Source organism: Gorilla gorilla, chromosome 2 (assembly GCF_029281585.2).
Source record: "Gorilla gorilla gorilla isolate KB3781 chromosome 2, NHGRI_mGorGor1-v2.1_pri, whole genome shotgun sequence".
NCBI lineage: Eukaryota > Metazoa > Chordata > Mammalia > Primates > Hominidae > Gorilla > Gorilla gorilla.
This window is the reverse complement of record NC_086017.1, coordinates 211,506,947-211,795,304: the sequence shown is the minus strand read 5'-3', so window position 1 is coordinate 211,795,304 and position 288,358 is coordinate 211,506,947. Positions and strand designations below refer to the sequence as shown.

Here is a 288,358-nt window from a genome sequence, read left to right as displayed (position 1 = left end):
CTGGGCAGTAGTGGCGTGTACCTGTAGTCTCACCTACTCGGGAGGCTGAGGCAGGAGAATCACTTGAACCTGGGAGGTGGAGGTTGCAGTGGACCCCATCACTGCACTCCACCCTGGGTGACAGAGCAAGACTCTGTCAAAAACAACAACAACAATAACAAAAACAAAACAACAACAACAACAACAAAACTCCTGGCATCTAGACATCTTCCTGTCTTAGCCTCCCAATGCCCTGGGATTATACTGTTTCCTATAATTGAAGACACTTGTTCTTATACTGCTTTAAGGTATAAAGGAAGAAAAAAAAACGGATAATGGCAAATGTTGGTGAAGGCCGGGCATGGTGGCAGCCTGTAATTCCAGAACTTAGGGAGGCTGATGAACTTAGGTAGAACCTTGTTTACTAGAGTATTAGGCATGGGTTTGGGCAACTATTCTAACCAGAGAAACTGGCTTCAGTGAGGGCAAGTTGGCAATCCAAGGTATAGCATGCATAGGGCTGGCAAAATTCAGGGTGACTGAAGCAAAAGCTTCAGAACCAGAAAGACCACATCTGGGGGTAGAGCACAAAACTCTCAAGAGATGAATCTTTGTAAGAGTGAGGCAGAACTATATAGCAGTTTTAGGAGATCTGTTGGTGCCCAGCAAGAGCTCCAAATGGGCTATATGCAGGGATGCAGGCTGTAGTCTCAGGAGAGGAGGTTCACAAAAGTCATTCAGTCCAAGACCTCAAACTCTGTTCTCTACTAAAAGGAATCAAGTTTCCCTAGAGAAATGGCTGACTCCATGTATGGTGCAGTATATTGATCCTGGAACATCTTTTTTGCCAGAAAGCAAGGAAGCCATCAAAGTCCAAGAGGATCACGTCAAAAAGACATGAAAGTCAACTTGAAGAGATAATTATTAACCTAGATGAGACAATGTAAGCATCCAAAACAATAAAGACTGCAATGGCCTGAAATACATCAAATGCAAACAATAATCTATGAGTTCATAATGGTATTCAGAAAAAAAAACTACTGGTCATTAGAGGGAAGGTTACTAGGTCACTAACTTACTACTCTGAAAAGTGACTTAAGATGAGAGGTAGGGTGGAGAATTAGCTATTTATTCAGTCTTTCCTGTACAAACATAAATTTTTAGGGAGATTGAAGCAGACGAAACAAATCTGGAAAAATGGAGGTAACTGCTTAATCTGTGGGTTGGGTGCATGGAGGTTCAACATATTTCTTTTGTGTATATTTGAACCCCCTACAAAAAAACCACAAGACAGAATGTGAGCCAAGCAGCTTAGGGTTTAGGCAAGGCTTCTGCCTATAAGAGACACCAGGATATGAGGAGTAGTTTTAGCCCTAATGGGCTGAGCCAACTGGAGGTATATAGGGAAGTGCTAAATTGCAGAGGTATCATGTTGCCCAGCACTTGATCAAATCCTAGATCCTAGGTCTGCTTGGTAGCATGCTTCCTAGGTAGTGGATCTGAGGCTACCTATAGAACTTCCTTTGCAGTCATAATTCACTCAGAAACTACAAAAGTGCTTGCTCTTGAAAATGGAGTCTTTGTCCATTTCATGCTTCTATAAAAGAATACCACAGACTGCATAATTTATAAAAAGGAAAAAAGGAAGGAAAGAAAAAAGGAAGGAAGGAGGGAAGGAGGGAAAAAGGGAAGGAGGGAAGGAAAGGAAGGAAGGGAAAGAAGGAAAGGAAGGAAGGGAAAGAGAGAAAGAGGGAAGGAGGAAGGGAGGGAAGGAGGGAGGGAGGGAGGGAGAGAGAGAGGGAGGGAGGGGAAGGGAAGAAAAGGGAAGAGAAGGGAAAGGAGAAAGAAAAGGAAAGGAAAGGAATAAATTTTATTTCTTAACAGTTCTGGATGTTAGGAAGTCCAAGGTTGAGGGGCCTGCATCTGGTAAGGGTCTTCTTGCTGCATCATCCCACTACAGAAGGCAGAAGGAAAAGAGAGTGCAAGAAAGCAAGAGGGCAAAAGGGGCTGAACTCTGTTTTATAATAAGCCCACTCTGTGATTACTAATCTATTACCACAATAACAACATTAACTCATTCATGAAGGCTATTTTATTAGGCCCCACATCCCAACTGTTGCATTGAGGATTGAGTTTCCAGCACATAAACTTTGGGGGACACATTTAAACCATAGCAGAGCACTTAGGTTAATTCAACTAAGAGGAGCTGGGAAAATCAAAGGCATGAGAAAGACAGCAAAAGCTAGCAGAGAGAAATGCATAGGTTAAGGAAAAAAGTCACAGTGAATCCTGTAGGGCAGGCTACTTTATCAAAAGCACCTAAAAAAGATCTCATTAACTCTCCCAGCTCACCTCCACCCACATCTAAAGAGCCACACACAGCACCACCAAAGGCAGCACAATGAGAACAGCATTCTCCTCAACAGACAAGCTGGGAGTATCTAGACACCTGACCTCAATAGCTCCAGAACAGCCCTAAAACATTTCCTCCCTAACCACCACTCAAGTCACCAGCTTGGAAAGTATTAAGAAAACTCAAATCCTGACACACCACTATGAAACAACTTAAAACAGCAAAGAACAACCCATTTAAACAGCAATGCCAGCTGTTGGGAAAAAAAGGAACAATGAGTAGAGGAGAAACAGAACTCTCGGGGTCCACCAAGACCCAGTCTCTCAGCTTCAGCACTTTTAAATGCAGAATCCATACCCCTCTGGGGCCTGTGGAGCTCCACAAGGCATGTCGTCCTCAAAGATAAATGAGCAGGCAAGCTGGCTAGAAAACCACTAAGGGTATTATTCTTTAAAGAATCTTTATAGGGTCAAAGAGGAATGAGTCTTAACTGGCTATGTGAACTCCCCACAGATTCTGAGGATGATGTCAGTATCCCTTTCCAGATGTGTTTAACACTTTGCAGTCACTTGTATTCCTGCCACTGAGTGCCAGTGTTTTGCTAATTTGAACTGATTCCAGCTCACGCTGACCCCAGCTCCCTGGATGTTACCATTAGCCAAGACTGTCACCCATACTGTACCCTTTCAAAGAGTCCTAAAAACAGCTCTTCACCTACTCTTCCAAGACAAATAAAAATGTCTGCCAAAGAAATGGGGAAAAAAGATTCAGAGAGTGAAAACAATTAATATACTAACAAGAGAGCAAAAAGCAAAAGGGGAGGAGAAACTAGGAAAATCATAGATGGGCTCTCACCTATTTCCAAAGCTGGGCTAATGTCCTTTTGCTTGTGTCTGAGTAAGGCACCAATTTTAAGCTGCTAATGAAAAAAAAAAGAAAAAGAGAAAGAAGCAGGCCCAGGCTGGGCGCAGTGGCTCATGCCTGTAATCCCAGCACTTTGGGAGGCCGAGGCAGGTGGATCACCCAAGGTCAGGAGTTCTAGACCAGCCTGGTCAACATGGTGAAACACCATCTCTACTAAAAATACAAAAAATTAGCCAGGCATGGTGGCGCATGCCTGTAAATCCAGCTACTAAGGAGGCTGAGGCAGGAGAATTGCTTGAACCTGGAAGGCAGAGAATGTGGTGACCTGAGATCACGTCATTGCCCTCAAGCCACGGCAATGAGAACGAAATTCGGTAAAAACAAAACAAAACAAAACAAAACAAAACTACCATAAAATAACTCAGACTTAATTAAATACAACCCTAGTGGTGAATGACTAAAGATGGATTACTCATAACAGAGATAACAGTCCAATAAGAATCCAGGAATCTTACCTTTTAATAACAAAAAAATCCTTTCCTTCGAAAGTAACATCCTCTCAAGGCCAGGAATTCCATTAGTAGAAAGCCTTCCTAAAAAACAAAATTCCTGGCCAGGCATGGGTTCACGTCTGTAATCTCAGCACTCTGGAAGGCCGAGGCGGGAAGATCACTTGACGTCAGGAGTTCGAGACTGGCCCGGCCAACATGGTGAAACCCCATCTCCACTAAAAATACAAAAATTAGCCTGGTGTGGTGGTGGGCACCTGTAATCCCAGCGACTTGGGAGGCTAAGGCAGGAGAATTTCTTGAACCCAGGAGGCAGAGGTTGCAGTGACCAGCAAGGTTGCGCCACTGCACCCCAGCCTGGGCAATAAGAGTGAAAACTCCATCTCAAAAAAAAAAAAAATCCTTTGGGAAGGCCTTCTACATAAAAATCTTCAACATGAGACTGGAAAAAAGGGTATGGGATCATCACCGGACCTTTGGCTTTTACAGCTCGAGCTATAAGAACAAAAAGAAAAAGGGATATCATTTAAACACAGTATGTAGAAAAGAATAATTATTGAATCTGTACTGGTCTTTAACTTTTACACTTTGATCTTTAATTCTGTTATTGTGACTGAGTCCAAAGAAAAATAGTATGAGTAAAATAAAAAGAACACCAAAAATGCTAATATTCTGTTTACCAAAGTCTGTAGTGAAATATCCCATTAAATCCAAGTGCAGTGACACACCCATAATCCCAAGCACTTTGGGAGGCTGAGGCGGGTGAATCTCCTGAAGTCAGGAGTTCAAGGCCAGCCTGGCCAACATGGTGAAACCCCAACTCTACTACAAATACAAAAATTAGGCAAGCGTGGTGACAGAGGCCTGTAATCCCAGCTACTTAGGAGGCTGAGGCAGGGAGAATTGCTTGAACCCAGGAGGTGAGCTTGCCATGAGCTGAGATCATACCACTGCACTCCAGCGTGGGCGACAGAACAAAACTTCAACCTCCAAAAAAAAAAAAAAAAACAGCTAGCAGGTGACATTTGCTATGGGGAGACTAGGGATATGATCCTGCTGCAATCCTTCCATTTTAGTAAATCTAAACTGTGTGAATCCATTCTGTTTCGTCCCCACTCCACTCCAGAGCCAAAACAAGAAAATCAATTATATTTCTAGTTCTTTAAAAACATATCTAACTAAATCATCTAATTAAAAGATAATATGCATGGTTCCATACTCTAAAAGAAAACTTACGTCCTGCATATCATGGACATTTGATGAATGCTTATTCAGTTGACTGGTGTAGACTTCAATAATAACCTGTTCAATGCATTATGCCAGATGAATCTTGCATCTCAAAAGTAGAACAAATATTGTTCGTTCAGTTTTGTCTACCCATAAATGCAATATTTACTAATAAAAAGAAAATGTTTATTGTTCTAGAGAGTATGAGAATTTTGACAACATGAATTCTCCTGTCCTAGGACATAATTAATACTTAGAGGCATACTATTTCATGTGGAAGCTACCATTAAATCAATGTTAAGTGTTAATTACCTCACATAATCTTCTAATCTGACTTAAGACTGAAGACATACCTCACAAAGCTGATTTATCAAGTAGTAAATCTTCACCTGTTGAATTCATAAGTTCATGTCTGAAAGGTGAGAATAAATACTTAATATTCACTAGACAATATTCAACAAAGTAATATCCACTAGTACATATTTAATATTTCATCATGAACTGCGGGTGTGAAGAGAAAAGACAGGCTGGGCACAGTGGCTCACACCTGTAATCCCAGCAGTTTGGGAGGCTGAGGCAGGCAGATCATGAGGTCAGGAGTTCAAGACCAGCCTGGCCAACATGGTAAAACCACGTCTGTACTAAAAGTACAATAATTAGCTGGGCATGGTGGCAGGCAACTGTAATCCCAGCTACTCGGGAGGCTGAGGCAGGAGAATTGCCTGAACCCAGGAGGTGGAGGTTGCAGAAACCATTATCACGCCACTGCATTCCAGCCTGGGCAAGAGAGCAAGATTCTGTCTCAATCAATCAATCAATAAAAATATAAGGAGGAAGCATTTACTGTGTATATGTCTGGTATTATGTGAAGCACTTTACTATCTTATCAAATCTTCGGGACAGATCTTCAGTTCTCATGACCACAAAAGAGGATACTAAAGCTCAGACAGGAGAAGAGACGTGGCCAGCCTGTGTCCCCAGGGCCTATGGTCTTACCACTAGGTTACAGTGTTTCCAGATATCACATGTTGTGAGGTTTTTGCTTTAAAATGAACCAAAATAAACCAAAGGTGAAAACGGCATAAGCTATTAAAAAGTGGGAGAAACACTAAGAGAACCTTAAGCATGTAACTAAAAATATTATGGAAATGTTATTGAATTCATTAGCAAATTTAGTGCTAGGTTTTCATTGAGGAGTAGGTTATATTACTCATAATGAAGAAAAATGTTCATTTTAAGTACATTAACATAAATACCATCAATATTGTTTATCATGTTTAAATGTTCACTTAAAGCAATTCAGTTAAAATTCTGCATATCATACAATTTTATAGTTTGCTAGTAGGTTACAAGTAAATAGTCACCCAAATAAAAACATCATGTTTTCCACTGGTTGTTGCTCTTTTTAGGTGAGCATTTGATGTATACCAACAGAGAGAGGATAATAACAAATCGCTAATTTCTTTCATCACTATATAAAGGTGGCTTCAGGATAGAATAGTATCAGGGCGATGATGAATTTGAAATCTAACATCAATTCAGTGATGCATCAAGATAAAAGTAGAGACAATAGGGGCACCTTGGTGAGTACTGAACATTTTATTTATTTATTTATTTTGAGATGGAGTTTTGCTCTTTTTGCCCAGGCTAGAGTGCAATGGTGCAACCTCGGCTCACCGCAACCTCTGCCTCCTGGGTTCAAGCGATTCTCCTGCCTTGGCCTCCCGAATAGCTGGGATTACAGACATGCGCCACCACACCCGTCTAATTTTGTATTTTTAGTAGAGACGGGGTTTCTCCATGTTGGTCAGGCTGGTCTCGAACTCCCGACGTAGATATCTGCCTGCCTTGGCCTCCCAAAGTGCTGGGATTACAGGTGTGAGCCACCGCGCCCAGATGAATTCCAAATTTAACAAAGCAGACTAAGAGAAACAATTCATTTAAAAAAATAATATTTGGCCAGGCATGGCGGCTCACACCTGTAATCCCAGCACTTTGGGAGGCTGAGGTGAGTGGATCAGGAGGTCAGCAGTTCAACACCAGCCTAGCCAAGATCATGAAACCCCGTCTCTACTAAAAATACAAAAATCAGCCAGGCGTGGTGGCTGGTGCCTGTAATCCTAGCTGCTCAGGAGGCTGAGGCAGAGAACTGCTTGAACCCAGGAGGCGGAGGTTGCAGTGAGCCGAGATCGTGCCACTGCACTCCAGCCTGGGCGACAGAGTGAGGCTCCGTCTCAAAAAAAATAAATAAATAATTCAATGAAATCCCTAAGATCCAGGGCTTTGCAATAAATATGTAAATAAATTTCCAATCTCCATACTGAAAGTTTAAAAGAAATGCTAACTAATAACTAAAGAAATACAACTTTTCCTCAGCTTTGCAGCAATCTAGAAACAAAGTGTGTAGACACTACAAAGCACCTTACAAGGAGAAACGTGTAAGGATGGCATGACTCACCGGCAGCCCTGGGATTGTCCACGGTACCCCCATGATGAACAGTAACTCCATTGTGTAAACGCCCATGAACATAAGATTACAGGACTTTTCCAGTTTAGACATACCATATTTTCTTTCAGACAATTCTTCAATTTGTTTACGTAGATCACCGATACGATGATTCCATTTCTCTGAAAATCAAGCAAAAGTTGTTTCTCAATACTACGTCCCTATGTCAGAGCAGCACTAACGTATAATGACTGATTTCATATATTTTACATTCAAACAGTCCATATCATTTTATTGCTTTCAAGAAAAAATTTCCCCTTTTTGGTGGTTCTTAGAATTGCTTTAATGTGAGACTATTAGAGAAGCTGAAAAGCAGGAGGGCAGAAAAGTTCAATCAAATTAAACACAATAACAGGGAGGTCACAATAAGGAGGTCTCCAGGGGTCTTTTAGCAAACTTCCTAAAACATGTCTCAGCTGTGTGAAATAAGACTTTACAGCAGCCAGGTGCAGTGGTGCACGCCTCTAATCCCAGCACTTTGGCAGCAGAGGCAGGCGTATCACTTTGACCTCAGGGCAACACAGCCAAAACCCCCCTCCCTAGCCCTAACCCCACCCCATCCTTACCAAAACTACAAAACAGAAGGGCATAGAAGCTGTATTGGAAGCGATGGTGTGGACTAGATCAGTCATAGGGCATGGTGTGGATATTACTACATTAGTATTGGAAGCGATGGTGTGGACAAGATCAGTGATACGTCATGGTGTGGATATTATTATATTAGCATTGGAAGCGATGGTGTGGATTAGATCAGAGATAGGGCATGGTGTGGATATTATTACATTAGTATTGGAAGCGATGGTGTGGACTAGATGAGTGATAGGGCATCGTGTGGATATTACTACATTACTATTGGAAGCGATGGTGTGGACTAGATCAGTGATAGGGCATGGTGGGGATATTATTACATTAGTACTGGAAGCGATGGAGTGGACTAGATCAGTGATAGGGCATGGTGTGGATATCACTACATTAGTAGTGGAAGCGATGGTGTGGATTAGATCAGTGATAGGGCATGCTGTGGATATTACTACATTACTATTGGAAGCAATGGTGTGGACTAGATCAGTGATAGGGCATGGTGTGGATATTATTACATTAGTATTGGAAGCGATGGTGTGGATTAGATCAGTGATAGGGCATGGTGTGGATATTACTACATTAGCATTGGAAGCGATGGTGTGGACTAGATCAGTGTTAGGGCATGCTGTGGATATTATTACATTACTATTGGAAGCGATGGTGTGGACTAGATCAGTGTTAGGGCATGGTGTGGATATTATTACATTAGTATTGGAAGCGATGGTGTGGATTAGATCAGTGATACGGCATGGTGTGGATATTACCACATTAGTATTGGAAGCGATGCTGTGGATTAGATCATTGACAGGGCATGGTGTGGATATTACTACATTAGTATTGGAAGCGATGGTGTGGACTAGATCAGTGATAGGGCATGGTGTGGATATTATTATCTTAGTATTGGAAGCGATGGTGTGGACTAGATCAGTGATAGGGCATGGTGTGGATATTACTACATTAGTATTGGAAGTGATGGTGTGGATTAGATCAGTGATAGGGCATGGTGTGGATATTATTACATTAGTATTGGAAGTGATGGTGTGGACTAGATCAGTGATAGGGCATGGTGTGGATATTACTACATTAGTAGCGGAAGCGATGGTGTGGATTAGATCAGTGATTGGGCATGGTGTGGATATTACTACATTACGATTGGAAGCGATGGTGTGGATTAGATCAGTTATACGGCATGGTGTGGATATTATTACATTAGTATTGGAAGAGATGGTGTGGATTAGATCAGTGATAGGGCATGGTGGGGATATTACTACATTAGTATTGGAAGTGATGGTGTGGATTAGATCAGTGATAGAGCATGGTGTGGATATTATTACATTAGTATTGGAAGAGATGGTGTGGACTAGATCAGTGATAGGGCATGGTGTGGATATTATTACATTAGTACTGGAAGTGATGGTGTGGATTAGATCAGTGATAGGGCATGGTGTGGATATTGCTACATCAGTATTGGAAGCCATGGTGTGGATTAGATCAGTGATAGGGCATGGTGTGGATATTATTACATTAGTATTGGAAGCGATGGTGTGGATTAGATCAGTGATAGGGCATGGTGTGGATATCACTACATTAATATTGGAAGCGATGTTGTGGACTAGATCAGTGATAGGGCACGGTGTGGATATTACTACATTAGTATTGGAAGTGATGGTGTGGATTAGATCAGTTATAGGGCATGGTGTGGATATTATTACATTAGTATTGAAAGCGATGGTGTGCACTAGATCAGTGATAGGGCATGGTGTGGATATTACTACATTAGTATTGGAAGTGATGGTGTGGATTAGATCAGTTATAGGGCATGGTGTGGATATTACTACCTTAGTATTGGAAGCGATGGTGTGGATTAGATCAGTTGTAGGGCATGGTGTGGATATTATTACATTAGTATTGAAAGCGATGGTGTGCACTAGATCAGTGATAGGGCATGGTGTGGATATTACTACATTAGTATTGGAAGCGATGGTGTGGATTAGATCAGTGATAGGGCATGGTGTGGATATTATTACATTAGTATTGGAAGCGATGGTGTGGACTATATCAGTGTTAGGGCATGGTGTGGATATTACTACGTTAGTGTTTGAAGCGATGGTGTGGACTAGATCAGTGATAGGGCATGGTGTGGATATTACTGCATTAGTATTGGAAGCGATGGTGCGGATTAGATCAGTGTTAGGGCATGGTGTGGATATTATTACATTAGTATTGTAAGCGATGGTGTGGATTACATCAGTGTTAGGGCATGGTGTGGATACTATATGGCTGTTAGGGCACGGTGTGGATATCATAGTAATGTAGGGCACAGTGTGATTATTATATTAGAGGCCCCTGTAAGAATATATATTAGCAGCCACTGTGTCTTGGACATTGACAGTGATGTTAGGGTGTACTCCAAACAGTGAGATTTGGGGGTTTTATTTTTCTAGATGGATTTCTTCCTCTGCTGAGTGCTCTAAAGACTCACTCCTTGGCACTCAGGGCCGTGGACAGGAGCTTTTTACTCACCAATGAAGAACACCAAGGTATCACGACCCTCGTGCTGCCCTGAGGAAGTTGAAGCTCCCCGCTGCTTCTGGCACCTCCGCGGGAAGTTGGTTGGGGCGGGATCGCGCGCCCTCTGATGGCTCCGTGGTTCAGCACAGACGCTCTTGCTCACAGTTTCTCGGCGGATGTGCGCCCCCTCCTGGCTGTCCTGAAATACCTATAAAATTCAATATTCAGTTTATTCAGTGTCATAATTTTGGAAATTCAAACCGAAATAAAGGCCACTATATCCATACCCTTCCCATAAATGGTGATGGAAGAATTATTTGGAAGCCATATAGAATGAAATGACTCTATACACAAATTAAAACAGAAAAACCTACTCAAAATAGTCCAGAGACTACAACTTCAAAGGCAAAACTATAAATAATCTAAAAGAAAACCTAAGAGACATTGGATCTGGTGTTGAGTTTTAACACACAGCATCAAGTGCCAATTCGTGAAAATACTGAGAACAGACTTTATAAAACTAAATTTTCTACTATGAAAAACCCTATTCAGAGAACAAAAAGACAAGACACACTGTGAGAAGATATTAACAAAATGCAAACGTGATTTTAAAAACTGTATTGAAAATACACAAAGAACTCTTCAAACGAACACTAAGAAAACTAGAAACCCAAATAAAACTGTGTGGATTAGATTGTGTGGATTAGATCAGTGATAGGGCATGGTGTGGATATTATTACATTAGTATTGGAAGAGATGGTGTGGACTAGATCAGTGATAGGGCATGGTGGGGATATTATTACATTAGTATTGCAAGTGATGGTGTGGACTAGATCAGTGATAGGGCATGGTGTGGATATTACTACATTAGTATTGGAAGCGATGGTGTGGACTAGATCAGTGATAGGGCATGGTGTGGTTATTATTACGTTAGTATTGGAAGCGATGGTGTGGACTAGATCAGTGATAGGGCATGGTGTGGATATTACTACATTAGTATTGGAAGCGATGGTGTGGACTAGATCAGTGATAGGGCATGGTGTGGTTATTATTACGTTAGTATTGGAAGCGATGGTGTGGACTAGATCAGTGATAGGGCATGGTGTGGATATTATTACATTAGTATTGGAAGCGATGGTGTGGACTAGATCAGTGATAGGGCATGGTGTGGATATTATTACATTAGTATTGGAAGCGATGGTGTGGACTAGATCAATGATGGGGCATGGTGTGGATATTATTACATTAGTTTTGGAAGTGATGGTGTGGACTAGATCAGTGATAAGGCACGGTGTGGATATTATTACATTAGTTTTGGAAGTGATGGTGTGGACTAGATCAGTGATAAGGCACGGTGTGTATATTATTACATTAGTAGTGGAAGCGATGTTGTGGACTAGATCAGTGTTAGGGCATGGTGTGGATATTATTACATTAGTATTGGAAGCGATGGTGTGGATTAGATCAGTGATAGGGCATGGTGTGGATATTACTACATTAGTATTGGAAGCGATGGTGTGGATTAGATCAGTTATAGGGCATGGTGTGGATATTATTACATTAGTATTGGAAGCGATGGTGTGGATTAGATCAGTTATAGGGCATGGTGTGGATATTATTACATTAGTATTGGAAGCGATGGTGTGGATTAGATCAGTGATAGGGCATGGTGTGGATATTACTACATTTGTATTGGAAGCGATGGTGTGGACTAGGTCAGTGATAGGGCATGGTGTGGATATTACTACATTAGTATTGGAAGCGATGGTGTGGATTAGATCAGTTATAGGGCATGGTGTGGATATTATTACATTAGTATTGGAAGCGATGGTGTGGACTAGATCAGTGATAGGGCATGGTGTGAATATTATATGGGTGTTAGGGCACGGTGTGGATATCATAGTAATGTAGGGCACAGTGTGATTATTATATTAGAGGCCACTGTAAGAATATATATTAGCAGCCACTGTGTCTTGGACGTTGACAATGATATTAAGGTGTACTCCAAACAGTGAGATTTGGGGATTTTATTTTTCTAGATGAATTTCTTCCTCTGCTGAGTGCTCTAAAGACTCACTCCTTGGCACTCAGGGCCGTGGACAGGAGCTTTTTACTCACCAATGAAGAACACCAAGTTAACACGACCCTCGTGCTGCCCTGAGGAAGTTGAAGCTCCTCGCTGCTTCTGGCACCTCCGCGGGAAGTTGGTTGGGGCGAGATCGCGCGCCCTCTGGTGGCTCCGTGGTTCAGCACAGACGCTCTTGCTCACAGTTTCTCGGCGGATGTGCGCCCCCTCCTGGCTGTCCTGAAATACCTATAAAATTCAATATTCAGTTTATTCAGTGTCATAATTTTGGAAATTCAAACCGAAGTAAAGGCCACTATATCCGTACCCTTCCCATAAATGGTGATGGAAGAATTATTTGGAAGCCATATAGAATGAAATGACTCTATACACAAATTAAAACAGAAAAACCTACTCAAAATAGTCCAGAGACTACAACTTCAAAGGCAAAACTATAAACAATCTAAAAGAAAACCTAAGAGACATTGGATCTGGTGTTGAGTTTTAATACACAGCATCAAGTGCCAATTCGTGAAAATACTGAGAACAGACTTTATAAAACTAAATTTTCTACTATGAAAAACCCTATTCAGAGAACAAAAAGACAAGACACACTGTGAGAAGATATTTACAAAATACAAACGTGGTTTTAAAAACTGTATTGAAAATACACAAAGAACTCTTCAAACGAACACTAAGAAAACTAAAAACCCAAATAAAACTGGGTAAATATCTGAACAGACATCCAGCCAAATAAAATATATAGATAGCAGGCCAGGTGTGGTGGCTCATGCCTATAACCCCAGCACTTTGGGAGGCTGAGGCGGGTGAGTCACCTGAGGTCAGGAATTTGAGATCAGCCTGGCCAACATAGTGATACCCCCTCTCTACTAAAAATACAAAAAAATTAGCCAGGCATGGTGGTGGGTGCCTGTAATCCCAGCTACTTGGGAGGCTGATGCAAGAGAATTGCTTGAACATCAGAGGTGGAGGTTGCAGTGACCGAAGATCATGCCACTGCACTCCAGCCTGAGTGACAGAATGAGACTCTATCTCAATTAAAAAAAAAGAAAAAAGAAAAAAAAAGAAAATACACAGATAGCACATAATCACACAAAAGGATGCTCAATATATCTCATTAGGAGACTGCAAATTAAAATAATGCTGAGATATCACTGCACACCTAGTACAACTGTGGGACTCTTAAAAAAGCTCAACAGTAACAATTGGAGGTTGAAGAACAATAGGTACGGCCATTCATTACTGGCAGAATGCATGAATGGGTACAGCCACTTTGGGAAATAGTTTGACAGTTTTTCCCAAAGATAAACAAGTCTTACCTTACAATCCAACAAATGCACCCCTAAATTGTGTATGTTTAGACAGCTGCTTTGAAAAATTATGTTCAAACAAAAACTAGCATGTAATTATATACGAGGCACTCTACTCATAATGGCCAAAACTTGAAGTAATCAGAACGTTCTTCAATAGCTGAATGCACAATCAATTTGAAGTACAACCATGCAATGGAATACCATTCACCAACAGAAAGGAATGAACTGTCAATCCATGAAAACAAATGAATGAATCTTGCATCTATGTTGCTAAGTAAAGGGTGGCAGTATGAAGATGCTATACATTATATGACTCCATTCATATAACATTCTGGAAAAAGCACAACCAAAGAGATGATAGTCAGATCAGTGACTGTCTGGGGTGGGGATTTGAAGTATTCTGTATGCTACTTCAGTAGTGGATATCTGACACTATGCATTTGATAAAACCCACAGAATTTTAATGCACAAAGAACAAATCACAATCTACACAAATTAAATGATTTAGGATGTGGAAGTATCTAAGGACAAAATACAGAGTGCCACCAAGAATCTAACTGTATTACCAATGTATGTTGCAAGTGGTGGGCCAAAGGTGCTGAGCTGGAAATGAGTAGAATCCATAGACTAAAAACAAAACGTACTATATACACGAACAGTGGACTCTATTTTATAAAGTTATTTCCCATAGGGATAATAGTTAATTTTGAAACTACTATATCTGTAAAAAGAAAAATAACCATGATTTTCCTCTATACTATCAACACTCCACTTTTAACAGCAAATTGTGGGGGGTGGGGGGTGTTTTCCATACCAACCAATATTCCAACTCTCTGGAAAACAATTGGGTATCCTGTAATTCAACTGTGACACTGATTACCTGGAGTTAGTATACACCCTACAGGTTAAGGGCTTAGTAACACCAGACTGTCCACAACCTCAGATGCCAATCACAAGTAGTGAATCCCCAGTTTACCCAAACTTCTATATGACTTGGCCAGAAACTAGGCATTCCTACACCCCCTCTTCAGGTTTGACAATTTGCTATGATGGCTTATGGAACTAGGAAATACTTACTTATGTTTACTAGTTATTATGGTCTCAATGTGTGTACACCCCCACCCCAAATTCCTATTTTGAAATGTAATCCCCAAAGGGATGGTATTCAGAGGTAACCAAGAGGTGATCAGATCATGAGAGTGCTGTCCTCATGAATGAAACCAGTGCCCTTATAAAAGCATCTAGGAGCCCGTTTCCCCATTCTGCCATGTCACGACATGCTAGAAGGCACTATCTATGATAGATGAGCCCTCACTAGACATCAAATCTGTCAGCCTTGATCTGGAACTTTCCAAATTCCATATTTTAGGAATTTTTATGGAAGCTTCATCATGTAGACATGACGGATTATTAACTCCATTTCCAGTCCCTTCACACCCTCAAAGGATTGCATGTTAAGCTAAAAGTTACAACCTTCTTATCATGGCTTGGTCTTTCTGGTGACCATCCCCATCCTGAAACCATCCAGGAACCCACAGAGTGTCCTTATTAGAACAGAAGCCATTCCTATTATCCAGGAGATTCCAAGAGATTTAGGAACTCTGCATCAGGAACCAGGGCCAAAGACCAAATATTAGAACACAAGATGCTCCTAGCACCCCTACTGTTCAGGAAATTATAATAGTTTTAGAAGCTCTGTACCAGGAACTGCAGACACAGACCAAACATATATTTCTTATTAAGTCCCAACCTGGAATCTTGATCAAGAATGAATTCCTTGTTCCCAATGGTACAAGGGATGAAATAAATGGCAGACAGTAGGAGCCAGGTTCCTCACTATTACAGTGAGAAGTTACAGATAAAAAATAGGGAAGCCTAGAATGATCTCTGTCATAATGAATCAGAATATATATATACAACATAAGTATAAATTCACATTTAGCTTAACATATACATAGATGATTCCACATAGAAACCTTTATAATTAAGTGGGTACATACAAGTTAGAAGACACACATATATTTCTTTGCACTGTCAGCTGTAAGTGTCATGATGCAATGACCACATTTAGTGGCCAGATGTAAGTTTTTCATACCATTCTCTAACAAAAGAAATCAGGGCTATTAGAAGAAATAGCTGAAACTAGGACTGGGACAGAAAATATATGAGCCAGGGTACTTTTGAAGTAACAGAAATAAATTATAAAAAAAAAACATGAAATTATGTAAAAGGAGCCAGTGGAAAGAGCTACCAATGGCCACAGGTATGAACAAAGAGCAACAAAATACTGTACAATTAGATAACCAAAAGATTAAAGTAACTATCTGTGGACCCATACTGGTATAAATAAATGATTAAACAGATATGCAAATGGGCTGAATAGAAATCTCTTATACAGAAGAATTCCAAATACCTGATATAGACAGCCATCAAGGAGGTGGGGCTAACTCCCCACTCCTTTAAGTATGAGCTCTGCATGATGACTTCCTCCAAAAGCATACATACAATATAGACATGGGAAAAAAGTAACCTCACAGTGAAAAACCTGAAAACACTGCCTCAACCAAGTGATAAAAGTTAACATTAATGGTGATAACACATCTTGAGAGCATGAAGTGACAGCATGAAGTGACTACACTAGCACTTGCAAACCAAAAATAAAATTCAAAGATCTTTCCCACAACCACCTCTCCACCAGGGGACACCAAAGTTAACCTGGAAGACTGGTTCAAGCTATGATGGGAAAGAGGTGGTCAGACACGCCTCATTATGCCCTCCTCCCTTTTGGAATTCAGGAAAAGCCAATCAGCATTTAACATCAACACAACCTAAAATCTGATAAGAAACATTTACAATCTATTCTCTCTGAAGCCTGCTACCTGGAAGCTTCATCTCCATGATAAAACCTTGGTCTCCATAACCCCTTATCATAACCCAGACACTCCTTTCTATTGATAGTAAGTCTTTCAACAAACTGCCAATCAGAAAAATTTTAAATGTACCTATAACCTGGAAGCCCCACCCCACCCTAATCCATTGGGTTGTCCCACCTTTCTGGACCGAACCAATATATATCTTAAATACACTTGATTGATGTCTCCTATCTCCCTAAAATGTATAGAGCCAACCTGTACCCCAACGACCTTGAGCACATGTTCTCAGGGTCTCCTGAGGGCTGTGTCAAGGGCCATGGTCACTCATATTTGGCTCAGAATACATCTCTTCAAATATTTTACAGTCTTTTGACTCTTTTTGTGGACACACTACACATCTGCTCTGCTTCCTGCAAACCCCTAAACCCAGGCTGATTATGAGAAAAACCCCAAGTAAACCACAATGGAGGACATTCTACACAATACCTGACCAATCCTCCTAACACTGTTCCAGGTCCTCAGAAGTAAAGTCTGAGAGACTGTCACAGCCAAGAAGAGCCTGACATGATGACTAAATGTCCTATGGGATCCTAGATAGGATCCTGGGAGAGAAAAAGGCAGAACTAAGGGAAACCAAATAAGATGTGAGCTTATTTAATAATATAGTAATACCCAGTCATTAAGTATGACAAGAAATGATGTAAGATGTTGGTCAGGAGTGGTGGCTCATGCCTGTAATCCCAGCACTTTGGGAGGCTGAGGCGGGCGGATCACCTGAGATCAGGAGTTCAAGACCAGCCTGGCCAACGTGGTGAAACCTCATCTCTACTAAACATACAAAAATTAGCCGGGCATGATGGCAGGCGCCTGTAATACCAGCTACTCAGGAGGCTGAGGCAGGAGAATCGCTTGAACCTGGGAGGCAGAGGTTGCAGTGAGCCGAGATCACACCACTGCACTCCAGCCTGGTTGAGACTCTTTCTGGGAAAAAAAAAAAAAGCTGTTAAACCTATCTGATACATGTTGATATGTTAAAAAGAGGGAAAACTAGGTTGCATCTACATGGGAAATCTGCATTTTCTTCCCAATTTCTGTATGAATCTAAAACTAATTTAAAATAAAACCTCTATTTAAAAATTGTAATTTTTTCAGATATCTGCTAAATTATTTGTACTAAAAATTAGTAATTGACAGTAACTACTCCTACTTTTAAAAATAAGAGCATTCATGATACTGCAAAGTAAATTATACAGACTAATATATACTTTCAAAGAAATGCCCCTTTTACATGTTTTATGTTAAGATAACATATACGTGTAAACATGGTCATATCATTTTTCTTATGGCGTAGTTCACTCTCTAAGAAAGCTGGTCATCTTAGAACCAGGGAAAAAAATTCACATTTTGGAGACTATTTCAATTTATGGCTGGACGTTTTCAAAGTATGACTTTGTGAAAAAAAAAAAGTTCAAATTGATTCCTTGTGACTGGATCACTTATTCTAATGAATGCTTGTCTTTATTTTGTTTCCCAGCATTCCTTTCAGCTATGATACAACAGAAGCAAATATTTGCCACTGGAAAAAATATTCAAAGACACTCTTAGGTTAATCTATAGCTGATGACAGTCAGTCTAGTCTACATAGCAAGCAGCTTCAAGATATGATTACTTAGCTAAGAGGGAAATGGGACGTGACTGCTGCCTCATTCCCACGCCTCTCTGGACCTGATAATTTAGAGGAAGCTCACATTCGCAAGATAAAAATTTTCTTTTCTTTCTCAGTATTAAATATGCTGTCACAATAGAAGAAAGCTTTACTGACTTCTTAAATGATGTGTTGAGACCGGAAACCTAAAATGATAGTTACTGAGAATACTGCTAATGCCCTAAGTTTTTAGTCACACCCTCACCTAGGTAGGAACCTAACCAAAAGGGGAGAACTGTTGAACAAATTACGGGAGGTCATTGTTTTGGTCACAACTCCCGCATTAGGCCACACTGAGCAGGCAAAACCAAAATGGAGACACTCACGCTGAATGACACACAACAAAGCTGAAACCTTAAGGAAGTAGATAGATCCCAAAAGAGCTCCCTTTTTCCCTGAAGAGATTCCAGTCTACCTGAGTCAGCATAAAGAAGTCCCCTCTGCTTTAATTCTTACCAAAACAAGTAACTTGAAGTAATCTGATATTAACAAATCAGTTGTTATTTTCTATTGCTCTATTTCCGCCTTACACAACACAGTGTTCTGCTATTGCCCAGAGGGCACTGAGACCAAATAAAACTTGAAAATGCCACACTGAAAGCAAATAAGTTCTAATAACTCAATTTACGATAACAAAGAGTGACACCAATGCCCAAAGTTTTGATCAATATCTCAAAATTGAGAGGCTGACCAAAAGGGAGGAATTCTTACATCAAACAACATTTAGGCTTTAGAAGCCTCCCAAGGAGTCCTTGTAAAGAGTCGCGGCAGGGCGCCGTGCCTCACCCCTGTAATCCCGGCACTTTGGGAGGCCGAGACGGGTGGATCATGAGGTCAGGAAATCGAGACCATCATGGCTTACAAGGTGAAACCCAGTCTCTACTAAAAAAAAATACAAAAATATTAGCCGGACTTGGTGGCGGCAGCCTGCAGTCCCAGCTACTCGGGAGGCCGGGACAGGAGAATGGCATGAACCCGGGAGGCGGAGCTTGCTGTGAGCTGAGATCGCGCCACTGCACTCCAGCCTGGGCGACAGAGCGAGACTCCGCCTCAAAAAAGAAAAGGGAAGAAGAAGAAGAAGAATCGCAACCTAATTTAGTATAGAAACAAACTGAAAATCTGACTTGGGAATGTATCATGGTAACAAATTGCGGCGGTTCAGCCAATCACATCAGCCGAGTGTCAGTCAATGGCCGGCAGCCAGCTGTTCAAAACAAGTTCCAAGAAGGCAAATCCGGGCTGTAACCAGGTCTGTAACCAATCCAGCCACCTCTATACCTCACTTCTGTTTTCTGTATGTCACTTTTTTTCTCTGGCTATAAATATAACCCGCACATGTTGTGTGGCAGATCATTCTGAACCATTTTTGGTCTGGACTGCTGCCTGATTCTAGAACCACAAAAAAAAGCCAATTAAGATCTGCAAACCCACATTTGTTGTAATTTTGTATTTTAACAGTTGTGCCCTACAAAAGACATTAAGCTGAAATTAATTAAAAATCATTTACGGTCATGATTAGGTCATAAAAAATTGTCAAACATAACAATTCTTCAAAAAAAGCTAAAAAGTATATTTTAAAAATATTGTTGATGGAAAAAAGAGTGCAAAAGTAGATAGGAAAATTATGTACAAAACTAAAAACAGAGGAGAAATTAAAAGTCAAATAATTGCATCAAACTGGAAACCTAGAAAAAATGGGTGATTTCCTAGTAAAAATACACATTAACAAAATGGGCACTGAAATAAGGCAACTATGAATATACCAATTAGCACAGAAAAGCTAAGAAAGGTCCTTAAAGATCTCCCAGTGGAAAAAGGCCCCAGGACCATCTGGGTCCATAGCTTAGTGTAAGCTGACTTAACTAAATGTGATTTTACACTCGTGCATTGCATACATATGATGGTGGTCCCATGAGATAAAAATGGAGCTGAAAAATTCCTCCCTAGCCATCTTGTCATAAGCTCATGGCTCAACGCATTACCTTTTCTCTGTTCTGATACCATGAGAGGAAAATAAATCTCAGGACCCCCAAATCACTAAGCCAAGGGAAAAGTCAAGCTGGGAGCTATGTCAGGCAAATCTGCCCTCATTCTATTCCTAACTAAGATAGCTACAAAGACAAAAAGCTACATACCTCACTCACAATTTGCCCACAAAGAATTTCCTTTTGGACAAAGGACAGACAGCACTCAAAGTCATCCCTCACCTGAGACAGATGCATATCTGATTGCTTCCTCTGCCCTATTATTTATGTAAAAATGCAGATTCATTGAGCCAGACTAAATTGTGTATTCAGTGGAAGGCTGATGAAGGATTCAAAAGAATGCAACCTTTTGTCTCTAACCTACTTCTGACCTGGAAGCACCCCCACTTCCTGCTTCCAGTTGTCCCGCCTTACTGGGCCAAATGACTGTACATCTTACACGTCTCATGTATCCCTAAAATGTACAAAAGCAAGCTCTACCCTGGCCACCTTGGACACACGTCGTCAGGACCTCTTGAGGCTGTGTCACGGGCGTGTCCTTAATCTTGGCAAAATAAGCTTTCTAAATTGACTGAGACCTGTCCCAGATATTCTGGGATCACAATCTACAATCACCATGGTGTTATGGTTGACTACAGCATTCAGTACAGAGACATGCTGTACAGGTTCGTAGCCTGGGAGCAATCGGCTATACTATGTAACTTAGGTGTGGAGTGGGCTACACCATCTAAGTTTTATAAGGACACTCTACAGTGTTCACACAAAGATGAAATCACCTAAGGACAGATTTCTCAGAAAGTATAACATCGTTACGAGATGCCTGAGTGTATTTTAAATGGTCAAAGCCTAGGAGAAAAAAAGAAACTTAACTCTTGTTATGGGTTAATAACAAAGCTTAAGAGAGTTAACATATTTCATCTAATCTAAGATGCCAATGATTAACAGACATTATTTTATGCACCATCACAAATAGGTTGCCAATTAAACTGACTTTCTGAATAACACACAAATGTGAATTTACTTCTATTAATGCCAGGAAAGTAAAATGAAAAATAAATTATGGTTTTGACATGTTAAAGCAAATACGGCGGGGGTTAGCCTGAGGCCTTCCCTAAGCAAACAGAAACCGAACTTGGAGGCATGTGAACTGACTTAAAAAAATTCACAAACCAACCACAGTCAATGCCAAAAAGCCCAGCAGCCAGTTGGCTGTATGACTAGGGACGCTGAGGGAAGCATCCCCACCACAGGCGGTCGCCTAGCTGGAGCCACTGAGGAGCCTCACTTACGGGCCACCCTAAGAGCTCGAAGCCCCAAGCCGACTTCCGTTCTGGTGCTTCCTGCGTGATTCATGAACCATTCCTTTGCCGAAATAAACTCCGCTTAAATTTATTTTACCTAAAATCCTGTTAACAGACAAAGTCCAGTATTTACACTTAAAATACGGTTGTGAAAACTCACATCTACATCTGGTCTTCAATATTTTTCAAGTACTTTAACACTCTAAGAAAAACGAGCCACTGGAACGCAAATAAAAGCAAGTCGTGGGGTGCGCGTCTCCCTGGGGCTCTCCATGTTGCCCTCAGGGTTTCTCCCTTCTCTGTCCCGGATCCACCCCAAACAAACCCAAATTGGTCAAAAATTTAAAAACGAAACAACTCAGGTATGCTGTAATAATGAATAACAAAGCCACTTAATGATGGGCCACTTTGTAAAATAAAATAAATACAACTTGAGAAAGTGGAGCGCGAGGCAGCGCGGCCGCCTCAGCACTGAGCCGGGACGGAAAGCTTTTCCTCACCTTTCCTCGGGCAGCCTCGGGGACCACGAAGCCACAGCTTCCCCAGTCGTTCCTGAGGAGCTGAGGAGAAGGAGGCTGGGTCGTCCCTGGCCACGGTCCCCAGGTGTTCCTATAGAGCCAGCGGCGTCTCCCGAGTGGGTCCTGAGGAGGAGGAGGCTGGGTCCTCTCAGGTGTCCCTGTAGGGATGACGGCGCCTCCTGCGTAGGTCCTGAGGAGGCGGCTCGGCTCCGCCCCCTGGAGCCGCCGGGCTTCTGTGCCGGAACCCGGGCGCCTCTTGAGGTTCTGTGAGGCGGCATCGCGCCCCCTGACGGCCGTCGCAGGCGGTGCAGGATGCTCAGGTGCTCGCGGTTGAGCTGTGGCCTCGCCCCTCCGGTGGATCTCCGAAGTTCACTGTTCTGACAATTACACGCCATGACTTTTGAAAAACCAGCTGAGGCCGGGCGCGGTGGCTCACGCCTGTAATCCCAGCACTTTGGGAGGCCGAGGCGGGCGGATCGCGAGGTCAGGAGATCGAGACCATCCTGGCTAACACGGTGAAACCCCGTCTCTACAAAAAAACAAAAACAAAAAAAAATTAGCCGGGAGTGGTGGCGGGCGCCTATAGTTCCAGCTACTCGGGAGGCTGAGGCAGGAGAATCGCTTGAACCCGGGAGGGGGAGGTTTCAGGGAGCCTCCTCTAAACAGAAAAGACTGACCCCCAGTCAGTGTTTTATTTTCCCTGATGACCGCAGGCCATGAACTTATGGAACAATAAGGTAATTAGGCTCTTGGACCCAGGGAAGTAGCTCCATGCCACCTGCCCTCACTTGCTGAGCATTTTGGTTTCTCGGATCTGCTACTCAGTTTCCAGTCTCTTCCTCCCTGCCAATGCTGCCAGCGTGCCTCTTCTGCAAGCAGCAACCGCCTTCCACCTTCCATTCTCTACTCTTTAGCCATCATCTGGCTGGACTTTTCAGAATGGACTGCAAAGGAGAATAAACTGGCTGAGTCTGAGGGTGCGCTCACGTGCAAACTTGCAAGCTTTAATGTACCCATCTTGGCAGATTTCGGCTCCTTAGAGTTCTTTCTCATTTGGGGATCTCATGTGCCCTCTGATGAGGTGGGCTCACTGACTGTCTGCGCTGGTGGCATCTGGCAGCACCTTGTCACGTGCACCTAGGTAAGAACCTGGCTGCACCTGATGCTTAGCCAAACAGGGAACCCACAGTTCTGTGTATCAGGTGATGTTTAATCTCTGGAGGTTAATGAACGTGAGGGAGCGATACTGTCTGGGACTCTCCACATATTGCGTCTCAGTCACTGAAGGAAAAGAATGTGGGGTCTGTTTGCTGGGACTGGACACCTCCATAATCACATGCTCCATGAAATGCAGGCAGGAGATCTCGCTTTCTACCTCTGGGATGGGAGTGTGCAGTTTCAGAATGAGACTAGCCCACACAACTGACTCTTTATTTGGGAAAGAGAAATGAAATCAGATGCAGCAATTTAATATCCACTAAGATGATATGTTAATCACAAACACTCTTCTGGTTTTTAGAAATGTGAATGTTATTTACACTAGGTTAAAAAACCTGAATATCCAACAGCATGACACCGACTAAAGAAATACTGGCGCACTCTGGAACCTTGCACACCACTTATTGGCATGGGAACAATGGGAACACGCCTATGCAAAGATGTGCATGGAAATTAGAAGAATGCAACACTGTAGAACAGATGTGACTAGGTGCATGATCAAGAGCACACTAGACCAAGCCTGCCTCTGCACACACAAGACTGCGCCTGAGTCTGCACCACGTGACGGGACCATTGTGGAGCAAGCCGGGGAGATTTTGATGTAGGCAGCAGAGGCGTCACTTAGGGACCAGACTTCCGTGGGAAACCACCATCTCCTTCCAACCCAGATGCACTTCGTGGGAAACGCGAGCAGATGAAGGTCATGTAGGAGACGAAAGAACTCGCTCCCCAAGCCCATAGGCCTTTGTCCTCCACCCATGGACCGAAGCATCCTGTTAGATGAGGGCGCCCGCAGCCAGGGCCGGCAGAGAACCTGCCACGGAGCAGGTGTCTGTAAAGAACTGCTGACTGTCACTGTCCCTACTTGGGGCCACTGGGGGATCTGATGCTTCTCACTACCCTTTGTAAAGGAATTATTGAAAATGTCAGCCCTCTAACAAGGCATAGGTTGATTAGTTACAGGATTTAACATTTCTATTTTAAAAGGCAGCATTGAAGAATGTCTTTACAAAGGCTGTACAAAACCTGCCACTTTCTTTGTCACACAGATCGACTCATGTGCAATGCAGCCATTTGAAGAAACACTGGCATTTACCAGATGTAAACTTATTAGCAGACGACAACTAGAAATAATGTGCTGGATGTGCCCGTTTATTTATATGAATATAACCATCTCTCTAGATGCATCAAAAGATACACAACATGAGACACAATTTATTTCTACAAGCTTATGATCAGGTGGTCAGGACAGGGAAAGAAGAGGAAAAAACTTTAAATCATGGACCTTTATTCTTAGACACCTTTATCCTACATACACAAGGGACTTGCATGGTTGAAATAACGGAAACAAGGTGGATAAAAGTGAAAGTAACTTAAACTGCTTTACCCAGGAATGCTCAATTCAGGTGCTGCAGAGAAGAGCATGAGAACCGGGTGTCTTCAGGACACATGTGCATCTGGGAGCAGACTGGGCGTTCATCAGCAGGGAGGAGCAAGGCCTGGGTCGGGGGACACTGGGGCTGCTGTCCCAGAGGCTGGCAGTGTAGCCCTGAACCCCCAAGACTTCACTGAGTCTCCCCTCAACCACCTAAACCAGAATAAACTGATGTAGCAGGACTCCTCAAACACTGTGCAGGGTCTCCATGTCCTCGATGGCCCCTGATGAGCCACAGTACCCTCAGGTCCTGGTGAAGGAGCTGGTGCTGCCTCCTGCCTTTCCCCACAGGGGGTCCTGCAGCTCATCCCACACAGCCTCAGATTCCCTCTACAGAACCTGCCCACAGATGTCTTCCGAGACCGGCAATACTGGGAGGCCTGTGGCCCAGACCCAGGAGGAACCAGCTGAGAGGCTCCGTGGAGGTATCGCTGATGGTGTAACCAGAATGAAAATGCCCACTTCTGTTCTGCTCCCTGAGAACAACTGTCAAGCCAGCATGAGTTTCCAGTTGGAACTTTTCCTTTTCTCCCCATGTTTGTCGCTGTTTTAATGGACATTGCCTGGCTATTAAATCCCCGATGAACTCACTTTGAAAATTATCTATTGCACTGGGCACCCTTTCAGGAATCACTGAGTGTTAATTTTCTCAGTCTGAGTGATAATTTATGAGTCAAACAAGGACATATCTGAAGCCAGAGGCTGCTCCTGTTGGGAAATCCCTGAGGATGGTGTTCCGGGGAAGCCTCCAGCCTTGGGAGTCCCGTGAAACTGAGCCAGCCCAGGTCATGAAGGGAGCTGGTGCCAGACACTGACTGGGGACCTGCTGGCCTCTGGGCAGATCGCTCTGTCCCTGCACTTGGCCTGCCAGGTATCCCTGTGCAGTCATACCAAGTCCTGTGCTCAGAAGGGCCTCAGAGCAGTTTAAGGTTCTGCTGCCGCCCCTGGAAGCTCATGATTTTGAACAACAACAAAAAAAAACCCACGTTTTCCACTCGGCCCCACACATTATGTGGCCTGCGCAGCTGTCAGGCTGTGGCCACAGTGCTGGCATCTCTCACACAATGAAGGCCGCTGGAGTCCTGGCTGACTTGTTTTGACTCTTTTGTGAGGCCCACACCTAAGCTAAACACTCACGTGCCCCCAAGCTGACTCCCCACACTCTAAAGCATGAATCTGCCCCTTCAGCTGGGAGAGGGTCCTCGTGTCATCTGGGTTTTTGGAGAGAAGGTCAAGGGAGCCTGGGTTCTAGTTCTTCAGTAATCAAGAGTAAGGGTCTTACCTGTTCACAGGTCCCTGTGGCTGCTTTACAGAAAGCAGGAAGTGGCCACTTCAGCCACACGGCTGCATTTCCAGCTCAGTCTAGGCAGAGATGCACCCTGCCTTGCACCTCTGCAGATCCTGAGGGGAGTCCTTAACTGAGCCAGGGCGAGTCCTGGGGGCACTCTGCCCCTGTGGACACTGCCCCTGGGCAGGCCCTGAATCTCCTCTGCTCCCACACTCTAGAGTTCAACAGGTCTCAGGGGCTCTGCCTGAGGACTGCCCTTCAACCAGGTATTCGTAATTGCCCCAAGACCCAGGCTTGCTGAGTCACTCAGTTACTTGAATGCCTTTTTCACAAAGGGATGACTGTGCTGCTCCTTCTTCCTTCCTTTTTGTTTGCGAGGCCACAGGGAAATCTGGATCCTCTGGTGAAAAAGCAAATCCAGTTTCTTCTTCTTCTTCTTCTTCTTCTTCTGCTGCTGCTGCTGCTGCTGCTGCTGCTGCTGCTGCTGCTGCTGCCGGTTCTTGTAAATGTCCTCACTTGGTTTCTGGGCAGCAACTTCCCTGACTTGCCTGGGGAGCGGATCTGAGCTGCATTTACCAGGCCATGCCCAGGGGAAGTGATCAGTGTGGGACCGTGAAGCTGGATTTCCCCAGGAGCTCCCTCCAAGCTTCTGGGATGATGATAAGACTCGGGATGAACCAAGGATCTCGAACCATGGGACAATGTGAAGTCTAGACCCAGTGGAGGAAGAGAAAGGCTACGGGAAGGGCAGGCTTCACGTTACTGAGCATCCGCTACCTGCCACACACTTTCACATGGCCTTATTCTGTGTGTTTCTCACAGCGCCCTTGAGAAATAGAAACTACGATCACATCTTTTACATAAAAGAAAACCACCATCCAGGGAGGCGAAGTCCCTTGCTCACAGACTGTCATGTGGGAAGCTCTCTGGATGCAATGATGTCCTCCAGTTGCAGTACCAGGCAAGCTGTCCCAGAGTTCATGGAGCGGAAAGGCTCGAGAAGCAACTGAGGATGCTCGAATCACAGGTTTATAAAATCCATTCGCAAAACACAGCAAGAAGCTGAGGGAAGGAGATGGGAGGGCCGTATGACCTGATTCCTGTGCTGTCAACATTCATCGGTTCTCTTCTTTCTCTGCTAGTCAACCTCACACACTCAGGTGTGGCCACGAGGACCAGAGCCGAGGTCTGGGCAAGAGTGCTCACAGCTGAAGGGCTTATGACACACACCGGCTCAACGGGACAGACATGGGACAAGTGTGCCTGATCATGGTGGAGTTGCCAAGAAGCAGCTGTTGCACTGCCATGGGTTCTACGTGTTTCTTGGGCAGAGGACGCATGGGACCAGAATGGGCACCAGAAATGGTGGAGAACAAAGGCCCCATGGTTCTGCATGTTTAGGTGTCTCTTGTATAAAGGCACATTGTGAATTGAACATTTAGTGCCCAGGAGCCTCATGCATATTAAGTATCCTTGGCCCTTGTGTCTCTTCCTTCCCACATGTAACATACCTGTCCTCTGTAACTATCTATTCTGAACGTATCTAAAAACCATGTCTTGCCTGTGTTATACAAACCACATGCATATTCACTTTCTCTGATGTAGCTGAATGTTTCCTAAGGCCAGGGCACATTTCAGGGTCACATAGAGTGGAGAGAGGGACCAAAATAGCCTTGCTCTGTTTGACTCCCAGCCGAGATGTCTGCTGGGCAGCACTGCCTCTGTAGGCTCTAATGGGGGAAGGGAGCTCAGGGGAGCCTCTGGGGCTGGGCAGGCTACCAGAGGGTGTGGACATTTGGGTGGACCCTGATGGATGACTTGGGTTTCCTTGGGAGGAAGTGTCAGGAAGGGCATCTGGGGCTGAGAGCACTGTGTGAGCAACAGAAGGAAGGAAACTGTGGCTGGCTGGGAAGGGATGGTATGGGGGACAGGGTGAGACTTCTGGCCCTGGGTGCTCAGATGAAGACCTGGGGTTGCCTAGTGGCTGGAAACACACACCAGCTGTGGCAACTTGACCTCTGGGATGTGAGTGTGAAGGCAGCTGCTGAGAACGGCTGTGGATTTGGAGATGTGGCTACAGGGAATGGGCAATGGATTCATCTGGGAATTCTGCAGGCAGTGGCCCATAGAGGAAACAGCCTGGAAATGAGACTGCAGATACGTGCTAAAGAGGCTGGAGGAACAGTGACCCCAGTACAAGTTTATGGATCTTATCCACAATCTAAAGAAATGGAGGCCAAATGGCTTTTGAAATTCTAAGATACATGCAGAGGAAGAGTAATGCTTCATGGGAGAGCCAGACTCTTACTGGCAGTGACGCTACACGGTAGAGCTCTGTTCCTCCTGCCCATGTCTGTGGTTGGGGCTGGGGTAGTGCACAAACATGACGCTGATGAGGCCCAAGCATTGTTGGAAAAGAATTCAGCAGCTGCCACAAGAATCTTGAATCCGTGGGTGAAGACCTTGACTTTCTCTGGGACCAATGTGGTCAAGAACAAAGTAAAATCATGACAACAAACACCGTTCAGTTTTCCAAATATAAGCTATTTTAATACTCTACATTTACCCTCAAAGACTGACATAACTTAGAATAACTTTTATAACAGCAAGGATGAGAACTAAAGCTTAAATTGTAAATACAATTTTATTTATAAAAACAAAGTTAGCTTCAAATATTTTATGAACTAGTAGAATTTTAACCTTTTGTCACATTTCCCAGCAAAGTAAATAATTCTTTTTTTCACTTCTAGTCTGTCAGAAGAAAAGTCTTAGCTGAAATGGCCAGAAACTCTGAGGCACACTCTGGAGGCTGCTTCCGGGGCACCTCGGCACGGCCGCTTTTCCATCCCGGCCCTCACTTGATGCGGTCCAGCAGGGTTGAAATTGCTTGAAATGCTTGTTCCCAGTGCAGTAAAGAAATAGTACTTGAATGTAAATTTAATTTCCTCGGCAAGGTCATTTTTTTTTTTTTTAATTTCTGCAGAAAGTGTACACTCGCCAGCAGTTTTGCCACAACAGTATACTGAGCAAAGGAGACAGGGTCATTTATAACCTGATGCATCCACCCTACTGCTGTGTCCAGTTTCCAGTGGCTGGAACGGGACCTCACATTCTGTATTTGTCCCGATTGGCTAGCAACTTAGAACTTTTTTAAAGAGGAAAAGGCAGAGGAGAACAAAGGAAGGAGGAAGTAACTTGTGAAATGCTGAAAAAAGTAAAAACACCTTCGAATAAAGAAGAGGAACAGGCAATGACCTAAAGCTTGCTTGGACTAGTATAAGCATGCCAGGGCAAATATTTAGGCTAAATTGTGGGAGCTAAGAACATAAAGTACATTGATTTCTTTATTAGGGCTAGCAGATATTTAAGAATGTTAGCACAGGTCTTTGAATAAATTTTGCTACTAAGAGAAGTTACTATTTATTTCTAATGAGATGGGAAGGAAAGTCTTTGAAGAGGAAACTCTACTTTTTACAGAAGTAGGAACTTAGACTTACAGTTTGCACATTGACAAACTTGTTTTCCTTCCATACACGAGGGGTTTATGATCCTCTGTTGCAACTGATTTGTCTTATGTAACTTCAAGAGTTACTCGTCAACCTACTTACTATTCTGGACTTTTCGGGAAATGGCAATTTGCCTTCCTATTTAGTGGAAGGGATACTGAGACTGCACTTTTTCTTACCCCAAGAAGTGCACAGTGTCATTGCAATGTCAACATCAGGGAGATCTCAGCCACTGTGAAATAATTAGATCGTCCACTCAAAATTCTTAGTTACATCTTTTTAATATTTTCTTCACACTTCTTAAAAGCAGCTTAACAAGAATTGCATTAGTCAGGGTTTTCCAGAGAAACAGAAAAGAGAGGAGGAGATGTCCAGAATTTTCTCATGTGATTACAGAGGCTAGAATCCAAGGAAGAGTGGCTTGAGTCCAGGGGCAGAATTCCTTCTTCCCCTGGGAGGTCAGTATTTCTTCCTTTAAGGCCTTCAACTGATTGGATGAGACCCACCCACATTATGGAGCATAATCTGCTTTACTAAAAGTATACTGGCTTAAATGCTAATTTCATCTGAAAAATACCACAGAATAATGTTGACCAAGTACTGGGAGAGGCCTTTTCCTTCATCTTTTGGTAAATTGCAATCCCTGGGTATATTCACATTTGAAACTCAAATGTGGGCATTGGCTACTGCAGGCCTTTCCCGGCTCAATGGAGTGCAGACAGGGGAGGCACAGGAGTGACTCCACAGTGTGAAGAGAAGACTGATGAGGGCCCAAGTGGCACCTCAGGTAGGGTCTGCACTGTCTGGACTATGGTCAGGCCCCTGCCTAAGCCAGCCCTGCTCTCCAATGTCCCCAAGGAATCCCTGAAACTAGCATCTCATGGAGGAGATAGACGATGCAGGAGGTCCCCTGTGCCCAGAACAAATGGTACAACAAGGCCCCTCTGTTCCCCAAACTGGTCTCAGCAAACTTTCCCCACAGCTTGGATCTGGGCAGGTCACAGGGCCCAAACCTCACGACCAGCAGTGCTGGACCAGGGGGCTAGAAGGGCAGGTGGAGCTCTCTGACGACATTGTGGAGAGGAGGGGTGCCAGGCAAGGGGTGTCCAGGCAGGGGGTGTCCAGGATACTGTCCTGAGAGCCTCTCCAGGGACAGGTGCCCTTAGGGGCAGAGAAAAAGGCAACCGGGGAGACCAGAGGAGTCTGATGCAGATAAGGAGGGGCTCTGTCCAGTGATGTTTCTCCACAATGAGCTCTCCCGAGGACAAGCAGCCTGCTTTATAGGCGAACCCCATTGCACAGTGAGAAGACGAAGACTTCAGAACTCAGTTCCCTAGAACCTCTTCTCTCCCTGCATAGTCCGGCCCTATTGATCCCTTCTGGTCTTGAAGGTCTTTAATGGAAACAAACCGCAAGGCCAAGGCCAGACCTGCCTGCCCTTCATGCCCATCTCCAAGCAGCAGTTGAGTGTGGACTCTGCCTCCCCTGTCCCCCAAACAGTGAGTCCCCACCAGCTCCTCCAGGGACACAGTGCCAGCTCTGCAGCCCTCCCATCCCTCTGTCCATTCTTCTGCAGGCGGGATGGGCACTGTGGCTGGAGGAAGGCTCTTGATCCACTGCTTTGGGGGAATCTCTGATTTAGCACTCCACAGGGAACCCAACAGAGATCCAAAGCTGAGTACTGATTCAGAGAAAGAACATTTCTGCTAAGCTTAGGGCCTCAGGGAGGACAGATAATTATCTAAAGTTGACAGAACAATCAATTTTCTGGGTCTGAAGTTTACAAACAAAATCCCTCTCCTTTGAAGGCAGATTAGTCATGGAAACACCTTCTACATTGCCTGCCTAAATGGTTTGTCTCTGCAATCAATCTCTCTATTCTTTAAAACAGAATTAGGATAATTTGCATAATTGTTTCTTGTCTCAGAGAAATCTTACGGGGAGGCTGTCTCCAGATAACCAGCAGCCTGGGCTCCAGGCCGACGCCAAACCCACAGGCAGCCTTGCGGTAAGGCTCCAGGCTCTAGAGCCAAAGGCTCTAGGTCAGAGGCTCCACCTGGGACCCCTGCGCCCTCCCTGCCAGGGCGGCAGAGGGAGCCACATCCCTGAAAGCCTCTGGCTTAGGGACCTCAGAATTCCCACCTCTGATAAGGTAATGAAATGAGCCAAAGTTGGTAAAAATCTGTGAACAAACTGGCCTACAGTGGCTAAAACCAGAGGGACAAAAATAATGTGATAAACCCCCAAAACCAGCCATCCTGGGAAGTTTCAAGGGGCTGCTGCGCTCCTGACTCCTCCCCCACCTCCTGGAGCTGCCCAGGTGAGCAGACAGAGTTTTGAGAGCTGGTACTGAGACTCTGTGCCTGGAGACAGACACTGGGCAGGAACCCTCAACTTTCCTGTCCGTTTTGCGCAGTGAGTCAGAAACAGATGCTGGGGAGCAGCCAGCAAGCAGAGGGCTGCCTGTCTCAGAGGCAGGAGCATCCACCTCAGAGGATGCCAGGTGGGGAGATCCTGGACTGTGCCACCCCCAGGGAGGGCACAGGCACAGCAGGCCTCTCAGCAGGAGCTCGGGGGTGGAGTAGAGACCAAGGATTCCATAAGACTCCCCACTGCTCCCCATTCCCTAAGGCGCAGCAAAACATCTCTGCTTCCATGAGGACAGTCCAGACGTCCCCAGCTTCCCCTAGAGCAGACAGAAGGCCTGAGGCCCTGGGAAACCCATGTGCCCACTGGAAGTGGGGAGTAAAAAGACAGAAGGGACCCGTCTGGAAACAAAACCAGTCAAGAACCAGACTCACCACTGCTTCAGAAAATATGGGGAAATGTGAGCGTGAATTTCATAAAGCACAGTCAGCAAGCCACGAGGAGGGCCAGCGTCTGATGGACAGGGAGACTGCAGACCCCAGGAAGCAGCAGGAGAACAAGGATTCCCTCTATGATTTCCCACGGCTGATGCTCCCGACCTGGTTTCCCTTCACTGGTGCACCTCCTGTGTTCCACACTGGATACTATCCTGCCAATCCACGCCCCCCGCTGGCCTTCAGTGAGGTGGAACTCACCACAGTCTGGCCTCTTTCTCCACTTCTCTTGCTACTGTCCATTTGCAAAGATCTCAGATGGCTGCACCATGTGTTCTGACCAGAGAAAGACTGCAACCACCTTTGCAAAGCTTATGACAGCGAGGGAGGTCACACATGACTGACTCCACCTTACCTCTAGCCTCACAGGCTTGCTGTCCTGCTCATACTTGGGCACAGGCTAAACTAATCCAGGGAGAAATTAAGTTATAGAACAATACTAGTCCCTCTCTAAAACTAAAGCCCTCCTTCCTTGGGGATCAAAAACGAATGAAAGGCCACGTGATTAGGATTTCGGGAGGAGCCTGAACTCTGCTAAAATGTAGACATAGTTTCTGAAATTCCTTATTGTTCAGAAGTCATATGGCTAGAAGTCACACAATTTGTACCTTCTCCAATTGCTTTTGTAGATAACAACACTATTGTAGAGCCTGAGATTGATTTTTTCAGCTGTTTTCCAGATTGCATTCTGCCAACCGACTGACCCTACCCAGACCCATGGCTCATGACTCAACTGGTCCTATGCACTCCCACCTCCCCATCCAGAGGCAGACTCCGTGAGAGGATCGTTTTGTACACCCTATGATTGCATCCCTAACCAATCAACTGCACCCACTCCCTGGTTCTCTGCCCACCAAACAATCCTTGAAAAACCCAAACCTCCCAGTCTTCTGGGAGACTGATTTGAGTAGCAGCTCCTTCTCCCACGTGGCTAGCTGCATCAATTAAACTGTTTCTTTAGTGCAGTACCACAGTCTCGGTGAATTGGTTTTGTCTGTACAGTGGGTGGGAAGAACCCATCGGGCAACTGCAAGACAGTTCAGCGTGCTTGCTCATCGTACTGGAAATAAAACCTATTTGTAGGGTCAAAGGGGCAAAGTTGTCCCATGTTATTCCCTTTTGGGGAGTTATCTGTTGGGTGTTTCTAGCCTGCTGCAAGCTAGGATAAAGCAGAGGTCCTCGTGCCTCTCCTCCAGGACCCCATACAAACACCTTGTCCTCCATGAAGAACCTGGGACCTGCAGCCCTCCTCTCCTGTGACCTTCCCAGTCACTTCATCCTCATCTCGGGGTGCTGCCAGCTGAATGTGCTGTGTTCACTGGCTGCACCAATACCCCCATGCACACACACTCCTGCAGATGAGAGCTGCCAAGGCAGAGAGTGAACTTTTCTGATTTGATGTTCCCTGTAGATTTGTGCCTTGACACGCCACACAAATACAGTGTGCAGACACCAGTAAAAAAAGAGAAAAGGTGGGGACATAAAGGCCCAGATGTAAGAGTGGGCGAGGGTGCCCTCTGGTTCATTTCACTCTGCAGTCGACTCCCAAGGTGAACCTAGTGAATTCTGCCTCAGAAGCCCTGGTTTCCTTGTCTCTGACACTGAATCCACAGTAGCCATGATCCACATTTAGTGGATCACCAGTATTTTGAGGAATGTTAGTATCACTCTACAAAAAATATTTTAAAAATTGTTTTCTATAATCAGGAAATTTCAGGAAACCCTGAGTAAAAGTGATTGATTATTGCAAAACTTCTCTGAAGCTTTCACAAACAAATGTGCGCTCATCTCCAAGGCGAAAGTAAAGTAGGGAACCTGCCCCAAATTTATGAGTCAGTTCAGCACTTTTCTGTGATCAAATCGGTGTTCTGTCAAGTGCAATGTGGAAAAGGTAATACCGAGGGTCATTTAACTGACATGTCCAGCGCAGTGCGGAAAAGGGAACATTCCAGGGTCATTTACTCGGCAGCCTCCAAAGGCTGGCACAGTGTATCTTACTTCTCTTCTGCATTTCTAGCACTTTCATTAGGTCTGAGACCTGGAAAAGGCCTAGGAGATCTTATTAACAGTGACGTAGGAATAGGAGTAATTAATTATGTTACAGTAATAGTTGGGTTTTGCATGTTCTAAGCTGGGCTCAGGCAAAGGCCAATAGAAAGGGGCAAATATGGAGTATTTCCTGGTCTTAAGACGCGGGCAGCATGGAGCAGCCAGCTGAGAGTCAAAGGTGGCCAGGGAGTATTTGCCCCCAGATGCCTGCACTGGGAATGGAGAGGTCAGTGTCCTGTCCATCGCATGCCCAAGCATGAGGAAATGGGGCATAAAGCTGGTCATCCCCACCAAAACCAGGGGAGACTTAATGGTCCTGAGGCTAAGTTTTGAGAAGGTCAGCAAATGGCAGACTTGGTAGGATTTCCCCCACAGGCTTCACCTGGATGCACTCCTATATCCCTGAGGGCATTCCATAGTAAACTGTTGTAAAGGAGCAGACACGGAGATGCAGAGCCTAGTGTGGTGGGATGGGTGATGGGGCGAGGTGTCCCCAACCTGAAAAAGGAAGGCCAGACTGATTCCCCAGGTCTGCCGTGCTTGGGAGATGCGGCCCCTCAGCCCCTTGCTTGAGCTCCTTTTGATGAGGTCAGCTGCCTCTCAAGAACAGGCTTTGGCAGCCTGAAAAACAGCCCAGCACAGCCCTCAGACCACCCTCAGCCTTTCCCCAGACACTGGGCTGCAGTAGCTGAGATAAATGCAGAAGACCGTTCATTAAACCTACAAAGTGAACTGTCTGACCCGGCTGCAAGAAGGCGATTTCACAGGGTGCTGTTTTGGGGAGGTAAGGGACTTACCTGAGCTGTCAGCGGGAAAAAAATGCATCTCACTGAAGTTGAAATGGCACAATCAGAAGCACTGAGGTCCAGTGCTGGCCAGCCCATGCCATGGACGACATAAGGACTGTTGGAGAAGAGGAGATGTGAACAGTATGCAGCTTCCCGCCCATGCCATGGACGACATAAGGACAGTCGGAGAAGAGGAGACGTGAACAGTATGCAGCTTCCCGCCCATGCCATGGACGACATAAGGACTGTCGGAGAAGAGGAGACGTGAACAGTATGCAGCTTCCCGCCCATGCCATGGACGACATAAGGACTGTCGGAGAAGAGGAGACGTGAACAGTATGCAGCTTCCCGCCCATGCCATGGACGACATAAGGACTGTCGGAGAAGAGGAGACATGAACAGTATGCAGCTTCCCGCCCATGCCTTGGACGACATAAGGACTGTTGGAGAAGAGGAGACGTGAACAGTATGCAGCTTCCCGCACACACTGCACCCAGGACTGTTAGAGAAGAGGAGGAGACGTGAGCAGTGTGCAGCTTCCTGCGCTGCCACGCACACTGCACGCATTGATTGGGTCCCTCGGTACTCAGGCAGCCTCCAAGGCAGGCTTTGCCATTCCTGTTCCCATTTCACAGTTGAAGAAGTGAGGTTCAGAGCTGTGAAGTAAAGGGGCTAGGGTTCAAGCTGGGCTGCCAAATGCTGAGATGCAGCCCCTGAGGACTTCATAAAAGTCACCCACTGTGGGAAGAGCTGCCACGGGGCATCATCTGTAGCATCTGGAAGGAACGCCAGTAATCCCACCGTCCCACAGTCATTTCCCCGAGATCTTAGGTCTCAAATGCCTTTGAAAATTCATTTTACATGGCTTTCTCCTCTGTTATATTTCGATCCCCAGGGCATGGTGTATGTGCTAGTTGCCATTTCTAGCCTCAGCCTACTTTATGTAGGCACTGAGCAAATGCTGAATGAATCATTACACATGTTCACTGAGCTTTTTGTGAGAACTCTGACTGGTTGAAGTATTTACTACTCACTCTGGGAACTTGAAACAAAAAGTGACTAAATGACAGAGGCTGGGCCTGAGAGCGCAGGTTGCATCGTGCTGGGGGAGGTCCCCTGTGCAGGGCACCATCCCTCACCCACTCACTCACTCATTCTTCCATTCACTGGACTCTGTCAACCGGGGGTTCCCACATGCCAGGCCCCATGCAAGGTGCTGGGTACACAGCAGTGAATGCTGACAATGGTCATGATAATAGTGCTTACCATGTGCGATGCTCTAAGACTAACACACTTCACATCTAGGCACTCTCAAACACACAGCTGTGCTCATTCAATCCCCTTCACAGCCCCAAAGGCAGGCACCATGTTACCCATCTGACTGATGGCAGCAACTTGCTCAAGGTCACACACTAATGAATGCCTAATGAGCTGGGGTTTCCTTCCTCGCAGGGTTCACACTCCTACAGGGAAAAGAAACAAAAAGTATGAGAAATAAAAACTGGAAATGAAGAAAATAAAACCGGGTGGGAGGACAGGCAATTGCAGAAAGGGAGGTGGGGGGTGACAGGCAAACCAGGAACTGAGTCATGGAAATGACCCTGTAGTCCTGCGGGACAGTGCACCTGAGCCCAGGCTGGAGGGCAAGGAGCTGGGTGTATCAAAGCAGTGAGTGGTCAGGCCCACAGACATGAGAAGCAGGGATGGGAGAACTTGAGACAGGAGACCAGCAAGGGAAAGACAGGCCCACACAGGCAAGGCCCACACAGGAAGGCCCACATGTGGCTGGTGTCTCTGCCATGAACTACCTTCTGCCAGGCTTCCTTGACCACCCCACAAGGCTCCCTGAGGCCAGGGCCACATCCAGAAACTTCACAGAGAGCTACACCCTTCACACTGCTGTTTTAACTTAACAAGCTATAGTTTGAAAGGGAACTCAGCAAAGCACTCGTGTAATTTCATTAACTTTCTCATCTTCTCAGCTGGGCATCTGCAGTTAATAATGTGCATTTGAGGAAAGAAAAATAAAAGGCATCAAAGGCCAAGTTAGAGACAGGGCAGGGACGGGAGCTCTAGGCCAGTGGGTCGTGTTTTTCTGACGTGTGCTCCAGCTGCTGTCAGCTGACTCTAGCCAGTCCCCAGGCCCCGACTCAGGTGCCACCTGGTTGAGGACCTCCGGGGAGTCCTGCTGTGAATGAAAACCCACTGTGATAGGGGCATGCATCCCCTTTGCCACCCCCTCCTCACACACCTGCTTTGGGTTGGGGGTGTGACAGTCTCCTGCTGAGCCACAGCACTGCCCCATTTTGGGTGGGACAAGTTCCTTTCCATCTTGGAAGAATAGTCCACTCACCAAGGTGTTTGGCAGCTACATATAAACAGAACTTTCAATGAAAGGTTGGAATGCTCATCCTGTCCCACTCCATGTGTGATAGCGTCTGGAACCCTTTCCAGCAGGTCTATTCAACATCAATACAGCAATCTGGGCACAAGTCTCAGCCCTGCCCTCACCGGGGGCTGTGGGCACAACTGGGATGCTCAGAGGTGGGCAGGCAGGTGTCATCTCACAGGTGCAGATGTCGAGGCTCTGAGGACACTGTGACCACCCAGCCCACACACGATGGCTGAGGGAAGATGCTGGCCATTTGTGGCCCACCCAGTTTTCCACCGCTCTCTATTTTCCCTACATCTCCCCTTCCTCTGCTCCTCTGCAGAGCATGGAGCCCCTTCCACACGTACAAGAGGTGCTGAGTGGGACCGTGGCTGAGAGAAGGCTGCCAGGCTGTGCCCTGTGGTGTGGTGGGCCTGGAGTGCGGGGAGGACTGCAGCATCTGCAGGTAGGGCACCTGCCGTGAGCAGGTCCTCTCCCACCTGACCCTCCTGCCCCCACATCTAGTTCTTCTCTTGCTGCCAGGTTCTACTCATTGGTAAGGTCTGCCCCTTGCTGGAAGCCCTTCCTCCACTCCTGTCGTCCTCAGAAGGGTGACCCTAGAACTCCTGAGGGTGGCATTCAAGAACTTCCCAGCACCACAGATGCTCAAACTGTTTCTTCTCAGGGTCAAAACCACAATGCTGAAATATCATCTCACCCCAGTTGTGATGGCGTTCATCAAAAAGACAAAAAATAACCAAGGGAACTCTTGACACTGTTGGTGGGAATGTAAACCAGTACAGCTACTGTGGAAAGCAGTGTGGAGGTTCCTCACAGAACTACAAACAGACCTGAGGTAGGAGGTGGGACTCAACTCCAGAGGTGGGGCTCGAACACCGGACCAGATTGAGGACTAGCTAAAACAGGGCTGGGGCGGAAGCAGCTTTCAATCAGACACACCCACCAGTGCCATGGAAGTTTATCGTTGCCATGGCGACACCGGGAGTTACCGCTCCTTTCCATGGCAATGACTCAATGACCCAAAAGTTACTATGCCTTCCTTAGAAATTTCTGCATAAACCGTCTTTAATCCGTGTGAAATTAAAAGTGGATTAAACATGACTGCAAAACTGCCCCGAGCTGCTCTTCTCTTCTTACAGGGCAGAGAGGGTAGCCCTGCTCTGCAGGAACAGTCTCAGAGCTGTAACATTGCTTCTTTATTACTAAAGCTGTTTTTGGCTGGGCACAGTGGCTCACGCCTGTAATCCCAGCACTTTGGGAGGCTGAGGTGGGCGGATCACGAGGTCGGAAATTCAAAACCAGCCTGGCCAAAATGTTGAAACCCCGTCTCTACTAAAAATACAAAAATTAGGTGGGCATGGTGGTGCGTGCCTGTAATCCCAGCTACTTGGGAGGCTGAGGCAGGAGAATCACTTCAACCCAGGAGGCAGAGGTTGCAGTGAGCCGAGATCGCTCCACTGCACTCCAGCCTGGGTGACAGAGCAAGACTCCGTCTCTAAATAAATAAAGCTGTTTTCTTCTTCCTTTGGCTTGCCCTTGAATTCTTTCCTGGGCAAAGGCAAGAACCCTTGCAGACTAAACTCCACCTTGGGGCTCACCTGCCCCACATCACAACTACCATAAGATCCAGCAATCCCACTCCTGGACATTTATCCAAGGGAAAGGAATCGGTATATCAAACCAATATCTGCAACCCCATGTTTATTGACAATAGTCAAGACATGGAATCAACCTAGGTGTCCAACAGCAGATGACTGGATAAAAAACGTGGTATATACACACAGTGGAATACTAGTCATCTGTAAAAAAAAATGAAGTCCTGTCATTCATGGCAAAATGGATGGAAGTGGAGGACATTATGGTAAGTGAAATAAGCCAGGAACAGAAAGTTAAATACTGAATGTTCTCACTCACATGTGGAAACTTTAAAAAATGTTGCTCTCATAGAAGTAAAAAGTAGAATAGAGGATATTAGAGGCTGGGAAGGGGAGGGAGAGGGGACGGATAGGGAGAGATTTTTTAAAGGATATGGAATTACAGCTGGATGGGAAAAATAAGTCCTATGGTTCTTTGGCACTGTAGGGTGACTATAGTTGACTATAATTCATAGTTTCAAATAGCTAGGAGGAGAAATTATCGTGTTTGAGACGAAGGATGTGTTCGCCACCCTGATCTAATCCTTGATTCATTCTATGTACTGCAGCATCCCTGTGAACCCCACGAATATGTGCCATATTGTGTCAATTAAAAAAATAATAAAAAGTAATTGAGAACCCTAATAAGTATTGTTTATCTATTAACATTTACCATGTTAAAGATGAAAATGGAGAACAATTTAAAATCTTAAGTGTACTAGTCTCTACAGGGACAGGACTAATAGGATAGATGTGTATATGAAAGGGAGTTTATTAAGTAGTACTGACTCACATGATCACAAGATGAAGTCCCACAGTAGGCTGCAAGCTGAGGAACAAGGAAGCCAGTCTGAGTCCCAAAACCTCAAAAGAAGGGAAGCCGACAGTGCAGCCTTCAGTCTGTGGCCGAAGGCCCCAGAGCCCTTGGCAAACCACTGGTGTAAATCCAAGAGTCCAAAAGCTGAAGAACTTGGAGTCCGGTATTCAAGGGCAGGAGGCATCCAGCATGGGAGAAAGATGAAGGCCGGAAGACTCAGCCAGTCTAGTCCTTCCGCATTTCTCTGCCTGCTTTTATCCCAGCCACACTGGCAACTGATGAGATGGTGCCCACCCAGAATGAGGGTGGGTCTGCCTCTCCCAGGTCCACTGACTCAAATGTGAATCTCCCTTGGCAACACTCTCACGGACACACCCAGGAACAATACTCTGCATCCTCCAATCCAATCAAGTTGACAATATTAACCATCACATTAAGTAACCAATTAGTGAAAACTCATAATGAATCCATTATGCTAATGAACATCAAGGATTCTGTTATGTTCATAACATAACATGTTATGAAAATAACTATATTTTCTTTAGAAACTGGTGACAGGAGTAGCATTGTTCAGATGTGTGAATGCTCCTGCTGCCTGGCTCCTGGGAAACAAGTTTCCCATGTGGAATTCTGTACTCAGTCTGCAGTGACATCACACGTCAGTTGCCTCTGCACACTTGTGAGAGAATGGGAGTGGAAAAGGCACTCAACACTTCGGCCATGCGAGGAAACCTGTTTGAACTGAGAGTCCCCTAAGAGGGGAGCCAGCATCACTTAAAAATCTTTAAGTACTCTCAGTAGAAATCTTTAGTTCACAAGATGTTTTACAAATACCTTATCCTAGTCTCCATATCATTTGTGGAAGGGAAAGTTTAGATTTTATTATTATTATTTAAAAATTTATTATAGATATATTTATTATTAAATTTTAGTCAATTTTATTAATCTTTTGATCATGTGATTTTTCTATGTATTTTGCAAAGTCCACGAAATGTATTCAAAATATATTTTCTTATATTTTCATCTAAAGAGTCTTGCTATATTTATAAAGTTTCTCAGTCCACCTGAAAATAACTTTTGTGTATGTCTTGAGGTATAGATCTAAAGGTATCTTTTTTCCAAATGAAGAGCCAATTGCCCAAACCATTGGGCACTTTATTTATTTTCTAATAGACTAAGTTTCGACACAGAAGAGGGTCTTCTTTGGTGCTCTGTACTCTTTTCCATTGGTCTATTTTTCTCTTCTACCAAGATATCATGTGGCTGTAATTGCAATGGATTTATGTGGTGTGCTTGTATCTGGTGTAATGTATCCTAGACTTACTTTTTCTCCTTTAAAATAATCTTGGTTATTATTGTCCCGAATTGTTTTTGGAGTCAGCCAGTCAAGTTTGAAAAAACATGTAAACAGATGCATGTGAACGTGTCCCCATGGGTGTGTGCTTGGTGGGAACTGCGTCAAATTCATCACCTCACTTGGGGAGACTTGATCGCTTTACCATGCAGGTCTCACCACACCTCCCTATTTATAGACATATTTAAAAATATTCTTCACTGATATCTTTATTTTTTCATAAAGTTATTACCCTTGTCTTAGTTGATGTATTCCTAGGTAACTGATAACTTTTGTTGATGTCAAATGAAATTGTTTGCTTTTTATAATTATGAATTGGGTACTGCTGATAGTTTTGTTTACTAGTCTTGTGTCCAGTTGAACTCTCTTATTTGTTATGACCTTTTAAAATGTAGATTTTTATAGGGTCAATAAAGAATGATGGTTTCCTTTTATTCCTGACCCATTTTTCCACATTTAGTTCATTTTCTTGCATTATTGCACAAGCCGGTAACTCTACCAGAGGTTGCATAGAAAGGGTAGAAGGGCATATCTTTGCCTTGCTCCTACCTCCCAAAGGGAGTTTCTGAAGCTTCACTGTCACATGTGATGGCTGCTTTTTCTAGTCTATGATTTAGATGCTGCTCTTGCATCAACTTAGCTGTGGATTTTTTTTTTAAATGAAGTCTCACTCTGTTGCCCAGCCTGGAGTGCAGTCGTGCAATCTTAGCTACTGCAGGCCTAAGTGCTCTCTATAAACCCCAAGTGCAGCAGGTGGGAGGAGACTCTGGCTATGCACAGAGTTTGCTGGTGGGAGGACAGAGCCAGGAACTCTGTGTGTGTCAGTAAAATGTTGGGGTGACAGTCACCTGGGGGGAAAGCCATCACAGAGGCACTGACATAAGCTGTGTGCATTGGGCAGTCTCTCCACCTCCATGGGCCTCAGTGTCCTCTCAGGTGTGAGGGTCAGTGGTCCCCGTGGCCTACTGCCACATTCATTGAAATGCTACATGTCCAGAATATGCTATTTATTGAGGGGATAAAGGGAAAGAAATATACTTTGCGCATATTTCATACGGAAGACAATAGTGATAATGCTTCAGTTAGTGTGTTGGAGATGCCAGGTTGATTGTAAATGAAATTGTGCTGGGATCTCAGCTCTGCACCATAATTGCACTAAGCTTTTTGAATAGAAATCACTTTATCAAAGTTGTGATTTAGTGAGGAGAGATTGCTAATGTTTTTTGCAATGGAGTCTGTTGCTTTATCACATCATAGATTTTGTTACAAATGCATGCCGGGTGACCTATCAAGTCATAAGGCTGCAGTAACTCACCTGGCTGGTGTAGAGGAGTGTAATTCTAACACGGCCATCCCTGTGGTAAGGGGAAAGGAAAACATGAAAGGTTGCTTCTCTGTGAACAGAGTGGCTGTTTCCATGTTGCTGACCCCAAGGACGTGGGTTCCAGCGGACACAGTGAGCCAGGCTGTGGGGTTACACAGCATGTACCATGATGATGGGGGTTTCTTCCTCTTAGGACTCAACGGGCCCAAGGCCCTCTGGAAGCACACTCTGGAAGCTGTCCTTCTGCTCTGTTGAGGGGTAAAGAGTTGGTGAATCACCCCCAACCCCTCTAGTCCTTACTCAATTTCCATCTAACACTGCAGATGGGGCCTCATTATACAGATGCAGAAACAGAGACCCTGAGAGAGGTCTGGCCAGGCTGAGGCCCACAGCGAGTTCGTGATAAGGTAGGACCACAGCCTGGGTCTCAGGCTCACGGTGCTCTCTGTGACCCCACTAGGTCAATCCTCTGTAACCTGCTTTAAGGGAAACAGGGTGGGGACACACTCCCCGCAGCTCAGTCTGACCCTGTGGATCTGTGGCCTGAGGGTAGGACACATGCACCAGAAGAGGTGATTCAGAGCCTGTGGTCCACTCTCAGCCTGTGTCCCCCACCCCACAGGCAGGGCCACTGCTTCCAGATTAAAGGAAAGGTGAGTTACTTAGCACTCATTAACTCACGAAGTCAAAGGTAATCAAGACCAGATTGAACTTCCATCCAATCGACTTAAACACTCTCATGTTTAAAAATCCATATAGGAAAAATAATGCAAGAACATAATTTTTTAAAAAGAATGTGGAAAAGTGGTGTAAAACTGCTAATTGCTCTTAATGTGAGCTGCAACTTTGGCCTCACTGTGGCTACTCCGTGACGGATGCTGAATGGTGATGGGGCTCCTTGGAGCTTGCTGAGGGTTCCCGCCTGTATCTACTTTCCCTCCAGTCACATCATTTTAAGAAGGGAAACTGCCCCCACTTCCCTGCCTCCCTGCTTCCTTTGTGGTCCTTGGGAAAAAGAAATTCCATGAAGAAACTAGTCTGTGCTGCTGGGGTAAGGACAGTGTTTTCCCTGGAGGAGGCCACACTGGAGGGACCACAGAAGCACTGTGGGCAGCTCACACCCTGCTCCATTGTCCAGGTAATGGCCACAGGGTGAGCTTGGTTTTTCAAAATCTACTGAGCGCTTTTCTGTAAGTACATGATATTTCAATGAAGCATTATGAAATTATATTATCAGAAGCCAAATTTGGTTTGTTTCCATTGGGTTTTCAAGGTCTATTTTATTCCTATCCTTTCCTTTTTCTTTACATTTTCTCCTCTTCTTTAACTAAAAAAACCTCTATAAGTTTGAAAGACTCTCAGTTCCCAAGACACGTACGATCTCAGTGGCAGCAACTGTCAAAAGACAGCACTATAACAAGTTTAATTTAAAGAACTTCATTGGCTTTTGTTCATGATTCTAGAATCAAGCAGCCCTCAGAACCAGAACAGGTTCAAAGAACCCTGGCCAGCAGCGTGGTCAGGCAGCCTCCAGGGCAGAAACTGGAAGTGCTACGTGGAGCCTGATAGGCTTGTTAGAACCTGCTGGCCGCCGCCAATGCCTCAAGCTCAGCCATCCTGCACATGAGGACCCTGCCAGGTTTATCAGTTTCCCTTAGCATGAATGACTCCATATTGGTTTGGTCTGTTGGGCCCCAGTACAGGAGCTGAGTCCAACTCAGCAGCCTGATAAAAAGGCTATTTAACACAACACAGAAGAAATGGGGGGATGGAGTATTTATCTCAAAGGACATCTTATGCAACTCATCTGAGAAGTCCTGGACTTGCTTTATTGCATCTTAGTTAAAAAGACATCTGTAGAAAAAGACAGAGGACCAAAAAGGAAGATAAGATTGGTGATGTGGGCATGTTAAAGACCACAAGGGCATTTGAGGTCATGTAGCCCCAACAGGTCCCTCCCCAGTCTCCCTGCTCAGCTCACAAGAGCCCCATCCTCCTCTCAGCACCTCTGCTTCCCTCACTCCTTTTTGCTTCAACCCGAGGTCCAGGACTGTCCCACACTTGCATTGAGCTTCAAGCTGGCCTCAGGGAGGAGGGTGTTTGGGGTGTTCACACTGACCTCCCCCAGCCACGAACAGCTTCTTAAGCCACTCCCAGCATTAGGCACCCACTGTGTCCTGGGAGCTGGTCAAGCCAAACCTCAGTGGTCCCTTTGCCCCTCTCTTCAAATGTTCAGCCTTCCTGGGACAGTGGCCACAGGCAGACCCTGGTGCACTGCAGAGCCTAGTCTGCGCTTCCTGTTGCTCTGGGCAGTTTGATTTCTGCATCTCCCACTTTCCTAGACTGCAAAAGGGGTCTGAGCTTTGCCTGAAAACTTTCAGTTATTTCTTTTCTGAGTTTTATTTTTGGAGGCCTCTGTCCCTGGACAGTGCTGATATGAGACTGAGAAGCAGAAGGAAGAGAGCCTGTGAAGCAAGTCACCCACCTTGCACACACTCCTGCCCTAGCTCACTCCTGGCCCTGCTCCTTCTCCAGCTTGCTGCTGACTCCACTCCGTCAGATGCTCTGGCTTGCTGCTGACTCCACTCCATCAGGTTCCCCTCAGCTTCCCTGCATGGCCTTTGCCAGAACAGCTGCAGCTCAGCAACTTCTTGGGCATCAGTGCCCTCACTTATAATGCTGCTGACTCCTTATCCCAGTGTAGCCTCAGGGGAGCTGTGCTGTTCCTGGTTGCAGTCTTGCAGCAGTGTGCCATTCTCTCGAGTGACAGGCAGCTCTTGCTCTGTACTCAGCAACTGGAACTAAGTTCAGACCTAACTTCAGGCCCAAGTGCTGCTCCTTCTGAGTTCTGTGAATGTGTAACATGAAATGTCCCTCACCTTCGGGTTCTTCATTCTTTGAGTATGTATGAGATAAATGTGTGAAATATTTCCTGAGTCATGGATACAATATGAACTTAATAAATGAATTTGTTTAGTCATTGAAATATGTGGGCCACTTGCTTTACTCCAGGGACAGTGTCAGCTGCCAGAGATGCAGCAGGAGTAGGGGAGGCACCGTTCCTGGTGTGGCTTCATTGTGGGAGAGGGGGCGGTGGCGACCACTAAGTGTGCAGGCAGGCAGAGCACAGTCCTCAAATCCAGGGGGTGAACCAGGGAGTTGTGGCCCTGAGAAATAAGGCCAAGGCAGACCTTGTTCAGAAGAAGCCCATTCGGAGGGTGTGTCATTCAAGATATGCCCCAAAGGCCGGGAAGGAATTAACCCCCATAATGCAGGGAAAGAACATTGCAGGTGAGACCCCGGTGGGAGAGCTGTGGGTTGAGGAGGAGAAGGCGGGCAGGGCAGCCGCCGCAGAGAGGCACAGAGATGGGGAGATGCCAGGCTAGGCAGGTCCTTGTAGACCAGGAGAGTCCTAAGCATAAGGGAAGCAGAGAGTAGGGCAAGCTGGAAGCAGGCGCTTGGCAGGCTGGGCAGAGCTCCAGGACAGAAGGGAAGGCTGGCCTTGGGTCCTTCTGCCAGGGTGCACACAAGACATGAGGAGGCTTGTATCTGACCAGTGGTAAGATGAGCGAAGGCCCTGAATAGTTTCAGGACATATTTTACTTATAAATAACAGGACTTTATGATAGAGCTCAGGAGAGGGAAGAAGCAAGAGTGGCTTCCAGACTGCAAACTTGAGCAATTAGATTGTTATGGATATAATTTATCTTAAATGGGGAAGATTCGGGGGAGGGTGGAGTGTCGGGGGGAGGGTGCATTTTGACCTTATGGGGTGAAGTGGTCTGCCACGGCAAGGGGGGTGCATTGTGGTGGTGGAGGGTGCAGTGTGTTGCGGGGTGCATTGTGGCAGATGGGTGCGCTGTGGGAAGAGAGAGTGCATTTTGGTGGGAGGAGAGTGCAGTGTGTTCAGGAAAGGTGCATTGTGATGTGTGTGGGGTGCTTGGTGGGGATGTGGGGTGCATTGCTGAAGAAGGCACATTATGGGGAAAGGATGCAGTGTTGTGAGGGAAAAACAGGTTTTGAGGGTAGGGCATGGTGTGGTGTGGTGGCGATGTGTTTGGATCTGGGCTAGCTGAGTGTGGAGCCCAGCTGGAGGGAAGGGCTGGGGATACGAATGTAGGGGCCACAGCTGGGAGGGTCTTCAAAGCCTGGGGAGGCAGGAAGCAGGCAGCCATCCAGGGGGAAGGTGTGAGAAGGGAAAGCATGGCCAGGACTGCCTTGTGGGAACTCCGGCCTGCTGAGGTCTGCAGGGGAAGATGCGTCAACCACAGAGACTGAGAAGCAGCAAAGCAGCAGGAAGGCCAGTGGGGTCAGGGCGTGGGGCCCGCGAGCCTAGGATGGAAGCTTTTGGGAGGAGCTTTGGCTGTGGCTGAAACCCCTAGATCCAGGGGCGAAATGTGAGGAATTCCTTCGTTGGCACAGAGGAGGTGGTCACCTCCCCAGAGCAGCCTGGGCAGATGACTGAACCCAGTGGTGGGGGAAGGCAGCCCCAGGACTGCTTTGGAAAGCCTTTCTGTGAAGGGGAGAGGAAAACAGGACAATTGGAAAGAGATGCAGAATCCAGTGAAACTTTTGTTTTAGAGGGTGTGGCTGCAGCAAGTCTGCACAGGGGGCACAAAGCGAGAGGTCAGGTCGGCCTTAGATGGGGTGAGACCCCCACATCCCAACACCAGGCAAGCTTGTTGGGAGGCTGGGAAAGATGCAGGTGTGTCTGGATTTTGTGATGGGAGCTGGGGCTCCTCTGACAGTATGTGCATCTCCACAGGAATGCAGCCTGTCCACCGCACACACATCCAACACCACCTCCGCGGTCACCACTAGCTGGGTGCAGGACTGACTTAGGCCTCACTGATTCTGAAACTTCCATTGCAAAATTACCACGGAGACAGTCAAAGAAATCCAACCCAACCAACTTCATCTTACTTCTAACCTCCAAGCTGTCCTTGTTCATTCCTGGGTGTAGGCTGAATTACCTTTGGGGAGAACTTAGTTTATAGTTTATAGGACCCGAAGGGTAGAGGAGGTGAGGAAGTCAGGCTGCCCCAGAGCCTCCGCAGGAACCAGCCCTGCGTGCCTGGATTTTAGACCCTTCAGATGCTGGCCTCCAGGGCCGTAGGATAATACGTGTGTGCTGTTTCAGCCATTCAGTGTGTGGTCATTGTTACAGCAGCCAGAGGGAGCTGATATGGTGAGATGCGGTGGTACGGAGGGAGGAGCACTGCCATGTCAGATACATCTAGTTTCAATAATGGAGTGAAAGGAGCCTGGGAACACAGGGCCTGGTGAGCCGCTTTTCAGTGTTTCCATGTGTGTGAAATTGCCTAGACACAGATTAAAGCTTGCTCTCATCTTCTTGCTCACAGGAACTGCGGAGCGCACATGGGAAACCACGTTGATGTGATACATGCTGTCACATCTACCCTGTGACTTCTTCCCCACCCGATTCACAGCAGCGGGACCTCAGGCGGTGCTCCAGCCACTGCTGCACCGGGGACACTCACTCTCCCAGGCTCTGGCTGTGCCGCTGCTCCTGGAACTCACCCGGCCACAGGTGAAGGCTCACCTCCAGGGAACCTTCCAGAGCTTGTGCTGGCCCTGGGCTCCTTCCCACAGCAGAGGAAGCTGGACTGGACCCATGTGGCTTATTCCATGAGATCGACAAGTGTGGCCTGTGGTGGGGAGGAGATCGGGAAGGTGGAGGACAGCAGAAAATACCAGAAGGGAGAGGCTGGAAGAGGAGGCATGGGGAGGAGGGCACCACTGTCCCCTCCAGGTCCTCTTCCTGAGAACAAGGTGGGCAGAAGGAGGGATGGGTAAGGGGAGAGGAGAAGGGAGAATGAGACATAGAAGGAGGAGCATGCCAGAAAGTGTTGGGAAAGACGGGAAGGGCTGGCAGTGACGCAAACCCTGCAGCCTCAGGCCAGGTGCCCAGGAGGATGCCACACACTACAGGCCCATGCGTCCTCTGAAGGGAGAGCTCACAGCAGCTTTGCTTCTAGAACTGGACTCCTCCTCTCAGCTGACACCAAGGGCTCTGCAGGCTTACCTGTGGCCAGCTGTGCCCTGCCTTCGGCCCTGCCTGAACCCAGATCCCCTCCTGAGCCCTGCTGACATCCCAGCGGGGACAGGGAGAGGTCTCCTCCTCAGAGTTGGGTGTTTGTGAAGGTGAAGGTAAACCTTATTTGAGAGTTATTAACCTTGGCTGAGCAACTTTTAAAGGCTTTGCTACAGTGACCTAGGCAAAGAGCAGGAGGAAATCCAGGATCCAAAGAGCCTTCTTGGGGAAACAGCCATCCAGTGGGAAGCCAGTGCCAGCCTGTCCTTTTCCCCTTAAGTTGCCTCTGGCCTCTGCAGGTCTGATGCAGAAACAGGAGGGAGCTGGCCCTGTGCTGGGGGGGTCTCTCTGGAAGTTTTTTTCCTTTCATTTTCCTAGAGGGGGTTTCTTACTGTTGAAAATCTAGAGAGCGAATAAGAAGTTTCCCACAGGCCTCTGAGGAAGGAGAGAGAGGAGATCATGGCTATGTAGCCTCAGGAAGGCCTGGTGGGGTATTTGGCTCTTCCCTGGGGCCACCAGAGATAGCAAGTGTTGGTCCTTGCAGCCAGGGCACCAGCACAAGATGGAGCAGGGCTGGGAACAGAGGTCAACAACCCTTGGGATGTGGGGCCTGCGGCAGGCTGAGGGGGATGCTGAGAGACCAGCCTTCCCGGCAGTGCAGGCCCCTTGGCCAGGAACAGCTCGTGTGTCCTGATGGACATGGCAGGCGGGGCCTGCCTGCCCTCCTGCACCTCTGCCCTCCCCCATCCCCTGTAACTGCCCAGCCCTGAGAGGAGACAGAGCTCCCTCTCCGAGGTCAAAGCCTCGTGTGCACCCACCCCTGAAGGACAGGATGTCTTGAGGAGCAGAAACCCTCTCCAGGCCTAGCACAGTGAACACTGTGCTAGGTGTTCACGCCAGCCCCCCACCCACCAAGGTCTTCCTCACTAGGTGACAAGGGAGGGACGCAGGGTGTAGAAAACTCAAGACGTCAGCCTTTCCAGTTCCAGCCCGGCCCGGAAAGCGTCAAAGGCATTGAACATTCCACACCGAGCTGTTCAGGGGGCACCACAGGGCGCTTAGATGAGAGGGGTCCTTGAGCTTCTGACTCCCCCATGCCACCCTCCCTGCCCTGCACGGTCCCACTCCCCACGCAGGCCACACACTTCTGTCCTGTCTCAGCGGGAGCGGTAGCCTGTGTTCACCTTGTCCAGTGTGTCTTCATTCTTGACCCCCATGACCATTCCCGATGGCCTCACACTCCTTCCCTGCCCCTCACCAGCAGGAATGTGTGGGAACATCCATTCCCAGGACCCTGTCCCACCCAACAGCCCACTCCTGCGGCTGCCACGCTCATCCCAGGCCTGGAGAGGGTTTCTGCTCCTCAAGACATCCTGTCCTTCAGGGGTGGGTGCACACGAGGCTTTGACCTCGGAGAGGGAGCTCTGTCTCCTCTCAAGGCTGGGCAGTTACAGGGGATGGGGGAGGGCAGAGGTGCAGGAGGGCAGGCAGGCTGCTGGAGAAGCCCAGAGGGCAGCACCTTGGCTGCCCTTCAGAAACCTGTTTGCTAAGCCCCAGGCTCCTGCCCCAGACCTTTTAATGCAGATCTCCAGGGAACAGAGGAGAAAGGGTCAGAAGCTCTCATCTCAGTGCACACAACCTGGTGTTGCTTATCCTCAGAGGGCCCTGGAAGGGAGAAAGGGAGAATGGGCTGCTGAGTTGTCTGGGTGAAGGAGACTGGAGGGCAGGGGTTCCCCTAGAGAGGGACAGGTCGGGGCTCGGGGGAGGAGAAGCAGGTCGGCTGGAGCAAGAATTGGTGTCATCCATCTTCTCCCACAGGCTTGCTTGGGGACATGTGCTCCCCGAGCAGCACAGTCTGCAGTCACGCCCAGGAGGATCAGTTGGTGCCCGGCGGATGGCACATTGTCAGCAAACACTCGGAAGATGGCTGGGTGAGAAGTGAATGGATGAAGCCGTACCCCTGCTGCCCATCGAGGGTCCTGGGGTGCCCCGCCTGCCTGCTTTGCACTGTGCTAGGTGTTCACACCAGCCCCTCACCCACCAAGTCACTCCTGTCTCTTGCCGGTGTCTCAGAGGATGTGGGGTGAGATCCACCATCCACATGTGCCATGCACTGGCTCTGCTGGAATAAAGACTATCCGGCGGGGTTGAGGAGGGCAGGTAAGAGGCCCAGGTTCCGGCTCTGCCTGCCAGCTGTGTGTCATGGGCAGGTCGGATCATTCTTCTAAAGCTCAATTTCCACTTCTGTAGAATGTAGAGCAGCCCTTCCTGGGGCTCTTGTGAGGTCTGAGTTTTTCATCACTCATGGAGCATCTCCTAGAATTCTCTGGCACACAGTAGGAGCTTAATAACTGTTACTACCCTCATTCACAGATCTCAAAAGAAGCCTTGATTGCTTTTGCTCTTTTTTCCTGTTCCCAAATGTGCTACCTGCTTCTGTGCAGAGACCTTTGGGGATGGGAAAGGGGGTGAAGGGGGAGTACATGGTCTACTGCTCCACCAAGCTCTCAGACACACCTGTTCCCATGCTGGACTGCTGAGCCAGGGATGGCTGCCTGGCCAGGGAGGTGCCCATCAGCACATCAGGACGGACTGGAATGGAGCTGGGACAGCCCTATGGACACAACCTTCTACAGATGACCGCTGAGGCTCGGAGGAGTGAGGCGGCCTCAGTCACTTCAGCAAGGCCATCCCTCCCCACTCCAGCCCTGGATTCCATTGTTCCCTCTGTTTTCTGGATAAGAAAATAGACTCAGGGTCCCACACAAGTGAAGTCAAGCTCTTCCCACCTCCAAAGCCAGCCTGACCTCCTGTTGCCTGGGAGCCAAAGGCAGCCTGTGTGCTCGCCCCCCAGGCATCACTCATCCTTGCCTGTAAAAAATAAAATAACGGCACAGAAGCACTCCTATAAACTCACTGCCAGTGGGAAAAAAAGCTTCAGAATGCAGTAAAGCTATCTGGCTTTCATGCCAGATGAATCTGAGAATCAGGAAAACTGGGGTCAAAAACCACTTAATGGGAGACCAAGTTCCATGGAGCTCTTAGGAGACAGGGAGGAGCCCAGGATTCCAGGCATCATCTGATTGCTGCCAAGCACGACTCCCAGACCTCAGATACCAGGCCACCCACAGGCCCCACAGAGTCCTGACGTCCTCCTGCGGACACCCTCTGAAGGAGGCACCCCTCTTCCCCCAGGGTCCTGACGTCCTCCTGCGGACACCCTCTGAAGGAGGCACCCCTCTTCCCCCAGGGTCCTGACGTCCTCCTGCAGACAACCTCTGAATGAGGCACCCCTCTTCCCCCAGGGGTGGAGTTGCTTGGACAGCTCACATGCTGAGGCTGCATAGTGGTGCTGGAGACTGGATGGAATTACAAAACATCGAGTTGCCTTTGAGAAACTCTAGGATCTGCAGCCCCAGCACCCCCACCTAGATAGTATTTTTCACCCTGAGCTTTTGTCTGTTTTGCATCCTCGCCACTTTCCTGCCTGTCTTCTCCCTCTTGTTGGGGATCATGTTAGACCTGTCCACCCATCCACCTCACTGCACATGCCAGGCTCGGTTACTTGCCAACAGCATGCAAACTGCAGGGACACATTGAAGATGCACAACATTTGCTCACTGTCTTCAGGGAGATTGAAGTCTAGAGATGAAGCTAGACAAATGCCTCTGCTGCTTAAATCAGTCATGTCCAACTACAACTGAGGACAAAATCAGAGGGCTGCTCATCTAATAACACAGGAATTCAGAGGAGTGGGAACTCACCGAATGGTCAGGCCCATTCTCCTGTACTCCGGCTTGATGTGTGAGTAAGATTGTAATATGTGGAACGGAGGGGAAGGGTGTGCTCGACAAGAGGAAAAGCAGTGCAGAGGCTCAGAGGTTGGAGAGAGGAAACCAGAAAGAGGAGTGAGGGCCAGAATTGGGGCTGGGGAGAAATGCAGCTTGACTCATATAGTAAGCGTGTGCTTAGCTGTGCTCTGTGCAGGATAGTGTCCGAACAGAGCAGGGAGGCATGAATGCCCTTAGATCAAGGGCAGAGGGAAAGGGCCTTGCAGGGAGCCTGGTGTCTGCAGGCAAGCAGGACAGGGATTGGGAGTGGCTGACGTCTGGAACCACTGAGCTGCATAGGATGGACTAAGTTCAGCACCTGGACACATGCCACTTCAGATCTGTAAACACTCAATTGTAATCCAGGCCTTTACCATTGTCCTCCATATTTCCACCCAGCTTTCTTTTCCAATTATTTGAGAGCCAGGCCACCTGAGTTCTGGTGCTGCTGGATTCAGGCCCTGCCCTCAGGCTCATGGCAAGCAGGAGGAGAAAGAGAAAAGTAGACAAAGAAGATGGAGAGAAACCACTAAGCCAACACCCACATACACTCCAAACTCACGTGTCTTTTAACGTGGCACTGGGTGTTCCTGCAGTGGAATTCCACATGTGTTGTGGCCACAGCATCTTGTCTCTGAAAAAACTTCACAACCACCATTGTGATTTGCCCCACATGGCCCTGCTCAGGGGTAACTGTCCATCTTCCCTAAAGGAGGAGGGGCTTCCTGATGCTCACACATGGAGCATGTGTGGCTGAAGCCACAGCAATGCCTGTGAATATGGGCCCACACAGCAGCCCTGCTCGAGTTGGCCCCTGGCCCATCAGAATGCTGTGACCTGCAAGCCCTGCCATCCTACCACCCACCCCTCTGCTGGGCCTTGCTGGACTGCCATGGGAGTGTGACTGTCCAGCCCTCACTACCGTGAAGCCCACGAGTTAGACCATGGGGCCAGCCAAGTTGTGCTGGGATCCTTCCTGGTGCATGCCAATATTTGGGGCCACTTGAGTCCCAAGGAGAATTGTGGAGTACTAGGGCAGGAAGCATACGGACCTACACCCTCCTTCCCAGACTCCATCACCCATCACTTCACCTGAGCCTGCATGAGCAACCCCGCCAGGCATGAGAAGCACACAGCATGTTCTGCCCATGGGGAGGCCCCCCAAGGGAAACAGGCCAGGCTGGGGGGCCTCGGGGCTTTACAAACATTTCAAAGGCAGAAAAGGAGGACTTTTCCTCAGCCAAGAGCACCCCAAGGCAGGATTTGAGCCGAAACGAGGATTCAAGACACATGACTCCTTGCTAGAGGGATGCAATTTTTAGGGTGAAAGCTCCCTCCAATGAAAAAACTATGCCCAGGAGGTCAGCTCAGGTCAACATCTCCAGTGCCAAACTCAAACGGATAGTTGATGTCTGGTGATAAAGAGTGAAAACTTAAAGGAAAGGAAAGGCTGGATCAGTGCCTTCAACATTTACATTCGCATGCCAGGAACTGTCTGCCAAGTGCAGAGTTCATCATTCAGAGATACAAAAAATTGACAAGAGCCACGGAAAAGAGGGGTATTCTATAATATTACATAATACACGGTGGACTTGTAAATTGCCGTATCACATAGGCCAGTGCTTCATGCATAGACTTGCTGCAATGCTCTCTTTCCACTTACCCCAGGGTTTATCTCTACACTGAGTCTCTCCTGGAAGTTTACATGCACAGAAATCCTCCCAGCATCCCAAAGCTGTTGTCTGCAGCTTCTGCCATTGGAGGAGTAATTTCAGATGGTGCCTTGGGTATCTAACGCCGTGTGACACATTTCCACAGACTTCCCAGCTGTAAACTCCTTGTGATCATCATCTCGCAGTTTCTGGGAGGCAGAAATCCGGGCTCACCTGCGTTCTTTTCCTCAGGAGGTCTCATGAGCCTTCAGGTTGGACTTTTCACCTCAAAATTTGACTGAGAAAGAGATCCACTTCCAAGCTCATGTGGTCCTTGGAGGGTTGGCATTTCATGGGCTGTTGAATTGGCCACAGGTCCTGCCCACACTTAGGGGAGAAGGTGACATGAGAACGTGGATGCCAGAGGGTGGCATCACCAGGGGTTGGCGGGCAGGCTGCAGTAGGTGGTCTCTAGATGACCCCAGTGAACCCTGCTTGCTGGTATTCACAGCCCAGTGCAATTTCCTTTTCTTGAGTAACTTGCTGTGGCGTTAGGATCTCTCAGGGTTGACGGCATGCCGCTTCTGTGACAGATGTGATTGAATCACATGAGATTATAATATCCTTGTTGATAACAGACATTCGCCCTTGCCAGCTTGTATGATGCTAGCTGCCTCATCATGAGCAGCTGCCTGTGTGGCCAGGACCTGAGGGTGCCCTGCAGCCACAGCCAGCAGGAAGCCAACGGGCTCAGCACAATAACCCACAGAGAACTGAGTCCTGCCAACACCACGTAAGGGAGGAACAACCCCGCCCCAGCCAAGATCTCAGGTGTGGATTAGCCAGGGTTCTCCAGAGAAAGAGAATCACTAGGATATATATGTGGAGATAAGAAAGGAATTTATTATGGAAATTGTGATTACAGAGGCCGAGGAATCAGCCTCATGGCCGGTCCTCCACAAGCTGGAGCCCCAGGAAACCCCATGGTGTAGTTCGATCAGCATCCAGTGGCCTGAGAGCCAGGAGCCCCTGTGTTGGAGGGTGGGAGTAGATGCATGTCTCAACTCAGAGAGCAGATCCACCCTTCCCAGCCTTCTGTTCTGTTTTGTGGGTGATGCCAGCCCACATCGGCGAGGGCAATTCTTTTTACTCAGTGTGATTCTTAATTTTGGGTGTCACCTTGACTGGATTAGGATATACCTAGAGCACCGGGAAAGCATTATTCCTGGATGTGTGCAAGGCTGTTTCCAGAGGGGACCGGTGTGTGAGTCAGTAGACTGAGTGGGGAAGACACCCTGGCTGTGGGCAGGCACTGTCCAATCAGCTGGAGAGGATCCTAAAGAAGAAGGCAGAGGAAAGGTTATTATCCTACTCTCTCTCCTGGGGCTAGGACACCATTCTCCTGCCGTTGAACATTGGAACTCCAAGCTCTCTGGCCTGTGGATTCCAGGACTCCCACTAGAACCATGCCCAAAGTCCCCACCACCCTGTCAGGTTCCCAGACATTAAGCCTGGAACTGAGAGTTACATATGGGCTTCCCTGGTTGTGAGGCCTGAAGACCTGGACTGAGACATGCTATGGGCTTCTCTAGGTCTCCAGATTGCACACAGATTATGGTGGGACATTGCAGCCTTCATAATCACGTGATCCATTTCCCCTAATAAATCTCTTTTCACATATCTCTGTCTGTATCTAGATATTGATATCCTATTGGTTCTGTCTTTCTGGAAAACCCTGGCGAATACAGTGTCTATTGATGCAATTGCTAATCTCTTCCAGAAACACTCTCACAGACTTACCCAGAAAAAATGCTTTACTAGCTATCTGGATGTCCCTTAATCCAGTCAAGTAGACACAGAAAGTTTTCCATTGCAAGGTGAGATGCCAGCCCTGGCTTACATCTTGTTTGCAGGCTTGTTCCAGGGCCATAATCAGAGGACTCACCCCAGCTGTGCCCAGATTCCTGACCCACAGAAACTGAGATAAATGTGTGATGTTTTAAGATGCTAAATTTTGTGGTGATGCTCACAGCGGTAGAGGGATAATGCAGACTGCCTTCTCTAAGAACCTGCCCCTCAACTCTGTGAGTCTTCTTTCTTCAACATTTCTCCAAACTTTCCTTCTGTACAGGGTTGACTGAGAAGTCTTTCAAGGGATAACAGCGCCTTGGAAGGGGTAAAACTGCATAAATTCTACTTCACTAATACACCAACAGTCCACTGTATGCTTCACACAGAAGGAATGTGATGCCCTGGGCAGGAGGGCATTTGGTATTTAAGTGCAATGACCCCTAGCAATAGCCAGAGTTGTTACCAGTTGTCTCAACCTAAATAATTTCTAGTGCATATCCAAGCTTTTACAGAACTTTTGCATAACAAACAAGTATGGTTTCTGTCTGTAAATGTAAATTTTGCCCAGAATGTACTGCTGGAATCCTCATTGCCTTTACTTTTAGAAGCAAAGGACACACAAGGTCTTTCCTGTCTCACTCGCCCTCATTTAGATAAAATGACAGATATGACTTCTGGATCAGACCCTGGTATGACTTGCGACTTGTTCCTCACCTTTGAAGATTCTGACTCTTCTGCAGATTAGAGAGTTTCCCATCACTCTTTCTGGTGTGTCACTGTAAGATCCAAAGGAAGAAAGGACACCTCCCATGGGTCATCTCTAGTTTAGGGACAGGGTGTTTCTGAAGTATGTGTTAATAAACATATTTATAATAACACATATTGGCTGACTGTCTCAGGTATAAAATCCTGAGACCCAGGGTATCCACATGCCCAAATGTGGCTCCTGCAGTGTCCCCGCTGTAACTGGGCTCTCTAGGACCACACATCACTCTGAGAGCACCTGTGCCAGCCCTGCCTTCCCTGACCTTGTCCCCCAAAGCTCTACACCTGGGGAGCAGGATCTTTCATGTTATCCCTGAAGGGATATGAAACATCACTCCCACTCCCTCGTGTGGCTGTGGTGGTGGAAATGAATGATGCTTCGGAACTGTGCTCTGTCGTAAGCGTCACACTGCTCCCTTCAAAATGCACTTTTACAGGCATCGTTTTACTCAAACATCAGAACAATCTCATGGGAGACAGGCAAGAAATTATTTATTCCCATTGTAAAGATGATGAACGTGAGACTCAAAACAGATCGTGTGACTTGCCTTAGTCACACAACAGTTTGGGGCAGTTTTTCTTATGTCCGTTGAGTTCAGCACTTTCAGTTATCCCCTCACAGTTTTCCAGGGTCTAACGGGGATGATTCCTGCAGAGAGAGGTCAGTGTGGACCCACAGTGTGTGCTGTATGTCGCCCTCATCTGGCCTCTGCCATTGGATTCTGCATCCTGGAGTCCTGAGGCTGTGCCCAGCCTGCTGCAGAGACCAAGTCCCCAGATCCATGGTGCCACTGGTCTCAGCTTGCTGTAGACAGTTCTTGGCTATGTCTGAGGTCTAGGGTAGTTGTTAAATATGCAAACATTTGCTTCTGAAAGTTGCACAGATGAGATAATAAATGTATTGTCACTCTTCATGAGCATCAGTGAACATTGCTTACCTCACTTGGATCTGTGAGATTTCACAATCTGTTACTTTGCGGCAAAACTGGTATAAATTTAATCCTTGCATTTCTCTTCCTGCCTCAAACACGGGCCAGTAGACCTTCTTCCCGAAGTCATCCATGCCTGGAAATGAGCTTGCTCACATCCTGCAGAGCAAAAGTCACCTTGTGTCCAGCATCAGAATGCACCAGCCTTGCCTTCAGAGCCACTGATGTTTACTTCCTGAGCCCTGTCTGGCTAAGGGCTTGTTTCTGTGGAGCCAGTCTCTTCTCCCTGACTCAGGGAACACTTCTCACCATGGCTTGTTTCAAACTGCACAGTTCTAGGTGTCCAAGAGCTGAGGGACCTTTGAGGCTCAGCTTCTGGGCTCTACAATATAGATAAAAATACCCAGTTCATGAGATTGTCTTGAAGGTAAAATAGGTATGCAGTGTGACAAGATGTCACAAAAAGGTGAGAGTTGTACGGATTTATTTTGTCTCCAATGTACCCAGGTCATCCTCCAAACTGAAAGCTTGTCATTGACCCACCAACAAACCCTGCCATGTGCCACAACCTCATGATTCTTTCCTCTCACTAGAGGAGTGCGTGGAGTGACTTTTTTTTCCAGCTGGTGATCCTTTTTGTATTAGTCATTCATTAATTCCACAGAGTTTAATGAGTGGCTGCTTGTGCCCGCCTCTTACTATTCCAACTCCCTCTCTCATTAATTCACATGAATGAATTCTCTCATTCGACCAAAATATGCATTCAAGGAACATTCACAAACAGCACCCATTGGCTGTGAAATAATGCCAAGTGGCTCACGTGGACTGAAGCCCATGTGCTCGGTCCATGAATGACCTTCCAACCTGCCAGGCTCAGCCTAGTTTCCGGCCTCTACGTGCAGCCTCCTCAACACAGCAAAGCCCCTTGATCCCTATCTACAGAAAGTGTCAGCCCTTCTACCAGAAGTCCTGTAGTACTTCAACAGCTACAGCCACACACTCAGGGACTTGACGGTAAGGATCCTTATTACCGGCCCAACTCTGACCTGGTGCCCAGAATCTGATAGTGTGGTTTCTGAAGCCAAGCCCCACCCTGGGCTTTAATCCTTAGAACTATATTTATGTCCTGGGTCCTGCTTTAGTGAATGCCCTAGTACCCCGAGGCTCTCCTAAGTCCAAAGCACTGCCTAGGTATTACCAGCCCATCCTGAGAATGAGCCCTCAGTCCTAGGCTGAATGGGGCTCTGCTCCATGTGAAGATACTTCTGTGGGGCTCTGCTGCCTGGGCTCCCAAATTCCACCCACTCTGTGTGTCAGAGAAACTTTTGCTTCTTTACTTTGGACCCAGCCTTTCTTGACTCTCTACCTCGTCCACCATTGTCATGTGTATTTAGACGTCCTTCTTGGCCAACCAAATGGAGTTATCCACCAGTATCAACAGCGAGATCAATTAAGGTGCAATCCCACCTGTATGGGAGGGTCTAGGTGCAATCACTCACCTGGTCTCCTATGCAGTTGTGATGAATTCTGGAGATAAGACCTAGCAAATTGGATAAACAGAGTCTACCTTCCTCACCCAGTGTTGAGCAGATTCCTGGGGTCGCTGTCCACTCTCCCATGGTCCCAAGAGCTCTCACATGCCCCAGCTTTGTCTTGACCTTTGGGGCATTCTGTCCTTTCCTTCAGTAAGTAGTTGAGACAGAGAGGCTGTGGACAGGGCCGGCAGGGATCTGGACTGGGCTGTGTTGCCTCTGTCTGGCACTTGCTCCACTGAACTTCTTCACAGTCACACACGCGACCTTAGAGGGACCATCAGGGTCAGTGCTTATCCCTGCAGGAAAACCAGGCTTGGAAAATAAATAAAGGACCATGGGCTTGTTTGATGGACCAAGGCAATAAAGGGGCTGATGTTTGACAAAACAGTAAGGACACCATGGAGTTAGCATCCCAAACACTGCAAGTTATCCAGAAAGGGAAGAAAGCCTTGGCATAATTAATTAGTACCTAGAATACAATTTCACATGAGAATAAGCAGAAGACACATGAAGTAATAAAGGCACTGCAAAATCCAGATCTTAAGATGAGTCTTGATATTTTTTTGAAAGTCAAGCATTTTCAGCAATGCCTGAAAATCATGTTGTTTAACAAAGTGAGAAAAAGAGTTTTGGGGTAGGGAACTGTGGGGTGCACACACCCTGAGACGGTAAATATCTGGTGTCAAGCCCCGGGCTTCCAACAAGACAAGACACATGAGGCAGCTTGTTTACATCTCACTGAAGGAGGAGGGTACAGGAGAGAACATCTGAGGGAGAAAAGACGCAGAAGCTGCTGGGAGATCGGTGTACAGCCGACAAACCCTCGAAGGAGAGACAGGGAGAAGACAGCCAAAGCGCACTTTTCCCATCTCCTCACTCAACCATCAACATGCAATACTTCTGTGACCTCCCGTCACCAAGATTTGTGGGGAGTTTCCCCACCAAGCAATCCTACAGATTCCCCAGCAGATACAACTGAGTTTCTTCCCATTCAATTCAGTTCTGACACTATCTACCTGGAGACAGCAGCTGATTCCACAGGTTGGGGACTCAGTCACACAAGATCACCCTCCACTTCAGATGCAATCACAAGACGCTGAGGAAGCAGCTAGATGCATCATTTCTGACATACTAAAAGAATACAGTTAGAGGTCTCTTCTGAGAGGATCGAAGAAAATTGCTTATAAAAGAATTTCATACCAAAAGCGCTTCAGATTCCTCCACCCTTGGACTCTACATATGTTCCCGAGAGGTTTTTGCTGCCCAGATAACCTCCCAGGTTAATTTGCACTTTCCCTTGTTCCCTTACTCTGAAAACCAAATCCAAGTTCAAGATTGTTAGAAACCATTATACTGTAGTTCAGATTTTGTATTTATTTTCATCATGATCTAAGTTTCTTGAACAATTAGCAACTAGAGAAAAATTTCCAATTATTTTTTGAAAATTAGTGATCGGCCGGGCGCGGTGGCTCACGCCTGTAATCCCAGCACTTTGGGAGGCCGAGGCGGGCGGATCACGAGGTCAAGAGATTGAGACCATCCTGGCTAACACGGTGAAACCCCGTCTCTACTAAAAATACAAAAAATTAGCCGGGCGTGGTGGCGGGCGCCTGTAGTCCCAGCTACTCGGGAGGCTGAGGCAGGAGAATGGTGTGAACTTGGGAGGCGGAGCTTGCAGTGAGCCGAGATTGCGCCACTGCACTCCAGCCTGGGTGACAAAGCGAGACTCCGTCTCAAAAAAAAAAAAAAAAAAAGAAAAAAAAGAAAATTAGTGATCACTGCAGAGCCTCAGCTGTGTGCTCCTATTCTCTGTTTTCCACACCCAACAATAACTTGGCTTTAGAGACTGTACAGTTAACCACTCCTGTAGTTAACTTCACCTGGTGGCCTCCACACAGGCTGCAGGCTTGTCACCTGTGAGGAAGTCTTAGGTGCTGCTTCCCCATCCCCAGCCCAGGGGAGGACGGCAGACTCCAGTGTCCTGGTGCAGAAGTGTGCAGGTTTTCACTGCAGGGCCTCCCTGCACACTACGATGAGGCCACATCCCAGGGGCTGTGCCTGCACAACTCCACAGCTGTGGGCATGTGCAGGAGGGCTGGGACCTCCCAGGGGGTGGCAGGAAGCAGGGAGGACTGGGACCCACTCAGGAGACAGGGCATTGACTGAGAAGAGAGTTCCAAGGAGGCGGCTTTAGATCCTGGGGATCAGGGTGTCTGTAGAAGGAGGGATCTGGGAGCAGAAGTCCTGATAAAATCTCCCAGGGTGGGTCTCTGGCTTCAGAGAATAAAAGCTGCAGCGCTGGGCGGCCTCTTCTCCTCCCACTGTCCTCAACCAGGCCAGCAGCCAGGGTAGGTTTTGTCACCAAGGAGGTGGGCACAGGGAAGTCCTGGCTGTGGGACTGGATCCAGGTTCAGGGCAGCCTTCAAGCTGTCCCTACAGAGCCTGGGAGGGTAAAGAGGAGGGAGAGGAATAGGCCAGCAGTCCTAGACAAGGAGATGGGGTCAGGCCTCAGTGCAGATACTGCACAACCAAGGTACAGAGAGGCTGGGGCTCACAGAGGGACCTGGAACTCAGGTTTCTGACCCTCCCCATGACTCTTCCCTTTATTGCTTAATCCTAGGGAACTCTCACAGGCCATGGCCTGTGGCTTTTGCATGGCAGGCACCTTCTGGGGTAAGGGAAGGTGAGGTACCTGCCCTGCAATATATCCCTCTCTGATATGTTTTTCCTCATCTTCCCACCTGCACCTTCCAAGCCTCTGAAAGTGTGGGGCAGAGGCCAAAATGGCCATATGGAGGCAGATAAACTAATATGAGTTTTCCACTAATTTGTATGTGACTTTGGACAAATAGTCCAGTTTCTTCATCTAGCAAATGGGACAGTTCCCCTCTCTCCCAACTACCCTAAACAGGAACTCTAGATGCCTCACAAGAAAACAAAGCTAGTTTTTTTTTTTTTTTTTAGACAGAGTCTTGCTCTGTCACCCAGACTGGAGTGCAGTGGCCTGACCTCGGCTCACTGCAAGCTCCACCTCCCAGGTTCATGCCATTCTTCTGTCTCAGCCTCCAGAGTAGCTGGGACTATAGGCACCCGCCACCACGCCCGGCTAATTTTTTTGTATTTTTAGTAGAGACGAGGTTTCACCATGTTAGCCAGGATGGTCTCAATCTCCTGACCTTGTGATCCGCCCATCTCGGCCTCCCAAAGTGCTGGGATTACAGGCGTGAGCCACCATGCCCGGCGACAAAGCTAGTTTTTAAACTGTAGTGTGCCATTTGTATGCACATAGTTATTATCACTCTGATTATTAGAAGGACAGCTTGAGGTCAGCCGTGTAGAAGAAACACTAGTCTAAAGATTCACATTCACAGATTTTAGTCAAAGTGCTGTCACTTACCAGCTTTTCTGAGTCTTAGTTCCATAATTTTAAAAATGGGCTTGCCAGGAGTGATATCAGCAAGACAGTGGACTGGAAGCTTCAAACACTTGTTTCCCCATGGAAATATTAGGAAAGCAACTACAGATGGACTACAATAACTTTATAGGAGCTCTGAAAACAAATCCAGCATCTACAGCAACTAAGAAAACATCAAATTAAGAAAAAGTTACATTTAAGCCAGCAGGAAATGCTGTGAAATTGCTACCCATCCTTGGCATCTTGCAGCACAATTCCCAGTTCCCTCCCTCAGGCTGGAAGAAAAAGGACAGCATTTATCTGTAATATTCTACTCTGTATGTGGCTGCCCAAGAGACTTGTTTCTGTTTTGCCTGGCTGGGAGCTCAGGTGGAGAATGGTGCCATGGCTTGGCTCTCAGGCTGCTGGAAGCCTTGAAAAGCAATGGCAGACACCAAGGCATGGGAGAACTGGTGGGGAGGCTGCAGACTGTGGACACCTGGGGCAAAGGAACATGGGCAGAGAAATGCAATAGAACATCTCAGGCCTGAGCCTGAGAGAAGCTGAATGAGGCTCATTAAGACATGTAAAAGCGGCTGTTTATATGGGAGAAATTGGGGGAAGAAAACAAGACAATGCACACACACACACAAACACACACAGACACGCACACACACAGACACACACACACACGCCCAGCGAGGACACATGCCCAGAAAATACCTAAAATGACCATAAGGCTTTATCCCAGGCTGATCCAGACTTAGGACATCTTTCACCAATTAGCAAAAGTATGCCACATCAGTCTGTAAAGACTGAGAGAGGTACCTGTTTCTTCAAATGCCCAGTTTTTAACAAAAGATTACAAGGCACACAAAGGTACAGAAAAACATCAACCATTTGCAAAACAAAATAAGTTTTCAGAAACTGTCTTTGCAGAAACACACACATCAGGCTTCCTAGATAAAAAAAAGTAAAACAACACTTCAATATGCTAAAAGAGTTAAAGAAAAACACAAATGAACAACTAAAGAAAATAAGAAAAGCAATATACAAATATACATTAAAATGATAAGAAAATAACCAAAATTATAAAAAAAGAAGCAAACAGAAATTCTAGAGCTGAAAAATATGGTAACCAAATTGGAAAATATACTAGAGCTGTTCGACAGCAGATTCAAAGAGTGAGAAGAAAGAACCGATAAACTTGAAGACAGGTCGTTTAAATTACGAGTCTGAGGAACAACAGAAACAATAAATAAAGTAAAAGGAGCTCAGGGACTTATAAGGCGCTGACAAGTGAAGCAACACATGCATTGTGGAAGTCTCAGAGAGGAGAGATACTGAGAGAGAAAGACAGAGATTATTTTTATAAAATAATAATGGTTGAAAACTTCCCAAGAAATCCTTGAATCTACAAATTCAGGAAGCTTGATGAGTCCACATAGAATCATCCTAAGAGACCTGTACTGAGTCGTATTATAGTTAAACTGCCTTAAACCAAGTAAAATAGACAGTCTTGAAAGGAGCAAGAGGAAAGTGACTTGCCATGTAAGAGGGATTCCCAAGTAGACTATTGGGGAATTTCTCAGTAGAAACTTTACAGGCCAGAAGACAGTCAGAGGACATACTTAGAATGCTGAGAAAACAAACAAGGAAACACTCAACTCTCAACTAAGGATTGTATATCTGAACAAACTGCCCTTCAAAAATGATGGCACAATAAAGACATTCCCAGAAACACAAATGGTGGAAGGTGCATCGCCACAAGACCTGCCCAAAAAAGAATGTTAAAGGGACTCCTTCAAATCTAAATAAAAGGACCCCAAAGAGTAACTGGAAGCCGTGGCATATAAAAATAACGGTTTCTGGTAAATCGAATCCATGAGTAAATATACACACATATACATATACCATATTTTGGTTTGTAATTCCACATTTATTTTGTGATAAATCAATCACAAAACGTCAAATAACGTATGAGTTTACATATGTGAGGTGCCTAGAGTAGTCCTGTTTATAGAGGCCAAAAGTAGAATGGTAGTTGCCAGGGTCTGGATTAGGGGAATAGTTAGTGTTTAATGAGTGCAGGGTTTCAGTTAATGGAAAAGTTTTGGGATGGAAGATGGTGATGTTTGGAAAAGAGTGTGGATGTACTTAATGCCACTGAACTGTGCACTTAAAAATGGTTAAAATAATAAATGTTAGTTATGCACATGTTACATATGCATACTATACACAAAGTATATACATGCAATGTATACAATAAATAATTTTATAATAATTTTCCAATACATGCAATATATACTTTTTGAGATGGGGCCTTGCTATATGGGTCAAGCTGATCTCAAACTCCTGGGCTTAAGTCATTCTCCCACCTCAATATCCTGAGTAGCTGGGGTTAGGCATACACACAATTTTTTAATGGGCATACTTCAGAGAACATGTTCCTATGGTTTACTGCCAGGGAGAAAGACAATAAATAAGTAAACAATGAAAACGTTGAGCCAATTTCAGGTAGTAATATGTGCTGTGAAAAAATCTAAATATTTGCCAGGCACCATGGCATGTGTCCGTGGGCTCAGGGGGCTGAGGCAGGAGGATTACTCGAGCACAGGAGTTCGAGGCTATAGTGAGCTATGCTTACGCCTGTAAGTAGTCACTGCACTCTAGCCTGTGCAACATAGCAAGACCCCATCTCAAAAAAAAAAAGCAGAAAAGAAGGGAAAAAAGAGAAAGATAATATAAATCTAAATAGAGTATAAAGAGAGAGAGACTGAGGTGGGAAGAAACATGAGGTTCTGACTGTAATGTCTTTGGAGGCCTTTCTGAGTGGGTAATTCTCCAGCCTGAGTGATGGGAGATGGGTGGCTATGTGTGCAGCCCTGCGGGGAGGACTCTAGGCAGAGAAACATCCCTGAGATGTTGAAAGAAGGCAAGGATGAGTGTGCTGGGACACAGTGAGGTGTGGAAGTGAGCTGGATAACTCGGGAGACTGGCTGTCATGTAGAACCATGTTCAGTGTGCACTGGAATCATGCAGTCTGATGCACATTTCAGAAAATTACTCTGCCTTCTGAGGGAATAATAAATTTTTATTTCAGAGGGAAGAAAGAAAGGCTAGATAAGAGGTTGTTGCATTGTCCAGGCAAGAAATGATGGCATGCTGAATGGCACTGGTCACAATGGAGACAGGGAAGATGACTGGATTAGGAAAAGACTTAGAAGGTAGAATTCAGGAGAATCTCTTATGGGCCAGACCAGTGTTTCCAGGGAAAGAGAAGAACCATGAATGACTCCTAGGGCATTAGTCTCAGGAATGAGCACATGATGATGCCATTTACAAAAACAAGGAAGATGGGCAAAACAGTTTTTGGATGTGTGAATTCAACAATTTTTGTGGATCTTCTCAATTTGAGATGCTTGCAGAGGAGGCAGAGGCAGATAGATAAATGAACCTAGAGTCCAGGAGTGAAGTCAGGGCTGAAGCTACAGATGTGGTCATTATTTTGCAAAAGGAACACTTCCTAGAGAGAAGGGGCAGAGAAGGGGAACCTGGTAAGAGACTGAGGTGGAGTGTGTGGGATCCTGGAATCCTGGAGAGGAAGGCATTTCAAGCAGGAAAGAGATGATCCATGCTGAAGGTGTGAAATAATGCTGACTCCTGCAAGGTAGTATTCAAATGTCAACCACAAGGGACTCCTTGAAATGGGAACTGAGTGGATGGCACAGCCAGGAAGGAGTTCCAGAAAGCAAGAAGCTACACAGAACTCCAGGAGAGGATGCTCAGCTGTAAGTTCAGGTATCATCAGGGGTGGAAGCCCAGGACAGTGTCTATAATCCAGTGGCTGAAACATAAGCCTGCCCTTCTCTTCTTACAAAATGCTGAGGCTCTTCCCCCTTCCTGCCAGGATTCAGAGACCTGGGGAGACAATTCTGGGGAGAGGGAGCTGCCTCTGTCCCCAGGGCTTTGAGAATGGGATGTCTTAGCTGAGCCTGGGCCTGCTGAGTGAGCCTCCCTGGGCCGCCAAGGCCTGGAAGTCCCTGGGAGACAGCTTCTTCTTCCTCCAGGATGGCCATTTCTCCATAATAGCCCGAAAGAGAAAACTCTGGACCTGTGTGTGATGCACCTCCAGGCTCAGGTTTCTCAGTGGCTTTGACTTCCAAGGCAAGCTCACACTGCCTTTCTCCTCAATCCCAGGTAAAGCAATTATTGTCCAATGGTGGGGAGGAGCTATCTCTTTTCAAACAAGTTAAAGTGGAGCAAGGGGAACAGAAAAGGTGATTTTGGCACTGGTAGGATCTAGAACATGAATTGATCAATACAGTGAGAGAACAGAGAGCAAGAGTGGAAGAGGAGTGAGTGATGTTTGCACATGTCAGCTTTCTCTACATACCCAGCAGGGGCCATATGTCCTGGCAGGTGCAGCCTTGGAGCCATCTTGTAAATGGTGTTGAGGGCATAAGGGTCCTTGCTTCAGTAATCAGAGCAGGCCATGGGCTGGGAGAGACCCCTCCCCTCCACTACACTGACGAGACATTTACACTCCTGTGGCAAGAGTCACCCATTGTATTCGTCTGCTCTGGATGCTATAACAAAATACCATAAGCTGGGAGGTTTATAAACAACAGAAATTTATTGCACACAGTTATGGAGGCATCAAATCTATGACCAAGTCACCAGCAAATTCGGTGTCTGGGGAGGATTCACTCCCTAGTTCATCGATGGTGGCTTCTTACTGTGTCCTCACATACTAGAAAGGATGAAGGGTCTCTCTTGGGCCTCTCTGAAGAGGTCACTCATCCCATCCATGAAATTTCCACCTCCATGACCTAGTCAATTCCAAAAAGCCACAACTCTTAAACTCATCACTTTGGAGGGCATTAGGTTTCAACATCAGTTTGGGGGAAACAGGACCATGGTACCCATCTTTCATAGCTACAGAAAACCTAGACTGAACTCCCCTACCACCTCAACCTCCACTGTTTCAGATCTCTGCCCTGAAGATGTGGAGAATCCATAACTATGAGGGGAGAGCTCTGAGGGGAAAAGGAAAAGGGGAAGGAAGTTCATGCTGTTGATCACTTCACTGTGGCATGTACTTTAAAAAAGTATTCAGCTTTAATCCTTCAAACTGTATTTTTTTACAGAGGAGGGTATCAAGGCTTAGAGATTCAAAGTAACTCTGCAAGATCACCCAGTTATTAGGAGAAGGCAGCGCTGGAGTGCACACTCCTGTCTTCACAGCTAAGCCAGTGCTCTGGGTGCCACCCCAATGTCCAGGTTGCAGGAGGTTCAGGGCAGCAGAGGGGTGAGGTTTAAGTGATTTCCTCCCAGACCTCATCCCTGAGTCGGCCTTCTGGGCCTTGATGCTGTCACTTTAGATGCTTTCATTCCCCCAGGCACTAGGATTCAAAGACTTTTCCCCAGGAGACTTCACGCAGGAAAAATAGCCACTTCCTCTAGGCGTTTGAACAGGCAGGGCTGAGGCAGTGGTCAGGAGACAGGAGGGAGAGGTCACCATGGACAAAGGAATCTGCTGGACATCAAGCCTCCAGTTGCTCTTGTGAAGGCTGCCTGGGGCCTCCTAGGGCTTCTCCTTCACCCCTGGGGTTCATTCCACGTTGCTCTTCGCTAAGCTTAGAAACACGCCATTCATGGTGTTTTCTCATCTGATCATGAAGAACAGACTACATAGAGTGTCTTTGAATCTGTGTACCCTCTTCACACTTTTCTTAGAGGAATGAATTTGAGTCCCTGAGCACCGGGTCCCCCCACTGCCTTGCTGGGCAGCAAGACAGGACAAGCCTTCCACTAAGCCTGTTTCCTCCTGTCATATCAATGAGGACATGACAACAGTCGCTCACGTAGTTACTCTGAGCCTTTGCTATGTCTCCTTTCCACATCAGCGCCTGACCCCCAAGAGAAAAGAGGAGTTTAGAGTTTCACTAATCTGCACAAAGAGACACCAGCTAAGGAGTGGAGGAGCTGGAACCAGCTCCAGGTCTGTCCGGTGCCTCCATGTGTGCTTTCTGAGGCCTCCTATTATCCCTGGGGACAGATGTTAACTCAGCCTCAAAGGGGTGTCCTGAGGGTCGATGGGGCAATGCATGTGAATGATACAGAGGTGGCTCAGATATTGATATGGTTTGGCTCTGTGTCCCCCCTCAAATCTCACCTTGAATTGTAATAATCCCAACATATCAAGGGCGGGACCAGGTGGAGATAATTGGATCATGGGTGCGGTTTCCCCCACGCTGTTCTCATGATAGTGGGTGAGTTCTCATGAGATCCGATGGTTTTATAAATGTCTGGCATTTCCCCTGCTGGCACTTCTCTCTCCTGCCACGATGAGAACAAGGACATATTTGCTTCCCCTTCCACCATGGTTGTAAGTTTTCTGAGGCCTCCCCAGTCATGGGGAACTGTGAGTCAATTAAACCTCTTTCCTTAATAAATTACCCAGTCTTGGGCAGTTTTTTATAGTGGTGTGAGAATGGACTACTACAAATATGATCCCTGCTTTCAGGAAGATTTACAGTCTAGAAAGGTTGGCAGTTGCTGAGGAGAGTAAAAGTCACCTGGTGACCACTGAACAGAGAATGGAGTAAAAAACTCCTAATTTGCGGAATTTGGAAGGGAGCAAAGACCCCCTGGTGACCATCAAACAGGCCATCCGGAGGCAAAACTCCTTCCCTGGGAATAATAATTAAACTTCTCTAGTATCTAAAGTCGGCATCTGGTTCCAGGCCTCGTTCAACTTTTATAAGTAACTAAAATGTCCATACATCTCTGAAATGCCATGTGGAAACTCATTTTGCAATGCTTGCTTACATTAAGGCACCAAAACGTCTACAAATGTAATCATTATTATAACCTACGTGGCTAATGTGTCCCAAATTACCCTCAAGCTCCCCTCTTAAGCTCCATAAATGCTCCTAAGGAAAATTCACTGCGGCATGCTCAATCCTCTCTCAATAAGGCACCCCACTGCACCCTTTTGCAGTGTGATTCCTTTCTAATAAACTTTCCTTTTTCAAACCTATACTATTGTTGGTAAATTATTTTTACCAACCCATGAGTTGACCACTTCCCAATGCCAGGGCTCTGACTCTTCGCCTGGCAGATGTAAGTTAAACAGTCAAGCAATAAAACGAGGGGCAGACTGTGAATAGAAGAAAGGTGGCCGGGCCCAGTCGCTCACGCCTGTAATCACAGCCCTTTGGGAGGCTGAGGCAGGTGAATCACCTGAGGTCAGGAGTTCAAGATCAGCCTGGCCAATATGGCGAAACCCTGTCTCTACTAAAAATACAAAAATTACCTGGATGTGGTGGTGCGTGCCTGTAACCTCAGCTACTTGGGAAGCTGAGGCAGGAGAATTGCTTGAACCCAGGAAGTGGAGGTTGCAGTGAGCCAAGATGGTGCCACTACACTCCAGCCTTGGCAACAGAGCAACACTTTGTCTTAAATAAATAAATGAGTGAATGAAAGGTGACCAGTGCCTGGGACTCTGATTGCCAGGGCCACCAAGAACAGAGGGTGACCTCAGGCAGAACCGTGGGTGGTCCTACTGCTTCAACTCCTGCTGAGGGCAGCAGTCCAGAGTCCTGGCAGCTCAGGAGGCGGGAGTGCAGAATTCCAGATCTGGACTTCATCCACCTCCCTCCAGAGCCTCTCTCAGCCCCACAGGCACCCCCAGGGGGACTCTGGGCTCATTTTTTCCTATCACTGATGAGGCTAACTCTCACTGTCCATCAGCTTCCAGATGCAGAGTAGCTCTAGGCCAAAGCAGGAGGTGGGTTGCCACTGTGGAATGCATGTCGGCTTTGCAGCCTGAAGATTGGGGTGAAAATCCAGCCTCAATGCTGGTTACAGCACAGCTGGGTCTTCAACCAAGCTCTGGTCACCCAAGTGGGTGTGTTCCCTGATGCTCCCAAGTGGCTCTGAGTGTACTCTGGGGGACCCACACCCTCATGTGGGACTTGGTTCACAGGTTATGCCTCAGTGGACATAGGTGCAGGGCCCTTGTGGGTTTCACCTGCTTCGGTGCAGGCCCTTGGGATAATGGGAGCCACCAAGCTGGGAGTTCCTTTGGTCACCGTATGCGTGGGCTTGACCCCATGTTCGTGTCTCTCACTGTGTCTGTGCCATGCTGCCAGGGTTCATGTGTGGTCAGGCGTGTAGTTTAATCTTGCATGTCTCTTGATTCTGTGCTGCGGCCTCTCTGTGTGTTTTTTCCTTGCGGTAGTTAGGATTTTGGAGCAATGAAGGAGCCGGAAGTTGAAAAGTCAGTGGAAGGTAAACATACCCGACCCCAAACCCTTTCGCCTGAGACGGTGGGGAGTGGAGGGTAAACATACCTGACCCCAAACCCTTTCGCCTGAGATGGGGGGAGTGGAGGGTAAACATACCTGACCCCAAACCCTTTCGCCTGAGATGGTGGGGGTGGAGGATAAACATACCTGACCCCAAACCCTTTCGCCTGAGATGGTGAGGGTGGAGGATAAACATATCTGACCCCAAACCCTTTCGCCTGAGACGGTGGGGAGTGGAGGGAAGTATCCTACATAGGTGTATCATTTTTCATCTTTTATACAGTATTTTCCCCTTTCTATGTTTAGATACAAAAAAGACTTACCAATATTAAGTCCAGTACCATGCTATACAGGTTTGTATCCTAGGAGCGATAGGCTATACCATATAGCCTGGATGTGTGGGAGCCTATACCATCTAGGTTTGTGTAAGCACACTCTATGGTGTTGGCACAATGATGAAATCACCCAATGACACTTTTCTCAGAATGTGTGCCCGTCAAGTGACTCATGACTGTAGTTGGATGCAAAGCTGGGAAGGAAAGGTATTCCACATAGCAACAACAGCATGAGCAGAGCCACAAAAGAGAGACATTGGGGGGGGTAATTATGAGGAACAGCTGAGAGTTATCTTTTAAAATTAACTTTATTGAAGCATAGCTTGCATACAATTAAATGCACCCATTTTAAGTTAATAGTTCGGTGAATTTTAAGCAATGTATATAAACCCATGTGACCACCATCTCAGAGAAAACTTCCTTTAAAAATTATCACTTCAAGCTGTTTTTGTGTTTAGTAAATGATAATTTTATTACAAGTTTTATAATTCAATATTAAAACCAAAACAATACAGAGGCAATAAAATAGACTATAGAAAGCATATGCCTTGGAAATAGCTCTAGGTTTCAAACCTTACTTCTCAAGCAAGTTGCTAAATTTTTCAAAGCCTCAGTTTCCTCATCCATAATATGGGGATAATAATAAAACCAGCCTCACAAGATTGCTGTGAAGATTAAAAGAAATAATGTGGGCTGGGCATGGTGGCTCATGCCTATAATCCCAGCACTTTGGGAGGCTGAGGCGGGCAGATCGCTTGAGGTCAGGAGTTCGAGACCAGCCTGGCCAACATGGTGAAACACCATCTCTACCAAAAATACAAAAAATACAAAAAAAAAAAAAAAAAAAAAGCTGGTGTGGTGGCACCCACCTGTAGTCCCAGCTACTCAGAAGGCGGAGGAAGGAGAATGGCTTGAACCCACGAGGCGGAAGCTGCAGTAAGCCAAGATTGCACCACTGCACTCTGGCCTAGGCAACAGAGCAACACTCCATCTCAAAAACACAAAAATAAAAATAAATAAAAAATGTTAAACTTCTAGCACAAAGCCTGGAACATAGCAGGAACAGTAAATGGTGTTAGCCTTATCACAATTAGACAGGCATTGGTTGTATAGTTACCCCAGAGTTATGGGACAGACTGTGAAACTTGTACACAAAGGCTTTGAAGGGATCCTAAATGAAACTGTTAAAAGGCTAACAAAAATGGCAATTCTGAGTTCCACTTCACAATCAGTGGTGAGGGCTCCAGTGTATTACATGCTCAAACCTGGTGCTTCGAGATGGAATGGGTCACTTGACAATTGATTCTGGAACAAGTTTAAAGCAAAACACTAAAAAGGTTCCCCATGAGTTTGTCAGACCTGCTCCCTGGCCTTTAAACAGAGCCTGACCTCCCACATCTCAGGCCACAGGAAGCCGGCGAGGCCACGGCTCCAGGATTCCCCCAGCGGCCCCATCCTACCTGGGGGCCCAACCACCTGCTCCGGCTCCAGCTCCCTGGCTCCCCAGCGTCCTGACTCCATGATCCAGCTCTGATATCCGCCTTAGGGCTGTCTCCTTGTGTCAAGACCCGTTTCTTCAGTTTACCTACCTGTCACCCTACTCGTTCAACTCTGCAAGCTGTTTTGATAGCCGCCAACACCTACTGTGTACTGCTAAGATGCTCCCTTAGTCGTAGCTCCCTGGGACCCCCTGTCCCAGCTCCCAGCACACAGGACCCAGGACACAGTTGCAACCATAATATAATTCAGGGGTCATGGGGACGGAGTGCCATCTACCTGAGCAACAAAGAGCTGGAACTCGTCAGGCAGAATCCATGAGCGAGGGTAGAAGTTGTACTCCTCAGGAAAGAGATTCTGCATGGTTCTCACTGCTCTGCTCAGAGTAATTTTACGCACCATCTCCGTCATGCCTGGGGAGAAGAGACGCTGTGAGGTTTTAACAACAGTGGGCTACTAGCTATAAAACAGCCATTATGTGGGACTTTTAAAACCACCCACCCGACATATTCTCTTTTTCAGGCAGGATTTTTAAAAAAGGTCTGAGTTGTTTCCCACAGCGGTGACTCATGGTTTGGAAAGAACTACTGAGTTAATGAAAAACCTGAGGTAACGGACGGGTGTTCTTTTCTCTTTATAAAAATGAAGCATCAGTTTGAAGGAATGAGTTTTCACCTAGTTTATTCTTTTATTCTTTGTCACCCCCTTAGGTAATGAATAGGGAAGCATTTATATCTTGCACTTAAAATTTAATACCTTCTTTAATTTGGGGCCACCTTACGTGCTTCTGGGATTCCTTCCATTTTGTACCTTAGAGAATATCATCTAGTGGACTCTGGTTACATTATGAGAGGTTTAATTAAGTTTATTTCTTTTACTGTTTCATGAGTATTAAAGGCATGGAATAGGAAAATACACATCTTTCAGCATAAAATCTGTCTCCTTGAATGAAGGACAGGAAATAAAAAGAATACCATAATTTATACTTCAAGGGAAAAAATGCAATCTGTAGGAGTTCCTCAGTTATAAGGACTGACACTGACATTGATCCTATCTCATTAATTTGCCCAGAGGGAATTGAAATGTCTCACTGTTATAAAACATTAAAAGAATGGTGGGGGCGTGAACCTGGGAGGCAGAGCTTGCAATGAGCCAAGATCGAGCCACTGCACTCCAGCCTGGGCAACAGAGCAGGACTCCGTCTCAAAAAAAAAAAAAGGTTGGTGGATTTTCTTTCTTGTAACATCATTAGTAACTCTGACAAGAGAAGAAACTGAGTACTATATATTGTAGCAAATTTTAAGCAAATAGGTAAAAATTATTATCAATTTTAGCATGTTTATTTCATTTTTTCTTTTTTTTTTTTTTGAAACACAGCCTTGCTTTAATGCCCAGGCTGGAGTGCAGTGGCATGATCTCAGCTCATTGCAACCTCCACCTCCCAGGCTCAAGGGATCCTCCCACCTCAGCCTCTTGAGTAGCTGGGACTACAGGTGTGTGCCACCATGCCTGGCTAATTTTTGTATTGTTTTTGTTTTTGTAGAGACAGGGTCTCACTATTGCCCAGGCTAGTCTCGAACTTCTAGGCTCAAGCCATCCACCTGCCTTGGCCTCCCAAAGCCCTGGAATTACAGGTGTAAGCCACTATGCCTGGCATCATCCTTATTTCTTTTTCTTTTTCTTTTTAGGCAGAGTTTCGCTCTTGTTGCCTAGACTGGAGTGCAATGGCATGATCTTGGCTTACTGCAACTGCCGCCTTCTAGGTTCAAGCAATTCTCCTGCCTCAGCCTCCTGAGTAGCTGGGATTACAGGTGTGCACCACCATGCCCAGCAAATTTTTGTATTTTTAGTAGAGAAGGGGTTTCACCATGTTGGCCAGGCTGGTCTCAAACTCCTGACCTCAGGTGATCCACCCACCTCGGCCTCCCAAAGTGCTGGGATTACAGACGTGGCCACCGCACCTGGCTATCATGCTTGTTTCTTAAGACAAATATCATTGCCAAAAATGGCGGCTACAAATGGCCTTTACCCTGAAAGAGACCAAACAGTTCCATTACTGATACTAGAAATGTGCTTGGCAAAGCTATTTTTAATAGAAAATACAAAGTTCCATGTCAGCTTGGCATGCCCAAATTATCACACATTCCAAATGGGCAGTCAGAATGAATGAGTTTCCTCTAAATTCCCACGTTCAGGAAGAAAAGGGTAAACATCTGGGAAGGAAAGTTTTAAGAACCAACTTCTTGCTTCCATCAGCATATTAAAAAGTGCAATAAATCTAAAGATCCCAGCTTCAAGACATCAGTGCCCAGGTCTTAGTTGTTGTTTAGAAGGATGTAGGGAAGGATTAAGTAAGAAATAAAGGAGCTTAAAAAGCACTAATAAACTGTGCTCTAACACAGACTGTTCAATAGTCAAGAAAACTCACTGAGGACACTGTTCTGAGCTTCCCAAGAAGGGAGTCTGGAAAATCACAGCTATTTCCTTTTATTCTCCCTCGAAATTAGAATTGTTGCATTATAAACACTAGAGCTGACCATAAAGTAAACAAAGCAAAACTTCAACTTTTTTGGAATCCTTTTGCTTGAGGTTTACTAACATTTTAGTTACCGTATTGAACTTAAAGCCTTCATAACTAACTGTAATACAGCACCTTACTCCATGTAGAGGATGCCTCCTGACCAAATAGTGTTGTGGTATTTTCTGCACTTTAAAGTCGTTGTGCCGGGGGAATGTTCTCTTCCAAAATCCCTCAGCAGGTCAGAAGGGCTCACACAACACAGAGAGCTGTGGGTACTTGAGGGCAGTCTGGGTGCTCCAGAAAAGTTTTGTGAAAATCTATGTCCAGCAAATTCAGTCAATATTCATTTAATATTGGCAATGGCTCCTTCTGTAATGTGCATCATCAGGCCCCACACCAGCTAATAGATGTTTCCAAGTTTACCTTCATGTCTCCAGGCAGTTTTCTACTGAAAATGGCCAACTTAAGAAGCACCCCTGGAAGCCAGGCACTTCCTGCCTGCAGGCCGGAGGCAGCTCACTCCAAACCTGCCTGAATGCCTGTCTCCAGGAGGGATGCGTATAGACTTCTCTCAATCCACTTAGCACCAAACCTTTGCTCCTCCATATCTAAGCTGTACTCCTATCCAGTGCCACCGGGGAAAGAGTTTCTGGCCCCTCACTAGAACCCACATGGAAGCTTCTGGCATCTCCACCTCTGGAGGTGGCTCAGAGACAGGTGTGGGAGTGGCATCTTCTCCATTATGACCCTGACAAGCGTAGCAGGGTTTCTAGCTGATCCAGGGCACGCGTTCCCAGAGTAAATCTGTGAGAAGGAAGGTCATGGCCAGCTCTGCTGACTTCAGGCCCTACTGGCTCCAGGCCCTGTCCCCTTTCCCTAAGCAGCTGCAGCACCTGACCCTTCGTCACCTGTGTCCCCTCCCTGGGCTCTAGGACCAATTCTGAACTGAGATAGAAGCTCTAGGTCTAACCCCCAGCTCCCTTCTGCTAAAAGTCTGACCTAGACTTTGTATTCCAATCAGATAAGAAGGATTTTACCCATTTTTCCGGTGTTCTATTGCTTGTATCCAAATATTGGTGACCTTATCTTTTGCTCCTGGAGCCTGAGTGGCTGCCTTAGCAATGCAGAGCTGCGTCCTTTTCTTTGTTCTCTCCAATGCCCCTCCTCTCTCCAACCTCTGCTCTGTTCCCCTCAAGCCCACCCTGCAAGGGCTGGAATCCTCCTGTCTGTGACTTTCGCCCAGTGTCTGGGGTCCTGCTACCTAACAGCTCCTTTTGAGGTTGACTGCCCACCTAGGTTTCTCAATAAGGTCTATCCCTAGATGTCCCTATGAGGGCAGTTCCCCTATCGATTGGGAAAACCTCCTAATTCAGGTGGGAGTTTCTGACACCAAGGGCTTACCTCCCGCCCCTCCTTCTGAGGCCTGGGCTTTTCTGTCTGCTACGCTGGAGTCTCAAGGCCTGGTGGGTCTCATCCCATTCAAGTTAACTGACAGCATAACAGTTCAATCTCAGGTTTGCCCATGCAGCCCTACTTAACCCAGTTAATGTAAAACAAAACAAACTAAAACTGAGCTATACTTGGAGCGCTATTCAATCAAAATATTATTTATAACAATAATTCTTGGCAAAAACACATTAGAACCACCAAACAACAAATAAATCCTTTCAGATCCATCCTGTTCTCTCTATTCTGATTGCCACTAATTCATTCATCTCTTGGGTGGATGCTGCAGCAGACTCTGAGCTACATCTCTGTTTCTTCTCTGAGCCATCTCATTTCTAATGTGTCCCTCTGGCTGATCTTGCTAACATGCAAGCTGACCCGTGTCACTGTCTGGCTTAAAAATTCCTCAGTGGCTCCCCATGACCTTCAGGCTCTAACAATGCTGTAGTTGGGTTCCTACTCATCACCCCTCCCCTGCCCTGCTCACTCGATGCCCTCTAACCACGGTGGGCCACTTGCCCTTCGCTGAACGAGCAATATGCTGAAGGCATTCTGTCTTTGCACCAACTCTGCTCCCTTGTTTGGCATGGGGATCAGGCCCATCCATCCTGGAGGCTCAGTTTCCATGCCAGTCCTGTTCTCCAGGAGCTCTCACCCTGCTGCTCCCTGGGCAAATCTGGGTTAGGTTGCCTGCCCTTGCTCCAGACCCCCACAGCATTCCAGCTTCCTCCAGCATAGCCCCTAGGCTGTATTTGTCTTCTCTCTTTACATGCCTTTCTCTGTGTCTTTATAGCCCCAGAGCCCAGACCAATGCTTGACAGATGGCTGTCCCCACAGGTTCCTCACTGAAGCTCCCTCCCTCTCCAGCAGAAAGCCCCCTCCTCAGGTGGGCTCTCAGGTACCACCTGCCATGTGATGCCATACCTCTCAGACCCTGAAACTCAGCAAAAGACCTGCTCAGAACCTGAGAATGGACAGTTTTGGACTTTCTTAAAGCTAAATCTGATATGTCTAATCTGACATGTCTGATTTAGATACATCTAAAGAAAGTAGACATATCTAATAATCTACTTTCTTTAGACGTATCTAAATCAGATTATTTTCATAGAAAGTCTTAATTCATCAGCCAAAATATAATAATGTAATTTGAACCAGGAAATTACCCATAGAAAAGTGACTAAAATCTAATGTGCTGACACAAACAAAATTAATCATTTCCATCTGTATATATCCATTCTCAGTTGACCCAGCACATGAAGCGTTTATACTGGCCTGGGATATCCACTAGAACTTACCCTAAGTAATATACAATGCATAGAAAGTGCATTTTAGAATAATGAGATATATGAGAGACAGAAGATAAGCTTGGACACAAACTGGTATCAGAGGACAGACTGTTCTGGAATTACCGCTCTGCTGGGGATTACTACCTTTCACAGGGTAGAGGGTGTGGCAGCACTGTTCCTCTGCCTAGAGGTTCAAGAGCCTGCTTTGTCATTAGAACTAATTAATTTCTGTTAGTAATGTGGAAAAGTCTATGTTCCAATCACCAGCATGTGGAATATGGGATGGGGCAAACTTGCTTCTTTGGAATGAATATCATTCTATCACCTTTATAAAACTAATCCTTTGTGGGTACTTCATTCTATATTTCTAATTTGTATTCCAAATGTAGATCTATAGCTACTTCTTTCCTACTCTGAGCCACTAGATGAGGCATGAGCAAATGGGGAAAATGTAAATGAAGCCTCATTTGATGATTCATGTCTTAGGAACTCTGTCCTCATTCAAAGCGTTTTCTCTTCCAAACTGTATTCTCCCAATATCCTAATAAGTCCTTTAAGTGGCATCACAAAGCATCCTTTTCTGAGCAGCAAGACACAAAAAATAATAGCTATCCCATTAAACTGTTGGGCAAGAACTCTGGCTGCAAGAATTACTCTTGTTCTGTAACAAAACCCTTTCTCCTTCTCTAAGGATAAATTTGACCTTGGGTTAACTTTCTATCTCAGTTCCCCTAGAAAACAATGAAGGTAGAATGTTAGCTGAATTCCTAGGCAACAAAGCATATGGTTAAAATGATCCCTGATTTGGTAAATTGCATAAATATCTAGTAGAAAGTCATAGCTCTAGGCTTTTCTGAGTGCAATGATTCTTGTAACTTAATATGACCCTTGCTGGGACCTTAGAAGGCATACTATGGAGCAGTTCTAAGAGATACTGGCTTCTTTGGGGCATCTAAGCCAAGAAAGACTCATATCCACCAATGTGGATCTTGTCCTTTTGCACCCGAGCTTTCACTTGAGGAGCCAGAGACTAGTCTCTGGAACTCTTGCAAATACTCCACTGAAGAGAAATGCTTGACACTGACTGTCCAGCAAGCCGTGTTTCCTGCCCTGTATCCTTCTAAGGGAATCTGAGCCAAGTGTGGCCTATGGTAGTGAACTTGTAAGACCGCATGCTTAGGTGAAAACCCCTAGTGGATGTGGCATAACTACCACCCCATGTATAACATATGGCTATTGTGTTTTCTGCAATGCGTTTTCTTAAAGACGTGGGATAGAATTTCAAGGAAAGAGTAAATTGATTCTCCCTTTAAAATAGGTAAAACTGATAAAATACTAAGAGAAAACACCCTATATTTAGGCAACTACACCAGGACTGCAACCATGCAAAAAGGATGAGTAAACTTGCTTAAGGTTTGGGAGGAAATATAGAAATATTCATACTGCTGTTTTGTTAAATGAGATATGGGATTCAGGGTGATGTTCTTTTTAGAAAGTATTTATTATGGCATTACAATATGGTCTGTGTAATATATTAACATTTTAAAAAATAAGTGGAAGGCCCTTTGACTGCATCATACCCAGCTTAATCCAGTGCTCCTTCTCCCTAAGCTGTCCTACCATCTTAAATATCCTCTTCATTCAGCCATCAAAAATAATGAAGAGACCCAGTACAGTGGCTCACGCTTGTAATCCCAGCACTTTGGGAGACTGAGGCAGGTGGGTCACTTGAGGTCAGGAGTTCGAGACCAGCCTGGCCAACGTGACATGGCAAAACTTTGTCTCTACTAAAAATACAAAATTAGCCAGGTATGGTGGTACAGGCCTGTAATCCCAGCTACTCGGAAGGCTGAGGCAGGAGAATTGCTTGAACCTGGGAGGCAGAGGTTGCAGTGAGCCAAGATCGTGCTGCTGCTCTCCAGTCTGAGTGACCAAGTGAGACTCCATCTCAGAAAAGTGGTAGAGATTAAAATGCAAAACAAAAAAGTTGTATTGGGAGGTTGGTAGTGGAGTGAGAGGGATATCTTAGTGCTGGCTATGATGCTTTTCTAGCACTAAGATTTCTCCTTGCAGGATAAGTCTTGCTGAGATAATGTCATTAGGTAAAAGGCAGAGGCTGTGTGCAGCCTGTAGTACTTAATATGGAGACCAGTATATTTGGTTTTAAAAATGGTACCTCCAAATATAATACTTAAAGAAAAGGGAAGCTGACACCCCATTTCTATGACATATGCCTAGAATTTTGGTGCTTTTGTTTCCCGCAAGAATGAAATGTTCTATTATTTTTTCATTTTCAGAATATATTCCTCTCATTAGAACCCCATATTATATGTATAACCCAAAAAGTGGAAACCATGTTCTTCCACCAGTGGCATTAGACCAAGAAAGCCTGCCTTTGAACCTTTAAAAGCCTGTCTCCAATCCTTAAACCCTTAATGGCTAGTGAACACAGCAATTCCCAATTAAGAGTCCTCAAATCTGATCTCAAAAATAACTGTCATGTTTTAGTAGAAGAGTGTACCTGAGACTTGGCCCTAGAAACATGTTTAAATGTCAACAATAACAGCAGATACCTGGAAACTTGTTCACTTGACCGGAGAATATGTCATTGTCGTGAAATGAAACTCCATGCCAGTAGATGTCACAAGGCAAGCGCCAGCCAAATGGGAACTAGAAGAGAAAAAATGTGACTCACAATAAGAATAAGAAGAGCAGCGACCACACTGAGTATCCATTATGTACAAATTCCTGGCACCCTGGTGTACTTACCATGGTTTAATCCTTATAATATGCATATGAGGTAAGTGATATTCTTTGCCATTTTACAGATGAGGAAACAGATTCAAACCGGTTTAATAACTTGTTCCAAGTGGTAGAGCTCTGATTACATGTGGCAGATACTACACTCCTGGCTTTGCAGGCACCATTTCACTTTAATCCTTATAACTACCCTATAAAGGATTACTCCCATTTTGCTGATTCAAAACTTGGGGCTGACAGAGGTAATTTAACATGCCCAAGGGTCACACAGAGCTGGTAAGGGGAGGAACCATGGTTAGAGTCCGGGTCTATCCAAATTCCAAGCCCATACATCCCTTCCTCTGAAAATTACAACCCTCAACCGAGCCCAAAAGAATAAGCTTTCAGAGTCCCTCTTCCTTTATCTCTCTCTCTCTCTCTCTCACACACACACACACACACACACATACACACACACATATTCTCCATGAGGGTAAGATGAATCCCAGTGCCTGAAACAGTTCCCAAAACTCGCAAAGTCTTCCTGAATTAATAAATGAACAAATCAGGAGTGGTCATCTGACTCTGACTCAAGATGAGATAACCAGATTCTCTCTTCCAGGAATCTGGAAATCAGAGATGCCAGGCAGCCTCTTGCTGGCCCTTGAACTGGCAGGGATAAAAAGCCAGGGCAGGGCAGCTGTGCTTGGCTATGTGCACAGGAGCAGAGACAGCCAGTCTGCTGAGAGACAAGAAAGGAGCAGGTGTGGGAGGGAAAGCAGAGATGAGACAACATGGCCCTAGAAACTCAGACTGAGTGGCCTCAGACCCGCGTGAGCCTGTAAGATAGCCTTGTATCCTGAGAACACCTTTTTGGTCTTCTAAAATCTTGTTTGGCACAAGCTATAGAGTTTCAATTATTTGCAGCCAGAAAATTTCTCACCGAGACAAAAGGGCCTGTTCTTTCCACTACATCCTGCTGCTTCTCAAAGTTATCAACAAGCTCTGCATTTAATGAACATATTTTTTAAATCTGTAACTCAGATGACCTTGTTAAAGGAGAAAAGGGAGGCCATGTTAGTTCATATTCAGAATTTGCTTGTTGAAAGTGCACACGAATAGATATGCCAACATATTAAATAAAAATCTTTTGATTTTCCCATTCTAGGACTATAGGTAATCAGAATTTTTATCTACTTCAAGTTGAGGGGCCAAGGTCCAATGGAAGAACATAGCCTTACTAATGAAATGGTGGTGACTCAATGCTTTCCATCCATTCCACATTAAAATGAAGCCAGCCTCAAGTCATTTAAATCAGTCACATTATTTCAAAGCCGTGCACAGTGAGGCATATGTTGTACACTCTACTCATATTAACAACTTCTATCTATAATTTACAGCATTTTGCTCATTTTCTTTTTATGCAATGGGCTGTAAGTTATTAATTCAGTACTCATAAATACAATGAGATACAACATATGTTATTTTCTTCTAGCTGTTAAGTGCTAATATAGAGAAGGAGAAAATAACCAGAATTAAGCAGGCTATCCAAGCAAAGGGTAAAGTGGCTTTGCTTTGTTGCCCACAATGAGGAAAAAACACCTTGTCAGTGGGCAAACCAATGACTCTTATCTCCTTTTTCATCACTCTTCAATGCTTACCACCCTCATGAATACCAAATTGCCCCTCCTTTTAGAGGCACCTGTAGCTCATTCAGTTTTGAGAAACTACCATTTTTAAAAATGTGTCCATTCACTCAGTAATTATTATATGCCAGACTAGGTGCTAGGAATATGGGGGATATAATTTTAATTAAGTCCCAGGATTTCACAATCCTACCTCTTTTTAAGCTCCTTTAAAAACTGTCCGCTTACACAGCTAACATCATACTCAACGGTAAAATACTAAAAGCTTTAAAGCTTTTCCTCCATGATCAGGAATAAGACAAAGATGCCCACTTTTATTTAACATCAACATAGTATTATAAATTCTAGCCAGAATAGGCAAGAGAAAGAAATAGAAGGTGTCCACATTAGAAAATAAGAAGCAAAATTATCTGTTTGTTGATGACATGATCCCATATGTAGAAAACTCTAATGATTCCACAGAAAAATATTAAAAGTAATAAACAAATTCAGCAAAGTTGCAGGATACAAAATCAACACATAAAAATCAACTGTGTTTCATACATGATAAGGAACAATCCAAAAAGGACATGTTTTTAAGAATTCCATTTATAATAGCATCAAAAAGAATAAAATACTTAGGAATTAACCAAAAAGGTGAAAGACTTGTACACTGAAAACTATAAAATATTTGTAAAAGAAATTAAAGAAGATATTAATACAAATAAACAGAAAGATATCATATGCTCATAGACCGGAAGAGTTAATATTGTTAGGATGTCAATACTACCCAAAATGGTCTACAGATGCAATGCAGTCTCTATCAAAATCCCAATAACTTTTTTTCAAAATAAAAAAATCCACCCTAAAATTCATATGGAATTACAAGGGACCCCAAATAGCAAAAACAATCTTGAAAAAAAAAAAAAAGAACCAAGTGGAGTTCTCATAATTCCTTTTTTTTTTTTTTTTTTTTGAAACAAGAGTCTTCCTCCGTCACCCAGGCTGGAGTGCAGTGGTACAATCTCAGCTCACTGCAACCTCTGCCTCCTGGATCAAGTGATTCTTTCTCTTCCGCCTCAGCCCCCAGAGTGGCTGGGATTACTGGCACATGCCAGCGGACCCAGCTAATTCTTGTATTTTTAGTAGAGGCTGGGTTTTGCCACGTTGGCCAGTCTGGTCTCAGGCCATCCACCTGCCTCGGCCTCCCCAAGTGCTGGGATTAAAGGCGTGAGTCACTGCGCCCAGGCTGGAGGTCTCACATTTCCTGATGCCAAAAACAAAGCTACAGTAATCAAATAGTGTTTACAATAACAATGAGATACCACCAGACACCTATTACAATGGCCAAAGTCCAAAACACTGACACACCAAATGCTGGCAAGGATGTCGAGCAACAGGAACCCTCATTCCTTTCTGGTGGAAATGCAAAATGGTAAAGCCACTTTAGAAGGCAGTTTGGCAGTTTCTTACAAAACTAAACATACTCTTATTATATAATCCAGCAATTAGTTCTCCTTGGTATTTATCCAAATGGGTTGAAAAACTTATATCCACACAAAAATCTGCACATGAATGTTTATAGCAGCTGTATTCATAACTGCCAAAACTTGGAAGCAGCTGAGATGTCCTTCAGTAGGTGAGTCCTTCTGTAGGTGAGTAGATAAATAAACTACAGTATATCCAAACATTGAAATATTATTCAGTGCTAAAAAGAAATGAGCTGTCAAGCCACAAAAGACATGGAGGAATCTTAAATGCATATTACTAAATGGAATAAGTCAATCTGAAAAAGCTACATGCTGTATGATTCCAACTAAACTACATTCTGGAAAAGGCAAAACTACAGAGACAGTAAAAAGATCAGTATTTGCCAGGGGCCAGAGGGGAGGAAGAGATGAACAGGTGAAGTACAGAGGATTTTAGAGCAGTGAAAATACTCTGTGTGATACTATAATGGTAGATACATGTCATTATACGTTTTTCAAAACCCATAGAATAGCACCAAGAGTGAAGAGTAATGTAAACTATGGACTTTGGGTGATGATGACATGTCAATGTAGTTTCATCAGTTGTAAAAAACACACCACTCTGATTCAGGATTTTGATGGTGGTGGAGGCCATCAATGCAGGTGGGGGAAAATCTCTGCACCATATGCTCAATTTTGCTGTGAACCAAAAATGCTTTAAAAATGAAAATAAAAACAAATGAAAGAAATCAGTGTGGTACTGGCATAAAGACAGATATAGAGGACAGTGGGATAGGATAGCTCAGAAATAAAGCCTCTCAGGTGTGATCCAATGATTCTCAACAAGGATGACAAGACTATTCAATAGAGAAAGGGCAGTCTTTTCAACAAGTGGTGCTGGGAAAACTGAATATCCACGTGCAAAAAGAATGAAGTTGGACCTTTACCTTATACCATATACAAAAATTAACCCAAAATAGATCAAAGGCCTAATCATATGAGCCAAAACTATTAAATCCCCTAGAAGAAAATATAGGAGAAAAGCTTCATAACACTAGAAATATAGAAAACATAGGAGAAAAGCTTCATAACACTGCATTTGGCAATGATTTCTTGGATATGACAACATAAGCACAGCCAACAAAAAACAAAATAGGTAAATCAAAGATAAAAATCAAAAACTTTTTTCATCAAAAGACACTATGAACAGAGTGAAAAGGTAACCCACAGAATGGCAGAAAATATGTGAAAATCATATATTTGATAATAGATCAATAGTCAGAATATATTTTTTTCTTTTCTTTTTTTATTTTATTATTGTTATACTTTAAGTTTTAGGGTACATGTGCACAACGTGCAGGTTTGTTACATATGTATACATGTGCCATGTTGGTGTGCTGCACCCATTAACTCGTCATTTAGCATTAGGTATATCTCCTAATGCTATCCCTTCCCCCCTCCCCCCACCCCACAACAGTCCCCGACGTGTGATGTTCCCCTTCCTGTGTCCATGTGTTCTCATTGTTCAATTCCCACCTACGAGTGAGAACGTGCAGTGTTTGGTTTTTTGTCCTTGCGATAGTTTGCTGAGAATGATGGTTTCCAGCTTCATCCATGTCCCTACAAAGGACATGAACTCATTCTTTTTTGTGGCTGCATAGTATTCCATGGTGTATATGTGCCACATTTTCTTAATCCAGTCTATCATTGTTGGACATTTGGGTCGGTTCCAAGTCTTTGCTATTGTGATTAGTGCCACAATAAACATACATGTGCATGTGTCTTTATAGCAGCATGATTTATAATCCTTTGGGTATATACCCAGTAATGGGATGGCTGGGTCAAATGGTATTTCTAGTTCTAGATCCCTGAGGAATCGCCACACCGACTTCCACAATGGTTGAACTAGTTTACAGTCCCACCAACAGTGTAAAAGTGTTCCTATTTCTCCACATCCTCTCCAGCACCGGTTGTTTCCTGACTTTTTAATGATCGCCATTCTAACTGGTGTGAGATGGTATCTCATTGCGGTTTTGATTTGCATTTCTCTGATGGCCAGTGATGATGAGCAGAATATATTTTTAAACTCCTACAACTCAACAATGAAAAAACACTTACAAAATGGACAAAAGTCCTGAATAGACATTTCTCCTAAGATATACTAATGGCCAATGAGCATATGAAAAAGTATTTAACATCATTAATCATTTAAAAAATTGCAAATCAAAATCATAAGAAACTGCTTCATACCCATTAGGATAACTATTATCAAAAACAGGCTGGGCGAGGTGGCACACACCTGTAATCACAGCACTTTGGGAGGCTGACTCGGGAGGAGTTCAAGACCAGCCTGAGCAACGTAGCAGGGCCCCCATCTAACAAACAACAACAGCAAAATACCTGAAAAATTAGCTGGGCATGGTGGCATGCCTGTAGTCCCAACTACTCGGGAAGCTGAAGCAGGAGGATTGCTTGAACCCAGGTGTTTGAGGCTATAGTGAACTATGATTGCACCACTGCTCTCCAGCCTAGATGATAGAGACCCTATCTAAAAAAAAAGAAAAAAAAAATCACAGGACCTAAGTGTTGACAAGTATATAGAGAAATTGGAACCCTTGCACATTAAGAATATAGAAAGCTGTGTAGTTTAAAAAAAAATTACTGGCTGATCGATCTAGCAATTCCAGTTCTGGGTGTATCCCCAAAAAGAAATGAAAGCAGGCTGGGAGTGGTTCCTCACCCCTGTAATCCCAGCACTTTGGGAGGCCGAGGTGGGCAGATCACCTGAGGTCAGGAGTTCAAGATCAGCCTGGCCAACATGGCGAAACTCTGTCTCTACTACAAATACAAATATTAGCCGGGCGTCGTGGTGCGCCTGTAATCCCAGTTACTTGGGAGGCTGAGGCAGGAGAATCGCTTGAACCCAGGAAGCAGAGGTTGCAGTGAGCCAAGATCACGCCACTGCACTCCAGCCTGGGCGACAGAGTGAGACTCCATCTCAAAAAAAAGAAAAGAAATGAAAGCAGAAACTCAAACAGATATTTATATACCAAGATTCATAGGAGCATTATTCACAATAGCCAAAATGTAGAAAAAGCCCAGGTGTGCCCATTAGTGGATGAAGAAATAAACACAGTATGGTATATAAATACAATAGAAAATTATCCAGCCTTATAAAGGAAGGAAATTCTGCTACAACATGGATGTACCTTGAAGATGTGGTGCTAAGTGAATGAGCCAGACACAAAAAGACAAATATCGTATGATTCTACTTATCTGAGGAACCTAGAGTAGTCAAATTCATAGAGGCAGAAAGTAGGATGGTGGTTGCCAGGGGCTGAAGGGAACAGAAATAGGGAGTCAGTGTTTAATGGGTACAGAGTGTCAGTTTGGGAAGATGAGAAAGTTCTGGAGATGCATGACAGTGATGGTCGGACAGCAGTGTGATTGTACTTAAAGCCACTGAACTGTACACCTAAAAATGGTTAAAATGGTAAATTTTATATCATGTATGTTTTACCACAATAAAAACAAAACCCCATCTACTTAAGCCCCCTGATAGAGTTTGGATTTGTGTCCCCGCCCAAGTTTCATGTCGACTTGCAATCCCCAGTGTTGGAGAAGAGGCCTGGTGGGAGGTGATTGGATCATGGGGACAGACTTCCCTCTTGCTGCTCTCGTGACAGTGAATTCTCACGAGATCTGGTTGTTTAAAAGTGTGTAGCACCTCCCCCTCTTCTCTCTCTTCCTCCTGCTCCAGCCATGTAAGACACCTCCTTCCTGTTTGCCTTCTTCCATGATTGTAAGTTTCCTGAGGCCTCCAGAGCCATTCTTCCTGTACAGCCTGCGAACCATGAGCCAATTAAACCTCTTTCCCTTATCAATTACCCAGTCTCAGGTAGTTCTTTATAGCAAGAACAGACTAATACGCCCCCTGCAGCTGAGGGGCCATTTGTGGCTCTACTCTGAGCTGTCTGCAGCATAGAATGCTGTTCAGATTGTCATGGAGCATTGAAAGCTGACAAATGGTTCTCAGATCCCCATTCTCCATCTTTTTCCTGTCCCGACCATCCTCCCAGTTTCCCGGGTTCTAAATCTGGTAGTCATCTTTCCTTTTCTCTTCTTCAGACACTTTTGGAAAAAGCACTGGATTTGGGATCAGCAGACCTGAGAGTCCTAGACTTGTCTCTGGCACTCACTGTGAGATTGTAATTAAGCCTCTATCCTCAGGAGATAGAGATGAGGAAACGTGGCAAGATAGCGAGGAGAACCAACCAAGATATGGAAATGGAAGGGCTTAGTACATGCCACAGAACAACAACACAATCTGAGTTCCATCATTGATTCAGGTACTCATTAGGTGTTGATTAAGTACCTCCTATGCACCAAAGGGTCTCAGGAGCCAACAACACAATGGGAAATGTCTGCCTTCGGAGTATACGGTCCACGGGGGAGAAGATGATAAGCCAGATGGTGCTCAAAGGTATCACTATAAACCATGGTAGGGGCTGTGGAAGGAATCCCAGAGAGCAACGAGGGCACAGGAAGACCCAGTCACATCTGGGGAGCCTGAGAAGGCCACCCCGTGTCAGGTGACCACCTGTCCATTTGTCCAGAAGGTTCCAGCGTATGCCTGTTGTCCTGGTGTTATTATTCATAACACCCATTGCACTTTCAAATGTATCCCAGTTTGGGTAATAAATAAAATGGTCAACCTTTCCTGAGGATGGGCAATTTGAGCTGAGATTGGAAGGAAGAATGGGAGTTGACTAGGAGATGAGGGAAGAAGGGTGTTCAGACAGAAAATAAATGTGTAAAAGCACAGAGGTAGGACTGTCATTGGCTCAAGGCAAAGCCTGATGGAGGGTCAGGGTGGCTGCAGCAGAGAGGACAAGAGGGAAGTGGTGGAGATGAGACTTCAGCAGGGGGCAGCTCAGGTAGGGCTGCACCCTGTGTGCTGGAGCATGCCCCCGACCCTCTCCCCGGAAGAGAATGAACCCAGCGAGCCAGCTGGGAAAGAGAGACCACAGAGAGAGAGAGAGTACATGTTGTAAAAGCAAGGGAAAAGTGTTTCAAGACTAAAGGAGTGGTGGGAAGCTGAGAGGTCAGACAAGATGAACATTAAAAACTGCTCATCTGATATAATGCCACAGAGAGCTTTGGAACCACTCCAGTTCACACCATCATCTTCCTGATTCCCTTACTATGCTTAGGATGTGCCTGTGCTGTTCTTTAGTTATTTCATGTGTAATCCTTATCTCCCTCATTAACACTATGCACTTCTAGGGCTAGGGACAATTTGATATGCATGTCTCAGGTCTCCAGTGGGGTGTAACCAGGTATCTGGCAGGTCCCAGGCCCACAGGAAAATTAGAAGCCATAATCCTGAGAATCACCCATGTCACCTTCTCCCTCCTCAACATCCACTGGGCAGCAAGCCCTCTGGCTGATCTCCTAGCTTATTTTTAATTTCCTCTCCTTCCTGAATCCCCACTGCCTCTGCCTTACTTCAGGGCCTCATCTCTCACCAGCCTCCTCCCCCATCTCCCTTCCTCCAGGGTCTCCTCTTTAGTCTACCTGACACACAGCAGGATGAGAGACTTTTATTTTCATTATTTTTATTTTTATTTTTTCAGAGATGGGGTCTCACTCTTTCAGCCAGCCTGGGTGCAGTGGTGTGATAATAGCTCACTGCAGCTTCAAACTCCTAGCCTCAAGTGATCCTCCTGCATCAGCCTCCCTAGTAGCTGGAACTATAAGTACATGGCACAGCACCTGACTATATCTTTTACTTTTTGTAGAGTCAGAGTTGCGCTATGTTGCCCAGGCTGGTCTCAAACTCCTGGCCTCAAGCAGTTTTACCATCTTGGCTTTCCAAAGTGCTGGGATTATAGATGTGAGGCACTGAACCCAGCCCAGATTTTTATTTTTAAACACAGCTCTGACCATATCGCTCCTTTGCTACAACTCTTCAATGCCTCCCCGTGGACCGACCACAGGATCAAGGCTAAGCTCCAAGCCTCATCTGAAAGACACTTCACAGACTCCCCTCTGCCAACCTGCCCACCTCAAGTTGGGCCACTTAACTCTTGGGCACTTGCACTGTCACTGTGACTACTTTCGATCCTTTAAGGATACAGCACTTTATTACTTGGTGGCCTGGGTTTCTTCATGTCCTTCCGCCTGGGATCTTCTGACTGGGCTTGCCCATCCACTCCCCCTCCATGATGATGATCTCTCAGCTCTCTTTGTCTGTGGCCTCTGTCGCTACACCCATCACAGGCCATTCTGCAACATCTTGTCTGTACATCTGTCCACCTGGCCACTTTGCAAACTCCTTAAGCACAAGGAAAGCCCATGATCATCAGTGTATCCCTAACACCAAGTCTTCAGCACCCTGTAGGCTTTGTTTTTAACCTTTCTGAGGTCATAAATTCCTTTGAGATTCTTGCCAGAAAAAAAAAATGCACGCACATGCACAAAATCTTCCACATGAGTTTAGGAGATTCAAAGACTCCCTACAGCCCCTAGTTGTTCTCAGATACCAGTGTTAGCAAAGCCTGCAGTAATGTTTCATGAATAAATGAACTCACAAAGAGCAGCCACTCAAATACATGTCATCATCATCACCACTAACATTAGCATTTAGGTAATGCTTGTTCCTATGTCTATGTGTTAAACACTTTACATGTATTACCTTATTTAATCCACAAACATGATAAAAGTGCTATTAACCCTATAATAAAGATTATGATATAGGTGCTACTATTAACCCTATTTGCAAATGAGGGCACCAAGTGCTAGGAGAGTAAATAACTTTCCCAAGGTCACAGAGGTATTATATTAAGGGCAGAAGCAGGATCAAATCCAGGTCTGCGCAGTTTCCAGGCCCATGCACTTAAGCACTACAGATGTCTTTTTGGAGACTGCTATAGTCTTATTTACTAGTCACGCGTGAATAACTGTAACCCTCACCCTACATGCTACCATCTTTGTCACAAAGAAAGTTCCTCCCCCAGAGTATACACCTGGATGGACCCGAAATCTTTTCCCTCTTGACCAGAAGAACTAAAAACAAACTTGCAAAATAGTCACGTTCAAACGACAACTGAAGCTGTTAAATGTTCTTTGAGCAAATCTGTGTTTAAGGAATTGATGTTCGGGTCCCTCTTCTAATGGCCCAAAGAGAAAATTCAAGTCCCCCTGGGGACTTTGCAAAATGAAATTTCACAGTGAATGCTGATGAAAGCACAGTTCACATTTCTGTACTTTGTGAATGATTTTCTTCATAAAGCTTCTCTATGAACAGAAAGCATTTCAACTGACTGAGGATAAAGGTGGCAAATAAGCTTTGATATAAGCAAGTCTGTGTGCAATGCATCTGTAGGGGGGAAATGGTCCAAATGGCTGCTCTAAGATGAGGGGTCCAAAGTACTCAAAGGAAACACAGGGAAGGTGCTGTCATGGCTAAGGTACCAAGCGTGGACCAGCGAGACCCCAGCTCAAGCCCCAACCCACCACACCCCACTCAGAGACTCCAACAGTGACTTTGCTTCCGCAGCTCAGCTACAACTGAGAAAAACAATAGTAATAAAACCTGTCCACCTCCCAGGGCTGTTATGTGGACTGCGGTAACACATGGGAAAGCATTTTGTAAACAGTACATTGCTGTAATATGAGACAAGTTATTATTTTTAATGTCCAAGGAAATCACCTCAACAAGTAACTTCAATTTAAAAAGACGCCAACCAAATATCGCGTGTCATTAGGACAGCTCTTGAGTAAGGACACTGCGGTGTGCGTGCACTTGGGAAACCTTCCATGATGCCTTCAGGCAGGTTAATAGAGTTCTCTCCAATGTTCCCCTGGCATTCTGTTGGTGCCAGTAATATAGCCACTGTCTTACGGGGCATTAATGTTTACATGACGGCCTCCCTCACCTGACAGGATGCTTCAGGGGAGAGACATTTTATTCTTCTTTCTATCCTCTCCCCTACCTGTGGTCTGCAGCCTCCAAGATGGTCCCCAGTGATCCCTGCCTCCTGGAATTCAATCCCTTGTGTGTCCTCTCCCACATTGTCACAGGCTTGGTCTAGATGACCAATGGCATACAGCAGAAGTGATAAGCCGTCACTTCTGATATTTAGGATATTTTTATAAAAAGACTACGGCGTCTGCCTTAGTCTCCTCACTCCCCCTTTGCTTTGGAATGCCTAGGGAGACGCCCACGTGGTAAGCAACCGAAGTCACCTGCCATCAGCCATGTGAGTGAGCTTGGAAGTGGATCCATCAGCCACAGTCAAGTACTCAGGGTCTGCGGCTCTGCCCAACAGCTTGACTGTAGCCTCATGAAAAAGCCTAAGCCAGAACCACCCAGCTAAGTCACACTCAGATTCCTAACCCTCAAAAATGGTGTAAGATCATGGATGTCTTTGTTTTAAGCTGCTTAGTTTTGGGGAAATTTGTTACACAGCAATAGATAATGAATGCACCATTTCAGTTTCAGAGCAAGGTCCCAGAGAAAGAACATGTCCTGAGAATGCAGGAATTTAAGATTAATATATCCTTATAATATAATGAATATAGTAATTACTATTGAGTACTTAACAATGTGCCAGGTATCTTACATAAATGCCTCCATTTTGCAGATAAAGAAATATAATCCCATTGCTAATAAGTGACAAACCCAGAATTTGAAGCCATGTTGGTTTATCTCCAAAGACTGCACTCCTTCAATTCGACTAAGGGGGATGGATGGATGGATGGATGAAATGAGCACATACAGCAGAGATTTGTGACAAACACTTCAAAGAAGATATCATAAATTTCTTTAACATACCCTGCAGTTTCTGCCTTGACATCCATTTTGTGGTCTAGCATAAGTTATTTGAAACCCAGTCATACCACATCGCCTTTGGCCTAGTTAAAACTTTTCCTCCCATGTGGTTGTTTGTGATACTGCCTGCTTGTTGCTCATCCCACGGACCCAAAACCCAACACACCCACAGCTGCTGACCACAACAAAACCTAATCACCAACACCAGAGTCTGTCTGTCTCTCTTCTCTCTCTCTTTCTCTCTCTCTGTGTCTCTCTCTTGCTCACTCACTCGCTCTCACTTCCCACTCGCTGGTTGAGCTCTCTGTCCCCTCCAGACTTCCAGAGAGTCCCCAGTCAATGCCCCTAAACTCTCTGGATCCTCTGAGTAATAAATTTCTTCTGTTTCACCTCCTCATTGTGTCTCATCTGACACACACCCAAACCTAACTTTCCCCTTGGTCAGGGCTCTCCTGGAGACTGGCTATCTTGGCCTGTGGCCATGCTCAACAGAGAGACCTCGAGACCAAATTAGAAAGAACCCATAACAATAAAAATCATAAAAGAAAAAACATAGCACAGAAAAGTCCAGAAGAGGCCAATTAAGACAAAGAAAGAACTAAGCAACTGCCCTTCAAGAGTGGACAAAAAAAAAACTATCACTCTTCCTCAATCGAGAAAAAAAGCAGACTAAGAAAATACTGGTGGAAATTGATGAAATCCTGGAGGGTGTGACCAGATGGAACACAGTTCTATCTGCCAAATGTGAGCACATCAAAAGAAGGCATGTCCCTTTCAGGCCTGAAAGAGGGAGGCCCGCTCACTTCTCTGCCTTGCTGCTCACATCTCAGTGAACACCATTGCTCCCCAGACAGAGGAGAAATTCCACCCCAACTGAGGGGCTCAGGAAGATTCCAGGCTCACTCTTGCCTATGGAAAATGGAGCTGGTGAGAAAAGGTTTCCCCATGCCAGCGAGGGACCAGACAGCTTCCCGACTGCAGTGTCTTTGGAAGAGGCTGGTGGGGAAGCCCACCTGTGGGAGCAACTCCAAGCCTGTTTCCTAGATGGGAACAATAATGTCGACTTGATTGGGTTATTACAAGGATTAATAGTATGTTTGGACCACCTAGCACGGGGCCTGGCACACAATGCTTGATGCATAGCAGGTGTTCAAAAAATGCTGGTTTCTTCTTCTCTTCCATTCTTTCCTATCATTCTTCACCTCATACTTATTGACTGATAAGATTTTTAAAAACTCTTCCTTCATCCATCTTTCTATTACCCAAAAGAGCTAGGAGATGGGGGTGTTTTGCAGGACTAGCCTAAGTTTAAATGTGCACATGGTACAATCAGGGTATTAAAGCCATGTGAGTCTTCATGGGTAGGCACGTAACCTCTGGAGAAAGCCCACAAGTGCAGAAAGGCTCCTTCCCTCGAGTTCAGGAACTTGGATTCAAATCTCAGCCCTGCCAACTATTAAGGGCCTGGGTTTCATCATCTGAGAAAGATGAGTAGCAGAGCCTCCCTCACAGGGGATGTTGTAAAGGTGAAAACAACCGCATAGGTGAAAGTCTGTTTGTGAATGGCCTGGCAGACAGTAGGAGTCAAATTAGTCCAATTAGAGAATATTGAGAGCAAGCCTCCTGGATTATTCACCTAATTAAGTCCCTTGGTGAGAAAGGCAGAGAGGAAGAGTCCCCAGACATGCCTGCTGGCAGAGAAAGCAGAAGCTGGCCCTCCACAAACCCACCTCAGGAAACACAGTCCATCAAGCATGGCTCTGGTCCACCAGGAATCCAGGAGCTGGGTCGGGGTAGAGGCAGATGTGTCGACAGATCTGCAAATGCACTCTGCGTGTCAAAGTGCTGTGTGAGAGCCCAGAGGGAGGAGCAGTGGTTTCTGGTCTAGATGAGAAAAGCTTAACCAAGGAGGGGCCACTGGAGCGGGGCGTGAAGTAGGCCTTCGCAAAGGAAGAGACAAAGGGAAATCAGGCAGAGGACTATAGGACAGCAGAGACGTCCCACGTGCCTGGAGCCTGGGGGGCAGGGGAACAGCCAAAGTTGGAGAGGTCCACGCAGCCCACACAGCCCACACAGATCACGGTAGGCTCACAGGGCAAGCTGCGGAGCTGGAGCTTGACTCTGCAGGTGGAGGAAGTGCCCAAGCAGGGCTGTGTCAGACCAGGGCAGAATGGAGAGTGGATGAGGAGTAGAGAGAGACTGAGAGCAGCCAGGACCATAAGGAAGCTGACCTAGGCTGGGAGAAAGGGGAGGGAGCATGGGTGGGGACTGGGCCCAGAAAAAAGTATGCGCAGGGAGCAGGGCTGGGGGAAGGCGTGGGAGAGTAAAGGCAGTCATGGCTCCGCGTGCAAGGACTGCTCTGACAGTTCACACACTTCACAGTGCCCTTCCCTACTGCCCGTGGGCTACCTTCCTGTCTCACCTCCGCCAGGTTCCTAGTCGTTTGGGAATCTGAAGGGAGAGGCTCCCACGGAGATAACTAGCGCTCTGAAGAGCCTTCCCATGTAATAAAGGCGCCGTCTGGCTCCAGTGGGTTTCCCGGGAACACAATAATTACTCATCCTCTAATAGAGCCAATAAATATAGCAAGAGGATAAGTAATTAACAACCTTTTGCTGGAAAGTAGCAATTCTTGTGATCTATGAAGTTTCCTTTTCCTGTTCACTTCTTCTTCATTATTGCAAATATGATACCCCGGGTAAGCGTGCCATTCATCCTTCACTGAGTTAATCACCAAAGCATGTTGTATTTTTTATTAAATCCATTCATTATAATTGACTCATATGAATGGAAGCTGGAAGAGCGGTGGTGAGGCCCATCGTCCGCCTTGCTTCCGCTTGTGATTGCAATACTTTTAATGAGATCAAAATTGTTACCAAACAATTTAACAATGGGGAGGAAAAAAACCCATTAGTAGGAGGGGAAGATAACCTTGCCCCTTTCATAATTTCAGCGTACCATAGCAATCTCCTCCAGTTATTTATTCTGCTATCTAATTTCCCACCCATAAAGAATCTTTATTAGTAGTAATTATATTATTAGGCAACAGAAAAAGAAAAACTTCACAAACTTCTAAAGTGATTTACCTCTTGGCTTGCAGTTTTAATTAAAATTCCAGTTTATTTAGCAAATAGCTCTGAAAAGATTAGATACCAATTTAGCACTATGTTCTCTTTCCACTTTCCAATTCATTAGGGTGATACAAACAACAAAATAATCTCTTTAAATGACTCTTACTCCATTCCATCATAATTCAGCCCATGGAAAAGAGCTCCAATATCAATTATAAATTATAAATGAACTCCATTATACCCTGCAAATTATCAACAGTAATCTCCCAGTTCTCTACTTTCTCACAGTTGGTAAATTACATCAATTCACCACTAGGCCTCAAATTACCTAGACTCTTCCACATCAAAACTTTAAATGGTTTATTAACTGAAATGGAAACAACGCAAATCAGGTTTCCGTTTCAGCAACACTTACCTCCCACCCAGGATATCAGACAACTTTATCCAAAGTCGCACCTGACTTCTCTTAGGGCGGCTTTTCCCCAGTTATCCAGGAACCCAGTCCAATTCAGTACTTTCCCCAATAAAAAGTCCCACCAGAGCATTGGTCTAAAGGCACCACGGTGTTGCCAGTCCATAAATTCATTTATTCAACACATAAGCAAGTCATGCCTTTGAGCCAGGCAGTATGCTCGGGGAATGCTCAGACATTCCACACACAGGAGCAGAGGGTTAGTGGTGACAGGCAAAGCTGAAGGGGGGATGTATCAGTCTGGGTTCTCTAGAAAGACAGGACTAATAGGATAGATAGATAGATAGATAAAGGGGAGTTTATTAAGTATTAACTCACATGATCACAAGGTCCCACAATAGTCTATCTGCAAGCTGAGGAGCAAGGAAGCCAGACCGAATCCCAAAGCTGAAGAACTTGGAATCCAATGTTCAAAGGCAGGAAGCATCCAGCATGGGAGAAAGATGTGGGCTGGGAGGCTAAGCCATTCCAGGATTTTCACATCTTTCTGCCTGCTTTATATTCTAGATGCCCTGGCAGCTGATTAGATGGTGCCCACTCAGATTACGAGTGGGTCTGCCCTTCCCAGCCCGCTGACTCAAATGTTAATCTCCTTTGGCAACACGCTCACAGACACACCCAGAATCAATACTTTGCATCCTTCAGTGCAATCAAGTTGACACTCAGTATTAACCATCACAGGGGAACATAGGAAGATGAATGAACCAGTGGACCAGTCAGATAAATAAGGCCTGCAGTCACCATCTAAGCCAAGCTTTTTACCTATGCTGTCAAATTTCCAGTCAGAGCTCCACACCACCTTGTAAACAGCCATCATATCCTCATTTCACAGAAGGAGCAACCAAGGCTCGGAAAGGTTGAAGCCATTTGAACTGACTCCTGACGAAAAAAAGGGAAATTACCAAAAGACTGGGAGGGAGGGTGTTCCCTCAGGAGGAAGCAAACCGCATGGGCAAAGACTGAGCAGCGAGAAGCCAGGAGCCCAAGCTGCTGGTCCTGTGTGTGGCCACTAACTTGCGGAGCTGCCTCGGGCATTCACAGACCTCTTCAAGCCTATTTCCCCATTTGCCATACGCAGGATATCCCCCATTCTGCAAACCTGCAAGGGGCTGCTCTTCTTTTCCAGCAATCGACAATGACTTGTGCTGAGCCTGATGTATCCACTGCTGCCAAAATAACGTACCCAAGGGAGAGAGAAGAGGTCTCCTAGAGGACTAACTAAAGGTGACTGGGCTCTGCCCCCTCCAAATTCATTTGCTCCTCCTGATCCCAAAACCCAGCCTGAAATTCCCAGAGATGTGCCACTGCCACAAGAGACTCCAGTCATACAATCACATATTAACAAAAATTAATATTGTACCAATAATTTCTGTAATAATGAAAATGGTAGCTAATATTTATGTGCTGTGTATATTACACGTGCTATCTCAATTCACTCTCACAACAACACTACGAAATAGGTAGATATATTATTTTCACTTTACCTAAGTGAAAAACCTAAACTCAGAGCAATTAAATAACTGGTTTATTTAACCCTCTGGTACTGCATCCAGTAAGTGGTAGAACAAGGACTAGAACCCAGCCTCATTAAATCCTTAGGCCCCATGGAACTGAGCCTAGGAGAAATGGATGAGATTCCTTTAACTGTCATAGAACTGCGGTGATGATGGGGTGTGTACTGAGTTCCTAGGCCCATTCTTGGGAGAAGAGTCAGGGGAGGGACCTGGCCCCACCTAGGAGCTCTCCAGAGTGCTGAACAGACTGCCACAGCATTCCCACTCAAAGCACTGCATCTTCCACCTGGGTGTCCATGCCTATGTCAAGCCTCACCTCCTGATATCAGTGACCAACAGAACCGCTAATGCAATAGTGTTGGGAATGGGAGTATAAACGGGAGAAAAAATTAACTTTTAGAAGAACTGAGCTAGAGGGGATAACAGGACATCAATCAGAGGTATCCCACAGGAACTGGAAATTCAGGAATGGGAGTAGAGAGAAGCCAAGGCAAGAAGGGCACGTGTCTGCTTCACAGAGGAATCATAGAGGAAAGAAGTGCTGAATGGGTGGATGTGTTCTTGGAGTGATTGCTGAGAAACAGCAAAGCCAGAGGTGGGAAGGGAAGGAGACTCCTTTCAGCTGCCCTAGACAGTGGGCACCAAGAACAAATATTGCATTAAACCCCACTATTGTATTAAAGGTGTTCAGGGAGGATGGCATTTTACTGCCTGTAGATTTAAATCGGTGAATAAATTCCCACTACCACTCCTAAACCTCCAGTAAGAAAGAACAAGAAATGACAAAGTGTTCCAGGGAAAAATAGAAAATAGAGAGTGATCTGCTGTAAGGTGACACGATTCAAGCTCAAATCCACATTTTTTTTTTTTTAACTGAATCTCACTCTGTCACCCATGCTGGAGTGCACTGGAACAATCTCAGCTCACTGCAACCTCCAGCTCCCGGGTTCAAGCAATTCTCCTGCCTCAGCCTTCGGAGTCAGTAACTGGGATTACAGGCACCCACCACTACACCTGGCTAATTTTCATATTTTTGGTAGAGATGGGGTTTCGCCATGTTGGCCGGGGTGGTCTCGAACTCCTGGCCTCAAGTGATCCGCCTGCCTCAACCTCCCAAATTGCTGGGATTACAGGTGTAAGCCACTGCACCCCGCCAATCATATCCACTTTTAACTGAAGTAAAAACATCTTAAAATTTTGAGAAGTCACTTGGAAAGGCCCTGAGCTTCTCTTTGGCCTTGAGACCACAGAACCAAAAGGCTTACATAAAGGGATATTTATAAACACACCTCTCCCTCTGGTGGTAACAGAGGTATTTAAAAAGCACATTTATTCTCTGGCTCCATCCCCACCTCCACCCTCCTACAGACCTTACATAAAAATAGTTATGCCCTTTTATGAACTTAGTCTCTCATTCAAGCCTACTTTATTATGCATCAACTCAGTGTCAGGCACTGAGGGGTTCAGAAAAGAATAAGGCTCAGTCCCTGTCTTCAGGATGGACTTGTAAACAAATGATAATGCAAATTCACCCACGTCCTAGCAGGTCAGGGCCAAAGGGCTACAGGAGCATGAAGCAGAGCATGAGTTATTCTGCTGGAAGGAAAGGTGTGGTTTGGAAGAAATGTCAAAGGTGAGGTAGAATTTGCCAAGTCTAGAAGCCAGGAAAGTGGTGTGGGCACGGGACCATGAGGAGCATGACCATAGGTTTCCTCGAGGCAGGAACACCTTCACAATTTCCATACTGCTGGTGCCTAGCCCAGTGCCTGGGAGGGAGTAGGCATGAAACAGATGCTAGAGGAATTAATGGCATGTAGCTCCATGTGGAGGGAGGAAAGCCTGCCCACGGGGCTTTGCAACAGACAGGGAACTCAGTGGAGACAGAATCCATAAGCCTCAAGACCAATTTTAATGTGAAACTGCTCAAGCCTACAGCTGTCATGTTCAGATTTGGTCCTTCATTTCTCCAGGCAAGGATTTAACAATAACATTCATGTCCACCTCACCACAGGGGAAAGGAAATATATGACTACAGTGGGGTCTAATTTCAAGATGGATGGGCCAGCTCCCGGCTGCAAGAGGGAGAGTCCACTCTGCTGTTTAGAATTTTAAAAGGTATCATCAGCAATAACTGCTCAAATATGATGGGAGAGGGGACTAGCGCGTATGGGCATCTTTATCAAATTTTGGAGCCTCCTTTTGTTTCTGATGTTGAGCTATAAGTTCCAAATCTTCTCATTTTTCACAGCTCAACACAGCTAATAGCTGTGGCCAAATCCAGTGCTTTCACTAGCTCCTTGAGATGAGAGCTGTTACTCCTCTACTAAGTATTTAAGCAATACCTTTTAATTTACTTAATGAACTCAGAACAAACTGATTGATGGCCCAGCTCAGTGGGCAATGACAGCTGGCATTTCCCTGGTGACCAGATAATGAGGCAGTTGCATTAAGTGTGTGTCACCCTGATCAGCTGGCGTGGTCTACTAAGGCAGAGCTAGGCCACGTACGGCTTTCAGTCAGCATCCACAGCCTGCAGGTCCTTAAGCACTCTGGGACTGGCTCACACACCTCTGCATTTCCATGCTGTGATAAATCTGATGCTTTCTCACTGCACCTTGAAGAAACCAAGCCAGTCAACTTAGCTTTGGAAAAGCCTGTGTCCTGCTGCAAATAATGATTAAAAGAAACATTGCAGGATCAAGGCTCAGGAAACTGAGATTCCAGTCCTAATTAATTCATTCATCCACTTGACAAACATTAATCGAATGCCCATCACATGCTAGCTACTGGGCTAAGTGCTGGGATATAAAATAAAATCACTATTGCCATGTTTGCTGAGCATTTACTATGTGCCAGGCATGGCTCTAAGCACTTTCAATGTACGAAGTTACTTAAAACTCCTAACAACCCTACAGGTAAGCGCTATTATCATACCCATTTAACAGATGAGGAAACTGAGGCACGGAGACGTCAAGTAACTTGCCTCAGTTTTCAACCTCATAAGTGGCAGAGCCAGGAACAAACCCAGCCAAAATGACTCTAGAGATGAATGAGATGCAGCTCTAGCCCTAGAGAAGCTTGAAGTTTCTTGGAGGGATACACAGACATGTACACATGTGCACTTAATGCTCTATGATCCAGAAAAAAAATGTGTAACCTGTATTAGCTTTCTCTTGCTGCACAAAAAAATTAATACAAATGTGGTGCCTGAAGACAACACCTATTTATTAGTTCACAGTCCTTTAGGTCAGGAATCCACCATGGTGTAACTGGTTTCTCTGCTCCCTGCTCCGGTTATCACGAGGCTCAAATTAAGGTGTTGCCGGGTTTATGGCACTCATCTGGGCTCAGGGTCATCATCTGTGCTCACTGGTTGTTGGTAGAATTCATCTCCTTGCAGCCGCAGGACTGAGATCCTTATTTTCCTTCTAGCTGTCAGCCAGCGACCACACTCAGCAACTAGAGACTGCCCACAGCTGCTTGTCATAGTGACCCCCATAGGTAATTGATAACATGGGTATCTGCTTTCTTCCTGACTGGCTGGAATGCATCTTTCAGACTTCCTCTTCTGCAACCAGCCAGAGAAAACTCTTCCTTGAAAGGGCTGGCCTGATTAGATCAGCCCCAGGGATATCTCCCTTTTGCCCTACACTGTAATATGGTCACAGGGGCTATGTCTTATCACAGACACAGGGTCCACCCACACTCAAAGGGAAGAGGATTATACAAGGCAGAGTATCATTCAAGGTCATCTTAGAATTCTTCCCACCACACTTGCTGAGTTTTCACTTTCCTGAGGCTAGACTAGATGACAATGACGATAGCTACTATTTGTATAGTGATTCACAATTTAATAAATACCTTTTCACATGTAGTCTGTTATATGAGCCTTACCATCCAGAAATCCCAGTGCTCTAGGAGAAAAGGTTAGCTTCACTGCTCAGAAGAGGAATATAAGGGTTAGAGAAGTTACATAGCCTGCTCCCTGCCATGCTGGTAGAGCACGGGAAAGCCAAGACGTTAACTTAAGCCTTCCAGTTCCAACATCTGAGCTCCTTCCTCTAGCCCGTGCTCCCATATAGATCCAAAAGGACCAGACACAAGCTAGTGCCAGTGCCTTGACTGAAGTGGGAAGAACACAGGAATCAGACCTTGGTTTGAATCCAAGTTTTGCTGCTTGGATTCAAACCCATTAGTTCCAGGTCTTGTGCAAACCACTTCCTCTTTCTGGGTATCCTCATCTGTAAAATGGGGGGAGAAGTTGGACTACATGGTCTCCAAGGGCTCTTTCAGCCTCAAATCAGGACAAGACTGTTTCAACTACACTGTGGGAGATTATTAGCTCCAACGGTCCATTTTCTTGTTGAAGAAGAACTGTATAACTATGCCCTCTTCCAGGTATTCCTGGGGTATGGGAGAAGATCAGTGTATTAGTTTCCTAAGGCTGCCATAACAAATTACCATGAACTTGGTGGCTTAAAACAGAAATTTATTCTCTCACAGCTCTGCAGACCCGACGTCCAGGATCAAGATGTCAGCAGGGTTGATTTCCTCTGAAGACTCCAAGGGAGAATCCATTCCATGCCTCTTCCTGGCTTCTGTTGGATGCCAGCAGCCCTTGGCATCACTTGCCTTGTTCACACATCACTCCAATCCCTGTCACCGTCTTCACACATGGCCCCCCTCTCCATATGTCTGTCTTCTCCTTTTCTGTCTCTTATAAAGACACTTGTCATTGGATTTAGGACGCACCCTAAAATCAGGATCATCTCATCCCAAGATCTTTAATTACATCTGCAAAGACTATTTCCAAATAAGGTCATATTCACAGATACTGGTTAGGGCTTGGACATATCTTTTTGGGGGGGGCACAATTCAACCCCTATACATAAATTGATGTATGCATCCCACTAGTGATGGAATTTCAGTGCTTTCCAATTTTTCCATTACACAGAACACTGTAATAAGCATCTTTATTGTATCTCACTGAGCACATGGACAAGAATTTCTCTAGAAGTGGAATTTTTGGGGTTGAAGAGTAGATACATTTTTAACACCACTAAATATTGCTAAATATTTTTGCCAATTTGATGGATGTGAAATGGTAGCTCATTGTTATTTTAACTTGCATTTCATGATTAGACTAGTAAGACAAAATGTTTTTCTTCCTTTTTTTGTTTTCTTTTTTTGAGATGGAGTCTCACTCCGTCGCCCAGGCTGGAGTGCAGTGGTGCAATCTTGGCTCACTGCAACCTCTGCCTCCTGGGTTCAAGCGATTCTCTTGCCTCAGCCTCGTGAGTAGCTGGGACTATAGACACCCACCACCACGCCCTGCTAATTTTTGTATTTTTAGTAGAGATGGGGTTTCACCACATTGGCCAGGCTGATCTTGAACTCCTGACCTCGTGATCCACCCACCTCGGCCTCCCAAAGTGCTGGGATTACAGGTGTGAGCCACTGCGCCCAGCCGAATTATCTTTTTCAAGTGTCTATTAGACATTTGGGTTTCCTCTTTGAATTTCTTTTGAAAATTCTAAATAGGTGGTTCTCTGTCAGGTAATCCTGTCAGGGAACTAGGAATCTGAATGTTAAAATACTCACCAGGGGAGTCTGAGGCACAGCCCCATGGGGGCACACCCTGGGCACATCCCGCTGTATTAAATATAGTAGCCAATCTCATGGGCACTTTGTTATTATACCTCAGAGTGCACTGAGGAGCTCGATCTCTTACAAAACCGTGACACTGCACTGATCAGAGGAGGCTGTTGGAGGATGCTATTCACCACATCACACAGGGGCTCTTTTATGAAGCCCTCTGGGGGAGTTTCTCCCAGCCTCAGTGCTAGGAAAAGCCAAGCTTCTCTTCAACATCTTCTATTTGATCTGATAGATATGACTTACGACTTGGTACATTTCTGTTTTTCCTTGGTAACCAGAGAGCTCCAAACCAAATCTGTACCCCGTTATAAGAACTGTGCAAGATCTTTATATTATGCTTTTTTTTTTTTTTTTTTTTTGAGATGGAGTCTTGCTCTGTTGCCCAGGCTGGAGTGCAATGGCATGATCCTGGCTCACTGCAAGCTCCATTTCCCGGGTTCAAGCAATTCTCCTGCCTCAGCCTCCCAAGTAGCTGGGTTTACAGGCACCCACCACCATGCCTGGCTAATTTTTGTATTTTTAGTAGAGATGGGGTTTCACCATCTTGGCCAGGCTGGTCTCAAACTCCTGACCACAGGTGATCCACCTTCCTCGGCCTCCCAAAGTGCTGGGATTACAGGCATGATATATTATGCATTTCTAGATATTAACTTTCCCCAGATTTTTTTAAGAGATGGAGTCTCACTCTATTAGCCATGCTGGAGTGCAGTGGCACAATTACTGTTCGCCGTAGCCTTGACCTCCCAGGCTCAAGCAATCCTCCCACCTCAGCCTCCGCCATAGCTGGGACTACAGGTGCATGCCACCACGCCTGGCTAATTTTGCTTATTTTTTGTAGAGACAGGACCCTGCTATCTTGCCCAGGCTGGTTTTGAACTCCTGGGCTCAAGAGATCCTCCCATCTTGACCTCCCAAAGTGCTGGGATTACAAGCTTGGGCCACCGCACCTGGCCTGAGTTTATCTTATTATATCATCTTAATTGCTCCTTTGCCCGAATTTTTTTTACCTGAATGTCAAGAAACCAAAAACTTATAACAATGTGTGTCTTTTTGAAAGCCATTTTACATACTTTTGGGGAACAAAATAGGCATAAGTACATATTAAAATAATTTTACATTTTACCTTGTGAGATTTAAATAATATAAAATTTAGGTGAGTTAAGACCCTTACTTCAAAATCGACCTATTTGAAGATCCATATATGATAACATCAGATCTATTGTTGATTTTTAACTGGAAGAAAATACTTCAAACATGAACTATTCAAAACATATCAGTGAAAATTATATTAATGCTAGAAAACAGGTCACTAGCTGTAGCCATTCAGGTACAGAAAAAATAAGATTGCATTTTAAAATACAATACTATTTATTTTGAAATCACTATTATTGAGTTCAAAAATGGTGCAAAAACCATTACATTTATTTAAGATCACCTGTATTTCATTTAGTGGCTTTAAAAGCAAAATTTATTTTCAAAAACTTTCACAGAATTTCTTAAAGGCAATTTTAACTTCTTATGGTTCCTGTTTTTTTCTTAAAACAACAGGAAAGCATGCTAATGCTTAATTCACTGTTGCTCCAATTCTTTCTCCAAGAACAGGATGGCCAACCAATTCATCCCAGTTTGCCCAGGACTGTCCAGGTTTTAAAACTGAAGTCCAGTGTCTTAGGAACCCCCTCAGTCCTGGGCAAACCAGGACAGCTGGTCACCCTAGCAATGGGGCGGCCTCCTTTTGCCAATGTGTGGAAGGAAGAGCCTATTAACAGCAAGTCTTTCTCATACCCTTTAAATTTCAAAGGCAGTCATATATCTGAAAGGTATTCCTAAGTGTTAGGAAACAATAAAATTCTGAACTTAGTTCACTTAATATCAGCCTGGATTTCATAATGGATTAGAGAGACTCTTCACACATCAATGTTCTTATTCTCTTCTAAAGAATTCCAGGAAAAGAGATTCCATAAAGCTATCTTTCAAATCCATTCTGCCATTCATAATCTTTTTAAAATATTAAGTTTAATCTACAATTATATCATTTTCCTTCTCAGCACCAAACTGAATAAAGAAATCTTAAAGATATGCTATCCACAGGAAATCAAGTAAAATTATTAAAGACCTCAAAATGGGTCACCAGAACAAAGTTAAAAGACAGTGAAAAACTTTCTTTTGACTTAGGGGGAGGGGAGGAAAAGAAGGCTAAATTCTAAAATGTTAAAAATACTGGAAACTTTTTAGGATAGCGGGTCAAGCAAAGACCCTCAAAGCCTTGGTTATAATCCATTCTATTCAGCACAATAATCATAAATGAGTTCCTCAAAAGAAGGCAAAAACTAACATTTATTAGATGCCTACGGTATATTGGTTGCTCTCATGCTCAGTATTTTAATCTCCCTATACGCCTGTTGATCAATAGCGTTTATCCATTTTACAGATGAAACAAATTAGACTCTGAGTCATTCACACTGCACTGTGCTAGGTGTTGGGTGTGCAATAATAAACATTAGAGCCATGGTTTCTGCTTTTGTTGAGCTTAGAATCTAGTGGGGGATGATAGACACAAGAACTCATGACAAAAATAATTACGAGTGACCCAGCTTGGGAGGAATCAAGGAATGCTTTCCTGAAAGCTGAAGAGTAAGAAGACAAAGGAGGAGGGAAGAGGTGGGGAGAGAAAGGAGAACAATTTTTTCTTTCTAGGCAGAGGAAATGGCACACAGAGGTCTTCAGATTAGAACACTCAGTCATGTGTCCAAGATTAACCCAATTTATAAGAGGCAGGTTGGGGTTCTTAGACCTGTGCTTTCTGACTCCAAAATTCATGTTCCCTCCACTGTAAGACAATGTGAGCCTTGGTGCTTCAATTCTAAAGAGGATGGTCCACAAAGGGGACCAAATTCCCAGTGGTGACGCTCAGTGTCTCCCAAACTAGTTGATCAGAAGAATCACGTAAAGGGGCTTGTTAAAAAAAAAATAAATAGTCCCTAGGTCCCATCCCTACTGGGAAATCACATTTTAACAAATGCCCCAGGTGATCCTTAGGATCAGACAAGTTTGGGAGATGCCAAGTTATGGCTTCAGGAAACCTAAAACCCAAAACAATCGTTTACTTAACTGCAATCTCCTGGCCAATTTTAAGAACTGGGTAGAGTTCCTCAAAGTAATTTAGCCTTGCAAGAAGAAAAGGAATGGGTAAAAAATAAAAACCTCTAGAGGTCAATCAGCCAGCCAGTCAAATAAAAATGCTGCCCCTCCTTTCTTCCAGGTTTCCTATGGGTTTTTACAGTCTCTCATTCTGGATTAAGTAATGTCTCCTTAGTATAGGTTATGTGACTTCTGTCAAAACAAAACTGATTCCCACACCAGGAGGCTCAGTAACACTACTAATTTCCAGTCATCACTAATTAAGGACTTGAGTAGACTCACGGAAGCAGCAAGATAATAAGAAACTACAAGCCTCGGCTTTCAGCTGGGAGAGGTTATGGATTTAGAATCCAAACAACCCGGGTTCAAATCCCAGACCTACCACTTACTAGACAAACATAGATAAATTAATGAACCTCTCTGAGCTGCATTTTCCCAAACTGCACATGGCGCTAATGATTACCTCCATCGTAGACTTATTCTGAGGAATAGGTGAGATAATGGAGGGGGTGGCCTGACACTATCAGGTCATTAACAAGTGTTTGTCAATGAATAATAAAACTAGAGTGAATTTATAGCCCAGCAAGAGAGGGACTGTACTAATATGCAATCAGCAGTTAATAAAGACATATTAAATCTTAAAAAGAGACATTCACAGCCACAAAGTACTGATTCTAAGCTATACTGCAGAAAAACAGGCCCTTCCCAGTGTAGAGTGGATTGAATTACAGTTTGGTTCTCTGGGTAGGACGTTCTTAAATGGGGGTGGAGTAGAAGGAGGGGGAGCGTTAATGTGCTAATTTTGTTCTTAGGTAATAGATTTCCTGGAAGCTGTAAGAACTGAATGCATGTTCCAAAAATGATAGCAGACTACAGACTGAAGTGACACCAGCTCAAAGGCTGGTGGACTGGGGAGCAGAGTGTTGTTGTTGTTGTTGGTGGTGGTGGTGGTGGTAGGGTTGTAGGGTTTATAGGTCATCTTAGTAATAATAATGTCATCCAATTTAAAAAGTGCTTTAAATGATTTCCCTTTACTAAGAGAGAGAAGACACAAGAGAAGTTTAATCAAAGGTGCAGGGGGTGGAGTGGGAGACAACAGGGAAGGACAAAAAAAAAATCACTGAGCCAGAGTCCAGGGTCATGCAGACAGCAATCTTGCCTTAGAACTAAGGGGTGGAGACCATGGAAAGATGGAAACCAGCAGAGCTGACCATGAAGACAGGACTGGTCACCTGAGAATTGCTGGATCCATGACTTTAGGACTAAGCATGCTAAAAACCAAGTTTGGGGCCATAACAGACATGACTCCCTTTCTCCACTAAGCTTAGAGAGGCCACAGAATCTCTCAGAAGCACTGCAAATCAGCAAATGTCTACACAATCAGTAAAACTTATTTGATATCCGGGAATGTTCTGCTGAATCCCCTAATTAAGTCCAGAGTAGTATGGTCCGTTTTCCTACTGTTATCAAGAACTGCCCCAGACTGGGTAATTTACAAAGGAAGAAGGTTTGACTCCCAGTTCAGCATGGCTAGGGAGGCCTCAGGAAACTTAAAATCATGACAGAAGGGGAAGCAAGGCACCTTCTTCATAAGGCGGCAGGAAGGAGAAGTACCAAGCAAAAGGGGAAGAGACCCTTATAAAACCATCAGATCTCATGAGAACTCACTCACTATCATGAGAACAGCATGGGAGAAACTTCCCCCATGATTCAATTACCTTCACCTGGTCTCTCCCTTGACACATAGGGATTATGGGGATTACAATTCAAGATGAGATTTGGGTAGGGACACAAAGCCAGCCCATATCATAATGACATCAAGACTTGAGTTCAAATCCTAGTTCTGCATACCTTGGGCAAGTCACTCAACCTTTGTGAACCCATCCCCTTCTTTGTTTGGAAAACAGGAATAATAACTGCACCTCAAAGGATTTGCAAGAATTAATAAAATAACCTATAAAAACTCCCTAACACAGAAAAGTTCCCAAATGTGTTTGCTTCTCTACCACTCAAAACAAAAACAAAAGAGGCACTTTGTTTCTATTATGGTGAATCCGACTTCTTTGACAGGTATGGGCTTTGGAAAGCTGGTAGACAACTTATTCATGTGGGAAGATAAACTCACTAAGAGTAGGTTTGCATTGGTTTATAAATCTGCCAATATTACTGCTGCAGAATCTGAATCCAAGGCACCATGAGAAGAGGATACAAAACTCTATGTGAGCAAAATATTTTTTATTTATTAATTTATTTGAGACAGAGTCTTGTTCTGTCACCCAGGCTGGAGTGCAATGGCGCGATCTCAGCTCACTACAGCCAAGATCTTCTGCCTCAGTCTCCCGGGTAGCTGGGACTACAGGCGCCCACTGCCACGCCCAGCTAATTTTTGTATTTTTAGTAGAGACAGGGTTTCACCATGTTGGTCAGGCTGGTCTTGAACTCCTGACCTCACGTGATCCACCCACCTCTGCCTCCCAAAGTGCCGGGATTGCAGGTGTGAGCCACCATGCCCAGCCTGAGCAAAAGGTTTTAAATGTAAACAATGTACTTAATTTCCCACTTCTTATGACAAGCCAAATCTCAAGTCCTAATTCTTTCACTCCACAATAGTTACCAGAGTGAAAACATTCCAAATTTTATACCTTAGTTTTGAAGAGAATTAAATGCATGATGTCATTCCTAGATTTTTATCCTACGATATTCTTACACAAGTACACAAAGACATATATACAAGGATATGGTCATTGCAGCTTTACATACGGTGGTAACACCCTGTAAGTAGCCAAGGGTGTGTCAATAGGGCATTAATTAAGTAAATGATGGTACATTTGTATTATGGAATGTGATGTAGCCACGAAAAATGATGCAGTAAATCAATATATAACGATACAAAACAATAGCTAAGTTATGTTACTAAATTATATAAAAGGTACAGAATAGAGTGGATTATATTAAAACATTAGGTACATAAAAAGGGCTATTTATACAATATATACCTAGATATGTATATCTCTGGAAACAGACCAAGAAAACTGCTCCAGGTGGTTTGCCTCTGAGGAAGGGAACTATAGGTGGGATGTACTGGTCTACTATGTAAATTCATTATCACGTGCATGTTATTAAATTGCTAATCAATAAAACTGGGATATACAGTAATAATAAAGATAAAAGTCCACATAGTATTAATAGTAATAGTTATACTGTTGGATACTTATTATGTACCATTGAGACTGTTCCAACATTATCTCTCAACCCTCCTCTAAGGTGGGGGATATTATACCCCATCACTCAGCTGAGGAAACTAAGGCTCAAAGAAGTTAAATCACTCACCCAAATGCACTCAGCTAGTAAGAAGCAGAGCCTGGGTTTGAAGGTGATTTTGGCCGACTCCAAATCCTGCGCTTTTTCTACACTGCATTGTGGCAGATACTGGGGGGTGTTCACCGAAATCCATTTCCTCTTATTCCTGGACAAAACACTGGGCTACATTCCCCAGTCTCCCTGGCACTTGGGTGTGACCAAGTGCCTGAGTTCCAGCCAGTGGGATGGGGACAGAAGTGACATGCACCACTTCCTGGGCTCACTTATAAAAACCTCCTGTATGTGCCCCTTCATGCTCTGTCCCCTTTTGCTGCCTGGGTGTGGGTGACGCAGAGACCCCAGAGAATGACAGAGCCACAGATGGACGGATCTTGGGCCCCTGAATGATGAACCTGCCAAGGTGAAAGTGGTGCATATCACAAGAGTAAGAAATAGACTTCCAGATGTTGAGACCTTACACATTTGGGCCTACTCGTTACAACTGTTTATCCTACTCAAGTGAATACACACAGTGAACAAAGAAAACAAGAGACCAAGAAATGCAAAACCCCTTTGTGTTCAACAAATCATCACTGAGCAACTCCTGTGAGTCAGGCACTGTTCTAAGGGGCTGGGAATACAGAGATGAATAGCATGGTCCCTACCTGTGCAGTGGGAGACTCCCCAAGTACTTAAGCCCTACCTCCTCAGGCTAGGTCAGAGACATTTCAAAGCAAAGCTTGCGTGTCCAGTTTTCATTTGTTCACTGCTAGTCAGCCAGGGGTTCAGGACAGAAGACAAGAAAGGCTGGAAGGGGCCGGGCGTGGTGGCTCACGCCTGTAATCCTAACACTTTGGGAGGCTGAGGCAGGCAGATCACCTGAGGTCAGGAGTTTGAGGCCAACATGGCAAAACCTCATCTCTACTAAAAATACAAAAATTAGCCAGGCGGGGTGGAGCATGCCTGTAGTCCCACCTACTCAGGAAGCTGAGGCGGGAGAATCGCTTGAACCCAGGAGGTGGAGGTTGCAGTGAGTGGGATCGCGCCATTGCACTCCAGCCTGGGCGACAGAGTGAGACTCCGTCTCAAAAAAACAACAGCAACAACAAAAGAAGGGCCAGAAGGGATGGGACTCTGAGGTAGTGCAGTCTGGTCACTCTCCCAGGTGAGGGTAGATGAACACCCCTGCTGGACAGCCCCAGAGAAGACCCAGCAGTGTGACCCCACACAAAAACAGCCTTTCCTGGAAGGAGGCCAGAGGACAGAGAGAGGAGAATAATAGGACTGGACTTGCTCCTGCTCATCATGGCACCGCTGGCCCCACCTTATACATTCTCACATTCTCCTGGGTCACAATCCCTTCCTGAGCACCTACTCTAGGCCAGGCATAGAGAATCTCACACACACACACACACACACACACACACACACACACACACGTACAACAGAACACTATCTCTGTCCTCAAACTTCTTAGGGTTTAGTGAGAGACACGGCTCTTAAGCAAATCATTATCCTCCATGAAGAGCAACATATAGAGGGACGGACACACCAAGGGCTCTGACAAGACAGGAAGAAGTGGCTCCTTCTGCAGGGCAGGTGAGGCTTCAAGATGGAGCTCATAACTGAGCTGGATATTGAAAGGGGCTCCAATTCAGCCAGCAGGGAGTCAGGGTAACAAAAGTTATTCCAGGCCAAGAGCTCTATGTGAGCAAAGGTTGGTGGCACAACTACCTCAGGCTGTTAGGCCACAGCACAACAGGGGGTGGGGGCAGTGGCAAGCCTGGCAGGGGTGAGGCTGGCTAGAGAGGGCTTGAGGTGCTTTTCCAGGACACGAGCAAAAACTGAGTGTGAGAACATCAACTCCACAGCCCTCATCCCACCTGAGATACCTTGTCCCCTCGGCCCCTGCAGACAAAGTTGTCATCCAGAGTCTCCTTTTAAATGTGACACCCCGAGGAAGAATCACAACCTGATTCATCTACCTGCTCATTACTACCCAGCAAAGGTCTTGGGACGGACTCAAAATGATCTTCCAGTAGGGCTGGACGAGTGTCTCTGAGGGGACAGAGGAATGAAGGAGATGGAAGGACAGACAAAAGGAATGTGATGAGAGGGTAGCAAAGGCCAGCGCTCCCCTCCTCAGGGCAGGAAGAACCTACCAAACTTCATCCGGCTGTGTGTGCAGCATCGTGCCAGGGTGTGGAGGCAGACAGAGGGGTTCCTACCTTCGGGCAGTGTACGGTGTACACGGGCACAGGCTGCTGACCTCCCTGCCATTCAGCCTTGGCACAAAAAGCAATCACTGCTTGTCTTATGGAGAGGACAGGCTCCACAGGAGGGCAGCATGGTATCATGGAAGGAGCAGGCACCGTGTGATCAGAGACCAAGGGCTGAGAGGATAGTTCTACCTCTAACTGGCCGGTGTCTCGGGCACTCCATTTCCTCACCTACAAAACTGACAGCACAGTCTCTGCTTGTCAGTGTTGCTGGAACTTTTTAAGCAAGAAAACTAATGTGAAAGCATCTATCCAGTGCCTGGCTTAGAGTGGACCCCATGGCTTGTTCCCTTCCCCTTAGGAGAGGGCGTGCATGTGAATAGTCTCTTTAGGATTTTACTTCCACACGGTCTGAATTTGATTTAACTCTGAGTTTTCCTCCTCGGTGAGGTTGAAATATGTCATTGGTTACTTAATGGCCCTTCAAGCAATGAGGCCTTTATTAAATAGCAGCATGATACCCAGGCAATGAGAATGCGAGCCGCACACAAATCTCTCCCCGCTGCTTTGGTGAAGACAGCTTTCGGCTGCCCCCTGGGTCTCCGTCTCTCTCTGCCTGGAAGGAGATGCAAGAAAGGGGGCACCACTGCCTGGAGGGGACATGTGAGATGGCCCTCTGTGGCTGGAAACCTGGAGATGCCTCTTTGGGCCGCTCCCTCAGCAGAAAGGAGGAGGGTGGTCCCTAGAGAGGAGAGACACCAGCAAGCCTCGCTCTCCCCAGCACTGCTGCCGCCCCCCAGCCCAGCCCCTAGGTGCAGCACGGGATGAAGGAGAAGGTGCTTGACCTGCCACCCACAAAGATTGTGTGACCAGGGACATGTCCTCTGGTCAGGCCTGATCAGGTACCTGGCCTGAAAAGTGGAACTAATGCTATTCCCCTACTCACTCAGAGGGTTGCGGGAGACTCAGTAAAGTGACAGTGGTGATTCTGCTGCCATTCTGCAATAAAGGACTTTTGAATCCTACCTTGCTGTCTCTGCAGATTGACTCCATCATAAAGCATCACTTCAGTGCTTACTGGACACCAGCTGCTCGCCAGATGTTAGAGACTGAGGAGGAAACAATGCTCTCTGCCCTCAAGGAGGGTGTCCCCACTTCCAGCTCACCACTGCAACCCCTAAATACACTCCACACCATAGCCCGATGGGTCTTTCTAATATACAAATCAGATTTTTCACACACACACACACGCGCGCGCACACACACACACACACACCCCTGTTTAAAACCTTCCAGTGTAGGCCTGCATGATGGTATGCACCTATAATCCCAGCTACTCAGAAAGCTGAAGCAGGAGGATCACTTGAGCCCAAGAGTTCGAGGCCAGCCTGGGCAATATAGCAAAACCCAGCCTCTAAAAGTTTAAAATAGATACCTTCCAATGGCTCCCTAGAGGTCTCTGCTTGCAGCTTAGTTCTGTATGACTTGGCTCCTGCATACCTCTCTGATCCCTTCCCTTCACTCTCCTCCCATATCCTGTGATCCAGCTGGAGTAAAATGTTAGCAGTCAGCCAGGCGCTGTGGCTCACACCTGTAATCCTAGCACTTTAGGAGGCTGAGGTGGGTGGATCACTTGAGGTCAGGAGTTCGAGACCAGCCTGGTCAACATGGTGAAACCTCGTCTCTACTAAAAATACAAAAATTAGCAGGGTGTGATGGCACACACCTGTAATCCCAGCTACTCGGGAGGCTGAGGCAGGTGAATTGCTTGAACCCGGGAAGTGGAGGTTTCAGTGAGCTGAGATCGTGCCACTGCACTCCAGCCTGGACAACAGAGCAAGACTCTGTCTCAAAAAAATAAAAGTTTGCAGTCTCCTAAACACCCAGTGTTCTCGCTTGCCACCATGCCACAATCCATGCTGAGCCCCTGCCCCCTGCTCCCTGGCTCACCCCTCATCCTCCAGATCCAGCTCAGAGGTGCATCCTAGAGGAGAACCCCTCTGACCCTTAACCTAAGCCAGCCGTCCCTCCCCTCCTCCTTCCCTGTAACATCGCGCTTCCTACACCAGATAGTAATAAGCAGAGAGGGAGCTCTCTGGGGAAGGGACATGCAGGGTGTCATTTCTTTGTTTGCCCAGCGCTTGGCAGGGTCCATGGCACAAAGTAAGGGCTTAGAAAATGTTTGAGGAATGAATGAGAAAATTACTTCAGCCAATATTTATCAAAATCTGATTATATCATCTATCAGGCACTGTGCAGTATGAGGATCCAATAATAACAATAATGAACAAGACAGATGTGGCCCTTGCACTTGTTGAATTTAAAACCTGGTGGGTGGCCAGGGGTGGTGGCTCACACCTATAATCCCAGCACTTTGGGAAGCTGAGATAGGCGGATCACTTGAGATCAGGAATTTGAGACCACCCTGGGCAACATGGTGAAACCCCATCTCTACTAAAATACAAAAAGTTAGCCAGGCATGGTGGCATGCACCTGTAATCCCAGTTACTCGGGAGGCTGAGGCACAAGAATCGCTTGAACCTGGGAGCCAGTGGTTGCAGTGAGCCAAGATTGCACCACTGCACTCCAGCCTGGGCAACAAAGTGAGACTCCATCTCAGAAAATGAAATAAAATAAAATAAAATCTTGTGGGAAAGAAAGAAAATCCAACAAGCAATCACCACAATAAAGTTGATTCATGCTATGATGGGGTCTGAGGGAGCACAAAGCAGGAGCATCAACCCAAGGTGGGGAAGGAAGGAGCCGGGAAGGCTTCTTAAAGAAAGTGAGATTTAAGCTGAGACCTGAAGACAGGGGGAAGCTGTAGGCAGGCAGAAAGAAGATCAGACAGTCTATCTAAAGATAGAAACACCTCACCAATCTGGAACACAGCTATCTCATGTATCCAGACAGTAGCCAGAACCAGGAAAGAAGGCTTAAAGGCTACTTACAGCCAAAATATGTTAAAAAGGCCATGGACCTTACTTGCCCAGAAGCGTCTCATTCACACAAGCCTTTCTCTACCTCCAGGCTGACCTCATCTTGCCTTCCTCTGTCACCCACCATATTTGTACATACTTCCAATAGGGCTCTTAGCAGCCCACAGTGGACTCATCAGCTACGTCTGCTTCCCCCAGCACAGAGCATCCAAGGCCACCATGTGTGGCTTTTTAAGTCATGTACAAGAGTGCCATGATGCTGGCTGGGTGCAGTGGCTTACACCTGTAATCCCAGCACTTTGGGAGGCTGAGGCAGGTGGATCATTTGAGGTCAGGAGTTTGAGACTAGCTTGGCCAGCATGGTGAGACCCCATCTTTACCAAATATACAAAAAATTAGCCAGGTGTGGTGGTGTGCACCTATAATATCAGCAAGTTGGGAAGCTGAGGCAGGAGAATTGCTTGAACCTGGGAGGCGGAGGTTGCAGTGAGCCGAGATCGTGCCACTGCACTCCAGCCTGGGCAACAGAGCAAGGCTCCGTCTCAATTTAAAAAAAAAAAAAAAAAAAGAGTGCCATGATGCTGTTCACAGGTAAACATCTTTAACACTTTAACATATGGAATATTTTTATAATTATAAGCTGTATAACAAATGGATTATTCATGATAACAAATGTAAGTTATTGTATAACACATATTGTCATCATGAAGGTACTTGTTGATTTAAACTGGGAATTGAGAAATATTTTGGTTTTGTAAACTAACATCAGATGATTTTATATTTGGGTGGTTTTTTTATTTACAACAAGAATTTTCTGGCAATGGCAGTCATGTCTTATTTTAATAAGCCAGTATGTATTGTTCCCCTTTGACAAATTCAATAATCAAGAGACCATCTGCTGGGCATGGTGGCTCACACCTACAATCCCAGCACTTTGGGAGGCTGAGGCAGGAGGATTACTTGAGACCAGGAGTTTGAGCAACCTGGGCAATACAATAAGACTTTCGTCTCTACAAAAAAAAAAAAAAAAAAAAAAAAATAGCTGAGTGGGTTGGCATGCGCCTAGTCCCAGCTACTTGGAAGGCTGAGGTAGGAGGATGGTTTGAGCCCAAGAATTTGATATTGTGCCACTGCCCTCCAGCCTGGGCAAGACAGCAAGACACCCTGGTCTCTTAAAAAAAAAAAAAAAAGACCTTGTTGATGTAACCATATCTAAAATAGTCTGTGTTTCTAAATAGGGATCTGCTTTGACATTTGATAGATGATTGATGAGTCCCTTTAAATTTTTTTAAAAATCCCTCATTGGTATCAGATTCACATTCATATTGTAATTCAATAATCTGCTGTTTGCTTACTGTGGCAGAATATTTTTGAATTTCAAGTTCAAATCAACAATGCTACATAAATATTAATAACCAACATTTATTTATCATTAATAATCCATTGTTGTAACAAATTTGCTATTGATATGTAAGTACTATATTGATGAATTTAATATTCTTTCCTTGAGGAATGGGTGCCTTTTTCTAATTCACACAAAAGAACACGATGGGCGAGTAGGGATCACAGGGATGGTGTCTGATAGTGATGACCCGTGCCTTGCACAAGCCTTGGGCCACAGCAGACATTCAACACATATTTGTTGAATGAATAATAAAGAACTTCCAGGCCTCAAAAGTTAAAAATCACATATATATGCTTTATTTTACGATACCTTCTAGAAATACTTCTGCACAGTTAATGGAAAAGTGTTGCATACATTCTTAGAATAACAGTTCTTAGTGACCAGCTAAAGCTTATTAAACTGTCACACAGCAGGAACCACTTGCCTCTCCCTTCATTCTCTAAACACAGAGCATTTTTCCAAAAAGAACGCCTTAGGAGGAAGAATTTTTCATAGCTGTAATATATCATTAGAGGAACATCTTTGCAACCTGCCTAGAGAGTCATAAAGTTTAGTAATTTCTAAGAAAATGCCATAAAAATCCAGTAAGATGGTAAGGTTTTGTGTAAGTAATCTCAAGCAGAGTCTGAGACTCCTTAAGTAAGGAACAAGTGCACAGGCTAAAGAAAGCTATGTTATCATGGAAAGTAAACCCTTCCAAAACCTAAGGCTTTTGGGCTTACAAACAGCTGGCTCTCTATTTCTGGACTGGGCTTCGCAATGCCAGAGACAGGCATGAGTTCACTGCCTGGAATCCCTTCATGTAATTTCCCTTTAAGGAAAACAGTCATTTAGAAGGTAGAAAAAAATCAGCTCTAGAACCATTATTGATTCCACAGTTCAATTCAATCAGCATCTGTGAATGCCTTCTCTGTGCCAGGCACTGGAAGGACTCAGAGATGAAAAACATCTTTGTGATGATACTCACCCTGAGGCTGGGTATCTTACAGTCTATGGGAAGAGACAGATCATCTTAACCAATAATCTTCCCCATCCACCACCATTCTGTCTGTCCCGGGGCCAACACCTCTCTCCTGAGGTTTATAATCGCATCCTAACTTGCCTCTCTGCCTCCACTCTTCAAGCCGTCTGTAAGCCATCCTCCATAAGGCAACCAGAGCGATCTTTTTAAAAGTGTAGTTATCTTGCTCCCTGTACATGTTGGCAGTGGTCTGGCCCCCGAGTGTCTGCTGGCAAGGCAAGAATTAGACTGGAAATTCCCATACCAAGCCAGGCCCTCTGAAATGCCACATCCTCAGTGGGTGAAACTGGAAGCAAACCTTCTGTGTTTTGGCCTTGCCTCAGGAAAGGGGAAATAAAAGGAATAAGTCTCTGCTCAGAATGTCTAACCATGATACCTTCCTATCCAAGTATGGAGTCAGAATTCATCCTACACCTATAACCAAAAGAAAAGTCTAACACCAAAAAATGTAGTTTTAAGTGTTCTGGGTAGTAAAGCCCCCTGAGGCATCTGTATAAAAGGAAGATTCTAACTTGAAACCTAAGCCTCAAAGAATGATCAGCAAGTAAAGTTCCAAGGAACATAAGATCACCATCAAAAAAAAAAAAAAGGCCTAACATCTAAATCAGAATTCCAAAAAGACAGAAGAGAAAGAGTGGATGAGAGACAGTATTTCCATAATTGATAAGATACCAAACCTCAGAGACAAGAATCCCAACAAATCCCAAGAAGAATAAATCAGAAGAAATCCTCACCTAGAAATGTCTTACTGACAGCGAAGACATCTAAGACAAAGGGATTTTAAAAACAGCCAGAAGGAAAGACATTTTACTAGCAGAAGAAAAAGTTAGACTGACAACTGACTTCTCAACAGCAAAATGGAAATGAAAAAACAGTGGCATATCTTCAAAGCGCTGAGACCCTATAGCTATCAACTTAGAACAGTATGTACAGCAACACTATTTTTCAAGAACGAGGAGAAAATGAAGGTAATTTTGGACAAATAAAAACTGAGTTTATTAAAACATACTTCCAAGAGAAAGGAAATGACCCCAGAAGGTAGGTCTGAGTTGTAAAATAGAACAGCAAACAAAGAAAATGACAAATGTGGGTAACTCAAAAGGACACAGACTATATAAAATACCAATAACGCCTAATTTGTGAAGTTCAAAAAAGAATAAGATAGGACTAAAATATTGGACAACAAATGCATATATGTCAGAAGTGATGTGGCCAAAATGAAAAAGCATACTAAAGATCCTTGCGTTGTTAAAAAGAGAATAAAGACAGTAACCTTAGGCTTTGTGAAATTATACACACATATTAAATTTTCTAGAGTAATCAATAGAAGAATAAAAATAGAATATGTAACTTCCAGACTAGTGCAGGGAGAAAACGAACAAGAAAAAAATCAATTAAAAAAGATATGAAATCACTATCACAGAAGAAATTTTTAACATAACTCTTAATAGATCAGACAAAAATCAGGGCCATAAAATTTATATAACACAATTCACAAGTTAATCTAACACACATATGTAAAATATTGGACAAAAATCAGGGCTACAAAACTTATATAATGCAATTCATAAGTTAATCTAACATACATATGTAAAATATTGCTTTCAATAACTAGAGAATGCATGTTGTTTTCAAGCATACATGGAACATTTACAAAAACTGACCATGTATTAGGCCATAAAGCAAAAACCTGCAAAAAAAAAAAAAAAAAAAAAAAAAAAAGATGAGAGGAAGGAAAGAAAAAACATCCTCTAACCACAATGAAATTAAGTTAGAAATTAATAACAAAAAGATAAGTAGAAATAACCTTATTTGCTTAGAAATGTTCTTGAAACACAAATCTAAATAACCCATGGGTCAAGGAAGAAATCTTCATGAAAATGTAAAATACATAGAACTACAAGGTGATTTTTTAAATACTGCATAATAAAACTCATAGGTGTAGCTAAAGCAGTAGTTAGAGGCAAATTTGTAGTCTTGAGTGCTTTTATTAGCAAAGCAGCCAACTTAATATTGGAAAAAGAACAACAAAATAAACCTCAAAAAGTAGAAGAGAAGAAGTAATAAAGAGCAGCAAGCCATGAAATAGAAAAAAAGACACAATGGAGATGATGAATAAAGTCAAAAGTTGCTTCTTTGAAAAAACTAATCAAATTGAGATACATATAAAATACTCTAAATGACCCAAGGAAGGGGACTTAGCCTAGCCTGGGGCATGTGTGTGGGAGTCAGGGAAGATATACGGAAAACATGAGGTAAAACTTAATTCTTGAAGGATACGTAAAAAGGTAGCCAAACAAAGGGAGGGAGCATTCAGAGGAGGAAAAACATGAACAAAGGTCAAGAGGAATAGCACAGCATGAAGGCTCAAGCAAACCACATGCAGTGTGGTGTCAGTAGTGCATAAAGTTCAAGGAATATGGGAAATAAGCCTAGAGAAGGTTAGGGCCAAGTGTTAATTTTTTTAAATATTCAACTGAGTCTTCATTATGTACCTGGCACTTTACATGATTATAGCTTTTTATGCTGGCAATACATAACTCCATGAAATATGGTTGTATTATGCCCATTTTACAGAAAAAGAAACTGAGTTTCAGAGCAAAATATGCCAAAAGTTACACATTGAGTTGTTTCAAACCCCTATCTGTGTAGGTCTAGAGCTCATGCTTACACCCACCAAGACATAATGCATCTTGGGTTGTGAAAAGCGTCATATGGAGCCTTCATAAGGAGTCTGAACTTTGTTCTTCAGGAAAATATTCAAAATTTCCCTGAAAAAAACAAAGGTCATTCTTACGAAGAAAGTTTAGAGTACTGTTACAGCTTCCATCAGGTTGCATACTACCTTATGGTGAACATTTGGATTGTTTCCACTTTCTGGCTATTGTGAATAATGCTACTATGAACATTAGTGTACAAGTTGTTTTGTGCACATATGTTTTCATTTCTCTTGGGTTTCTCTTGGCTATATATCAGGAGAGAACTGCTAGGATGTTTAACATTTGAGGAACTGCCAAATTGTTTTTCAAAATGGCTGCACCATTTTACAGCCCCACCAAGAGTGTATGAGGGTTCCAATTTCTCCACATCCCTGCCAACATGTACTATCTGTCTTATTTATTATAGATAACCCAATAGGTATGAAGTGGTATTTCACTGTGGTTTTGATTTTCATTTCCCTAATAGCTAATGATGGCATATGACATTTTAATGCAGCTCTTAATGTACCCCCCCCTTTTTTTTAACTCCAGAAATATTTTGACAAAACCTAAGAAATCACCTATCAAAACTGGCTGGGTGCAGTGGCTCATGCCTGTAATCCCAACACTTTGGGAGGCTGAGGCGGGTGGAGCATGAGGTCAACAGATCGAGACCATTCTGGCTGACACGGTGAAACCCCATCTCTACTAAAAATACAAAAAATTAGCTGGGCATGGTGGCGGGCACCTGTGTTCCCAGCTACTCGGGAGGCTGAGGCAGGAGAATGGTGTGAACCCAGGAGGTGGAGGTTGCTGTGAGCTGAGATCGCACCACTGCACTCCAGCCTGGGCGACAGAGCAAGACTCTGTCTCAAAAAAAAAAAAAGAAATCACCTATCAAAACTTTTGGCAATAAAACTGCCAAAGTATGTGAAATGCTTAAGCCCTACCTCTGGGTAGAAGATCAGGGATGACATAAGGAGTTAGAACTAATGAGAAGGTCAAGGATGAGCCAGGCACAGTGGCTCACACCTAGAATCCCAGCACTTTGGGAGGCCGAGGTGGAAGGATCACTTGAGGATAGGCGTTCATGACTAGCCTGGGCAACATAGTGAGACACCACCTCTTTTTATTTTAAAAATAAAAAAAAGAAGGTCAAGGATAAAGAGAAAGCCAAGCATGTCCACTGAATACATTATTTGAATGTTAAAAAGAGTGAGTTTACATTGTGATATGGCTGTTTCAAATTAGGCATAATGGCCACACCAAAATAGCCATATCAAAATGCCCCACTTTGAACTATGCACTGATGATTAGAATTAAGTATTTGGTGAAGACAGGGCCCATAGGTTGGAGAAGATTCATTTGTTTCACTCTCTTCTCCAGTATTTGTCATTATATTCTTCAAAAGTAAGTATTTATAGGAACCCTCAGAGCTGAGCATAAATTGCTAAAACTATTTTGGAAAGCAATTTGGCCATATATTCCAAAAGCCTTAAAATGTATATTCCGTGTGGTCTAATTATTTCATTTTTGGAAAGTTAGCTTAAGAAAGTAATATGAAATATGCTGGGTGCAGTGACACACACCTGTAATCCTAGCAATCTGGGAGGCTCAAGCCAGAGGATCATTGAGGCCAAGAGTTCAAGACCAGCCTGGGCAACATATGGAGACCCCATCTCTACAAAAAAATATATATATATACAAACATTAGCTGGCATGGGGGCGCACGCCTTTAGTCCTAGCTAGTTTGGAGGCTGGGGTGGGAGGATCACTTGAGGCCAGGAGTTCAAGGGTGCAGTGAGCTATGTTCACGCTGCTGCACTCCAACCTGGGCGACAGAGTGAAACCTTGTCTCTAAAGACAAAAAAAACAAAAAGAAAAGAACATGAAATATAGGAAGGAAGCACATTCCTGAATAATTTTTAATAGAGGGTTCAATCTAAACATTTAATACCAGGAAAATAAATAATGAAATACAACCCACTGAATGAAATATTTTGCAGCAATTAAAATGACATTAACAAAAAGTTGTATAGCAAGGAAAAATGTTTAAATTATAATGTGGGCATTAATGTTAATGATACAATAAAATCGTATCAGATTTGTAAAACAAAAAAAAATATATGCCCAGAAGAAATACTGGAAAGAAATGCTCGAACGTGAAAGCAGTCATTCCATCTCAATGGTAGGACTATAAATGTTTTAAAAATATTTTTTCCAAATTTTTAAGCAATGTACAAGGATTATTTATATAAGTGAGAAATGTGCTTTTTAAATAAAACCAACATCCAGGCTCAAGGCCCAGTCCTGCACTGAAGGACTTATGTAAACACTAACTCTGATGTTCTTATTTCTAAAGGGGCCAGGAACTCACGCTCTCTTCAGAGGAGCAATACAGTCCACCAGAAAAAGACCTGGCCTACAAGCCAGGAAAGCCAGCCTCTAGATCTAAGCTGTGTGTCTCTTAACACCTCTGAAGAGTGGAAGAGTTGAAAGAGAACAAACACTGATTGCGTACTGACTTTGCCATACATGTTACATGTATGATTAACATGGAATAACCTCCTAAGTACCATGATGCCCCATGTGACAGAACTAATACCTGGTGGGGATTCAAACCCAAATCTATAGATGCAGGGACATCTGTACAACAGAAATAATGAAATCTACCATACTTACTGCACAAAGTCAAAGTCATGTTAGATAAATCTATGTGAAAGTTTCATATAAAATATCCAGTTCCATGGATATGGAAAACTCTAAGCCTCTCCACACAATCTCTTAATTCACTAGGTATTTCATAGCACCTGAAGGCAGAATTATGTGTTTCTTCTGCCTTCTTGAGCTAACAAGTCAAAAGTAATTAAGGACTGTTTTTAGTGAATGAGAAGAAGAAATTTTTTAATTGTAATGTGGATCATGCCAGGCAAATGAATATTTGGTAGACATTTAAATAACCAACGGGGAAATATTTACAATGCATATGAGATAAAAAGTAACCATAATATTTACAAACCAATAAGAAAAAACATACACAAAACAACCCAAAAGATAAAATGAACAAAAAATAGATTCAGTCATTTCACAGATGAAGCAAGACAAATGACAAATTAACTTATGCAAAAAGTTTAACCTTGTTGACAATCAGAGAAATGTAAATTAAAAGAACACATTTTTACCTGTCAGTCTGGCAAAGATACACAAGATGAATAGTATATAGTATTGGAGCAGATATGCAAAAACAGGCAGTCTCAAACCCTGCTGAGGGCAATTTGATAGTAACAATCAAAATATAAAGCACATATGCCCTTTCATCCAACAATTCCTAGGAATTTATTCTACAGAAGTATTTGCACAAATACACACTTAAAATGTCTGAAAAGGCCAGGTGCAGTGGCTCATGCCTGTAATCCCAAAACTTCGGGAGGCCAAGAGGGGGCAGATCACTTGAGGTCAGGAGTTCAAGACCAGCTTAGCCAACATGGTGAAACCCCATCTCTACTGAAAATACAAAACTTAGCTAGACATAGTGGCACACACCTGTAATCCCAGCTACTCTGGAAGCTGAGGCACGAGAATTGCTTGAACCTGGGAGGTGGAGGATGCAGTGAGCCAACATAGTGCCATTGCACTCCAGCCTGGGTGACAGAGTGAGACTCTGTCTCAAAAAAAAAAAAAAAAAAGAGTCTGAAGGGTGATGTTAATTGCACCACTCTTTGTAATAGCAAAGAAAACACGTAGAAACAACAACTGTCAATAAATTGTGGTATATAAAATGGACTATTAGGTTGTTAAAATGAAATGAATCTATATATACTAACAGAGAAAGATGTATATGAGGTACTGCTAAAACAGCAGTTGCCAAACACTATCTATATGGTATAACAGCAGCATTTTAAAAAATGAAATATCTGCTGGGTACAGTGGCTCACATCTGTAATCTCAGCACTTTGGGAGGCCGATGCAGGAGAATCACTTGAGCCCAGGAGACTAGCTTGGGCAACATAGCACAATGCTGTCTCTACAAAAAAATATTAAAAATTAGCTGGGCATGGTGTGCACCTGTAGTCCCAGCTCCTGGGGGGCAAGGGTTGCTGAGGTGGGAGGATGGTTTGAGCCCAGGAGGTGGAGGTTGCAGTGAGCCGAGATTGCACCACTACACTCCAGCCTGGGTGACAGAGCAAGACCCTCTCTAGAAAGAAAAAATAAAATATGTGTATATTTATATTTATATACAGCATATATTTGTATCTCTACATGTGATATCATGGTGGTAATTAGCACAGTTTACCAAATAGCCTGATTCTCCTCTTTACACCCTCACGGTGGGATTGCACATCCCCCATCCCTCTGAGGTTAGCCATGGCCCTGTAACTTGCTTCAGCGAATCAAATGTGAGCCGAAGGGATGCATCACTTCTGGGTAGACGTTTTAAAAACCAGTGCAAATTCACCACCACATGCTCTTTCCCTCCCTCAGTGACTCATGAAAGCAGGTGTCACAATGGGAGACCACGATCTCAATAACCAAGATGATGAGAGACCCCTGCTCCCCAACCCCACCAGCGCCCATTGAACCCATGTGCAAGAAATAAACTTTGGTTGTATTAAGCCACTGCTCTGAACTCTTAAGTCACCTCATGTAAAATGACCAGATTCATCTTCCTAGATGTATAAATTCATAAACCTTTTATTGGGAACAGAGCTTTTGTGTATACAATCACACAATTATTATTATAACCACCTTATGAGGCATTATTATCTCTAGTGCACAGATGAAGACCAGGGAGGCTGGCATGCCTAAGATAAGATACACACTAATGTCAGAGCTAAAGCTGGAACCTAAGTCTTCAAGTCTACTAGTTTTGTTTGTTTGCTTTTGAAAGTTATCCCACCGCCCTGTCATAAGTACAGATGGTTCCTAATGATCCACTAGTGGTTCCCTGGTATTTGCAGCTCCTTTAAGGAATTAAAGACATTTATGAAATTAGCTGGGCACAGTGGCTCATGCCTGTAATCCCCGCACTCTGGGAGGCTGAGGCAGGTGGATCACTTGAGGTCAGAGTTCAAGACCAGCCCAGGCAACATGGTGAAACCCCATCTCTACTAAAAATACAAAATTTAGCTGGCCATGGTGGTGGGTGCCTGTAATCCCAGCTACTCAAGAGGCTGAGGCAGAATTGCTTGAACCCGGAAGGCAGAGGTTGCAGTGAGCAGAGATCGTGGCACTATACTCCAGCCTGTGTGACAGAGTGAGACTCCACTTCAAAAAGAAAAACAAAAAAAATGTTGCCCAGGCTAGTCCTGAACTCATGAGCTCAAGCGATCCTCCTGCCTCAGCCTCCCAAAGTGCTAGAATTGCAGGTGTGAGCCATGGCACCTGATCGAGAAATACACTTTTGAAAAGAGTTAAGAGAATTTTTTTATCTCACAGAGTTTTAAAAAATGTTAATACAAAGATTCAAGAATAAATATGCTTTCTTACTAGCATGACTTGTTATTTCTTCTTTCATAAGTCAGAAATGAGAAAAGGTAGTTTTATTTGTTACATGTATAAGTTCTACCACTTTCCAACCTAGAATTATCAACTATTTAAAATAATATGTTCAGTACATCAGAAAGTATCTGAAAATAATCAAGCCAGATATAAAAGACAAAAAAATTGCTAAGTTATTACTTATGACACCAAGCTTATAATCCAACCATTCACAGATGCTATACACAAAGAGAAGGGAACTAGACCAGGTATGGTGACCTGTAATCCCATCACACTGGGAGGCTAAGGTGGGAGGACTGCTTGAGCTCAGGATCTCAAGACCAGACTGGGTAATACAGCAAAATCCTGTCTCTACTAAAATACAAAAATTAGTTGGGCATGGTGGCCTGCGCCTGTAGTCCCAGCTACTTGGGAGGCTGAGGTGGGAGAATCACCTGTGCCCAGGAAGTCAAGGCTGCAGTGAGCTGTGATTGCACCACTGCATTCCAGCCTAGGAGAGAGAGTGAGACCTGAGTTTTTTCCTCCATGCCTTGCTACCTGTGCTGCCCCACAGGGAACGGAGGGAGCTGAGGCTGAAGAAGCAGGGATGGGTCAGATCATAAAGGGCCTGCATGCCATATTATGGAGAAGATGCTTTATCTCACCAGCAATGCAGAGTCCCCGTACAGTTTTTAAAAACACAGTGACGTAAGATTTGTTTTCCACACAGATCACTCTTCTTGTGGAGGTGTAATTTAATCCTCAATTCTTCAATTTCATCTAAAGCCCACATTGATCCACCCTCCTCTCCCAGAAATTCATGTACCCCAGGTTAAGAACTCCTGTCCAAGAATAAGATAACAGCAGCAGGAACAATGAGAGGATTAAAAAAAAAAATTCCAGAAGATGCTAATCTAAAGGAAGTGATGACTGCATGGAATCAGTAGGGAATGAAGAATTCAGGTTTCTAGCTCTGATGTTTCAACAGACGGTGGTGTCACAACTAAGATAGGAAATATAGGAGAAAGAGAAACACTTTTAAAACTACAAGAATGTAGTTTTAAAAAAAAAAATCTTAGATATGTTCTGAAAAATATGGCATAAGCCTGATCCTATTTCCCCAGTGAATTCCACAATAACCTCCACAATGTTTTCAACTGACAGTGTTTCACTAATACTTTATCTTTCTCTACTCCCTTCTGTTCTTTAATTAGCTAATTAACTAAAAACAAATCTGCACATGCTAGAAGGCCTAAAGAAATTTTTTTTTTTTTTTTTTGAGACGGAGTCTTGCTCTGTTGCCCAGGTTGGAGTGGAGGTAGTGGCACAATCTCCATTCACTGCAAGCTCCACCTCCCGGGTTCACACCATTCTCCTGCCTCAGCCTCCCAAGTAGCTGGGACTACAGGCGCCCACCACCACACCCGGCTAATTTTTTGTATTTTTAGTAGGGACGGGGTTTTACCATGTTAGCTAGGATGGTCTCAATTTCCTGACCTCATGATTTGCCCACCTCAGCCTCCCAAAGTGATGGGATTACAGGCGTGAGCCACCACGCCCAGCCAGAAATATTTCTATTTTTAAAAATTCCTTTCTGGATTGTGTATAATCACTGCCTAATTAATATGCTTGGTAAATCTGGTAAGTTCTTACATCATATCTGTATTTACAGAGACCCTTTGCTGACCACCTCCTGCCTTTATCCCACCCGAGTCAGAAAGTGAGACCTCCAGCAGAAGCCTTTTTACCTTTGACAGTTCTCCCAGGTCAGGCCACACCCAGCCCAGTTTGTCCAGCACACACTCGTCAAACTTTGCCTGCTGTTTGCGTCAGTGATGAAATAACTGCTGGCCAGTACAATCAATGCAAGTCCAATATTCTGTAAAAGGCTCTGCACAGTGACGTTTTATCTGCCTGGAAAAGAAAGCTGGGTTAGGGGCATCTCTTTGCAAAACAATGAAAAACAGAAAAGTGAGAAAAAAATAGGTACAGATCTCAAATACATAGCCTTGCTTTTTGAAAGGTATGTGAGTACATATTCTTACCTCACTTACAAGACAACTTCAGGATCCTCAATTTGAGAACAAGTTAGTAAACAAAAAAGATTTCTGAGGTAGAAAACCTAATTTCTTTATATAGTAAGAAGAAAAGAGCATAGCCTAATGCACGCCTATTTTACTCAGAGGGGAACTCCTTACTTGGGGCCTATTTATTCTTTTCTTCAGATCCAATTCCTCTAAGGGTATCAGCTTAGCAAATTTAGAAGAGAAGGAGGCATAATTAAATCATGGACATGCTGATAGAAGTCAAACGTGACAGACAACGGCAAAGGAAGAGACAGAATTATAAAAAGCAAATACACAAACTAACAAGCAGAAGATCCTGGGATCATTCAGTATAAAGACAAACTGTACTCCACTCCTCAAAAGCTCAAGGTCCTCATTTTATTTACGCATTGAACAAAAATAGATATTAATCCTTGCTATCAAGAACAAAGTTATATTATATTTGGTATTCTCTGTTAAGAAGCAGGCTAGCATATAATTCATTCTGTGGCCATCAAAAATGGCTAGAGAAAATTTAACTTCTGTGTATAAAAAGAATAAGTTTCAGTTTTTTGCAAAATCCTCCTTATCTTATCATTCAACCCTGCTAGTATGCATGTTCAAGCAAGAATAAAATACCATCATTTTATGTAAAAGCCATACTTGAGGCAGTGAAATTCAGAACACCTCTTTCTCCCAATGAAATAATAATTTTATTATTTAAGTGCTTACCTGTCATACTCCAGAAATCTAGCTACACTCTCACATGAATCTTGTTTAACATGGATCAGGAAGGAAGGATCTCAGAGATGGCTTAAGGAAGTATACAGTGAAAAATCTGCTTTCCACCCTGCCCAATAAGCCACTCAGTTGCTCTCCTAGAGGTCCACCAATGTCACCAGCTTCTTAGGTTTCCCTTCTGGGTATACTAAGCATAACCTGCACCCACATAACTTCTACTCAAGAATCACTTTGGTAGAAAGCAACCATTTCCAATGGGAGTTTTATATTCCTCCAAAACGCAGCAGCAGCAGACGGGCTGCAAGCCACTACTCTAGTAGCACGGATCCCTGTTCTGGACCCTGTTACCCATACCTAACAATTATCTACTAATGCCTAAAACCAGCAACTTCAGCAGTGAGAAATTCCTCTATGGAGGCAGTTAGGCACCTTGGGAATTTGTGAAATCCAAACATTCCTTAAAATGTACTACCACTGGGCCATGGAAAAAATGCTTTGCAAAAGTTCTCTTAGAAAATAAAAATTGTTTAGGCTGGATGCTGTGGCTCATGCCTGTAATCCCAGCACCTTGGGAGGCCAAGGTGGGTGGATCACTTGAGGCCAGGAGTTCAAGACCAGCCTGGCCAACATGGCAAAACCCCATCTCTACTAAAAATACAAAAATTAGCCAGGCAGGTGGCACACACCCGTAATCCCAGCTACTCAGGTGGCTGAGGCACGAGAATCGCTTGAACCCAGGAGGCGGAGGTTGCAGCAAACAAAGATCACGCCACAGCACTACAGCCTGGGTGACAGAGTGAGACTCTGTCTCAAAAAAAAAAAAGAAAAATTGTTTAAATAAACACACACACACACTCAATCTCGCTGGCAATCAAATCAATGCAAATTGAAACATTTGCACCTCCCAAATACTGCAAATTAAATATTTGCACCTCCCAAATATTTAAATACTATGCATACCAGAATCCAGCGCTGAGGACAGCATAAATTGATCCAACATTTAAAAAACAAAAGCATTTGCTGGGCACGGTGGCTCACGCTTGTAATCCCAGCACTTTGGGAGGCCAAGGCAGATGGATCACAAGATCAGGAGATTGAGACCATCGTGAAACCCTGTCTCTACTAAAAATACAAAAAATTAGCTAGGTGTGGTACTGGGTGCCTATAGTCCCAGCTACTCGGGAGGCTGAGGCAGGAGAATGGTGTGAAGCCGGGAGGCGGAGCTTGCAGTAAGCCAAGATCGTGCTACTGCACTCCAGCCTGGGCAACAGAGTGACACCCCACCTCAAAAAAAAAAAAAAAAAGCGATACAGTTCAAGAGCCATAATGATGTTCAAAGCCCTTTATAGAGTAAACTCACTGTTAGGAAATTTATGCCAAGGAATTATTAACTGATGAAAATGATCTATACGCAAAGGTAATCACTGCAGATTTATCCAAAATAATCAAAAACTGAAATCAACAATGATGTTCAATAACAGGAATTGGTCAGGTACGTTATGGTTGGTTTATCCACTGATGGAATAATATATAACCATTAAGAATGATGATCATGGCCAGGTGCGGTGGCTCACACCTGCAATCCCAGCACTTTGGGAGGCCAAGGAGAGCTGATCACTTGAGGTCAGGAGTTCAAGACCAGCCTGGCCAACATGCTGAAACCCCATCTCTACCAAAAATACAAAAAAATTAGCCAGGCGTAGTGGCGCAGGCCTGTAGACCCAGCTATTCAGGAGGCTGAGACATGTGACTCACTTGAAGCCAGGAGGCAGAGGTTGCAGTGAGCCAAGATCACACCATTGCACTCCAGCCTGGGCAACAGAGTGAGACTCCATCTCAAAAAAAAAAAAAAAAAAAAAAAAAGATGATCATGAAGACTATATAGCAACTTCGAAGAATGTTTCCAATAATATCAAGTGAAAAATGAATTTCTCAATGTATACATACTATGATTATAACCACAAAAATATCTTTGCATAGGGACAGAGACAGCAGATGCAAGAAAGGAGGAAAGCAGCTACTGTGCTAAGGTATCTATTTTTTTTCTCTAACTTCATTGTAGTGGACATCGGTGGTTTCTGCCTAGCCAGCAGTCATTCCCCATTCTTCTGTAACATCCTTCTAATTTTCCTTTGGGAACAACCCCTCCCTGTCTCTCAGCAATGTGGTTTGGATGAAGCTAAGTCCACTCCCCATCTCAGGCCTGACCAATTAGAGCTTTTTATCTCCTGAAGCACAAGTGATGCAATGATACGTATACGAAGTCTGCCAGCCAGGACAATTAGACTCAGTTCAGGAGCTTCTGCTCACTTCTGGATAAAGGGCACACTTTGTCTAGGTTTGCTAAGCAAGTATCAACAGAACAGCAACTCGAGTGGCTGGTGGCCATTTTTGGTACAGCAAGGTGAGAGTCTTTCTGAAATGAGGTCAACAGAGAAAACCAGGACTAAGAGATTGTGAAAAGAGGAGAGGCAAAAAGACATCAAGTAGTTGTGAAATTATTTAAGCCCTTGAATCCAGCCCTGCCTGATGCCAGGCCTATTTCTGGACTTCAGAGTTACAAGAGCCAATTTCCTTTGAGTTCACTCTCTCTCCTTTTAAATAGAGTGCTAATATGCTTGTTAAAACATTTTCCTACAATTACACAGTTTAGTTTTTTTTTACTTAAGTATCAAGCACAATGACCTACCTAAAACCTAACTCCGAATACAGTTTTCTTTCCATCATACCTGTGTTCTGTAGTAATGACAAAACCTAGTGAATGCCTGCTTAAAAAGGACTGTGATAGGTTGTTTTACGTGCCTTTTCAAATTTTTCACAGCAAAAAGGCTTTCCCCTTGCTGTAGCAAAAATGGTCACCAGTCACTTGCTTAGCAAACCTAGATAGGTATTATTTTACAATTTGGAAACTGAGATTCATGGAGATAAAAGAACTTGCCAGATAATAAAAACAAAACCAAAAATAATTATCATCCTTTGAATGTTTTACCTTGGTCTGATTTCAAAGCCTATGTACTTCCTAATAAAATCCAGATTATTAGCTGGCTGTTCACTTATTCATTTAAACCTTTATGCTTCAACCAAGTAGGCACTGATACCAAAGATTTTTACCTAAAGAAGTCCAAAGCACACTTGTTGACCAGTTTGCCTTCCTCTAAACACCGCCTCGGATCTTTCTCTTCCCAGCGGCAGAGCATAAACTCCTTGTTGGGCTTATCACATTGAGCTCCATAGTGATGGGCCGCAGCTTTAAGCACAGCAGAACTAATTTTCACCTAGGAAAGGAAAGATGGGACAAAGGCCACAGACTGTGAACCAGAATACCACTTTCTCAGCTTTACCTCATGCGGGTCAGAATAGAGAACACAAAAGTAGCACTGTTCTGACTTTACCAAGAAAATTAAACACTGTCATAATAATAATTTTTTTTTTTTTTTTTGAGGCAGGGTTTCACTCCCATCCCCCAGGCTGGAGTGCAGTGGCGCGATCTCGGCTTACTGCAACTTCGGCCTCCCAGGCTCAAGCGATTCTGCTGCCTCAGCCTCCCAAGTAGCTGGGATTACAGGCATAAGCCACCTCGCCCAGCGATTCTTTAAAATCTATGGTGATTTAGAGAACACGAAGCTCTTTCACATATATTATTTTCTTCACTTTTACAATAGTCTCATGAAGAGATTAATATTCCCATTTTAGAGCAGAAGAAATGGCACCCCTAATAGAATCTTTATTTATGGTAGAGAGAAAAGGGGTGTAGAGAAGGATGAAGTCTTCTGGGATGCAGGGAGAGGAACCAACTCTGGAGAGCTTTGCTGAGTTTCTGCTGCTGGAATAAAATTAATAGATATATAAGGCTGGGCACAGTGGCTCATACAGGTAATCCCAGCACTTTGGGAGGCCAAAGCAGGCAGATCACTTGAGGCCAGGAGCTCAAGAACAGCCTGGCCAACATGGTGAAAGCTTGTCTCTAGTAAAGATACTAGAGATGTATCTGGGCGTGGTGGTGCACACCTGTAATCCCAGCTACTAGGGAGGTTGAGGCATGAGAATTGCTTGAACCCAGGAGGCAGAGGTTGCAGTGAGCCAAGATCACGCTACTGCACTCCAGCCGGGGTGACAGAGCAAGACTCTGTCTCAAAAAAAAAAAAAATTAAATTAAATTAAATTAAATTAAAGGATAAATAAAACTCCCAGAGGACTACGGAGTCACAGAAGATGAGGCTGGAAGAGATCACAAAGAGCATCTAGTCCATCTAGTAATAACTAATAATAAAGTACTAAAATCTACAAATTTTTTAAAAATCAGAGCATATCCAAGGTTGCCATCCCTTTAACTATGCCCACCAGTTTCGCTCAATAGTATTTTAGTGATATTTTCTTGAGAAGATACACAGTGTAGATATAGCCAGCTCAGAGAGAACTGCAAACTGTCCAGGGCCTACAAACAGCTGCTTAAGCAAGAGACCTGTGGTCCCTTTTCTGTACTACCTTTTCTTATACCAATACCACAATGTTTTAATTACTGTCACTGAAGATAACATTTTGTTATCTGGGAGAACCATCCTCCTCATTCTTCCTTTTCAAAACTTTTTTGGCTATTCTTTCAGATGAACACCTTCCCCCAATAATTTGCATTCAAATAGTATTAAATTTAGTTATATGTTAAATTAGGGAACAATAGGCACTTTTTATAATACTGGGTGCCTGCTCAAACTTCACATCCTCAGAGAGCCTCTCTCTAATCATCTTATATAAGCTATCATCAGTGGTCACTCATGTGGTCTGGTCTTAGCATTCATGTGCTAAGTCTGATCAATTCTAGACATACTTGTTCTTTCCTCTCTGTAAGCACAGTTTCTGTATTAAGCACCAATTACACTGGGGTCATTAACATCTTTCTCAATAATTTTAAGAGCCCCTGAGTGGTCTGTGTGTGACTAGAACATAAGCTCCCAGAGGGAAGGGATTTTGTTTTCAACAGAGATCCACTACTGTAAAGATATCAATTCTCCCTATATTAAGCTATGGTAATTAAATATAATGTTGAATACGGTACACACCAAGCACCCAAAATAGTGTCTAGCACAAGTAGCTGTTGAGCACCCACTCTTTGCTAGAAAATGGGGATACAATAATTAGAAAACAGATATGAATACATCAATCACACCTTCTCATCCACAACACAGTATTTCTCTCCATTTATTCATAGTCAAGTCATTCTTGTCCTTTGGTTAAAACTAGTTTCCTTCATTATAGGGACCTTGAACATTTCTTGTTTATTCCTCAGTATTTTAGCACTTTTGATACTATCTAAATAGGATAGTTTTTCTATTAGACTTTCAAACTGTTTACTGCTTGCTTGTATACTGTATTTTCTCTCCAGCCATCTTACTGAACTCTTGTTAGTTCTGACACAAAACTCAAGAAGATTAACAGAAAAACTGCCATTTACAAATAAAAACTGTCTCTTTCCCTTCTGCTACTTTATTTTTTTCTTCTTATTCTCATTTCCTATTTTATTGCTTTAACCAACCCCTTCAGGACAATACAGATGAAGAGCAATGACAGCAGACAACCTTCCCTTTTTCTAAAATTAAAAGCAAGTTTGGTATAATATTTGCTGTTGGTATCTGGAATATAGTTGTTTGGATATTCCTTGTTAAGAAAGCTTCTTTCTAATTCTAATTAGTTTTGCTTTACTGTTGTTTTCTATACCAGAAAAGACTAAAATTTTTAGGCTTTGTTTTCATTAATTTATAAATGTAACATAGAGCATTAACAGATTTTGTAAAACTGATCCAATGTATTTCTAGAATAAAATCTAGTCTGTCACAGTGTATTATGCTTTAATACACTACTGAATTTGATTTGTAAAATTAAAAATTGTTGTGTGAGAACAGTCTGTAATTTTATTTTATTATTTTTTTGAGACCAAGTTTCGCTCTTGTCCAGGCTGGAGGGCAGTGGCGCAATCTCGGCTCACCGCAACCTCCACCTCCCGGGTTCAAGTGATTCTCCTGCCTCAGCCTTCCTGAGTAGCTGGGATTACAGGCATGCACCACCACACCCGGCAAATTTTGTATTTTTGGTAGAGACGGGGTTCCTCCATGTTGGTCAGGCTGGTCTCAAACTCCCGACCTCAGATGATCCTCCCACCTCAGCCTCCCAAAGTGCTGGGATTATAGGCGTGGGCCACCACGCCCAGCTGTAATTTTATTTTTTATGCACTTTATGCAGCTAGGTTATTAATAAAAGGCAAGGAAAGATGACAAGAGTAATTAATCTATACACTACAGAAAGGAGAATAAAGTTATGACTATGTCTATTAATAGTGCAACTGTTATAATTATCAAAGATAAAGTTATGACATAAGTGAAATCTGCCATGATGACTCTAATAAATTTATGTTTAAAATCTGTAAAGTTTTTGTATTAAAGTTTTTGAAAATAAAAGAATTTATTTAGGTAAACTGGCACACATTTGCTTGTTTTATTACCTATAAACAGCTAGGAGAATAAAAACTAACACTCAAACTTTTCTAAAAGCTTAATATATTTTAATAATTAAGTTAGTTATATTTACTTGTCATATGCCTTAAAAGAGCTTTAACTGGCTGATTCAATTATTCAAAGGCCCAAAACTATACGGCCCAAAAAGCCTGACACATTATTTATTTCCCTACAAATGTGGAAATCTTATCAAAATGAAGGTATACACATGTTGCTGAGCATATAAAACACCATCCCTGTCACAGGAAAATAAAGGAAGACATTGAGTCTGTTTCATAATTAATGAAAAAGAGGGATGTGCTAGAGACAACACAGTGAGTCAGTGGCAACCCCAGAACTAGAACACAGTGATTGTGACCTCCAACCAGGCTTCTTCCCATTATATCACCATCACTGAGGTGGATGAGCCTGAGATGTCACCATATCCCCTCACCTGCTTCTTCACTGAGACTGATGAATTCCAACAGAAACAACATCCTTTCACAGCTGTTTACCATGAATATCGTCTCAAATTCATTCAGATCTCTTTGTCTCAAACAACACAGAATTTCAACATCCTTCTCATTTATTCTCACAACAGCCTCACTGCACAGCAGGGCTACACAGTCTGCAGGTGTGGAAACTGAGACAAAGTCACCATCTAGAGCCAATCAACCTTCTAGTCCTGTCCTTGTCTCCTTAAACTACGTCTGTACCTCTTTTTATAGTACTTTATTTATACCATGCCTTGAGTTTTCCTAAATTTATGTAAAACAGAGAATAGTACTTAATAGAACTGTTATGAAGATTAAATGAGTTAATATATATAAAAATAATAAGAACAGTGCCTATCACATCGAAAGCACACCATAAATATTAGCTATTTTTGTTTTTACTCAAAATTATCAAATGTGTCCAAGGACTTTCCAGTCCAAAGCTTCTGACTGCTTTTTCAATGGGGATGTGTCATAACTCCTAAGCCAATGAGGCCCAAAATGTATTTAACTCGCTCTCCAAACGGGCTTCTTTTTCTGGCTTCACCAGTACTATTGCCACGCTGCAAATCTGACTTTGATTCTTCAACCTTCCCTACCTCCAATATCTAATCCATTGCTAAGTCTGATCAATTCTAGATATACTTGTTCTTTGCTCTCTGTAAGCACAGTCTCTGTAAGCACCAATTACACTGGGATCATTAACATCTTTCTCAATAATTTTCAGAGCCACTGAGACCAGTCTCCCTGCTTTTCTTTTTCTTTCTTCAATCCATTCTTCACACAGCTGCTACCGTGATCTCCCTAAATGACAATTCTTATTTTACTCTGCTGTTATATTAGCAACCAAACTCTCATTCAGCCTTAACAGCAGAATAAAGCCTAAACTTCTTAACGGGTACCGAAAGGCTTCTGGACCCAAACTATCTTTCCACCCTTCTCACCCGCAACATTTCAAAAAGGGACTGACTATTTACTGTTCTCTCAAAACACTGAACTCCTTTTTGACTCTCTGCATTTTCCTATCTCCTTACTTTTGCTCGGACCCTACCCTCACTTAGAGGGAGGGGTCTTCTCTTCATCTCCGCCCATAAATGCCATTCTTCATATGCCATTTAGTCATGTCTTACATTATGCCCAAAAAGTGCTTTCTCTATTCCCTTTTTAGTTTCAGAGAATTTTATAGCTGGGATCACCTCATCTTACAAATAACCGTGTCTGCAAATGCTAAAATCAAGTAATCAAGGTGACCGGCAGGTAGGCCTAGAATTTAGATACAACTTCAAATCTTTTCCTAAACCACATCTTCCCCCTTTCATAGTATTTAATCACACCTTGTCTTGTATTTTAGTTATTTATGTAATTATTCGTATGTTCATTCAATTGTGTGAAGAGTAAAGGCAAATGTATTTCAGATACATCAGTTGTATGAAGTAGAACTTCAGATGTTTGTTGAACCTAATAAAAATTGCAACAAGAAATACAGCAACTCAAGATTAACCCAGCTACATGGGGTGGGGGCAGGGGGGTGGTTCACCGGGGGGAACAAAAGAGTGGGGGCCACATGGCAGCTCCCCTCTGCCACCTCAGAGTAAATGTCACTTTAATATAATAAAGTCCCTGAACATAGCTAATAATTTCTTCCTCTGAGGAAAATAACAGTTGCCACTCTCACAGGCATCTAAGATTAAATGAAGCATTGCAGGTAGAAGACTTAACATATGGCCAGGCGCGGGGGCTCACGCCTGTAATCCCAGCACTTTGGGAGGCCGAGGCAGGCAGATTACGAGGTCAGGAGATCGAAACCATCCTGGCTAACACGGTGAAACCCCGTCTCTACTAAAAATACAAAATATTAGCCGGGTGTGGTGATGAGCGCCTGTAGTCGCAGCTACTCGGGAGGCTGAGGCAGCAGAATCGCTTGAACCCGGGAGGTGGAGGTTGCAGTGGGCCAATATCGCGCCACTGCACTCCAGCCTGGACGACAGAGCGAGACTCTCAAAAACAACAAAACAAACAAACAAAATACTTAACATGGTGCCTGGTATATCATTGCTGGTACATCATTTCTAGTCTTGGCCTTCCTCTCCTTTAATACAGCCTGTTCTACTATCCAGCCCGGCCATGACACTCCTCTGCCTTAAAACCTTCCACCTCTTCCCACCACCTCCCTTACTGGATCAAGTCCAAACTGTTTGGTCTGGCCTTGTAGAAGCTGCTTCCAAGTCCTATCTCAGCCCGAGTTGCCTCTCCAGGCTCAGCACCTGCTGCTTCCCACCACCACCACTAGGGTCACATCAAACTGTACTTGGCTCCCTAAACACACAAGTTCTGCTAGGCCGTCTCATTCTTGTGAGTTCTCACCCATAATATAGTGGAAAAGCACTGGTTTTAAAATCAGACCTGGGTTCACTTCCAGCTCTATTACTTACGAGCTCCGTGACCTTGGGCAAATCATTTCTACTCTCGGGGACTAATTCCTTATTTATAACGTTACGACCAATTGTGTGTGTGTGTGTGTATATATATATATATGACCAATTGTGTGTGTGTATATATATATATATGGTGTATATATATATATATATATATGGTGTATATATATATATATGGTGTATATATATATATATGGTGTATATATATATATGGTGTATATATATATATGGTGTGTATATATATATGGTGTATATATATATATATGGTGTGTGTATATATATATATGGTGTATATATATATATATATATATCCTACCTTATAGTGTTGCTGGGAGGATTCAATGAATTAATGCATGGAAAGTAATTAGCATCCTGCCTGGTATCTAGAAAGGACTTGATCATGTTAGCTATAATTAGTAGGGTATGTTTCTACTTCACTTCTCACAGCACTAACTACATTGTACTGTGACTGCCTCTTTATGTGTCTGTCTCCCTACTGGATTGTAAAGTCCATGAAAGCACGAAGTACATCTCTTCCAGCGTTACGTGTACACGTTAATTACTCAAATGATATCTCTTGAATAAACGAATGCTTTAAATGGGTCCTGTTACCAAACACCTTCCCAAGGCTGTGAGTAGATGCACGCTCCAATATTGTCTCATTTTCCCGCGGCTTCGTCACCCCACTCTATGCACTCTGCACCGGTGATACCACTTTAAGGTAGGTGACCGTCCCCCTCGACTGTGAGCCCCTAGGGTTGTATACTCACCTCGCATGCAAGTTTGAGGATTAAGCGACATAAGCTAAGGAAAATGACTGGTTGGTGCTTAATAAAATGTATCACTATTATTCACGGAAGGAGAAACAGGTCGCTGTGGAGGGCGAAAGGGGGAGGATTCTAGAGCCACTGCAGGATGCGACAGGGTGGGGTAGAGAGGGGAGGCGACTCCCAAAGCTGCGGAGGGGACCTCCGGGGGTCGACCTGTATATGCGTTGGAGGACTGGGGAGGGGGGCCCGGGTCCCAGGATCCGCGGAGCCCAAGCGGGGCTAGGCCCAGGCCCGAGAAGCCGCAGCCCCATGTCTCCCTTGCCTGTCCTCCGGATAGCCTCACCTCATCTACTTTCAGCTCCTCTAGAGCGGGCAGCTCCACTATCCCCGACATGACGGCTGCAGCCCCGACCCCAACGAGAAGCCCTCAGCCGCGTCGCCCCCGTCTCCTCGAACTCCCCTTTCGACCGCCGAGTGCCACACGGCGCCTGCGCATGCGCATCCGGCAACACGCAGGCGTATCGCCCTGCCCAACCACGAGCGAGGGAGCGTGCGCAATACCGAGAACTCTTCGGCCTCCGGCGGGGTGGGGCTTCGATTCGGCTCCGCCCACCCCTCCAGGTTGTCATAGTGATGCCGTATCCACTGAGACTCCGGATCCTAACAGCTGGAAGCTAAAAACAGGCGCCATGGAGTACACAGGGAGCAAATATATCGGGGAATATGTAGATGGGAGGTAAGGGGCTCATTTGATTCACTTACTATACCTTGAATAGCTGTGACTGGAAAAAGACGGCTTTTTGCTTCTGCGAAACACCTTGTGCCAGGCACTTTCACAAACTTGCCCGAGTGATTTTTTCAAGGACCGTATCTAACAAGCAGCAAAGCTGAGATGCATTCATTCCATATATACTTATATGTGTGTGTGCATTGACTGTGTGTGTGTGCTATCTGCCAGTTTTAAACATAGGAATATTTAAAATGTCAAGATCCTTGCTCTTAGGGAGTTTATAATCCAGTTGGAGATGTATTGCCAATAAACAAATAAGTAATAAAATAATTACAGATAATGGTAAATGCTACAAAAACAAACACGAAGATTAGGGAAGAGAGACTGGCTAATCTGAATCTACACGGTCGCTTCCTTCCAGGAGGAGTTCACGATCTAGGGATTATTATAGAGGATTTTATACACAAATCACTGTAGTGGACTAGTAGTAAAAAACAATTCAACAGTTTTTTTTTCTTTTCTTTTCCTCCTTCCTTCCTTTCTTCCTTCCTTCCTTCCTACCTTCCTCTCTTTCTTTCTCTCTCTCTCGTTTTTGTTTTATTTTCAGACAAGATCTCGCTCTGTTGCCCTGGCTGGAGTGCAGTGGCCTGTTCACTGCTTACTGCAGCCTCGACCCCCTACGCTCAAACAATCTTGCCGCCTCAGCCTCCCAAGTAGCTGAGACTACCGGTGTGCACCACTACCCCCAGCAAATTTTTCAACGCCTTTTGTAGACACGGCGTCTTGCTATGTTGTCCAAGCTGGTCTCATACTCCTGGGCTCAAGTGATCCTCTTGCATGAGCCACCGTGCCCAGCAATTCAACAATGTTGAGTGGCTACCGAGTACCAGGCCCTGGAATTGACTCTGGGCACAATCCCTGTCTTCAGAAAGTTCATTCAAACATGATGCGACTAGTAGACATAACAGATAACTGCGATTCAGTGTGATAAGAGCTGTAGTAGAGAGAAGCAGAGGAAACACAGAGGTGGCCACTCTTTTTTGCCAACCACCCTGGATGAAGAAAGTGGAATCTCTGTTTTTATAGCTGAGGAAACCAAGGCTGGACGATATGAAGTGGTTTGCTGAACCAGTGCTAGTTGTCGGGACTGTGAAGCACTCCCACCTTGGGGCTCTGTATTCACAAGTTGGTGGAATTCCAGGGCATTTTGAGTTAATAGGAAAGAGGGATCTGTGGTCTGGACAGGGATAGGAGATAGATTCCTAGAGAGGGTGGTAGGAATGCTATGGGATGCTATCTCTCTAATCATTACATCAATTTTGCAAGGAAGATGTTATTATCTTTCCAGGTAACAAAGGTGACCCTTACAGGGCTTGAGACACTTATCCTACTCATCAGGTAAGTGGCTGAGGTGCTTGGTGTGTACTCCCTCTCACTACTCAGTGAGATAGTTCAGGCTAACCTTGCAAATAAAGGAACAGAAGTTAAGAGAAGCAAAATGACTGGCCCACCATTATGGATACACAGCTAGGAAGTAACAGAGTCAGGATTTGAACCCAATCCTCTGTCCAAACCACATTCTTACTTTTCACAAGGCCCTGCTACAGTGAAGGTGGTAGAATTTTGGCAGATAGAGATGGGGTATTGGGCATTTCAGGCACAAAAAGTTGAGAAACTACATTAATTTTTGACGGGCTGTATATGGGTGAGAGAGAAACACACAGACAAGGTAAAAGAGGGAAGGCTTTCAACCATTTGCCTTTGGCCTTCTGTGTATTTTCATTGGGTTTTTGTGCCAAATCAGCCATTTCCATGCTTTGGCCCTAGGAATTTGGGCTTTGCTTGAGGTTGTCTGGTACCTCTGTAACCACAATAGGGATTTCCAGACCTGAACAGGGCTTCCCAATTTCCCATAACTAGCAAGAAGTCAGCAGTTTTTCACTTGTTATACTTCTTTTCATAAGTTGGACATGTGTTATTCTGTATTGATTTTGTGTTTTTAACAACAGTTAACTAGAATTCTATTTGGGGCATCTCAAATTTCAGCATGTAATGAGAGCATGAGACAGGTCTGGGCTCAAGTCTGCCATTTGCTTGTTGTACACTTAATCAACCATCCATATCTCAGTTTCCTCATCTGTAAAATGGGAAAGCAATGCACATTCAGCAGCAGTGTTTCAAGGAATATGTAATGATCATATATGGGTGTTATTTACAAATGGTAGATACTCAATCGATTTTTTTTAATTTAGGGAGGGGATATTTTCCTCTTGGAGTTTAAATGAATAGAGTAACCTCTCTATACAGTAGGAAGTTGATATTTAACGTTTGGTTTAAAAAGTTTATGTAGACTCTCCATGGCTGATAGGAACATCAAATGGTACGACTGCTTTGGAAAAGTTTGGCAGTTTCTTGAAAAGTTAAACAGCCATTCCACTTATAGGTATTTACCCCAGAAACGAAAGTGTATATCTACACAAAGACATGTATACAAGTACTCATAGCAGCCTTATTTATAATAACCAAAACTAGAAACAAACCCAAATGTCATCAACAGGGGAATGAAGAAACTAATTGTGGTATATCCATTCATTGGAATACTACTCAGCAATAAAAAGGAGTGAACTATTGGTACACAGAACAACATGAATGAATCTCAAAAAATTATGTTAACTGAAAGAGGCCAGACAAAAAGAGTAGATACTGTATGATTCCATTTATGTAAAATTCTAGAAAATGCAAATCTATGGTGACAGAAAGTAGATCAGTAGTCACCTAGAGATGAGGATTGTGGTCAGGGGCAAGGAGGAAGTATTACAGAAAGGCATGCAGAAACTTTTATGGGGAGTAGATATTTTGTCTTGATTGTAATAATGTTTTTCCAGGTGATGTCAAAACGTGTCATATTGTACACTTTAAACACGTGGCCTATTGTATGTCAATTACACTTCAATAAATCTACTTTAAAAAAAACCTTTAAAGAGACATGATTTCCCTGTACCACGTGTGAATATTAAAAAAAAAAAGGTTAATGTAGTATCTGTCTGACCTCAATATTATGGTTTCTTTGGAGTAGTCGCACAATGGAGTTCTAGATAACTCCACTCCAAAGCACCACAAGGTAAGTGCCAGAAGAGACCTACAGACACAGGGGAGGAAGGGACGCCCATAGCATTTATGTAGTAACTACTGTGCTCTGGGTGGCTTTGCCTGCATCTTCTCTTCACAGGGACTCTTTGAGATAGATATCGTTATCCTGTTTTACAGATGGGAAAAGTAAGGCTCGGAGTAAACTTGCCCAAAGTCACCCAGTTAGCATTTGGCAGAGCAGGTATTAAAACCCAGGTCGATCAGACTGTAAAGCCCACGTGCTTCCTACAATAGAGCCCTGCTGCTGGGGCCCTTCAGAGGCCACATACAGTCGGAGCCGTCCTTAAAGGCTTCGTGGAAGAGATAGTATTTGAAATGGGCCTTGAAGGTTGGGTAGGATTTAGGTGGTTGGAGATGCAAGGTGAAGAATTCTTTTTCTAGAAGTTTCTAGGCAGAGGGAACAGCATGAGCAATAGCCCAGAGGGCACGTATGGAGTAGAGCTGGCAGTTCAGTTTGGCAGGAGAGTGGGTTGTGCCCAGAGGAGTTATGCAAAGGGAAGCTGGACAGGCGGTCTGTGCTCTGGCAAAGAAATTTCAATACCGTGCACAATTCTGGTGGTGGAGGAACCACTGATAGATCCTGGTAGGGCCAAGCATCAGGAAATAAAACTTATTTCATCTCTGTAACTCTCCTCATAATGCATATGTGTGGTAGAGACTCAGTAAATGTTGGCTGAATGAATGAATGAATGAATCATAGGTTTTGAGGGGTTTGTTTGAGACAGGGTCTCACTCTGGAGGGCTCTGGCTGGAGTGCAGTGGTGCAGTCTTGGCTCACAGCAATGTCCACCCCACCAGACTCAAGCGATCCTCCCACCTCAGCCTCCCCAGTAGCTGGGACCACAGATATGCGCCACCATGCCCAGCTAATTGATAGGTATTTGAGATCTGGAAATCATATCCTTATTATGGATTGAAGCCTTCACTATAAAGTGGTTTTTTTCTTCTTTTTAACTTACTTTGAATTTAGAAGGCAGGCTTTTCGCTTTGAATGAATTTTTTAAAATGGAAGAGAAGGAGGGAGAAAGGAAGGGAAAGAGAGAGAGAGTGAAGGAGAAAAAGAAGAAGGGAGGAGAAGGAGAGAAGGAGGGACAGAGAGGAGGGAAGCAGGAAAAGTGAAGATGGGGAGATCAGCTCAGAGCTCACTGCAGTTGTCCCAGTAGGAGGCAGCAGAACCCTGGGCCAAGGCAGAAGCAGTGAAGCCGCAGGAAAGAGAAAAATGTAGGAGAGGTTTGGGGATTTTACTGCCAGGAGTTGGCAGCTGATTGGCTCCAGTCCCGTCCAGAGATGGCTTACAGCCCCAGCCCTGGGCCCAGCTCCTGGCCTTGAACCAGAGGATTCTGATACCATTCATGGAAATAGAGAACTCTAAGGAGGTGCTGCTTAGGGGAGGAGGAGATGATTCTGTTTTAGGCGAGTTGGGGATGTCTGTGAGAGGTCTGAACAGTGATGTCCAGTTCGAGGTAAGAAAAGGGGTGGGGTCTAACCTCAGAGAAGGGTGTAGAACTTGAATATGGAGATGGTGCTTAGAAATGATAGATGTGAGCTCAAGCAAAGAGTACAGGAGGGAAGGAGAAGAGGAATTCTCCCTTCCCCCCATGTCTTGCACTAGAATAAAAGTGAAATAGTTTTCAATTTCTTGTTCTATGCCGGGTATTCTGCTATAGTTTCACAACCATCGTCTCACTCAGTTATCTCAACAACTTTGTCATCCACTCTGTTCACTGACTACTCTTTCTGTTTCCTTCATTCTTTACTCAGGAGACGTTTATGAAGCACCTGCTTAGTGGTTCTAGGAGCTGAGGATACCAAAGTCTTCCTTTAAAGAAGCTTTTCTTAAATACCGGAGATAAGATATCTAATTACAAAACAAGATAGAAAGTGTTACGCATCCCGACAGAGGTACTAGCAAAAGCCTTAAAAAGGTCAGAGTTAGGAGAGGAGCCTTCAGCTTGTTAGGAGGAATGGAGAAGGAATGAATGAAAGCATATTTATTAAGCACTCACTATATGTCAGGCCCTTTACTAGGAAAATAGTTATATGTTACCTGTATTAATTGCAGCCATTTCACCCATAAAGAAACTGGTCAGCCCGGTGCAGTGGCTTACATCTATAATCCCAACATTTTGGGAGGCTGAGGCAGGAGGATCATTTGAGCCCAGGAGTTCTAGATCACCCTGGGCAACATAGGGAAACCCCATCTCTACAAAAAAAAAAAAAAAAATTAAATAAGCCAGGCGTGGTGGGGCACACCTGTGGTTCCAACTACTTGGGAGGCTGAGGTGGGAGGATCACTTGAGTTCAGGAGATTGAGGCTGCATTGAGCCATGATCACACCGCTGTACTCCAGCCTGGGAGACAGAACAAGATCTGGTCTTGGGAAAAAAACAAAAAACAAAACAAAGAAGCTAGTCAACTGGTCAAGCTGGTGTCCCTGCCTTGTTCTGTATGAGCCTGTCTTCCTCCTGCATAGCACTTATCACACATTGTATAATTACTCAATTTTGTCGCCCACTAGACTGTGAGCCCCCGAGGACAGGGACTGCATCTGCCTTGATCACTGTTGAATCTGTGTTGTATTCAGCAAGTTGGACCATCAGCATAGTCCCTGACAAAATGTAGGTGCTCTGTAAATATCTGTTTGGAAGGAAAGAAGGAAGGGAAGGAAGGGAGGGAGGCACAAGCAAAGAGGTTTGGGAAAGTATCTGTATTAGTCTGTTCTCATGCTGCTGTAAGGACATAACCAAAGACTGGGTAATCTATAAAGGAAAGAGGCTTAATGGACTCACAGTTCCACATGGCTGGGAAGGCCTCACGATCATGGTGGAGGCAAAGGGGGAGCAAAGGCACATCTTACATGGCAGCAGGCAAGAGAGCATGTTCAGGGGAATTGCCCTTTATAAAACCATCAGATCTCATGAGACTATTCACTATCATGAGAACAGCATGGGAAAAACCCACCCCCATGATTCAGTTACCTCCCACTGAGTCCCTCCCATGACATGTGGGGATTATGGGAGCTACAATTCCAGATGAGATTTGGGTGGGGACACAGCCAACCAATATCAATATCCACGATTTTATATATATATATATAATGGTGGTAAGCTTCAAACCCTTACTCCTGTCTCTAAATTTCATATTTTCCCTAATATTCCACTTGTGGCATAATAGGAAAGGATGGATTGGTCATGGGGGACAGAGAAATCACAGAACCAGCTGCCAGAAAACCTGGGCTCTAGTGTCCACAGTTTTTACTGTGTGTGGTTTTGGGCACATCTCTACACTCTCTGGGCCTACTAAGGGGGTTTATTTCAGGGAGCAGTGTGAACTCCAAGGTGAGAGTGAGCCTCTAGGTGAAGGGGAGAATGAACAGAGCAAACTCTATTCCCCTCTTTTCGTTTTTGAGCTTTTGAGGGAAACAAAACAAAAATTTTGTTTTCAGCAGAGTACTGCTGGGATGAGAAGGATGAGAATGCTGAGAACGGGGTTCCTGCTCACTCTGTTGCCTGCCAGCTCTGATCCTCCAGCTGTCACACAGGGCTCAGTGATTTCCCTGTGTCTTTACAGGATGGAGGGCAAAGCCAAGTACATCCTCCCTACCGAAACAATATATGTTGGGGAAATGAAGGATGGCATGTTTCACGGCGAAGGAACCCTGTACCTCCCCAGTGGAAGCCAATACGACGCCATTTGGGAAAACGGATTGGCCATAAAGGTGATCAGCTGGGGGGGCGGGTGCTGTGGAGGAGAGATCCTCGGGCAAGAAGAGCCTCACCCTCTGGCGCCCCATCGTCCCTGTCTGGTGCCCACCTCGTTCCATTCACTCTTCTCTTTGCTTCTCCCCCACTCCCCCAACTTTTTTTTTTTTTTTTTTAGTCTCACTCTGTCACCAGGCTGGAGTGCAGTGGCACAATCTCGGCTCACTGCAACCTCCACCTCCTGGGTTCAAGCGAGTCTCCTGCCTCAGCCTCCCGAGTAGCTGGGACTACGGGCATGCGCCACCATGCCCAGCTAATTTTTGTATTTTTAGTAGAGATTGGGTTTCACCATGTTTGCCAGGATGGTCTCAATCTCTTGACCTTGTGATCCACCCGCCTTGGCCTCCCAAAGTGCTGGGATTACAGGTGCACAGGTGCGAGCCACCGCACCTGACCTTTTTTTTTTTTTTTTTGAAAACGAGTCTCTGTCGCCCAGGCTGGAGCATAGTGGTGTGATCTCAGCTCACCACAACCTCTGCCTCCTGGGTTCAAGCTATTCTCTTGCCTAGGCCTCCTGAGTAGCTGGGATTACAGGTATGTGCCACCATGCCCGGCTAATTTCTCCCTGCTTCTGGATCTCCCAGGGCTCTAGAATCCTCTCCCTCTAGATCTGGAAGGATCTGTGGAGAGGCCATGATGAGTTTGCATCTGTTACACCACTTACTGCCTGATCTTAGGCCCACGACTTCACCTCCCTGAGAGTTCTTCACCTATCAACTCGGGACAGTTAGTTGCATTAGTTATGTGTTGGTACTATAACAGGTTACCACAGATTTAGTCTGAAATCAGCACAAATGTATTATCTTACAGTTCTAGAGCTCAAAAGTCTGAAATAGGTCAGCAAGCCTGCATTCCGTCCAGAGGCTCTATGGGAAAACCTGTTTCCTTGCCTTTTCCAGCTTCTAGAGGCTGCCTGCATTCCTTGGCTCATGGCCACGCATCACTCCGACCTCTGCTTTCATCATCACGCCACCCTTCATCCCTCTGCTTTCATCATCATCTCATCTTCTCTCACCCTGACCTTACTATTTCCTTCTCATAGGAACCTTGCAATCATATTTGGCACACCCAGATAATCCAAATAATCTTCCCACTTCAGGATCCTTCATTTAATTGCATCTGCAAAATCCCTCTTGCCATGTAAAGTAGCATACTCACAGGTTGCAGCAGACAGGGACATCTTTGGGGGACCATTATTCAGCCTACCACAATAGTACAAGGCACCTCAATATATATATGTGAACACTTTGCTAAGTTCCCAGCACACAAGAGGCACTCAATAAGTGTTAGCTCTTATTACCACCATCACTGCTACTATCATTATAACTTACCTAATCCAAGGATTCTTATCCCCTGGTATTTGTGAGTCATGAATAGAATTCAGGGAGTCACTGAAACCTCTTGATTTACATACAGAAATTTCTGTGTAAAGGGGACTAAGTTTTTCTCCAGGAAAAGCATCTATAGCTTTCATCAGTTTCACTAAGAGCATCTTGGGGCCTGACTCATGACCTAAAAAAGGTTAAGAAATGCTCCTTGTTTTATAGCTTGGAGAGTCTAAGCCCCAGGAAGGGGATGTGACTTTCCCGAGGTCACACAGTGAATTAATAGTATCATTGGAATTTCCACCCGTGTTTCCTGATGCCCAGGCCAATGCAATTTCTACATCCTGAGGCTTCCTTTAGCAGTAAGGCAGCAAAGGCAGAATGTATGCATTTGGACAAAGGGCCGTGGCTGATGGCTCTGACCTTTCCAGCTATAATAATAATAAAAGAATAATAACATTTATTGAGGGCTTACTTTGTGTCAGTGTGTCAGTCAGGGTTCTTCAGAGACACAAAACCAATAGGATATACAGAGATGTATGGAAAGAGATTTATATTAGGGATTGGCTCACAAGATTATGGAGGCTAAGAAGCCTCCCAATCTTCCCTCTGCAACCTGGAGGCCCAGGAAAGCTGTTAGTGTAGTTCCAGTCCAAACCCAAGGGCCTCAACCAGGGGGATCAATGGTGTAAGTCCCAGTCAGAGTTCAAAGGCCTGAGAACCAGGAATGCTGATGTCCAAGGGCAAGGAAGATGGATGTCCCAGCACAAGCAGAGACAGGGAATTGGCGCTTCCTCTGCCTTTTTGTTCTATCCAGGCCCTCAACGGATTGTATGGTGCCCACCCACTTTGGTGAGGGTGGAACTTCTTTGCTCAGTCCACTGATTAAAATGTGAATCCCTTCTAGAAACGCCCTCATGAACACACCCAGAAATGTTTTACGAGCTATCTGGGCATCCCTTTCACTTAACCCAGTCAAGTTGCCTCACAGAATCAACCATCACAGCCAGGCACTGTGCTAAATGCTTCAAGTGTGCTATCTCATTGAATTTTCAATCAACCCTATTTTATGTACACTATCATTAACTTAATTTTACAAATGAGGAAATGAAGGGCCAGAGAGAGTGGGTCACCTGCCCAAGTTCATCTGCCAAAGTGAGTTCACCCACTTTGAGCGGCAGGGACAGGGCTCGGCACTTATACCCATTCCCTCTTGTCGTCACAACCATAGTAATTGTGATAGTTACCACTTCTTTACTGCAGCCATCAGAAAGGCCCCCACTTCCCTTGATATCTGAACCTCTTGGCCAAAAGCCTTCAGCTTCCTCAGATGCACATGTGTGCTCCTTGTCTTCCAGGGCACATATACCTTCGCAGATGGGCTGCACTATGATGAGAAGAACTGGCATTACTGCGACGGCTATGATCAGAGGTTTTACACAGAGATCCTCAATGGCTTGAAGCCTGCAGGTACCCAGGCACCCACCCTTTCCTTCATACCCAAACTGAGAGGGAAACTAAGACAGTTTCGGATAAGTGGACTGTGTCCTACTGAAGTAACTTAAAGGGGAAGAGGAACTGAGCAGGCGTAGAAGAATACAAAAGAGCCAGGTCCTGGAGCCAGGAAGGCCAGTCCTCATATCTCAGCTCCACTGTGCTAGCCAGAGGACCATGGGCAAGGGACTTTACCCACTGTGCCTCAGTTTCTCCCCTTCAAAATGGAGTCAATCAGCTGGGCGTGGTGACTCATGCCTGTAATCCCAGCACTTTGGGAGGCCAAGGCGGGTGGATCACTTGAGGTCAGGACTTCCAGACCATCCTGGCCAACATAGTGAAACCTGTCTCTACTAAAAATACAAAAATTAGCCGGGTATGGTGGCATGCCTGTAATCCCAGCTACTCAGGAGGCTGAGGCATGAGAATCGTTTGAACTCACGAGGTGGAGTTTGCAGTGAACTGACATCACGCCACTGCACTCCAGCCTGGGCGACAGAGCGACACTCTGGTCTCAGAAAAAAAAAAAAAATCAAAATGGGGTCAACAGCATCACCTACCTCCCAAGATTGTTGTAAATAAGATAATTCATGTCAGGTGTTTAGAACAATGCCTTGAATGCATGTGGGTGCACGGTACATGTCAGCTGTTCTTATTCGTGGTACCTACTATAACACTAAAATTATGTAAATATTTTAAAAAGAAAGAGTTAAGGACGAAAGCAGTACTGACAGAGCATGTGCTTTGTGTATCAGGTGCTGGGGGAGGCTCTCTGTAATCCCTGTCTCCCTAATGTCCAGATGACCCTGCCCAGTCAGCCTTCCTAGTCCCATGTCACTCCAGGTTGAGGCTGTGGAGTTCAGACATGGTTCCCTGTGGCAGAGCTCACACTGGCAGCCCAGTCTTCCTCTCTGAGGTCCTCTGTATCATGCTACCTCCCTGCAAAAACCGTGTTTCATCACGGAGGGCTACATTTGGACTATAAGTCTGGATTCAGAGAGTGGCACCTTAAAATTTTGAGACGTGTTCCAGGTCAGGTGAGCCTCAAGACGAAGGGAGGGGAGGGATAGCATTAGGACAAATACCTAATGTAGATGACAGGTTGATGGGTGCAGCAAACCACCATGGCACGTGTATACCTATGTAACAAACCTGCACATTCTGCATATGTACCCCAGAACTTAAAGTATAATAAAAAATAAATAAATAATAAAAAAATAAAAAAAGAAGAGTGTAGTTTTTGGCACAGCAGAGATAATATATCCAAAATGACAGATGGGGAAACAACTCTGTATACTATGAAAACAATCCCAACTTAGCTTGTGAGAGACCATGAGCTGTGGTTGACAGAGCATGGAGCCAGAAATTGTGGGTTTGAGTCCTAGCATTCTCTGTCTATAGCTGGATGAGCCTGCACAAGTCAACCTCCGTCAGGGCAGAAGCCTCCAGGAAGCACCCAGGCACTGGAGTCAGGCAGACCTGAGCTCAAACCCCTATCTCCTTCCCTTCCCAGTTTCATGACCTTGGGTCAGTTAGTTGACTGGGTGAGCCGCCTTCTCTCCCTTTGCCCTCCTGACACTTACTCTGCTATTTTCCTCCTATCCCCAGGCTTCTTTGCCACTGCCTCCTCAACATCCCCCCACCCCCAGTTATTCACATTGAGGTTCCCGGGGCTCTCTGGCTTAGGCATTTTCTGTTTTCATTCTATATGCTCTTCCTGAACAAGTTGATACACTTCTAAGCCTTCAACTACCATCGGCTTCTAAACTGAAATCAGAATCCCTGAGCCTAAGATCCCTGCATCAAGCTTCCCTGACACCTGTATTGGTCGTTCTCAACTTGTTTGCACTGAATTCATTGTCACCCCCACCGTGATGGCTGCCTCACTGAATGTCATGCCCATCCACCTAGGTAAGCCTAATCCTCCCTTCCCCTGCCCCCTAAGTGCAATGGTCCTATGGATTTTACCTCTGAAATATAGACTTTATTTGTTTATTCAACAAATATTTATTGAGCACTTCCATGTGCCAGGCAGCATTCTCTTCATACTCTTTGCCACTGCCCTGTTCCAGCCCTCCATCATCTTTCCCCTTGATGACCTGAGTCCAGAGATCCCCACTTGGTCCCCTTGAGGTCATTCTCCATTCTGCAGTCACTTCCATCTTTTTGTTTTTTTGAGACAGAGTCTTGCTCTGTTGCCCAGGCTGGAGTGCAGTGGTATGATCATAGCTCACTGTAACTTTGAACTCCTGGGCTCAAGCGATCCTCCTGCCAAGTGATCTGGCCTCCTAAGTAGCTGGAACTACAGGAATGTGCCACCACTCCTGGTTAATTTTTTTTTTTTAAGTTTCTTGTAGAGATGGGTCTTGCCGTGGTGCCCAGGCTTATCTAGAACTCCTGGCCTTAAGCAACCTTCCCTCCTTAACTTGGGATTACAGGCGTGAGCCACCATGCCCGGCCGCTTACATCTTTTAAAGTGTGAATCTGATTGCCTCCCTCCCACCCCGCCCCTTGAGTGCTCCCTATACCCTCAAGATAAGGTTTCAAATTCTCAGAAACAGTGACATTCTCTGGCTCCTGCTCATGTCCCAGCCTCATCCTAGGCTACCCACCCTTCTAGGTTTTTCTCTCTCCCCTCTTGCCATGCTTGCTTTCTCTCTATTTCTCAAAGAGACCACACTTTTTCCTGCCATTCTCTCTGCCTGGAATACTTTAACCCTCTTACTTCACCCAAATAACTCCTTCCCGTCCTTCAGGTCTCAGCTCAACGTCCTGAAGCTGGGAGCCCCTTCCCTGAATTCCCACACTAGGTAAGGTCTCCCTGTGGCATATCACAGCAGCCATGACCTCCTCCCAGGGCTTGGATCGTGAGTGTTCAGCTCGTCTTCCCAAGCTGTGAGCAACATGAGGGCAGGGCCCTAGCACATTGTCTGGCATACAGTGGGTACTCGTTAAAGAGTTATTGTCAAACAGGGATAATGATATTGACATCACAGTGCAGGGTGAAGTATGTGCTTAGGGGAGTTAAGGCAATGACATTAAGAAATATTTCCTAAGCTCCTACTGTATGTCAGACACTGGCTGGACCCAGGGAGACCAGAGTTAAGAGGACATCATCTCTCCCTTCAAAGAGCTGCCAGTCTAGCTGCAGCTTGAGAACCTTGCAAATCACTCCTCCCGGATTAGTTATGATGGGAGGCCTGGACTTTGCCATGGGCTCTTCACCCCAATTAAGGCTGTAGGCAAAAAGCCCTCAGCCTTAAGCCTTAGCTCTCACACAATGGCTGGTTTTGCTAAAGCTAAGCCTCTGCCAGTCTCGTGGTGGCTTTTCCCGAACCTGCCTGGCTCTCCCCGAACCTGCCTGGCTCTCCCCTACTTCTCCTGTGACCCTCAGAAGAGCAACTTGATTCTAAGTAGCTACTTCCTTCCCTTGTCACTCCACACTTTACCTCTCGGGGCTGGCATTGTTAGGGCAACTCGTCCTGCCTGCAAGGCAGGGTGAGGGTTAAAAGTGCCCCGTGACCTCTTGGAGCATCTGTGAGATAGGCATTGGCATGAGGCTTTGGTGAGAGAATGGCTGTAAAGTGCTTGACATGGAGTAAGTTCTCGGTAGTCATTAGCCAGTACATATGGGGTTAGGTTTAGGATCAGGGTCAGTGTCAGGGTTACGGTTAGGCATGTCATTAAGCAACACAAGAGTTCCTACTGTGTGCAAGACTCTGGGTTGTGGGCGTGGTGCTGTGTGCTCAGTGGGCATCCAGCTCTCAGTCTAGAGAACAAGGAACTATAGCAACTATAGTTAGAAGGAACCTGAGAAGTTATTTATTCCAACCTCTCCCTTTACTTGAGCCATGGCGTTTCAAGATACACATACCTAGCGTGCATGACCTAAAAGGTGCACTCAATCTTCTTTCTCTCCCAGAGATCTCAGTGTCCCTGGTCCTGTGGCTGCACCTAGGCTGTCTCCTCTCCTGATGTTGGCACCTGAACATACAGGTTCCAGAGCTGGACTGCCTCCTAGCTGGATAACCTTGGGAAAGTTACTTTAACTTCTCTGAGCCTCAGTTTTCTTATCTGTAAAATGGAGCCACAGAGTTGCTCTCAGGATTAAATAAAAGAGGAGCACAATGTCTGGCACATAATAAACATTCAATGAGTGGCAGCCACCGTGGTAATTTTGGCAAGAGTCAAAGTTCTCCACCACCTGCCCCTTGTCCACCTGATCCATTTCTTTTCTGCTGTTCTCCTTCATACGTGCTCTGCTCTACAAGGTTTCCAGAGTGGGGCTTAAGGATCCATGCCTCTGGCCTCTGCCCACGCTTTGAATGCCACCCCTCTTCTGGATCTGATGCTCTCCTATCCATTTGCCAACTCTGACTTACCCTCAGCATCTGTCTAACTTCAGAACCTGTGCCCTTTGTCATGGTATCCAAAGAAATGGAGGACGATGGGGTCAAAGGAAGAAGAAGACAGAGGGTCTCGTTCCCAAGACCCTGTTCCCAAGAGCCATGTTCAGAAAGTTCCTTTGGGGCACTGTTTCTGCTGGGTTTGCTTCTTGCCCTGAGTAGGGGGTATTTAGTTCAACAGGGGAGCCAGATAGTCACATGAGCCACCAGCCACAAGTGGACCTTATGGGAACACTGGGTTTGGATTTGGCCTTGATGGTGAACTAATTGCCCATTATGTTCTTTCAAGGTATGGCTCAACTCACCAATATGGACCCACCTAGAAAAATCCCCAGGGGCTATTACGATTGTGGAGATGGCTTCTATAACCCAGTCACAAGGGTAGTCAAGGGCTATAGGAACCGCTTTCTAAGAAACACAGGTAGGTTTCTTCCGACACTGCAGCACGTTTTCTCTTCACCCACATATAAGTATGTGCATCTGTATGTACAAATGTATGCACACACTTGACGAGAAAGAAGCTTTTGCTGATAGAAGATGAAAGTTGATTACCTGGATGTTTTATTTTTTGGACTTCTCGTGGCTGGCAAATCTGTACATAGTCCTAGAGTGAGGTAAAAGGACATTCGTGGTCTAGCTGTGACGGCACATAAATGTCGCACTGAAAGGATTAAGGTACTTATTTTTGTATGCATTCCTTCGATTTTAATGGGCACTTAATATATGCTAGACACTGTGCTTGGTGTTGGGGGAAAAGCAGAGCAAAGCTGGACACAGCCCCCCTTCCTTGTGGAGCTTGCATTCTAAAAGTGGCAGAGAAGTACTATAAACAGTTAATTGTATCATGGAACAGACACAATGAAGGGAAAAACATGGTCCTGTGGGAAGGGAAAGTAGGGGCCCCAGAGAGGTGGGACGGATGCTGTGGGAGCACAAATAAGGGCCATCAAATCCCGAAGCGGTTAGTCAGAGAAGGTTTCAAGGAGGAAATGACTTCTAAGCTGAGACCTGAAGAATAACTGGGAGTTGACCACAAGGCCTGGGGAGAGGGTTTCCCAGCGAGAGGAAATGGCACAGGCAATGGCCTAGAGGGGAGTGATCCCTTGAGGTCCAAGAAGGTTGGTTCATCCTTTAGCCAGGGGAGTAGGTACCTTGGAGGATCCAGAACCTCAGTTTGGTGAGTCAACACAAGGCTGATCAGACGAAGAAGAACCCATTTACAGTGACCACACTCACAGGAGATCAATACACAAATAATAGAACATTTTCCTTTAATGCAGTGATTCCTAAACTTATCCTTTTCTGAAGTCACACTCCCACTAGGAATATCAAAAGATATGGACCCTCTTGCCGGAAAAATGTCCATGCATGCACACACACACACGCGTGCGCCCACACGCGCACATGCATACACACACACACACATTTTGCAGATAGTCTTAAGGGGTGGATGGTCCCTCTAAAGACCTAGGTCAAGAAACCTTGCTCTATAATGAGAAAGAAACTGCCAGGTAGACCAGAACATCTGTGCTGGTGAATGAGAGCATCCTCTCCCTATAGGGAAATTTACTCAGTAAGTCGGTGATGACCAGAAAGGTGCCTCATGGGGCTAGAGTAAGAGCAAGGAGAGGCCGGGCGCGGTGGCTCACACCTGTAATCCCAGCACTATGCGAGGCCGAGGCGGGCGGATCATGAGGTCAGGAGATCGAGACCATCCTGGCTAACACGGTGAAACCCCGTCTCTACTAAAAATACAAAAAATTAGCCAGGTGTGGTGGCGGGCGCCTGTAGTCCCACCTACTGGGGAGGCTGAGACAGGAGAATGGCGTGAACCCGGGAGGCGGAGCTTGCAGTGAGCCGAGATCGCGCCACTGCACTCCAGCCTGGGCGACAGAGCGAGACTCTGTCTCAAAAAAAAAAGAAAAGAAAAGAAAAGAAAAGAGCAAGGAGAATTGTCAGTTGATCCTATGACTGGAATCCTGCAGCTAAGATGCCCCTAACCCACTGGATGCTACTGGAGGAACATGGCAAATGCTCACACTCCAAGTCCCCCAGCTCACATTTCTTCAATGACTTCCCTTTTCCATTTGCACAATGCACTACTATGTAGCACGCTAACTCTGCTGGGTGCTAATAGGTTTACCATGAAGTTTCTTGGTCAAATAAAATAAGGAGATGTTGCCCTAAACAATGCTAACCAGGCTTATTTACTGCAGAACTTCTCAGGGCCTTTAATATGCTAATAAACTTTGTACTTTTCCTTCATGGCACTTATTTCAACATAATTAAATGTAATTATTTGCTTAATATCTGTCTCTCCCACTGGACTGTAGGATCCGTGTGAGAAGGAACTCTGCATTATCTTGTATCACTAAGAGTTCAGTTAGAAAAATGGAAAGAGGCAGGACGCCGTGGCTCATGCCTGTAATCCCAGCACTTTGGGATGCCAAGACAGGCAGATCACAAGGTCAGGAGTTCGAGACTGCCTGGCCAACATAGTGAAACCCCGTCTCTACTAAAAATACAAAAAATTAGCTGGGCGTGGTGGTGGGTGCCTGTAATCCCAGCTACTCAGGAGGCTGAGGCAGGAGAATCACTTGAACCTGGGAGGCGGAGGTTGTAGTGAGCCAAGATAGCGCCACTCCACTCCAGCCCGGGTGATAGTGTGATTCTCCATCTCAAAAAATAAAAAGAAAAATGGAAAGAATTTAATATCAGGAAATTGGTGGCTACCAGGGAACTAGAAAAGCAAAGGAAGACATTGAGGTAACAGAGAAAGTAACTGCAGGATGCAGGCACCCCCTCAAGGACTGGGGACAATAGTAAGAGATTAGGTTGTGAGAACCTAGAAGGTCAACAGAGGGACCCCCCAGGACCTGCAACCCAGACACCTGAGCAGAGACCAGCTGGGGCTGGCTCCTGGGAGCTCAGATCAGGGCTTCTGCAGAGCTGGGACCCAGACCTCTGGCGGGGGAGCACTGCCCAGTGGAGCCTCTGAAGAGAGAGATGAAGCTGATTCTAGGAGTGTGGAAAAAACTGGAAACTGGAAGTGAAATGACACTGCTGAGATGACATTGGCATGAACAACAAAGACAACAGAAAAGAGTGTATCTTTGTCTGCCTGACAGCCCCTAACAAGGAGCCGGCTGGCAAAACTAATGTAATTCAGACAGTTCCAGTCCCACCATTGCCAAGTTAAGTATGGAAGGCTCAGTTTGGAGCTGAGAGTCAGTAGCTTCTCTTTTTTCATTTTGAGATGGAGTTTCACTCTTGTTGCCCAGTCGGGAGTACAATGACACGATCTTGGCTCCCTGCAACCTCTGCCTCCCAGGTTCAAGTGATTCTCCTGCCTCAGCCTCCCAAGTAGCTGGGATTACAGGCACCCGCCACCATGCCCAGCTAATTTTTGTATTTTTAGCAGAGGCAGGGTTTTGCCATGTTGGCCAGGCTGGTCTTGAACTACTGACCTCAGGTGATCCATCCACCTCGGCCTCCGAAAGTGCTGGAATTACCTGACACTGCACCTAACCAGGTGTCAATAGCTTCTCACTGGCCCAGCCACCCCTTTTGTTGCTCAGCATCCACACACATTCTTCTACAGATATTAAGTCTTCTGTACTACATTAATAAATGTATATTTTTTGTATAACAAGTTTCAATGCATCCTTCATATTAACACAAGGCCCTCTCCCCTTCTCCCACAGAGGGGAGATAGGAAGCCCCAACAGACACTGCACCCATCTTTTGAGTGAGGTTATTCCTTGGCAGTTCTGCCTGAAGAGTTTATAACCTACAAGCTCCTGCCAATAATCCTTCTATAAAATAACAAGGATAAAAGAGGAAACAAAAGAAAAAATTAGTTAATAAAAACAAATATGCTAGCCAGGCATGGTGGCTTGTGCCTGTAACCTCAGCTACTTGGGAAGCTGAGGCAGGAGGATCTCTTGAGCCCAGGAGTTTGAGGGCAACCTGGGCAACACAGCAAGACCTTATCTCTTAAAACAAAACAGACCGAGTGCAGTTGCTAACACCTGTAAACCTAGCACTTTAGGAGGCTAAGGCAGGCAGATCACCTGAGGTCAGGATTTCAAGACCAGCCTAGCCAACATGGTGAAACCCCATCTCTACTAAAAATACAAAAATTAGCTGGGCATGGTGATGCATGCCTGTAATCCCAGCTACTCAGGAGGGTGAGGCAGGAGAATTGCTTGAACCCAGGAGGCAGAGGTTGTGGTGAGCCGAGATCCGCCACTGCACTCCAGCCTGGGTGATACAGCGAGACCCCCTCTCAAAACAAAACAAAACAAAATGTGCATATAGATTAATAAATAGAAAGATAGATGACATAGATACAGATAGACATACACATACAAACAAGGAGAAAAAACTGTATCACTACTATAGTTCTCTTTCTGTAACTGGTCACAATGCTGTAGTTAATATTCATAAATTCCTTCTTACATTATTCATCCCAGGTTCCATTTGCCTTGAGCCCACCCTTCCATTGTTCTGGCTTTTTACCAGTAGGGTGATCAAAACCTTCATTCCTGAAGGGTCCAAACCCTTAGTGGTCCTGCCTTTGTTGGTTATTTAGTTGGTTGGGTTAGTTTTTTATGAACGTTTACTGTGGTCAGTGGAAGTACCAAGAGGTGTCCTGGAGAACTGCTGGGTTCCATACAGCATTCCCTTTCTCCTAATGGATGGCAGGATTATCTTCTATATCCAGCCTTCTCTCAGGAGCCAGGAGAAACTGGTGGTAACACAGATCATAACAGCATAGAGTTGCTCCCAGAGAACTCAGTAGGGATTACTTTACCCTGGAGGCCAGCAAGCCAGGGAGGTTACCTGGAAAAAGAAAGATCTACTCGGTAACCTAAAAAAGAACAGACAAATGCAGCAGGGTTGGTAAGAGTGTTAAAGGCAGAGGGGACAGCATGTGCAAAAGGATTACAGTTGGGAGAAGACACGTCATAAATAGGGAGTTCCAATTAATTCAGGAGCATGAGCTAACAGTATGAAAGGAGACAAAGGGGAAGAGATGAAGCCCAAGAGGTGGGGGGGTGAGGACAAAGGTTATGGTTGTCTTTCACCCTAAGGCAGTGGGGAGCAAGGGAAGGCTTTAGGCAGGTAACATAGTAACTCATTTGTTCTTTAAAAAGACTTCTTTGATTAAATATAGAGAAGAGGCCAAAGGAGGTCAGATTAGGTAGGAGATACTTCTGGAAAGATGATGCGAGAGAGAAGCATGTGAAGGACATGGGCTCAGGGTGATGGGATAGGTGATCTGGGATCCTGGTCCTGGCCTAACCCTAACCCGAACCCTAACCCCTAACCCTAACCCTAACCCTAACCCTAACCCTATTGCCTTGGTTTTCTTCTAGGGTTTTTATGGTTTTGGGTTTTACATTTAAGTCTTTAACCCATCTTGACATAATTTTTGCATAAGGTGTGAGAAAGAGGTCTAGTTTCTGTTTTCTGCATATGGCTAGCCAGTTTTCCCAGCACCATTTATTAAATAGGGAATCCTTTCCCCATTGCTTGTTTTTGTCAGGTTTGTCAAAGATCAGATGGTTGTAGATGTGTGGTGTTATTCCTGAGGCCTCTGTTCTGTTCCATTGTTCTATATTTCTGTTTTGGTACCAGTACCATGCTGTTTTGGTTACTGTAGCCTTGTAGTATAGTCTGAAGTCAGGTAGCGTGATGCCTCCAGCTTTGTTCTTTTGGCCTAGGGTACTCTTGGCTATACGGGCTCTTTTTTTGGTTCTATATGAAATTTAAAGTAGTTTTTTCTAATTCTTTGAAGACAGTCACTGGAAGTTTGATGTGAATAGCATTTAATCTATAAATTAGTTTGGGCAGTATAGCCATTTTCACTATATTGATTCTTCCTATCCATGAGTATGAAATGGTTTTCCATTGTTTTGTGTCCTCTCTTATTTCCTTGAGCAGTGGTTTGTAGTTCTCCTTGAAGACGTCCTTCACACCCCTTGTAAGTTGTATTCCTAGGTACTTCATTTTCTTTGTAGCAATTGTGAATGGGAGTTCACTCATGACTTTGCTCTCTGTCTATTGTTGCTGTATATTAATGCTTGTGATTTTTGCACATCGATTTTGTATCCTGAGACTTTGCTGAAGTTGCTTATCAGCTTAAGGAGTTTTTGGGCTGAGACGATGGGGTTTTCTAAATATAAAATCATGTCATCTGCAAACAGAGATAATTTGACTTCCTCTCTTCCTATTTGAATATGTTTTATTTCTTTCTCTGATTGCCCTTGCCAGAACTTCCAGTACTATGTTAAATAGGAGTGGTGAGAGAAGGCATCCTCGTCTTGTGTCAGTTTTTAAAGGGAATGCTTCCAGCTTTTGTCCATTCAGTATGATATTGGCTGTGGATTTGTCATAGATAGCTCTTATTATTTTGAGATACGTTCCATCAATACCTAGTTTATGGAGAGTTTTTAGCATGAAGGGATGTTGAATAATGTTGAGTAACTGAACACCAACATGGCTTCATCTCCAACAGTGAAATTGCTCATATGAAGGTCACCAGTAAGCTCAAAAGGTCCCATCTGCCTTCATTATTTGACCTCTCGGCAACTTTTAAAGTATCAGATCATGCTCTATGATCAAGACATTTTCCTTTCTCACTTCTTGATGACACCACATAAAACTAGTTTTCCTCCTTCTTCACAAACAAACTTTTTGGGTTTCTTTTTTTGTTTGAGACAGGGTCTCACCCTGTCACCCAGAAAATACATCCAAAATGATAGACTTGAATAGGAATAGTAATTAAAAGTCCAAGACTTCAGATCTGTCCATAGACTCAAGCCTGGCATAGGTCACTTGCTAGCTGGGAGTCTAGGCAAGATGTTTTATCTTTCTAATTCTGTTTCCTCATGAGCAAAATGTGGGCACTATAGTTATCAGTTGGTAAGGATTAAATGAGCTGGTACGGTCATAGCTTAGTCACATCACACAGTTCTCAGAATATTTTATTTTAGTTTAATGAATACGGGTCCTTAGTGTACAAAGATAAATTTATAGAATAAATAAATTTTCTAACTACAACTTCTCACCATCATATAGAGTTTTTAACCTCCATGAGGAATATGAGTTCAACATCTCTGTAACTCTTAATATAAAATATTGAACTGATGATACGGTTTGACTCTGTTTCCCAACCCAAATCTCATATAGAATTTTAATCCCCACCCTAACCCTAACAGTCATAACCCTATGCTATGTCTAACCTAACTGAAAGTGATTAGAGCCTAACAGTTGACTGAATAAATGATGATTGATCCTAAAGGAATTAAGTAAATAATTCATTAGAGAATTATTAAAGAATTAAGAATTAATATTCCACAAATACTCACTGTGTCTCAATGGTGCTCCTTGATGCTCCTAGGCTTTGGCTAACCACCCCCGCTTAACCTTCGCAACCACCCCATGGAAGGTCCTAGTACCATCTCCATTTTACAGGTGAGACGTTTGAGAACCTGCCTAGGGTCACACACCTGGGCAGTATCAGGCCTAAATATGAGCAGGCACAGGTGGTCTCAGAAGAGACGCTGATGTCATAACAGTACAAGGAAAAGAAGGAGCAGAAGTGAGCATGGTGTGATGGCCAAACATGCCATGGGCTGACCCCGCGTGGATCCAGCCCCACAGCTGGCCAGGATACACTTTTCCTGTCCTTACATGAAGTTTTCACTTCATCATAGGAAGAGCACAGAGCGCAGGGAGAGTGTTCAAACAGCACTGGTACGTACTAGGAACTAAAGACGTTGGCTATCACTGACTCACTGAAAAGCAATCAGACAAAATACTAGAAATAAACCACAGGGACAGCTGGCTTTCTCTTTAGGTGTCAGGCCTGCATGTGTTTCCTTCGAAGTCTGTCCCCTCATTCTGCAAAACAGACATGAACTCAGGTGATGAGTCAGGGTGCAGGAGCAGTGTGGGGTCAGAGGAAGCCCCCAACCCCAGTCCCTGACGTGGGCTCCTTGCTGGTGGCTTCCCCATCCCTGGGGTCTGACCTTGTCCCCGTGTCGGGGCCCTGGCACCGGCACACCCACTCCACACTCCAGTCTCCATCTGAGGAGGGAAAGGAACTGATCACGAGCTGGTCCCATGGCCATGGGATGATAGTACCTGGCAGCCAGTGGCTCTGAAACTGTCTCTGCTCCAGGAAAGTCCGAGGCTAAGGCCAGCGGCTCCCACGGTCCTTGGATTGTCTCTGGGGATTGTGGAGGCCCCTTTTCCTCACGTCCCTCTGCAAGCGATGAGATGGGAGGGGAGGCTTAGTGAGACTCCGTCTGGGTGCCAGTCTCCTTCCCAGCAAGCAAGAGCAGCCCTGCTGGCTGCAAAAGGCTGTTGCCACGGGGCCATCCAAATATTCTTGCTTTCTTCGCAGGTCTTTGGTCTGAACCAACAATCCATTACTACTAATCCAAGACACCCCAAATCCTGGTGCTTGGTTCACCTCTCAAATATACTCACTGAACCCTCCTCTTGCCACACGATGCCCTCGTCTCCAGCTCAGCTCCTGGCCCTGCCACACAGTGACCTCGGATTGCAAATGAGCAGCCACAGCTCCGCCTTCCAGCCGGGCTGGAGGTTTTGTTGTTTGGGGGTCGGGGGACTTGTCCTTCAGATGAGCTTGACAGCTGAGCAGGTGTGCAACCGGTTTGCCAGTCGCTGGTGGCGCCAAACACCCTTTTCCCGGGGCATGGAGCCCAGCTTCCATTCCTTTAGCACGGGAGAGCGCAGAGGCGGCTCTGACAGCTCATTCCACCGGGAGAGGGAGCGGGAGCCCAGCCGAGCCCCTGTGCGCACAGCAGGTATGGCACTCGGTGCACGGTGCCCTGGAGTCCGCAGCGAGTGCTCGGGGAGGCAGAGAGCGCTCGGCGTGGGCGGCACCCGCAGGCGCTGCCTCCCCAGGCTGCCCCCATACCCGGGCCCGCGCGGTGCCGGCGGGGCCATTTGCGCAGCCGCCCGCACACGACCCCTTGCTCCACCCGGACAAAGCGCCCAGGGCCATCCTGAGTCCCTGCAGGGTCAGGGCCTACGGAATCGCGCGGCCTTTGCCCCACAAAACCACTGTGTGCTGGAAGAGCGCTTTGTCCGCTTTGCCTCGAAACTGGACCCGCACATCTGAGCCTGCGTTTCCGTTTCCCCGAGAGACCCCGGACTCCCTCCCCAAAGGACAGGAACGCAACGCACTGGCAGAGCTCGCTGATTGGATGGGGCAGAGAAGTGGGCGGAGTGAGCACTAGGAGATCCTGTCATTGGATAAGAAAGAGAAGTGGGCAGGGTGGGCACTGGTAGAGTCTCTACTGGTTGGATAGGAGCGAGAAGAGGGCAGGGCTAGCACTGAGATCCTGCAATTGGACGGGCATGAAGTAGGTGGGGTGAGCACTGAGGAGACCCTGCCAATTGGACAAGAGAGAGAAGTGGGCTGAGTAAGCATTGGTAAAGCCTGCTGATTGGACAAGAGACAGGAGTGGTAGGAGCAAGGACTGCGGAGAAGGCTGCTATTGGATGTTAGGGAAAAGAGGGCGGAACAAGAAGGTGGCGAGCTCTGCAGATTGGACAGGAGAGATAAGCAGGAGGAGCGAGCAATGAATGGAGCCAGCGGTGAAAAGAGCCCTGATAATTAGACAGGGGAGAGCAGTGGAACCAGAATACAGGTTACGGCCACGGTGACAGCCAGAAAGGAAATTCCAGCACGGATGCCGACCGCACCAACCCAAAACTATGACCCGAGTCCTAACCCACCCTAACCCGGCCAAAACCGAACACCAAACCCTGACTAAATGCGAAACGCTGACCCGGACCTGGACCCGGACCTAGTACGAACCCAAGCCTGAACCCTAATCCCTAACCCCTAACCCCTAATCCTGATCCTAGACCCTAACCCCGACCCTAAACCCTGACCCTGACCCTGAAGGGGGACATAGAGGAAAGAGATTGAGAGGTTTGCATATTCAATGACATACATTTTCTTCGTTAGTCGATGTTAGAAAGCAAAGGCTTTTATCTTGAGAAATTTCTGACCTAAAGAATGATGTACAATAAACTGTATTCAACAATTGATCGACATTTTCTAACAAGGTGGAATGAAAATATAAAGTGTGGGGATTGCTACTAGTCCTAATACACTAATCTGTGGTTAGGAAGGTTTATTTTTTTCCCTCCAAACCTAAGCAGTACATGTCTTAAATTACCTTCCAAAATGTACGACTCTTGGAGCCTCAGACGGGCTGGCGTTAGTCAATACTCCACGGCTGTTTGTTGGATGAGTGGACAACAGCATGGTCGACAGGTCCTGGTGCAAAATGTCTTGGGCTGCCTCAGTTTGAATCCTGCTTCTGCCATCGACCAGCCGTGTGATTCTGTAAAAGTATTTTAACCTCTCTGGGCCTTAGTTTCCCCATCTGTAACTTGAGGGCCTACCTCAAATGGGTTCCTGGTGAAGAGTAACAAGACTATATCCGGAGTAGGTTTCAGTTGCCTTTTCCTCCGTCTTTCCACCCTCCCCTCCTACCCTTCCAAATCTTTTTTTTTTTCTTTTTTTCTTTTTTTTTTTTTTGACAAGGTCTCCCTCTGTTGCCCAGGCTGGAGTGCAGTGGCGTGATCTCGGCTCACTGCAATCCCCACTTTCCAGGCTCAAGCGATCCTCCTCCTCCTACCTCAGCCTCCTGAATAGCTGGGGCTACAGGTGTGTGCCACCACGCTAGGCTAATTGTCATTGTGTGTGTGTGTCTGTGTGTGTAGAGGCGTGGTTTCTCCATGTTGACCAGGCTGGTCTCGAACTCCAGGCCTCAAGCAATTCTCCCACCTCGACCTCCAAAAGTGCTAGGACTTACAGGCGTGAGCCACCGCCCCCACCCCCTTCAAATCTATTAAAAGGTGAGAGTCTCGCCAAGGCAATGAGATCGCAATATGAAGTTTCCATTTACTTTGGATTATATGTCATTATAAATATTAACAAATAAGACTTAAAAAGGACACCTTCGGGTAGGTCAGACCAAAATACAAAACTTGTCTGTGGGACTGCAGTTTGAGGACAGTGTCTGCAGCCGTCACATGGCAGCAAAACGGGGTTAAGCAGTGCACGAGAGTCTGCGTCGACGACAGCCAGAGTCCATGCATCGGGAGGTTCACTCGGCTTGCGAAGGAACAACGGGCACGGCATGCACGGCCCTGGCTCGGCGGGCGGACGAGCCGGGGCGCAGTTCCCCGCGCTCGCCACTAGAGGTCAGGAGGTGACCGCTTCGGGGCTGGAAGACGGGCCCGTCGGGGATTGGCGCAGGCGGCGGGCGGGGCGGCGGGCGGGGCGGGGCTGGAGGCAGCGCCTGGTTACTGACACCTGGAATGACTTTTTTTTTTTTTTTGGCATCAGATTTCCTGTCTTTGTGGGGATGATGGACCCGAGTAAAGATGCCCATTCGGGGTCAAAGGCAGAGCCGCTTCTGCAGCTTCTCAAAGCGTTTTTTGTTTTTTTTTTTCTGAGACGGAGTCTTGCTCTGTCGCCCAGGCTGGAGTGCCGTGGCGCGATCTTGGCTCACTGCAGCCTTCACCTCCCGGGTTCAAGCGATTCTCGTGCCTCGGCCTCCCTGAGTAGCTGGGACTACAGGCGTGCGCCACCACACCCGGCTAATTTTTGTATTTTTAGTAGAGATGGGGTTTCGCCCTGTTGGTCAGGCGGGTTTCAAACTCCTGACCTCAGGTGATCCACCAGCCTCGGCCTCCCAAAGTGCTGCAATTACAGGCGTGAGCCATCGTGCCTCAAAACGCTTTAACAGAAAGACAATCTGCACGGGATCTAAAAGGGTGCTGAGATCCTAGGGAAGCAAGGTTTCCAAACTCCCTGGGGAGTTCCTGCCCGAGTGCCTGTGCTGCCCCTGGGCTGGCTGGCCAGCAAGCCCGCCTCCCAGCCTGAATGTCCCCATCTTTCGGTCCCAGCCCCATTTGCACAGCCTGGGCAGTAGAGGGCCCTGGACTGGGGGGCTGGAGTTCTGGGTTCTTGTCCCAGCTGTGCCCCTTCAGGCCCCTCTCACCCACTGGGCCTCACATTCCCCATGTGCCTAATAAGGAAGTCATGGTAGGTGGGGGGTACAGCCTCTTCTCGCTCTGCCATTCACTTCTGTGTCTTCAGAGCGGCTGTCAAATCTCCTCTCTGAATGAGACCCCCAAAAAAGCAAAGCTAAGAAGATACCCAGAGCTTAACTAGACACCAGGACTTTTAGAAAGAGACCACCTCTTACCTTAGGCCCTCAGAGGGTGCCCATTCTGTGTGGAGAAAAGAGGAGCCCTTGCCTCAGCCCCCAGAGGCTAGGGTGGGGTGGCTGAGTTTTGGGGCCAGGTTAGACACCTCTGGGGAAGCCTGAAGTAGCACGGATGGTTTCAAAGCCAGCGGATGAGGTGGCAGGACAGTGACAAGACCCCAGGTCTCCATCACGCACCTGAGCTTACTGAGCCTTCACCTGGTGTCTCTGCTGAGTCTCCGACAGACCAAGAGGGAAGGGACTGGGGGTACCGACCCCCAGAGAGAGAAAGTGGCAGTCAGAGGACCTGGGTTTGAGTCCTGGTTCACCCCTTCCTGGCTGTGTGGCCTTGGCAAACTACTCAGACTCTGGGAACCTGTTTCACCTGCAAGATGGGGATGAGAATCAAACCCACCTTGCAGGGCTGTGAACATGCGTTCAGACCAGTGCATGCAAAAACCTTCACATAGAAACCCTTCCTAAAGGTGGGGAGACAAGTCTCCATGAGCAGCAGGTGGCCAGGGACTGTGTGGGGGCTGGGGTCCTGTTTTCCCTGCAACCTGGGAAAGGCCTGATGGGCACTTGGTAGGATTCAAATCACAACCCTGGACCTCAGGTGGTGGTGTGCTTTGTGTCTGCAGTTGGAAGGTCCCACCGTCGTGCCTGTGAGTCCCTCTATCGGTGTTGAAGGGGTGGGCAGCAGGCGGGGGAGCCCCAGGCTGGCAGCTAGCAGGACCTCTCTGGTGTGAGGTCAGCACACCAATTCCCCTGAAGTGTGGTGTCCAGCACTCTGGGCTGGGGGCTGTGGATCCTGGTCCCAGCTGTGTGGGGGCTGGAAGGCCCTGGGCAGGTCACCTGACCTCTCTGGGCCTCTGTTTCCATCACACACTGATGGGCTGAGCACACTGGGACTCTGGCTGTGCAACTCCTTGGCTCTGTATTTGTTCACCCAGCGTTCCTGAGGGGCCCTTGGTAGGCAGAGAAAGTTTGTGGGCTTCAGGCTTGGGCCCCAAGATTCAGATACTCTCAAGCCTCCTGGGGAGTCTTACTCAGGGGAGCAGACAGGCCCACCAGCCAGGGTTATTCTTTCTCAGCTCCTGGAGGGTGGACAAGGCCCTGGACTGCCACGGATTACTCCCAAAAGGGACATCTGCGGCGGTAGTGGGACCAAGATGCCACGAGCAAGCACCCGGAGGCCCCCAGTGTGAGCCAGGGAGTGGAGGGGAGGGGAGGGGAGAGTCAGGACGTGTAGGAATGCTTGCTTTTTTTCCAAGCACAAGGGACCCTTTTCTCCACCGCAGCTGACCTGATGCTTATGCTGGGAAGGAGGAGGGGCGGGCTCCGCCCTTGAGGTCCCTCAGGAGTAGAAAGAGATCAGAGTGGGAGACTTGGGTCTGAGGTCTGAACTTCAGCCCACACCAGTTTCTCCATGGTGTTTCGATCACGTCCCCCACCTCCTGCCTCGAGCCTCACACCTTCCTAACAAACCCTCCCCTGGAGAGGAGACCCTGGGTCCACAGCACCCCAGCCCCATTGGCTTTCTCTCTCCAGGCCGTTTTAGACCACTCCCACTGCCTGGACTGCTTTTAGAAGCCCCCACTCACCCTCCATAGGCCTTACGGAAGCACCGCCTCCTCCAGGAAGCCTTCCCTGACCTCCCGGCAGAGTCAACAGAGCCCACAGTACTTGCAGACTGGCCAAGCTGGTCTTGGTATTTCTCACCCCAGTTGGAATGGTTTGTTCCCAGCTTCCTGACTAGATGGGAACTCCCTGAGGGCAGGCCCTGTGTCTCATTCACCCCCAGGGCTTGTGGAATAATTGAGTGAAGCATGTGCCAATTTACCCGTCATCAGGAGCCTCCGGGAACTCTGGCAGACTTTCGGCCGGCAGGCCCGCTTCTTCCATCTGCCCAGCAGCGAAGGAGATGAGGGATGCAGTCAGGCTTTCTTGGGCTGGAGCAGCCAGTCTTCAAGGTCCCATCCTCCACCTGTCTGTCTGCTCACCACCTCCCTCCTCTGTTCCCACTGTCTGCCAAGGCACCCCCACACTCCTGTCCTCTCAACCAGGGCTGGCCTCTAGAAGGGTCTTTGCTCCCAGATGGGCGTGTCCCCTTCCCCTGGGCAGGTGCTGAGGTCTCTTTCCACCACCGGCCTCTTGGGCGCCAGAGGGCTGAGAGCCCCCCACCCCAGCTCCTTGCCCTCCCCGTCCCAGAGTGGCTGAGCCCTCCACATCCTCCGAGCGGGGACTGCAGTGGCTCTGTGTCCAAGCAGGGGTTCTGGATCTCCCCCAGTGTGGGGGCCACAGGCCTTGGTGGCTGCTGGGGAAGCCCGGGGCCGGCCGTGCTGGGCGCAGGTGGCGGCCGGGGTAGCAGTGGCGGGTGGGCATCAGTCGCTGAGCACGGCCCCTGGGAGCTCGCTGGTGAGCGTGTGCCAGGGCTCGATGCGCTTGTCCTTGTTCTTCAGGCAGTCAAACCAGTGCTTCAGGCGCTCCCCCTTGGCGTGGATGCCCAGAACCACACCACCTGCAGGAGGACAGGAGGGGCAGCTGGGGCACAGGGACCCCCAACTCCCAGGCGTGGGGCCCATGCCCCCTCCCAGGTTCTGTGCTCGAAGGCCAGCCTCTCCCACTGCCCGCTGGGTTCTGAGCATGAACAGGACCTGACCTCCATGCCACACTCTGGCCCCGTCAGGGCCCAGCCATCCTGTCTCTCTTCCACCAGGGCAGGGATAGGGGCAGGGTGCAGAGGCAGCATCAGGGGTCAAGGAATGGGGGCCTGAAGAGGGGAGAAAGGGCCAGGCAGCCCCACTATGCGCAGCCACCAGGCCCACTGGGAATTTGGGGCCTCTAGGGCTCAGAGTCCAGCCCGAGGCACTGCCCATCATTGTCTCTTGTCTGTGCTCCAGCACAGAGTGCTGTGTGACCCTCCCAGAACTCCTTCCATCTCTGGGTCTGTCTCTTCCTGGGGCACAAGGGTCAGGCTGGAGAAGGTCTGAGGCCCCTGACCTAGGGGCAGGTGGTCCGTGGTTCCAGCTTTCCCCATGGACCAGGAAAGAGGGGCTGTGGCCTGATCCAGGACAGGCACACAGTGAGACGGTGTTCCCACTATGCCCCCTTACCAATGAAATCGTTGGATTTTCCAATGTCGTAATCCCAAACGGTGACCTCCAGGGACTTCTTGGCCAGGTCCCCATGCTTGATCTCGTAACAGAACTCCTGCTGGCAAGAAGGGAGTGTTAGGGCTGATGCCACGAGGCCTGGGCCTCGGCCGGGGGCCAGGAGGGGTATGAGGTGTAGGGAAAGAGGAGGGACGGGGGTGATCAGTGCTCAGAGTGGATGAGGGGTGGATGCTCACATGTCTCGCCCACTTCCCCCTGAGCTCCACTGGGGTCTTCAGGGCCCCTGTCCCCTCGCCCGCTTGCTCCTTGTCCCTGAGCCTGCTCTCCCCACACCCCGGGAGCCTCCTGACTGCAGAGGCACTGCACGCCCCACAGTCCTTGTCATCCTGGGCCTCTCTGGGGCCTGGCTTTGCTGACCCCTCCCTTCTCTGTGGGACCCTCCCTTCCATCCGGGGTTCCCCTCACTCTCTGGAAGCATCTTCTCGACCTCCCCTGCCTGCCTCTGGATCACTGGTGTGGCGTGGGCTCTACCCAAGGCCCCTCTGCTCTTCTTTCCTTCTTGTTCCTTGGGGGGAATCCGCATTTCCAGCCATACTTGCCGCCTTGGGCGGAAGACTTCCTGGGGCCCCAGGGTGTCTCGAGTCCCCTTGCCCCACACAGAGTTTCTCCCCATCTTTCTCACCCCCTCTTTGCCCTGTTGCCTCCATGAGGAACCCAGGACTCCCCTCAACACTTCCCTCCCCCCAGCCCTACATCCGACAAGTCCTGCCAAGAGCTTTCCAGGGGTCCCTCAGCTCCCCTGTGTCTGTGGCTTGGTGCGGCCCCTCCCCACCGTCTCTGACCACCCTCCCCATCCCGCCATGACCTTTTGAAAACCCAGCCACACCCCCACTGCTGTGGGGCAGAGGAATGGCCTTCATGAAGCTTCACCAGCCCCTCACACCTCATTAAACTCCAGGTTCAGGGTTTTTTTCTTCACCGCTGTCTTATGTTTGGATTTCTTGTCCACATCTGGCCTCAGGTATCTGGAATTACATCCAATGGACAGGCAGAGGATGGGGACATGCTATGGGGTATAGATCAAGCCAGCAGGTATTCAAAGAGCTTTCTGTCCCTGGAGAGAGATTCCTGGGCCCTTCTTTTGTCCTAATCATTGGATTTTCCCAACGCTATTTTGTGGCAAAGGCGAGACGTTGTTTTCGAGAAGCAAGTGGTCCCTTCATCCATCGCACTTCTGTTCACACACACATTCCTGAAGTTAACCCTGGGGGCGCCCTCCATCCCCCTAGGAAAGGGGTTTTTCCTCATTTCTGGAAGTCTAATTTTCATAACGCTCACGTTTCCCACCAGAACAGAGTTTTTAGCAGAGTTGGTCTCTTGTTCAAACTTCTTTTTTTTTTTTTTCAGATGGCTGACTGCAACCTCCGCCTCCCGGGTTCAAGTGATTCTCCTGCCTCAGCCTCCAGAGTAGCTGGGACTACAGGCATGTGCCGCCATGCGCAGGTAATTTTTGTATTTTCAGTAGAGACAGGGTTTCACCATGTTGGCCAGGCTGGTCTCTAGCTCCTGATCTCAGGTGATCCACCTGCCCTGGCCTCCCAAAGTGCTGGGATTACAGGCGTGAGCCACCACCCCCGGCCTCAAGCTTCTTTTATAAAATAGCAGATTTATTGAGATATAATTCACATATCATAAAATCCATCCTTCTGAAGTGTAAAATGCAGTAGCCTTTAGTAGGCTCCCAGAGTTGTACAACCATCACCACTACCTCCATTGGAGCTTTGAGGAAGGACAAGACCTTTTGTGCAGTCACAGGGAGGCCACCTAGATGTTCTTCCCTCCACAGCCACTAAGGCCTTAGACTCTGATGCAGAACAGCTGTCTTCCTCTGAGGCTCAGAGAGGGGGAGTGACTTGCCCAAGGTCACACAGCCCGCAAGCACAAGTGTGGTGCTTGAAAGCCAGGCTCAGACTCCTTTCTCTATGACAGGGAGGTCATATGCAGGCTGGAGAAGGGGACAAGAGGTCCCCAACTTCTTTGCAAAGCTTCTCACCCTGTTCCTGCATAGATAATTGCATGACAATTGCCTTGTCCCTGCTGAATGTGCTCTGGGGTCTCTGGGGTCTCACCCATGACCAACTCCCTGGGCCTGGCACCAGGGAGCTTAACAAACATCTGTCCAGCGAATACCTGCATCCCTAGGAGTGAAGCCAACGCCCAAAGACACGCCCATGTCCAGCTTAACCTGCATCCCTAGAAGTGAAGGCACCGCCCAAAGACACGCCCATGTCCAGCTTATTCTGCCCAGTTCCTCTCCAGAAAGGCTGCATGGTTGACACACAGTGCCTGCGACAAAGCTGAATGCTATCATTTAAAAACTCGTTGCTGGTTTGACAGGCAGAAAATGATATCTCATAGTTGCTTTACTTTGCATATTTTAAAATTGTGACTTTCATGGCATAAATAATACTGGTTTATTACAGAAGCACTAGAAAATGCATGTGGACAAAAGTTGGGATTAGGAGAGAGAAATGAAGACATATGTCCACACAAAAACCTGTTCATTGCAGCTTTCTACCATCACCAAAAATTGCAAACAACCACACGCCGTTCAACTGGGGAACTCATCAACAACAAACTTGTGGTGTACCCACACAATGGAAGACCACTTAGCAACAAAAAGGACCAAACTCTTGGTACATGCAACTGACAGATGAATCTCAAACGCATTCCTCCGTGTGAAAGAAGCCGGACTCACAGGGCAACACACTATCTGACTGTTTCATGGGAAAGTCTGGAAACCGCAACACTATTGAGACAGAAAACAGGTGAGTGGTTGCCTGGGGCCAGGGAACTTTCTGGGGTCATATTCTCTATGTTGATTCTGGTGGTGGAAACAAGACTATACTAGCCTGGGTGATACAGCGAGACCCCATCTCTACCAAAAAATTAAAAATTAGCTGGGCATGGTGGTGCATGCCTGTAGTCCCAGCTATTCACAGTGCTGAGGTGGGAAGATGCTTGAGCCCAGGAGTTCAAGGCTGCAATGAGCTATGATTGCACCACTGCACTTTGGCCTGGACAACAGAGCAAGATCCTGTCTCTAAAAAAAGAAAAGAAAAGAAAAACTCACTGGATATGAATGATACAGGTTGAGGATCCATTATCTGAAATGCTTGGACCAGATGTTTTGAATTTTGGATTTTTTCATATTTCGTAATCTTTGCAGTATATTTACCAGTTCAGCATCCCTAACTCAAAAATTCAAAAATCTGAAATCCCAAACGCGCCAATGAGCATTCCCTTTGAGCGTCATGTCGGTGCTTGGAATGTTTGGGGTTTTGGATTTACAGCTTTGGGACGCTCAACCTGTACCTCAATAAACCTGATTTAAAAAAAGTTTGGGGGGATTCCCCTAAGCCCGCCACCCAGAAACAGCGGATTTCCTTAGTTACTTACTATGCTCCTTGGCCATTTCTCTACGTATTGGTATTGTGTCTGCTGTGAACTGTCCTTGGCCTGTTTGGTGACGGGTGAGGAGCAGGGACAGAAGGGTCCTGCGTGCCCTGCCTTCACAAGCCCCTGGAAGGAAAGTTGTTTTGGGATCTCTGCACCCTCAGCCTGGACAACTTGTGCCCATCTGGTGACCCCTCACTCAGCCACCAGACTTCCACGACAGGCTCCAGCCTCGGCACCTTCAGCCATGGACAGTTCCGCCAGCGTTGCCCTCTGTTCTGCTATTTTCTCTACCAGAAGTGCCCTTCCCTCCTCATCTGACCACTCTGGGGAGATCCCTCAGCACCCTCCCTGAGCACACCCTACTCTGGCACAAGCCCACCCTGCAAAGCCCCTGAGGCCCACCCTGAGGCGTCTCTCCCTCCCTTGCTGTCAGGACAGTGGTCCTGGCCACCGGGGCTCACAGAGCCGCCCTGTGCCGTGTACCTCTGAGCCCTCTGCACAGTGCCTTCTGCTTGCCTGTGGCTTTGAGAAGAAACCCCTTCTGGTTATACATAAGACAGCCAGAGAAGAGAGTTGCCCAGGGTGGCACAGCACGTTGCTGCCAGTTACTGCCATTTTCGCTGGCATGAAATGGAGATAACAACAGGAGCGACCGCACAGGCTGCTGAGCGCGTCACACGCAGCCATCGCGCAGCTCAGGGATATTACGTGTAACTTGACATGTCAGCGATTGTCACAGGCACTGCTACTCCTGGGGTTTTCCATCAAACCCTCAAGAGCTGGGCCTGGGGTCAACTTCCAGCCTGGGGAAACTGGGGCAAGTATCACCAGAGATGAGCTTTATAAAAATAATGGTGCTAGCTGGGCATGGTGGCTTGCACCTGTAATCCCAGCACTTTGGGAGGCCGAGCTAGGAGGATCGTTTGAGTCCAGCAGTTTGAGACCAGCCTGGCCTATACGGCAAAACCCAGTCTCTACAAAAAATACAAAAAACAACTAGCCAGGCATGGTGGTGCACACCTGTAGTCCCAGCTACTCAGGAGGCTGAGGGGGAAGGACTGCTTGAGCCCAGGAGTTTGAGGCTGCTGTGAGCTGTGATCGCATCACTGCATTCCAGCCCGGTGACAGAGTGAGTCACTGTCTCAAAAAAGAAAGGAAGAAATAAAGAAAACAAATAAAAATAATAGTGCAGACAAAAGGCCTTGACCCATCTAGCTTTGGCCCTCAGCATCAACCGCTAGATACGTCCCTCCCTTTCTTCTGGGGCACAGGTCACACTCTCTTCCAGGTCTAGGATGCAGCTGAGGGGTGCCCCTCTTACCATCTAATCTGTGCCCTTATTTCCTCTGCTTTAGTGAGGAAGAGGCCCCTGGTCCATGAAGGGGCCTTTCAGAGATGGGGACCCCTGAGGAGCCCTGAGCAGCAGCCCTCGTGTCTCACCCAGGGTGTCTGAAACAGACGTGGAGGTCTCAGGTGAGGCGTGGCTCAGATATAGGGAGTGGCCCACAGCTCGGCCTGTCTTTGAAAGGCCACGTGACCTGGCCCACGGCTGGCAGGTGGGACCCAGCCACAGGGGTCCAGCAGCACCCACAACAGCCACCTGTGGCAGGGAGGAGCTTGTGGTACAGTGGACAGGCCCTGCCCAGATGGCCCCCCACCTGCCTGTGGAAGTTGACCAGACCATCTGTCACAGCAGGTAAGACTCTGCTTTCTGGGCAACCCAGCAGGTGACCCTGGAATTCCTGTCCATCTGGCAGGTGGGCATTGAAACTGGTTTAAAAATGTCACACCATAGGCCGGGCACAGTGGCTCACGCCTGTAATCCCAGCCCTTTGGGAGGCCAGGGTGGGTGGATCACTTGAGGTCAGGAGTTCAAGACCAGCCTGGCCAACATGGTGAAACCCCGTCTACTAAAAATACAAAAATTAGCCTGGCGTGGTGGCGCATGCCTGTAATCCCAGCTACTTGGGAAGCTGAGGGATGAGAACTGCTTGAACCTGGGAGGCAGAGGTTGCAGTGAGCTGAGATCACGCCACTGCACTCCAGCCTGGGCAACAGAGTAAGACTCTGTCTCAAAAAAAAAAAAAAAATCACACCATTTTGGCTTCAGATTGCATATCCTCCTGCAAGGATATATACTCATGAGATTCAAGTCAATGACAAGTCAGAAGAAAAAACACATATATACGCAAACCAGTATCCTACTGTGTGTGTCGTTTGTTGTGTTTTTGACAGCTGTCCATGTTACAATAATTCCTCTAGTTCAAATTTATTCATTTTTAACTTCATAGTACCACATTCTACACACTGCCCATGTCCCCTCAAGCTTCCCCTGGCTCCTGCAACCACAAATCTAGTCTCTGCCTCTGTGGGTTGACCTATTCTGGACACTTCATAGAAATAGAGTCCTGCAACACGTGGTCGTCTGTGTCTGGCTTCTCTCGCTTAGCATCTTGTTTTCAAGGTCCTCCCACCGTGTAGCATGCACCTGCTACACTCCTTCTTAAGGCTAATATTCCACACACCCGCTACACTCCTTCTTAGGGCTGATATTCCACACACCTGCTACACTCCTTCTTAGGGCTCATATTCCACACATCTGCTACACTCTTTCTTAAGGCTAATATTCCACACACCCGCTACACTCCTTCTTAGGGCTGATATTCCACGCACCCGCTACACTCCTTCTTAGGGCTGATAGTCCACACACCTGCTACACTCCTTCTTAGGGCTCATATTCCACACACCCGCTACACTCTTTCTTAAGGCTAATATTCCACACACCCGCTACACTCCTTCTTAGGGCTGATATTCCACGCACCCGCTACACTCCTTCTTAGGGCTGATAGTCCACACACCTGCTACACTCCTTCTTAGGGCTGATATTCCACACACCCGCTACACTCCTTCTTAGGGCTGATAGTCCACACACCTGCTACACTCCTTCTTAGGGCTGATATTCCACGCACCTGCTACACTCCTTCTTAGGGCTGATATTCCACACACCTGCTACACTCCTTCTTAGGGCTGATAGTCCACGCACCTGCTACACTCCTTCTTAGGGCTGATAGTCCACACACCTGCTACACTCCTTCTTAGGGCTGATATTCCACGCACCCGCTACACTCCTTCTTAGGGCTGATATTCCACTGCAGGGACAGACTTCATTTGTGTATCCATTCATCAGTGGACGGACGCTTGGGGTGTTTCCACTTTTGGCTGTTGTGGATAGTGCTGCTATGAACATTCCTGCACAAGTTTTAGGATGGACATGTTTTTCTTATCTCTTGGGTATATAACTAGGAGTGGAATTGCCAGATCAAATGGTGATTCTGTGTTTAACTTTCTGAGGAACTATCAGCTGCTTCCCAAAGTGGCCATCCCATTATTGTCATATTATTTTTATTTGTTTATTATTATTTTGAGACAGTGTCTCGCTCTGTCACCCTGGCTGGAGTGCAGTGGTATGATCTCGGGTCACTGCAATCTCCGCCTCCCTGCAATCTCCGCCTCCCAGGTTGAAGTGATTTTCCTGCCTCAGCCTCCCAAGTAGCTGGGATTACAGGCGCCCGCCACCACACCCAGCTAATTTTTTTGTTTTTAGTAGAGACGGGTTTCCCCATATTGGCCAAGCTGGTCTCAAACTCCTGACCTCAGGTGATCCGTGCGCCTCGGCCTCCCAAAGTACTGGGATTACAGGCACGAGCCACTGCACTCGGCCTAATTTATTACTATTTTTAACTGTAGAGACAAGGTCTCAGTATGTTGCCAAGGCTGGTCTCAAATTCCTGGGTTCAAGCAATCCTCTCAAGTAGTTAGGACTACAGGGACATGCCACTACACCAGGCTAATTTTTAATTTTTTTGTAGAGATGGAGGTCTCACTATGTTGCCCAGGATGGTCTCAAACTCCTAGCCTCAAGCAATCCTCCTGCCTTGGCCTCCCAAAGTGTTGGGAATGTAAGTGTAACTCACTGCACCTGCCACATACAATTTTTAAAGTGACAGAAATATGATCATGGCCATGGGAATGGTGGCCCTAGAGCTGTGCCACGAGGAGTACTGGCCTCTTCATGGTGCCAAGATGTCCCTGAGGCCTTAGTCACCTGGGTCCTTGGTGTCCCCTAGGTCAGGGCCATCCCTCTGTCATTCCCCCTCCCTGAAGCACCTGCCCCTCCTTTCTGCTGAACTAAATTCCTCCCCAAGTCTCACTTTTCCAGAGTCTCCCTGTAAGCTCACACTCATACCTACCTAGTTTCTGAAGAGCCCCGAGCACTGACGGTAGTCACTGTGGCACCTGTAGCACCCTCTCCAAAGGGTCGCCAGCTCCTGCCTGGCTCTCAGAGCTACACAGCCTCTCCTGACCAGGCTCACAGCTCCACAGCTCTGTGGCCCAGGCCACCTGGCATGGCCCCCTGAGTTAGTGTCTCTCCCTGGGCCCACCATCAGCCCTGTTGGTAGAGCTGGGTGGACTCTTATCCGCATCTGTGGCCCCAGTATAGGGCTGGGCAAATGTGGGCAGTTGCAAAGGCCTGGCAGAGTTCCTCTGCATCCTCCCTCAGCCTCCTGGCTACCCCTGGCACTGGCCCCACCTTCTGTCCCCTCCTCCGACTCATGGCCCCTCCTGGGCCCCTCAGTCACAGAGAGGCCTGGACATAGCATCAGGTGATAACTAATATCTGCATGACCCTGGGAAGCCACTCAGCTTCTCTGTCCCTCAGTTTCCCCATCTGTGAAATGGGCTGGCCATGCTTAACCCCTGGAGTTGCCAAGGTAGCCCATCAGGGAACACGGCGCCCCTGTACCTCAGGCACTCCCTGGGTGCCTGCCACCTGGGACCACAGAGCCGGCACACGGACCCCCGTCCTTGGAGGTGAAGACGTGGCAGGTGCCCCTGTACCTCAGGCACTCCCTGGGTGCCTGCCACCTGAGACCACGGAGCCGGCACACGGACCCCCGTCCTTGGAGGTGAAGACGTGGCAGGCGCCCCTGTACCTCAGGTACTCCCTAGGTGCCTGCCACCTGGGATCACGGAGCTGGCACACGGACCCCCGTCCTTGGAGGTGAAGATGTGGCAGGTGGTCACATGCACGGCACACTCACGTTTTCACGTAGGGGTCCGAGTAGCCATTGGCGTCCATGGCGGCCAGGTGGGTGCACTGCACGACGCCTACCAGCAGGCCCTGCTTCTGCGAGCTGTACTTGAGGGAGATGAGGATGCGGCCCCGCTCCTCCAGGGACTTGTCTTCGGTCTTGTCCACCTGTTGGATGGGACGGTCACTCAGTCCTCACCTGCTCCCACCCCTCTCTTGGCCGTCCTTGGCCTCCTCTTCCTGAGCCCGCCCATCCAGCTGCTGCAGCCGGGCCTGGTCACAGTCCCTGGTGAGTGGCCTCACTGTGAACTCACAGCCCTTCTGTCATCTCTTCCCTTCCAAGGGCTCTTCCAGGGCTGGATCTCACCCACACCCTCCCTGTTCTTGGCTGCATGTGGCCTACGGTGGCCTTCACAGCCCAGCAAGGGCCAGCCCAGGGGTTGGCAACTGCAGCCCAGGGGCCAGATCAGGCCCGACGCCTGGCTCTGTGTGGGATGTGAGCTAAGCATGGCTCTTACCCTTATTTTAAACAATTTCTTTTTCAAAAAAATAGAGACAGGGGTCTCACTATTTTGCCCAGGCTGATCTCAAACTCCTGGGCTCAAGGGATCTTCCCACCTTGGCCTCCCAAAGTGCTGGGATTACAGACATGAGCCACCGTGCCCAGCTGGTTCTTACTTTTTGGAATAGCAGAAAGAAAAATGAAATGAAAAATATTTTGTGACACATGAAAATGACATGAAATTCACACTTCAGCTTCCATTAACACCATGTTGTTGGAACGCAGCCTTGCCAGCTCCGTGATGCTTCTCTATGGCTGCTTTTGCCCTAAGGACAGAGCTGCATGGTGGCCACAGATTGCGAGGCACACAGAGCCTAACATTAGTGCTAAGCGGCCCTTCACGGGTCTGCAGCCCCAGGCCTGGTGCGCTCGGCTTCCGCGGACGGTCTTCCACCAGGTCCTCCTCACAGCCCGCCCTGACTTTCCCTTGGCTTTGAAGCCGGGTCCCACCTCCACACCTTTGCGCACCCTTAATCCACAGCTCCAGCACCCTCCTCTGACCTCCTCAGTGTTCACCGTTGATAAGTTCCTGGTCCTTCTGGGCCTGGGGGGCTTTTCTGACCCTCAGGGTGGGTTGGCCGTCCCCTCTGCGCGCCCACTGCCTCGGGTTTATCCTGTCATGGCCCGGTGTGGCCCCCTGCTTCCTCAGGGGTCTGCCCCAGCCCCTAAGTTCCTTGAAGTTGGAACTCTACCTGTAAATTTTGATTTTGACAGAGTCTGACTCTTGTCACCCAGGCTGGAGTGCAGTGGCACGATCGTGGCTCACTACAACCTCTGCCTCCCGGGTTTAAGCGATTCTCCTGCCTCAGCCTTCTGAGTAGCTGGGACTACACAGTCTAATTTTTGTATTTTTTGGTAGAGACAGGGTTTTGCCATGTCTGCCAGGCTGGTCTCGAATTCCTGACCTCAAGTGATCCACCCACCTCAGCCTCCTAAAGTGCTGGGATTACAGGTATGAGCCACCGCATCCAGATAATACCTGCGTCATCTTTAATACCTCAGGGCTGGGCAAGGGCCTGGCACTAAGGGCCCACTGGAGGCTTGTACTAGTGAAGGCAGGAATGGAGGGACAGATGGTCCCCTGTGCGTTCAACCTCATACAAGCAACTCCAGCCTGGGGGTTCAAAGAAAGGCAGAAAGGTCTGCCCATGACAATGGAGCCTGGTGGATGGAAAAGGGTCACCGTGGCCCCAGTTCCCTGAAGGTGCTTCCTGGAGCCTCTCAGGGTGCTGGATGTGGCTCCCTCAGGAGAACCCCGAAGACAGAGTTCTGGTACATTCCTCACCCTGGAGAAGCTGGGAGCCAGGTAGGGAGCCCATCCAGTGCCTTCCCTGCCTCAGCAGCTGCCAGTGCCTGCCTCTCAAGGCAGATCTCAGCTCCAGGCCTCCCCATCCCCAGCCAGCCTGATGCTTCTCCATTCCTTGCCCTCCCGAGACTACCCGGCTTCTTCCTTCTGGCTGCTGCACACCCCAAACCCTCTCTCCTAGGCCCTCAGCCCACCCAGACAAACCCAGCTTGAGCCCACTCAGACAAACCCAGCTTGAGCCCACCCACACATGCCCAGCTTGAGCCCACCCAGACATACCCAGCTTGAGCCCACCCAGACATACCCAGCTTGAGCCCACCCAGACATATCCAGCTTGAGCCCACCCAGACATACCCAGCTTGAGCCCACCCAGACATACCCAGCATGAGCCCACCCAGACATACACAGCTTGAGCCCACCCAGACATACACAGCTTGAGCCCATGCAGACACGCCCAGCTTGAGCCCACCCAGACACGCCCAGCTTGAGCCATGCAGACACGTCCAGCTTGAGCCCACGCGGACACACCCAGCTTGAGCCCTGTGTCCCCCTGGATCCCCTTAGGACTCTAACAGGCTCCTCTCCTAAGCAGCCCCAGCCACCTCCTTTTGCTCACAACCGTGCCCCCTAAGCAGCCCCAGCCACCTCCTTTTGCTCAAAACCGTGCCCCCTAAGCAGCCCCAGCCACCTCCTTTTGCTCACAACCGTGCCCCCTAAGCAGCCCCAGCCACCTCCTTTTGCTCACAACCGTGCCCCCTAAGCAGCCCCAGCCACCTCCTTTTGCTCACAACCGTGCGCCCCAAGCAGCCCCAGCCACCTCCTTTTGCTCACAACCGTGCCCCCCAAGCAGCCGCAGCCACCTCCTTTTGCTCACAACCATGCGCCCCAAGGAGCCCCAGCCACCTCCTTTTGCTCACAACCGTGCCCCCCAAGCAGCCGCAGCCACCTCCTTTTGCTCACAACCGTGTGCCCCAAGCAGCCCCAGCCACCTCCTTTTGCTCACAACCGTGCCCCCCAAGCAGCCGCAGCCACCTCCTTTTGCTCACAACCGTGCCCCCCAAGCAGCCCCAGCCACCTCCTTTTGCTCAAAACCGTGCCCCCCAAGCAGCCCCAGCCACCTCCTTTTGCTCACAACTGTGCCCCCTAAGCAGCCCCAGCCACCTCCTTTTGCTCACAACCGTGCCCTGCCTAACACCAAAGTGAGTCCCTCTGGCTACATCTAACCCTTTCTGGAGATGAGACTCCTGTGAGGTGAGCAGGGATGTTGAGCAGGGAAGACATACATGCCCCACCGGCCACCTTCGCCACCTCCCACGCCCAGAGCAGACATGGCTAATCGATCCTAGCATTTGCCCTGGGCTCCAATGCCACCTCAGAATCCTTTTCAACACAGTGCTCAGGCAGCCATTCCTGGTGGATCAGGCCAGGCCTGCGAGATCTCGCTATCTGCCGCTCAGGCAGAGCTTTGTGTGTGAGGGCCTCGATGCCCTGTGCTGCTTGTGTCAGTGTGTGTGGTGTGAAAATTAAACAATATAAACCAGCAGGGGCCAGGCACAGTGGCTCACGCCTGTAACCCCAGCACTTTGGGAGGCCAAGGCGGGCAGATCACCTGAGGTCAGCAGTACAGGACCAGCCTGGCCAACATGGTGAGACCCCGTCTCTACTAAAAATACAAAAATTAGCCGGGTGTGGTGGCGGGCCCCTGTAATCCCAGCTATTGGGAGGCTGAGGCAGAAGAATCACTTGAACCCGGGAGGCGGAGGTTGAAGTAAGCCGACATTGCGCCACTGCACTCCAGCCTGGGCGACATAGACTCCATCTCATTAAAAAAAAAAAAAACCAACCAACCAGCAGGCATATTTTTAGCTCTTTTTTCAGGGGTGGGACATTGTACTTTGGGTTGTTTCATATGAAGACCACTGGGTCTTGCTCAGTATTGCCTTAAAACAGATAATGTTCGCAGACTGTAAATTCTAAAACCTACCGCCAGAGGCCTGGCACAGGGGCTCATGCCTGTAATCCCAGCACTTTGGGAGGCCGAGGCAGGAGGATCACTGGAGGTCAGGAGTTTGAGACTTGCCTGGCCAACATGGCGAACCCCCGTCTCTACTAAAAATACCAAAATTAGCCAGGCGTGGTGGCGCACACCTGTAATCCCAGCACTTTGGGAGGCTGAGGCAGGTGGATCATTCAAGGTCAGGAGTTTGAGACACCTGGGCAATATGGTGAAACCCCATCTCTACCAAATATACAAAAATTAACCAGGCGTGGCGGCACACGCCTGTAGTCCCAGCTACTCGGGAGGCTGAGGCATGAGAATTGCTTGAACTCAGGAGGTAGAAGTTGCAGTGAGCAGAGATTTTGCCACTGAACTTCAGCCTGGATGACAGAGCAAGACTCAGTCTCAAAAAAATAATAATAATAAAAGTACCACCAGAATGTGGCTGTACTGCCAGGGGTGCATCCCCAGCCGCACTCCTGCGGTCACTGTGAGTCCCCGAATGGCACCAATGAGCCGGTAGCGCATCCAGCAACGCCCTGATCATGGCCATGCACAGGGACTCACATGCTTTCACGAACGCACACCACACATGTGGACACACACACTGTCGCACACAGACACGTACTGACATATGTTCTTACACACAATTCACACACGAGCACACACACACACACACGCTGACACCCCAAGTACATACCCACGTGGTTGTTTGTTTATGCCAGTGATGAAAACTCAGGAACACTAAGGCAGGGCTGGTGTTGCTTTTTTTTTTTTTTTGAGACAGAGTCTTGCTCTTGCTCTTGTCACCCAGGCTGGAGTGCAACGGTGCAATCTCGGCTCACTGCAACCTCCGCCTCTCAGGTTCAAGCAATTCTCCTGCCTCAGCCTCCTGAGTAGCTGGGATTACAGGCATGCACCCCCACACCCGGCTAATTTTTTTATTTTTAGCAGAGACGGGGTTTCACCATGTTGGCCAGGCTCTCTCAAACTCTTGACCTCATGACCCACCTGCCTTGGCCTCCTAAGATGTTGCCTTTCTTAAGTGACATAGACCATGTGGAAAAACCGGGTTACCTGTGGTTAGTGACTAATAATAAAACAAGAAAAGTTATATCCATCACACAAATGTCTGAGGGGGAGAGAATGTGACAAGGAATAAAATTGGATCAAATTCTGCAAAAGTAACTGGGATTCTAGGAAGAAGCCGTGGCCTCAGTCTGACTCGCCCCCGGGGCTTGACTTGGGCTAAGCTCGAGGTGAGTCCACGTCCCCGGGCCCCACTGGGGCTGGGTACACTGGGGACAGCCACCGGGCTCTGTCCTCCCAAACTTGCCCCTTGCCCAGTCCTCTTAGGGGGACAACGTGCCATCGAGGGGACCGTGCCTCCGCCTGTGTCCTGAACACTGGGAGGCTGAGGCCCCAGGATTTCTCTTGACCCCAGTGGCACGGGGGACTCCTGGCTTCACCAGCCCTATGAACCAGGTGAAGGTGAGGCCATAGACAAGGGAGGATGGAGGAGGGAAGAGGGACATAGAGACCAAGACTCAGAGGGCGTAGCTGCTGGAGCAGGCCGGGGGCAAATCTGTTCTGACATAACGTTGAGACAAATGCCATTTCTAGGAAAGGATACTCTGCTGTCTCCTCTGCGTATCTCACAGGCACTCAGGTCTAACATGTTCCAAGCATGCTCCTTGCACGTCCTGTCCACCCATGGTCCCTGCTGAGTCCTCTGAGCGCAGCAAACAGCCCCTCAGGCTTCAGTGGCTCAGGCCCCAAACCTCGGATCTGCCCTTCCCTCACCCAAGGACGTCCTATCTGCTGCCTGCACATCCGGTTCAGAATCAAGCCCTCCTACCGCTGCCAAGGTCAGGCCAGGGTTGTGCCCATCTCTCCCCATCTCCCCAGGCCTCCTGCCCTCTCCTCCCTCTTCTTCAAGCCATCCTGAGCCCAGGCCAGCGAGCCTGGTAAAATGTCATCCCCCGTGATCCCTCAGCTTAGCACCCTCCCGTGGCCACTCAGAGTGAAAGCCAGGGTCCTTCCTCACCTCCACCCCCTTGACTCTCCATGCTCACCTCCCTGGTCTCCCCTCCCCTCTCACTCTGCCCCTCATGAGTCCCATCACAGGCAGGAAGTTCTGCCTTCCCAGCACCTGCCACCGAGCCAGGTACACAGCAGGTGCTCAATCAATCCCCTCACCGGCAGCGGCTTCTCCAGGCAGATGCTGAAGGTCTTGGTGTGGTTGGGTTTCAGCTTCTTCAGGGGCACACGTGTCTCCCCGATGAACTCATTGTGCCGGAATTTGTCCTCGTCACACACAGAGATCCTAGCGGGGGCGGTGGTGAGGGGCACAGCCAGTGCCTCAGATGCACTGGGCATGGTGGAGATGTGCGCAGGTAGGGCCAGCCCTGGCTTCTCCTGCCCCAAGCCCTGCCCTCGTCTGGGGTGGGAGACGCACAAGATGCCTGGGCCCTGACAGGGGCAGAGTGTGGCATGATATCAGGCACTGTCCTCATGGACAAGTGTCCTCAGGTTGGAAGAGGGGACAGGAGAAGGCAGAACCAGTGCCAGGAGTAGCCAGGAGGCTGGGAGAGCCGGTTCTCTGGAGGGAACCACCTCCAGCACCCTGAGAGGCCCCAGGAAGCACCTTCAGGGGACTGGGGCCAGGGTGACCCTTTTCCACCCACCAGGCTCCATTGGCATGGGCAGACCTTTCTGCCTTTCTTCAAGCCCCCAGGCTGGAGTTGCTGGCATGAGGTTGAACCCACAGGGGACCATCTGACCCTCCAGTCCTGCCTTCATTAGGAAAAGCCGGGTGAGAGTGGGGGTTGGGGAGGGAGCAGGTGGCCTGGGGCCCTCACCCACCGCAGGGTCTTGCGGATCATGTCTTCATCTGTGATCCCGTAGTAAGTGAGGGTCTCGTTCCATGTGGGGTTCAGAGTGTTACGGAGAGTTTTTGTTCTGAGCTTATTTGCCTGGAGAAGAGAAAAATGATCTTATTAGCATCAAAGTGTGTGTCAAACAGAAAAATGGCCCCCAGAGATGGCCACATGCTCATCTTGGAGCCTGTGAATGTGTTATCAACATGGCCAAGTGGACTGAGGCTGCAGGTGGACTTAGGGTTGGTAATGAGCTGACATTAGAATAGGGAGATTATCCTAGATTGTTGGGTGGCCCAACGTGGTCACAGGGTTCTTAAAAGCAGAAGAATGGACAGAGAAGACAGTCAGGGACGTCACCAAGGAAGGGGGCCAGAGAGATGCAATGGGGCCCCCTGTGAAGGTGGAGGAAGGGGCCACAATCCCAGGAGGGCTGATGGCCTCTAGAAGCTGGAAAGAGCTAGGAAGCTGTGGGCTCCCCGGGCTCCAGAAGGAATGCAGCCTTGCCGACACCTTGATTTTAGCCCAGAGAGAGACCACTGTTGGACTTCTAACCTGCAGAGCAGTCCGAGAGTAAACGCGCTGCTTTAAGCCACGAAGTTTGTGGTCATTTGTTGGCAGCAGCCATAGGAGGCTCATCCAAGGAGGACCCCACCTCCAGCCCGATGCCACGGGGTAGGTTCTGCAGGAGGCCTGTGTGGAACTGGAGTCTCCTTCCCAGGGCATTCCCTGCCTTTGTGGACCGTCCCCTCTGCCTGGAACCCATCCCGTCCTTGGGTCTGCCTCGGGGGTGGCCTCTCCGAGCTGGAATATTGCTGCCACTCCCTCCTCCTGTGCCAGCGGCTCTGAGCTCCTTGTCTGAATCGGTCTGATGCCTGCCACACCCGGCCCAGGCTGGGAGGTCAGACAGCCTGGGCTTCCAATTCCAGCTCTGTGGCAGCATCAGGTTCCCCACTGTGGAAAGAGCACAGGAATCCCTCTCTCCCATTGCTTTCAGGAGCTGTTTGTAAGGAGACTGCTCTTTATAAAACACTAGGGAAAGTCCTGGGGACTTCCTACAACTGGGCAGCCATGCACTGCCGGCTCCAGTCCCACAAATGAAGGGTCACTGAGCACACTTCCCTGGTCATACTCGCCCTTGGCCCTCACATCCCTGAGCCCTTCTTGCAGCATAAGGGCATCAAGACCCGGTGTGGGGAGCCCATTTCTTCCCCAGGAGTAGGTGGTGGGGCACTGCCATTTCTCCTACAGCCCTGCCTTCCCTAGAGAAGGGGGAAGGGCCCCTTCTGGGGTGGTCCTCCTGGGCTGCTGTGGGCCCCAGGCCTACCCATTTAGCCCCCACGTAAACTCAGACTCTGCCCCATGAAATTAAAAATAAAACAGCACTGAAGTGTAGGATGCACAGAAGGAAGTCTAATTAAGTTCTGACTTTCCATGGCCCAAGGTCACCTTGATGCTTTTATTTAACAGCAATTTTTCTCTCTCCTGTCTGAGATGCACCTGTTGTGCTGGTGCCCTGAGCACATGTGTGGTCGGACGCTTGGGTCATCCGGCGTAGGAATGAGGGGCAGATTCTGCCCACTTCATCCCCCTTACGGAGAGTCAGGGCATCCTGTGGTCAAACACATGGGGCAGATTCTGCCCACTTCATCCCCCTTACGGAGAGTCAGGGAACAGCCCATCAACACGTTAGATGCTCTGAGAAGTCCTGTGGTACAGAAACCTGTTTAACAATGTTTCCCCATGTTATTTAACCACAGAGTCCTTTGTTTGCACCTAATAGTAACTTCCAGCTGAGAATGCTTCTTATAAAATGCTGGCCTGGAAATTCTCCTGGGGTTTCCCCAGATCAGCAGGTAGGTAACGCTGACTCGTGAGGTCCCCAGGAGGCAACAGGGTGTGGGGCAGACTGGGTGCTCTGTGTGCAGTTGAATGGTTGAGGTCCCATCAGCTTGCTTGGACTCTGAGGGGAGTGGCAGCTGTGGTCCTCCCTGGGTGCCCGCAGCCCAGTCCAGGCCCCAAAGCGAAAGGACCAGAGTGCATTGCCTGAGGTGGTGGGCGGGTGCAGCTGGTGGGCAGGCCTGGGTGGAACCCCTCACCTTACTGGCTCCTGGCAGCAGGTGCAGCTTGACGTAGGGGTCTGCCAGCCCATTGTGGTCCATTGGCTTCAGGCCCTGGGCAGAGAACAGCAAACGGTGTGAACTGGAAATTGGGGAGATGGAACTGACAGGGCCTGCAGATGCCCTTGTCCCCTGGGTCTCCTGGCTGGGTCCATTCATGGCCCGTTTCACAGAAGCCCCCGGGCCCCACACCTCCAGATGGAGGGAGTGAGGATGGCTCAATGCTGATGCAATCTCCCCTCCCCAAAACATCCTGGCCCAGGGCAGCTGTCATGGGGCCTCTGTCAGGACAGACTTTCTCTTCTCCTCATCCTGGAAGCCAGGTGGCTCCCCCTTCTCTGAGCCTCCCTCTCCACCCCGCTTTGCTCAGGCCCTGCCATCATCCTGACTCCCGTCCCCCATCTACCAAGCATGGCCTCCTGAGTGGCCACGCCCCTCACTGACCCTAAATCCACGTAACCCCGGGACACAGTCCGAGACTAGGCCCCATTTCTGGCCATATTTGTCACAACTCCCAGTCAGTCCACAGAGATCACACAAGCAGACTGGCCACAGAGGGTCCCTCCACAAGATGGCACCCCTCTCTCACTTTGGTTCTTTTAGAAAACCCAGCCACGCGTGCACAGCCAGAGGCACACAGAAGCATGGACAGAGAGGGGCTTTGCTGACCTCAGCAGGCTCTTGTCTCTGAAAATTGCATTTGTTTCCTTCTGGGATGGTGCACAGGGATGCAGGGAGGCAGCTGTGGCATCTGTGGGGGTGCAGCCGGCAACCCCAGGATAGTATTCAAAGGGCTTCTACCCAGCCAGGCCAGGGAGGCAGCTCGGCGGCTCACACCAGGCCCATCTCCAAGGGAAGGCTGGGGCTCCCTCCCAGGCCCACCCCACCTCGGTTTGACGGAGCTCTGGGGGATTCGGCAGGGGCTTCCAACCACCTACTTCCCTGCCACTGGCAAAGGGCAGAGGTTTGGGGGCCTGGCTGGCTTGGGCTCCAGGCTCAGCTCCTGTTCACCAGCTGGGAAGTGGATGAGTTACTTTGCACACTAAGCCTCAGCTTTATCATCTGTTAAAGGGGTTGGCCGGGCACGGTGGCTCACGCCTGTAATCCCAGCGCTTGAGCCCAGGAGTTCAAGACCAGCCTGGGCAACACAGTAAGACCCTGTCTCTTCAAAAAACTAAAAAATTAGCTGGGTGGGGTGGCATGTGCCTGTGGTTCCAGCAACTAGAGAAGCTGAGGTGGGAGGATCGCTTGAACCTGGGACACGGAGGCTGCAGTGAACCGTGATCGCACCACTGCACTCCAGCCTGGGTGACAGAGTGAGACCCTGTCTCAAGTTAAAAAAAAAAAAAAAAAGGGCAGGGGTGTAATAATCCCACCTTCCTAGGGCTGGAGTGAGAGGGAGGGAGACCGTGTGGACACAGGGCCTGGCAGGCAGGGTTTGCTCCCTTCCCTGCACGCCAGGCCCCCATGAGACGCCGGAGAAGTGGCTGAGGTCTGCTGGGTGCATCTGAGCTGTGCCCTGCACTGTGGGGCTGCCTCTGGGACAGGGCCTGGCTCAGTGGCCCTACACGTGCTCAAGGTGACAAGGCTGCTCTTCCAAACCCAACTCCCTCACCCTGCCTTGCACCTCTCCCACCAAGTGCCTGAAGCGCAGAGTTCTGGGAATCTGGTGGCCCGGCCTGACCAGGCAGTGCCTGACTGCTGTGTCTTATTCTTACAGTCCTTATACATTTGTTTGTTGTAGCTTAAAATGTTTCCATTTGGGCCGCGTTTCCCGACACGTTTCACTTACAAACCTCTGGGCCACCACATGTTCTGGCGTATGTCTTTCCAGTGGCTCTCGTGGTCCCACCTCCGTGCCCCGAGACACCCGTGGGAGCTAGGCTGGGTCGAGGGGCGCTGTCATGCTGGGACGGGAGGGATGCCTGCTCTGTCCTTCAGACCCCGGGACTGTGACGAGGCCCCTGCTGCTGCTCTCTACTCCTCCACCCGGCAGTTCCCTGAGCACCCTGGGCAGCCACACATTTTGCCAAAAGCAAAAGGACCAGCAGGCACTGCCTGAGGCCCTGTCACTGTGCTGCCACCAACTTCTGTGCCCAAACAGGCAGCTTCCCTGGCCCTGACCTGGGGTTCCGCCAGTGCCTCCACCTTCTGTGGGGCTGGCCTCCCATGAAGCCTGACCTCTGTCCACGGAAGGGGAAGGTGGGGAGGCTGTTTCCAGGGCAGGGAGCTGCTAGTGGGGCCCTTGGGCACATGCTCCCCAGCTTGGGAGTTGGCAAGAGACATAAACTGATCCCATGGTTTAGGGGTGGGCCTCACGGGAGGTGACGTGGTTTGGCGGTGTCCCCACCCAAATCTCATCAGGAGTTGTACTCCCATAATTCCTACAGGTTGTGGGAAGGACCCAGTGGGAGATAACCGAGTCACAAGGGGAGGTTTCTCCCAGACTGCTCTTGACGTAGTGAATATGTCTCACGAGATCTCATGGTCTGACACTGTCCTTGAGGTAGTGAATACATCTCACGAGATCTGATGGCCTGATAAGGGGAAACCCGTTTTCCTTGGCTCTCATTCTCTCTCTTGCCACCAAACATGTGAGAAGTGCCTTTCACTTTCAGCCATAACTGTGAGGTCTTCTCAGCCATGTGTAATGGCAAGTCCAATAAACCTCTTTCCTTTATAAATTACACAGTCTCAGGTATGTCTTTATCGGCAGCATGAAAATGGACTAATACAGGGGGGATGGGCGGAAGCGGCCCCGGGGGAGGCCCTGGCTGGTACTGGCACTGAGGGAACAGATGGGGGGTCTGGCTTTGAGAGGAGAGCCTCTCCCCAAAAACCTAGCCCTGCCCCGCCCTGGGCCTCTCAGAGGCTGTTGCTGGTGAAGTGTTCAGAAGAGGAGCTTTCTAGTCTGAAGTATCATTCAGCCTGAAAAGGAAGTTTTGACACGTGCTGCAATGGGGATGAAGCCTGAAGACATTCTGCGGAGTGAAAGAAGGCAGACTCAAAAGGACAGATCCCGGGGACTGCAGACTCAAAAGGACAGATACCGGGAGACTGCACTTACATGAGGTCCCTAGAATAGTCAAATCCATAGAGAAGGAAGCCAAATGGCAGCCTCCCCAGGGGCCAGGGGAGGAGGAAGGGGGAGCTGTTGTTTAATGGGCCCAGTTTAGTTTTGCAAGCTGAAGAGGGCTCTGGAGATGGGTTTCACAGCAGTGTGAAGGTGGAAGGTACTTAGCACAATTGAACCGTATGCTAAAAATGGTTGAGCGCTGAGGGAAGAAGTAAAAAAAAGTGGTTGAGGTGGGAAATGTATATCTGTGTATTTTACCACAATAAAAATAAAAAGTCTCCCAGAACTGGTAGTGCCAGGGGCCGCGTGTTAACTCATTTAATGCTCACAACAGGCATGTAGGGCAGGGACAACCAACCCTATTTACAGATGGGCAAACTGAGACTGACCCTTCTAAGGGGGGACAAGCAAGGGTGTACCCCAGGGTGTCCAGCCCCCACCCTGGCCCTCCAGAGGCCAGTCCTGCTTCAGCTCACCCACCCTGGGCCCCTCCCCACACCCCAGCCCAGAGCCCCAGCTCTTCCCCAGCCTGCACCACCCCTTCCCTACAGAACTGGATTTACACAGAGAAGGAACTGGGCCTCCCACCCCCACTTCTGATACCTGAGGGATACAGCCCAAAGTGGACACACAATTACATGTGTGCACGCACAGTACCACACATGTACACACAGAGACACACATACAGCCATGTATGCGCATACACACAAACGCACCTGGAGCTGGGAAGGGAAGGCCCTGGTGTCTGGCAAGGAGAGAGGAAGGGGTGGGCTTTGGCCAGAGTGGCCTGGCAGCTGGCACCTCTCCAGTCCCCAGGCCTGGACCACCTCTACAAAGTTGGACAGAGGGAAAGGAGGAAGGGTCTAGCTTGGTCTCTACCTTGGCACAGCTGGGGTTTGACAAATGCTCAGTTCTGCTCCTAGGGGTGGGCTGGAGCCCCCGCCAGGCAGGGCTGGACATGCCCTGAGTCATAGCATGGGTGGTTCTAGAGGAGAGGGCAGGGGTGGGATGGAGCGTGCAGGCCTCTCAGTGCCCTACCAGGGCCCTGAGGCTGGCGTGGATGGCACTCACACCTACCCATGGCAGTCCACATGTGGCCCAGGCTGGGCTGGGGGACAGCCTGGGGTGGCACGCAGTAGCCTGTCCTGCTGGGTGGCCATGGTGCCAAGGACAGCCCTCGCTGCCAGGCTGGGAGGAGGGGCAGGGGGCCTGCAGGTTGGGAGGCTGGGTGGGGCTGGGCCCAGGCAGCTCTGTGGGAAGCCGCTGGATCTGAGCTGGGCTGACTCAGGCCCTTCCATGGCACTACTACGGAGACTCTACTGGCCATGCAGGCCCTTACCTTGCGAGAGAACATCAATTTTGGCACCTTCCTCCCACAGGGAGTGATGGGGTGAGGGGAAGGGAACAGGACAGTTGAGAACATGGAGCTGACACATGCTTGAGCGGCAGAGCCAGAGGGGAGCACCAGGGGCCAAGCCAGGCTGCAGAGGGCAGAACCAGGGGCCGGGCCAGGCTGCAGAGGGGAGCACCAGGGGCCGGGCCAGGCTGCAGAGGGCAGCACCAGGGGCCGGGCCAGGCTGCAGAGGGCAGCACCAGGGGCCGGGCCAGGCTGCAGAGGGCAGCACCAGGGGCCGGGCCAGGCTGCAGAGGGGAGCACCAGGGGCCGGGCCAGGCTGCAGAGGGCGGCACCAGGGGCCGGGCCAGGCTGCAGAGGGCGGCACCAGGGGCCGGGCCAGGCTGCAGAGGGGAGCACCAGGGGCCGGGCCAGGCTGCAGAGGGCAGCACCAGGGGCCGGGCCAGGCTGCAGAGGGCAGCACCAGGGGCCGGGCCAGGCTGCAGAGGGCAGCACCAGGGGCCGGGCCAGGCTGCAGAGGGCAGCACCAGGGGCCGGGCCAGGCTGCAGAGGGGAGCACCAGGGGCCGGGCCAGGCTGCAGAGGGCAGCACCAGGGGCCGGGCCAGGCTGCAGAGGGGAGCACCAGGGGCCGGGCCAGGCTGCAGAGGGCAGCACCAGGGGCCGGGCCAGGCTGCAGAGGGCAGCACCAGGGGCCGGGCCAGGCTGCAGAGGGGAGCACCAGCGGCCAGGCCAGGCTGCAGAGGGCAGCACCAGGGACCGGGCCAGGCTGCAGAGGGGTCCACAGGCACCCACAACCCCAGCCCACGTAGTGAGGCTCAGAGGGCCTCTGGGCTCAGGCCCTGGACACCCTGCCTGGAGTGGCATCGGCCTCCTACAGTGGCTCGGCTTCCAGGGTGCAAAGTGGGGTCCCCACTCCTCAGGGCGTCTGGGAGGCCTGGAGGCACCAGCACCCAACCCGCCCTCCCTTGGCCTGCAGGACAGACATCACCCTGCCCCTCTCTTTGCCTATCAGCAGCCCCTCCCCAGGCTCGAGGGTCCTCGGTCCAGGCCTTCATCTTCCCATTCTCATCTGTTTCTTTGCTCCCCGCAATGCCTGACTGTCCAAGGCCTTTCTTGGGGATGGGTATTCAAGAAGGTTTAAAGAAGAATTCCTTCCTGGCCCCACACCCCACACAGCGCAGACATCCAAAAGCCTGGACAGGAACCTGGGGAGTGGTGTGGTCTGGCCTCCCTGACCTAGGCCCTCTCGAGGACCCCGGGCCAGGGAATTTGGGGGCAGGCTGGCGGGGCCTACCTTGGCCTTGGTGATGGTGCAGTGGAGGGCGTTGTTCTCCTGGTCATACAGCAGGCTGAAGTCCAGCGTGCCCAGGGCGGCTGCGGACAGAGGAGGGCACAGGTCCCACCCTGGCCCCATCTTGGAGAGGCTTCGCCTGCCCCTGTGAGACCAGATGAGCCTGGCCTGGGCAGGTGCCACCGTTCCATGGTGGCTGCCACCAACCAAGCACCTGCTCTATGCCAGCCCCTCACCCATCCTCCCAGTCCCACCCAACCCTGGGAAGTCACAATAATCTCCCCACTTTCCAGAGGAGGAGCTGAGACCCAGAGAAGTCAGGTGGGTCACTCCAGTTCCCTGTCTGGCCCAGTGCGTGGCCCACCTGAGCTGGGCACCCAGCCAAAGGAGTTCCTGCCCTCCTGGTGCAACTGCCAGTCTGGGCCCCGTGCCTCAGTTTCCCTCACCTGTGAAATGTCACAAGGATCACACAAGGCGGAGGAGATGAGGCTTTGAGAGGGACAGGCCCTGGCCAGGAAGATCAGCTGATTTGCTCAACAGTCCCCCAGCCAACACACAGGACGGCAGCTCCTCTGTCTCTCTGGCCCATTGGGAACCCTGAGCAGGCTGTGAGGAGCCAGCTGAGTCCTCATACTGCTGCCGCCAAGTCTCTCAATGGCAATGGTAACTCCCAAAAGCCAGGGGGAGGGTGCAGCCATAATTGGGTGCAGCTGCCTCCCTCCCCGGGGGCAATCACTCATAGCAGCTGTGGCTTTCCATGCAGAAGCGGCTCCCAGCATGAAGGCCGAGGTGATGGTGGGGGGCAGAGCTTGGGGGCAGTCCGCAGACAGCAAGATGCACATTCACAGATGGCTTCAGAAGCCCAGAGCCTGCTCCCAGGCTGCAGGGCTGGTCAACTGGTGTCACATTCCTTCATTATTTACGAAGTGTTTACAACATGCCAGACTCTAGGGGATGGACATCTGTGAGGCAGAGTCCCTACCCCAAGGAAAGCACAGCCTAAGGGGAGGAACAAATGGAAATAATTTGCCGCAGTAGAGTCTGGTGAGCCGGGAGCCATGGGGAGCCCATGTGAATTGGGACCACCAGGGAAGGCTTCCTGGAGGAGGTGATGCTTCACCTGAGCCATGAGGGATGAGTAGGAGTTGGCCAATGGCAAAGAGGGGCTGGGGGAGGTGACGATTCCAACCACAGGCCAACCAGCAGGTGCAGGCTTAGTGGCTGGTGTGATCCTGGGATAAGGGAAGGCCAAACTTGAAAGACTGTGCTCTTCAGGCTCTGAGCTAGGCTCCCAACATGGATCTAGATCCAATTACGGCCACACCTGACCAGGCCCACCATGTACATCTCGTCTGCGGCTGCTTTTCTACTTCAGAAGCAGACCCTATGGCCTGCACAGCTGAAAATATTTACAATCCAGCCCTTCTTTATAGAACAAGTTTGCAGATCTCTGGGCGAGTGCTGGGCCCAGGCATAACAAAGTTTCTTGGGTCTGCAGGGAAATTGGCTAATGAAAGGCCACGAGTGTGGAGTGTCCTTTATTCTGAGCTGGTGATGGGAGTGGCATTTGTCTAGATCATCCCCTTCTAACACGGATCAGGCACATGTCTCTGTCTTTGCAGCAGTGTGGGGTGCAAGACCTGCCCTCTGACATCAGTCTCCTCGGTTCAAATCCCAGCGTGCACTTCCCTGCTGTGTGGCCAGCTTATCTAACGTCTTTATGCCTCAGTTTGCTCATCTGTAAAATGGAGACAACGGTAGTATCCACCTCACAGCACAGTGTGCCTGGGGTGTAGGAGGTGCTCAGTAGATCATTATAGAAGGAGCAGATCCCTATGGTGGATTTTCTAGCTAACAGTACTGGCTTCTCTAAGACCCATTCTGGAATGAAACTGTCCTCAATTGGCTCATTTCCCTCCCTGCCTTTGGGAACAGAACATACAAATAGTCACTTAAACTTTTCTGAATAACCTGAGTCATTGCTATGGCCACGATGACTCTTCCGTATGTCACGGTCATGGTCCAGAGGCAAAAGGGGACACGAAGCAACCCCTGCACCAGAGGGTCCCGGGTGGCCCTCTTTTCGGTTTTCTTCATGTTTCTGCCTCTTCCTTTGACATCAGCCTGAAACTCCTATTAGATTACTTGTCTGTGTTGGCGCAGACAGCTCTCACCTATTCAATAATTGTTTCTCCCATGAGACCAGGTGATGATACTTGTTGGAACTGTGTGCAAACTAAGAGACAACAGGCCTTGAGTGGCTGGTGTGGTGCTCATGCCTGTCATCCCAGCAGTTTGGGAGGCCGAAGTGGATGGATCACTTGAGCTCAGGAGTTTGAGACCAGCCTGGCCAACATGGCAACAAAAACTACAAAAATGGCCGGGTGTGGTGGCTCATGCCTATAATCCCAGCACTTTGGGAGGCTGAGGCGGGTGGATCACTTGAGCCCAGGATTTCAAGACTGGCCTGGCCAACATGGAAACACCCATTTCTACAAAAAATACAAAAATAGCCAGGAATGGTGGTGCATGCCTGTGGTCCCAGCTACTCGGGAGGCTGAGGTGGGAGGACCGCTTGAGCCCAGGAAGTTGAGGCTACAGTGAGTGTGACTGTGCCACTGTATCCAACCTGGGCGACAGAGCGAGATCCTGTCTCAAAAAAATAAATAAATACTAGGTCTTGAGTGAAGCCTGAGGCACGTTCTCCTGAGCAGGGTATGTGTGCAGCAGCAATGGCTATAGCTGGCCTTCAGCTGCCTGCATGCTAGCTGCCATCTCCACACCAGGCAGGTGAGGCTGCAGGAAGGGAGGTATATCCCACTGCTCCTGCAGCAATGAACACAGCCACAGCCCAAGATGCACCAATCTGTTATTCTCTGAAGCTGTTGGCTTTACATGAGAGTACATGGATCTGCTGTTCAGGTCAGGCCTACCTGGGGTTTGTTCCCCCAGCGAATTAGCCCCCTGAGCACAGGGACCATGCCTTGGCCACACCTGTGAGACCCACAAACTGCAGATGCAGACATACATGGCTGGTCCATTCAAACCAACTTGCCCTCCAGGTGCTCCCAGGAGCTGGGATCTGGTGTGACACCCAAGTGTAAAAATGCACATTCTCATTTCTGCCTGCTTCCCAACCCCAGAGAAGGACAGCCAGAAGAGAGAGCGGCTGCCTGCTCCCCCTGGGACACCCAGCCCCTGCAGGGGAGGAGCCCCTGCACTGGCTCTACAGAAACCCCTGTCCAAGGAGGGCAGCGATCTTCTCCAACTGCCTGGGGGGAAAACTGACACCTGTCACCACCTCCTGGGAAGGAACAGCACACCCAGTGTGTCACCAGGAAGGGACTGATGAATTTCTTTGAACTCCACTGGAAGGTCTGTAAGAAATGATAGTTCATAAATAGAAGCTCAGTCACAATTTTGAGAGGCTGGTGAAGCTCTCTTACGGAGCACATGGCCCAAACTCTTCATTTCCCTTTAGAGAAATGAGGCTCAGAGAGGGGAGGTGAGCTGCTCAGCGTGGCCCAGCAGACCCAGGCACAGAATCTAGGCCTCTTCACTTCCATCCTGATAGTTTCTCCCTTAAAGCCTACTGGCTCCCAAGAAGTTTTTTTTTTTTTGAGACAGGGTCTTGTTCTGTTACCCAGGCTGGAGTACAGTGGTGCGATCACAGTTCAGCCTCCCAGGCTCAAACGATCCTCTCACCTCAGCCTCCCAAGTAGCTGGGACTACAGGCGCCCACCACCATGCCCGGCTAATTTAAAAAATATATTTACAAAAAAAGAGACAGTGGTGTGTGTGTGGGGGGGGGCGGGGGGTAGGTCTCACTACGTTGCTCAGGCTGGTCTTGAACTCCCGGGCTCAAGCAATCCTCCCGCCTTCACCTCCCAAAGTGCTGGGATTACAGGCACACACGGGCCACTCTGCCCTGGTCCAAAAAGCTTTTTTTTGGCCACTTTGTTTAGCTGAAATCTTAGGAGGATGCAACTAAGAAACAAAAAGAGAGAAAAGCAGAGTTGCTCTAGGGGAAGGAGAGTGGGGGCTCAGCCGCTGCCCTGGAGAGCCCTCAGAGTTGGAAAAGCACCTTGGGCTTGTGCTGGGCGTGAGGAGGGCCCTAAGGGCAGGAGAAGGTGCTTCTCTGTGAGCCACAGTGCCCTGCCCTTGGGGTGCTCCAATCACATGACCCCACGGAAGTTTGCATCTTTGGAAAAATCATGAGGGTTGGTCACTAATGGGCCTTTGAGAGTTGTCACCCACTTGTCGATAATTACAGAGCTTTAATGGGGCTAATTCAGAGAAAATCAAGCTCAAGTGCCTGTTGGCTCCTCTAAGGCCGAACACCCCCTGCTTGGCTGATGGAGACCTGACAGCATCATCATAACCTTGGTTTGTGCCTGGACTTTCCTGACACCCTTGGGAATAGGAAATCTGCCCTGATTTTTTTTTTTTTTTTTTTAAGAAAAATGTCAGGCTCTCAAATAGTTTAAAAAACAAAACAAAACAACTGTGGCAAGGACCATAGAAAATCATCAAGCTTGTGTTGAAAGCATTTTATAGTTGGGGAAACAGCCATTCAGCCAGGCCGGCACTGCAGGGGGGACAGAGAGAAACGAGCCATCATCCCTGCTTCCCAGGAGCTTAGAGACAAGTGTTAAGATTTTTATAAACATCTTCATTCATCTGCTTTAAATTGTTGAAAGGTTCTCCATCAACTCCTGGACTCAGTTCAGCCTCCTTGGTGTGGCATTCAAGACCTTGTGTGATATGACCGCTTTGGCCTCCTCATAGGTCTCTTCCCCTTCTTTGAGCCACTTGGCTCTATTGTTTTGCCTACACTGGGCTGAGTTTCTGACACTTCAGGACCTGCGTACACAGCTGTCCCTCTGCCAAGAGCACCTCCCTTTCCTCTTTTCCGTCAGCCCACCTCCTCCCTCCTCCCAGTCTTAGGGCTGAGCCCTCTCTGTGAGTGACCTCCGCCAGCCAGAGCTTTCCATCTGGGTTCTTGCCTCCCTGTCCCTCGCTGTGGGGTCGCCTGTTTGTCTTGGTTTTGATGAACACCCTCAGGTCAGAGGTTGCCTCTCAGCATTCTTGTATCTCTGTGCCTAACACAGAGCCTGCCACATAGTTGGTGCCGTAACATCGAGTGCATTACAAATATCACAGGTCCAGGTAGAACATGACTGGGGCCAAAGAGGTTCTGGGCTCAAAGGAAGGGGCACCACAGCCCATGGGGGCTGGAATATGCCCCCTAACATGGAGAACCTTTGTGGTGGACTCAACGCCTTGTCCTTGCTCCAGACCTGCACAGGCATCAGTCCTGACCCGGTCCTGGGTGAACCACACAGGGCAGGTTTAACACGGGCACGTGATCCAATTCTGGCCAACGAGACAAAAGGACAGGTCTCCTGGGGACTTCTGGGAGAGGTTTCCTCGCTCTTAAACTGAGACACGAGAAAAGGAATCGGTCCTTACCAATTCCTTACCCAGCCAAGGACCTTATTGTTACATGTGATGCCTGGACCTGCAGCAGCCACCTAGGACCTGAGGGTCCTGCTTGGCTGATGGAGACTGACAGCGTCATTCTGACCTTGGTTTGCACCTGAACCTTCCTCACCCAGACACCCTTAGGAATAGGAAACGGGACTTGATTTTGCTCTACAAGGAAAAGCGCACAGCCACAAGCAAAGATGGAGAGAACCATCACCCTAACAGTGCTGAGGGGCTGCTGCATTGGTGCACCCTGGTGCAGCAAGACCTCAGCTGTCCTCATTGTTTAAGCCACTCTGAGTTGGTTATCTGTCACTTGCAACCCACGGCACTCTAGTGATTACAGCTTTGAAGAATGGACTGGGCTTCCACAGGTGGTTGCCGGGCAGGAGGGCCTCTCAGGTAGGGGCAGGCTCCCGAGGACAGGCTCAGGGAACCGGAGACCGAGAAGGCGCTGTCCTCTTCACTGCACGCACCCTGGACCAGTGCCAGCCCTGATCATGCAGCTCTTCCAGGCCCACTGCTTCTTCCCGTCCACTAGGCCACAGCCGCCCTCCAGGCCCACTATGCACACATCTTCCCCTCCAAGGTTTGTTCTGCCCCTGCCCTGACTCCCAGCCCTGTGGGGGTCCTGACTGCACCTCACCTGGCTCAGACTCTTGACGCTGCCCTGGCTGCCCCACCACTGCCTCTGCCCGAGAGTCACGTGAGGCTGAGAGTAGGGGCAGGGGCAGCACTGGTGCCAGATGGGGGGCGGTCCAGTGGGAGGACCCTCAGCCTCGCGGGCTGCTCTGTGGGACTGATGACTACATGATATTCTGGGCACCTCACGGATCTTCAACTGCAGGTGAAACGGATGCTGGTGGTGGGTGCAGGGCCGCTGGGAGCTGCTCCATGGGTCCCAGAGGCTGGACTGGGGCAGGTGCCAACTGAAGCTGCTGGGGCAGCATGGGCAGGAGGTTCTGCACACAAACCTTGGAGAAGAAGATGTGTGCATAGCGGGTCCACTGCTGCTGCCCCTGCCCTGACTCCCACCCTGCCTGACCCCACCTCACCCTGCTCAGGCTCTGGTGCAACCCTTCCAAAAGCTATTTTCGGAAAATAGCTCCTGTTGGGGCTACAAGATGGAGTGTGAAGAGGGCCTTGGGCCACAGGGAGGTGCCTGTGGACTAGGGGGAGTTCATGCACCCCTTCTTTCCCCAGAGGGGCTGGACTCAGGTGAGTATGGGGGTGGGGGCTCCTGCACTTCGACACAGGCAGCGGGAGGGTTTTCTCCCCATTCCCTCTGCACTCCCAACTTGAGTTATACTTTTTAAGAAAGTGATTCACCCTGCCTTTGCCCCCTTCCCCAGAACAGAACACGTTGATCATGGGCGATATTTTTCATTGTGCCAAACAGTTGCCATGACCGTCATTAAACCTGTTTAACACCAAATAATAAGGAAAATAAAATAAAAAATTCGAGCTTGGTGCAGAAACTCACCCCAAATAAATCACCTACCAAAATATTTACATAATGGTGGAAATATTCCAAAATTCAATATTTTGGGATTTATACACAAAAGATAAACAAATTAGAGGCCAAGAGGCTGCCAGAAGGGAAAAACGGGGCCTGGGAAGGCCGTTGTGAGGAATGAGCTGGGCCTAAAGAGGCCACTGGCAGGCGGGAGCTGGGCCTGCTGAAGCGGCCGAGAGGCAGGAGCTTTGGACTCGGGAGGCCGCAATGAGGCGAGAGCTAGCTGGGCATGGAGAGTCCGCTGTGAGTCCGCTGTGAGTCCGGGCCCATGCAGGCCTTCGAGAGGCAGGAGGCCGGGCCTGCAAAGGCCCACTGGAGGTCAAGTTCTGGGCCTGAAGAGGCCACCAAAAGTCAAAAGCGGGGCCTGGGAAGGCCGCCAAGAGCCATGAGCTGGTCTGGGCTGAAAGAGGCCACTGGGAGGCAGGAGGAGCTGGGCCTGGAGAGGCTGACTCGAGGAAGTTTTGCACCTGGAGAGGCCACCGAGAGGACGGAGCTGGGCCCGGCGAGGCCGACTTGCTGCTCTTCCGGGCCCAATTCCAGGCCGACTTGACGACAACTTGGGCCTGCTGGGAGCTGGGCAGGAGCTGAGTCCAAAGACGTTGTTGGGAGGCCAGAGTCAGGCCTGGAGACGCAGCCGGGAGGAAGAGCTGGGCCCGGAGAGGATGCCGGGAGGCTGCAAGTGGGTCTGGAGAGGCCGATTTGAGGAGGCCCGGCCTCCGCCTCCCGCATGGTGGCCTCTGCAGGCACAGCTGTTTCTCCTGGCTGCATCTCCCGCCTCCCAGCAAACAAGCTTTTTTGGCTCAGCTCCCGCCTGCGTTTGTAGACCCCGAAGTTTCTGCAACCAAGCTCTTCAGACCCACATCCCACCTCCCAGTACCTGAACAGTCCCAGCTCCGGCTGGAGAACAGAGTCTGTAGGCCCCGCGGTTGCCTCCCAGGGGAGTCTCCAAGCCCAGCTCTCACCCCACCACGACCTCCCAGGCCCAAGTCGCTGCCTGCCTCACAGCAGCCCGCGTGCAAACCTGCTCCTCCCTCACGGTGGCCTGTTGAGGCAGGGGCTCACGCTGACCTCTCTCAGCATGGGAGGGGCCGGGGTGAGGCAAGGGGCTCACGCTGACCTCTCTCAGCATGGGAGGGGCCGGGGTGAGGCAAGGGGCTCACGCTGACCTCTCTCAGCATGGGAGGGGCCGGTGTGAGGCAAGGGCTCACGCCGACCTCTCTCAGCATGGGAGGGGCCGGGGTGAGGCAAGGGGCTCACGCTGACCTCTCTCAGCGTGGGAGGGGCCAGTGTGAGGCAAGGGCTCACGCTGACCTCTCTCAGCGTGGGAGGGGCCGGTGTGAGGCAAGGGGCTCATGTTGACCTCTCTCAGCGTGGGAGGGGCCGGTGTGAGGCAAGGGGCTCATGTTGACCTCTCTCAGCGTGGGAGGGGCCGGTGTGAGGCAAGGGGCTCATGTTGACCTCTCTCAGCGTGGGAGGGGCCGGTGTGAGGCAAGGGGCTCATGTTGACCTCTCTCAGCGTGGGAGGGGCCGGTGTGAGGCAAGGGCTCACGCCGACCTCTCTCAGCGTGGGAGGGGCCGGTGTGAGGCAAGGGGCTCATGTTGACCTCTCTCAGCGTGGGAGGGGCCGGTGTGAGGCAAGGGCTCACGCCGACCTCTCTCAGCGTGGGAGGGGCTGGTGTGAGGCAAGGGGCTCATGTTGACCTCTCTCAGCGTGGGAGGGGCCGGTGTGAGGCAAGGGGCTCATGTTGACCTCTCTCAGCGTGGGAGGGGCCGGTGTGAGGCAAGGGCTCACGCCGACCTCTCTCAGCGTGGGAGGGGCCGGTGTGAGGCAAGGGGCTCATGTTGACCTCTCTCAGCGTGGGAGGGGCCGGTGTGAGGCAAGGGGCTCATGTTGACCTCTCTCAGCGTGGGAGGGGCCAGTGTGAGGCAAGGGGCTCATGTTGACCTCTCTCAGCGTGGGAGGGGCCGGTGTGAGGCAAGGGGCTCATGTTGACCTCTCTCAGCGTGGGAGGGGCCGGTGTGAGGCAAGGGCTCACGCCGACCTCTCTCAGCGTGGGAGGGGCCGGTGTGAGGCAAGGGACTCATGTTGACCTCTCTCAGCGTGGGAGGGGCCGGTGTGAGGCAAGGGCTCACGCCGACCTCTCTCAGCGTGGGAGGGGCCGGTGTGAGGCAAGGGGCTCACGCCAACCTCTCTCAGCGTGGGAGGGGCCGGTGTGAGGCAAGGGGCTGACGCTGACCTCTCTCAGCGTGGGAGGGGCCGGTGTGAGGCAAGGGCTCACGCCGACCTCTCTCAGCGTGGGAGGGGCCGGTGTGAGGCAAGGGGCTGACGCTGACCTCTCTCACCGTGGGAGGGGCCGGTGTGAGTCAAGGGCTCACGCCGACCTCTCTCAGCATGGGAGGGGCCGGTGTGAGGCAAGGGCTCACGCTGACCTCTCTCAGCGTGGGAGGAGCCAGTGTGAGTCAAGGGGCTCACGCTGACCTCTCTCAGGATGGGAGGGGCCGGTGTGAGGCAAGGGCTCACACTGACCTCTCTCAGCGTGGGAGGAGCCAGTGTGTGGCAGGGGCTCATGCCTCTGGGCAGGGTACCAGAGGCATGGGCATCAACAGGCCACCGTGAGGGAGGAGCTGGGCCGCATGCGGGCTGCTGGGAGGCAGGCAGGGACTTGGCCCCAGGTGGCCGCCGTGGGGGCAAGAGCTGGGCCTGGAGAGGCCCCTGGGAGGCAAGAGCGGGACCTGCAGAGGCCGTTCTCCAACCATTGCTGGGCCCGTACAGGCCACCGGGCGGCAGGAATGAGGCCCAAAGAACTTGGCTGGAGAAAGTTCGGGACCTACAAAGGCGGTTGGGAGCTGGGCAGGAGTTGAGCCAAAAGAGCTTGCTTACTTGCTGGGAGGCATGGCTGGGAGATGCCGACTTCAGGACAACTTGGGCCTGCAGAGGTCACCGGGAGGCCCAAGCTTGGCGTGGAGGAGCCCACCGACCGGAGACCATTTGGGTCCTGCAGGTGCCATTGGAGGGCAGGAGCTCATCGTGGAGGGGGCACCGTGAGGCCTGACCTGGGCCTGGGGAGCTTGGCTTGAGGAAGCTGTGGGCCGACCAAGGACGCCAGGAGATGGGTAGGCACTGAGTCCAAAGAGGTTGTTGAGAGGCAGGAGTCAGGCCTGGAGACGCAGCCAGGAAGAGGAGCTTGGCCCGGAGAGGACGCCTGGAGGGTGCAAGTGAGTCTGGAGAGGCCGACTTGAGGAGGTTCTCAGCCCGGAGAGGCCGCCGGAAGGGAAAAACTGGGACTGGAAAGGCTGTTGTGAGGAACGAGCCCCATGGGCCTGAAGAGGCCACTGGCAGGCGGGAGCTGGGTGTGTAGAAGCTGCTGAAAGGTTGGGAGCTTGGCTTGGGGGGTCCACAGTGAGGCAGATGCTGGGCCTGAAGAATCTGCTTAAAAAGATTTAAGCACATTTACATTTATTAGGCACTTTATTTCCATTATTACATATATATAAATATATATACGTATTATATATCCAATATATAATAAAATGATTATACAACTCACCATAATGTAGAATCAGTGGGCGTGTTAAGCTTGTTTTCCTGAAACTGGATGGTCCCACCTGAGTGTGATGGGAGAAAGTGACAGATCAATAGGTATTAGATACTCATAAGCACAGCGCAACCTAGATCCCTCACATGCATGGTTCACAACAGGGTGCGTTCTCCTATGAGAATCTAATGCTGCTGCTCATCTGAGAAGGTGGAGCTCAAGCGGGAATGTGAGCAAAGGGGAGTGGCTGTAAATACAGACGAAGCTTCCCTCACTCCCTCACTCGACACCACTCACCTCCTGCTGTGTGGCTCCCTACGGCTCTATGGCTCAGGGGTTGGGGACCCCTGCTCAAGTGCATCCAAAGCGACCCTTCCCACACCAGTCTTCATAGTGGTCAAGGGCAGCAACCACTTAGCTCCCAAGGCATGTGCCTCAGCTGGCATTTCATCACAATCAACAGTAAGTGGTAGCTTGAGTCACTGTGAGGTCACTTCCTGGAAATCACCAGCATCCCATTTCCCACTGGCAAAGAGCTCAGCACTGCCCCCTGGGAAACCAAACCTATGCCCAAATCCCATCTGTGTGGATAAACCCTGGGACCCTTCCTAACGTATTAGTCAGAGTCCAATCAGGAAGCATAAACCACTCAAAAGTTTAAAGTGGTAAAATTTAATACGGAGAATTATTCATTATAACAGGTGAACAGCATAATGAGAGATTGGCTAGCACAAAGTAAAGAGAACTCTAGAGAATACAGGACTAGCCCAGGCCAGGCATGGTGGCTCATGCCTGAAATTCCAGCAATTTGAGAAGCTAATGCAGGAGGATTGCTTAAGGCCAGGAGCTAGAGACCGGTCTGGACAACACAGTGAGAACCTGTCTCTATCCAAAAGAAGAAAAAAGTTAGCTGGGAGTGGTGGTGCACACTTGTAGTCCCAGCTACTCGGAATGCTGAAGTTTGAGCCTGGGAGGTCAAGGCTGCAGCGAGGCATGATTATGCCACTACAGTCTAGCCTGGTGACAGAGCAAGACCCTGTCTCAAAGAACAAAACAACAACAACCATTTACAGACAGAAAAGAGGTAGAGCTAATAAGCTAAGGAAAGATGTTGAAATGTGACAAGTAAAGTAATATGAGGTCTTTTATCTATTTAAAATAATCAAACAAAAAATGACTTACTAAATTATAATACCCTGTGCTGGCAAAGGTGCAGTGAAATGGGCACTTTCTTATACTATGAGGGGTGTTTAAATTGTGTATAAGCCTTCCCGGGTAAAGCTTGTCAATTTTTTAAAATAATGGAGACAGGGTCTCACCATACTGCCATACTGCCTCCTCCAACTCTTGGCCTCAAGCAATCCTCCTCTCTTAGCCTCCCAAAGTGCTAAGATTATAGCTGGGAGGCACCCAAAACCCTGTCAATTTACATCAAGGGTAATGAGAATGTCCATTCACCATGACTCACAGTAATCTTACTTCTGGGGAGACAATTCAATCTAAACAAAAGGTCATCTGTACACACACAGTAAAAATCTGGGAGTAACTGAAGACAGAGTTGGTAAGTGAAATAAGAAACAGTTCTAAGAAATTAAACTATGGTATCAATAGGCACCTGGTATAAAAGGTCAGTTGATGTTAGCTGCTACTTTTTTGTTGTTTTGAGACAGGGTCTCACTCTGTCACCCAGGCTGGAGTGCAGAGGCCTGATCATGACTCACTGCAGTCTCAGCCTCCCTGGGCTTGAGTGATCCTCCCACCTCAGCCTCCCAAGTAGCTGGGACTACAGGAACGTGCCACCACACTAGGCTAATTCATGTATTTTTCTGTAGGGATGGTGACTCCCCCTTTGTTTCCAAGGCCTGTCGCAAACTCTTGGCCTCAAGCCATCCTCCTGCCTCAGCCTCCCAAAGTGTTGCGATTACCAGTGTGAGCCACCACACCTGGCCAGCTGCTACTTTTAGCAATATTATTATTATTCTTCCACTCCATTAAAAATTATTATTTTCCAGGCTATGCAACAGTATGTATCCTACAGCGTAATTGTAAAAACATATACAGTTGCCGTCCCTCAGTATACAGAATTAGTTACAGCCCCCCATCTCTGCATATACCAAAATCCATGCTTACTCACGTTTCGCTGTCACCCCTCTGGAATCCACGTGTACGAAAATACCAAATATTAGTTGGGCGTAGTGGCAAGCACCTGTAGTCTCAGCCACGTGGGAGGTTGAGATGGGAGGATCGCTTCAGCCTGGAAGGTTGAGGCTGCAGTCAGCTGCGATAGCACTACTACCCTCCAGCCTCGGACAACAGAGGGAGACCCTGTCTCAGAAAAAAAAAAAACAAAATAAAACAGGTTAGAAAATGTAATGAGGTCTGTTGGGCAAAATTCCATATAAGCAAAGTATAAATTAATAAAGCAAATCATGATAAATTAGTACGATTGACTTTCTGGAGTTTCTGACAATAAAAGTAAGGAAAATGCAGAACACAAAGACAGAGAGTAAAAAGAGAAATTAGGAAAGCATTCTACATGTTTAATAGGAAGACACTGGCTGTGTTCGTGCAGCGGCAGCATGTCGTGACATGACATACTTTGGAGAGAAGTTAACAGATGAGGAAGTTGATAAAAATCATCAGAGAAGCAAAATACTGGTAGCGACACTCAAGGAAACCACGAAATTTCCATAACTTATGTCAGCAAAGTGGGAATATTGTACAGTGTGTGTTGAAGTTCCTATACAACATTGTTTATCTGCCGTTTGTTTGTTTGTAAGGAATGTATATACTAACAGTTCTTCTTGCTGTCAAAAGAATATGTGTGAATAAGTCATTTTAACTTATTCTTCTGTTTTTCTTTTATCTTCCTGCCATCATCCCACAGCCTTACTTTAGAAATTTTTTCTTTAGAAAATTGAACAAGTGCTCCTTGTGGTGGCACATACCTCGAGGATGGGAGGCAGGGGTGGAAGGGTCACTTGAGGCCATTAGTTTGACAGCAGCCTGGCCAACAAAGTGAGACCCCATGTCTGCAAAACAATTTAAAAATTAGCCAAGTATCATCATGTATACCTACAGTCCCAGCTACCTCAACTTACGGAGAAAGTTCAGGGCCTGGAGAGAAGGCTGGGCGGCAGGAGCTGGGTCTAAAGAGGCCATTGTAACAATGGAGCTGTGCCTGTGGAGGCTGTTGTGAGGCAGTAGGCTCATCTGCGGAGACTGCCGTGAGGTAGGCTATGGGCCTAAATAGGCCATTGTGAGTCATGAGCTTGGTCTGTAGAGGCTGACTGGAGAGAGTTCTGGGCCTGGCGAGGCTGCCGGGAGGTAGGAGCTGGGCCAAAAGATTTAAGCACATTTACGTTGATTAGGCACTTCATTTCCATTATTACACTGGAATATATAATAAAATAATTATAGAACTCACCATAATGTAGAATCAGTGGGCGTGTTAAGCTTGTTTTCCTGAAACTGGATGGTCCCACCTGAGCGTGATGGGAGAAAGTGACAGATCAATAGGTATTAGATTCTCATAAGAACAGCGCAACCTAGATCCCTCACATGCACGGTTCACAACAGGGTGCGTTCTCCTATGAGAATCTAATGCTGCTGCTCATCTGAGAAGGTGGAGCTCAAGCGGGAATGTGAGCAAAGGGGAGTGGCTGTAAATACAGACGAAGCTTCCCTCACTCCCTCACTCGACACCACTCACCTGCTGTGTGGCTCCTTACGGCTCCAAGGCTCAGGGGTTGGGGACCCCAGCTCAAGTGCATCCAAAGCGACCCTTCCCACACCAGTCTTCATAGTAGTCAAGGGCAGCAACCACTTAGCTCCCAAGGCATGTGCCTCAGCTAGCATTTCGTCACAATCAACAGTAAGTGGTAGCTTGAGTCATTGTGAGGTCACTTCCTGGAAATCACCCTAAACATGGGCCCTGACACTAAAACCCTAACCCTGGGCCCTGACCCTAAAACCCTAACCCTGGGCCCTGACAATAAAATCCTAACACTGGGCCCTGGCCCTGAGCCTAAAACCCCACACCGGGGTCCCGGCCCTGACCTTAAACAACCCTAACCCTGGGCCCTGTCCCTGACCCTAAAGCAAGCCTAACCCTGGGCCCTGGCCCTGACCCCAAAACAACCCTAACTCTGGGCCCTGGCCCTGACCCTAAAACAACCCAATCCCTTGGCGCTGGCCCTGACCCTAAAACAAGCCTAACCCTGGGCCCTGGCCCTGACCCTAAAACAACCCTAACCCTGGGCCCTGGCACTAAAACAAGCCTAACCCTGGGCCCAGGTCCTGACCCTAAAACAACCCTAACCCTGGGCCCTAGCCCTGACCCTAAAACAAGCCTAACCCTGGGCCCTGGTCCAGACCCTAAAACAAGCCTAACCGTGGGCCCTGGCCCTGACCCTACAACAACCCTAAACCTGGGCCCTGGCCCTGACCCTAAAACAACCCTAACCCTAGGCCCTGGCCCTGACCCTAAAACAACCCTAAACCTGGGACCTGGCCCTGACCTAAAACAACCATAACCCTAGGCCATGGCCCTGACCTAAAACAACCCTAAACCTGGGCCCTGGCCCTGACCCTAAAACAACCCTAACCCTGGGCCCTGGCACTAAAACAAGCCTAACCCTGGGCCCAGGTCCTGACCCTAAAACAACCCTAACCCTGGGCCCTAGCCCTGACCCTAAAACAAGCCTAACCCTGGGCCCTGGTCCAGACCCTAAAACAAGCCTAACCGTGGGCCCTGGCCCTGACCCTACAACAACCCTAAACCTGGGCCCTGGCCCTGACCCTAAAACAACCCTAACCCTAGGCCCTGGCCCTGACCCTAAAACAACCCTAAACCTGGGACCTGGCCCTGACCTAAAACAACCATAACCCTAGGCCATGGCCCTGACCTAAAACAACCCTAAACCGGGGCCCTGGCCCTGACCCTAAAACAACCCTAACCCTGGGCCCTGGCACTAAAACAAGCCTAAGCCTGGGCCCAGGTCCTGACCCTAAAACAACCCTAACCCTGGGACGTGGCCCTGAACCTAAAACAACCCTAACCCTGGGCCCTGGCCCTGACCCTAAAACAAGCCTAACCCTGGGCCCTGGCCCGGACCCTAAAACAACCCTAACCCTGGACCCTGGCCCTGACCCTAAAATAAACCCAACCATGGGCACTCAACCTAAAACAACCCTAACCCTGGGCCCTGACCTAAAACAACCCTAACCATGGGCCCTGGACCTGACCCAAAAACAACCCTAACCCTGGGACTTGGCCCTGACCCTAAAACAAGCCTAACCCTGGGCCCTGACCCTGACCCTAAAACAAGCCTAACCCTGGGCCCTGGCCCTGACCCTAAAACAAGCCTAACCCTGGGCCCTGGCCCTGACCCTAAAACAACCCTAACGCTGGGCCCTGGCCCTGACCCTAAAGCACCCCTAAACCTGGGCCCTGGCCCTGACCCTAAAACAATCCTAATGCTGGGCCCTGGCACTGACCTAAAACAACCCTGAACCTGGGCCCTGGCCCTGACCCTAAAACAACCCGAACCCTGGGCCCTGGCACTAAAACAAGCCTAATCCTGGTCCCTGGCCCTGACCATAAAACAACCGTAACCCTGGGCCCTGGCACTAAAACAAGCCTAACACTGGGAGCAGGTCCTGACCCTAAAACAACCCTAACCCTGGGCCCTGGCCCTGACCCTAAAACAAGCACAACCCTGGGCCCTGGCCTTGACCCTAAAACAACCCTAACCATGGGCCCTGACCCTGACCCTAAAACAAGCCTAACGCTCGGCCCTGGCCCTGACCCTACAACAACCCTAACCCTGGGCCCTGGCCCTGACCCTAAAACAACCCTAACCCTGGGACCTGGCCCTGACACTAAAACAACCCTAACCCTGGGCCCTGGCCCTAAAACAAGCCTAACCCTGGGCCCAGGTCCTGACCCTAAAACAACCCTAACACTGGGCACTGTCCTTGACCCTAAAACAAGCCTAATCCTGGGCCCTGGCCCTGAACCTAAAACAACCCTAACGCTGGGCCCTGGCCCTGAGCCTAAAACAAGCCTAACTCTGGGCCCTGGCCCTGACCCTAAAACAACCCTAACCGTGGGCCCTGGCCCTGACCCTAAAACAAGCCTAACCCTGGGCCCTGGCCCTGACCCTAAAACAATCCTAAACCTGGGCCCTGGCCTTTACCCTACAACAAACCCAACCCAGGGCCCTCACCCTAAAACAACCCTAACCCAGGTCCCTGAACCTAAAACAAAACTAACCCTGGGCCCTGACCCTAAAACAACCCTAACCCTGGGCCCTGATCCTGATCCTAAAACAAGCCTAAACCTGGGCCCTGGCCCTGACCCTAAAACAATCCTAACCCTGGGCCCTGGCCTTTACCCTAAAACAAACCCAACCCAGGGCCGTCACAATAAAACAACCCTAACCCAGGTCCCTGACCCTAAAACAAAACTAACCCTGGGCCCTGACCCTAAAACAACCCTAACCATGGGCCCTGACCCTAAAACAACCCTAACCCAGGGCACTGACCCTAAAACAACCATAACCCTGGGCCCTGATCCTAAAACAAGCCTAACCCTGGGCCCAGGTCCTGACCCTAAAACAACCCTAACCCTGGGCCCTAGCCCTGACCTTAAAACAAGCCTAACCCTGGGCCCTGGTCCTGACCCTAAAACAAGCCTAACCGTGGGCCCTGGCCCTGACCCTACAACAACCCTAAACCTGGGCCCTGGCCCTGACACTAAAACAACCCTAACCCTAGGCCCTGGCCCTGACCCTAAAACAACCCTAAACCTGGGACCTGGCCCTGACCTAAAACAACCCTAACCCTAGGCCCAGGCCCTGACCTAAAACAACCCTAAACCTGGGCCCTGGCCCTGACCCTAAAACAACCCTAACCCTGGGCCCTGGCACTAAAACAAGCCTAAGCCTGGGCCCAGGTCCTGACCCTAAAACAACCCTAACCCTGGGACCTGGCCCTGAACCTAAAACAACCCTAACCCTGGGCCCTGGCCCTGACCCTAAAACAAGCCTAACCCTGGGCCCTGGACCGGACCCAAAAACAACCCTAACCCTGGACCCTGACCCTGACCCTAAAACAAGCCTAACCCTGGGCCCTGGCCCTGACCCTAAAACAACCCTAACCCTGGGCCCTGGCCCTGACCCTAAAATAAACCCAACCATGGGCACTCAACCTAGAACAACCCTAACCCTGGGCCCTGACCAAAAACAACCCTAACCCTGGGCCCTGACCCTGACCCTAAAACAACCCTGACGCTGGGCCCTGGCCCTGACCCTAAAGCAACCCTAACCCTGGCCCCTGGCCCTGACCCTAAAACAACCCTAACCCTGGGCCCTGGCCCTGAACCTAAAACAAGCCTAACCCTGGGCCTTGGCCCTGACCCTAAAACAACCCTAAACGTGGGCACTGGCCCTGACCCTAAAACAAACCTGACCCTGGGCCCTGGCCCTGACCCTAAAACAACCCTAACCCTGGGCCCTGGCCCTGACCCTAAAACAACCCTATCCCTGGGCCCTCGCCCTGACCCTATAACAAGCCTAACCCTGGGCCCTGGCCCTGACCCTAAAACAACCCTAACCTTGGGCCCTCGCCCTGACCCTAAAACAACCCTAACCCTGGGCCCTGGCCCTGACCCTTAAACAACCCTAACGCTGGGCCCTGTCCCTGACCCTAAAACAAGCCTAACCCTGGGCCCTGGCCCTGACCCTAAAACAAGCCTAACCCTGGGACCTGTCCCTGACCCTAAAAGAAGCCTAACCCTGGGCCCTGGCCCTGACCCTAAAACAACCCTAACGATGGGACCTGGCCCTGACCCTAAAACACCCCTAAACCTGGGCCCTGGCCCTGACCCTAAAACAATCCTAATGCTGGGCCCTGGCACTGACCTAAAACAACCCTGAACCTGGGCCCTGGCCCTGACCCTAAAACAACCCGAACCCTGGGCCCTGGCACTAAAACAAGCCTAATCCTGGTCCCTGGCCCTGACCATAAAACAACCGTAACCCTGGGCCCTGGCACTAAAACAAGCCTAAAACTGGGAGCAGGTCCTGACCCTAAAACACCCCTAACCCTGGGCCCTGGCCCTGACCCTAAAACAAGCATAACCCTGGGCCCTGGCCCTGACCCTAAAACAACCCTAGCCATGGGCCCTGTCCCTGACCCTAAAACAAGCCTAACGCTCGGCCCTGGCCCTGACCCTACAACAACCCTAACCCTGGGCCCTGGCCCTGACCCTAAAACAACCCTAACCCTGGGACCTGGCCCTGACACTAAAACAACCCTAACCCTGGGCCCTGGCCCTAAAACAAGCCTAACCCTGGGCCCAGGTCCTGACCCTAAAACAACCCTAACACTGGGCCCTGTCCTTGACCCTAAAACAAGCCTAATCCTGGGCCCTGGCCCTAAACCTAAAACAACCCTAATGCTGGGCCCTGGCCCTGAGCCTAAAACAAGCCTAACCCTGGGCCATGGCCCTGACCCTAAAACAACCCTAACCGTGGGCCCTGGCCCTGACCCTAAAACTAGCCAAACCCTGGGCCCTGGCCCTGACCCTAAAACAACCCTAACCCTGGGCCCTGCCCTGACCCTAAAACAAGCATAACCCTCGGCCCTGGCCCTGACCCTAAAACAACCCTAACCCTGGGCCCTGACCCTAAAACAACCCTGACCCTGGGCCCTGACCCTAAAACAACACTAACCCTGGACCCTGACCCTAAAACAACCCTAACCCTGGGCCCTGATCCTAAAACAAGCCTAACCCTGGGCCCCGACCTTAAAAAAACCCTAACCCTGGGCCCTGGCACTAAAACAAGCCTAACCCTGGGCGAAGGTCCTGACCCTAAAACAACCCTAACCCTGGGCCCTGGCCCTGACCCTAAAACAAGCCTAACCCTGGGCCCTGGCCCTGACCCTAAAACAAGCCTAACCGTGGGCCCTGGCCCTGACCCCAAAACAACCCTCACCCTGGGTCCTGGCACTACAACAAGCCTAAACCTCGGCCCAGGTCCTCACCCTAAAACAACCCTAACCCTGGGCCCTGGCCCTGACCCTAAAACAACCCTAACACTGTGCCCCGGCCCTGAGCCTAAAACAACCCTAACCCTGGGCCGTGGCCCTTACCCTAAAACAAGCCTAACCTTGGGCCCTGGCCCTGACCCTAAAACAAGCCTAACCCTGGGCCCTGGCCCTGACCCTAAAACAAGCCTAACCCTGGGCCCTGGCCCTGACCCTAAAACAACCCTAACCCTGGGCCCTGTCCCTGACCCTAAAACAAGCCTAAACTTTGGACCTGGCCCTGACCCTAAAACAAGCCTAACACTGGGCCCTGGCTCTGACACTAAAACAACCCTAACCCTGGGCCCTGGCCCTGACCCTAAAACAACCCTAAACTTGGGACCTGGCCCTAACCTAAAACAACCCTAACCCTGGGCCCTGGCCCTGACCTAAAGCAACCCTAACCCTGGGCCCTGGCCCTGACCTAAAGGAACCCTAACCCTGGGCCCTGGCCCTGACTCTAAAACAACCCTAACCCTGGGCCCTAGCACTAAAACAAGCCTAAACCTGGGCCCAAGTCCTGACCCTAAAACCACCCTAACCCTGGGCCCTGGCCCTGACCCTAAAACAACCCTAAACCAGGGCCCTGGCCTTGACCCTAAAACAACCCTAACCCTGGGCCCTGGCCCTGAACCTAAAACAAGCCTAACCCTGGGCCCTGGCCCTGAACCTAAAACAACCCTAACCCTGGGCCCTGGCCCTGACCCTAAAACAAGCCTAACCCTGGGCCCTGGCCGTGACCCTAAAACAACCCTAACCCTGGGCCCTAGCCCTGACCCTAAAACAAGCCTAACCCTGGGCCCTCGCCCTGAACCTAAAACATCCCCAACCCTGGGCACTGGCCCTAACCCTGACCCTAAAACAACCCTAACCCTGGTCCCTGGCTCTGACCGTAAAACAAGCCTAACCCTGGGCCCAGGCCCTGACCCTAAGACAACCCTAACCCTGGGCCTCGGCCCTGACCCTAACACAACCCTAACCCTGGACCCCGGCCCTGACCCTAAAACAACCCTAAACCTGAGCCCCAGCCATGACCCTAAAACAAGCCTAACCCTGGGCCCTGGACCTGACCCTAAAACAACCCTAACCCTGGGCCCTGGCCCTGACCCAAAAACAGCTCTAACCCTGGGCCCTGGCTGTGACCCTAAAACAACCTTAACCCTGGGCCCTGGCCCTGACCCTTAAACAAGCCTAACCCTGGGCCCTGGCCCTGACCCTAAAACAACCCTAACCCTGGTCCCTGGCCTTTACCCTAAAACAAACCCAACCCAGGGCCCTCACCCTAAAACAACCCTAACCCTGGTCCCTGACGCTAAAACAAAACTAACCCTGGGCCCTGAACCTAAAACAACCCTAACCCTGGGCCCTGACCCTAAAACAACCCTAACCCAGGGCACTGACCCTAAACCAACCCTAACACTGGGCCCTGATCCTAAAACAAGCCTAACCCTGGGCCTCGACCCTAAAACAAACCTAACCCTCGGCCCCGACCCTAAAACAACCCTAACCCTGGTCCCTGGCCCAGAACACAAAACAACCCTAACACTGGGCCCTGGCCCTGACCCTAAAAAAACCCTAACCCTGGGCCCTGGCCCTGAACCAAAAACAACCCTAACCCTGGGCCCGGGCCCTGACCCGAAAACAACCCTAACCCTGGGCCCCAGCCCTGGCCCTAAAACAACCCTAACACTGGGCCCCGGCCCTAACCCTAAAGCAACCCTAACCCTGGGCCCCGGCCCTGACCTTAAAACAACCCTAACCCTGGGCCCCGGCCCTGACCCTAAAACAACCCTAACCCTGGGCCCCGGCCCTGACCCTAAAACAACCCTAAACCTGGGCCCTGGCCCTGACCCTAAAGCAACCCTAACCCTGGGCCCTGTCCCTGACCCTAAAACAAGCCTAACCCTGGGCCCTGGCCCTGACCCTAAAACAACCCTAACCCTGGGCCCCGGCCGTGACCCTAAAACAACGCTATCCCTGAGCCCCGGCCCTGACCCTAAAACAACCCTAAACCTGGGCCCCGGCCCTGACCCTAAAACATGCCTAACCCTGGGCCCTGGCCCTGACCCTGAAACAAACCTAACCCTGGGCCCTGGCCCAAATTGTAATGAGGTCTGTTGGGCAAAATTCCATATAAGCATAGTATAAATTAATAAAGCAAATCGTGATAAATTAGTACGATTGACTTTCTGGAGTTTCTGACAATAAAAGTAAGGAAAGTGCAGAACACAAAGTCAGAGAGTAAAAAGAGAAATTAGGAAAGCATTCTACATGTTTAATAGGAAGACACTGGCCGTGTTCGTGCAGCGGCAGTATGTCGTGACATGACATACTTTGGAGAGAAGTTAACAGATGAGGAAGTTGATAAAAATCGTCAGAGGACCAAAATACTGGTAGCGACACTCAAGTAAACCACGAAATTTCCATAACTTATGTCAGCAAAGTGGGAATATTGTACAGTGTGTGTTGAATTTCCTATACAACATTGTTTATCTGCCGTTTGTTTGTTTGTAAGCAATGTATATACTAACAGTTCTTCTTGCTGTCAAAAGAATATGTGTGAATAAGTCATTTTAACTTATTCTTCTGTTTTTCTTTTATCTTCCTGCCATCATCCCACAGCCTTACTTTAGAAATTTTTTCTTTAGAAAATTGAACAAGTGCTCCTTGTGGTGGCACATACCTCGAGGATGGGAGGCAGGGGTGGAAGGGTCACTTGAGGCCATTAGTTTGACAGCAGCCTGGCCAACAAAGTGAGACCCCATGTCTGCAAAACAATTTAAAAATTAGCCAAGTATCATCATGTATACCTACAGTCCCAGCTACCTCAACTTACGGAGAAAGTTCAGGGCCTGGAGAGAAGGCTGGGCGGCAGGAGCTGGGTCTAAAGAGGCCATTGGAACGATGGAGCTGTGCCTGTGGAGGCTGTTGTGAGGCAGTAGGCTCATCTGCGGAGACTGCCGTGAGGTAGCCTATGGGCCTAAATAGGCCATTGTGAGTCATGAGCTTGGTCTGTAGAGGCTGACTGGAGAGAGTTCTGGGCCTGGCGAGGCTGCCGGGAGGTAGGAGCTGGGCCAAAAGATTTAAGCACATTTACGTTGATTAGGCACTTCATTTCCATTATTACACTGGAATATATAATAAAATAATTATAGAACTCACCATAATGTAGAATCAGTGGGCGTGTTAAGCTTGTTTTCCTGAAACTGGATGGTCCCACCTGAGCGTGATGGGAGAAAGTGACAGATCAATAGGTATTAGATTCTCATAAGAACAGCGCAACCTAGATCCCTCACATGCACGGTTCACAACAGGGTGCGTTCTCCTATGAGAATCTAATGCTGCTGCTCATCTGAGAAGGTGGAGCTCAAGCGGGAATGTGAGCAAAGGGGAGTGGCTGTAAATACAGACGAAGCTTCCCTCACTCCCTCACTCGACACCACTCACCTGCTGTGTGGCTCCTTACGGCTCCAAGGCTCAGGGGTTGGGGACCCCAGCTCAAGTGCATCCAAAGCGACCCTTCCCACACCAGTCTTCATAGTAGTCAAGGGCAGCAACCACTTAGCTCCCAAGGCATGTTCCTCAGCTAGCATTTCGTCACAATCAACAGTAAGTGGTAGCTTGAGTCATTGTGAGGTCACTTCCTGGAAATCACCCTAAACATGGGCCCTGACACTAAAACCCTAAACCTGGGCCCTGACCCTAAAACCCTAACCCTGGGCCCTGACAATAAAATCCTAACACTGGGCCCTGGCCCTGAGCCTAAAACCCCACACCGGGGTCCCGGGCCTGACCTTAAACAACCCTAAACCTGGGCCCTGTCCCTGACCCTAAAGCAAGCCTAAACCTGGGCCCTGGCCCTGACCCCAAAACAACCCCAACTCTGGGCCCTGGCCCTGACCCTAAAACAACCCAATCCCTTGGCGCTGGCCCTCACCCTAAAACAAGCCTAACCCTGGGCCCTGGCCCTGACCCTAAAACAAGCCTAACCCTGGGCCCTGGCACTAAAACAAGCCTAACCCTGGGCCCAGGTCCTGACCCTAAAACAACCCTAACCCTGGGCCCTAGCCCTGACCCTAAAACAAGCCTAACCCTGGGCCCTGGTCCTGACGCTAAAACAAGCCTAACCGTGGGCCCTGGCCCTGACCCTACAACAACCCTAAACCTGGGCCCTGGCCCTGACCCTAAAACAACCCTAACCCTAGGCCCTGGCCCTGACCCTAAAACAACCCTAAACCTGGGACCTGGCCCTGACCTAAAACAACCCTAACCCTAGGCCCTGGCCCTGACCTAAAACAACCCTAAACCGGGGCCCTGGCACTGACCCTAAAACAACCCTAACCCTGGGCCCTGGCACTAAAACAAGCCTAAGCCTGGGCCCAGGTCCTGACCCTAAAACAACCCTAACCCTGGGACGTGGCCCTGAACCTAAAACAACCCTAACCCTGGGCCCTGGCCCTGACCCTAAAACAAGCCTAACCCTGGGCCCTGGCCCGGACCCTAAAACAACCCTAACCCTGGACCCTGGCCCTGACCCTAAAATAAACCCAACCATGGGCACTCAACCTAAAACAACCCTAACCCTGGGCCCTGACCTAAAACAACCCTAACCCTGGGCCCTGGACCTGACCCAAAAACAGCCCTAACCCTGGGACTTGGCCCTGACCCTAAAACAAGCCTAACCCTGGGCCCTGGCCCTGACCCTAAAACAAGCCTAACCCTGGGCCCTGGCCCTGACCCTAAAACAAGCCTAACCCTGGGCCCTGGCCCTGACCCTAAAACAACCCTAACGCTGGGCCCTGGCCCTGACCCTAAAGCACCCCTAAACCTGGGCCCTGGCCCTGACCCTAAAACAATCCTAATGCTGGGCCCTGGCACTGACCTAAAACAACCCTGAACCTGGGACCTGGCCCTGACCCTAAAACAACCCGAACCCTGGGCCCTGGCACTAAAACAAGCCTAATCCTGGTCCCTGGCCCTGACCATAAAACAACCGTAACCCTGGGCCCTGGCACTAAAACAAGCCTAACACTGGGAGCAGGTCCTGACCCTAAAACAACCCTAACCCTGGGCCCTGGCCCTGACCCTAAAACAAGCATAACCCTGGGCCCTGGCCCTGACCCTAAAACAACCCTAACCCTGGGCCCTGCCCTGACCCTAAAACAAGCATAACCCTCGGCCCTGGCCCTGACCCTAAAACAACCCTAACCCTGGGCCCTGACCCTAAAACAACCCTGACCCTGGGCCCTGACCCTAAAACAACACTAACCCTGGACCCTGACCCTAAAACAACCCTAACCCTGGGCCCTGATCCTAAAACAAGCCTAACCCTGGGCCCCGACCTTAAAAAAACCCTAACCCTGGGCCCTGGCACTAAAACAAGCCTAACCCTGGGCGAAGGTCCTGACCCTAAAACAACCCTAACCCTGGGCCCTGGCCCTGACCCTAAAACAAGCCTAACCCTGGGCCCTGGCCCTGACCCTAAAACAAGCCTAACCGTGGGCCCTGGCCCTGACCCCAAAACAACCCTCACCCTGGGTCCTGGCACTACAACAAGCCTAAACCTCGGCCCAGGTCCTCACCCTAAAACAACCCTAACCCTGGGCCCTGGCCCTGACCCTAAAACAACCCTAACACTGTGCCCCGGCCCTGAGCCTAAAACAACCCTAACCCTGGGCCGTGGCCCTTACCCTAAAACAAGCCTAACCTTGGGCCCTGGCCCTGACCCTAAAACAAGCCTAACCCTGGGCCCTGGCCCTGACCCTAAAACAAGCCTAACCCTGGGCCCTGGCCCTGACCCTAAAACAACCCTAACCCTGGGCCCTGTCCCTGACCCTAAAACAAGCCTAAACTTTGGACCTGGCCCTGACCCTAAAACAAGCCTAACACTGGGCCCTGGCTCTGACACTAAAACAACCCTAACCCTGGGCCCTGGCCCTGACCCTAAAACAACCCTAAACTTGGGACCTGGCCCTAACCTAAAACAACCCTAACCCTGGGCCCTGGCCCTGACCTAAAGCAACCCTAACCCTGGGCCCTGGCCCTGACCTAAAGCAACCCTAACCCTGGGCCCTGGCCCTGACTCTAAAACAACCCTAACCCTGGGCCCTAGCACTAAAACAAGCCTAAACCTGGGCCCAAGTCCTGACCCTAAAACCACCCTAACCCTGGGCCCTGGCCCTGACCCTAAAACAACCCTAAACCAGGGCCCTGGCCTTGACCCTAAAACAACCCTAACCCTGGGCCCTGGCCCTGAACCTAAAACAAGCCTAACCCTGGGCCCTGGCCCTGACCCTAAAACAACCCTAACCCTGGGCCCTGGCCCTGACCCTAAAACAAGCCTAACCCTGGGCCCTGGCCGTGACCCTAAAACAACCCTAACCCTGGGCCCTAGCCCTGACCCTAAAACAAGCCTAACCCTGGGCCCTCGCCCTGAACCTAAAACATCCCCAACCCTGGGCACTGGCCCTAACCCTGACCCTAAAACAACCCTAACCCTGGTCCCCGGCTCTGACCGTAAAACAAGCCTAACCCTGGGCCCAGGCCCTGACCCTAAGACAACCCTAACCCTGGGCCTCGGCCCTGACCCTAACACAACCCTAACCCTGGACCCCGGCCCTGACCCTAAAACAACCCTAAACCTGAGCCCCAGCCATGACCCTAAAACAAGCCTAACCCTGGGCCCTGGACCTGACCCTAAAACAACCCTAACCCTGGGCCCTGGCCCTGACCCAAAAACAGCTCTAACCCTGGGCCCTGGCTGTGACCCTAAAACAACCTTAACCCTGGGCCCTGGCCCTGACCCTTAAACAAGCCTAACCCTGGGCCCTGGCCCTGACCCTAAAACAACCCTAACCCTGGTCCCTGGCCTTTACCCTAAAACAAACCCAACCCAGGGCCCTCACCCTAAAACAACCCTAAACCTGGTCCCTGACGCTAAAACAAAACTAACCCTGGGCCCTGAACCTAAAACAACCCTAACCCTGGGCCCTGACCCTAAAACAACCCTAACCCAGGGCACTGACCCTAAACCAACCCTAACACTGGGCCCTGATCCTAAAACAAGCCTAACCCTGGGCCTCGACCCTAAAACAAACCTAACCCTCGGCCCCGACCCTAAAACAACCCTAACCCTGGTCCCTGGCCCAGAACACAAAACAACCCTAACACTGGGCCCTGGCCCTGACCCTAAAAAAACCCTAACCCTGGGCCCTGGCCCTGAACCAAAAACAACCCTAACCCTGGGCCCGGGCCCTGACCCGAAAACAACCCTAACCCTGGGCCCCAGCCCTGGCCCTAAAACAACCCTAACACTGGGCCCCGGCCCTAACCCTAAAGCAACCCTAACCCTGGGCCCCGGCCCTGACCTTAAAACAACCCTAACCCTGGGCCCCGGCCCTGACCCTAAAACAACCCTAACCCTGGGCCCCGGCCCTGACCCTAAAACAACCCTAAACCTGGGCCCTGGCCCTGACCCTAAAGCAACCCTAACCCTGGGCCCTGTCCCTGACCCTAAAACAAGCCTAACCCTGGGCCCTGGCCCTGACCCTAAAACAACCCTAACCCTGGGCCCCGGCCGTGACCCTAAAACAACGCTATCCCTGAGCCCCGGCCCTGACCCTAAAACAACCCTAAACCTGGGCCCCGGCCCTGACCCTAAAACATGCCTAACCCTGGGCCCTGGCCCTGACCCTGAAACAAACCTAACCCTGGGCCCTGGCCCAAATTGTAATGAGGTCTGTTGGGCAAAATTCCATATAAGCATAGTATAAATTAATAAAGCAAATCGTGATAAATTAGTACGATTGACTTTCTGGAGTTTCTGACAATAAAAGTAAGGAAAGTGCAGAACACAAAGTCAGAGAGTAAAAAGAGAAATTAGGAAAGCATTCTACATGTTTAATAGGAAGACACTGGCCGTGTTCGTGCAGCGGCAGTATGTCGTGACATGACATACTTTGGAGAGAAGTTAACAGATGAGGAAGTTGATAAAAATCGTCAGAGGACCAAAATACTGGTAGCGACACTCAAGGAAACCACGAAATTTCCATAACTTATGTCAGCAAAGTGGGAATATTGTACAGTGTGTGTTGAAGTTCCTATACAACATTGTTTATCTGCCGTTTGTTTGTTTGTAAGCAATGTATATACTAACAGTTCTTCTTGCTGTCAAAAGAATATGTGTGAATAAGTCATTTTAACTTATTCTTCTGTTTTTCTTTTATCTTCCTGCCATCATCCCACAGCCTTACTTTAGAAATTTTTTCTTTAGAAAATTGAACAAGTGCTCCTTGTGGTGGCACATACCTCGAGGATGGGAGGCAGGGGTGGAAGGGTCACTTGAGGCCATTAGTTTGACAGCAGCCTGGCCAACAAAGTGAGACCCCATGTCTGCAAAACAATTTAAAAATTAGCCAAGTATCATCATGTATACCTACAGTCCCAGCTACCTCAACTTACGGAGAAAGTTCAGGGCCTGGAGAGAAGGCTGGGCGGCAGGAGCTGGGTCTAAAGAGGCCATTGGAACGATGGAGCTGTGCCTGTGGAGGCTGTTGTGAGGCAGTAGGCTCATCTGCGGAGACTGCCGTGAGGTAGCCTATGGGCCTAAATAGGCCATTGTGAGTCATGAGCTTGGTCTGTAGAGGCTGACTGGAGAGAGTTCTGGGCCTGGCGAGGCTGCCGGGAGGTAGGAGCTGGGCCAAAAGATTTAAGCACATTTACGTTGATTAGGCACTTCATTTCCATTATTACACTGGAATATATAATAAAATAATTATAGAACTCACCATAATGTAGAATCAGTGGGCGTGTTAAGCTTGTTTTCCTGAAACTGGATGGTCCCACCTGAGCGTGATGGGAGAAAGTGACAGATCAATAGGTATTAGATTCTCATAAGAACAGCGCAACCTAGATCCCTCACATGCACGGTTCACAACAGGGTGCGTTCTCCTATGAGAATCTAATGCTGCTGCTCATCTGAGAAGGTGGAGCTCAGGCGGGAATGTGAGCAAAGGGGAGTGGCTGTAAATACAGACGAAGCTTCCCTCACTCCCTCACTCGACACCACTCACCTGCTGTGTGGCTCCTTACGGCTCCAAGGCTCAGGGGTTGGGGACCCCAGCTCAAGTGCATCCAAAGCGACCCTTCCCACACCAGTCTTCATAGTAGTCAAGGGCAGCAACCACTTAGCTCCCAAGGCATGTTCCTCAGCTAGCATTTCGTCACAATCAACAGTAAGTGGTAGCTTGAGTCATTGTGAGGTCACTTCCTGGAAATCACCCTAAACATGGGCCCTGACACTAAAACCCTAAACCTGGGCCCTGACCCTAAAACCCTAACCCTGGGCCCTGACAATAAAATCCTAACACTGGGCCCTGGCCCTGAGCCTAAAACCCCACACCGGGGTCCCGGGCCTGACCTTAAACAACCCTAAACCTGGGCCCTGTCCCTGACCCTAAAGCAAGCCTAAACCTGGGCCCTGGCCCTGACCCCAAAACAACCCCAACTCTGGGCCCTGGCCCTGACCCTAAAACAACCCAATCCCTTGGCGCTGGCCCTCACCCTAAAACAAGCCTAACCCTGGGCCCTGGCCCTGACCCTAAAACAAGCCTAACCCTGGGCCCTGGCACTAAAACAAGCCTAACCCTGGGCCCAGGTCCTGACCCTAAAACAACCCTAACCCTGGGCCCTAGCCCTGACCCTAAAACAAGCCTAACCCTGGGCCCTGGTCCTGACGCTAAAACAAGCCTAACCGTGGGCCCTGGCCCTGACCCTACAACAACCCTAAACCTGGGCCCTGGCCCTGACCCTAAAACAACCCTAACCCTAGGCCCTGGCCCTGACCCTAAAACAACCCTAAACCTGGGACCTGGCCCTGACCTAAAACAACCCTAACCCTAGGCCCTGGCCCTGACCTAAAACAACCCTAAACCGGGGCCCTGGCACTGACCCTAAAACAACCCTAACCCTGGGCCCTGGCACTAAAACAAGCCTAAGCCTGGGCCCAGGTCCTGACCCTAAAACAACCCTAACCCTGGGACGTGGCCCTGAACCTAAAACAACCCTAACCCTGGGCCCTGGCCCTGACCCTAAAACAAGCCTAACCCTGGGCCCTGGCCCGGACCCTAAAACAACCCTAACCCTGGACCCTGGCCCTGACCCTAAAATAAACCCAACCATGGGCACTCAACCTAAAACAACCCTAACCCTGGGCCCTGACCTAAAACAACCCTAACCCTGGGCCCTGGACCTGACCCAAAAACAGCCCTAACCCTGGGACTTGGCCCTGACCCTAAAACAAGCCTAACCCTGGGCCCTGGCCCTGACCCTAAAACAAGCCTAACCCTGGGCCCTGGCCCTGACCCTAAAACAAGCCTAACCCTGGGCCCTGGCCCTGACCCTAAAACAACCCTAACGCTGGGCCCTGGCCCTGACCCTAAAGCACCCCTAAACCTGGGCCCTGGCCCTGACCCTAAAACAATCCTAATGCTGGGCCCTGGCACTGACCTAAAACAACCCTGAACCTGGGACCTGGCCCTGACCCTAAAACAACCCGAACCCTGGGCCCTGGCACTAAAACAAGCCTAATCCTGGTCCCTGGCCCTGACCATAAAACAACCGTAACCCTGGGCCCTGGCACTAAAACAAGCCTAACACTGGGAGCAGGTCCTGACCCTAAAACAACCCTAACCCTGGGCCCTGGCCCTGACCCTAAAACAAGCATAACCCTGGGCCCTGGCCCTGACCCTAAAACAACCCTAACCATGGGCCCTGACCCTGACCCTAAAACAAGCCTAACGCTCGGCCCTGGCCCTGACCCTACAGCAACCCTAACCCTGGGCCCTGGCCCTGACCCTAAAACAACCCTAACCCTGTGACCTGGCCATGACACTAAAACAACCCTAACCCTGGGCCCTGGCCCTAAAACAAGCCTAACCCTGGGCCCAGGTCCTGACCCTAAAACAACCCTAACACTGGGCCCTGTCCTTGACCCTAAAACAAGCCTAATCCTGGGCCCTGGCCCTGAACCTAAAACAACCCTAATGCTGGGCCCTGGCCCTGAGCCTAAAACAAGCCTAACCCTGGGCCCTGGCCCTGACCCTAAAACAACCCTAACCGTGGGCCCTGGCCCTGACCCTAAAACAAGCCTAACCCTGGGCCCTGGCCCTGACCCTAAAACAATCCTAACCCTGGGCCCTGGCCTTTACCCTACAACAAACCCAACCCAGGGCCCTCACCCTAAAACAACCCTAACCCAGGTCCCTGACCCTAAAACAAAACTAACCCTGGGCCCTGACCCTAAAACAACCCTAACCCTGGGCCCTGGTCCTGATCCTAAAACAAGCCTAAACCTGGGCCCTGGCCCTGACCCTAAAACAATCCTAACCCAGGGCCCTGGCCTTTACCCTAAAACAAACCCAACCCAGGGCCCTCACAATAAAACAACCCTAACCCAGGTCCCTGACCCTAAAACAAAACTAACCATGGGCCCCGACCCTAAAACAACCCTAACCATGGGCCCTGACCCTAAAACAACCCTAACCCAGGGCACTGACCCTAAAACAACCATAACCCTGGGCCCTGATCGTAAAACAAGCCTAACCCTGGGCCCAGGTCCTGACCCTAAAACAACCCTAACCCTGGGCCCTAGCCCTGACCCTAAAACAAGCCTAACCCTGGGCCCTGGCCCTGACCCTAAAACAACCCTAACCCTAGGCCCTGGCCCTGACCCTAAAACAACCCTAAACCTGGGACCTGGCCCTGACCTAAAACAACCCTAACCCTAGGCCCTGGCCCTGACCTAAAACAACCCTAAACCTGGGCCCTGGCCCTGACCCTAAAACAACCCTAACCCTGGGCCCTGGCACTAAAACAAGCCTAAGCCTGGGCCCAGGTCCTGACCCTAAAACAACCCTAACCCTGGGACCTGGCCCTGAACCTAAAACAACCCTAACCCTGGGCCCTGGCCCTGACCCTAAAACAAGCCTAACCCTGGGCCCTGGACCGGACCCAAAAACAACCCTAACCCTGGACCCTGGCCCTGCCCCTAAAACAAGCCTAACCCTGGGCCCTGGCCCTGACCCTAAAACAACCCTAACCCTGGGCCCTGGCCCTGACCCTAAAATAAACCCAACCATGGGCACTCAACCTAGAACAACCCTAACCCTGGGCCCTGACCTAAAACAACCCTAACCCTGGGCCCTGACCCTGACCCTAAAACAACCCTGACGCTGGGCCCTGGCCCTGATCCTAAAGCAACCCTAACCCTGGGCCCTGACCCTGACCCTAAAACAACCCTAACCCTGGGCCCTGGCCCTGAACCTAAAACAAGCCTAACCCTGGGCCCTGGCCCGGACCCTAAAACAAACCTGACCCTAGGCCCTGGCCCTGACCCTAAAACACCCCTAACCCTGGGCCCTGGCCCTGACCCTAAAACAAGCATAACCCTGGGCCCTGGCCCTGACCCTAAAACAACCCTAACCATGGGCCCTGTCCCTGACCCTAAAACAAGCCTAACGCTCGGCCCTGGCCCTGACCCTACAACAACCCTAACCCTGGGCCCTGGCCCTGACCCTAAAACAACCCTAACCCTGGGACCTGGCCCTGACCCTAAAACAACCCTAACCCTGGGCCCTGGCCCTAAAACAAGCCTAACCCTGGGCCCAGGTCCTGACCCTAAAACAACCCTAACCCTGGGCCCTGGCCCTGACCCTAAAGCAACCCTAATCCTGGGCCCCAGCCCTGACCCTAAAGCAACCCTAACCCTGGGCCCTGACACTGACCCTAAAACAACCCTAACCCTGGGCCCCGGCCCTGACCCTAAAACAAACCTAACCCTGGGCCCCGGCCCTGACCCTAAAACAACCCTAACCCTGGGCCCCGGCCCTGACCCTAAAACAACCCTAACCCTGGGCCCCGGCCCTGACCCTAAAACAACGCTAACCCTGAGCCCCGGCCCTGACCCTAAAACAACCCTAAACCTGGGCCCCGGCCCTGACCCTAAAACATGCCTAACCCTGGGCCCTGGCCCTTACCCTGAAACAAACCTAACCCTGGGCCCTGGCCCAAATTGTAATGAGGTCTGTTGGGCAAAATTCCATATAAGCATAGTATAAATTAATAAAGCAAATCGTGATAAATTAGTACGATTGACTTTCTGGAGTTTCTGACAATATAAGTAAGGAAAGTGCAGAACACAAAGACAGAGAGTAAAAAGAGAAATTAGGAAAGCATTCTACATGTTTAATAGGAAGACACTGGCCGTGTTCGTGCAGCGGCAGTATGTCGTGACATGACATACTTTGGAGAGAAGTTAACAGATGAGGAAGTTGATAAAAATCGTCAGAGGACCAAAATACTGGTAGCGACACTCAAGTAAACCACGAAATTTCCATAACTTATGTCAGCAAAGTGGGAATATTGTACAGTGTGTGTTGAAGTTCCTATACAACATTGTTTATCTGCCGTTTGTTTGTTTGTAAGCAATGTATATACTAACAGTTCTTCTTGCTGTCAAAAGAATATGTGTGAATAAGTCATTTTAACTTATTCTTCTGTTTTTCTTTTATCTTCCTGCCATCATCCACAGCCTTACTTTAGAAATTTTTTCTTTAGAAAATTGAACAAGTGCTCCTTGTGGTGGCACATACCTCGAGGATGGGAGGCAGGGGTGGAAGGGTCACTTGAGGCCATTAGTTTGACAGCAGCCTGGCCAACAAAGTGAGACACCATGTCTGCAAAACAATTTAAAAATTAGCCAAGTATCGTCATGTATACCTACAGTCCCAGCTACCTCAACTTACGGAGAAAGTTCAGGGCCTGGAGAGAAGGCTGGGCGGCAGGAGCTGGGTCTAAAGAGGCCATTGGAACGATGGAGCTGTGCCTGTGGAGGCTGTTGTGAGGCAGTAGGCTCATCTGCGGAGACTGCCGTGAGGTAGCCTATGGGCCTAAATAGGCCATTGTGAGTCATGAGCTTGGTCTGTAGAGGCTGACTGGAGAGAGTTCTGGGCCTGGCGAGGCTGCCGGGAGGTAGGAGCTGGGCCAAAAGATTTAAGCACATTTACGTTGATTAGGCACTTCATTTCCATTATTACACTGGAATATATAATAAAATAATTATAGAACTCACCATAATGTAGAATCAGTGGGCGTGTTAAGCTTGTTTTCCTGAAACTGGATGGTCCCACCTGAGCGTGATGGGAGAAAGTGACAGATCAATAGGTATTAGATTCTCATAAGCACAGCGCAACCTAGATCCCTCACATGCACGGTTCACAACAGGGTGCGTTCTCCTATGAGAATCTAATGCTGCTGCTCATCTGAGAAGGTGGAGCTCAGGCGGGAATGTGAGCAAAGGGGAGTGGCTGTAAATACAGACGAAGCTTCCCTCACTCCCTCACTCGACACCACTCACCTGCTGTGTGGCTCCTTACGGCTCCATGGCTCAGGGGTTGGGGACCCCTGCTCAAGTGCATCCAAAGCGACCCTTCCCACACCAGTCTTCATAGTAGTCAAGTGCAGCAACCACTTAGCTCCCAAGGTGTGTGCCTCAGCTGGCATTTCATCACAATCAACAATAAGTGGTAGCTTGAGTCGTTGTGAGGTCACTTCCTGGAAATCACCCTAACCCTGGGCCCCGGGCCCTGACCCTAAAACCCTAACCCTGGGCCCCGGGCCCTGACCCTAAAACCCTAACCCTGGGCCCCGGTCCCTGACCCTGAAGCCCTAACCCTGGGCCCCGGGCCCGGACCCTGAAGCCCTAACTCTGGGCCCCGGTCCCTGACCCTGAAGCCCTAGCCCTGGGCCCCGGGCCCTGACCCTGAAGCCCAAACCCTGGGCCCCGTGCCCTGACCCTGAAGCCCAAACCCTGGGCACCGGCCCTGACCCTGAAGCCCTAACCCTGGGCACCGGCCCTGACCCTGAAGCCCTAACACTGGGCCCCGGGCCCTGACCCTGAAGCCCTAACTCTGGGCCTCGGGCCCTGACCCTGAAGCCCTAACCCTGGGCCCTGGCACTAAAACAAGCCTAACCCTGGGCCCAGGTCCTGACCCTAAAACAACCCTAACCCTGGGCCCTAGCCCTGACCCTAAAACAAGCCTAACACTGGGCCCTGGCCCTGACCCTAAAACAACCCTAACCCTGGGCCCTGGCCCTGACCCTAAAAAAACCCTAAACCTGGGACCTGGCCCTGACCTAAAACAACCCTAACCCTAGGCCCTGGCCCTGACCTAAAACAACCCTAAACCTGGGCCCTGGCCCTGACCCTAAAACAACCCTAACCCTGGGCCCTGGCACTAAAACAAGCCTAAGCCTGGGCCCAGGTCCTGACCCTAAAACAACCCTAACCCTGGGCCCTGGCCCTTTCCCTAAAACAACCCTAACCCTGGGCTCTGGCCCCGACCCTCAAACAACCCTAACCCTGGGCCCTGGCCCTCACCCTAAAACAAACCCAACCCTGTGCCCTCACCCTAAAACAACCCTAACCCTGGGCCCTGACCCTAAAACAAACCTAACCCTGGGCCCTGACGCTAAAATAACCCTAACCCTGGGCCCTGATCCTAAAACAACCCTAACCCTGGGCCCTGGCCCTGAACCTAAAACAACCCTAAACCTAGGCCCTGGCCCTGACCCTAAAACAACCCTAACCCCAGGCCGTGGCCCTGACCCTAAAACAACCCTAACCCTGGACCCTGGCCCTGACCCTAAAACAAGCCTAACCCTGGGCCCTGGCACTAAAACAAGCCTAACACTGGGCCGAGGTCCTGACCCTAAAATAACACTAACCCTGGGCCCTAGCCCTGACCCTAAAACAAGCCTAACCCTGGGCCCTGGCCCTGACCCTAAAACAAGCCTAACCGTGGGCCCTGGCCCTGACCCTACAACAACCCTAAACCTGGGCCCTGGCCCTGACCCTAAAACAACCCTAACCCTAGGCCCTGGCCCTGACCCTAAAACAACCCTAAACCTGGGACCTGGCCCTGACCTAAAACAACCCTAACCCTAGGCCCTGGACCTGACCTAAAACAACCCTAAACCTGGGCCCTGGCCCTGACCCTAAAACAACCCTAACCCTGGGCCCTGGCACTAAAACAAGCCTAAGCCTGGGCCCAGGTCCTGACCCTAAAACAACCCTAACCCTGGGCCCTGGCCCTGAACCTAAAACAACCCTAACCCTGGGCCCTGGCCCTGACCCTAAAACAAGGCTAACCCTGGGCCCTGGACCGGACCCTAAAACAACCCTAACCCTGGGCCCTGGCCCTGACCCTAAAACAATCCTAACCCTGGGCCCTGGCCCTGAACCTAAAACAACCCTAACCCTGGGCCCTGGCCCTGACCCTAAAATAAACCCAACCATGGGCACTCAACCTAAAACAACCCTAAACCTGGGCCCTGACCTAAAACAACCCTAACCCTGGGCCCTGACCCTGACCCTAAAACAACCCTGATGCTGGGCCCTGGCCCTGACCCTAAAACAAGCCTAACCCTGGGCCCTGGCCCTGACCCTAAAACAACCCTAACCCTGGGCCCTGGCCCTGACTCTAAAACAACCCTAACCCTGGGCCCTAGCACTAAAACAAGCCTAAACCTGGGCCCAAGTCCTGACCCTAAAACCACCCTAACCCTGGGCCCTGGCCCTGACCCTAAAACAACCCTAAACCAGGGCCCTGGCCTTGACCCTAAAACAACCCTAACCCTGGGCCCTGGCCCTGAACCTAAAACAAGCCTAACCCTGGGCCCTGGCCCTGACCCTAAAACAACCCTAACCCTGGGCCCTGGCCCTGACCCTAAAACAAGCCTAACCCTGGGCCCTGGCCGTGACCCTAAAACAACCCTAACCCTGGGCCCTAGCCCTGACCCTAAAACAAGCCTAACCCTAGGCCCTCGCCCTGAACCTAAAACATCCCCAACCCTGGGCACTGGCCCTAACCCTGACCCTAAAACAACCCTAACCCTGGTCCCTGGCTCTGACCGTAAAACAAGCCTAACCATGGGCCCCAGCCCTGACCCTAAGACAACCCTAACCCTGGGCCTCGGCCCTGACCCTAACACAACCCTAACCCTGGACCCCGGCCCTGACCCTAAAACAACCCTAAACCTGAGCCCCAGCCATGACCCTAAAACAAGCCTAACCCTGGGCCGTGGACCTGACCCTAAAACAACCCTAACCCTGGGCCCTGGCCCTGACCCAAAAACAGCTCTAACCCTGGGCCCTGGCCGTGACCCTAAAACAACCCTAACCCTGGGCCCTGGCCCTGACCCTTAAACAAGCCTAACCCTGGGCCCTGGCCCTGACCCTAAAACAACCCTAACCCTGGTCCCTGGCCTTTACCCTAAAACAAACCCAACCCAGGGCCCTCACCCTAAAACAACCCTAACCCTGGTCCCTGACGATAAAACAAAACTAACCCTGGGCCCTGAACCTAAAACAACCCTAACCCTGGGCCCTGACCCTAAAACAACCCTAACCCAGGGCACTGACCCTAAAACAACCCTAACCCTGGGCCCTGATCCTAAAACAAGCCTAACCCTGGGCCTCGACCCTAAAACAAACCTAACCCTCGGCCCCGACCCTAAAACAACCCTAACCCTGGTCCCTGGCCCAGAACCCAAAACAACCCTAACACTGGGCCCTGGCCCTGACCCTAAAAAAACCCTAACCCTGGGCCCTGGCCCTGAACCAAAAACAACCCTAACCCTGGGCCCGGGCCCTGACCCGAAAACAACCCTAAACCTGGGCCCCGGCCCTGGCCCTAAAACAACCCTAACACTGGGCCCCGGCCCTAACCCTAAAGCAACCCTAACCCTGGGCCCCGGCCCTGACCTTAAAACAACCCTAACCCTGGGCCCCGGCCCTGACCCTAAAACAACCCTAACCCTGGGCCCCGGCCCTGACCCTAAAACAACCCTAACCCTGGGCCCTGGCCCTGACCCTAAAGCAACCCTAACCCTGGGCCCTGTCCCTGACCCTAAAACAAGCCTAACCCTGGGCCCTGGCCCTGACCCTAAAACAAGCCTAACCCTGGGCCCTGGCCCTGACCCTAAAACAACCCTAACCCTGGGACCTGGCCCTGACCTAAAACAACCCTAACCCTGGGCCCTGGCCCTGAACCGAAAACAACCCTAACCCTGTGCCCGGGCCCTGACCCGAAAACAACCCTAACCCTGGGCCCCGGCCCTGACCCTAAAACAACCCTAATCCTGGGCCCCAGCCCTGACCCTAAAGCAACCCTAACCCTGGGCCCTGACACTGACCCTAAAACAACCCTAACCCTGGGCCCCGGCCCTGACCCTAAAACAAACCTAACCCTGGGCCCCGGCCCTGACCCTAAAACAACCCTAACCCTGGGCCCCGGCCCTGACCCTAAAACAACCCTAACCCTGGGCCCCGGCCCTGACCCTAAAACAACGCTAACCCTGAGCCCTGGCCCTGACCCTAAAACAACCCTAAACCTGGGCCCCGGCCCTGACCCTAAAACATGCCTAACCCTGGGCCCTGGCCCTGACCCTGAAACAAACCTAACCCTGGGCCCTGGCCCAAATTGTAATGAGGTCTGTTGGGCAAAATTCCATATAAGCATAGTATAAATTAATAAAGCAAATCGTGATAAATTAGTACGATTGACTTTCTGGAGTTTCTGACAATAAAAGTAAGGAAAGTGCAGAACACAAAGACAGAGAGTAAAAAGAGAAATTAGGAAAGCATTCTACATGTTTAATAGGAAGACACTGGCCGTGTTCGTGCAGCGGCAGTATGTCGTGACATGACATACTTTGGAGAGAAGTTAACAGATGAGGAAGTTGATAAAAATCGTCAGAGGACCAAAATACTGGTAGCGACACTCAAGGAAACCACGAAATTTCCATAACTTATGTCAGCAAAGTGGGAATATTGTACAGTGTGTGTTGAATTTCCTATACAACATTGTTTATCTGCCGTTTGTTTGTTTGTAAGCAATGTATATACTAACAGTTCTTCTTGCTGTCAAAAGAATATGTGTGAATAAGTCATTTTAACTTATTCTTCTGTTTTTCTTTTATCTTCCTGCCATCATCCCACAGCCTTACTTTAGAAATTTTTTCTTTAGAAAATTGAACAAGTGCTCCTTGTGGTGGCACATACCTCGAGGATGGGAGGCAGGGGTGGAAGGGTCACTTGAGGCCATTAGTTTGACAGCAGCCTGGCCAACAAAGTGAGACCCCATGTCTGCAAAACAATGTAAAAATTAGCCAAGTATCATCATGTATACCTACAGTCCCAGCTACCTCAACTTACGGAGAAAGTTCAGGGCCTGGAGAGAAGGCTGGGCGGCAGGAGCTGGGTCTAAAGAGGCCATTGGAACGATGGAGCTGTGCCTGTGGAGGCTGTTGTGAGGCAGTAGGCTCATCTGCGGAGACTGCCGTGAGGTAGGCTATGGGCCTAAATAGGCCATTGTGAGTCATGAGCTTGGTCTGTAGAGGCTGACTGGAGAGAGTTCTGGGCCTGGCGAGGCTGCCGGGAGGTAGGAGCTGGGCCAAAAGATTTAAGCACATTTACGTTGATTAGGCACTTCATTTCCATTATTACACTGGAATATATAATAAAATAATTATAGAACTCACCATAATGTAGAATCAGTGGGCGTGTTAAGCTTGTTTTCCTGAAACTGGATGGTCCCACCTGAGCGTGATGGGAGAAAGTGACAGATCAATAGGTATTAGATTCTCATAAGAACAGCGCAACCTAGATCCCTCACATGCACGGTTCACAACAGGGTGCGTTCTCCTATGAGAATCTAATGCTGCTGCTCATCTGAGAAGGTGGAGCTCAGGCGGGAATGTGAGCAAAGGGGAGTGGCTGTAAATACAGACGAAGCTTCCCTCACTCCCTCACTCGACACCACTCACCTGCTGTGTGGCTCCTTACGGCTCCATGGCTCAGGGGTTGGGGACCCCTGCTCAAGTGCATCCAAAGCGACCCTTCCCACACCAGTCTTCATAGTAGTCAAGTGCAGCAACCACTTAGCTCCCAAGGTGTGTGCCTCAGCTGGCATTTCATCACAATCAACAATAAGTGGTAGCTTGAGTCGTTGTGAGGTCACTTCCTGGAAATCACCCTAACCCTGGGCCCTGACCCTAAAACCCTAACCCTGGGCCCTGACAATAAAATCCTAACACTGGGCCCTGGCCCTGAGCCTAAAACCCCACACCGGGGTCCCGGCCCTGACCTTAAACAACCCTAACCCTGGGCCCTGTCCCTGACCCTAAAGCAAGCCTAAACCTGGGCCCTGGCCCTGACCCCAAAACAACCCTAACTCTGGGCCCTGGCCCTGACCCTAAAACAACCCAATCCCTTGGCGCTGGCCCTCACCCTAAAACAAGCCTAACCCTAGGCCCTGGCCCTGACCCTAAAACAAGCCTAACCCTGGGCCCTGGCACTAAAACAAGCCTAACCCTGGGCCCAGGTCCTGACCCTAAAACAACCCTAACCCTGGGCCCTAGCCCTGACCCTAAAACAAGCCTAACCCTGGGCCCTGGTCCTGACCCTAAAACAAGCCTAACTGTGGGCCCTGGCCCTGACCCTACAACAACCCTAAACCTGGGCCCTGGCCCTGACGCTAAAACAACCCTAACCCTAGGCCCTGGCCCTGACCCTAAAACAACCCTAAACCGGGGACCTGGCCCTGACCTAAAACAACCCTAACCCTAGGCCCTGGCCCTGACCTAAAACAACCCTAAACCGGGGCCCTGGCCCTGACCCTAAAACAACCCTAACCCTGGGCCCTGGCACTAAAACAAGCCTAAGCCTGGGCCCAGGTCCTGACCCTAAAACAACCCTAACCCTGGGACGTGGCCCTGAACCTAAAACAACCCAAACCCTGGGCCCTGGCCCTGACCCTAAAACAACCCTAACCCTGGACCCTGGCCCTGACCCTAAAATAAACCCAACCATGGGCACTCAACCTAAAACAACCCTAACCCTGGGTCCTGACCTAAAACAACCCTAACCATGGGCCCTGGACCTGACCCAAAAACAACCCTAACCCTGGGACTTGGCCCTGACCCTAAAACAAGCCTAACCCTGGGCCCTGGCCCTGACCCTAAAACAAGCCTAACCCAGGGCCCTGGCCCTGACCCTAAAACAAGCCTAACCCTGGGCCCTGGCCCTGACCCTAAAACAACCCTAACGCTGGGCCCTGGCCCTGACCCTAAAGCACCCCTAAACCTGGGCCCTGGCCCTGACCCTAAAACAACCCGAACCCTGGGCCCTGGCACTAAAACAAGCCTAATCCTGGTCCCTGGCCCTGACCCTAAAGCACCCCTAAACCTGGGCCCTGGCCCTGACCATAAAACAACCGTAACCCTGGGCCCTGGCACTAAAACAAGCCTAACACTGGGAGCAGGTCCTGACCCTAAAACAACCCTAACCCTGGGCCCTGGCCCTGACCCTAAAACAAGCACAACCCTGGGCCCTGGCCCTGACCCTAAAACAACCCTAACCATGGGCCCTGCCCCTGACCCTAAAACAAGCCTAACGCTCGGCCCTGGCCCTGACCCTACAACAACCCTAACCCTGGGCCCTGGCCCTGACCCTAAAACAACCCTAACCCTAGGACCTGGCCCTGACACTAAAACAACCCTAACCCTGGGCCCTGGCCCTAAAACAAGCCTAACCCTGGGCCCAGGTCCTGACCCTAAAACAACCCTAACACTGGGCCCTGTCCTTGACCCTAAAACAAGCCTAATCCTGGGCCCTGGCCCTGAACCTAAAACAACCCTAACGCTGGGCCCTGGCCCTGAGCCTAAAACAAGCCTAACCCTGGGCCCTGGCCCTGACCCTAAAACAACCCTAACCGTGGGCCCTGGCCCTGACCCTAAAACAAGCCTAACCCTGAGCCCTGGCCCTGACCGTAAAACAATCCTAACCCTGGGCCCTGGCCTTTACCCTACAACAAACCCAACCCAGGGCCCTCACCCTAAAACAACCCTAACCCAGGTCCCTGACCCTAAAACAAAACTAACCCTGGGCCCTGACCCTAAAACAACCCTAACCCTGGGCACTGGTCCTGATCCTAAAACAAGCCTAAACCTGGGCCCTGGCCCTGACCCTAAAACAACCCTAACCCTGGGCCCTGGCCCTGACCCTAAAACAACCCTAATGCTGGGCCCTGTCCCTGACCCTAAAACAAGCCTAACCCTGGGCCCTGGCCCTGACCCTAAAACAAGCCTAACCCTGGGACCTGTCCCTGACCCTAAAAGAAGCCTAACCCTGGGCCCTGGCCCTGACCCTAAAACAACCCTAAACCGGGGACCTGGCCCTGACCTAAAACAACCCTAACCCTAGGCCCTGGCCCTGACCTAAAACAACCCTAAACCGGGGCCCTGGCCCTGACCCTAAAACAACCCTAACCCTGGGCCCTGGCACTAAAACAAGCCTAAGCCTGGGCCCAGGTCCTGACCCTAAAACAACCCTAACCCTGGGACGTGGCCCTGAACCTAAAACAACCCTAACCCTGGGCCCTGGCCCTGACCCTAAAACAAGCCTAACCCTGGGCCCTGGCCCGGACCCTAAAACAACCCTAACCCTGGACCCTGGCCCTGACCCTAAAATAAACCCAACCATGGGCACTCAACCTAAAACAACCCTAACCCTGGGCCCTGACCTAAAACAACCCTAACCATGGGCCCTGGACCTGACCCAAAAACAACCCTAACCCTGGGACTTGGCCCTGACCCTAAAACAAGCCTAACCCTGGGCCCTGGCCCTGACCCTAAAACAAGCCTAACCCAGGGCCCTGGCCCTGACCCTAAAACAAGCCTAACCCTGGGCCCTGGCCCTGACCCTAAAACAACCCTAACGCTGGGACCTGGCCCTGACCCTAAAACACCCCTAAACCTGGGCCCTGGCCCTGACCCTAAAACAATCCTAATGCTGGGCCCTGGCACTGACCTAAAACAACCCTGAACCTGGGCCCTGGCCCTGACCCTAAAACAACCCGAACCCTGGGCCCTGGCACTAAAACAAGCCTAATCCTGGTCCCTGGCCATGACCATAAAACAACCGTAACCCTGGGCCCTGGCACTAAAACAAGCCTAACACTGGGAGCAGGTCCTGACCCTAAAACACCCCTAACCCTGGGCCCTGGCCCTGACCCTAAAACAAGCATAACCCTGGGCCCTGGCCCTGACCCTACAACAACCCTAACCCTGGGCCCTGGCCCTGACCCTAAAACAACCCTAACCCTGGGACCTGGCCCTGACCCTAAAACAACCCTAACCCTGGGCCCTGGCCCTAAAACAAGCCTAACCCTGGGCCCAGGTCCTGACCCTAAAACAACCCTAACACTGGGCCCTGTCCTTGACCCTAAAACAAGCCTAATCCTGGGCCCTGGCCCTGAACCTAAAACAACCCTAACGCTGGGCCCTGGCCCTGAGCCTAAAACAAGCCTAACCCTGGGCCCTGGCCCTGACCCTAAAACAACCCTAACCGTGGGCCCTGGCCCTGACCCTAAAACAAGCCTAACCCTGGGCCCTGGCCCTGACCCTAAAACAACCCTAACCCTGGGCCCTGGCCCTGACCCTAAAACAAGCATAACCCTCGGCCCTGGCCCTGACCCTAAAACAACCCTAACCCTGGGCCCTGACCCTAAAACAACCCTGACCCTGGGCCCTGACCCTAAAACAACCCTAACCCTGGGCCCTGACCCTAAAACAACCCTAACCCTGGGCCCTGATCCTAAAACAAGCCTAACCCTGCGCCCCGACCTTAAAAAAACCCTAACCCTGGGCCCTGGCACTAAAACAAGCCTAACCCTGGGCGAAGGTCCTGACCCTAAAACAACCCTAACCCTGGGCCCTGGCCCTGACCCTAAAACAAGCCTAACCCTGGGCCCTGGCCCTGACCCTAAAACAAGCCTAACCGTGGGCCCTGGACCTGACCCCAAAACAACCCTAACCCTGGGTCCTGGCACTACAACAAGCCTAAACCTCGGCCCAGGTCCTCACCCTAAAACAACCCTAACCCTGGGCCCTGGCCCTGACCATAAAACAACCCTAACACTGTGCCCCGGCCCTGAGCCTAAAACAACCCTAACCCTGGGCCGTGGCCCTTACCCTAAAACAAGCCTAACCTTGGGCCCTGGCCCTGACCCTAAAACAAGCCTAACCCTGGGCCCTGGCCCTGACCCTAAAACAAGCCTAACCCTGGGCCCTGGCCCTGACCCTAAAACAACCCTAACCCTGGGCCCTGTCCCTGACCCTAAAACAAGCCTAAACTTTGGACCTGGCCCTGACCCTAAAACAAGCCTAACACTGGGCCCTGGCTCTGACACTAAAACAACCCTAACCCTGGGCCCTGGCCCTGACCCTAAAACAACCCTAAACTTGGGACCTGCCCCTAACCTAAAACAACCCTAACCCTGGGCCCTGGCCCTGACCTAAAGCAACCCTAACCCTGGGACCTGGCCCTGACTCTAAAACAACCCTAACCCTGGGCCCTAGCACTAAAACAAGCCTAAACCTGGGCCCAAGTCCTGACCCTAAAACCACCCTAACCCTGGGCCCTGGCCCTGACCCTAAAACAACCCTAAACCAGGGCCCTGGCCTTGACCCTAAAACAACCCTAACCCTGGGCCCTGGCCCTGAACCTAAAACAAGCCTAACCCTGGGCCCTGGCCCTGACCCTAAAACAACCCTAACTCTGGGCCCTGGCCCTGACCCTAAAACAAGCCTAACCCTGGGCCCTGGCCGTGACCCTAAAACAACCCTAACCCTGGGCCCTAGCCCTGACCCTAAAACAAGCCTAACCCTGGGCCCTCGCCCTGAACCTAAAACATCCCCAACCCTGGGCACTGGCCCTAACCCTGACCCTAAAACAACCCTAACCCTGGTCCCTGGCTCTGACTGTAAAACAAGCCTAACCCTGGGCCCCGGCCCTGACCCTAAGACAACCCTAACCCTGGGCCTCGGCCCTGACCCTAAAACAACCCTAAACCTGAGCCCCAGCCATGACCCTAAAACAAGCCTAACACTGGGCCCTGGACCTGACCCTAAAACAACCCTAACCCTGGGCCCTGGCCCTGACCCGAAAACAGCTCTAACCCTGGGCCCTGGCCGTGACCCTAAAACAACCCTAACCCTGGGCCCTGGCCCTGACCCTTAAACAAGCCTAACCCTGGTCCCTGGCCCTGACCCTAAAACAACCCTAACCCTGGTCCCTGGCCTTTACCCTAAAACAAACCCAACCCAGGGCCCTCACCCAAAAACAACCCTAACCCTGGTCCCTGACGCTAAAACAAAACTAACCCTGGGCCCTGACCCTAAAACAACCCTAACCCTGGGCCCTGACCCAAAAACAACCCTAACCCAGGGCACTGACCCTAAAACAACCCTAACCCTGGGCCCTGATCCTAAAACAAGCCTAACCCTGGGCCTCGACCCTAAAACAAACCTAACCCTCGGCCCCGACCCTAAAACAACCCTAACCCTGGTCCCTGGCCCAGAACCCAAAACAACCCTAACACTGGGCCCTGGCCCTGACCCTAAAAAAACCCTAACCCTGGGCCCTGGCCCTGAACCAAAAACAACCCTAACCCTGGGCCCGGGCCCTGACCCGAAAACAACCCTAACCCTGGGCCCCGGCCCTGGCCCTAAAACAACCCTAACACTGGGCCCCGGCCCTAACCCTAAAGCAACCCTAACCCTGGGCCCCGGCCCTGACTTTAAAACAACCCTAACCCTCGGCCCCGGCCCTGACCCTAAAACAAGCCTAACCCTGGGCCCTGGCCCGGACCCTAAAACAACCCTAACCCTGGACCCTGGCCCTGACCCTAAAATAAACCCAACCATGGGCACTCAACCTAAAACAACCCTAACCCTGCGCCCTGACCCTAAAACAACCCTAACGCTGGGCCCTGGCCCTGACCCTAAAGCACCCCTAAACCTGGGCCCTGGCCCTGACCCTAAAACAATCCTAATGCTGGGCCCTGGCCCTGACCCTAAAACAACCCGAACCCTGGGCCCTGGCACTAAAACAAGCCTAATCCTGGTCCCTGGCCCTGACCATAAAACAACCGTAACCCTGGGCCCTGGCACTAAAACAAGCCTAACACTGGGAGCAGGTCCTGACCCTAAAACAACCCTAACCCTGGGCCCTGGCCCTGACCCTAAAACAAGCACAACCCTGGGCCCTGGCCCTGACCCTAAAACAACCCTAACCATGGGCCCTGCCCCTGACCCTAAAACAAGCCTAACGCTCGGCCCTGGCCCTGACCCTACAACAACCCTAACCCTGGGCCCTGGCCCTGACCCTAAAACAACCCTAACCCTGGGACCTGGCCCTGACACTAAAACAACCCTAACCCTGGGCCCTGGCCCTAAAACAAGCCTAACCCTGGGCCCAGGTCCTGACCCTAAAACAACCCTAACACTGGGCCCTGTCCTTGACCCTAAAACAAGCCTAATCCTGGGCCCTGGCCCTGAACCTAAAACAACCCTAACGCTGGGCCCTGGCCCTGAGCCTAAAACAAGGCTAACCCTGAGCCCTGGCCCTGACCCTAAAACAACCCTAACCGTGGGCCCTGGCCCTGACCCTAAAACAAGCCTAACCCTGGGCCCTGGCCCTGACCGTAAAACAATCCTAACCCTGGGCCCGGGCCTTTACCCTACAACAAACCCAACCCAGGGCCCTCACCCTAAAACAACCCTAACCCAGGTCCCTGACCCTAAAACAAAACTAACCCTGGGCCCTGACCCTAAAACAACCCTAACCCTGGGCCCTGGTCCTGATCCTAAAACAAGCCTAAACCTGGGCCCTGGCCCTGACCCTAAAACAACCCTAACCCTGGGCCCTGGCCCTGACCCTAAAACAACCCTAACGCTGGGCCCTGTCCCTGACCCTAAAACAAGCCTAACCCTGGGCCCTGGCCCTGACCCTAAAACAAGCCTAACCCTGGGACCTGTCCCTGACCCTAAAAGAAGCCTAACCCTGGGCCCTGGCCCTGACCCTAAAACAACCCTAACGCTGGGACCTGGCCCTGACCCTAAAACACCCCTAAACCTGGGCCCTGGCCCTGACCCTAAAACAATCCTAATGCTGGGCCCTGGCACTGACCTAAAACAACCCTGAACCTGGGCCCTGGCCCTGACCCTAAAACAACCCGAACCCTGGGCCCTGGCACTAAAACAAGCCTAATCCTGGTCCCTGGCCCTGACCATAAAACAACCGTAACCCTGGGCCCTGGCACTAAAACAAGCCTAACACTGGGAGCAGGTCCTGACCCTAAAACACCCCTAACCCTGGGCCCTGGCCCTGACCCTAAAACAAGCATAAACCTGGGCCCTGGCCCTGACCCTAAAACAACCCTAACCATGGGCCCTGTCCCTGACCCTAAAACAAGCCTAACGCTCGGCCCTGGCCCTGACCCTACAACAACCCTAACCCTGGGCCCTGGCCCTGACCCTAAAACAACCCTAACCCTGGGACCTGGCCCTGACCCTAAAACAACCCTAACCCTGGGCCCTGGCCCTAAAACAAGCCTAACCCTGGGCCCAGGTCCTGACCCTAAAACAACCCTAACACTGGGCCCTATCCTTGACCCTAAAACAAGCCTAATCCTGGGCCCTGGCCCTGAACCTAAAACAACCCTAACGCTGGGCCCTGGCCCTGAGCCTAAAACAAGCCTAACCCTGGGCCATGGCCCTGACCCTAAAACAACCCTAACCGTGGGCCCTGGCCCTGACCCTAAAACAAGCCTAACCCTGGGCCCTGGCCCTGACCCTAAAACAACCCTAACCCTGGGCCCTGGCCCTGACCCTAAAACAAGCATAACCCTCGGCCCTGGCCCTGACCCTAAAACAACCCTAACCCTGGGCCCTGACCCTAAAACAACCCTGACCCTGGGCCCTGACCCTAAAACAACCCTAACCCTGGGCCCTGACCCTAAAACAACCCTAACCCTGGGCCCTGATCCTAAAACAAGCCTAACCCTGGGCCCCGACCTTAAAAAAACCCTAACCCTGGGCCCTGGCACTAAAACAAGCCTAACCCTGGGCGAAGGTCCTGACCCTAAAACAACCCTAACCCTGGGCCCTGGCCCTGACCCTAAAACAAGCCTAACCCTGGGCCCTGGCCCTGACCCTAAAACAAGCCTAACCGTGGGCCCTGGCCCTGACCCCAAAACAACCCTAACCCTGGGTCCTGGCACTACAACAAGCCTAAACCTCGGCCCAGGTCCTCACCCTAAAACAACCCTAACCCTGGGCCCTGGCCCTGACCCTAAAACAACCCTAACACTGTGCCCCGGCCCTGAGCCTAAAACAACCCTAACCCTGGGCCGTGGCCCTTACCCTAAAACAAGCCTAACCTTGGGCCCTGGCCCTGACCCTAAAACAAGCCTAACCCTGGGCCCTGGCCCAGACCCTAAAACAAGCCTAACCCTGGGCCCTGGCCCTGACCCTAAAACAACCCTAACCCTGGGCCCTGTCCCTGACCCTAAAACAAGCCTAAACTTTGGACCTGGCCCTGACCCTAAAACAAGCCTAACACTGGGCCCTGGCTCTGACACTAAAACAACCCTAACCCTGGGCCCTGGCCCTGACCCTAAAACAACCCTAAACTTGGGACCTGGCCGTAACCTAAAACAACCCTAACCCTGGGCCCTGGCCCTGACCTAAAGCAACCCTAACCCTGGGCCCTGGCCCTGACCTAAAGCAACCCTAAACCTGGGCCCTGGCCCTGACTCTAAAACAACCCTAACCCTGGGCCCTAGCACTAAAACAAGCCTAAACCTGGGCCCAAGTCCTGACCCTAAAACCACCCTAACCCTGGGCCCTGGCCCTGACCCTAAAACAACCCTAAACCAGGGCCCTGGCCTTGACCCTAAAACAACCCTAACCCTGGGCCCTGGCCCTGAACCTAAAACAAGCCTAACCCTGGGCCCTGGCCCTGACCCTAAAACAACCCTAACCCTGGGCCCTGGCCCTGACCCTAAAACAAGCCTAACCCTGGGCCCTGGCCGTGACCCTAAAACAACCCTAACCCTGGGCCCTAGCCCTGACCCTAAAACAAGCCTAACCCTGGGCCCTCGCCCTGAACCTAAAACATCCCCAACCCTGGGCACTGGCCCTAACCCTGACCCTAAAACAACCCTAACCCTGGTCCCTGGCTCTGACCGTAAAACAAGCCTAACCCTGGGCCCCGGCCCTGACCCTAAGACAACCCTAACCCTGGGCCTCGGCCCTGACCCTAACACAACCCTAACCCTGGACCCCGGCCCTGACCCTAAAACAACCCTAAACCTGAGCCCCAGCCATGACCCTAAAACAAGCCTAACCATGGGCCCTGGACCTGACCCTAAAACAACCCTAACCCTGGGCCCTGGCCCTGATCCTAAAACAAGCCTAACCCTGGGCCCTGGCCCTGACCCTAAAACAACCCTAACGCTGGGACCTGGCCCTGACCCTAAAACACCCCTAAACCTGGGCCCTGGCCCTGACCCTAAAACAATCCTAATGCTGGGCCCTGGCACTGACCTAAAACAACCCTGAACCTGGGCCCTGGCCCTCACCCTAAAACAACCCGAACCCTGGGCCCTGGCACTAAAACAAGCCTAATCCTGGTCCGTGGCCCTGACCATAAAACAACCGTAACCCTGGGCCCTGGCACTAAAACAAGCCTAACACTGGGAGCAGGTCCTGACCCTAAAACACCCCTAACACTGGGCCCTGGCCCTGACCCTAAAACAAGCATAACCCTGGGCCCTGGCCCTGACCCTAAAACAACCCTAACCATGGGCCCTGTCCCTGACCCTAAAACAAGCCTAACGCTCGGCCCTGGCCCTGACCCTACAACAACCCTAACCCTGGGCCCTGGCCCTGACCCTAAAACAACCCTAACCCTGGGCCCTGTCCCTGACCCTAAAACAAGCCTAATGCTCGGCCCTGGCCCTGACCCTACAACAACCCTAACCCTGGGCCCTGGCCCTGACCCTAAAACAACCCTAACCCTGGGACCTGGCCCTGACCCTAAAACAACCCTAACCCTGGGCCCTGGCCCTAAAACAAGCCTAACCCTGGGCCCAGGTCCTGACCCTAAAACAACCCTAACACTGGGCCCTGTCCTTGACCCTAAAACAAGCCTAATCCTGGGCCCTGGCCCTGAACCTAAAACAACCCTAACGCTGGGCTCTGGCCCTGAGCCTAAAACAAGCCTAACCCTGGGCCCTGGCCCTGACCCTAAAACAACCCTAACCGTGGGCCCTGGCCCTGACCCTAAAACAAGCCTAACCCTGGGCCCTGGCCCTGACCCTAAAACAACCCTAACCCTGGGCCCTGGCCCTGACCCTAAAACAAGCATAACCCTCGGCCCAGGCCCTGACCCTAAAACAACCCTAACCCTGGGCCCTGACCCTAAAACAACCCTGACCCTGGGCCCTGACCCTAAAACAACCCTAACCCTGGGCCCTGACCCTAAAACAACCCTAACCCTGGGCCCTGATCCTAAAACAAGCCTAACCCTGCGCCCCGACCTTAAAAAAACCCTAACCCTGGGCCCTGGCACTAAAACAAGCCTAACCCTGGGCGAAGGTCCTGACCCTAAAACAACCCTAACCCTGGGCCCTGGCCCTGACCCTAAAATAAGCCTAACCCTGGGCCCTGGCCCTGACCCTAAAACAAGCCTAACCGTGGGCCCTGGACCTGACCCCAAAACAACCCTAACCCTGGGTCCTGGCACTACAACAAGCCTAAACCTCGGCCCAGGTCCTCACCCTAAAACAACCCTAACCCTGGGCCCTGGCCCTGACCCTAAAACAACCCTAACACTGTGCCCCGGCCCTGAGCCTAAAACAACCCTAACCCTGGGCCGTGGCCCTTACCCTAAAACAAGCCTAACCTTGGGCCCTGGCCCTGAACCTAAAACAAGCCTAACCCTGGGCCCTGGCCCAGACACTAAAACAAGCCTAACCCTGGGCCCTGGCCCTGACCCTAAAACAACCCTAACCCTGGGCCCTGTCCCTGACCCTAAAACAAGCCTAAACTTTGGACCTGGCCCTGACCCTAAAACAAGCCTAACACTGGGCCCTGGCTCTGACACTAAAACAACCCTAACCCTGGGCCCTGGCCCTGACCCTAAAACAACCCTAAACTTGGGACCTGGCCGTAACCTAAAACAACCCTAACCCTGGGCCCTGGCCCAGACCTAAAGCAACCCTAACCCTGGGCCCTGGCCCTGACCTAAAGCAACCCTAACCCTGGGACCTGGCCCTGACTCTAAAACAACCCTAACCCTGGGCCCTAGCACTAAAACAAGCCTAAACCTGGGCCCAAGTCCTGACCCTAAAACCACCCTAACCCTGGGCCCTGGCCCTGACCCTAAAACAACCCTAAACCAGGGCCCTGGCCTTGACCCTAAAACAACCCTAACCCTGGGCCCTGGCCCTGAACGTAAAACAAGCCTAACCCTGGGCCCTGGCCCTGACCCTAAAACAACCCTAACCCTGGGCCCTGGCCCTGACCCTAAAACAAGCCTAACACTGGGCCCTGGCCGTGACCCTAAAACAACCCTAACCCTGGGCCCTAGCCCTGACCCTAAAACAAGCCTAACCCTGGGCCCTCGCCCTGAACCTAAAACATCCCCAACCCTGGGCACTGGCCCTAACCCTGACCCTAAAACAACCCTAACCCTGGGCCCTGGCCCTGACCCTAAAACAACCCTAACCCTGGGCCCTGTCCCTGACCCTAAAACAAGCCTAACGCTCGGCCCTGGCCCTGACCCTACAACAACCCTAACCCTGGGCCCTGGCCCTGACCCTAAAACAACCCTAACCCTGGGACCTGGCCCTGACCCTAAAACAACCCTAACCCTGGGCCCTGGCCCTAAAACAAGCCTAACCCTCGGCCCAGGTCCTGACCCTAAAACAACCCTAACACTGGGCCCTGTCCTTGACCCTAAAACAAGCCTAATCCTGGGCCCTGGCCCTGAACCTAAAACAACCCTAACGCTGGGCCCTGGCCCTGAGCCTAAAACAAGCCTAACCCTGGGCCATGGCCCTGACCCTAAAACAACCCTAACCGTGGGCCCTGGCCCTGACCCTAAAACAAGCCTAACCCTGGGCCCTGGCCCTGACCCTAAAACAACCCTAACCCTGGGCCCTGGCCCTGACCCTAAAACAAGCATAACCCTCGGCCCTGGCCCTGACCCTAAAACAACCCTAACCCTGGGCCCTGACCCTAAAACAACCCTGACCCTGGGCCCTGACCCTAAAACAACCCTAACCCTGGGCCCTGACCCTAAAACAACCCTAACCCTGGGCCCTGATCCTAAAACAAGCCTAACCCTGGGCCCCGACCTTAAAAAAACCCTAACCCTGGGCCCTGGCACTAAAACAAGCCTAACCCTGGGCGAAGGTCCTGACCCTAAAACAACCCTAACCCTGGGCCCTGGCCCTGACCCTAAAACAAGCCTAACCCTGGGCCCTGGCCCTGACCCTAAAACAAGCCTAACCGTGGGCCCTGGACCTGACCCCAAAACAACCCTAACCCTGGGTCCTGGCACTACAACAAGCCTAAACCTCGGCCCAGGTCCTCACCCTAAAACAACCCTAACCCTGGGCCCTGGCCCTGACCCTAAAACAACCCTAACACTGTGCCCCGGCCCTGAGCCTAAAACAACCCTAACCCTGGGCCGTGGCCCTTACCCTAAAACAAGCCTAAACTTGGGCCCTGGCCCTGACCCTAAAACAAGCCTAACCCTGGGCCCTGGCCCTGACCCTAAAACAAGCCTAACCCTGGGCCCTGGCCCTGACCCTAAAACAACCCTAACCCTGGGCCCTGTCCCAGACCCTAAAACAAGCCTAAACTTTGGACCTGGCCCTGACCCTAAAACAAGCCTAACACTGGGCCCTGGCTCTGACACTAAAACAACCCTAACCCTGGGCCCTGGCCCTGACCCTAAAACAACCCTAAACTTGGGACCTGGCCGTAACCTAAAACAACCCTAACCCTGGGCCCTGGCCCTGACCTAAAGCAACCCTAACCCTGGGCCCTGGCCCTGACCTAAAGCAACCCTAACCCTGGGCCCTGGCCCTGACTCTAAAACAACCCTAACCCTGGGCCCTAGCACTAAAACAAGCCTAAACCTGGGCCCAAGTCCTGACCCTAAAACCACCCTAACCCTGGGCCCTGGCCCTGACCCTAAAACAACCCTAAACCAGGGCCCTGGCCTTGACCCTAAAACAACCCTAACCCTGGGCCCTGGCCCTGAACCTAAAACAAGCCTAACCCTGGGCCCTGGCCCTGACCCTAAAACAACCCTAACCCTGGGCCCTGGCCCTGACCCTAAAACAAGCCTAACCCTGGGCCCTGGCCGTGACCCTAAAACAACCCTAACCCTGGGCCCTAGCCCTGACCCTAAAACAAGCGTAACCCTGGGCCCTCGCCCTGAACCTAAAACATCCCCAACCCTGGGCACTGGCCCTAACCCTGACCCTAAAACAACCCTAACCCTGGTCCCTGGCTCTGACCGTAAAACAAGCCTAACCCTGGGCCCCGGCCCTGACCCTAAGACAACCCTAACCCTGGGCCTCGGCCCTGACCCTAACACAACCCTAACCCTGGACCCCGGCCCTGACCCTAAAACAACCCTAAACCTGAGCCCCAGCCATGACCCTAAAACAAGCCTAACACTGGGCCCCGGCCCTAACCCTAAAGCAACCCTAACCCTGGGCCCCGGCCCTGACCTTAAAACAACCCTAACCCTGGGCCCCGGCCCTGACCCTAAAACAACCCTAACCCTGGGCCCCGGCCCTGACCCTAAAACAACCCTAACCCTGGGCCCTGTCCCTGACCCTAAAGCAACCCTAACCCTGGGCCCTGTCCCTGACCCTAAAACAAGCCTAACCCTGGGCCCTGGCCCTGACCCTAAAACAAGCCTAACCCTGGGCCCTGGCCCTGACCCTAAAACAACCCTAACCCTGGGACCTGGCCCTGACCTAAAACAACCCTAACCCTGGGCCCTGGCCCTGAATCGAAAACAACCCTAACCCTGTGCCCGGACCCTGACCCGAAAACAACCCTGGGCCCCGGCCCTGACCCTAAAACAACCCTAATCCTGGGCCCCAGCCCTGACCCTAAAGCAACCCTAACCCTGGGCCCTGACACTGACCCTAAAACAACCCTAACCCTGGGCCCCGGCCCTGACCCTAAAACAAACCTAACCCTGGGCCCCGGCCCTGACCCTAAAACAACCCTAACCCTGGGCCCCGGCCCTGACCCTAAAACAACCCTAACCCTGGGCCCCGGCCCTGACCCTAAAACAACGCTATCCCTGAGCCCCGGCCCTGACCCTAAAACAACCCTAAACCTGGGCCCCGGCCCTGACCCTAAAACATGCCTAACCCTGGGCCCTGGCCCTGACCCTGAAACAAACCTAACCCTGGGCCCTGGCCCAAATTGTAATGAGGTCTGTTGGGCAAAATTCCATATAAGCATAGTATAAATTAATAAAGCAAATCGTGATAAATTAGTACGATTGACTTTCTGGAGTTTCTGACAATATAAGTAAGGAAAGTGCAGAACACAAAGACAGAGAGTAAAAAGAGAAATTAGGAAAGCATTCTACATGTTTAATAGGAAGACACTGGCCGTGTTCGTGCAGCGGCAGTATGTCGTGACATGACATACTTTGGAGAGAAGTTAACAGATGAGGAAGTTGATAAAAATCGTCAGAGGAGCAAAATACTGGTAGCGACACTCAAGTAAACCACGAAATTTCCATAACTTATGTCAGCAAAGTGGGAATATTGTACAGTGTGTGTTGAAGTTCCTATACAACATTGTTTATCTGCCGTTTGTTTGTTTGTAAGCAATGTATATACTAACAGTTCTTCTTGCTGTCAAAAGAATATGTGTGAATAAGTCATTTTAACTTATTCTTCTGTTTTTCTTTTATCTTCCTGCCATCATCCCACAGCCTTACTTTAGAAATTTTTTCTTTAGAAAATTGAACAAGTGCTCCTTGTGGTGGCACATACCTCGAGGATGGGAGGCAGGGGTGGAAGGGTCACTTGAGGCCATTAGTTTGACAGCAGCCTGGCCAACAAAGTGAGACCCCATGTCTGCAAAACAATGTAAAAATTAGCCAAGTATCATCATGTATACCTACAGTCCCAGCTACCTCAACTTACGGAGAAAGTTCAGGGCCTGGAGATAAGGCTGGGCGGCAGGAGCTGGGTCTAAAGAGGCCATTGGAACGATGGAGCTGTGCCTGTGGAGGCTGTTGTGAGGCAGTAGGCTCATCTGCGGAGACTGCCGTGAGGTAGCCTATGGGCCTAAATAGGCCATTGTGAGTCATGAGCTTGGTCTGTAGAGGCTGACTGGAGAGAGTTCTGGGCCTGGCGAGGCTGCCGGGAGGTAGGAGCTGGGCCAAAAGATTTAAGCACATTTACGTTGATTAGGCACTTCATTTCCATTATTACACTGGAATATATAATAAAATAATTATAGAACTCACCATAATGTAGAATCAGTGGGCGTGTTAAGCTTGTTTTCCTGAAACTGGATGGTCCCACCTGAGCGTGATGGGAGAAAGTGACAGATCAATAGGTATTAGATTCTCATAAGAACAGCGCAACCTAGATCCCTCACATGCACGGTTCACAACAGGGTGCGTTCTCCTATGAGAATCTAATGCTGCTGCTCATCTGAGAAGGTGGAGCTCAGGCGGGAATGTGAGCAAAGGGGAGTGGCTGTAAATACAGACGAAGCTTCCCTCACTCCCTCACTCGACACCACTCACCTGCTGTGTGGCTCCTTACGGCTCCATGGCTCAGGGGTTGGGGACCCCTGCTCAAGTGCATCCAAAGCGACCCTTCCCACACCAGTCTTCATAGTAGTCAAGTGCAGCAACCACTTAGCTCCCAAGGTGTGTGCCTCAGCTGGCATTTCATCACAATCAACAATAAGTGGTAGCTTGAGTCGTTGTGAGGTCACTTCCTGGAAATCACCCTAACCCTGGGCCCCGGGCCCTGACCCTAAAACCCTAACCCTGGGCCCCAGGCCCTGACCCTAAAACCCTAACCCTGGGCCCCGGTCCCCGACCCTGAAGCCCTAACCCTGGGCCCCGGGCCCGGACCCTGAAGCCCTAACTCTGGGCCCCGGTCCCTGACCCTGAAGCCCTAACCCTGGGCCCCGGGCCCTGACCCTGAAGCCCTAACCCTGGGCCCCGGGCCCGGATCCTGAAGCCCTAACCCTGGGCCCCGGGCCCTGACCCTGAAGCCCTAAACCTGGGCCCCGGGCCCTGAACCTGAAGCCCTAATCCTGGGCCCCGGGCCCTGACCCTGAAGCCCAAACCCTGGGCCCCGTGCCCTGACCCTGAAGCCCAAACCCTGGGCACCGGCCCTGACACTGAAGCCCTAACCCTGGGCCCCGGTCCCTGACCCTGAAGCCCTAACACTGGGCCCCGGGCCCTGACCCTGAAGCCCTAACTCTGGGCCTCGGGCCCTGACCCTGAAGCCCTAACCCTGGGCCCTGGCACTAAAACAAGCCTAACCCTGGGCCCAGGTCCTGACCCTAAAACAACCCTAACCCTGGGCCCTAGCCCTGACCCTAAAACAAGCCTAACACTGGGCCCTGGCCCTGACGCTAAAACAAGCCTAACCGTGGGCCCTGGCCCTGACCTACAACAACCCTAAACCTGGGCCCTGGCCATGACCCTAAAACAACCCTAACCCTAGGCCCTGGCCCTGACCCTAAAACAACCCTAAACCTGGGACCTGGACTTGACCTAAAACAACCCTAACCCTAGGCCCTGGCCCTGACCTAAAACAATCCTAAACCTGGGCCCTGGCCCTGACCCTAAAACAACCCTAACCCAGGGCCCTGGCACTAAAACAAGCCTAAGCCTGGGCCCAGGTCCTGACCCTAAAACAACCCTAACCCTGGGCCCTGGCCCTTTCCCTAAAACAAACCTAACCCTGGGCTCTGGCCCCGACCCTCAAACAACCCTAACCCTGGGCCCTGGCCCTCACCCTAAAACAAACCCAACCCTGTGCCCTCACCCTAAAACAACCCTAACCCTGGGCCCTGACCCTAAAACAAACTTAACCCTGGGCCCTGACGCTAAAATAACCCTAACCCTGGGCCCTGATCCTAAAACAAACCTAACCCTGGGCCCTGGCCCTGAACCTAAAACAACCCTAAACCTAGGCCCTGGCCCTGACCCTAAAACAACCCTAACCCGAGGCCGTGGCCCTGACCATAAAACAACCCTAACCCTGGACCCTGGCCCTGAACCTAAAACAACCCTAACCCTGGGCCCTGGCCCTGACCCTAAAACAAGGCTAACCCTGGGCCCTGGACCGGACCCTAAAACAACCCTAACCCTGGGCCCTGGCCCTGACCCTAAAACAAGCCTAAACCTGGGTCCTGGCCCTGACCCTAAAACAACCCTAAACCTGGGCCCTGGCCCTGACCCTAAAATAAACCCAACTATGGGCACTCAATCTAAAACAACCCTAAACCTGGGCCCTGACCTAAAACAACCCTAACCCTGGGCCCTGACCCTGAACCTAAAACAACCCTGACGGTGGGCCCTGGCCCTGACCCTAAAACAAGCCTAACCCTGGGCCCTGGCCCTGACCCTAAAACAACCCTAACCCTGGGCCCTGACCCTGAACCTAAAACAAGCCTAACCCTGGGCCCTGGCCCTGACCCTAAAACAACCCTAACACTGGGCCCTGGCCCTGACCCTAAAACAACCCTAAACCTGGGACCTGGCCCTGACCTAAAACAACCCTAACCCTGGGCCCTGACCCTGACCTAAAACAACCCTAAACCTGGGCCCTGGCCCTGACCCTAAAACAACCCTAACCCTGGGCCCTGGCACTAAAACAAGCCTAACCCTGGGCCCTGGCCCTGAACCTAAAACAACCCTAACGCTGGGCCCTGGCCCTGAGCCTAAAACGAGCCTAACCCTGGGCCCTGGCCCTGACCCTAAAACAACCCTAACCCTGGGCCCTGGCCCTGACCCTAAAACAAGCCTAACGCTCGGCCCTGGCCCTGACCCCAAAACAACCCTAACCCTGGGCCCTGGCCCTGACCCTAAAACAACCCTATCCCTCGGACCTGGCCCTGACCCTAAAACAAGCCTAACCCTGGGCCCTGGCACTGACCCTAAAACACCCCTAAACCTGGGCCCTGGCCCTGACCCTAAAACAACCCTAATGCTGGGCCCTGGCCCTGACCTAAAACAACCCTGACCCTGGGCCCTGGCCCTGACCCTAAAACAACCCTAACCCTGGGCCCTGGCACTAAAAGAAGCCTAAACCTGGGCCCAGGTCCTGACCCTAAAACAAGCCTAACCCTGGGCCCTGGCCCTGACCCTAAAACAACCCTAACCCTGGGCCCTGGCCCTGACCCTAAAACAACCCTATCCCTGGACCCTGGCCATGACCTAAAACAACCGTAACCCTGGGCCCTGGCCCTGACCCTAAAACAACCCTAATCCTGGGCCCTGGAACAAAAACAACCCTAACCCTGGGCCCAGGACCTGACCCTAAAACAACCCTAACCCTGGGTCCTGGCCCTGACCCTAAAACAACCCTAACGCTGGGCCCTGTCCTGGACCCTAAAACAAGCCTAACCCTGGGCCCTGTCCCTGACCTAAAACAACCCTGACCCTGGGCCCTGTCCCTGACCCGAAAACAACCCTCACCCTGGGCCCTGGCCCTGACCCTAAAACAACCCTAACCTTGGGCCCTGGCCATGACCCTAAAACAACCATAACCCTGGGCACTGATCCTGAAACAAGCCTAACCCTGGGCCCCGAACCTAAAAAAACCCTAACCCTGGGCCCTGGCACTAAAACAAGCCTAACCCTGGGCCCTGGCCCTGACCCTAAAACAACCCTAACCCTGGGCCCTGGCCCTGACCCTAAAACAAACCAAACCCTGGGCCCTGGCCCTGACCCTAAAATAAACCCAACCATGGGCACTCAGCCTAAAACAACCCTAACCCTGGGACCTGGCCGTGACCCTAAAACAAGCCTAAACCTGGGCCTTGGCCCTGACGTTAAAAAAACCCTAACCCTGGGCCCTGGCCCTGACCCTAAAACAAGCCTAACACTGGGCCCTGGACCTTACCATAAATCAACCCTAACCCTGCGCACTGACCCTAAAGCAACCTTAACCCAGGGCACTGACCCTGAAATAACCATGACCCTGGGCCCTGGCCCTGACCCTAAAACAACCCTAACCCTGGGCCCTGGTCCTGACACTGAAAAAACCCTTACGCTGGACCCTGACCCTGACCCTAAAACAACGCTTATCCTGGGCCCTGGCCCTGACCCTAAAACAACCCTAACCCTGGGCCCTGGCCTGACCCTAAAACAACCCTAACCCTGGGCCCTGGACATGACCCTAAAACACCCCTAACCCTGAGCCCTGGCCCTGACCGTAAAACAACCCTAACCCTGGGCCGTGAACCTGACCCTAAAACAACCCTAAACCTGGGCCCTGGCCCTGATCGTAAAACATCCCTAAACCTGGGCCCTGACCCTGACCCTAAAACAAGTCTAACCCTGGGCCCTGGCCCTGACCCTAAAACAAGCCGAACCCTGGGCCCTGGCCGTGACCCTAAAACAAGCCTAACCCTGGCCCCTGGCCCTGACCCTAAAACAAGCCTAACCCTGGGCCCTGGGCCTGACCCTAAAACAACCCTATCCCTGGGCCCTCGCCCTGACCCTAAAACAACCCTATCCCTGGGCCCTCGCTCTGACCCTAAAACAAGCCTAACCCTGGGCCCTGGCCCTGACCCTAAAACAACCCTAACGCTGGGCCCTGTCCCTGACCCTAAAACAAGCCTAACCCTGGGCCCTGGCCCTGACCCTAAAACAAGCCTAACCCTGGGACCTGTCCCTGACCCTAAAAGAAGCCTAACCCTGGGCCCTGGCCCTGAACCTAAAACAACCCTAACGCTGGGCCCTGGCTCTGACCCTAAAACACCCCTAAACCTGGGCCCTGGCCCTGACCTTAAAACAATCCTAATGCTGGGCCCTGGCACTGACCTAAAACAAACCTGAACCTGGGCCCTGGCCCTGACCCTAAAACAACCCGAACCCTGGGCCCTGGCACTAAAACAAGCCTAACCCTGGTCCCTGGCCCTGACCTTAAAACAACCGTAACCCTGGGCCCTGGCACTAAAACAAGCCTAACACTGGGCCCTGGCCCTGACCCTAAAACAAGCATAACCCTGGGCCCTGGCCCTGACCCTAAAACAACCCTAAACATGGGCCCTGTCCCTGACCCTAAAACAAGCCTAACGCTCGGCCCTGGCCCTGACCCTAAAACAAGGCTAACCCTGGGCCCTGGCCCTGACCCTAAAACAACCCTAACCCTGGGCCCTGGCCCTGACCCTAAAACAAGCCTAACCCTCGGCCCAGGCCCTGACCCTAAAACACCCCTTACCCTGGGCCCTGGCCCTGACCCTAAAACAACCCTATCCCTCGGCCCTGGCCCTGACCCTAAAACAAGCCTAACCCTGGGACCTGGCGCTGACCCTAAAACACCCCTAAACCTGGGCCCTGGCCCTGACCCTAAAACAACCCTAATGCTGGGCCCTGGCCCTGACCTAAAACAAACCTGACCCTGGGCCCTGGCCCTGACCCTAAAACAACCCTAACCCTGGGCCCTGGCACTAAAACAAGCCTAAACCTGGGCCCAGGTCCTGACCCTAAAACAAGCCTAACCCTGGGCACTGACCCTGACCCTAAAACAACCGTAACCCTGGGCCCTGGCCCTGACCCTAAAACAACCCTATCCCTGGGCCCTGGCCATGACCTAAAACAACCGTAACCCTGGGCCCTGGCCCTGACCCTAAAACAACCCTAATCCTGGGCCCTGGCACAAAAACCACCCTAACCCTGGGCCCAGGACCTGACCCTAAAACAACCCTAACCCTGGGCCCTGGCCCTGACCCTAAAACAACCCTAACGCTGGGCCCTGTCCCTGACCCTAAAACAAGCCTAACCCTGGGCCCTGTCCCTGACCTAAAACAACCCTGACCCTGGGCCCTGTCCCTGACCCTAAAACAACCCTCACCCTGGGCCTTGGCCCTGACCCTAAAACAACCCTAACCCTGGGCCCTGGCCATGACCCTAAAACAACCCTAACCCTGGGCCCTGATCCTAAAACAAGCCTAACCCTGGGCCACGAACCTAAAAAAACCCTAACCCTGGGCCCTGGCACTAAAACAAGCCTAACCCTGGGCCCTGCCCCTGACCCTAAAACAAGCATAACCCTGGGCCCTGGCACTAAAACAGCCCTAACCCTGGCACCTGGCCGTGACCCTAAAACAAGCCTAAACCTGGGCCTTGGCCCTGACCTTAAAACAACCCTAACCCTGGGCCCTGGCCCTGAACCTAAAACAAGCCTAACCCTGGGCCCTGGACCTGACCATAAAACAACCCTAACACTGGGCACTGACCCTAAAACAACCTTAACCCTCGGCACTGACCCTGAAATAACCATGACCCTGGGCCCTGGCCCTGACCCTAAAACAACCCTAACCCTGGGCCCTGACCCTGACACTGAAAAAACCCTTACCCTGGACCCTGGCCCTGACCCTAAAACAACCCTTACCCTGGGCCCTGGCCTTGACCCTAAAACAACCCTAACCCTGGGCCCTGGCCTGACCCTAAAACAACCCTAACCCTCGGCCCTGGACATGACCCTAAAACAACCCTAACCCTTCGCCCTTGCACTAAAACAACCCTAAACCTGCGCCCAGGACCTGACCCTAAAACAACCCTAACCCTGGGCCCTGGCTCTGAGCCTAAAACAACCCTAACCCTGGGCCCTGGCCCTGACCCAAAACAAGCCTAACCCTGGGACCTGGCCCTTTTCCTAAAACAACCCTAACCCTGGGCCTTGGCCCTGACCCTAAAACAAGCCTAACTCTGGGCCCTGGCCCTGACCCTACAACAACCCTAAACCTGGGCCCTGGCCCTGAACCTAAAAGAACCCTAACCATAGGCCCTGGCCCTAACCCTAAAACAACCCTAACCCTGGGCCGTGGCCCTGACCCTAAAACAACCCTAACACTGGGCCCTGGCCCCGACCCTCAAACAACCCTAACCCTGGGCCCTGGCCCTGATGCTAAAACAAACCCAAACCTGGGCCCTCACCCTAAAACAACCCTAACCCTCGGCCCTGACCCTAAAACAACCCTAACACTGGGCCTTTGCCCTAAAACAACCCTAACCCTGGGCCCTGACCCTAAAACAACCCTAACCATGGGCCCTGATCCTAAAACAAGCCTAACCCTGGGCCCCGACCCGAAAAAAACCCTAAACCTGGGCCCTGGCACTAAAACAAGCCTAACCCTGGGCCCAGGTCCTGACCCTAAAACAACCCTAACCCTCGGCCCTGGCCCTTGACCCTGAAACAAGCCTAAACCTGGGCCCTGGCCCTGACCCTAAAACAAGGCTAACCGTGGGCCCTGGCCCTGACCCTAAAACAACCCTAATCCTGGGCCCTGGCCCTGACCCTAAAACAAGCCTAACCCTGGGCCCTGGCCCTGACCCTACAACAACCCTAATGCTGGGCTCTGGCCCTGACCTAAAAGAACCCTGACCCTGGGCCCTGGCCCTGACCCTAACACAACCCTAACCCTGGGCCCTGGCACTAAAACAAGCCTAACCCTGGGCCCATGTCCTGACCCTAAAACAACCCTAAACCTGGGCCCTCGCCCTGACCCTAAAACAACCCTAACCCTGGCCCTGGCCCTGACCCTAAAACAACCCTAACCCTGGGCCCTGGTCATGACCCTAAATCAACCCTAACCCTGGGCCCTGGCCCTGACCCTAAAACAACCCTAACCCTGGGCCCTGGCCCTGACCCTAAAACAACCGTAAACCTGTGCCCTGGCCCTGATCCTAAAACAAGCCTAAACCTGGGCCCTGGCCCTGACCCTAAAACAACCCTAACCCTGGGCCCTGTCCCTGACCCTAAAGCAAGCCTAACCCTGGGCCCTGGCCCTGACCCTAAAACAAGCCTAACCCTGGGCCCTGGACCTGACCATAAAACAACCCTAACACTGGGCACTGACCCTAAAACAACCTTAACCCTCGGCACTGACCCTGAAATAACCATGACCCTGGGCCCTGGCCCTGACCCTAAAACAACCCTAACCCTGGGCCCTGACCCTGACACTGAAAAAACCCTTACCCTGGACCCTGGCCCTGACCCTAAAACAACCCTTACCCTGGGCCCTGGCCTTGACCCTAAAACAACCCTAACCCTGGGCCCTGGCCTGACCCTAAAACAACCCTAACCCTGGGCCCTGGACATGACCCTAAAACAACCCTAACCCTTCGCCCTTGCACTAAAACAACCCTAAACCTGCGCCCAGGACCTGACCCTAAAACAACCCTAACCCTGGGCCCTGGCCCTGAGCCTAAAACAACACTAACCCTGACCCAAAACAAGCCTAACCCTGGGACCTGGCCCTTTTCCTAAAACAACCCTAACCCTGGGCCTTGGCCCTGACCCTAAAACAAGCGTAACTCTGGGCCCTGGCCCTGACCCTACAACAACCCTAAACCTGGGCCCTGGCCCTGAACCTAAAAGAACCCTAACCATAGGCCCTGGCCCTGACCCTAAAACAACCCTAACCCTGGGCCGTGGCCCTGACCCTAAAACAACCCTAACACTGGGCCCTGGCCCCGACCCTCAAACAACCCTAACCCTGGGCCCTGGCCCTGATGCTAAAACAAACCCAAACCTGGGCCCTCACCCTAAAACAACCCTAACCCTCGGCCCTGACCCTAAAACAACCCTAACACTGGGCCTTTGCCCTAAAACAACCCTAACCCTGGGCCCTGACCCTAAAACAACCCTAACCATGGGCCCTGATCCTAAAACAAGCCTAACCCTGGGCCCTGGCCCTGACCCTAAAACAAGCCTAACCCTGGGCCCTTGCCCTGACTCTAAAACAACCCTAACCCTGGGCCCTGTCCTTGACCCAAAAACAAGCCTAATCCTGGGCCCTGGCCCTGACCCTAAAACAAGCCTATCCGTGGGCCCTGGACCTGACCCTAAAACAAGCCTAACTCTTGGCCCTGGCCCTGACCCTAAAACAAGCCTAAACCTGGGCCCTGGCCCTGACCCTAAAACAACCCTAACCCTGGGCCCTGGCCCTGATGCTAAAACAAACCCAAACCTGGGCCCTCACCCTAAAACAACCCTAACCCTCGGCCCTGACCCTAAAACAACCCTAACACTGGGCCTTTGCCCTAAAACAACCCTAACCCTGGGCCCTGACCCTAAAACAACCCTAACCATGGGCCCTGATCCTAAAACAAGCCTAACCCTGGGCCCCGACCCGAAAAAAACCCTAAACCTGGGCCCTGGCACTAAAACAAGCCTAACCCTGGGCCCAGGTCCTGACCCTAAAACAACCCTAACCCTCGGCCCTGGCCCTTGACCCTGAAACAAGCCTAAACCTGGGCCCTGGCCCTGACCCTAAAACAAGGCTAACCGTGGGCCCTGGCCCTGACCCTAAAACAACCCTAATCCTGGGCCCTGGCCCTGACCCTAAAACAAGCCTAACCCTGGGCCCTGGCCCTGACCCTACAACAACCCTAATGCTGGGCTCTGGCCCTGACCTAAAAGAACCCTGACCCTGGGCCCTGGCCCTGACCCTAACACAACCCTAACCCTGGGCCCTGGCACTAAAACAAGCCTAACCCTGGGCCCATGTCCTGACCCTAAAACAACCCTAAACCTGGGCCCTCGCCCTGACCCTAAAACAACCCTAACCCTGGCCCTGGCCCTGACCCTAAAACAACCCTAACCCTGGGCCCTGGTCATGACCCTAAATCAACCCTAACCCTGGGCCCTGGCCCTGACCCTAAAACAACCCTAACCCTGGGCCCTGGCCCTGACCCTAAAACAACCGTAAACCTGTGCCCTGGCCCTGATCCTAAAACAAGCCTAAACCTGGGCCCTGGCCCTGACCCTAACACAACCCTAACCCTGGGCCCTGGCACTAAAACAAGCCTAACCCTGGGCCCATGTCCTGACCCTAAAACAACCCTAAACCTGGGCCCTCGCCCTGACCCTAAAACAACCCTAACCCTGGCCCTGGCCCTGACCCTAAAACAACCCTAACCCTGGGCCCTGGTCATGACCCTAAATCAACCCTAAACCTGGGCCCTGGCCCTGACCCTAAAACAACCCTAACCCTGGGCCTTGGCCCTGACCCTAAAACAAGCCTAACTCTGGGCCCTGGCCCTGACCCTACAACAACCCTAAACCTGGGCCCTGGCCCTGAACCTAAAAGAACCCTAACCATAGGCCCTGGCCCTGACCCTAAAACAACCCTAACCCTGGGCCCTGGCCCTGACCCTAAAACAACCCTAACACTCGGCCCTGGCCCCGACCCTCAAACAACCCTAACCCTGGGCCCTGGCCCTGATGCTAAAACAAACCCAACCCTGGGCCCTCACCCTAAAACAACCCTAACCCTCGGCCCTAACCCTAAAACAACCCTAACACTGGGCACTTGCCCTAAAACAACCCTAACCCTGGGCCCTGACCCTAAAACAACCCTAACCCTGGGCCCTGATCCTAAAACAAGCCTAACCCTGGGCCCCGACCCGAAAAAAACCCTAAACTTGGGCCCTGGCACTAAAACAAGCCTGACCCTAGGCCCAGGTCCTGACCCTACAACAACCTTTAACCTCGGCCCTGGCCCTGACCCTGAAACAAGCCTAACCCTGGGCCCTGGCCCTGACCCTAAAACAAGCCTAACCCTGGGCCCTTGCCCTGACTCTAAAACAACCCTAACACTGGGCCCTGTCCTTGACCCAAAAACAAGCCTAATCCTGGGCCCTGGCCCTGACCCTAAAACAAGCCTATCCGTGGGCCCTGGACCTGACCCTAAAACAAGCCTAACTCTTGGCCCTGGCCCTGACCCTAAAACAATCCTAAACCTGGGCCCTGGCCCTGACCCTAAAACAACCTTAACCCTGGGCCCTAGCCCTGACCCTAAAACAAGCCTATCCCTGGGCCCTGGACCTGACCCTAAAACAACCCTAACCCTGGGCACTGACCCTAAAACAACCCTAACACTGGGCACTGACCCTAAAATAACCATAACCCTGGGCCCTGGCCCTGACCCTAAAACAACCCTAACCATGGGCCCTTGTCCTGACACTGAAACAACCCTTACCCTGGACCCTGGACCTGACCCTAAAACAACCCTAACCCTGGGCCCTGGTCCTGACACTGAAACAACCCTTACCCTGGACACTGGCCCTGACCCTAAAACAACCCTAACCCTGGGCCCTGGCCCTGACCTAAAACAACGCTGACCCTGGGCCCTGGCCCTAAAACCCTAACCCTGGGCCATGACCCTAAAACCCTAACACTGGATACTGACCCTAAAACCCTAACCCTGGGCCCTGACCGTAAACACCTAACCCTGGGCCCAGGCCCTGACCCTAAAACCCTAACCCTGGGACCTGGCCCTGAGCCTAAAATCCTAACCCTAGGCCCTTGCCCTGAGCCTAATACCCTAACTGTGGGCCCTGGCCCTGACTCTAAAACCCTAACCATGGGACCTGGCCCTAAAAGAACCCTAACCCTGGGACCTGGCCGTGACCCTAAAACAAGCCTAAACCTGGGCCCTGGCCCTGACCCTAAAACAACCCTAACCCTGGGCCCTGGCCCTGAACCTAAAACACGCCTAACCCTGGGCCCTGGACCTGACCCTAAAACAACCCTAATCCTGGGCCCTGGCCCTGACCCTAAAACTACCCTAACCCTGGACCTGGCCATGACCCTAAATCAACCCTAACCCTGGTCCCTGGCCCTGACCCTAAAACAACCCTAACCCTGGGCCCTGGCCCTGACCCTAAAACAACCCTAAACCTGGGCCCGGACTCTGACCCTAAAACAAGCCTAACCCTGGGCCCTGGCCCTGACCCTAAAACAACCCTAACCCTGGGCCCTGGCCTTCACCCGAAAACAACCCTAAACCTGGGCACTGGCCCTGACCCTAAAAGAACCCTAACCCTGGGCCCTGGCCCTGACCCTAAAACAACCCTAACCCTGGGACCTGGCCGTGACCCTAAAACAAGCCTAAACCTGGGCCATGGCCCTGACCCTAAAACAACCCTAACCCTGGTCCCTGGCCCTGAACCTAAAACACGCCTAACCCTGGGCCCTGGACCTGACCCTAAAACAACCCTAACCCTGGGCCCTGGCCCTGACCCTAAAACTACCCTAACCCTGGACCTGGCCATGACCCTAAATCAACCCTAACCCTGGTCCCTGGCCCTGACCCTAAAACAACCCTAACCCTGGGCCCTGGCCCTGACCCTAAAACAACCCTAAACCTGGGCCCGGACTCTGACCCTAAAACAAGCCTAACCCTGGGCCCTGGCCCTGACCCTAAAACAACCCTAACCCTGGGCCCTGGCCTTCACCCGAAAACAACCCTAAACCTGGGCACTGGCCCTGACCCTAAAAGAACCCTAACCCTGGGCCCTGGCCCTCACACTAAAACAAGCCTAACCCTGGGCCCTGGGCCTGACCCTAAAACAACCCTATCCCTGGGCCCTCGCCCTGACCCTATAACAAGCCTAACCCTGGGCCCTGGCCCTGACCCGAAAACAACCCTAACCCCGGGCCCTGGCCCTGACCCTAAAACAACCCTATCCCTGGGCCCTCGCCCTGACCCTATAACAAGCCTAAACCTGGGCCCTGGCCCTGACCCTAAAACGAACCTAAACCTGGGCCCTCGCCCTGACCCTAAAACAAGCCTAACCCTGGGCCCTGGCCCTGACCCTAAAACAACCCTAACGCTGGGCCATGTCCCTGACCCTAAAACAAGCCTAACCCTGGGCCCTGGCCCTGACCCTAAAACAAGCCTAACCCTGTTACCTGTCCCTGACCCTAAAAGAAGCCTAACCCAGGGCCCTGGCCCTGAACCTAAAACAACCCTAACGCTGGGCCCTGGCCCTGACCCTAAAACACCCCTAAACCTGGGCCCTGGCCCTGACCCTAAAACAATCCTAATGCTGGCCCTGGCACTGACCTAAAACAAACCTGAACCTGGGCCCTGGCCCTGACCCTAAAACAACCTGAACCCTGGGCCCTGGCACTAAAACAAGCCTAACCCTGGTCCCTGGCCCTGACCTTAAAACAACCGTAACCCTGGGCCCTGGAACTAAAACAAGCCTAACACTGGGCCCAGGTCCTGACCCTAAAACAACCCTAACCCTGGGCCCTGGCCCTGAACCTAAAACAAGCATAACCCTGGGCCCTGGCCCTGACCCTAAAACAACCCTAACCATGGGCCCTGTCCCTGACCCTAAAACAAGCCTAACGCTCGGCCCTGGCCCTGACCCTAAAACAAGCCTAACCCTGGGCCCTGGCCCTGACCCTAAAACAAGCCTAAACCTGGGACCTGGCCCTGACCCTACAACAACCCTAACCCTGGGCCCTGGCCCTGACCCTAAAACAACCCTAACCCTGGGACCTAGCCCTGACCTAAAACAACCCTAACCCTGGGCCCTGGCCCTGACCTAAAACAACCCTAAACCTGGGCCCTGGACCTGACCCTAAAACAACCCTAACCCTGGGCCCTGGCACTAAAACAAGCCTAACACTGGGCCCAGGTCCTGATCCTAAAACAACCCTAACCCTGGGCCCTGTCCTTGACCCTAAAACAAGCCTAATCCTGGGCCCTGGCCCTGAACCTAAAACAACCCTAACACTGGGCCCTGGCCCTGAGCCTAAAACAAGCCTAACCCTGGGCCCTGGCCCTGACCCTAAAACAACCCTAACCGTGGGCCCTGGCCCTGACCCTAAAACAAGCCTAACCCTGGGCCCTGGCCCTGAACCTAAAACAACCCTAACCCTGGGCCCTGGCCCTGACCCTAAAACAAGCCTAACCCTCGGCCCTGGCCCTGACCCTAAAACAACCCTAACCATGGGCCCTGGCCCTGACCCTAAAACAACCCTATCCCTCGGCCCTGGCCCTGACCCTAAAACAAGCCTAACCCTGGGACCTGGCCCTGACTCTAAAACACCCCTAAACCTGGGCCCTGGCCCTGACCCTAAAACAACCCTAATGCTGGGCCCTGGCCCTGACCTAAAACGAACCTGACCCTGGGCCCTGGCCCTGACCCTAAAACAACCCTAACCCTGGGCCCTGGCACTAAAACAAGCCTAAACCTGGGCCCAGGTCCTGACCCTAAAACAAGCCTAACCCTGGGCACTGGCCCAGACCCTAAAACAACCCTAACCCAGGGCCCTGCCCCTGACCCTAAAACAACCCTATCCCTGGGCCCTGGCCATGACCTAAAACAACCGTAAGCCTGGGCCCTGGCCCTGTCCCTAAAACAACCCTAATCCTGGGCCCTGGCACAAAAAAAACCCTAACCCTGGGCCCAGGACCTGACCCTAAAACAACCCTAACCCTGGGCCCTGGCCCTGACCCTAAAACAACCCTAACGCTAGGCCCTGGCACTAAAACAACCCTAACCCTGGCACCTGGCCGTGACCCTGAAACAAGCCTAAACCTGGGCCTTGGCCCTGACCTTAAAACAATCCTAACCCTGGGCCCTGGCCCTGACCCTAAAACAAGCCTAACCCTGGGCCCTGGACCTGACCATAAAACAACCCTAACACTGGGCACTGACCCTAAAACAACCTTAACCCTCGGCACTGACCCTGAAATAACCCTGAACCTGGGCCCTGGCCCTGACCCTAACACAACCCTAACCCTGGGCCCTGGCACTAAAACAAGCCTAATCCTGGGCCCAGGTCCTGACCCTAAAACAACCCTAACCCTGGGCCCTCGCCCTGACCCTAAAACAACCCTAACCCTGGCCCTGGCCCTGACCCTAAAACAACCCTAACCCTGGGCCCTGGTCATGACCCTAAATCAACCCTAACCCTGGGCCCTGGCCCTGACCCTAAAACAACCCTAACCCTGGGCCCTGGCCCTGACCCTAACACAACCGTAAACCTGTGCCCTGGCCCTGATCCTAAAACAAGCCTAAACCTGGGCCCTGGCCCTGACCCTAAAACAACCCTAACCCTGGGCCCTGTCCCTGACCCTAAAGCAAGCCTAACCCTGGGCCCTGGCCTTGACCCAAAACAAGCCTAACCCTGGGCCCTGGCCCTTTCCCTAAAACAAACCTAACCCTGGGCCCTGGCCCTGACCCTCAAACAACCCTAAAACTGGGCCCTGGCCCTCACCCTAAAACAAACCCAACCCTGGGCCCTCACCCTAAAACAACCCTAACCCTGGGCCCTGACCCTAAAACAAACCTAACCCTGGGCCCTGACGCTAAAATAAACCTAACCCTGGGCCCTGAACCTAAAACAACCCTAACCCTGGGCCCTGGCCCTGAACCTAAAACAACCCTAACCCTAGGCCCTGGCCCTGACCCTAAAACAACCCTAACCCTAGGCCGTGGCCCTGACCCTAAAACAAGCCTAACCCTGGGCCCTGGCCCTGACCCTAAAACAAGCCTAACCCTGGGCCCTGGCCCTGACCCTAAAACAAGCCTAACCCTGGGCCCTGGCCCTGACCCTAAAACAAGCCTAACCATGGGCCCTGGCACTGACCCTAAAACAACCCTAACCATGGGCCCTGGCACTAAAACAAGCCTAACCCTGGGCCCTGGCCATGACCCTAAAAAAAAAGTAAACCTGGCCCCTGGCCCTGACCCTAAAACAAGCCTAAACCTGGGCCCTGGCCCTGACCCTAAAAGAAGCCTAACTCTTGGCCCTGGCCCTGACCCTAAAACAAGCCTAAACCTGGGCCCTGGCCCTGACCCTAAAACAACCCTAACCCTGGGCCCTGGCCCTGACCCTAAAACACGCCTAACCCTGGGCCCTGGACCTGACCCTAAAACAACCCTAACCCTGGGCACTGACCCTAAAACAACACTAAACCTGGGCACTGAACCTAAAATAACCCTAAGCCTGGGCCCTGGCCCTGACCCTAAAACTACCCTAACCCTGGGACCTGGCCATGACCCTAAATCAACCCTAACCCTGGTCCCTGGCCCTGACCCTAAAACAACCCTAACCCTGGGCCCTGGCCCTGACCCTAAAACAACCCTAAACCTGGGCCCGGACTCTGACCCTAAAACAAGCCTAACCCTGGGCCCTGGCCCTGACCCTAAAACAACCCTAACCCTGGGCCCTGGCCTTGACCCAAAAACAACCCTAAACCTGGGCACTGGCCCTGACCCTAAAAGAACCCTAACCCTGGGCCCTGGCCCTGACCCTAAATCAACCCTAACCCTGGGCCCTGGCCCTGACCCTCAAACAACCCTAACCCTGGGCCCTGGCTCTGACCCTAAAACAAACCCAACCCTGGGCCCTCACCTTAAAACAACCCTAACCCTGGGCCCTGACCCTAAAACAACCCTAACCCTACGCCCTGGCACTAAAACAAGCCAAACCCTGGTCCCAGGTGCTGACCCTAAAACAACCCTAACCCTGGGCCCTGGCCCTGACCCTAAAACAACCCTAACCCTGGGCCCTGGCCCTGAACCTAAAACAACCCTAACGCTGGGCCCTGACCCTGACCCTAAAACAAGCCTAACCCTGGGCCCTGGCCCTGACCCTAAAACAAGTCTAACCCTGGGCCCTGGCCCTGACCCTACAACAAGCCTAACCCTGGGCCCTGGCCCTAACCCTAAAACAAGCCTAACCCTGGGCCCTGGCACTAAAACAAGCCTAACCCTGGGCCCAGGTCGTAACCCTAAAACAACCCTAACCCTGGGCCCTAGCCCTGACCCTAAAACAAGCCTAACACTGGGCCCTGGCCCTGACCCTAAAACAAGCCTAACCGTGGGCGCTCGACCTGACCCTAAAACAAGCCTAACCCTGGGCCCTGGCCCTGACCCTAAAACAAGCCTAAACGTGGGACCTGGCCCTGACCCTAAAACAACCCTATCCCTGGGCCCTGGCCCTGACCTAAAACAACCCTAATGCTGGGCCCTGGCCCTGACCCTAAAACAACCCTAACCCTTGGCCCTCGCACTAAAACAACCCTAAACCTGCGCCCAGGACCTGACCCTAAAACAACCCTAACCCTGGGCCTTGGCCCTGACCCTAAAACAAGCCTAACTCTGGGCCCTGGCCCTGACCCTACACCAACCCTAAATGTCGGCCCTGGCCCTTACCCTAAAAGAACCCTAACCATAGGCCCTGGCCCTGACCCTAAAACAACCCTAACCCTGGGCCCTGGCCCTGACCCTAAAACAACCCTAACCCTGGGCCCTGGCCCTGGCCCTCAAACAACCCTAACCCTGGGCCCTGGCCCTGACCTAAAACAACACTGACCCTGGGCCCGGGCCCTGACCCTAACACAACCCTAACCCTGGGCCCTGGCACTAAAACAAGCCTAACCCTGGGCCCAGGTCCTGACCCTAAAACAACCCTAAACCTGGGCCCTCGCCCTGACCCTAAAACAACCCTAACCCTGGCCCTGGCCCTGACCCTAAAACAACCCTAACCCTGGGCCCTGGTCATGACCCTAAATCAACCCGAACCCTGGGCCCTGGCCCTGACCCTAAAACAACCATAAACCTGTGCCCTGGCCCTGATCCTAAAACAAGCCTAAACCTAGGCCCTGGCCCTGACCCTAAAACAACCCTAACCCTGGGCCCTGGCCCTGACACTAAAGCAAGCCTAACCCTGGGCCCTGGACGTGAACCAAAACAAGCCTAAACCTGGGCCCTGGCCCTTTCCCTAAAACAACCCTAACCCTGGGCCCTGGCCCTGACCCTAAAACAACCCTAACCCTGGGCCCTGGCCCTGACCCTAAAACAACCCTAACCCTGGGCTCTGGCCCTCACCCTCAAACAACCCTAACCCTGGGCCCTGGCCCTGACCTAAAACAACCCTGACCCTGGGACCTGGCCCTAAAACCCTAACCCTGGGCCATTACCCTAAAACCCTAACACTGGGTCCTGACCCTAAAACCCTAACCCTGGGCCCTGACCGTAAACACCTAACCCTGGGCCCACGCCCTGACCCTAAAACCCTAACCCTGGGACCTGGCCCTGAGCCTAAAACCCTAACCCTAGGCCCTTGCCCTGAGCCTAATACCCTAACTGTGGGCCCTGGCCCTGACTCTAAAACCCTAACCATGGGACCTGGCCCTAAAAGAACCCTAAACCTGGGACCTGGCCGTGACCCTAAAACAAGTCTAAACCTGGGCCCTGGCCCTGACCCTAAAACAACCCTAACCCTGGGCCCTGGCCCTGAACCTAAAACACGCCTAACCCTGGGCCCTGGACCTGACCCTAAAACAACCCTAACCCTGGGCACTGACCCTAAAACAACACTAAACCTGGGCACTGAACCTAAATAACCCTAAGCCTGGGCCCTGGCCCTGACCCTAAAACTACCCTAACCCTGGGACCTGGCCATGACCCTAAATCAACCCTAACCCTGGTCCCTGGCCCTGACCCTAAAACAACCCAAACCCTGGGCCCTGGCCCTGACCCTAAAACAACCCTAAACCTGGGCCCGGACTCTGACCCTAAAACAAGCCTAACCCTGGGCCCTGGCCCTGACCCTAAAACAACCCTAACCCTAGGCCCTGGCCCTGACCCTAAAACAACCCTAAACCTGGGCACTGGCCCTGACCCTAAAAGAACCCTAACCCTGGGCCCTGGCCCTGACCCTAAATCAACCCTAACCCTGGGCCCTGGCCCTGACCCTCAAACAACCCTAACCCTGGGCCCTGGCTCTGACCCTAAAACAAACCCAACCCTGGGCCCTCACCCTAAAACAACCCTAACCCTGGGCCCTGACCCTAAAACACCCCTAACCCTACGCCCTGGCACTAAAACAAGCCAAACCCTGGTCCCAGGTGCTGACCCTAAAACAACCCTAACCCTGGGCCCTGGCCCTGACCCTAAAACAACCCTAACCCTGGGCCCTGGCCCTGAACCTAAAACAACCCTAACGCTGGGCCCTGACCCTGACCCTAAAACAAGCCTAACCCTGGGCCCTGGCCCTGACCCTAAAACAAGTCTAACCCTGGGCCCTGGCCCTGACCCTACAACAAGCCTAACCCTGGGCCCTGGCCCTAACCCTAAAACAAGCCTAACCCTGGGCCCTGGCACTAAAACAAGCCTAACCCTGGGCCCAGGTCGTAACCCTAAAACAACCCTAACCCTGGGCCCTAGCCCTGACCCTAAAACAAGCCTAACACTGGGCCCTGGCCCTGACCCTAAAACAAGCCTAACCGTGGGCGCTCGACCTGACCCTTAAACAAGCCTAACCCTGGGCCCTGGCCCTGACCCTAAAACAAGCCTAAACGTGGGACCTGGCCCTGACCCTAAAACAACCCTATCCCTGGGCCCTGGCCCTGACCTAAAACAACCCTAACCCTGGGCCCTGGCCCTGACCCTAAAACAACCCTAACCCTTGGCCCTTGCACTAAAACAACCCTAAACCTGCGCCCAGGACCTGACCCTAAAACAACCCTAACCCTGGGCCTTGGCCCTGACCCTAAAACAAGCCTAACTCTGGGCCCTGGCCCTCACCCTACAACAACCCTAAACCTGGGCCCAGGCCCTGACCCTAAAAGAACCCTAACCCTGGGCCCTGGCCCTGACCCTAAAACAACCCTAAGCCTGGGCCCTGGCCCTGAACCTAAAACAACCCTAACCCTGGGCCCTGGCCCTGACCCTCAAACAACCCTAACCCTGGGCCCCGGCCATGACCCTAAAACAAACCCAACCCTGGGCCCTCACCCTAAAACAACCCTAACCTTGGGCCCTGACCCTAAAACAACCCTAACCCTGGGCCCTGACCCTAAAACAAACCTAACCCTGGGCCCTGACGCTAAAATAACCCTAACCCTGGGCCCTGAACCTAAAACAACCCTAACCCTGGGCCCTGGCCCTGAACCTAAAACAACCCTAACCCTAGGCCCTGGCCCTGACCCTAAAACAACCCTAACCCTGGGCCGTGATCCTAAAACAAGCCTAACCCTGGGCCCCGACCCTAAAACAACCCTAACTCTGGGCCCTGGCACTAAAACAAGCCTAACCCTGGGCCCAGGTCCTGACCCTAAAACAACCCTAACCCGGGGCCCTGGCCCTGACCCTAAAACAGCCCTAACCCTGGGCCCTGGCCCTGACCCTAAAACAACCCTATCCCTGGGCCCTGGCCCTGACCCTAAAACAAGCCTAACCCTGGGCCCTGGCCCTGACCCTAAAACAAGCCTAACCCTGGGCCCTTGCCCTGACTCTAAAACAAACCTAACCCTGGGCCCAGTCCTTGACCCAAAAACAAGCCTAATCCTGGGCCCTGGCCCTGACCCTAAAACCAGCCTATCCGTGGGCCCTGGACCTGACCCTAAAAGAAGCCTAACTCTTGGCCCTGGCCCTGACCCTAAAACAAGCCTAAACCTGGGCCCTGGCCCTGACCCTAAAACAACCCTAACCCTGGGCCCTGGCCCTGACCCTAAAACACGCCTAACCCTGGGCCCTGGACCTGACCCTAAAACAACCCTAACCCTGGGCACTGACCCTAAAACAACACTAAACCTGGGCACTGAACCTAAAATAACCCTAAGCCTGGGCCCTGGCCCTGAACCTAAAACTACCCTAACCCTGGGACCTGGCCATGACCCTAAATCAACCCTAACCCTGGGCCCTGGCCCTGACTCTAAAACAACCCTAAACCTGGGCCCGGACTCTGACCCTAAAACAAGCCTAACCCTGGGCCCTGGCCCTGACCCTAAAACAACCCTAACCCTGGGCCCTGGCCTTGACCCGAAAACAACCCTAAACCTGGGCACTGGCCCTGACCCTAAAAGAACCCTAACCCTGGGCCCTGGCCCTGACCCTAAATCAACCCTAACCCAGGGCCCTGGCCCTGACCCTCAAACAACCCTAACCCTGGGCCCTGGCTCTGACCCTAAAACAAACCCAACCCTGGGCCCTCACCTTAAAACAACCCTAACCCTGGGCCCTGACCCTAAAACAACCCTAACCCTACGCCCTGGCACTAAAACAAGCCAAACCCTGGTCCCAGGTGCTGACCCTAAAACAACCCTAACCCTGGGCCCTGGCCCTGACCCTAAAACAACCCTAACCCTGGGCCCTGGCCCTGAACCTAAAACAACCCTAACGCTGGGCCCTGACCCTGACCCTAAAACAAGCCTAACCCTGGGCCCTGGCCCTGACCCTAAAACAAGTCTAACCCTGGGCCCTGGCCCTGACCCTACAACAAGCCTAACCCTGGGCCCTGGCCCTAACCCTAAAACAAGCCTAACCCTGGGCCCTGGCACTAAAACAAGCCTAACCCTGGGCCCAGGTCGTAACCCTAAAACAACCCTAACCCTGGGCCCTACCCCTGACCCTAAAACAAGCCTAACACTGGGCCCTGGCCCTGACCCTAAAACAAGCCTAACCGTGGGCGCTCGACCTGACCCTAAAACAAGCCTAACCCTGGGCCCTGGCCCTGACCCTAAAACAAGCCTAAACGTGGGACCTGGCCCTGACCCTAAAACAACCCTATCCCTGGGCCCTGGCCCTGACCTAAAACAACCCTAACCCTGGGCCCTGGCCCTGACCCTAAAACAACCCTAACCCTTGGCCCTCGCACTAAAACAACCCTAAACCTGCGCCCAGGACCTGACCCTAAAACAACCCTAACCCTGGGCCTTGGCCCTGACCCTAAAACAAGCCTAACTCTGGGCCCTGGCCCTGACCCTACACCAACCCTAAATGTCGGCCCTGGCCCTTACCCTAAAAGAACCCTAACCATAGGCCCTGGCCCTGACCCTAAAACAACCCTAACCCTGGGCCCTGGCCCTGACCCTAAAACAACCCTAACCCTGGGCCCTGGCCCTGGCCCTCAAACAACCCTAACCCTGGGCCCTGGCCCTGACCTAAAACAACACTGACCCTGGGCCCGGGCCCTGACCCTAACACAACCCTAACCCTGGGCCCTGGCACTAAAACAAGCCTAACCCTGGGCCCAGGTCCTGACCCTAAAACAACCCTAAACCTGGGCCCTCGCCCTGACCCTAAAACAACCCTAACCCTGGCCCTGGCCCTGACCCTAAAACAACCCTAACCCTGGGCCCTGGTCATGACCCTAAATCAACCCGAACCCTGGGCCCTGGCCCTGACCCTAAAACAACCGTAAACCTGTGCCCTGGCCCTGAACCTAAAACAAGCCTAAACCTAGGCCCTGGCCCTGACCCTAAAACAACCCTAACCCTGGGCCCTGGCCCTGACACTAAAGCAAGCCTAACCCTGGGCCCTGGACGTGAACCAAAACAAGCCTAACCCTGGGCCCTGGCCCTTTCCCTAAAACAACCCTAACCCTGGGCCCTGGCCCTGACCCTAAAACAACCCTAACCCTGGGCCCTGGCCCTGACCCTAAAACAACCCTAACCCTGGGCTCTGGCCCTCACCCTCAAACAACCCTAACCCTGGGCCCTGGCCCTGACCTAAAACAACCCTGACCCTGGGACCTGGCCCTAAAACCCTAACCCTGGGCCATTACCCTAAAACCCTAACACTGGGTCCTGACCCTAAAACCCTAACCCTGGGACCTGGCCCTGAGCCTAAAACCCTAACCCTAGGCCCTTGCCCTGAGCCTAATACCCTAACTGTGGGCCCTGGCCCTGACTCTAAAACCCTAACCATGGGACCTGGCCCTAAAAGAACCCTAACCCTGGGACCTGGCCGTGACCCTAAAACAAGCCTAAACCTGGGCCCTGGCCCTGACCCTAAAACAACCCTAACCCTGGGCCCTGGCCCTGAACCTAAAACACGCCTAACCCTGGGCCCTGGACCTGACCCTAAAACAACCCTAACCCTGGGCACTGACCCTAAAACAACACTAAACCTGGGCACTGAACCTAAAATAACCCTAAGCCTGGGCCCTGGCCCTGACCCTAAAACTACCCTAACCCTGGGACCTGGCCATGACCCTAAATCAACCCTAACCCTGGTCCCTGGCCCTGACCCTAAAACAACCCTAACCCTGGGCCCTGGCCCTGACCCTAAAACAACCCTAAACCTGGGCCCGGACTCTGACCCTAAAACAAGCCTAACCCTGGGCCCTGGCCCTGACCCTAAAACAACCCTAACCCTGGGCCCTGGCCTTGACCCGAAAACAACCCTAAACCTGGGCACTGGCCCTGACCCTAAAAGAACCCTAACCCTGGGCCCTGGCCCTGACCCTAAATCAACCCTAACCCTGGGCCCTGGCACTGACCCTCAAACAACCCTAACCCTGGGCCCTGGCTCTGACCCTAAAACAAACCCAACCCTGGGCCCTCACCCTAAAACAACCCTAACCCTGGGCCCTGACCCTAAAACAACCCTAACCCTACGCCCTGGCACTAAAACAAGCCAAACCCTGGTCCCAGGTGCTGACCCTAAAACAACCCTAACCCTGGGCCCTGGCCCTGAACCTAAAACAACCCTAACCCTGGGCCCTGGCCCTGAACCTAAAACAACCCTAACGCTGGGCCCTGACCCTGACCCTAAAACAAGCCTAACCCTGGGCCCTGGCCCTGACCCTAAAACAAGTCTAACCCTGGGCCCTGGCCCTGACCCTACAACAAGCCTAACCCTGGGCCCTGGCCCTAACCCTAAAACAAGCCTAACCCTGGGCCCTGGCACTAAAACAAGCCTAACCCTGGGCCCAGGTCGTAACCCTAAAACAACCCTAACCCTGGGCCCTAGCCCTGACCCTAAAACAAGCCTAACACTGGGCCCTGGCCCTGACCCTAAAACAAGCCTAACCGTGGGCGCTCGACCTGACCCTAAAACAAGCCTAACCCTGGGCCCTGGCCCTGACCCTAAAACAAGCCTAAACGTGGGACCTGGCCCTGACCCTAAAACAACCCTATCCCTGGGCCCTGGCCCTGACCTAAAACAACCCTAACCCTGGGCCCTGGCCCTGACCCTAAAACAACCCTAACCCTTGGCCCTTGCACTAAAACAACCCTAAACCTGCGCCCAGGACCTGACCCTAAAACAACCCTAACCCTGGGCCTTGGCCCTGACCCTAAAACAAGCCTAACTCTGGGCCCTGGCCCTGACCCTACACCAACCCTAAACGTCGGCCCTGGCCCTTACCCTAAAAGAACCCTAACCATAGGCCCTGGCCCTGACCCTAAAACAACCCTAACCCTGGGCCCTGGCCCTGACCCTAAAACAACCCTAACCCTGGGCCCTGGCCCTGGCCGTCAAACAACCCTAACCCTGGGCCCTGGCCCTGACCTAAAACAACACTGACCCTGGGCCCGGGCCCTGACCCTAACACAACCCTAACCCTGGGCCCTGGCACTAAAACAAGCCTAACCCTGGGCCCAGGTCCTGACCCTAAAACAACCCTAAACCTGGGCCCTCGCCCTGACCCTAAAACAACCCTAAGCCTGGCCCTGGCCCTGACCCTAAAACAACCCTAACCCTGGGCCCTGGTCATGACCCTAAATCAACCCGAACCCTGGGCCCTGGCCCTGACCCTAAAACAACCGTAAACCTGTGCCCTGGCCCTGATCCTAAAACAAGCCTAAACCTAGGCCCTGGCCCTGACCCTAAAACAACCCTAACCCTGGGCCCTGGCCCTGACACTAAAGCAAGCCTAACCCTGGGCCCTGGACGTGAACCAAAACAAGCCTAACCCTGGGCCCCGGCCCTTTCCCTAAAACAACCCTAACCCTGGGCCCTGGCCCTGACCCTAAAACAACCCTAACCCTGGGCCCTGGCCCTGACCCTAAAACAACCCTAACCCTGGGCTCTGGCCCTCACCCTCAAACAACCCTAACCCTGGGCCCTGGCCCTGACCCTAAAACAAACCGAACCCGGGGCCCTCACCCTAAAACAACCCTAACCCTGGGACCTGACCCAAAAACAACCCTAACCCTGAGCCGTGATCCTAAAACAAGCCTAACCCTGGGCCCCGACCCTAAAACAACCCTAAACCTGGGCCCTGGCACTAAAACAAGCCTAACACTGGGCCCAGGTCGTGACCCTAAAACAACCCTAACCCTGGGCCCTGACCCTGACCCTAAAACAACCCTAACCCGAGGCCCTGGCCCTGACCCTAAAACAACCCTAACCCGGGGCCCTGGCCCTGACCCTAAAACAACCCTAACCCTGGGCCCTGGCCCTGACCCTAAAACAACCCTATCCCTGGGCCCTGGCCCTGACCCTAAAACAAGCCTAACCCTGGGCCCTGGCCCTGACCCTAAAACAAGCCTAACCCTGGGCCCTTGCCCTGACTCTAAAACAACCCTAACCCTGGTCCCTATCCTTGACCCAAAAACAAGCCTAATCCTGGGCCCTGACCCTGACCCTAAAACAAGCCTATCCGTGGGCCCTGGACCTGACCCTAAAACAAGCCTAACCCTTGGCCCTGGCCCTGACCCTAAAACAAGCCTAAACCTGGGCCCTGGCCCTGACCCTAAAACAACCCTAACCCTGGGCCCTCGCCCTGACCCTAAAACAAGCCTATCCCTGGGCCCTGGACCTGACCCTAAAACAACCCTAACCCTGGGCACTGACCCTAAAACAACCCTAACACTGGGCACTGACCCTAAAATAACCATAACCCTGGGCCCTGGCCCTGACCCTAAAACAACCCTAACCCTGGGCCCTGGTCCTGACACTGAAACAACCCTTACCCTGGACCCTGGCCCTGACCCTAAAACAACCCTAACCCTGGGCCCTGGCCCTGACCCTAAAACAACCCTAACCCAGGGCCCTGGCCCTGACCCTAAAACAAGCCTAACCCTGGGCCCTGGACCTCACCCTAAAACAACCCTAACCCTGGGCCCTGGCCCTGACCCTAAAACACGCCTAACCCTGGGCCCTGGACCTGACCCTAAAACAACCCTAACCCTGGGCACTGACCCTAAAACAACACTAACACTGGGCACTGAACCTAAAATAACACTAACCCTGGGCCCTGGCCCTGACCCTAAAACTACCCTAACCCTGGGCCCTGGCCATGACCCTAAATCAACCCTAACCCTGGTCCCTGGCCCTTTCCCTAAAACAACCCTTACCCTGGTCCCTGGCCCTTTCCCTAAAACAACCCTAACCCTTGGCCCTGGCCCTGATCCTAAAACAAGCCTAACCCTGGGCCCTGGCCCTGACCCTAAAACAACCCTAACCCTGGGCCCTGGCCCTGACCCTAAAACAACCCTAACCCAGGGCCCTGGCCCTGACCCTAAAACAAGCCTAACCCTGGGCCCTGGACCTCACCCTAAAACAACCATAACCCTGGGCCCTGGCCCTGACCCTAAAACACGCCTAACCCTGGGCCCTGGACCTGACCCTAAAACAACCCTAACCCTGGGCCCTGGCCCTGACCCTAAAACACGCCTAACCCTGGGCCCTGGACCTGACCCTAAAACAACCCTAACCCTGGGCACTGACCCTAAAACAACACTAAACCTGGGCACTGAACCTAAAATAACCGTAAGCCTGGGCCCTGGCCCTGAACCTAAAACTACCCTAACCCTGGGACCTGGCCATGACCCTAAATCAACCCTAACCCTGGGCCCTGGCCCTGACTCTAAAACAACCCTAAACCTGGGCCCGGACTCTGACCCTAAAACAAGCCTAACCCTGGGCCCTGGCCCTGACCCTAAAACAACCCTAACCCTGGGCCCTGGCCTTGACCCGAAAACAACCCTAAACCTGGGCACTGGCCCTGACCCTAAAAGAACCCTAACCCTGGGCCCTGGCCCTGACCCTAAATCAACCCTAACCCAGGGCCCTGGCCCTGACCCTCAAACAACCCTAACCCTGGGCCCTGGCTCTGACCCTAAAACAAACCCAACCCTGGGCCCTCACCTTAAAACAACCCTAACCCTGGGCCCTGACCCTAAAACAACCCTAACCCTACGCCCTGGCACTAAAACAAGCCAAACCCTGGTCCCAGGTGCTGACCCTAAAACAACCCTAACCCTGGGCCCTGGCCCTGACCCTAAAACAACCCTAACCCTGGGCCCTGGCCCTGAACCTAAAACAACCCTAACGCTGGGCCCTGACCCTGACCCTAAAACAAGCCTAACCCTGGGCCCTGGCCCTGACCCTAAAACAAGTCTAACCCTGGGCCCTGGCCCTGACCCTACAACAAGCCTAACCCTGGGCCCTGGCCCTAACCCTAAAACAAGCCTAACCCTGGGCCCTGGCACTAAAACAAGCCTAACCCTGGGCCCAGGTCGTAACCCTAAAACAACCCTAACCCTGGGCCCTACCCCTGACCCTAAAACAAGCCTAACACTGGGCCCTGGCCCTGACCCTAAAACAAGCCTAACCGTGGGCGCTCGACCTGACCCTAAAACAAGCCTAACCCTGGGCCCTGGCCCTGACCCTAAAACAAGCCTAAACGTGGGACCTGGCCCTGACCCTAAAACAACCCTATCCCTGGGCCCTGGCCCTGACCTAAAACAACCCTAACCCTGGGCCCTGGCCCTGACCCTAAAACAACCCTAACCCTTGGCCCTCGCACTAAAACAACCCTAAACCTGCGCCCAGGACCTGACCCTAAAACAACCCTAACCCTGGGCCTTGGCCCTGACCCTAAAACAAGCCTAACTCTGGGCCCTGGCCCTGACCCTACACCAACCCTAAATGTCGGCCCTGGCCCTTACCCTAAAAGAACCCTAACCATAGGCCCTGGCCCTGACCCTAAAACAACCCTAACCCTGGGCCCTGGCCCTGACCCTAAAACAACCCTAACCCTGGGCCCTGGCCCTGGCCCTCAAACAACCCTAACCCTGGGCCCTGGCCCTGACCTAAAACAACACTGACCCTGGGCCCGGGCCCTGACCCTAACACAACCCTAACCCTGGGCCCTGGCACTAAAACAAGCCTAACCCTGGGCCCAGGTCCTGACCCTAAAACAACCCTAAACCTGGGCCCTCGCCCTGACCCTAAAACAACCCTAACCCTGGCCCTGGCCCTGACCCTAAAACAACCCTAACCCTGGGCCCTGGTCATGACCCTAAATCAACCCGAACCCTGGGCCCTGGCCCTGACCCTAAAACAACCGTAAACCTGTGCCCTGGCCCTGAACCTAAAACAAGCCTAAACCTAGGCCCTGGCCCTGACCCTAAAACAACCCTAACCCTGGGCCCTGGCCCTGACACTAAAGCAAGCCTAACCCTGGGCCCTGGACGTGAACCAAAACAAGCCTAACCCTGGGCCCTGGCCCTTTCCCTAAAACAACCCTAACCCTGGGCCCTGGCCCTGACCCTAAAACAACCCTAACCCTGGGCCCTGGCCCTGACCCTAAAACAACCCTAACCCTGGGCTCTGGCCCTCACCCTCAAACAACCCTAACCCTGGGTCCTGGCCCTGACCTAAAACAACCCTGACCCTGGGACCTGGCCCTAAAACCCTAACCCTGGGCCATTACCCTAAAACCCTAACACTGGGTCCTGACCCTAAAACCCTAACCCTGGGACCTGGCCCTGAGCCTAAAACCCTAACCCTAGGCCCTTGCCCTGAGCCTAATACCCTAACTGTGGGCCCTGGCCCTGACTCTAAAACCCTAACCATGGGACCTGGCCCTAAAAGAACCCTAACCCTGGGACCTGGCCGTGACCCTAAAACAAGCCTAAACCTGGGCCCTGGCCCTGACCCTAAAACAACCCTAACCCTGGGCCCTGGCCCTGAACCTAAAACACGCCTAACCCTGGGCCCTGGACCTGACCCTAAAACAACCCTAACCCTGGGCACTGACCCTAAAACAACACTAAACCTGGGCACTGAACCTAAAATAACCCTAAGCCTGGGCCCTGGCCCTGACCCTAAAACTACCCTAACCCTGGGACCTGGCCATGACCCTAAATCAACCCTAACCCTGGTCCCTGGCCCTGACCCTAAAACAACCCTAACCCTGGGCCCTGGCCCTGACCCTAAAACAACCCTAAACCTGGGCCCGGACTCTGACCCTAAAACAAGCCTAACCCTGGGCCCTGGCCCTGACCCTAAAACAACCCTAACCCTGGGCCCTGGCCTTGACCCGAAAACAACCCTAAACCTGGGCACTGGCCCTGACCCTAAAAGAACCCTAACCCTGGGCCCTGGCCCTGACCCTAAATCAACCCTAACCCTGGGCCCTGGCACTGACCCTCAAACAACCCTAACCCTGGGCCCTGGCTCTGACCCTAAAACAAACCCAACCCTGGGCCCTCACCCTAAAACAACCCTAACCCTGGGCCCTGACCCTAAAACAACCCTAACCCTACGCCCTGGCACTAAAACAAGCCAAACCCTGGTCCCAGGTGCTGACCCTAAAACAACCCTAACCCTGGGCCCTGGCCCTGAACCTAAAACAACCCTAACCCTGGGCCCTGGCCCTGAACCTAAAACAACCCTAACGCTGGGCCCTGACCCTGACCCTAAAACAAGCCTAACCCTGGGCCCTGGCCCTGACCCTAAAACAAGTCTAACCCTGGGCCCTGGCCCTGACCCTACAACAAGCCTAACCCTGGGCCCTGGCCCTAACCCTAAAACAAGCCTAACCCTGGGCCCTGGCACTAAAACAAGCCTAACCCTGGGCCCAGGTCGTAACCCTAAAACAACCCTAACCCTGGGCCCTAGCCCTGACCCTAAAACAAGCCTAACACTGGGCCCTGGCCCTGACCCTAAAACAAGCCTAACCGTGGGCGCTCGACCTGACCCTAAAACAAGCCTAACCCTGGGCCCTGGCCCTGACCCTAAAACAAGCCTAAACGTGGGACCTGGCCCTGACCCTAAAACAACCCTATCCCTGGGCCCTGGCCCTGACCTAAAACAACCCTAACCCTGGGCCCTGGCCCTGACCCTAAAACAACCCTAACCCTTGGCCCTTGCACTAAAACAACCCTAAACCTGCGCCCAGGACCTGACCCTAAAACAACCCTAACCCTGGGCCTTGGCCCTGACCCTAAAACAAGCCTAACTCTGGGCCCTGGCCCTGACCCTACACCAACCCTAAACGTCGGCCCTGGCCCTTACCCTAAAAGAACCCTAACCATAGGCCCTGGCCCTGACCCTAAAACAACCCTAACCCTGGGCCCTGGCCCTGACCCTAAAACAACCCTAACCCTGGGCCCTGGCCCTGGCCGTCAAACAACCCTAACCCTGGGCCCTGGCCCTGACCTAAAACAACACTGACCCTGGGCCCGGGCCCTGACCCTAACACAACCCTAACCCTGGGCCCTGGCACTAAAACAAGCCTAACCCTGGGCCCAGGTCCTGACCCTAAAACAACCCTAAACCTGGGCCCTCGCCCTGACCCTAAAACAACCCTAAGCCTGGCCCTGGCCCTGACCCTAAAACAACCCTAACCCTGGGCCCTGGTCATGACCCTAAATCAACCCGAACCCTGGGCCCTGGCCCTGACCCTAAAACAACCGTAAACCTGTGCCCTGGCCCTGATCCTAAAACAAGCCTAAACCTAGGCCCTGGCCCTGACCCTAAAACAACCCTAACCCTGGGCCCTGGCCCTGACACTAAAGCAAGCCTAACCCTGGGCCCTGGACGTGAACCAAAACAAGCCTAACCCTGGGCCCCGGCCCTTTCCCTAAAACAACCCTAACCCTGGGCCCTGGCCCTGACCCTAAAACAACCCTAACCCTGGGCCCTGGCCCTGACCCTAAAACAACCCTAACCCTGGGCTCTGGCCCTCACCCTCAAACAACCCTAACCCTGGGCCCTGGCCCTGACCCTAAAACAAACCGAACCCGGGGCCCTCACCCTAAAACAACCCTAACCCTGGGACCTGACCCAAAAACAACCCTAACCCTGAGCCGTGATCCTAAAACAAGCCTAACCCTGGGCCCCGACCCTAAAACAACACTAAACCTGGGCCCTGGCACTAAAACAAGCCTAACACTGGGCCCAGGTCGTGACCCTAAAACAACCCTAACCCTGGGCCCTGACCCTGACCCTAAAACAACCCTAACCCGAGGCCCTGGCCCTGACCCTAAAACAACCCTAACCCGGGGCCCTGGCCCTGACCCTAAAACAACCCTAACCCTGGGCCCTGGCCCTGACCCTAAAACAACCCTATCCCTGGGCCCTGGCCCTGACCCTAAAACAAGCCTAACCCTGGGCCCTGGCCCTGACCCTAAAACAAGCCTAACCCTGGGCCCTTGCCCTGACTCTAAAACAACCCTAACCCTGGTCCCTATCCTTGACCCAAAAACAAGCCTAATCCTGGGCCCTGACCCTGACCCTAAAACAAGCCTATCCGTGGGCCCTGGACCTGACCCTAAAACAAGCCTAACCCTTGGCCCTGGCCCTGACCCTAAAACAAGCCTAAACCTGGGCCCTGGCCCTGACCCTAAAACAACCCTAACCCTGGGCCCTCGCCCTGACCCTAAAACAAGCCTATCCCTGGGCCCTGGACCTGACCCTAAAACAACCCTAACCCTGGGCACTGACCCTAAAACAACCCTAACACTGGGCACTGACCCTAAAATAACCATAACCCTGGGCCCTGGCCCTGACCCTAAAACAACCCTAACCCTGGGCCCTGGTCCTGACACTGAAACAACCCTTACCCTGGACCCTGGCCCTGACCCTAAAACAACCCTAACCCTGGGCCCTGGCCCTGACCCTAAAACAACCCTAACCCAGGGCCCTGGCCCTGACCCTAAAACAAGCCTAACCCTGGGCCCTGGACCTCACCCTAAAACAACCCTAACCCTGGGCCCTGGCCCTGACCCTAAAACACGCCTAACCCTGGGCCCTGGACCTGACCCTAAAACAACCCTAACCCTGGGCACTGACCCTAAAACAACACTAACACTGGGCACTGAACCTAAAATAACACTAACCCTGGGCCCTGGCCCTGACCCTAAAACTACCCTAACCCTGGGCCCTGGCCATGACCCTAAATCAACCCTAACCCTGGTCCCTGGCCCTTTCCCTAAAACAACCCTTACCCTGGTCCCTGGCCCTTTCCCTAAAACAACCCTAACCCTTGGCCCTGGCCCTGATCCTAAAACAAGCCTAACCCTGGGCCCTGGCCCTGACCCTAAAACAACCCTAACCCTGGGCCCTGGCCCTGACCCTAAAACAACCCTAACCCAGGGCCCTGGCCCTGACCCTAAAACAAGCCTAACCCTGGGCCCTGGACCTCACCCTAAAACAACCATAACCCTGGGCCCTGGCCCTGACCCTAAAACACGCCTAACCCTGGGCCCTGGACCTGACCCTAAAACAACCCTAACCCTGGGCACTGACCCTAAAACAACACTAACACTGGGCACTGAACCTAAAATAACACTAACCCTGTGCCCTGGCCCTGACCCGACAACTACCCTAACCCTGGGCCCTGGCCATGACCCTAAATCAACCCTAACCCTGGTCCCTGGCCCTTTCCCTAAAACAACCCTAACCCGGGGCCCTGGCCCTGACCCTAAAGCAAGCCTAACCCTGGGCCCTGGCCCTGACCCTCAAACAACCCTAAAACTGGGCCCTGGCCCTCACCCTAAAACAAACCCAACCCTGGGCCCTCACCCTAAAACAACCCTAAACCTGGGCCCTGACCCTAAAACAAACCTAACCCTGGGCCCTGGCCCTGACCCTAAAACAAGCCTAACCCTGGGCAGTGGCCCTGACCCTAACCAAACACTAACCCTGGGCCCTGGCCCTGACCCTAAAACAAGCCTAACCCTGGGCCCTGGCCCTTACCCTAAAACAAGCCTATCCCTAGGCCCTGGCCCTGACCCTAAAACACGCCTAACCCTGGGCCCTGGACCTGACCCTAAAACAACCCTAACCCTGGGCACTGAACCTAAAATAACCCTAACCCTGGGCCCTGGCCCTGACCCTAAAACTACCGTACCCTGGGCCCTGGCCATGACCCTAAATCAACCCTAACCCTGGTCCCTGGCCCTGACCCTAAAACAACCCTAACCCTAGGCCCTGGCCCTGACCCTCAAACAACCTTAAACCTGGGACCTGGCTCTGACCCTAAAACAAACCCAACCCTGGGCCCTCACCCTAAAACAACCCTAACCCTGGGCCCTGACCCCAAAACAACCCTAACCCTGGGCCCTGATCCTAAAAAAAGCCTATCCCTGGGCCCCGACCCGAAAAAAACCATAACCCTGGGCCCTGACACTAAAACAAGCCTAACCCTGGGCCCAGGTCCTGACCCTAAAACAACCCTAACCCTGGGCCCTGGCCCTGACCCTAAAACAAGCCTAACCGTGGGCCCTGGCCCTGACCCTAAAACAAGCCTAACCGTGGTCCCTGGCCCTGACCCTAAAACAACCCTAACCCTGGGCCCTGGCACTAAAACAAGCCTAACCCTAGGCCCAGGTCCTGACCCTAAAACAACCCTAACCCTGGGCCCTCGCCCTGACCCTAAAACAACCCTAAGCCTGGCCCTGGCCCTGACCCTAAAACAACCCTAACCCTGGGCCCTGGTCATGACCCTAAATCATCCCCAACCCTGGGCCCTGGCCCTGACCCTAAAACAACCCTAACCCTGGGCCCTGGCCCTGACCCTAAAGCAAGCCTAACCCTGGGCCCTGGCCTTGACCCAAAACAAGCCTAACCCTGGGCCCTGGCCCTTTCCCTAAAACAAACCTAACCCTGGGCCCTGGCCCTGACCCTCAAACAACCCTAAAACTGGGCCCTGGCCCTCACCCTAAAACAAACCCAACCCTGGGCCCTCACCCTAAAACAACCCTAACCCTGGGCCCTGACCCTAAAACAAACCTAACCCTGGGCCCTGGCCCTGACCCTAAAACAAGCCTAACCCTGGGCAGTGGCCCTGACCCTAACCAAACACTAACCCTGGGCCCTGGCCCTGACCCTAAAACAAGCCTAACCCTGGGCCCTGGCCCTTACCCTAAAACAAGCCTATCCCTGGACCCTGGCCCTGACCCTAAAACAAGCCTAACACTGGGCCGTGGCCCTGAACCTAAAACAACCCTAACACTGGGCCCTGGACCTGAACCTAAAACAACCCTAACCCTGGGCCCTGGCCATGACCCTAAAACAAGCCTAACCCTGTGCCCTGGCCCTGACCCTAAAACAACCCTAACCCTGGGCCCTGGCCCTGACCCTAAAACAACCCTAACCCTGGGCCCTGGTCCTGACACTGAAACAACCCTTACCCTGGACCCTGGCCCTGACCCTAAAACAACCCTAACCCTGGGCCCTGGCCCTGACCTAAAACAACCCTGACCCTGGGCCCTGGCCCTAAAACCCTAACCCTGGGCCATGACCCTAAAACCCTAACACTGGGTCCTGACCCTAAAACCCTAACCCTGGGCCCTGACCGTAAACACCTAACCCTGGGCCCAGGCCCTGACCCTAAAACCCTAACCCTGGGACCTGGCCCTGAGCCTAAAACCCTAACCCTAGGCCCTTGCCCTGAGCCTAATACCCTAACTGTGGGCCCTGGCCCTGACTCTAAAACCCTAACCATGGGACCTGGCCCTAAAAGAACCCTAACCCTGGGCCCTGGTCCTGACACTGAAACAACCCTTACCCTGGACCCTGGCCCTGACCCTAAAACAACCCGAACCCTGGGCCCTGGTCCTGACACTGAAACAACCCTTACCCTGGACCCTGGCCCTGACCCTAAAACAACCCTAACCCTGGGCCCTGGCCCTGACCAAAAACAACCCTGACCCTGGGCCCTGGCCCTAAAACCCTAACCCTGGGCCATGACCCTAAAACCCTAACACTGGGTCCTGACCCTAAAACCCTAACCCTGGGCCCTGACCCTAAAACCCTAACCCTGGGCCCTGACCGTAAACACCTAACCCTGGGCCCAGGCCCTGAGCCTAAAACCCTAACCCTGGGCCCTTGCCCTGAGCCTAATACCCTAACTGTGGGCCCTGGCCCTGACTCTAAAACCCTAACCATGGGACCTGGCCCTAAAAGAACCCTAACCCTGGGACTTGGCCGTGACCTTAAAACAAGCCTAAACCTGGGCCCTGGCCCTGACCCTAAAACAACCCTAACCCTGGGCCCTGGCCCTGACCCTAAAACACGCCTAACCCTGGGCCCTGGACCTGACCCTAAAACAACCCTAACCCTGGGCACTGAACCTAAAATAACCCTAACCCTGGGCCCTGGCCCTGACCCTAAAACTACCGTAACCCTGGGCCCTGGCCATGACCCTAAATCAACCCTAACCCTGGGCCCTGGCCCTGACCCTAAAACAACCCTAAACCTGGGCCCAGGTCCTGACCCTGAAACACCCCTAACCCTCGGCCCTGGCCCTGACCCTAAAACAACCCTAACCCTGGGTCCTGGCCCTGAACCTAAAACAACCCTAACCCTTGGCCCTGGCCCTGATCCTAAAACAAGCCTAACCCTGGGCCCTGGCCCTGACCCTAAAACAACCCTAACCCTGGGCCCTGGCCCTGACCCTAAAACAACCCTAACCCAGGGCCCTGGCCCTGACCCTAAAACAACCCTAACCCTGGGCCCTGGACCTCACCCTAAAACAACCCTAACCCTGGGCCCTGGCCCTGACCCTAAAACACGCCTAACCCTGGGCCCTGGACCTGACCCTAAAACAACCCTAACCCTGGGCACTGACCCTAAAACAACACTAACACTGGGCACTGAACCTAAAATAACACTAACCCTGGGCCCTGGCCCTGACCCTAAAACTACCCTAACCCTGGGCCCTGGCCATGACCCTAAATCAACCCTAACCCTGGTCCCTGGCCCTTTCCCTAAAACAACCCTAACCCTGGGCCCTGGACCTGACCCTAAAACAACCCTAAACCTGGGCCCAGACTCTGACCCTAAAACAAGCCTAACCCTGGGCCCTGGCCCTGACCCTAAAACAACCCTAACCCTGGGCCCTGGCCCTGACCCTCAAACAACCTTAAACCTGGGACCTGGCTCTGACCCTAAAACAAACCCAACCCTGGGCCCTCACCCTAAAACAACCCTAACCCTGGGCCCTGACCCCAAAACAACCCTAACCCTGGGCCCTGATCCTAAAAAAAGCCTATCCCTGTGCCCCGACCCGAAAAAAACCATAACCCTGGGCCCTGACACTAAAACAAGCCTAACCCTGGGCCCAGGTCCTGACCCTAAAACAACCCTAACCCTGGGCCCTGGCCCTGACCCTAAAACAAGCCTAACCGTGGGCCCTGGCCCTGACCCTAAAACAAGCCTAACCGTGGTCCCTGGCCCTGACCCTAAAACAACCCTAACCCTGGGCCCTGGCACTAAAACAAGCCTAACCCTTGGCCCAGGCCCTGACCCTAAAACAACCCTAACCCTGGGCCCTCGCCCTGACCCTAAAACAACCCTAACCCTGGCCCTGGCCCTGACCCTAAAGCAAGCCTAACCCTGGGCCCTGGCCTTGACCCAAAACAAGCCTAACCCTGGGCCCTGGCCCTTTCCCTAAAACAAACCTAACCCTGGGCCCTGGCCCTGACCCTCAAACAACCCTAAAACTGGGCCCTGGCCCTCACCCTAAAACAAACCCAACCCTGGGCCCTCACCCTAAAACAACCCTAACCCTGGGCCCTGACCCTAAAACAAACCTAACCCTGGGCCCTGGCCCTGACCCTAAAACAAGCCTAACCCTGGGCAGTGGCCCTGACCCTAACCAAACACTAACCCTGGGCCCTGGCCCTGACCCTAAAACAAGCCTAACCCTGGGCCCTGGCCCTTACCCTAAAACAAGCCTATCCCTGGGCCCTGGCCCTGACCCTAAAACAAGCCTAACACTGGGCCGTGGCCCTGAACCTAAAACAACCCTAACACTGGGCCCTGGCCCTGAACCTAAAACAACCCTAACCCTGGGCCCTGGCCATGACCCTAAAACAAGCCTAACCCTGTGCCCTGGCCCTGACCCTAAAACAACCCTAACCCTGGGCCCTGGCCCTGACCCTAAAACAACCCTAACCCTGGGCCCTGGTCCTGACACTGAAACAACCCTTACCCTGGACCCTGGCCCTGACCCTAAAACAACCCTAACTCTGGGCCCTGGCTCTGACCTAAAACAACCCTGACCCTGGGCCCTGGCCCTAAAACCCTAACCCTGGGCCATGACCCTAAAACCCTAACACTGGGTCCTGACCCTAAAACCCTAACCCTGGGCCCTGACCCTAAAACCCTAACCCTGGGCCCTGACCGTAAACACCTAACCCTGGGCCCAGGCCCTGACCCTAAAACCCTAACCCTGGGACCTGGCCCTGAGCCTAAAACCCTAACCCTAGGCCCTTGCCCTGAGCCTAATACCCTAACTGTGGGCCCTGGCCCTGACTCTAAAACCCTAACCATGGCACCTGGCCCTAAAAGAACCCTAACCCTGGGCCCTGGTCCTGACACTGAAACAACCCTTACCCGGGACCCTGGCCCTGACCCTAAAACAACCCTAACCCTGGGCCCTGGTCCTGACACTGAAACAACCCTTACCCTGGACCCTGGCCCTGACCCTAAAACAACCCTAACCCTGGGCCCTGGCCCTGACCAAAAACAACCCTAACCCTGGGCCCTGGCCCTAAAACCCTAACCCTGGGCCATGACCCTAAAACCCTAACACTGGGTCCTGACCCTAAAACCCTAACCCTGGGCCCTGACCGTAAAACCCTAACCCTGGGCCCTGACCGTAAACACCTAACCCTGGGCCCAGGCCCTGAGCCTAAAACCCTAACCCTGGGCCCTTGCCCTGAGCCTAATACCCTAACTGTGGGCCCTGGCCCTGACTCTAAAACCCTAACCATGGGACCTGGCCCTAAAAGAACCCTAACCCTGGGACTTGGCCGTGACCTTAAAACAAGCCTAAACCTGGGCCCTGGCCCTGACCCTAAAACAACCCTAACCCTGGGCCCTGGCCCTGACCCTAAAACACGCCTAACCCTGGGCCCTGGACCTGACCCTAAAACAACCCTAACCCTGGGCACTGAACCTAAAATAACCCTAACCCTGGGCCCTGGCCCTGACCCTAAAACTACCGTAACTCTGGGCCCTGGCCATGAGCCTAAATCAACCCTAACCCTGGTCCCTGGCCCTGACCCTAAAACAACCCTAACCCTGGGCTCTGAACCTGACCCTAAAACAACCCTAAACCTGGGCCCAGACTCTGACCCTAAAACAAGCCTAACCCTGGGCCCTGGCCCTGACCCTAAAACAACCCTAACCCTGGGCCCTGGCCCTGACCCTCAAACAACCTTAAACCTGGGACCTGACTCTGACCCTAAAACAAACCCAACTCTGGGCCCTCACCCTAAAACAACCCTAACCCTGGGCCCTGACCCCAAAACAACCCTAACCCTGGGCCCTGATCCTAAAAAAAGCCTATCCCTGGGCCCCGACCCGAAAAAAACCATAACCCTGGGCCCTGACACTAAAACAAGCCTAACCCTGGGCCCAGGTCCTGACCCTAAAACAACCCTAACCCTGGGCCCTGGCCCTGACCCTAAAACAAGCCTAACCGTGGGCCCTGGCCCTGACCCTAAAACAAGCCTAACCGTGGTCCCTGGCCCTGACCCTAAAACAACCCTAACCCTGGGCCCTGGCACTAAAACAAGCCTAACCCTAGGCCCAGGTCCTGACCCTAAAACAACCCTAACCCTGGGCCCTCGCCCTGACCCTAAAACAACCCTAACCCTGGCCCTGGCCCTGACCCTAAAGCAAGCCTAACCCTGGGCCCTGGCCTTGACCCAAAACAAGCCTAACCCTGGGCCCTGGCCCTTTCCCTAAAACAAACCTAACCCTGGGCCCTGGCCCTGACCCTCAAACAACCCTAAAACTGGGCCCTGGCCCTCACCCTAAAACAAACCCAACCCTGGGCCCTCACCCTAAAACAACCCTAACCCTGGGCCCTGACCCTAAAACAAACCTAACCCTGGGCCCTGGCCCTGACCCTAAAACAAGCCTAACCCTGGGCAGTGGCCCTGACCCTAACCAAACACTAACCCTGGGCCCTGGCCCTGACCCTAAAACAAGCCTAACACTGGGCCGTGGCCCTGACCCTAAAACAACCCTAACACTGGGCCCTGGCCCTGAACCTAAAACAACCCTAACCCTGGGCCCTGGCCATGACCCTAAAACAAGCCTAACCCTGTCCCCTGGCCCTGACCCTAAAACAACCCTAACCCTGGGCCCTGGCCCTGACCCTAAAACAACCCTAACCCTGGGCCCTGGTCCTGACACTGAAACAACCCTTACCCTGGACCCTGGCCCTGACCCTAAAACAATCCTAACTCTGGGCCCTGGCCCTGACCTAAAACAACCCTGACCCTGGGCCCTGGCCCTAAAACCCTAACCCTGGGCCATGACCCTAAAACCCTAACACTGGGTCCTGACCCTAAAACCCTAACCCTGGGCCCTGACCCTAAAACCCTAACCCTGGGCCCTGACCGTAAACACCTAACCCTGGGCCCAGGCCCTGACCCTAAAACCCTAACCCTGGGACCTGGCCCTGAGCCTAAAACCCTAACCCTAGGCACTTGCCCTGAGCCTAATACCCTAACTGTGGGCCCTGGCCCTGACTCTAAAACCCTAACCATGGGACCTGGCCCTAAAAGAACCCAAACCCTGGACCCTGGTCCTGACACTGAAACAACCCTTACCCTGGACCCTGGCCCTGACCCTAAAACAACCCTAACCCTGGGCCCTGGTCCTGACACTGAAACAACCCTTACCCTGGACCCTGGCCCTGACCCTAAAACAACCCTAACCCTGGGCCCTGGCCCTGACCAAAAACAACCCTGACCCTGGGCCCTGGCCCTAAAACCCTAACCCTGGGCCATGACCCTAAAACCCTAACACTGGGTCCTGACCCTAAAACCCTAACCCTGGGCCCTGACCCTAAAACCCTAACCCTGGGCCCTGACCGTAAACACCTAACCCTGGGCCCAGGCCCTGAGCCTAAAACCCTAACCCTGGGCCCTTGCCCTGAGCCTAATACCCTAACTGTGGGCCCTGGCCCTGACTCTAAAACCCTAACCATGGGACCTGGCCCTAAAAGAACCCTAACCCTGGGACTTGGCCGTGACCTTAAAACAAGCCTAAACCTGGGCCCTGGACCTGACCCTAAAACAACCCTAACCCTGGGCCCTGGCCCTGACCCTAAAACACGCCTAACCCTGGGCCCTGGACCTGACCCTAAAACAACCCTAACCCTGGGCACTGAACCTAAAATAACCCTAACCCTGGGCCCTGGCCCTGACCCTAAAACTACCGTAACCCTGGGCCCTGGCCATGACCCTAAATCAACCCTAACCCTGGTCCCTGGCCCTGACCCTAAAACAACCCTAACCCTGGGCCCTGGCCCTGACCCTAAAACAACCCTAAACCTGGGCCCAGGTCCTGACCCTGAAACAACCCTAACACTCGGCCCTGGCCCTGACCCTAAAACAACCCTAACCCTGGGTCCTGGCCCTGAACCTAAAACAACCCTAACCCTTAGCCCTGGCCCTGATCCTAAAACAAGCCTAACCCTGGGCCCTGGCCCTGACCCTAAAACAACCCTAACCCTGGGTCCTGGCCCTGAACCTAAAACAACCCTAACCCTTGGCCCTGGCCCTGATCCTAAAACAAGCCTAACCCTGGGCCCTGGCCCTGACCCTAAAACAACCCTAACCCTGGGCCCTGGCCCTGACCCTAAAACAACCCTAACCCAGGGCCCTGGCCCTGACCCTAAAACAAGCCTAACCCTGGGCCCTGGACCTCACCCTAAAACAACCCTAACCCTGGGCCCTGGCCCTGACCCTAAAACACGCCTAACCCTGGGCCCTGGACCTGACCCTAAAACAACCCTAACCCTGGGCACTGACCCTAAAACAACACTAACACTGGGCACTGAACCTAAAATAACACTAACCCTGGGCCCTGGCCCTGACCCTAAAACTACCCTAACCCTGGGCCCTGGCCATGACCCTAAATCAACCCTAACCCTGGTCCCTGGCCCTTTCCCTAAAACAACCCTAACCCTGGGCCCTGGACCTGACCCTAAAACAACCCTAAACCTGGGCCCAGACTCTGACCCTAAAACAAGCCTAACCCTGGGCCCTGGCCCTGACCCTAAAACAACCCTAACCCTGGGCCCTGGCCCTGACCCTCAAACAACCTTAAACCTGGGACCTGGCTCTGACCCTAAAACAAACCCAACCCTGGGCCCTCACCCTAAAACAACCCTAACCCTGGGCCCTGACCCCAAAACAACCCTAACCCTGGGCCCTGATCCTAAAAAAAGCCTATCCCTGGGCCCCGACCCGAAAAAAACCATAACCCTGGGCCCTGACACTAAAACAAGCCTAACCCTGGGCCCAGGTCCTGACCCTAAAACAACCCTAACCCTGGGCCCTGGCCCTGACCCTAAAACAAGCCTAACCGTGGGCCCTGGCCCTGACCCTAAAACAAGCCTAACCGTGGTCCCTGGCCCTGA

At 49.9% G+C, this 288,358-nt stretch overlaps 2 protein-coding genes, 1 long non-coding RNA gene and 1 pseudogene across 8 annotated transcripts; 1 reads left to right on the top strand and 3 right to left on the bottom strand.

Annotated features, from left to right (window-relative positions):
* Positions 1-54,314: 54,314 nt before the first annotated feature.
* On the bottom strand, positions 54,315-139,434 carry LOC129532625 (NADH dehydrogenase [ubiquinone] 1 alpha subcomplex subunit 8-like; annotated as a pseudogene).
* Positions 139,425-154,489, top strand: LOC129532626 (MORN repeat-containing protein 5-like). 2 transcript variants are annotated; one of them, XM_055382805.2, is made up of 5 exons: positions 139,548-139,681; positions 145,344-145,443; positions 146,396-146,543; positions 149,270-149,381; positions 154,101-154,489. In XM_055382805.2, the coding sequence occupies exons 1-5, from the start codon at positions 139,675-139,677 to the stop codon at positions 154,319-154,321; spliced, it is 588 nt and encodes a 195-aa protein (XP_055238780.1). In that variant the 5' UTR covers positions 139,548-139,674; the 3' UTR covers positions 154,322-154,489. The 2 variants fall into 2 exon arrangements, with proteins under 2 accessions (XP_055238781.2, XP_055238780.1); XM_055382806.2 differs by lacking the exon at positions 145,344-145,443 and having other exon boundaries at positions 139,425-139,681.
* A 13,942-nt stretch (positions 154,490-168,431) lies between these two features.
* On the bottom strand, positions 168,432-192,533 carry LOC115933194 (double C2-like domain-containing protein beta). 2 transcript variants are annotated; one of them, XM_063704552.1, is made up of 8 exons: positions 192,342-192,533; positions 186,596-186,670; positions 184,483-184,592; positions 183,817-183,943; positions 177,761-177,918; positions 170,143-170,224; positions 169,200-169,296; positions 168,432-168,604 (listed from the first exon to the last, which is right to left on the bottom strand). In XM_063704552.1, the coding sequence occupies exons 1-8, from the start codon at positions 192,459-192,461 to the stop codon at positions 168,468-168,470; spliced, it is 906 nt and encodes a 301-aa protein (XP_063560622.1). In that variant the 5' UTR covers positions 192,462-192,533; the 3' UTR covers positions 168,432-168,467. The 2 variants fall into 2 exon arrangements, with proteins under 2 accessions (XP_063560622.1, XP_063560621.1); XM_063704551.1 differs by lacking the exon at positions 170,143-170,224 and having other exon boundaries at positions 168,461-168,604; positions 192,342-192,531.
* A 9,492-nt stretch (positions 192,534-202,025) lies between these two features.
* LOC134758145 (uncharacterized) lies at positions 202,026-247,961 on the bottom strand. Of its 4 annotated transcripts, XR_010133089.1 has the most exons (16): positions 247,741-247,959; positions 247,456-247,513; positions 247,130-247,362; positions 231,570-231,627; positions 231,244-231,476; positions 226,099-226,156; positions 225,773-226,005; positions 220,757-220,814; positions 220,431-220,663; positions 215,133-215,190; positions 214,807-215,039; positions 206,305-206,362; positions 205,979-206,211; positions 205,012-205,202; positions 202,890-202,947; positions 202,026-202,768 (listed from the first exon to the last, which is right to left on the bottom strand). It is a non-coding gene; the product is annotated as an uncharacterized lncRNA (long non-coding RNA). The 4 variants fall into 4 exon arrangements; XR_010133091.1 differs by lacking the exon at positions 205,012-205,202 and having other exon boundaries at positions 214,797-215,039; positions 247,741-247,961; XR_010133088.1 differs by lacking the exon at positions 205,012-205,202 and having other exon boundaries at positions 202,027-202,768.
* Positions 247,962-288,358: the final 40,397 nt, after the last annotated feature.

Coding starts and splice junctions, on each gene's coding strand:
- LOC115933194 (XM_063704552.1), bottom strand. CDS start 192,461: ATGGGGCCAGGGTGGGACCTGTGCCCTCCTCTGTCCGCAGCCGCCCTG. Junction 177,919..183,816: donor GCCTGGAGAAGCCGCTGCCG/GTGAGGGGATTG, acceptor CCCATCCAACAG/GTGGACAAGACCGAAGACAA. Junction 168,605..169,199: donor AAAATCCAACGATTTCATTG/GTAAGGGGGCAT, acceptor GTCCTCCTGCAG/GTGGTGTGGTTCTGGGCATC.
- LOC129532626 (XM_055382806.2), top strand. CDS start 139,440: ATGCGCATCCGGCAACACGCAGGCGTATCGCCCTGCCCAACCACGAGC. Junction 139,682..146,395: donor GGGGAATATGTAGATGGGAG/GTAAGGGGCTCA, acceptor GTGTCTTTACAG/GATGGAGGGCAAAGCCAAGT. Junction 149,382..154,100: donor CAATGGCTTGAAGCCTGCAG/GTACCCAGGCAC, acceptor TGTTCTTTCAAG/GTATGGCTCAACTCACCAAT.